The 250791-nt window shown below is 41.6% G+C and overlaps 1 protein-coding gene and 1 long non-coding RNA gene across 3 annotated transcripts; one reads left to right on the plus strand and one right to left on the minus strand.

The window, feature by feature from the left end:
- Window positions 1–1944: 1944 nt before the first annotated feature.
- LOC105488214 (Ras suppressor protein 1) lies at window positions 1945–234601 on the plus strand. Of its 2 annotated transcripts, XM_071070430.1 has the most exons (9): window positions 1949–2133; window positions 2374–2485; window positions 36103–36153; window positions 54172–54292; window positions 66246–66364; window positions 68231–68313; window positions 68584–68698; window positions 128194–128326; window positions 234241–234601. In XM_071070430.1, the coding sequence occupies exons 2-9, from the start codon at window positions 2377–2379 to the stop codon at window positions 234341–234343; spliced, it is 834 nt and encodes a 277-aa protein (XP_070926531.1). In that variant the 5' UTR covers window positions 1949–2133; window positions 2374–2376; the 3' UTR covers window positions 234344–234601. The 2 variants fall into 2 exon arrangements, with proteins under 2 accessions (XP_070926532.1, XP_070926531.1); XM_071070431.1 differs by lacking the exon at window positions 36103–36153 and having other exon boundaries at window positions 1945–2133.
- On the minus strand, window positions 214398–220273 carry LOC105488213 (uncharacterized). Its single transcript, XR_011608230.1, has 2 exons — window positions 218983–220273; window positions 214398–214490 (listed from the first exon to the last, which is right to left on the minus strand). It is a non-coding gene; the product is annotated as an uncharacterized lncRNA (long non-coding RNA).
- Window positions 234602–250791: the final 16190 nt, after the last annotated feature.

Raw genomic sequence — 250791 nt, forward strand, 5'->3', positions numbered from 1 at the left:
AAGAGTACATTCATGAAACAAACGCAGGGTGTTATTATAGAGAAGACTGCCACTGGCAGTCCAATAGGACTGGTGTCCTTAGAAGAGGAAGAGACACCAAGGATGTGATTGCACAGAGAAAATGCCCTGGAGGGACACCAAGAGAAGACAGTCATCCACAAGGCAAGGGGAGAGGCCACAGGATAAATCAAATCTGCTGGCACCTTCATCTTGAACTTCCAGGATTGTGAGAAATTTCTGTCGTTTAAGCCATCCAGGCTGTGGTATATTGTTACGACAGCCCTAGCCGACTAACACAGGTACTAATGTCTTCAGCCTACATAGTCAAGATTCACTATTAGAAATGGATGGAACAAGAAAAATTCTGATTTTTTCAAAACAGGACTTTTGCTTTAAAAGAGTTAATGATTCAAGAAATAAATATGTAAGGAGATTACCTTACCAACTAATACGTATAGATGAAATTTATGAAGGTAGAAAATCATCAGTGGATGCTAAAACGAGTGGGTAAAAATTAGATGAGGAATGGGACGCGATCAAGTAGCACCTCCCCCCAGCATTGTTTTTAATCATAAAGAAAAAAATAGTAACTTTATGGTGAAGAAACCTGGCAGACACTACCTTGCCTAAGTGAACATCACCTATACTGGGAGTAACCGATGTCATCTGTACCTTGATATCATACAGTGGAAAAGACACATCGCTGTAGTGGTGTTTCTCCAAAAATTCGGAACCCGAAAGGGAACATCAAACTCACTTTAAAAGGACATTCCACTCAACACCTGGTCTGTACTCTTAGATAATGTCTAGTTCAATAAACATAAAAGCCAAGAACGGTTCCAGATCAAAGAAGACTAATGCAGGAATGACCCTTTCATCTGGAACGTTTTTTACGCAATCAATGTTTGCTTTTAAGAGTGCAGATCCTTTTTTTATCCAATTGGTTCGGAGCTATAATTACACGATTTTACCACATCTCCTTAAGGCTTTGATCCCTGCTACAATCTACAATATATACATGCGTATGTGTGGTATCCGTCTATCATCAATTTAGGTGACAATAGGAGAAAAGTGCCTGGTGCCAATCTTTATTCCATAGTATGAAATAGTCTCTCAGGACAGGGTTTTTGGTGAAAGAGGCATAGGATATTGCTGGGTGACTGCGACTGGGTCAGGAAATAGGGAGGCAGAGGGCAGCAGTTTTGCTAGAACTTAAAATTTGGTTGCTTTTGGAAGAGGAAGCGGGAGATTCCTGGAAGCCAGAACGTCATGTCTCACAGATGTAAGTCATAGTTGGGAAAGACACATCGCTTTAGTGGTGTTTTCAAACGACTTTTGAAATAGTAGGGTTTTACTTGTAGCTTCTATCCCTGAGGGTAGTTCCTGCTGCTCAAGAGCAAAAGAGTCAGGGTTTGTAAAAGCCAGCCTTAGAAACCTATTGAAAAAGATTTCCAGCGGGGCGCTGGGGAAACGCAGACAGCGCAGGAATCCCTGCCTGGAGAAGCTCTTAACAGGACGGAAAGCTGCGTGCCCCACAAGGTCCCTCAGAGGCACATTGTGGAGACGGGACGCAGGGTAGCAACTTCTGGCGAGTGGAGCCGCTATTACAGAAGATAAATATACGGAGCCAATTTACTGCCAGCTTTCGCAACACCCACCCTCAGCCACCACCCTCCCTGACGCAGTCACGCCACAAACTTCCCCGCTTCCGCCCACAGCCCTCTGGGCTTCGACCCATCAACTGAGCATGCGCCAAGTCTAGTGCGCACGCGCCAACTTTGGCCCAATCAGAATTCCAAACCGCGGGGTAAACGCCACGGGGATAAACTAACCTCAGCGTGGGGCGGGGTCTCGAAGCCGAATAACGAACGTGATTGGCCAACCTCTAGCACATACTTTTAAGGGCGGAGCCTGGCTCAGAAGCCACGTCTAGCTAGCTGTTCTCCTAATATGGGTAGGGTCGGGCGTGGAGCTGGCAGCTGAGCTGTGTGCGCCTGCGCGGGGCGCCGAGACAGGGCGTGTTCGCTGTTGAGTGCCGGTGTTGCGGGGAAGCGAGGGCATCTCTCGCAGCTGGAGTGCGTCCTGCCGAAGCCTGTGGTTGCACGCCCACCCTCTTAGGGGCTGCCTTCCTCGGTGAGTGTGTGCGGCGTGGCACTTGGGGTTGCTTCTCGCTGCGTTGCCGGAGCGGGGCTGGACCCTTTCCACTCCCCTGCCCTACCCCATCCCCTCCCCGCGCCCGGACCAACCCCTGGGACGCCCTCGGACGCCCACCCGCTCCAACCCTGGGGAAGCCTCAGAGTGGCAGCGAAGACCTCTTTCCTTTCCGCCCCTGCGCTTGCTGCCATCGCCCACGTGTTTTGTTGTTTGGTGCAGACCATGTCCAAGTCTCTGAAGAAGTTGGTGGAGGAGAGCCGGGAGAAGAATCAGCCCGAAGTGGACATGAGTGACCGGGGCATCTCCAACATGCTGGATGTCAACGGCCTCTGTGAGTTCTCGGGCAGGACCCTCCCGTGGATGAGCCGAAAGGCTTTCTAAGTTTGCCAGTTCACTGCTGGTCCTGCTGTGAGCGATTGTACTGGGTTAGACCCCAGCCCCTGCTTGTAAACATCACTTGTCAGGGGCTTCGCGCAGAGGGTTTGCAGTAGGATTTGTTCTGTTCCACCTGGAAAACGATCTTGAGAGTCCACGATGAGAATCACAGACAGCTGTGCCTCATCGGTTGTCTCTGCTGTATGGCATTGAGGTGGATTTTCCACATAGTTTGCTTAATAGCCACTTTATTTTAAATTGAGAATTAATTTTGAGTCCTTCCTGTCTCCTAATAGTCTGTGTCCATGAACAAATGACACACAAAAGTTCCATGATTAATAAGCATTCTTGTGCCTGGAGCAGTTTAAGCATTTCTTGAATCTTTACATTCTTCTGCGTATTTATTCTCCGAACTTGGTTCAGGCTTTTCTTACCTCCTCAGGCTGTGATGAAATCCTCCTAAATTGCCCTCTTGCCTTCAGTTTCACTGCCCAGTTTAATCACCGGGTCACTTTCAGTGTTATTTTCCTGTAATCCCCGTCTGTGGTGTTACCCTCTCCCTTAAAATCAGGGATTGCAAATTCACGTGCCTCCAAGTGAGGGCGGTCAGGGGCGGTCATGGACTAGGTGATAGGTATCCCACCTGAAGGGGCCAGCTGCTGCACCTGCTACTCTGCCACATGTCACCATAGGAATGTTGGCCCAGTGTGCCAGATTATTCTCTTAAAGGAGTCAAGATTCTATATTTTTATGTGAAATTTGCTAATTTTTAGATGTTGGCTAGTAATTTCAATATTTGAAAAACCTGTGATAAGTGAGATAAAGCACTTCCTCGGGCTGACGTGGCTTTGGTTTAAACCCTCTCCATACTTCTCCAGGTTGTCTGTTACCGACGGTAATGCTCCAGGTTTCTTCGCGTGATTACCGACGGTAATGCTCCAGGTTTCTTTCTGAGTCTGAACACAACCTTACCCTTCCATGCAGTTGGCATTCCAGCCATTCTGAACCTATTGCTCTATCTGGACCAGAGCCTACTTGTTCAGACCTTTGTGCCTTTACGAATTCTGTTTTCCCTTCTTCTCAGTCTTTTGCACCCGAAATCCTTTTACTTCTAAGAGTCAGCTTAGACTATCACCACCTGTGTAAAATCTTCTCCGTCTGCACCAAGCTAACATAGCCAGTCCCTCTTCTGTGAAGTTGGACATGTGCGTTGCATTGTGACTCCTGTCACATAGGATTGTATGGGTTTTTTTTTTTGTTTTTTTTTTTTTTAAATCTAGAAGTCTCTCTTCTCCGCTGGGACTTTGGGAAGACAAAAACCGGGCAATATTCATGCTTGCATTTTTTTTTCTTTTATAGTAGTGCCTGGAGCACAGCAGATGCTCAAAAATAGTTGAGGAATGAAGAAAATGAAAGAATGATGGATTAGGCCTGTGAGTTTGAGATATCAGGTCCAGGATGTGACGAGAGAAGAAGGGAGATGTTCAGGAGACCCTGAGAGGTGATGGATAGCCATTTAGGCATGGAGAGAACGGCAGAGTCGGTTTACTGTGAATCCATGGTTTTCACGGTTTGAAAACCTGCCTGCGACAGAGGTTGGAGTTGATGCTGTTGATATGTCTTGGCAGAAGGAAAAGGGAGGAAACGTAGATTTGTGTTCCGTAGGCTTTATGAAAATACGTGATTAAACTGAGTTTGTGTACTAGTGAGCGTCTCAGCCTTGGTGTGTGTTGGTCTCTTGCATTCCGTAAGGGTCCTTGCTGTCAGCAACTGAGCAGATGCCTCTGGAGTTGGATATCTGAGTGTACCATTGCCTCTGCCTGGCTCTGCCATGACCATGGTCATTAGTGGGGGCACTGTTGATACAGAGGAGAAAGAGAAGGGGATAAGGAAGATGATGCCTTGTACAGCAGGACTCTTGGCCCCGCGGCTTTCCTCCCTCCAGCGCTCGTTCTCACTGGGTAGATGAGAGGCTGCTTTCAGCACAGGAACTTTATACCCTTTGGCTTTTGAAGAGGAGACTTTATGTAATATTTAGAAATGGGGAGAATGGCTTAGCTATTTCGGTTCAGCTCTGTTATCTCTTTGAAGCTTTGGCTTTTATTAAGGAAGAAAAGATAGCCACTTGCTTCCTGAAATATATTTCCGGTGTAACACTGGGTGATGAAAAGTGAGACCATTCTTAAATTTTCCTAAAGAAGTAGCTAATAAAGAATAATAGTACTTTTTGGGAAGTTGGGTGGAAGTGAATTTGGAGATTTCCAGATTCCACCTCCTCTGGCTTCTGTAGCATTGATCCAAGGCTGCTCTCTGCAAACTCCCTGACCTGGGGACTCCTCAGAGACTAGGGGCTTCCAGGATGCTCTTCGGAGCCTCCACCAGGGCTCAGTTCTCAGCAGTGCACACACAGTGACACAGTGCTTAATATATACAAGTAGTAAAATACTTCACATGGCTCCATTAATTACAAGTGTAAGAATTTTTTTTTCCCCCCTGAAAACAGGGTCTCACTCTGTCACCCAGGCTGGAATGCAGTGGTGCAGTCACAGCTCACTGTGGCCTCAACCTCCCAGGCTCAAGCAATCCTCCCACCTTAGCCTCCTGAGTAGCTGGGACTATAGGTACACACCACCACGCCTGGCTAATGGTTTTATTTTTTTGTAGAGATGGGGTCTTGCTATGCTGCCCAGGCTGGCCTCAAGCTTGTGGGCTAAAGGAGTGCCCCCATCTTGGCCTCCTAAAGTGCTCGCGTTACAGATGTGAGCCACCACACCCAACCTACATGTTTCTTTACTGATAAAATCTTAGCTGTAACCAGGAAGTTTTATATATTAGTATCCAGCTTAAACACAAGGAACAGTTAACTTGCATGCACAGAGAATAGCTGTTTCTTGCATCTCAGGCTTTCTCTTCATTCTTACTTTAATTTCTCAAGAGGTAAGAATTAAGCTTTGAAGATAAAAGTAAGGTTTTGTACTACTAAGCGTATGAGATGCCCGTCTTTCTTCTTGGGAGAGTTGTATCTTCTAACGCAGCACTTCCTTAGAGACAGCAAATTACCTTTGAAAGATGTTTTGAGGAGTTTAGGTACCAAGAGCTTTCTGATGAGGAAAACTTCTTAGGCTGGAGACAGATATCAGACAGGTTCTACATTTTCTAGTAGTCCAGCCAGATTCTAGAAATGCTCACTTCCTACCAGGAGAGGCACAGGAGTACAGAGCATAGGAGGGGAACTTAGATTTGGATAGACGTGAGTTCCAATTCTGCTACTTAGTACTGTGTAACCTTAGAGCAGCTACTTAACCTCTCTGATTCTCAAGTTCCTTAACAAATGGTAACCTAAGTAACCACTTCATAAGACTGGCTTAATGTTTCATATTAAATACAATAATGCACGTTAAATGTTATTACCTAGTTAGTGTTAGATCCAATAATGTACACTAAATGTTAACTATTAATACGAATATCCAGCTATGGGCCCTATGCCTCCGACATACCCAGTTCCAACATAGTCAATGGCCTGAACCAAGAATTTCGCTTTGTTAACTCGACTGGGTAAGGCATTTGTATCAGGTGTTGGAAATTTTTGTGTGGCTTAGTAGAACCTGTAGTGTTTGGTCCTTTTGCCTAAGTTTCTAATTGATTTAGATAGCTATTTATTTAAAATTTGTCCTAATTTATTTCTTTTCCATCATTTTGTTTTCACATGGCATGTAATTTGCACACATATTCTCCTTAAAGCTTCCAAGAAGACCAGTGTGGGCAATAGAGCGAGACCCCATCTCTGCAAAACTTAAAACATGAGCTGTGGGAGATGTGCGAGTCTGCAGTCCCAGCTGTTAGGGAGGCTGCTGTGGGAGGATTGCTTGAGCCCAGGAGTTTGAGTTTGTAGTGAGCTGTGATCGTGTTACTAGGCGACAGAACAAGACCTTGTCTCTTAAAAAAAAAAGCTTCCAAGCATAATCATAATGCTGCTGATTTTATTCTTTTTATTAAAGAGATTTCACTGCAGAAACTCTTTCCCAGGCAGCAGCTGTCTTCGTCTGGTTGATAAAGTTGATTTTGAAGGGCCCTGTAGTCAGCTTCCATTTCCATAGAGACAGAATCCCAGCTGTAGCCGGAGGAACTTTCTTTCGTTTCTCTTATTTAAGTGTTTACTGATTTTTTAATCTCTTCAAGTGTATTGCCCTCTCTGGGTGGTCACGCCTTTATCATTTTTTTTTCCAAGTTAGACTAAAATATTTTTCAGATAAATCCTCGAAAAGAAAACAACCTGCTTTCAAGGGAGTGGTCTTTCTAAAGGAGCGGGCGAAATAATAAACAAATATGAGCATGGGTTATCTGGAAGAGCTATCTCAAAAGTCTTGCTCAACCTGGAACACATGCTATCCATGTAGACCTGCTTTGGGGGAAAGATAAAAGAGCCAGGGAGAACCTGTAATTTTAGCTATAATCCTTATTAAAATCTTTTTTTAAAATTTTTTAATTTTTTTTTTTCGTTTTTGAGACAGAGTCTTGCTCTGTTGCCCAGGCTGGAGTGCAGTGGCGTGATCTCTGCTCACTGCAGCCTCTACCTCTTAGGTTCAAGTGATTCTCCTGCCTCAGCCTCCCGAGTAGCTGGGATTACAGGCATGCGCCACCACGCCTGGCTAATTTTTGTATTTTTAGTAGAGATGGGGTTTCACCATGTTGGCCAGGCTGGTCTCGAACTTCTGACCTCAGTGATCTGCCCACCTCGGCCTCCCAAAGTTCTGGAATTCCAGGCGTGAGCCACCATGCCCGGCCTTAAAATCGTTTATGTTTTCACTCCTCTAGGTTGTGTGTATGTGCCCACCTTTGTGTTTTTAAACACGCCGCATCTTGACCTGGGGAGCCCTTTTCCTTTTTCTCTCTCCAGTTAGCCCTTGCCCCCTTGTCAGTTAGTGCTTGTTGAAAGAAGGAAGGACTTATCTATTTACATGATTGCATTTCCTGTCACCTCCTCCAGGAAGCCCCTCGAGTATACTCAGTTCTGACCCACGGTCCCATCCAACCTGGTTGAAGTGTCTCTCTACTTGGTGTAGTGCTTGGGAAAGAGTTATTGAAGAAAGAATGTTACTGCTTTTAGTTAAGAGATTCAGGCTGGCTAAGGGAGAAAGCATAGCTCCGGAGAAAGCAGGTGCTCTGTCTCCTTCCTGCAGGCTTCTCCCCAGTTTCCAGAGGGAAGCGGTTTCCAGCTCTCAGGAACAAGATGGAACTGACACCTTCTATTTGTGATTGTGTGATAGGGTTAAAACTGGACATGTTCACTGAAACAAAGAGGAGTTGTAGCCCCTTTGGTGTGACTGAACCAGTAATGACATTTGACTGTTTGTCAGTCCTCTGACATTCCGGCCCTAGTGGCCACGGTGGCTTTTTTGTAAGCATCTTTTTTGTTTATTACTAGCTGTGTATCCTTGGGCAAGTTGCTTAACCTCTCTGTGCCTCAGGTGCCTCATCTATAAAATGGGAATAATAAGAGCACCTCATAGGGTCATTGTCAGTTAATATCTATAGGGGCCTAGTGTACCACCTGGTACCTGCTGGTCTTAATGCCTGCTATTATTAGTATACTCATGCATTACTTAATGATGGGGATACGTTATGAGAAATGCATAATAAGATTTTGTCATTGTGTGATCATCACTGAGTGTCCCTACACACACCCAGATGGAGTAGCCTACTACACACCTGGGCTAGATGGTGTGCTTGTGACTAAGGCTTTAGCTTTTAGGCTACAAACCTATACAGCATGTGATTGTACGGAATACCATAGGGAATTGTAACACAGTGGTGAGTATTTGTGTCTTTATAGAAAAGATGCAGTAAAATATAGTATATTGTTGTCATCTCATGGGACCACTGTCATATTTGTGGTCCATTGTTTGTTTGTTTTTTTGAGACAAGGTCTCCCTCTGTTGCCCAGGCTGGACTACAGTGGCGTGATCTTGCCTTATCGTAGCCTCGGCTTCCTGGGCTCAAGTGATCCTCCCATCTCAGCCTCCCAAGTAGCTTAGATTACAGGCACATGCCACCACTCTTGGCAAATTTTTGTAGAGATGGAGTTTAGCCGTGTCTCCCAGGCTGGTCTTGAACTCCAGATCAAGCGATCTGCCTGCCCCGGCCTCCCTGGTGGTCCATTGTTGAGTGAAACATCATTAAGCCGTACATGACTGTTTTAAAAACTGTTTTATCTGTGATGGTATAACAAATGAAAAACAGTATCTCTTTATTTCTTGGAAATCTTGGTGATGGTACTTCTCAGTGGTCTTTGCCCACCTGTCCCATGGTCTCGTCGAACCCGCGCACCCACTGCCTCATTCCTCACCTGAGTCAGAATTCCCAGGAGAAGTTGGGTGGCTGGGCGCAGTGTGCTGGGGTCAGGAGGAACAGCCAGGGCCACACCCTGGCGAGTTCAGAGCTGTGCATAGCCCAGGGGGTGGCTGGGGGAACAGCAGCAGGATTTTTGTTGGGATGTGCTTGTGGCCAAGTTTCTGTTGAAAATGGCAGATATGCTTTGAAAACTGGTAATTTTTCCACTAATAATTAAAATACTCTATGTCCTGTAGTAACTATTGAATTTTTTTTTTTTTTTTTTTTTTTTATGATAGGCATTATGTAACCAGAGTTCATTTGGGAGTTTATATTGGATTTTTTTATTTCTTTTTTTTTTTTTTTAATTTTTTGAGACACAGTCTCACTCTGTTGTCCAGGCTGGAGTGCAGTGGTGCGATCTTGGCTCACTGCAGCCACTGCCTCCCGGGTTCAAGCGATTCTGCTGTCTTGGCCTCCCGAGTAGTTGGGATTACAGGCACCCACCACCATGCTTGGCTCATTTTTGTATTTTTAGTAGAGACGGTGTTTTGCCATGTTGGCCAGGCTGGTCTCGAACTCCTGACCTCAGTGATCTGCCCACCTCGGCCTCCCAAATTGCTGGGATTACAGGCAATGCGCCACTGTGCCTGGCCTTATACTGAATTTTAAAATTATCTAGTGATAAATTATTATTTGCTATGTTAAGATGACTCTGAGTTGTTTATTACATGTGAAGTAGTTATATTTTCACCATAAGAAACCATAACACTCACTGCTTTGCCATTATAACCAGTGTTACAATTGGTATGGATAATAATTGAAAACCATACCCTGTATTATTTGTTCATAAATTCACACGAACCTATTTGAAAGAAAACACGACCTATATACAGGAGATCCATTGTTAGAAAAAAGCCTGGAGGTGACTCTTTTTTTAAAGCAGCATAAAGACCTCTTGCTTCTTTGGATAGCAAGTTTGTGCAGGTGGGTTAATTTTTTTATTTTTTAAACCAAAAGGTAATGTAAAAACGTGGCCCAGGAGCAGTTGGTCTAGATCAAGTGTGTGACCAGCAGGGGTCAGTGTTGAGCCTCTGCGTTTTGCTCCTGGGCTCCTTGGGAGGTTGGACACGGCGCGACTGATCTCCGCACGGACCTTTGCTGCCTTTACAGTTCTTCCACCTTCACTCGTTCTATCTTTGGGTAAAGAGATGGAATCTTAATGGCATTTCATCTGTGTAGCTCACAGTGAAAGAAATCTCACGTGTGTTACAGTCAACCAGAGCATCAGTTTCACAGCTGCCTTGCATATGGCCTCTGAATAGAGAAGTGCTGATCAGAGTATGTTTCCAATCAAAGGAAATGGAATTTGCAGTGTCCCCTTTGAGCAGATTCCATCAGCATGTGATGCTTAATGATTTTCCAGGTTTGAGGTGCTAGCAAAGCCCAGGCCAATAATAGGATTAATAATACCTACTTGGTTAATTTCCTAGGGCTGCAAAACAAAATACCACAGGCTGGGTGATTTTGACAACAGAAATTTATTTCCCACAGTCCTAGAGGCTGGAAGTTCAAGATCACAGTGTCAGCAGGGCTGGCTGCTCCTGGGTCTTCTAGCCTGGGCTTGCAAGTGGCCGCCTTCTTGCTGTGTCCTCAAGTGGCCTTCCCTCTGCATCCCTGGTGTCCCTCCGTCTGTTCAGTTTCCTCTTCTCATGAGGACAGTAGTCACATGAGGATAGGGGTCTACCTTAAGGACCTCATTTTAACTTAACCACCTCTTTAAAAGCCCCATCTCCAAATATAGTCACATGTTGAGGTATTGGGGATTGGGGCTTCAGCATGTGAGTTTTGGGGAGACACAGTGCATTCTATAACATGTAGATTGGAGGTTCTCAAATGATACAGACCTGAGGACCTACTCTGTGGTAAGTGCTTCTCACACTCCTAACATCCCTCTTCGGTTCACCTGATTATTGTCAGCGTTTTATAAATGAGAAGGTAGAGCGCTGTCGAGGTTCTATAAAGTCCCCAGTGTCACTCAGGCAGTGGCCGAAACGGAGTTCACTTTTTTTCTTTTTGAAATGGACTTTCACTCTTGTTGCCCAGGCTGGAGTGCAGTGGCATGATCATGACTCACTACAGCCTCCCACTCCCAGATTCTAGCAATTCTCCTGTTCTCCCTCCCAAGTAGCTAGGATTACAGGCACCTGCCACAACACCTGGCTAATTTTTTGTATTTTTAGTAGAGACAGGGATGGGTTTCACCATGTTGGCCAGGCTGGTCTTGAACTCCTGGCCTTGGGTGATTCAACTGCCTTGGCCTCCCAAAGTGTTGGGATTACAGGCACAGGCTACTGTGCCCGGTTGGAGTTCACTCTTGAGTGTGTCTGAAAGCTTTGCTCTGTGATGCTGTGCTATGTTGTATCCTAGTCCTGAAGGAGTCACCAGGGCCAGGCTTGGGTGCCAAGGAGAGGTGACTCCTAGGTCTTGCCTTACCTTAAGGCATTCATTTCCAGAATTCTTTAAAACACTGTATTAGGCAAATAAAACGTGTCATTGGGCTAGCCCTGCCAGCTTGGAAACTTGGGTTTACCGGATGGCTGCAGAGCTTTAACTGTTGAAGAAAACATAAGAAGCAACTTAATCTCCATCTGATCAATATTAGCAGAACCCTCCCCACTTTCTTTATGGTTTCCTAAAAAACTATTAATCTCAACGGAATGGAATGATCAGATGTGAGATCTTTTTATACCGTATATTAATTCATTTTCTTCTGTCTTCAAACTTAGAACGTTACCTTAAAACACTACAAAGTATGGTGCTGGAAAAGATTGTGTTGGGGAAATATTGGTTCATGTATCTAACACAATAAACCTGAATTACATTAAATGGTAGTTTTAGTTATAGTATCCATACCTCCTAAAGATCCTTTTTATTTCATCCATTTCTCTGCATATCCATTAATTATTCCTTTCGACTCTGTGTAGCTTATAATTTTAAGGGTGAGGCCAAATGAAGGTACACATCAGAACAAGCAATTACTTGCAAGGAGGTTTTGCCTCTTAGTTTTTCTCTACATAGTGTAGACCAGAAAATGGTAATGTGGTTTGCAATCTCGATATTTGAATGCTGGTCTGTGTAACTTGGTTTTCTTAACAGCTGTAAGTGAGGCTGGGCGCAGTGGCTCATGCCTGCTGCAATCCCAGCACTTTGGGAGGCCAACGTGGGTGGATCACCTGAGCGAAGTCAGGAGTTTGAGACCACCCTGGCCAACATGGTGAAACACCCTCTCTACTAATAATACAAGAATTAGCTGGCTGTGGTGGTGCACGCCTGTAATCCCAGCTGCTTAGGAGGCTGAGGCAGGAGAATCGCTTGAACCTGGGAGGTGGAGGCTACACTGAGCTAAGATCATCACGCCATTGTACTCCAGCCTGGGCGAAAAGAGTGAGAATCTTTCAAAATAAATAAATAATAAAACAGCTGTAAATGCTTAAGTCTTTGGGCCGTGTCAAAGATACCTTTGTAATTTATTATATGTTTGTATTCTGCAAAGTTGTGCACCCTTTGTTAGGATAAATATAATAGATAATATGATTGAAATACCATGCCATCTATGCATGGAGTGTATCAATACATGCGCACATTTACCATGTACCAGGCATTGTGCTAAGCCCTCTGTATGGATTAATCTTCCAACCTCACAATTTATTGTCATTATATAGTGAATAGGTAAGGAAACAGATTTAGGGAGCATCATTAACTTGCCCAGAGTCACCCAGGCAATAAGTGGTAGAACGCAGATTTGAACCCATGCCATCAGACTTCAGAAGCAGTGTTCTCAGCTTATCCTGTTTTGCCTTACTTGTTTCTGACAGTCTTATGCACATACCCTGTGGAGGAGATGAAGATGAATGGCTAATACAGCAAGCATGCTGAGTACCTGTGGCCACCTGGTCATGTTCTAGAAGCCGTGGTAGCTGTCCTGTCTGGGCTAATGATTCTGTATCAATTTAGGGAATGCATTCAGGGTCACTACCTATGTTTATCCCATTTGAACCAGGGAAACAGGAACCTTCATCTTCCCAAAATACTTACACATAGTTTAAAAAAAATCTACTCCAAAACATTTTATTGAAATATTCATATCGATAAGTGCATATATGATAGTACAAGTTGACAGATTTTCAAAGCAAGAAACATTATCAGTAGGTTGGGAGCTCGTGCTCCTCCCAGTCACTCTCCCTTTAAGTCATGAGACTGCTGGCCTCCTGAGCTTATCCTGGTAGTTCCAATGGAAATACATAATAACACTTAACTCCTCCTCCTAGTCCTCATCTTGACCTCCTCCCTTCCACTCAGTACCATGCCTCTCACAGATATGGGTGGTGATAGAATTGGAATATCTCACAATCTCAGATGTGGTACCCAACACACAATTAACAATACTAATATGACTAATGCCAGTATTGCTAAAAACAATTGTCTTACGCATATGCTATCTTCATTCTCCCTCTTAAAAAAAAAAATAGGCTATTTTTTTAAGAGCAGTTTTTGATTTATAGAGAACTAGAACAGGAAGTACAGATCCACATCTCTCCTCCATCCCCCTTTCCTAGTTTCCTATATTAACATCTTGCGTTGGTGTGTTACGTTTGCTATGATTGCTGAACCAATATTGATGCAACATTATTATTAGTTTTTGAGACGGAGTCTCACTCTGTCACCCAGGCTGGAGTGCAATGGTGTGATCTCAGCTCACTGCAACCTCTGCCTCCCAAGTTCAAGGGATTCTCGTGCCTCAGCCTCTCGAGTAGCTGGGATTACAGGCACGCGCCATCACACTCGGCTGATTTTTTTAAATTTTTAGTAGAGACGGGATTTCAGCATGTTAGCCAGGCTGTTGATGCATTATTATTAACTAAAGTTTAGAGCCAACATCAGGGTTCACTCTATATAGTATAGTTTTATGGGTTTTGACAAATTAATATCGTGTATTCACCACTATAGTATCGTATGGAACAGTTTCACTGCTCTAAAAACCCTCTCTGCTCTACCTCTTTGTCCCTTCTCCCTCATTATCTACCTCCAGAACCTCAGACAACCACTGAAATGTTACAGTTTGCCTTTGTCTCTATAATTTTACCCTTTCCAGAATGCCATACAGCTGGAATCGTATGGTATATAGCTCTACAGATATGGCTACTTTTGCTTCACAACATGCATTTAAGATTCCTCCATGTCTTTTTGTGATTTGATAGCTCATTTCTTTTTGATAGAGTGAATAATATTCCATTGTCTAGATGTACCACAGTTTGCTTATCCATTCACCTATTGGATCATATTTTGGCAACTTCCAAATCTGGACAATTATGAATAAAGCTGGTGTAAACATAGTACAGATTTTTGTATAGACAGAAGATTTCAACACATCTGGGTGAACACCTAGGAGTGTGATTACTGGATCATGTGATAAGACTGTGTTTAGCTTTATAAGAGACTGTCAAACTCTTCTCGAGTGGCTGTACCATTTTGCATTCTACCAATAAAGGATGAGATTTCCTGTTGTTCCACATCTTCACCAGCATTTGGTATTGTTGGTGTTTTGGATTTTAGCCATTCTAGTGGGTATGCAGTGGTATCTCATTGTTTCCATTCCATTTGCAATTCCGTAATGACATGTGATGCTGAGCATCTTTTCATATGCTTGTTTGCCATATGTTTATCTTCTTTGGTGAGATGTCCATTCAGATTTTTTATGTACTTCTTAATTGGGTTGGTGTTCCTGAGTTTTAAGTCTCCTTTTTATATTTTGGATACCAGTTCTTTATCAGATATGTAGGTTGCAAATATTTTCTCCTTGTTTGCATTGGTCCTTCATTCCCTTAATGATATCTTTCACAGAGCAGAAATTTTTAATTATAATGAAGTCTCATTTAACAAGTTTTTCCTTCATAAGTTGTGCCTTTGGTATTGTATCTCGGAAGTCACTGCCAAATCTCAGGTCAACTAGATTTTTCTCCTTCGTTATATCTAGAAATTTTTATAGCTTTGTGTTTTGTATTAGGTCTGTGATTCATTTGGAGTTCATTTTTGTGAAAGATGTTAGGTCTTTGTCTAGATTGATTTTGGTGTGTGTTGATGTCTGTCCATCTGTTTCAGCACCATTTGTTGAAAAGACTCCTTTTCTCACTGAGTTGCCTTTGCACTTTTGCCAGAGGTTAGCTGATTATATTTGTGTGGGTCTGTTTCTGGGCCTTCTATTTTATTCCAGTGACCTACTTGTCTATTGTTTCACCAATACCACACTGTCTTATTACTATAACCAATATTAAGTTTTGAAGTTGGGCAGTGTCATTGCTCCAACTGTATTTTCTTCAATATCGCATTGACTGTTCTGCTTTTCCATGTAAATTTTAGGATCAGTTTGTTGATATCCATAAACTTGATAGTATTTTGACCAGAATTGAGTGTAGACCAACTTGGGAAGAACTGACATCATAACAATGTTGAGTCTTCCTGTTCATGAACATGGGATATCTCACTATTTATTTAGGTCTTTGATTTCTTCCATACTAGTTTTGAAGCTTTTCTCATATAGAGCTTGTACATATTTTGTTACCCATATATTTAAATATTTCATTTGTTTGGCGTTAATGTAAATGATGTGTTTTTAATGTAAAATTCTAATTTTTTATATAGAAAAGCAGTTGCCTTTATATATTACCTTGTATCCTGCAAACTTGCTGTAGTTGTTTTTCAATTCTTCTTTGTTGATTCTTTGGGATTTTCTACGTAGACATCATATTATCTGTGGACAAAGACAGTTTTAATTCATCTTTCCCAGTCTGCATACATTTTGCTGTTTTTCCTTACCTTATTGCATTAGCAAGGACGTCCAATGTGATTTTGGCTAGAAGTGGTGAGGGGACATCCTCACCTTGTTCCCAACCATAGTAGGAAAGCAACTAGTTCCTTAACATTAAGTATCATGTTAATTGTAGGATTTTTGTAGATATTTTTTACTAAGTTGAGAAAGTTTTCCTCTATTCCTAGTTTGCTAAGAGTTTTTATGCGTGTTGAATTTTGTCCAGTGGTTTTTCTGCATCTATAGATATAATCATATGAATTTTCTTCTTTTGCCTGTTTGAAGTGATGCATTGCTTTTGTTTTTGAGTTTGAACCACCTTTGCATACCTGGAGTAAGTTCCACTTGGTCATTGTGTGTACTCTTAATACATTTTTGAATTTATTTGCCAATGCTTTGTTGAGGATTTTTGTATCTATGTCCATGAGGGATATTGGTCTGTAGTTTCTCCTTTTTGTAATGTCTTTGGCTTAATGCTGGCCTCATAGAATGAGTTAGAAATTGTTCTCTCTGCTTCTGTTTTCTGAAAGGTATTGTAGAGAACTGGTATAATTTCTTCCTTAAATGTTTGGTAGAATTCATGAGTAAACCTATCTGGGCGTGGTACTTTCTGTTTTAGAAGATTATTAATATTAATTTATGATTCAATTTCTTTAATAGACATAGGCCTACTAAAATGATCTATTTCTTCTTGTGTGAGTTTTGGTAGATTATGTCTTTCCAGCAGTTGGTCCATTTTATCTAAGTTATAACATTTTTGGACATTGAGTTGTTCATAATGTTACTTTATTATCCCTTTAACATCCATGAAATCAGTAGTAATGGCCCTTCTTTCATTTCTGTTAGTAATTTGTTCTTTTTTTTTTTTTTTTTTTGATTAGCCTCCCTAGAGGGTTACCAGTTTTATTGATTTTTTTTCCAAAAACCAGCTTTTGAACTCAGAGATTTTCTCTATTATTTCCCCTTTTAAGTATCACAGATTTCTGCCCTAATTTTTATTATTTTTTTTCTGTTTACTTGTAGTTCAATTCATTCTCATTTTTCTTGTTTTCTAGGGTAGAAGTTTAGATTATTGATTTTAGTAGGTTGGTACAGAGGTAATTGCCGTTTTGCCATTACTTTTGCACCAACTTAATAGAACTTTCTCGTTTTGTAATACATGCATTTAATGCTATAAGTTTCCTTTAGCATTGATTTTGCTGCAGTTCCCAAATTCTGGTAAGTAGTATTTTCATTTTCATTTAATTAAAATAGTTTTAAAATTTTTTTGACATTTCTTTGACATGTTATTTAGACATATGTTGTTAATGTCCAGATGTTTTGGGATTTTGCAGCTATCTTTCTGTTTGATTTCTAGTTTAATTCCAGTGTGGACTGAGAGCATATATTGTATGATTTCTATTCTCTTAAGTTTAAGGGGTGTTTTAATGCCCAGAATGTGGTCTATGTTGATGAATGTTCTGTGCAAGCTTCAGAAGAATGCATATTTTTCTGTTGGATGGAGTAGTCTATAGATGTCAGTTATATCCAGCTGATTGATGGTGGTGGTGTGTTTTTAACTCTGTCCTTACTGATTTTCTCCCTGCTGGATATGTCAGTTACTAGTAGAATGGAGTGTTGAAGTCTCCAAGTATAATAGCAGATTTGTTTGTTTCTCTTTGCATTTCTGTAAGTTTTTGTCTTATGTATTTTGATGCTGTTGTTAGATACATACACAATAAGGATTACTGTATCTTTCTTGGAAAGTTTACCATTTAATCGTTATGTAATACCTTTTTTATTTCTGATAATTTTCTTTGCTTTGAAGTCAACTTTGTCTGATATTAACATGACTACTCCAGCTTTTTTTGCTTACTGTTTAGTGTCATATATCTTTCTCCATCCCTTTACTTTTAATTTAGTTGTATCTATATTTTATATTTAAAGTGAATTTCTCATAGATAACATATAGTTAGATCCAATCTTGGTTTTTTTTCTCCTAAAAAAAAAACCCATCCTGATAGTCTTTTAATTGATATGTTTGGTTATTAACATTTAATGCGATAATTGACATGACTTAGATTAATACCTGCATAATAAGTGTTTTCTATTCTTGCCCCCTCTTCTTCTTTTTTTTTTTTTTTTTGTCTTCTACTCTTTTTCTGCTTTCTGTGGCTTTAATTGAGCACTTTATATGATTTCATTTTCTCTTCTCACAACATATTCCATTTTCTCTGCTCTCAGGAAAATTTATATTTAAAAATTTAGTATTTTAGAAGGAGGATAAAGCAAGGAATAAAAACTTCTTAATGATAGCCCTAGAGTTTGCAGTATACATTTACAATTAATCTTAACTCACTTTTAAATAACACTGTGCCACTTCAGAACCAGTGCAGGTAACTTAAAATCAAACATTTCCAGTTCCCTCCTGTTATCCTTTATAGAATTGCTATCATTCATTTCACTTATCTGTAAACTGTAATCAACCAACACATTGTTGCTGTTACTATTTTGAACAATCTGTGATCTGTTAGATTAAGAATAAGAACAATAAACCATTTTATATTACTTTTATTAATTTATTCTTTAACTCTTCCTTTCTTTATGTAGATCCTATTTTCTGCTGTATCATTTTTATTCTCTGTGATGAGCTTGTTTTAACACATTTTATGTGTCTTCAGTTTTTACTTTGGTGAGAAAGTATTTTTTTTTTTCTATCTAATTTTTCACCCTGAGAACCTGATGGGGCTCTTGGAGGTAAAACTCAGCAAAGTACAGGAGACCCCTTAAGCCTGGGCCCCTAGGAGTTGTTTTTGGTTTATTTTTTATTTTTATTTGTTGCTGTTGTTGTTGTTGTTTAATCTCTCAAACTAGCCTATCACTCAGTCTCTGGCAATTAGGCAGTTATCCTTGAAGCATCCCTACTGGTTGCTGGCTCCAGCACGTGTTTCTTTTCCTAGAATGCTGTGATTCTCTGTGTTTGCCTGTCTGTAGATTTCAGTATGGTGGATTGCCCTGTGACCTCAATTTTCTGATGCATCTGTGGAAGAGTTGTTGGTTTTCTGTTTGCTCAGCTTTTTTCTCACTGTGAGCATGGTAGTGATAACTTCCAGACTCTCTATTTGCTAACCAGAAAGCCGATACATCTCTAATCTGGTTTTAAGTGTGGAAATACGGCTCCCTGCTTTTATAAGTTGAACTGTATCTGAGATTTTCAGCACATATAGCCCTCTCCTATGATACCGTCTCTCCATTAGCCCTCAGGCAGTCTTAGTTCTACAGGTACCTCTATCTTTTATGCGCATCAAGAGTCTTTAGGTCAATGCATCTCCAGTTATTTTGATTGTCTGAAGCTTGTACTCTGAAATATTCCTCAGAAAGGTATCAAGAGAATAATATTCCCAGAGTTTTTCCTGTGGGTAGTACGTAAAAATTTGTGTTCTTTTAACATGAAAGTCAATTTTACAGGTAGGGAGACTCACGGTTTCTTTTCTGGAGTGTTGCTGATGTGTTACTCTATTTCTTCTGGCATAAAGCGTTGTCCGAAAGTCTGGTGATACAATTTTATTTCCTGTAATTTTACTAGAGTATGACTTGGTGTGGGGTATAGTTCATTCTGGTCTGATTATTTCCCAGGTATGTAGTATGCTCTTTAAAGTTTGAAAATTTTATTAGTCTGTTTTCATACTGCTATAAAGAACTGCTCGAGATGGGTAATTTATGAAGGAAAGAGATTTAATTAACTCACAGTTCAGCATGGCTGGGGAGGCCTCAGGAAACTTACAATCAAGGCGGAAGGGGAAGGAAGGTGCCTTTCTCACAAGGCAGTAGGAAGAAGAAGTGCTGAGCGAATGGGGAAGAGCCTCTTATAAAACCATCGGATCTCATGAGAACTCACTATCAGGAGAACAGCATGGGGGCCACCACCACCATGATTCAATTACCTCCACCTGGTCTCTCCCTTGACCTATGAGGATTATCAGTTCAAGATGAGATTTGGGTGGGAACACACAGCCTAACCATATCAAAACTTTTAAATTTTTATTTCAAGAAAGTATTTTTATTGTGATTTTTAGTCTATGAGCTCTTATGTCCTTCTTTAGGGTTTTTTGGGGTCTATATGTTGATCTTTTTGCCCGTCTTTAATATTTGTCACTTTCTCCCGGATCCCTGTTCCTGCTTCATTTCTTTGTTTTAAAAGAAATCCCTCATGCCTGTAATCCCAGCACTTTGGGAGGCTGAGGCAGGTGGATCACCTGAGGTCAGGAGTTGGAGATCAGCCTGGCCAACATGGTGAAACCCCGTCGCTACTAAAAATACAAGAATTAGCCAGGTGTGGTGGTGGGCGCCTATAATCCCAGCTACTTGGGAGGCTGAGGCAGAAGAATCGCTGGAACCCGGGAGGCGGAGCTTGCAGTGAGCTGAGATCATACCACTGCACTCCAGTCTGGGCAATAGAGCGAGATTCCGTCTCCAAAAAAAAAAAAAAAAAAAAAAAGTAATCCCCACTTTATCTTCTGTTTCTTGTGAAGTATTATGTATTGTGTTTATTTGCTCTTATATGTCTTTGAATTTAGCTTTCATTTCTGAAATTTTTCTTTGTTTCTAATTTTTTTTCTCAAGTTTTGTCCCTTTATTACTGAATTTTTGGAAATCAGATTTATGTTTCTGTTTTATGTCGTGTATCATTGTTGTAATGTCTTTTTACCTTGTTTTGAAATAGTCAATTATAGTTTTGCCTTGTTTTCTGGCCATCTTTTTGGTTAGTGAGCTTTCATGGTCAATGATGTTCTTCTACACTTTCTTTTTCCTTTTATTCCATAATAACTTTATGGGATTTGCTCCCAATATTTTTTATGTCACTCATTTTAAATGAAATTAATTTTCCTAAACTTTCAGAGGAAGGCTTAATTCTATAGAGGTTTTCTAACTTTACAGAGCTCTGTCCTCTGGTTGATTTTATGTAGTATTCAAAATACAGTGGCTTGCTTTCAGATGACTTGGTTCAGTCCTTCTGCCCACTTTTATCTGGATCTTCTCTATCCTTGGTCTCTTCTTTTTTCTCTCTTTTTAAAAATTTTTAATTTTTACTTACCGCTCCTTGTGGAGTAGGGCTACCCTATAGGCAGTGTGTGTCTGTCGTTGGTCTCTATTATTTCTGTCTTATCCAGCTTTGATTCTCGGCCCTGTCCTGCAAGGGAGCCCTGGGTGGTCAGTTTCCAGGTCACAGGGCCTAGACTTGTTCTGATCCATCAGACCCTACTGCAGGCCCCGCTGTTGGGCTGTTGGAATGGACAGACCCTTCCTAATTTCAGCCGCTCTTCTCACAGAGGTCTTCTGGGCTTTCTGGTGAATTTGTTTAGCTATTTGGGGGTTCTCTGGTCTCAAGTTGTTCGACGCTCCTTGGGTTCTCTCTGCTTTCATCACATACGTGCTGATATCACACCAGTCTTTGGGTTATTGGTAGCTTGTCCTCATCTACTTGTATTTTGGAGTTTTTTGTGGGGACACTTTATTACCTAGTTTTGTTGCAAATCATGTCCTTAAATTTTTTCTTGCTGCCTAGTTTCTCTGTTTTGATGTACGCTTTCAGGATTCCTAAAATCTGCCATGCTGCCTGCACGTTTCCTGCACCCACACTTTTTCCCCTTGGTACAGTGGGAAAAATACCCTTCTCCTGAAGTGAAGGAAAATGTGTATGTAGTATCTGATGCAGACCAGGTACTCAAAAAATGATCGTTGTGGTGAACAGTTTGGCAGTGTCACCCTTGTTGAGCTGAGGCGTAGTCTGTTTTGAAGCTGCCATTGTGGGAGCTCTGACGAGGTGGGGATTTGGGGGTGAAGAGTCTAATGGGCCTTTGGGGTGAGGAAAGAACACGAGGGTAAGGGTTTGTGGGTGTCATTGATGGCAGATTTGTTTGCTGCATCTGTGCATGTTGAGAGAAAGGCAGAGGGAAGGGACTGGAGCAGGACTGGGAGAAAAGACATCACACACGGTGAAGATCTAGGGAAGCCCTGGAGCAGATCAGAAGAAACAAACCTAAGTTTGACTTAGGGGCCGGTGGATTATCAGTGTCAATCTAGGTGACTGGTTACAGGATTGGAGAAGGCAACACTTGGAGGCCAGGATAAGGGATGACGTGTGGGGAGAGAATAAAAATCCAAGGTTAAAAATAATGGTTGAGCTGCCTTCGAGATCAAATCATGTTCTGCCTTCTGGTAAGAGCAGGTGGCACACCATGGTCTTCTAATATTTAGTGACTTTTGAGGGACTTAGAACTCTTAGAGCTCCAAGAGTCACGTGGCTTTTGTACAGGCAGCAGGTTTAGGATTCCAGCTCCTCCTGCTTGGAAAGGAGGTTTGCTTTTCCCGGGGAAATGTGGGGCCAGGTTCAGGTGAGAAGTATGGGGGAAGGCTGAGGTGGACGCAGAGAGCTGCTGCTCAACAGGAGAATGGAGAGTCATAGAGAAACGCCCGACATCAGACCCTGGGAATAGAGTGCCGGTGCCCCACCTGGGCGGCTTGTTTATCTCTAGGGGTCCCGGGGGTTGAAGAAACACCCTATTTTCTGAAATGCAAAGTGTGCACAGTTAATACTGCTCATGTCTTAACTTTGGCAAATAAAAGAACCTATGTACGTACTTAAACTCCTTCTTGTCTTTTGAACATCATCAAATGCCATGCAATTGGCAAATTGTGGATGCAACCAGTGGCATATTTGTTTAGCCAGTAAAACAGTATCAGATTAATCAACTTCTTGTTTAGAAACAGCTTTTAGGGGATTCTGTCTGCTTACTAGTTCCGAAATCACAGGCAAGTTGCATAACCTCTTGTGTCTCATTTTTCTCATCTAAAATTGAGAGGGAAGAAGATACTACTACTGTTGCCTTGTAGGGTTATTGTGAGAAGTAAGTAAATTGATAAAGTTCTTAAAACTGTCATGTTTTAAGCATTTGGTAAGCATTAGCTATTGCTGTTTGTTATTGCCTTATTTTGTTTGAACATTTTTTTTTTTTTTTGAGACTGAGTCTCACTCTGTCACCCAGGCTGGAGTGCAGTGGTGCCATCTCAGCTCACTGCAACCACTGCCGCCTGGGTTCAAGCCATTTCCCTGCCTCAGCCTCTCGAGTAGCTGGGATTACAGGCACCCATCACCACACCTGGCTGGTTTTTGTATTTTTAGTGGAGATGAGGTTTCACCATGTTGGCCAGGCTGGTCTCAAACTCCTGACCTCAGGTGATCTGCCCGCCTTGGCCTCCCAAAGTGCTGGAAATACAGGTGCGAGCCACCCCACTGGGACTGTGTTAACATTTTTGATTCTAGTGAGCAGATAGGTAAAGTGCTCAGCACAACACAGTGATGTAGTGGTCATTGCATAAATATTCTTTTTTCTCTCTTTTGTTTCATTTTAAAGATGAGGAATTTGTGCTGCAGAACAATCCAGTGATTTTCTTGGGATCTCATGGGATGACAGGGCCGGTCTCACCTGCTAGGAACTGTGCATTCTTTGCTTTGCTTTTATGTCTTATTTTATTCTAGATAGGAAGGAATTTTCCATTCAGGTTTATATTATTTTTATTATGGTTGGAATTTCTGTCATAAAGGACATTCCATCCAGGTGTCAATATTATTTTTCCAGTTTGCAAGGAAGAAGCTCAAGATTTAGAATGTGGAAAACTTGGTTGTACTCTGTTCTGATTCTGGTGGTCTGTGGAATCTTAGAAGAATACCTTTACTTCTCTGGCCCACTGTTTTCTTCTCTGTAAATTGAGGAGCTTAAGTTCTTTAATTTCTAGGGTTCGTTTGGCTCTAACATTCTACAACTATGATTTCTAGAACTACATACATCTTGTGTTACACAAATAAAATAGTCTATGCTAGAAAAATCAGTCAATACAAGCAAACCAAAAAGAAAAAGGAGGAGACAGAGGAGGAAGGTAGTTAGATATAAAATAAAAGGGACTCTGGTCCTTGAAGATTTTATTAACCCTAAAAAAGTTTTCAGCACTTGCCTTTTAATGGGAGTTTCAAAGCAGCTTGCTACTTTTATGGTACAAGTCTTCTGCCTGTCAGAGTTCTCCAGAGAAATAGAATCCGTAGGCAATATACATATGGAGATTTATTATGGAAATTGGCCCAGGCGATTATGGAGGCTAAGAAATTCCATGATGTGCTGTCTACAAGCTGGAGAACCTGAAAAGTTGGTGATGATGAGTCCAAGGCCGAAGGTTGGAGAGTCACAGGAGGGGTGCGTATCAGTGATGCAAGTCCCAGGATTTCAAGGCCCGGGAACCAGGAACGCTAATGTCTGATGGCAGGAGAAGATGGATCTTCATGAATTCTCCCTTCTTCTGCCTTTTTATTCTATGAGGCGCTCAATGAATTGGTTATTGCTCACCTGTATTGGTGAGGGGGGGTCTTCTTTACTTAGTCCCCTGATTCAAATGCTAATATCTTCTGGAAACACCCTCACAGACCAGGAAAAGAACATTTTACCAGCTATCTGGGTATCTCGTAGCCCGGTCAAGTTGACAACATTCACCATCATGTTCTGTATTGTATCCTAGTGTTTTATTTCATCTCTTTATTGCAGAGGAAGCTCATTGAGGGCAGCAACTGCATCTCACTCATATTCTATCCCTGTCCCACTGAAGAAGTACAGTGGCTTGCAGAGTAGTTGTAACTCACCAAGTTTTGTTAATAGCATCCAAAGACTGCATCTCTTAGGTGGCTTACTATATTTTTCTCTTTAATTCTCCCAGGCCTGTTCAGAAATAGTTTTTTTCTGTGTGTTTTTTCCTGGAACAAAAACTATAAAATGATGTGGTTGGACAGGAATGATGTGGGCTCCATAATTTAAATACCAGCGTCTTGGGTCTGTCTGTCTTCTTTCTCCTTAATGTCCTGATGGACTGAAATACTCCAATTAGTGACCAGCTCATGGGAGGGTTCTCAAGATAGGTGAATTTGCTGCTCTTCTGTGTAGAAACAGGGGCCGTCTTTTTTTTTCAGTTGTCGTATGTTCAATTGTTTTATTGTTGATTGAGAGATGACTTAATTGGGATTGATAGACCCTTTATCTGTGCCTAGTAGAATTCAGTCAAGTATTCAAAATTTCAAGTATTTTGAAAACTTACTACTGAAGAGTGTCAGTAACCCTGAACAATAATTAGTTGTGAACTAAGGAAAAGCTTTCATCCCACAGTGATATTTTTAAAGTTTTAACTTATGAACAAATTTCAAAAGAAAGGTTTTTATGATTCTGGGTGTGTTGATGAATATAATATTTTTATTATTTATTGATATCAAATATTTTATTGTCTGTCTTCATTTTAATACATTGTCAGAACCTGCATACGTAGTAGTAGATCAGAATCTGTGTCCTACTACCAAGTGTGAAATAACTTCAGCCATGCGACATGGGCAGGCATTTTAAGCAGCATCATGGAGATGCAGAGCTCAAGTTGGTCAGCATTGCTGCCCGGTGCTGACATCTGGCCAGCTTCCACATTCCTGTGGAGCCTCTGATGAGGGTTATTTAAAGCTGTGGCTGTTTCTAGTCCACCAGGGAGCCAAAATGGAAAAGCCGTTTACACCACACTGCATGTTAAGATCCAGTTAATTCTTTGTGGTCTAGAACTCTGGGATGATTGGCATTAACATGGCGGTCTTTGTGTACAACTGCAGAGGGTTCTGTCTACAATGCAATTTGTAGAATCTTGCAGAATTGGAATAGTGCACCCTGCAGTGGTAAAACAAGGTGGCCTCTGAATATCCCAGAAGGTATGGTGGTTCTTCCAGCATGTTACATTTGAAACCACAAGAGGTGTGAAAAAGCACTGGCCGGGCACGGTGGTTCATGCCTGTAATCCCAGCATTTTGGGAGACTGAGGCAAGCGGATCACGAGGTCAGGAGCTCAAGAACAGCTTGGCCAACATAATGAACCCCGTCTCTACTAAAAATACAAAAATTAGCCAGGTGTGGTAGTGCGTGCCTGTAGTCCCAGCTACTCGGGAGGCTGAGGCAGGAGAATTGTTTGAACCCAGGAGGCGGAGGTTGTAGTGAGCCGAGATCATGCCACTGTACTTCAGCCTGTGACAGAGTGAGACTCTGTCTCAAAACAAAAAAGTGATGAACTCTTTGCGAATAGCAAGACCTCTTCAATGGCTTCCATTTGGAATGCACAATCTTTGAGCTGAACTGGTGATTGCAGTCCAGTTTTTATGACCAACGTTACAGAACCATTCATTTAGAGTCCAAGATGGCCAGTGCTCACCCATGAGAAGATCTTAGAAACTTCCAAGCTCAGTTTCATTTTGTGTATTTTCAGGTCTTATCTCCCGTGTCTCATCCTGGCTTTGATCCCCCTCATCTGTCTGGATGTAAGTGCCGTTCTGTGAAGCTAGAACTTTTTCCTATCTCTGAAGTGCTACTAAAGGAATCATTTGCTTCTTAATTTGTCAGATTGAAAACTATGGAGACAAGTTCCAGAGTGCCACATCTTTGTGATATGTTAGGCCACTTTGAGAACAAGTCAGTAACGTCATATTACAGGGCTGTGGATTGTATCCTGCTTATTTTTCCTTCCTTATGTTGTCTACTTTATCCTGAAGAAGAGGAAAAAACCAGGACCTATTTCAAATACTGATATCTGCTTCCATGAGTTATCTAGACATAATGATTCTTTTTCTAGGAGTTTTAGTTTTTTGATTTTTCTTTTACTTTTCTTTTCTTTTTTTTTTGTTGAGACGGAGTATCTCCGTTGCCCAGGCTGGAGTGCAGTGGTGCGATGTCAGTTATCACACCAACCTCTGCCTCCTGGTTTCAGGCGATTCTCCTGCCTCAGCCTCCTGAGTAGCTGGGACTACAGGTATGCACCACCACGCCCAACTAATTTTTTGTACTTTAGTGGAGACGGGATTTCACCATGTTGAACAGGCCAGTCTTGAACTCCTGAGCTCAGGCAGTCTACCCATCTCAGCCTCGGAAAGTTCTGGGATTACAGGCATGAGCCACCACATCTGGCCAGTTCTTTGATTGTTTTTTGTTTTTGTTTTTGTTTTTAATTTTTCTTTTTTTTTTTGACAGATGGCTCATGCCTGTAATCAGCACTTTGGGAGGCCAAGGCAGGTGAATCACCTGAGGTCAGGAGTTCAGGACCAGCCTGGCCAACATGGTGAAACCTCGTCTCTACTAAAAGTACAAAAACTAGCTGGGTACGGTGGGGCACGCTTGTAACCCCAGCTACTTGGGAGGCTGTGGCACGAGAATTGCTTGAATCTGAGAAGTGGAGGTTATAGTGAGCCAAGATCATACCACTACACTCCAGCTAGTTCTTTGATTTTTCTGAATTTACTCCATTAAAATACTGACCACTCCTTCCAGGTTCTATCCTGTATTAGTACGTTCTCACACTGCTATAAAGAGCTGCTTGAGGCCGGGTAGCTTCTGAAGAAAAGAGGCTTAATTGACTCATAGTTCCACAGGCTATACCTGGAAGCATGGCTGAGGGGCTCCAGAAAACGTACAATCATGGTGGAAGGTGAAGGGGAAGCAATCACGTCAGAGCAGGAGAAAGAGAAAGCAAAGAAGGAGGTGCTAACACACTTTCAGACAACCAGATCTGGTGAGAACTCACCATCATGAGAAAGGCAAGCGGGGAGTCTACCCCCATGATCCAATCACTTCCCACCAGGTCCCTCCCTCAACACAGAGGATTACAATTCAACACGAAATTTAGGAGGGGACACAGAGCCAGACCCTATCATATGCCTTCCTTGTTTTTCATCTCTGTGCTCAGATAAGCCTGGGATTGATTCCATCACCCATGAGTTGCAGAGGTCCCCTGGGTGCATGGTGTACTCTGTACCCTAAAGCGTTTCTCAATTTGTTACGTCTTACAATAAGTAACATCTCTTTCTGAACTGCCATTGTCCTTGTAAATCTACCTCCCAGTGTCCATGATTCTTTTATACCTAGCGTGTTAAGTGGTTGATCCATATTCTCTCTTCTGTAAGTTGGGTGATCGTGTAGCTTATCCTCCAAACCAGGACATTTTTTAGAGGGACAGTTGGTGTAACCCGAGACCATTCCAGGCTAATCAGGATGTGTGATCGATGCTGCCTCTAAGAGAATCTCCAGGGTAGAGACGGCCGGCGCTCTGAGTGTGATCGGTAAATATCCAGTCAATAAGTGCCTGCGTGAGTCCTTGATTGTCTTTCTTGTGAAATTATTGAATCAGCTAATTCCTTTCTAGCATTTTCGTGCTGATTCCCTTCCTGGCTCAAGAATAAAAAAATCATAAATCACAGGTACAGTGCCAGCAGTCTCACCCTGCCCCCACACCCAACAAATGCTTCCCTCCCAATGATTTTGCTTCCCACTGTTCATTTTGGCCTGATCCAACGTTCACCTAAATAATATTCCTAAAGAGGCTAGAGATAGAATGATAACCAAGGCACTGTAGCATTTCACTGTGCACGTCAACACATTTTCTCAGTGATTGAGTTGAATTTTGAAATGTATTCTACTCTGAAAATGCCCAGACAAAGCATAGTTGAATATTGCTTTAGGAATTTTAATAACAGTTTGTTCTCACTGCTTTGGGGGAGCTCATTCGGAACGGTGTCTGGTTAGCAGGAGCATTAGAGGATGTTATTAACACAGCAGAAGATCTACCAGATGTGATTACGGTCAGCAAGACACCGGTAGCGGGTCAGTGGTACTGCCTGCTCCCGTTTTCCTGACATGTTCAGCGGGGGCAGCTTTTGTACTTTTAAATAACCCATTCTATTTTGGTAGACCTTTTCTACCTTCTTTTCTAACAGCGCCGTTTCCATACAAGACTCACAATGAACTCACCATTCCCGAGTGGAAAGGAGTGACTGGTTGTATAAATACGTGTGTCTCCACTTGGTCTTTGCCAGTCCCGGCTTTGTGGGGGTCTGTTGATTCTTTCAACTTAGCTGCCCTCCCTGCAGACCCGACCTGCAGTCCTTTGTTACTCTCAATATTTTTCTCAAAAATCTTTTATTAACTTTTTATTTTCTGCTCTCGTTTTTCTTCCTCTTACCTACTTTAGCATGTGGTCCCGTGGCAAGAGTGAGAAAGAAAAATACACTCTGGTGGTGTGATCAGGTGAAGCAACTACTGAATTTCTCTTCTCTATTAAAGGAAAAAAAAAGAAAACACAACTTTTGAACTTCTTTAGTTTCTCTCCTGCGAAGTGTTTGTTGAAAGGACACAATGAAATGACTGAAAAGAACCAGTTTTCCCTCATTAAATCTGTCCTTGTGAACCTAAGCTTGTGAACTTTGCACTTTTTTGAGAAGAACAACATTTTTTTTTTCCCTTCTAATTAGTTGCTTGTGCTATTTTAGGAGAAATTAAGGCAGGGAAGATGGGAGTACCTTCAGTTTTCTTTTGATTTCAGTGACTCTCAAATGGATGGTCTGCGGGTGTGAGAGACTGCTAATTGTCTGCCAGTTTCAGCTCACCTATCTTTCTTGGTAATAAAACACCTAATTTTTACCTGGCACATGGTCACCCAGAAGCCAGACTTGTAGCTAGGCATCACTGTGTTACTAAGTTTTGATTACTTGCTTGTAAGTGGAAATACCGTGTACAACTTCTTGGATGTGTCCTGAAGGAGGAAGCCTTCTTTATCCTTTCCTTTTTCCTGAGAGGAATGTCGATGTGATGGCTGAGCTCAGGCTGTCATCTTGGGCCAGGAGGTGTGTTTTAGTCAGCTCTGGCTGCTATAACAAAAATACTATAGACTGGGTAACTTCAACAACAGAAATTTTTTATTCGTGGTTGTGAAGGCCAGAAATTCCAAGACCAAGGTACTGACAGATGCAGTGTCCGGTGAGGGCTCTCTTACTAGTTTGTGGCAGGCCACCTGCTTGTATTCTCTCCCATTGGAGAAAGAGATCATGTCTCGCATGTCTCCTCTTACGAAGGCACTGACTTCATTCATGAGGGCTCCACCCTCATGTCTAATCACCTCCCAAAGACTCCACCTCCCAATACCATACACGGGGGATTGGGGCTTCTGTATATGAATTTTTCGGGGAAAAATTCCCAAATGTACAGTCCCTACCAAGGTGGGAGCCATGTACAGGGGATGGCTTGGTAACAGGAAACCAGGGGCCTCTGGACTGCCTATGTGTAAGTGAGAGAGAGACTCCTGTTTTGTATAACTCCTGTTAAGTGTCGTTTACTCTTACATGAAGCTGAGCATAATCTTAACTGATACATCTGTGAATCTTTTTAATAATCTTGTTTGTTATCAGGGATTTCTGGGGAGATTGTTTTCATGTCAGACTATATATCTCAGAGATAGAGCAATGCTTTGTCTGGTGGACAGAAAAATCTGAACTCTTAGAAATGTGTGAGATTTCTGCAGCGTGTAACATCTTAACCATCATGTGGGAAACCACCATCGGGATTCTGTATAAAAGCCACAAAAATGCCTTTCTTCTTCTCCTTGGCCTCTTTCTGTCCCATTCTGTAACAATTCGGTCCTAAAGCCATTAACTGGGTGTATTAGTTTGTTTTCACACTGCTAATAAAGACATACCAAGACTGTGTAATTTATAAAGAAAGAGGTTTAATGGACTCACAGTTCCACATGACTGGAGAGGCCTCACAGTGATGGGAGGAGATGAAGGAAGAGCAAAGGGACGTCTTACATGGGGGCAGGTAAGAAAGTGTGTGCTGGGGAACTCCCATTTATATAACCATCAGATTCCGTGAGACTTATTTACTGTCATGCAAACAGTATGGAGAACCCCCCGCCTCTGCCCCGTAATTCAATTATCTCCATCTGGCCCTGCCCTTGACAAGTGGGGATTATTAAAATTCAAGGTGAGATTTGGGTGGGGACACAGCCTAACCATATCAGTGGGACAGGAAAAGAGAGGCGTTCAGGGGTGGCCTGTGGGGGAGCATTGGCACCTTAGTGGGTGAGGAGAGCAGCCATCTAAGGGTTGGGCAAGTCGGGGCCCAGGCAGAGTGAGGAGGGTGTCCTGGTGGAGGTGGCCTGGCATGGAGTTTAGTATCAGGGCAGAGTGAGGAGGAAGGGGTGATGGGGAGATTGGTTGCTGTAGTGGAACAAATGTTGGATAATTGAAAGAGCTCCCCAGATTCCACAGCGCCTGCTCACATGAGGACTTAATAAGAGCACAGAAGGTGGTTCAGCTGGAGGAAGAAAGCACAAGCCAGCACTGGTGACCCAAGAAACTCAGTGGTGTGGCTCCATAGGACACATTTTGTCTCCAGATTATGAATCATCAAGATGTGTCCAAGGAATCTTGGTGTCAGGAGAGCCTGGGCAAAAACATGGAGCGCTGTCTTCTGTGCTTGGCCAGTCAGCAAGCCAGCCTAGGCCCTGTGACCAGGTGTAAGGCATCGATCCGATCCGCACCTCCCTGAATGGTCTAAGCAAGCTGGCCCTGGGGACCACCAGGGGCGTTTTTAACTTTAAACTGGCCCACTCCTCCTTATCTTGATTAAGAGTCAGTACCAAACTTCCAGGGGTCCTTGCAGATGAGCATAGAGCTGTCCCGGTTTCACTGTAAGATAACCGTTTTATGCAGCTCTATAGAGGGGTATTGATTAAATGAGTAAACGATTTAAAGACCATAGAAGTGGAGTTCTCGTCGTTGGAGGAGAGAATTACAAATACAGGAAGAGAGAAAACTAGAATGAACCCTGAGATGTATTGGAGTTGGGTAGATTGGGGTGAACATAGGGTGTTTAAAAATAGAAATAGACAGTGAAATCAATATAGGTATTAGGAGTGTGTGTATTTCCTAGCTGTGACCACTCAGAGGGGCCGAGAGTACCTAACTCCCCACCCTGGCCCATAGCAGTGAGCACATCTAGTGCCTGAATTTTGGCTTATAAATATTACTTCCCACTAAAGGGAACCAGAAGTCATGGGAGAAATGGCTGATCCCAGGGCTGTGGTAGAAAAAATACAAGATGAACCTGAATATCTTGTGTCAGAAGGCAAGAAAGTGCTGCAAGAATGAGGGGGCGTGTCAAAAGGACTAAGAAGCCAGCTTGGATGGACTCATACTGGCCAAATCAGGGACAGTTTGAATATCACTGTAAATAATAATGATAAATGATAACCCATCAGCTAAAATAGCAAGCTGCAAAGCCTTACAAGTATAACTAAATAAACCATGATCTCCCAGTACCAATGCTGTTGACCTTTTGGATTGGATGATTCTTTGTCACGGGTTGGGCTGCCTTGCGTGATGTAGGATGTGTGACAGCATCCCTGGTTTCCATCCGCTACACCAGTGCTTTACACTAGTGCCATCCAGCAGACAGAAAATGCCAGTCACCAGTGAAATTTTAGATTTTCTAGTGGCCACAGTTGTTACAATCCAAAATGTCTCCAGACATTACCAGATATCCCAGTTCGGGCGGGGGGACAAAGTTGCCTTGACTGAGGACCAAAAGACACAAGAATAAGTTTAGAGTTTGGTGAGGAACAGGATATTGACATTGTATCAAAGTACCCTTCCTCCTTTTCCCAAATTTACTAATTACTAATTACAAGAGGGGAAAACAAGACGTTGGCAATGGAGAAGCCAGGCAGACTTCAGCGATCAAAGCGAAGATCCTTATCAGTGGGATAAATGGAAGTCGTATGTCCTAGGTAGGGTGCCATGACAAGAGCAGTGTTTCTGCGATATCCCTGCCAAGGATGCTGATATGGTTTGGATCTGTGTCCCCACCAAATCTCATGTGGAATTGTAATCCCCAGTGTTGGAGGTGGGGCCTGGTGGGAGGTGACTGGATCATGGGGGCAGAGTTCTCATGAATGGGTTAGCACCATCCCTCCTGTATTAGGGTTCTCTAGAGGGACAGAACTAATAGCATATATATACATATATAATATATATGCACATATGTATACATATATATACATATATAATATATATGCACATATGTATACATATATATGCACATACATACACGTATATATACACACGTATATATATACACACACATGTATATATATAAATCTGTATATCGAGAGAGAGCACGCAAGAGTTTATTAAGTAGTATTAACTCACACGATCACAGGGTCCCACGACAGGCCATCTGCAAGCTGAGGAGCAAGGAAAGCCAGTCCAAGTCTCAAAGGTGAAGAACTTGGAGTCCGATATTCGAGGGCAGCAAGCATCCAGCACAGGAGGAAGATGTAGGCTGAGAGGCTAAGCCAGTTTAGCCTTTTTCTACCTGCTTTATATCCTGGCCATGCTGGCAGCTAATTAGATGGTGCCCACCCAAAATTAAGGGTGGATCTGCCTTTCCCAGCCCACTGACTCAAATGTTAATCTCCTTTGGCAACACCCTCACAGACGTACCCAGCATCAACACTTTGCATCGTTTAATCAAGTTGACACTGAGTATTAACCGTCACACCACTTTTGTACTGTATAGTGATAGAGTTCTCGTGAGATCTAGTTGTTTAACAGTGTGTGGTACCTCCCCCCCACCCCCCATTCCTCCTGCCCTGGCCATGTGATATGGTTTGGCTGTGTTCCCATCCAAATCTCATCTTGATTTTAGCTCCAATGATTCCTACATATCGTGGGAGGAACCTGGTAGGAGGCAATTGAATCATGGGGGTGGGGCTTTCCCATGCTGTTCTTGTTATAGTGAATAAGTCTCAGGAGATTGAATGGCTTTATGAAGGGGAGTTCCCCTGCATACGCTCTCTTACCTCCTGCCATGTAAGATGTGCCTTTGCTTCTCCTTTGCCTTCTGCCATGATTGTGAGGCTTCCCGGCCATATGGAACTGTGAGTCCGTTAAACCTCTTTCCTTTATAAATTACCCAGTCTCAGTCTCAGGTACATCTTTATTAGCAGCGTGAGAACAGGCGAATACCTCATGTGAAGATGTCTGCTCCAGCTTTGCCTTCCGCCATGAGTAAAAGTTCCCTGAGGCCTCCCCAGAATCAGATGCTTCTATGCTTTCTGTACAGCCTGCAGAACCATGAGCCATATAAACTTCTTTTCATATAAATTACTCAGTCTCAGGTATTTATTTATAGCAATGTGAGAATGGACTAATACAGATGCATGAATCAAGAATCAACAAATGACAAATCTCCAGCCTGGGCAACAGAGTGAGACCCCCATTTCTTAAAAAAACAAAAACAAAAACAAAAACTTTTAATCAAGCAAGCATGGTGCTGTGAGCCTATAGTCTCAGCTACTTGGGAGGCTGAGGTAGGAGGATTGCTTGAGCCTGGGAAGCTGAGGCTGCAATGAGCTGTAATTGCACCACTGCACCCCAGCCTGGGCAACAGAGCAAGGCCATGTCAAAAAAAAAAAAAAAAAAAATTCTGCATAGAGGGACATAATATAAAACAATTGCCCCTGCAGTCTTCACAATTGCCAAGGTCACGAAAGTCAAGGAAAGAGAAATTCTCAGCCTAGAGGAGATGACAAACACCTGACAGCTACCCACAACGTGAATTCTGAACCAGACCCTATTTCTTCCCTAAAATAAATAATTGGGAGAAACTTGGATTTGGAGAAACTTGGATTTGGAGAAACTTGGATGGGGGCTAGGATTAGATGGTCCTCATGTACTGGGTTAACTATTTTGATGGTTGTATTGTGGTTATGTACATTTTTGCTTGTAGGAGGTATACCCTAGAGTTTATGGGGCGTCAGGCCAGCAAAATTAATCTCAGTGGTCCAAGCTGGGAAAACAGGTTTTTGTATTGCATTTTGAACTTCTCTGTAAGTTTGCAATGGTTTGGAAAAAAAAAAAAAAACAACATGCGGGCAGACTCGGTGGCCCACGCCTGTAATCACAACACTTTGGGAGTCCGAGGTGGGCAGATCATGAGGTCAAGAGATGGAGACCATCCTGGCCAACATAGTGAAACCCTATCTCTACTAAAAATACAAAAATTAGCTGGGCATGATGGCACACGCTTGTAATCCCAGCTACTCTGGAGGCTGAGGCAGAAGAATTGCTTGAACCTGGGAGGCGGAAAGTGCAATGAGCCGAGATTGCGCCGCTATATTCCAACCTGGCGACAAGAGTGACACTCAGTCTCAAAAAACAAACAAACAAAAAAAATTGCAAAAGTGTGGTCAGTAGAAGTGATACATATTTTCTTTAAAGCATGCTGAGTCCCAACATCGAGACCCTTCCTGAGAAGAATTTTTGTCTTATCGATTTAAGGAAAAACCTCTACTGCATTAATAGAATGTTCTTATAGAAATAATTTGGGAGACTGGACACAGTGGCTGATGCCTGTAATCCCAGCATTTTGGGAGGCTGAGGTGGGAGAATTACTTGAGCCCAGGAGTTTGAGACCAGCCTGGGCAAAATGGTGAGACCCACATCTCTACAAAAAATATAAAATTAGCCAGGCATGGTGGCACACGCCTGTGGTCTCAGCTACACGGGAGGCTGAGGCAGGAGAATCATTTGAACCTGGGAGGTGGAGGTTACAGTGAGCTGAGATTGTGCCACTGCACTCCAACCTGGGCAACAGAGTGAGACCCTGTCTCAAAAAAAAAAAAAAAAAAATTAGAAAAATTTACACACACACATGTGTATATGCATATGTGTGTATTTGCTGACACATGCAGTGAAGTTTCAGACCCCAGACTAGAGGGCAGATCATTTCTCTCTTTTACTTTTGTGGCTGTGTATATATTTTCTTTATTTATAGTTAGAAAAACCATTCTTTAAGCAAACCTAATCTTACTGAGCAGATTAAACCGCCATGATAATGTTTGAAGCTGGAGAGCAATCTGCATTTCAAATCAGTGCTTCAAAATGTCAACCAAAATATGTTTAGAAGAAATTGTCAAGGGTTTTAACTCCGCTCATCAGATAGCATGGAGGGGAATTTCTGGATGGGCACCGAACATAGATGAAACAGTAATACTGGTGGCCTTCTGCTAGATAAGTTTCTGTTTGGATGAAGTGTCGTCAAAAAAAAAATAATTAAAATTTTTTAGCACAAGTAAGGCCCCTGTGCACCTCTATCCCCTTGGCTGGTCTTTCTGACCGGCACAGATAATTGAGATGAATCACTAATGGCTAGGCAAGCAGGCCGGGGCACCACACAGAGCTAACTGGCCCTTGTCATGTTGGATTCTGTGACATTAATCTCATTAGCTCTAACTTGCTGTGCTAATTGCACCGTTAGTTGGGTGCCTTTTCTTCCTTTGGTTTAACATTGAACAGATCGTATTCCATGAATCCTAGTTTCTATTTTGGTGAGTGAGAATGCTTCAACCTGTGAACATAACTTTGCCGTTTGCTTTGTAGGAGTACAGGTAGAATCCGAATACAGCGATAAATTTACTGACTTGACTTTTTTTTTTCTTTTTAGTTACCTTATCCCATATCACACAACTGGTCCTCAGCCATAACAAGTTAACAAGTAAGTGATGTTTCTCTTTTTTTACAGTTTCTGACATTTAGGTAATCCTATGGCACTGCTGAGTCTGTTACTGTTTCCTTGGAAGAAACTAATGACAAATGATTGTTTGCAGAAACCTTATTTTGGTGACACGAAGATGAGAATATTGTTGTCTTGTATTTTGTCCTTTTGTAGTTAGCTCTACTTTGAAGATTCTTTTCTTTTCTTTTTTTTTTTTTTTTTTTTGAGATGGAGTCTCGCTCTGTTGCCCAGGCTGGAGTGCAGTGGCCGGATCTCAGCTCACTGCAAGCTCCGCCTCCCGGGTTCACGCCATTCTCCTGCCTCAGCCTCCGGAGTAGCTGGGACTACCCGCCACCTCGCCCGGCTAGTTTTTTGTATTTTTAGTAGAGACGGGGTTTCACCATGTTAGCCAGGATGGTCTCGATCTCCTGACCTTGTGATCCGCCCGTCTCGGCCTCCCAAAGTGCTGGGATTACAGGCTTGAGCCACCGCGCCCGGCCTTGAAGATTCTTTTCTTTTCTTTCTTTCTTTTTGAGACAGGGTCTCACTGCGTTACCCAGGTTGGTCTTGAACTCCTGGGCTCAAGTGATCTTCCTGCCTCGGCCTCCCAAAGTGCTGGGATTACAGGCATGAGCCATGGCGCCTGGCCTAAAGATTCTTTCTTATCATGTTTATAAACCAAAGAGGAAAAAAATGGTATTGTTTCTCTAAGTGGTTCCGTTCAGAGATAGTAAATGCTGTGGTGACCTGAACTGCCAGACCATTGGTGAGCATTTCAGGAGAAAAACTGACTTGAAAGCATTGAAAACTTGAAATGATTAGAACGAGTTCTTCATTTTCATTTATATTTCCTCCTCAAAAGGAAAAGGTTTAAGTGTTCAATACACTTTCCGTCCCTGCTTGATGGGGGAAAAGATGCAAAATTGTATACATGATAGACCTTTACATCTGTATTTTTTTAAATTTTTGAGTCTGGCTTCCCCAAAAGAAAAATTCTGCTGGGCATCCATAGAGCCCCACAGTAGAAGTATCTGCTTAGCATACAGTAGGATGAATGCCTATTTTTGTATGAATGTCTTGTGTGCATGACGGGCCATTTTCTTCATAGAGCACTGGCTTTAAAGATTTTAATGGCAGGGACCCACGCTCCTTTCCCTTTCCTAATTGACTGTCAGTTCTCTTTGCTTGCCATTTTTCCTGCAGACTTGAATGATTTTCTAATCATGTGGCAAGAATTTGTTAAGGAGCTTTCCGAGTCCAGTGAAATTGAGCAGAATGTCATGTTGAGGGATTTATGTCATGAATTTATGTGTGTATGTGTGTTATATACAGCCTGAAGCACAGAGCTGTTGATTATTGAGAATTAAGAGCGGCAGGCCGGGCGCGGTGGCTCAAGCCTGTAATCCCAGCACTTTGGGAGGCCGAGACGGGCGGATCACGAGGTCAGGAGATCTGACACGGTGAAACCCCGTCTCTACTTTAAAAATACAAAAAACTAGCCGGGCGAGGTGGCGGGCGCCTGTAGTCCCAGCTGCTCGGGAGGCTGAGGCAGGAGAATGGCGTGAACCCGGGAGGCGGAGCTTGCAGTGAGCTGAGATCCGGCCACTGCACTCCAGCCTGGGCGGCAGAGAGAAGCTCCGTCTCAAAAAAAAAAAAAAAAAAAAAAAAAGAGCGGCAGCGAGGTCCCCTCATGCGCAGGAAACAAGCGGATTAGTTCGTTGTTAGCCAAAGCGCGTATTTGTAAGGCAAAGGCAGAGTGATGACACAGTTGTCCACTTCAGTAGTGGTGGCCACAGAAGCCAAAAGTGAGACCTATAAATCTTGTGTGGTCATTGTTGTAACAGGTAATTTATTGCCGGTTTCATCGTTTTTCTGGGAAATGGTCCCGTGGTCCACAGAGACCCGATTCTCAGTTCAGAAGGGATTCGTGGTTTGTTTTGAAGGGTGGGCCACATGATTCCTAAATCCCTCAAGATTTGTGAGCAGTAATAACTGACATGCTCTGTTGTGTAGTTTATTAAAGTATTTCTTAATTGCTAAGCTTATCGTTGTTATAACAATGATATCTTGTTTCGCTTATCTTGTGCAAACCAGTTTACACAAGAAAGCAAAACTGGCCAGGATCAGTGACTCGTGCCTGTAATCCCAGCACTTAGGAAGGCTGACGTAGGAGAATTGTTTGAACCTAGGAGTTTGAGATCAGCCGAGGCAACATACCGAGGCCTCCATCTCTACCAAAAATCAAAAAATTAGCTGGACATGGTGGGTGCACCAGTGGTCCCAGCTACTCCAGAGGCTGACCCCAGTAGGTCGAGGCTACAATGAACCAGATGATGACACTGCACTGCAGCCTGGGCGACAGAGGGAGACCCTGTCCCCAACAGAAAGAAAGCAAAACCTTTATTTCTATTAAATCATTCATTGATCTCTTCTTTGAAAACATCTTGCAGATCATTGTAATTTATTTCTTTTTACAGGGGTCAATGGATCAGTTTCTTCCTCCAGGCATTATACTATTAGATTAATTTCGAGGGGCATATTTATATGTGGAGTTACATTGTGTTGGCCATTCAGGAGACTGACTGTGAAAGAATCCAAACTTTATTATTTCTGCCGTGCCAGTTTTTTTTCCCTTTTCTTCACTCCATTTGAGACACTCTTGACCTAATCCAGTAAACTCTAATTAATGGTCTTGGTAAATTCTGTTTCAAGCCATCCTGAGTAGTATCAGTGACACCCGATCTGTTTCAGTAAGGTCAAATTTGCATCCTTTACTATTTTTCTGGCATTTAAATGAATGACTTTGCTATGGTTTTTCAAGTGTTTATAGTAAATATGTCCATTTGATGGAAATATAAATATGCATTAAATGTAAGTGGCTAGGCACACCCTGCTGTCACTTTTTATGGTAATCAGTGTCTTTCACTTTCTGTTGTTTTTAATAGGGACCAGCTGACAACGCCACATTAAAACCACAGGGACTCAAAAGATAACTCCCCCACCCCCTCAGCCGGCACTGCTTTTATCTTGCAAAACTATTCGTGTTTTTCTCTTAGTATGCCAATTACACCTTCTCTGACATTTCCACTTATGTGCTCATGGAAGGAAGGAATGGTTTACTCAAACCGGGACATTGATTTGGGGACACTGTTGACTCCACTGACAAGATCTGCAGGGTTATTGAAACAGTGTGGCACGGGGTTGACTTCCCTTTTCTTGCCAGTGGTTTTGGCCTTGACAGGTCCACCCAGGGCAGTAAAAGTGAGGCCACAAGGAAGCTGAAAGTGGCATCTGTGATTCTGAAATTCCTCAAGAATTTGGGAGCAGAAATTCCTGAACTTTTAAATACTGCAGTTCATAAAAATATTTATGTATTGTCAAGCGAATTGCTGCTAATGCTTCAAGACTATTATGGTGACACTATTTAAATTTAAACCTGGGGGCTTGGGGCAGCATTGATGGGTTTTTGAAGTCAGCAGGGGAATTAATCTGTCTGTAGCAGCTTTCCTAGATGTGTCCATATGCATGATATATTTAAGGAGACAGGAAGAATAGTTGCAAGTGAATTTTTTTCTTCCGTCTCTTTGCTATGAATGGGCAGGTACTGACTTTGAATGCAACAAAGTCATTGACAAAGTCAGAATGCAAAGCCATCCTGGCCCAATGGGAAGAGTTTCAGATTAAAGATCCTTTTGGAAACACTGCTTTCTTTGAGCACCTGCCTGTGATGTAGTACGCACCTGGCAGAAGGCTGGCTTGCTCTTGTGCAGCTGCTCTCTCTCTGCCTTTCAGAAACTGCTCTAATCTGCCCCACATCCCATGCCAGCCTCTCCTCTTCATATGCTGCTCTAGGAAGATCTATCATCTTCTGTCCCCCGGTAGCCCTGCCTCTGGGCCCAGGGTCTACTCCTGCCTGCCTCTTGTCCTCTCTCCTCCTCTCTACCAGCCTCTCCCCATCCTCTCCCTGGGGCCCCCTGGCTGCTCTGGCCCATTTGAAGCCTTTCCTCCCCAAACTCTCTTGCATGTAGACTCTTTAACTCCAGCATGGCATTCCCTGTCCTTCTCTTGCTTTGTGTTTTTTTCTCTCTGTCCAAATAGATGGTAAGCTTTTGTGGAAGCAGGGATCATTTCATATTCTTCCTGAATGCCTGTGGCTGGGCACTTAGTGGCTTCCCTGTATAAACCGAGTGTTCACTGCTCCCAGGAGGTCTGTTAATGACAGGGAAGGGCAGAGAGGAAACCGCTGGCTGGAGAGAAAGTGGGGAACACTGGGACCAGACGGTTTCTTTGGGATTAACTGGTATGGGGACTTGAGTAGATGTGGGCATCACAGACTTCAGTTTCTTACTCATTATGTGCTCATTTCAAACATGGTAGAGCATGAATGCTCTAAAGATACATGACCTTCAGCCTGGGCAACACAGCAAGATCCTGTCTCTTAAAAAATGAGCCAGGCATGGTGGTGCACCCGTGTAGTCCCAGTTACTCTGGAGGCTGTAATGGGAGGACCACTTCAGCCCAGGAGTTTGAGGCTGCAGTGAGCTATGATTATACTACTGCACTCCAACCTGGGTGACAGAGCAAGATCTTAGCTCAAAAAAAAAAAAAAAAAAAAAAGATATATGACCTTATGTCCAGTAAATGATGGCCGTCTCATCTTTACAATCCTAGAGCCAAGGAATGATGGGCTGTGATGTGTGTTACTCAGGCACACAAAGGACTCGCAGCCAGGGAAACTGGTATCATGACCACTCAGATGCGTGGGAAGGCAGCAGTGTTGCCAAAGGTCATCTTCCTGTGTTTCTTTGCTTTTCCTTCCTGCCCCTGGCCTCTGGGGTTACCCTCCCTTTCAAGCCACTGTCGGCTGAGTCTTTTTTAGTCTGCTCCTTAATCCAATTCCCAGGTTTTATGGTGTTTGAAAGTGTGAGCTTTGTAAATGCTTTCCTACTGTTTTTTTGTTTTTAAAAAGGAGTTTCTTTTGGGGACAACCATTTTAAGACTTGTCCACTAGAGGTCACTGTTGAGACACATATGTCTCCTCCAGGTTTTGTACCTAAAGATTAGAAACCAACTTTGTTGTCAGAATAAATTTTTTGCAGGCTGTCCGGCCCTGCACCACAGGGCGTGTTGCTATTGCTGCTTACACAGTGCAGTTTTTACCATGTTTAAGGTAAATCCTTATAGAAGGAGGTGTGCTGTGTTTTTTGTTTTTCTCCTACCATGAGCATATTCAGTTTCACGTGTCATTATTTGGTGTTTATTATGGCTACTTTCTCAAATTAGAAACATTTTTTTCCCTCCAATATTCTTACATTGAAAGAATTATACTGCTTTACGTAGTATTTTGTATTGGGCATATATGAGGTTTTTTTTTTTTTTTTTTTTAACCTGCAGAAGAAAGTTTGAATTATTTATGTATGTAACCAGATTTTAATTCAAAAATAACTATAAAAATCAGGAAAATGTGTATTTTGTGCATATTTATGCTGATTCATAGACTGCCCAATTCCATTGTGTTGGGGAGAATATGAAATGAATGTGCATCAGGAAATGAATTGCCTTCTGTACCAGTGATAAACCAAGCTCTGGGCCTTACTTTTTTAAGTGAAGTTTTCCTTAAGTTTTAAAAATAGTTTTATTCCAACAGCAAAACCCATATGTAAACCTTGCAAGCACCTTAAATATGACAATAGTTTTTTTTTCAAAGTTTGTGACCCCTCTGTGTTGAGGATTAGACATTCATCATTTTGTGCAAGAAATAACCAAGGATATCTTTTTGCTCTGTGCAAACATTGAGGAGCTGACGTCTATGTAAAACCTTTCAAAAGGGGGTCTCTGAATGTAATTGTTTAGTTTCATACTTTGAACTTTTAACTGCCATATAAAGCCTTTTCCTGAGAGATTGGCAGTTTTGCCTACAATTTCAGATCTTCACTGTGATCATATCTCATCATTTAATGCATCGGAAATGGCTAGGCAGGTAGTAAACCTAAGTTTTATGGCAAAATATGGGTTTTAAAAAAATATGCACTATTTCCTATTAGTTATAGCTTATGTACAAATTTGTAATTATAGCAAACAAGAAATACTAAGATATCTTCTTTGGTGGTTTCAATAATTTATTTATCAAAGATAATATTCTAAGTACATAGAACTTAATACTTTTAAATTTTATGCAGATGTATATTTTATCTACCATAAGTCATTATAAACAAATTAAGCAGCATATTTCACATGAAAATGCTGCATTCTTAAAATCTGTAGATCCAATTTTAATGAAGAAAACTTAGCAGTTTTTAAACAGCGTTAATACATTGAAACCTTTTTATACAGACATAATAGATTGTTGGGATGATTGAGAAGAACTAACTGTCTGAATTCCTGAGGGTGACCTTCACCACTCTTCTCAGACCTTGCTGTTCTTGAGTCTGTAGTTATTCCATCCTTCATAGATTATTTGTCTTGCTTTATGCAAAAGTTCTTGTGCATGGCTTGTATGAAATTAAACCATGAGGGGGGAATATGTAAAATAAATGGTCTCTGTGTCATGAATTTATCTTGTGACAATATCAAAACAACTTGCTGTTTGCATTTTAACAGGGTGTAAATGTATTTATAATACAGAGGCTTTGATCAATAACTTATTTTTTAAATTACTGCACATTTATCAGTTCACTTCTGTGCCATCATTAAAAGATGAGAGTTAAAAAAAAATTTGCATAGTATCTTTGAATCCAACAGCTATTAATTAAACAGTGTCTATCTGATGGTACCGGTAGTCAGGTTACCATGAAAAAATGACTGGCAGTTGGGCATGCGTTGCTGTTTTTGGCTTTATTGAGTGAGCGCCTGAGATCATCCTATGGGAGGGTCTGTTGACCCAGGGACCCGGGACCAGTGCGGCCAAGGCCAGCGAATGAAGTCGAACAAATGTCTTCCCAATGGCATCTTATCTGTCCTCAGCTTGTAGACTGTGGCCACTCCCCCCTCCCCGTTCTCTTTGTTGTCAGGCCTACCAACCAAAACGTACCTGTTCCAGAATGCTTTTTCTTGAGGTCCTGTTCTGTGCTAAGTGGAAGCTAGCTAACATGTGAATTCCTCCACAATATATTTTTAAATGGAACCACCCCAATCGTGAGAACTTGAGCACGGTGGCAGGCTGTGGAGAAAATAAGACGGGGGAGTGTAAGCCTGTCACTTTCCAACTCATAATTAGCCCATGTGTGGGGCTGCTCCTGAAAAAGGTTTCTTTTGCTATTGATGATAGAATGTCTATCAAACAGAATTGATTTAACAGCAAAATATTCTACATAGATTTTCAGTTGATGCGCTCTCTCCTAAATCACTTGGTGTGTGTGTACATGGGAGTATGTGTGCAGAATGATAGAGGAGATATACTAAGAGGTGCGATACTTAGGTACATACATTCTTGTAGAGCATCTCTTCTCTTTACGTTTTTATTTTTTAGAGGTAGTGTTTTTATCACCCAGGCTGGAGTACAGTGGCACAATCCTAACTCGCTGTAACCTGAAACTCCTGGGCTCAAGCGAGCCTCCTAGATGGATGTGCACCACCACGCCTGGCTAATTTGTCCAGGCTGGACTCAAACTCCTGGCCTCAAGTGGTCCTCCTGCCTTGGCCTCCAAAAGTACCGGAAATATAGGCCACTGTGAGCCCCTGTGCCCAGCCTTCGTAACTTTTCTTAAGTCACTGATCTTTTTAAATAATAGAGCGAAAACTACAACCCTGATCCGTAGAGAAGTGCACGTGATGGTTGTAGTTTCACCAGAGGCCTGTGGATCCCATTGTGTTCATCCATGAATTCTTTAGAGGTCCACGGAGCTCAGATTTAGAAACTCCAGAATCGGATGAAGATAACACTAGTATGTTTGCATGCAGTGTGGACATAGTGATGTTATTTTTTTGTTTGTTTGAGACAGGGTCTCACTCTGTCACCCAGGTTGGAATGCGGTGGCGTGATTTCGGCTCACGGCAACCTCCATCTCCCAGGTTCAAGCGATTCTTCTGCCTCAGCCTCCCTAGTAGCTGGGACTACAGGTGTGCACTGCCACGCCCAGCTAGGTTTTGTTCTTAGTGGAGACGGGTTTCACCACATTGGCCAGGCTGGTCTTGAACTCCTGGCCTCAAGCAATCTGCCTGCCTTGGCCTAGTGATGCTCTTTCTTAAAGGAGATGCTTCTTGGAGATTTGTATAAAACTTCAGATGATTTTTAATGCATCACAGAACTCATTCTTGATGGCTTCTTAAAAAATGTAAAGTGCCACCTTATTACTCTACTCAAATTTACATTTTGTTAAATAAGAATTTGTAATCCTGGAGCTCCCAGGCTTGAACAGAACGTGCGTGTGGGCATGTGCACATTTTTTTTTTAACGGAATACCCTTCCCATTTCCATTTTTCTTTCTGTTCCTCAGCATCGCAGGCCAAAACCGCTCAAATACAATTGATAAGCAGTTAACAAACTCACTGACCTTGCGTTTTGCTGTTTTCAGTCTGAACCTTCTTTTGTCTAATTTTTTTGCTGTTTCTTTAGCTTTTTTCCCCCTGCCTATCTATTCTTTGTTCTAGTCTCCTGATTTTTTTTTTTTTTTTAAACTGATGTTCCTACCCCTGTCTCTGAATTTGGCTTATCCTTCAGAAAGTTGAGATGAATACTCATGTTTCTCTGTGAAGCCCTCCTTTTCAAATCCAGCTGAACCAGCACTGTGTGGAAAGAAATACCAGGCGCCCCACAGCCTGTGGGACCATCAAGAACAACACCTATGTGATAACTGCAGCAGGAAGTGAAAGAGGAAAGAGTGAGTTTGTTGAGCTCCCCCACTCTGTATCACGTGGAGGAGACAGGTGTAAAGTGGTTAAGTGACCAAAACAAGGGGACGATGGAGCTTTCTGTACGGCTTCCAAGTGGCTGTTCCACCGTGTCCCCTGCTACCTCTGCAAGTGATGTGTGTGCACTTGACGTCCCATCAGGTCAATCTAGGCGCTCCATGGACGAAGCATTCCTGTGGCTCTGGATCCTTACTCGATCCAATAGCAGAACAGGGAGAATTCCTAAGGTTAAAAGCCATAGCTGTGTTAGTTCGAAGGGAGTGATCAAAGCTCCCACGTGGATTTGGTGGATTTTCCTAGCCCTGGGCCTCTTCCTTCCCCTCCCCTTCTTGTCCTCTTCATGCAGTGACCCCAAACATAAGGTCCGGTAGGAAGAGAAGCAGTCCAGTTGTGGCCTCTTGATGGATTAATTCCGGTGTTTTTTTTGTTGTTGTTGTTTATTTATTTATTTATTTATTTTTGAGACAGGGTCTCACTTTGTTGCCCAGGCTGGAGTGCAGTGGTGCAATCTTGGCTCACTGCAGCCTTAACCTCCAGGCTCATGTGATCTTCCCACCTCAGCCTCCTGAGTAGCTAGGACTACAGGCATGCATCACCATACCAAGCTAATTTTTTGTAGAGGTGGGATTTCGCCCTGTTGCCCAGGCTGGTCTGAAACTCCTGGGCTCAAGCAATCCACCCACCTCAGCCTCCCAAAGTGCTGGGATTATAGGTGTGAGCCACTGCATCCAGCCTAGATTAATTCTTAATTGTAAAAGAAGACAGAAACTAATGGCAAAACGTGCTTTTCCTGTGTGCATGTAAGAGCGTGCGAGATAGAATGTGACTTGCTTACTGTCTACCTTGTAATGTTAATAATCTAGGCTTATGTGTAGATATACATTCATTTATATTATACATAGTAAAGGCATGTACTCATGTAAAAGAGCCTAGAGCACTCCTTTTATAATACTGAGCTTGCTTTTCTCCACTGATGGATTGAAGTTTTTTTTGTTTTTTCCATATTCTCCTTCTCTGTCTTCCCAGTGTTTTGGAATTTCCTGGGCATTTTTCCTGCCCTTCCTTTTCTTACCCTTCACTGGATGTCACTTCCTCCCCAGGCCACTGAATGCCATTTGCTTTCCTCTCAGCGCTGCTTCTCCCTCCCAGCTCCCCAATTAAAGCTCTTTATTGATGTATGGCTTTGCTGGAGGGGTAGCACATCAGAACTGGAGTGCAATTTAGAAGCGGTGTTCCTGCAAGAATTCAGAGTTCATACGTCCTCCTGAAGATGCTTTGGGAGTTAACACAAGATTCAGGCATTAACTAATTTTTATATCCGCAGAGGAGAAGAAATCCATGCTTGTCAGCTTTTTAGGAAATTTGTTTGGTCATGCATACACACTTTTTATAGCTCAGGAACATACATTTTTGCATGTTTGGCTTTATACTCTAAAATCGACCTTATTACTTGCTTATACCTTTTTTCCTCTAATGTTCATGTAACTGATTTTTCACATTGCTGCTGAAAGAGTAGGACCATTGTGTTGCGGTGAGTTAAGCCAGGGGATACTTTTGTTTCCTAAAATGACTTAGGCTATAGAATCCTGAGGCGGCTCATAATAGCATAGACTGAACATGTGCTTTGGAGCACAGGTCCTCAGTAAATACTTGTTGTTTATTAACCAAAAGTACATTACCATTGTTATTTATAAAGCCAATAATATTTGGAGGACGTTGGCCTTTCTTGGGGTAGACGCTTAGATATTTTGCTATTTTATGTTTACCTTGAGGAACATGTAGAACCTTTTAAATGAGAATTTGCTTTACTGTTTCATAAACTTTATGTTTTTAAATAACCTAGACCTACTGTAATTCACTGCTTTAATAGCTGCTTTGGGGGAAGTCCCATAAAATCTGTGAAGCCAGTTATCATTAGTATACTTTTGAACATCAAACTCTTATGGTCATATGTAATTAGTTCATTATCATCCACCTTGTGTTTTGGGCCAGAAAACAAAGGTAATTAATCACTATAACTGCAAATGACCTTTTTTTTTTTTTTTTTTTTTTTTTTTTTTTGCATGTAAAGTGCTGAAGTGTAATTATTCCTACGCGAGAGTGAGAAGATTCTTTTTTTTTTTTTTTTTTTTTTTTTTGAGACAGAGTCTCACTCTGTCCCCCTTGCTGGAGTTCAGTGGCCGGATCTCAGCTCACTGCAAGCTCCGCCTCCCGGGTTCAGGCCATTCTCCTGCCTCAGCCTCCCGAGTAGCTGGGACTACAGGCGCCCGCCACCTCGCCCGGCTAGTTTTTTGTATTTTTTAGTAGAGACGGGGTTTCACCGTGTTAGCCAGGATGGTCTCGATCTCCTGACCTCGTGATCCGCCCGTCTCGGCCTCCCAAAGTGCTGGGATTACAGGCTTGAGCCACCGCGCCCGGCCGAGAAGATTCTTCTTTATGTGTAACTATTAAAATGGCATTGAGAACTATGATTTGCTGAAAGAATCGGCATGTATATAATTAGTCTAGACGCCACCTCTGTGCTATGAATGGACTCATGTTCTCCAGTTATTATGGCTAGAGATTAAAAAGGCTGTGCTTTTACTTTGACCATGGATGCCCCAAATCATATTACAACGAGTTTCTGCTAATTTGGTTTTTTTCCTCCCTTGCTTCATTCAGGCCAAAGGGGGGCACTTGTTTTTCGGTATCATATTCATCAAATGCTGGGGCAAGGAAGTTTTTAGTAATTTTTCTAGTAACTTGGTTGTAGTAATGTAATATGCTAAGTTATCTTACAAGCTAATTTTAATATCCTCTACCATCCTCTGTTCTTCTATGCTTTATATAAAAAAAAAAAAAGCTGTAGAAATATATGACATTGTGAACATCTGCCCAGGCATTTTCATTTGTTATAACAACAGACAAAAACCTTTTTTTTTTTTTTTTTTTTTTTTAAATAGCAATATGTCAGGTTTTTAGAAGCAATGCTACTCGGTTTCATTTTGCTGTAACTCATGCTATGTGGTTTGTTTGGGGACTCTTTGGCCTGAGGGTGGGTGGCACTTTTGCATCCTGGAAATGGGCACGAGACAGTAGTGTTGCCTCCATTGCAGCACAAGGGTGGGTGTGCCCCTTTGCCACCTGCCGTCCTGGTCCTGGCTGTCAGCAGTTGCCTCACACAAAGTGTCTGCCCAAAGTCCTCCTCTTCTTCCCTTGCTGTAATTCACAGTCCGTCACTGGAGGCAGAGGTTGAGTTATCCGTTTACTTCTTTCCAACAGGCTGGGTCCCTTGGCTTTCATGCCCTGGGCCAGCCCTAGCTCAGGAATCACCAGCTCTAAAAACGTCCTTTGGTGCTTCTGCAAAAACAATTGGGTGTAGTGCAGCCCCCAACTCCCCAGAAGTTTGGTGGAGATGGTGGGTGGAGGTCACCTCCAGATTTCATGCCTGCGGTGCGGATGGAAAGCGCCACGTGTTCGGAGCGGCTTCTGGCTTCCTGGCAGCCGTGGGTGTGCGTTAGCATGGTGCAGGGTCTAGTGCTGCCCTTCTGGAGCTGAAGAGGACCTGGCTGTCGCTGGTAACCATATGGCTCTAAAGACCAAAGTGTGACCCCCTGACCCTCCCGTGGGCTGCACCCAGGCCGAGCTCCTGTCCTTATGTTTTTGCGTGGTGCCTGCTGCTCCCAGAGTCTGTCGCTCCTTACCGCTTTGTTTTTTTGCCTCAAGGGCCACAAGATGCTTTTGCTCAAAAAGCCCCCAAATCAGCTGCACCCTGATCTGTCTGGTGCTGTCTGTACCACCCAGCATCCTGCCGTTAGGGCTCAGTGTTTTGAAGCCGAGCAGTAGACCAGGTGACATCTCTTTGTGTGACTACCGTTGGTCATGATGAATTTGCCACTGAGTGACTTAATTCAGTGTGCCAGGGAATTCAAGGCTTTTCTCCTCTGGAGAGTTGTCCATCTTAATACTGATCTCACCATAAAATCCTGCGTGAGGAGGCAGAAGTTGACTAGAAAGGGTTTGATGGTGGCACCCACGTTGAACGTGTTAGCTACTTAGAGTATCATTTGTTTCACTTGTCATCAATCCCCAGGCTCGAGAGGCATCTTCATTTGGATCAGATTGATGATCATACTCACTGCATTATCGCATGGGGTAAGGGATGTATGTGTTGGATTGATAATGGTGATGCTGCCAATGAATTGAAAGTTTTCTGAGCCAAAATACGGTTCCCAGACTAGCAACATCGGCATCCCCTGGGAAGTTGTTGGAAATTCAGAGTCTCAGGCTTTACCCCAGACCTACTGAATCAGAAACTCCGGGATACCCCTCCATCTGTGTTTTACCAAGCCCTCCGGTGATTCTGGTGTCTCTCTGGTTTGAGAGCCACTGCCATCGGGCAGGGCTGTGTAATAGAACGTTCTGCAGTGATGGAAACAGTCAGTATCCCCTGCCGTGCAGTAGTGGAGCCACCAGCCACCACATGTGGCCGCCGAGCTCTTGAAATGGGGCTGCTGTGACCAACAGTAGCATTCATCATTTTATTTAATTTTGATTAATCTAAGTTTAAATTCAAACAGCTGCATATAGCTAGTGGCTGTCCTTCAGATAGCCCAGCCCCAGAACATACCCGGCTAATTATTATTGTGTAAACTCCTAAAATGCTTTAAGTTGTTAGTTGTGGAATTATTAATTGTAGATCATAGAGCAGAATCTTCCTTATTCAATTCAACAGGATTGAAACTGCGATTGTTACAACATAGGTGATCTTGATTCTTCCTGTGGAGGGGAGACAGTTTGCGGGCTGCTGGCCGGTTGGAGGAAGCCTATTCTTGAGCTGATTGATGGTTGATTTTGTGAATATGCATCAACGGTGCAGTGCTGGGTGGCTCATGCCTGTTGCACATATAACTGATGACAGTAGATATATGTCCTTTTAGGAGTAAAGCTGTTGCTCAGGAAGGGGTGTCAGTATTTCGCACAGATGGACTTTGGTTTCTCCAGCCTGTCCGGCAAAGTGGAGGTGCTTCCGGCCAAGGAGAAGTGAATGAGCCCTTTGGGCACTTTGGGCTGCTTGTGGAACCTTCCAGAAACTGTGCTGGTGGAGACAGGGGTGGTGAATTGCCAAGTCTGGGCTCGCACATGAGGTGGACAAAACTCTCGAATCACATTCGGGTTCTTCAGTTTGGGAGGACCTGGAGGAAAAAAGGTCATGGCGGGTGTGTTAGGCGGAACTGCTGCAAAGCCCAGAAGAAACTTTGAGATTAGTCTCTGGGGTGATGTGACCACATCCTCGTCACCTTTCCAAAACACCAGCAGAGGCTCTGGGACGAGAGCGTCCCCAGCAGTCCTGTGATCCTGCGGCTAGAGCGAAATGTGACATTGAGGAGCCAGGGGATATCTGAGTTCTTTGGGACTGTTCCCCAAACCTAGCAACTGAAGTCTCAAAATTAAAGCAACCATCTTTGGCTAGGCAGAAAATGATACTCAATTCTCTGTCAGAAGCAAAGTTCTACATGACTAAGCTTCCTAATTGAGGGCCCCATTTGTTGAATTATTTAAAGCCGTATCATTGATTATCATAATCCATCTCCTCTTAGAATCCTAGAATGTTAACACGAGGTGGAAGAGACCTGGGAAATGGTCATAATCCAGCCTTCTTATTTTATGGAGGCCCAGAGAGGTTATGAGTTGAGTGAGGGCACACACAGCACTGTAGGGTCAGGGACCATGTTACTCTTTAGTTCCTTTGGTGTCATAGGTCAGCTGGGGTCATAGATCAGAAGCTGGACAGATTGATGAAAAAGGGTCGTTTCAAAGACATAAGAAATATACTGATGCACACTGTTAGGTTTTAAAATGCTTCTTGCTCATGCGTCCTGTAGATATCTAGAAAATTCCAATAGAATATATTGGTAAAATATTGCAGTGGTCTTTTTGGAATAGCTAAAATTGTTCCCGCCCTGTATGTATAGGATTTCGTCATGGCACAATTCGTATTGCTAACTGGGTTATTTTTTCTGGAGAGTTTGGTTGCGAGTAGTTTATTTTCCAAGCACTAGGCCTGTTTCAGTTGATTGACTTTGATACGGTGTCTTTTGTAACTTACTTTGTTTAAATAACATGCCTCTCCTACTTTATCCCCGGAGTATTGAGATGCTGTGTGTGCAAAGTATGGCACTGTGCACCTAATCAGCATTCTCTAAATATTGGTTCAAAGAGTGAATACTATCCCATCCAGAAGGGTCTGCATGTTAATTTCTTTAGATTTTCACTGTGGCTGGCGGTTAAAAAAATTTCTGTATATTTAGGGAAATTATTAGCTGTGTATTATTTTTTTTCCTCACCTAGCTTGAATGGAGTGTTAAACAAAAAATTCACATGCTCACCAAAGGCTGGGAGAGGTTTTGTAAATTGAATATGGGGTTATTGTTTGCGTTCACAAAACAAAGCCCTAAATCACATTTAGCATAATTTGTGGTTTTAAATTGGACTGATTTAGCAAGGAGAGTGAAATAATCTCTCATCTTGTCAAAAAGGCGATACCTTTAGACCAGCATTTAATTGCATTGGCAGAGTAACTTCGGGAAGACAGCAGTAATTCTGGCTGCATTATTCTTGGTTTGTGGCTAAATTGAGATCATCATTTTCTCCTGGTTTCACTAACTTCCGTTATTGCTCTTCAAACTAATCAGATGAATGTGGTCTTCGAACTAATCAGATGAAGGCTTAGTGGTAGCTGGAGGGTGGACAGGGGAGGGATGAGGTCTATGGGCAGCTGTACTGTATATACTTCATGATCTCGGGGGAGAAGGTGACATCCCAGTGACCCAGAAGGCACAGCCTGGTGATTTTCTTTTCTTTTCTTTTTTTTTTTTTGACATAGAGTTTCACTGTTGTTGCCCAGGCTGGAGTGTAATGGTGTGATCTCAGCTCACTGCAACCTCTGCCTCCCAGGTTCAAGCGATTCTCCTGCCTGAGCTTCCCGAGTAGCTGTGACTACAGGCGTGCGCCACCATGCCCAGCTAATTTTTTTATTTATTTATTTATTTATTTATTTATTTATTTATTGTAGAGATGGGGTTTCACCATGTCGGCCAGGCTGGTCTCAAACTCCTGACCTCAGGTGATCCTCCTGCCTCGGCCTCCCAAAGTGCTGGGATTACAGGAGTGAGCTACTGCGCCAGGCCAGTCTTCTCTTCTCTTCTCTAGATAGAGTTTCACTCTTGTCACCTAGGCTGGAGTGTAATGGCATGATCTTGGCTCACTGTAACCTCTGCCTCCCGGGTTCAAGCGATTCTCCTGCCTCAGCTTCCCGAGTAGCTGGGATTACAGGCGTCTGCCACCATGCTCAGCTAATTTTTGTATTTTTAGTAGAGTTGGAGTTTCACCATGTTGGTCAGGCTAGTCTTGAACTTCTGACCTCAGGTAATCCACCCACCTCGGCCTCCTAAAGTGCTGGGTTACAGGTGTGAGCCACTGCCCCTGGCCCCAGTGATTTTCTTGGTAATTGCTTACACACAGTGAATACCATTCATTTGCACAGAAGTGTTCCATGGACTGTGCACCTAAGAAAGAATGTACATTTGCAGCCACATTGTACAGGTAGGGTTCGTTTGCATTCCTGCAGGTATCCAAGAGGGAGGGTTCTGGAGGAACTTCGAGCTGTCTAGATTACCTGATGAAAACCTGTTCTTTTCTCAACAGCCACTTCAGGAGCTCACCCAGGGGCTGCTCACTAGACCACTGCTCCCTGCCCATGTGCCCTAGTTCAGAGTAATCTGTATTCTTCACAGTCCCTTCTTCCAGTGAAAGCATCTCTTTTACCTTTCACCAAGCCTTACCTCTAAAAGAATAGCCGGCGATACCTTAGACATTTCAGAAATAAGCAAAGTGCCTGTCCTTATACTTTTATTCCCCTGGGAGTTATCAACTAGTCTTCTTGAAATGGCTAACTGCTTAAATATTTTAAATGTACATTTGGCATTTTACACACACCTTTGTGGTGGTTCAAATCACGGGTGCTCCTGGGTCTGAGTTTAGGTCTGACTGCAGGAAGCAGGTTAGTTTCCCGGCCTCCTGGGGCACCCCTGGAGGAAGCAGATGGGGATAGGAAGTCAACTGACTGATAAGAGACATCACACTTTCTTGGGCTGGGCTCCAGGCCCCTGTTCATGTTCTTAGTTACCTGGATAGTCTTGGTATCAGAGTTTATGTGAACCATGGCCAAGCTTATCACCCACAGAAATGTTTCTGGAAAGACTGAATAGCAAATGGGATAGATGAATTACAGTCTATGGAAACTCCTTCTGCTACCAATTTGTAGTTTGTGCTTTTGAGATGAAGATGCCTTTGGCTTTTACATTTGTATTTTCAAGTGTATATATGCTAGGGAAGGAGGAACCTTTCAGATCCCTAGTGGCTGATTTTCATCTTGGATCTGCATACTAGAATTCATAGCATGCCACTGAGTTGACTTTTTGTATTTCTATATAATACCACTGTATCGATCTGTTGCTAATCTGATGTAACCTTTGTGTGTGTGTATGTGTATGTATGTGTGTGTCTGTATGTGTGTGTGTGTTTTATTGATCAAGATACATTACTCCAGAGGCCAAAATCAGAAACTAGGGAGGTCGAATATTTCATCATTTAAAATTGAGCTTATATTGTTATTAATGCAATGTTAAGAGGACAGCCCTTCAGATACTGGGTTATTTAAGCAACTTCAATGTACCCCACCCCAGAAAGGATTTGGAGGTCGCCATCTTACTTCTGGTGGCAATGCAAGAAAACTGAAAGGAAAAAAAAAAAACAACAGTTGCACTTATAAGATCCTATGTGACAACCATAAGTATGTATGCTTCACAGTATTTTTATAGGCTGTTTATGGTACAGAAATTCTCTTTTGTGCATCTTGGCTCTGTTGCCCCCGTCATTGTCCATCTGAAACAAACTATGCCAGGCACTTAGCTAATCAGATACAAAGAAGCATTTCAGCGGCCACTCAGAAGTGAGCGACTGCTTATGAAAAACCTGTACAAAATAAATAAGACCGGTAGGTGAATTTGATGGTCCTTTTGGAGTTATAATCTTTCTTTGCTTTGAAAGAAAAACAAAACGTGCCGCTGCCGTCCCTTTCTAGGAGTTCCGTCCCCAGATTCACACTCAGCATTTTTGTTTCCATAGCGGTGCCACCCAACATCGCAGAACTGAAGAATTTGGAAGTGCTCAACTTTTTTAATAACCAGATCGAAGAGCTGCCCACACAGATCAGCAGCCTTCAGAAACTCAAACACCTGAACCTCGGGTGAGTATCAGTGGAGGGAAGAGGCGGAGAGGGAGAGAGTGGAAGGGGTGTGCCGGGTAGGGCCAGGGGAGGAATTATTTTTATATTATTGCACAGAAATGGATCTCTAATTTCTTTTTATGTTTTGGGTCTTAAACAAATTTTATTGTTTTAATACATCCTTTCGGTGGCCTACATCAGTGAGTATTTGAGAGCTAATTGAGAAGCTAATTGTTGGCACAATAAGGAAGTTAAATTTTTACTGTATTTTGTGTCCAGTAAAATTTTATCTCAGTTCTGTTGACCGAGAAGGGACTTATTTGCATTGCATGAACTGGCAGACAAATGGTAATATGGTTGATTTTTTTTTTTTCTCTCCGCGTTAAATAGGAATAGTTTACAAAGCACCTTTGTGCCTTGGAGGGAAGAATATTTTCCCTAATGATGCTTCATTCATTTTTGCAATTCTCTGTAGCTGAGAGGTGAAAATCCTCTGTCTTTGTTTATGCAAAGGTGAGGAGAGGAGTTTTGATTCAGCTGAGGTTGCAGAACCAGGGAGCAGTAAATAATAATAATGATAACCTGTTTTTGTGTATTACTTTGCAGCACTTGACCCTCTCAACATTTGTGAGGTAGGGAGGGCAGGTTTTAGTGCTTTCATTGTACACAGAGGAAGCTAAGCCTTTTCAAAGGGGCTAAGGGCCTGGCTTCTGGTCCCCTCTGAGGTTAGTGGCCAAGCTGGGAAGAGAAGCCCATGGTTCTGGGTCTAAATGCTCCTTCAGACTCCATTGATATGGTTTGGGTCTGTGTCTCCACCAAATCTCATGTGGAATTGTAATCCCTAGTGTTGGAAGTGGGGCCTGGTGGGAGGTGATTAGATCATGGGGGCGGAGCTCTCGTGAATGGGTTAGCACCATCCCCTCTTGGTACTGTCCTTATGATAGTGAGTGAGTTATTGTGAGATCTGGTTGTTTAAAAGTGTGTAGCACCCCCCCCCCCATGCTCTCCTGCTCCTGCCATGTAATATACGTGCTCCTGCGTTGCCTTCTACCATGAGTAAAAGCTCCCTGAGGTTTCCCCACAAGCAGCTGCTGCCATGCTTCCTATACAGCCGGTAGAACCATGAGTCAGTTAAACCTCTTTTTTTGTAAGTTGCCTGGCCTCAGGCATTCCCTTATAGCAATGGGAGAACAGACGAATACATCCATAGACCCCAACCGGAACTGTGGCATCAGAATTCCATCTTCATTGGTGCAGCCATCAGATGAAACTGACCATTCATGCTTCAGTCTCTGTGCAAAGTCATATATTCATTAAATTGTAGCCACTAAATGCTCTGGTTAAGTTAGTGATTGACATGGAGTGGCAATAGATGCTGGCCAGGTATTTGCCAGCTTTTTTTTTTTTTGAGGCAGAGTCTTGCTGTGTCGTCAAGCGATCTTAGCTCGCTACAACCTCCACCTCCTGGGTTCAAGCGAGTCTCCTGCCTCAGCCTCCTGAGTAGCTGGGACTACAGGCACACGCCACCATGCCCAGCTAATTTTTGTATTTTTAGTAGAGACGGTGTTCCACCATGTTGGCCAGGATGGTCTCAATGTCTTGACCTCATGATCTGCCTGCCTCGGCCTCCCAAAGCACTGGGATTACAGGCATGAGCCACTGTGTCTAGCCATATTTGCCAATTTAATAGGGAGCAGTCATGAAAAAAATCTCATTCATGGAGTGATTTTTAGTTTATTCTTTCCACAAAGAGTTTGGTCAGACACATTATTTTGAAGTTCACTTGGGCTTAGGGACCAACTTTGTAAGATCCATGGGCAGCCTCTATTCTTATGTCTGAGGGAAAGTGAAGTTAAAAGGAGGGAGAAACATCACTTTAGATGAGATGGGTTTTTTTTTTCTCCCTACAAATTTGGAGCCTGTATACCCATCTGGCAAAGCAGAAATGAAACGATTCTCCATTTATATCTTGGTTTTACAGACTATTCTATCCTGATCTTTAATTTGTATGTGAGAAAGAAGCTAAAACTACATATAGATGTATACTCTTACTGTTAATTTGTTCATTTATTAAATATATATATGTATACATAGTATATATATAAAATCTCAATCACTGGGAACAGTGCTTGGCACATACTGAGAAGTACCTAGTATTAGTTAGCTATTGTTATGATCATAATTGTCTTATTTACTTTTTCATTAATTCCATGACTATGTAAGTGACTATTCTATGTAAGGAATCTTGCTAGTACCGGGGAGCCAAGGTGAAGGTCATGGTCCCTGACCTTACCTACTAGGGCAAGACTGGCTATAAACAGGAACAGACCAGCAAGGTCACAGATGTGCTGGCGACTGTGGACCGACAGGGGGAGCAGCAAGACGGGGAGTACTTTAGTCCGCAGGTGAGATTCTCAGGAGCAGGAACACAGCAGGTAGCACGGGAGCCGACACTCGATGCGTGAGAATTTCTCAGACTTAAAAGTCGAAGGAAGGTGTCTCAGATTGAGCGAATGGTATTTTTTTTTTTTCGAGATGGCGTTTCACTCTGTCGCCAAGGCTGGAATGCAGTGACGCGATCTTGGCTCACTGCAGCCTCCGCCTACCAGGTTCAAGCAATTCTCTTGCCTCAGCTTCCCAAGTAGCTGGGACTACAGCCGCCCGCCACCACGCCCAGCTAATTTTTTTATATTTTTAGTAGAGACGGGGTTTCACCGTGTTAGCCAGGATGGTCTTCATCTCCTGACCTTGTGATCCGCCCGCCTCGGCCTCCCAAAGTGCTGGGATTACAGGCATGAGCCACCGCGCCCGGCTGAGAATGACATATTTAAATGCTCACAGCACTGCCTGCCTGGGGCCTGGGAATTGTCAGTTTTTGGCGCTGTTGAGTGTAAAGTGTGAGGCAGGCGGCGGTGAGGTCAGAGGTCAGGCTAGACAGGGAATCCTGGATGTTTGCTGTTCAGTGAATGAGGATTTACCAAGTTCCCAACCATGTACCAGGCATTGTCCTAGTTACTGGCTATCCAGCCCTGATGGAGCTTCCATTACAGTTGGGGAAACCAACTATAAGCAAATAAATGTTTATAATAATGACAGGGAGTCAAAAGTGCTAAGGAAAGGGCTCTGTGCTAAATAAACAAGCAAGTCTCGGGCGCGGTGGCTCATGCCTGTAGTCCCAGAACTTTGAGAAACTGAGGCTGGCAGGTCATCTGAGGCCAGGAGTTGGAGAACAGCCTGGTCAACATGGTGAAAACTCATCTCTACTAAAAATACAAAAATTAACTAAGTGTGGTGGCACATGCCTGTGATCCCAGCTACTCCACCTGGGAGGCTGAGGCAGGAGAATCGTTTGAACCCAGGAGGCAGAGGTTTCAGGAGGCAGAGGTTTCAGTGAACTGAGATTGCACCGCTGCACTCCAGCCTAGGCGACAGAGTGAGACTCCATCTCAAAAATAAATACATAAATAAATAAACGAGCTCCAATTTTATACTGACCATTGAGAAATTTGCATAGCAGAGTAGCAGATAGAAGATATGGTCAGATTTTCCTGTGAAAGATCAGTATGGAGAAGAGGGTGGAGGGAGTTAAACTAGAGGTTAGGAGACCAGTAAGAATATGAGCTTCATGTCCCATGTGAACTAGGACAGTGGCAGTGGAGGCAGGGGGGGATTTTATATGAAAAATGTACAGGCGGTAATGTTGACAGACAGTAACTGATGGGATGGAATGATACCTATATTTCTATGTTGGGCGGCTGAAAAATATAATGGATGGAGACAGATTTGGGAATAAAATAATAAGCTCAGATTTTGTTCTTTTTTGACTTTCCTAATAACATTTTGGTTTGAGGCACCATAGGACAGAGTCGTACACTTTTCTTTTTCTTTCTTTTCTTTCTTTTCTTTTTTGGAGATGGAGTTTCGGTCTTGTTGCCCAGGCTCCAGTGCAATGGCACGATCTTGACTCACTGCAACCTCCACCTCCTGGGTTCAAACGATTCTTCTGCTTCAGCCTCCCGAGTAGCTGGGATTACAGGCATACCCAACCACGCACAGCTACTTTTGTATTTTTAGTAGAGACTGCATTTCACCATGTTGATCAGGCTGGTCTCGAACTCCTGATCTCAGGTGATCCGCCTGCCTCGGCCTCCCAAAGTGCTGGGATTACAGGCATGAGCCACCATGCCCGGCCCTAAACTTTTCTTTTTCAATGAGTGCATCTTAGTTGCCTTCTTGTTCTCTTTGGAGTTGTTTGCATTTTTGGCTGTCGGTGCTGTATTGATTGTGTAAAGCTTTTTGTATTTAATTACGTAGCTACATAGATGGAGTTGTCAAAGTTTGAACAAAACTCCCAGTTCTTTGAGAAAGGAGCTAAGATGGGTTTCACTAAAGGATACTTCTGTCCTCAAATGGCATATAGAATTATACTCACACAGTAAGGCAAGTTATAGGGAGGACTCCTTATTCTAAGGAGCCGGGGTGAAAGCATACACACAGGAGATCACAAAACGGAGCTGGGAAGCCACTTGTATGTGTGATCCAGAAGGCACCCTCCATCAGAATTTGCTTTCAAAGTTTTTACAGTATTTGAAGTTTATTCTGATGATTGTAAGACATGAGAAAATTTTAGGCCACCTGAATAAATAAAAGAAAGTTTAGTTCTCTTCTAAGTTCGGTTTATTTATTTCATAGAGTTATTTTCCCAAAAATGTGAAGCCACGTAGGTTCCCATGTAGATGATTATTTCTAGGATAACTTCACTGCAGGACCACCATGCCCAACTATTTGGGAATAACGTTTGACCTCGTTTGTTGCTAGAGCTTGTCTCATGAATACATAGAAGTTTTTATTAAGTCCCATGTTGGGTATTTATGGATTTGGATTATTTGTTCATTTTTTGAGACAAGGTCTCGTTCTGTCACCCAGGCTGGAGTGCAGTGGCATGATCTCTGCTCACTGCAACCTGCGCCTCCTGGGCTAAAGTGATCCTCCCACCTCAGCCTCCTGAGTAGCTGGGACCACAGGTACGTGCCACCATGCCTGGCTAATTTTTGTAGTTTTTTTTTTTTTGTATAGATGGGTTTTTGCCATGTTGTTCAGGCTGGTCTCGAGCTCCTGAGCTCAAGCAATCTGCCTGTGTTGGCCTCCCAAAGTGCTGGGATTACAGACGTGAGCCACTGGGCTCAGCGTGGTTTTTTTTTTTTTTAATTTTTATTTGTGATAAGTGTGAGTAGGTCACTGTGGAGGTGAGAAAAATTAGTGCCTTGAGACAAGAAGGTTTTATTGAAGCTGGAGGTGCTCAGGACAACCTGCAGAGAAGAAACTGCTCTGAAAAGGAGGTGTTAGTACAGACCTTTCTAGGGCTTTAGAAGAAAAGGAAGAAAGATGCTGAATAGCCTGAGACCCCCTGATTTTATAAATTTCTCCACCATATGCAGGCATTTGCCCACTTCCAACACGCATTTGAAAAATCTTTCCATGCAAACAAAAGAATTGATACCACTTGGCATAGCTGAGCGTTGCGAAGCTTTATGTTGAAACACCTGAAGTCACCTGAGATTAAGCAAGTGTGGCACAAATAGAAAACCACACTTGACAGTTGGGACCATCCAAAGTGGAATTTCATGAGGTGAGCTTGCTCACTTAGGGCTGATTCAACATTTTCTCTCAAACCTTTCTGAAAAATAATTCTAGCAACAGCTCGCATTCCCTGAGAAGCCACGTGTGAGCCGTGGATCGGGTGTTGGGTGCTTCAGATATTTTCTCTCTCATGCTCCCAGCGATCCTGCCCTCAAGGTGTTGTCAGCCTCATTTTATAGTTGAGGAAATTGGGTGTCAGAGAAGCTGAGTAACTTGGTCAAGGTCGTGCAGCTAGCAAGTGCTGGAGTCAGACTCCTCATCTAGTTGTCTTCTGCTTTAAAGCTCCATACTTTTCCTACCCCCACGGTAGCTTCTCATGGAAACCTTGATTGCTAGCAGTGTCAGCGCAGGTCCTGAGCACGGAATTCCTACATGTGGAAATGTGGATGGATGGAGATGGATGTTAGCACCTGCTGGAGGAAGTGCGGACAGCCAGCATGTTCTATGTTTCATTGTGCAGAGAGAGATGCCACTAGGTCGCCATGCCCATGGACTGGCGTCCGGAGAGGCGGCCAGAAATCTCTGCAGTTCCTTGCCCCCTTTGTAGCTGGGGCTGTTGCTAGCAGTTCTTCTGAAGTTTCAGTATTTAAGTAAGGGCTTCCTTTCTGCCTGCCAGGGTGGTGTGCCTACTACTGTTACTTCTGGCCATCAGCTGCACGTGGGACTCTGCTGTGTTCCTTACACGTTGTGGGTATTGGTTTGTCACTCCAAAGAAAAAGGAACCTGAAATTCAGTAGATTCTTGCCACCAGGAGGGGGAGGGGCCCCAGGCTTGCTCTGGGCTGGAGATGGAATGGGAGCGCTCTCTCAGGTGAGATGCCTCTTCCCTCTACACCTGTCTAACCGTGGATTTCCTCTACCTAATACTGCAAAAGTGTATCTATTTGCAGAGAAAAATGCTAAGGAATCAGCAGTTTTCAAAATGGATAACTTAGAGCAGTGTTTAAAGACAGAAGCACCTAGTGTGTGCTTCTCTGCCGTCCTCTCTTTGACTTGCAATTCCTCTCAGAATTCTTGCATCGGAGCCCAAGGGTCTGGAGTGGCTTTGGCCTCTGTGAGGTACAGGGTGCGCCCAGACACATGTCACCTTCCTCAGTCACTTCTGAAGTCTTTGCTCCTTACCCTCTCTTAGGCTGCTCTTTCGTCTCAACATAGCATTAATGACAAGCTCCATCTTGCCTGTATTACAAGGTAGTTTTAGTGAACAAGGGAAGTACTTGCCATAATGTGCTTCACAAATTGTGACTTCATGGAGAATGCTCGTCGTTGCTGTCATGGCAGTAGATAGTCGTGGAGGTCGTTTTGCTGGGTGTGGTCTGTCTGGGATATTTTCTGCCTGAGAGAGGGAACCCACGTTTCCCTTTTGGTTGCCCCCTCTGCTGTCAGCTGTTTCTGGTGAGGCCCGCTTGGTAGGGCTGGACCGAGCTGGATCTGTTATGAGAAGGATCGATGGCTAGAATGATTTTTATTGTCACAGTCCCTTCCATCTTTCAATATCTGTCAACTTTTATTAAAGTTTTTTTTTAAATTGACTTTTAAGTAAGTTCAAAGGGAACTGCATTAAGGAAAATAAGGGGCTTGAAGAAAGGATAAAAGATAGTGTAGAAAAAATTCCCTTAGACTTCATTGGAGACACACACACAGACACAGACACAAACATGCACACCCACACCCACACCACACCACACACACATACCGTGTACATACCCACACACCCACACACACACACATACCGTGTACACACCCACACACCCACACACACATACCGTGTACATACACACCCACACCACACACTACACCCATATCACACCCATACCACACCACACACACACACCGTGTACACACCCACACACCCACACCCATACCACACCCATACCACACCACACACACACACCGTGTACACATCCACACACCCACACCCATACCACACCACACACACCGTGTACACACCCACACACCCACACCCATACCACACCCATACCACACCACACACACACACCGTGTACACACCCACACACCCACACCCATACCACACCACACCACACACACCGGGTACATACCCACACTACCACACCCATCCACACACACACACCGTGTACACACCCACACATCCACACCCATACCACACCCACACACATACCGTGTACACACCCACACACCCACACCCATAACACACCCATACCACACCACACACACATACTGTGTACACACCCACACACCCACACTCATACCACACCCATACCACACCACACACACACACCATGTACACACCCACACCACACCCAAACCACACCCACACCACACACACATACCGTGTACACACCCACACCCACACACCCACACCCATACCACACCCATACCACACCACACACACATACCGTGTACACACCCACACACCCACACCCATACCACACCCACACCATACCCACACACCCACACCCATACCACACCACACACACATACCGTGTACACACCCACACCACACACACCACACCCACACACCCCCACACACACATACCGTGTACATACCCACACACCCACACCACACACCACACCCATATCACACCCATACCACACCACACACACCGTGTACACACCCACACACCCACACCCACACACCCACACCACACACACATACCGTGTACACACCCACACACCCACACCCACACCACACACACATACCGTGTACACACCCACACCCACACACCCACACCCACACCACACATACATACCGTGTACACACCCACACCACACACCCATACCACACCCCTACCACACCACACACACACACCGTGTACACAACCACACCCATACCACACCACACACACACTGTGTACACACCCACACCACACCCACACCACACACACACCACACCCACACACCCACACCCATACCACACCCATACCACACCACACACACATACCGTGTACACACCCACACCCATACCACACCACACACACATACCACACCCATACCACACCACACACACATACCGTGTACACACCCACACACCCACACCCATACCACACCACACACACATACCACACCCATACCACGCCCATCCCACACCACACACACATACCGTGTACATACCCACACCCACACACCCACACCCATACCATACCCATACCACACCCACACCACACCCACACCACACCCACACACCCACACCCATACCACACCCACACCACACCACACACACATACCGTGTACACACCCACACCACACACACACCACACACATACCATACCACACACACATACCGTGTACACACCCACACACCCACACCCATACTACACCCATAGCACACCACACACACACACCGCGTACACATCCACACACCCACACCCATACCACACCACACCCACACCGTGTACACACCCACACACCACACCCACACCACACCCACACCACACACACACCACATCCACACCACACCCACACACCCACACCCATACCACACCACACACATATACCGTGTACACACCCACACACCCACACCCATACCACACCACACACACACCACACCCATACCACACCACACACACATACCACACCCATACCACACCACACACACATACCGTGTACACACCCACACACCCACACACCCACATCCATACCACACCCATACCACACCACACCCACACCACACCCACACACCCACACCCATACCACACCCACACCACACCACACACACATACCATGTACACACCCACACCACACACACATCACACCCATACCATACCACACACACATACCGTGTACACACCCACACACCCACACCCACACCACTCCACACCCACACCACACCCACACCACACACATACCACACCACACACACATACCGTGTACACACCCACACACCCACAGCACACCCACACCACACCCATACCACACCACACACACATACTGTGTACACACCCACACACCACACCCATACCACACCACACACACATACCGTGTACACACCCACACACCCACACCACACCCACACCACACCCATACCACACCACACACACATACCGTGTACACACCCACACACCCACTCCACACCCACACCACACACACACCACACCCATACCACACCACACACACATACCGTGTACACACCCACACACCCACACCCACACCACACCCATGCCACACCACACACACATACCGTGTACACACCCACACACCACACCCATACCACACCACACACACATACTGTGTACACACCCACACACCCACACCACACACACACCACACCCAAACCACACCACACACACATACTGTGTACACACACACACACCACACCCACACCACACCCTGCGTACACACACCCACACACACCACCATACCCCCAAACACACCCCATACACACACCACGCCCATATCCCCCACACACACCACACACATACCTCACACACCATACCCCTCACACACCCCACGAAACACCCAAATACACATACACATAACACCATACACAATACCACATACACCACACACCCCCGCCACACACTCACACACAGTTGACCCTTGAGCAACACATGGGTTGAGGGAGCAACACAGTGACTCATGCAGTCAAAAATCCACACGTTACTTTTGATTCCGAAAAATCTTAATTCCCAATAGCCTACAGTTGACCGGAAGCCTTACCAAAAACAGAAATAGTTGATGAACCCGTATTTTGTGTGCTGTATGTATTCCGTTCTTCATTCTTACAATAAAGTAAGCTAGAGAAAAGAAAATGTTATTAGGGAAGTCATAAGGAAAAGGCGGTGCATTTACTGTGCTTTAAATGGAAGTGGATCATCTTAAAGGTATTCATCCTCTTCATGCTGAGTGGGCTGAAGAGGAAGAGGAGGGTTGTTCTTGCTGTCTCAGGGGTGGCAGAGGCAGAGGAAAAATATACTTGTGTCCTTGGACCCAGGCAGTTCAAACCCATGTTGCTCAAGGGTCAATTGTATGATTTTAATTTATCTTAAGTTGTGATAAAATGCACACAAAATGTTCTGTCTTTGTAGTAGACAGTTCAGTGGTGTTAAGCGTATTCACATTGTTGTTCAACCAATCCCCAGAATTTTCTCATCTTGCAAACCTGAATTCTATGCCCATTAAACAACACCTCTCCATTCCCCTCCCTCCATCCCCTGGCCATCACCATTCTAATTGAAGATAATTTTCAATGTTAGCAGTTGTAGAACAAAAACATGATGTTTCCCTCCAAAAAGGAATAAATGAAATGAAATCAAGCAAAAGTCTGAAAACTACAAAGCTTCATGTGTATATTTTGAGATATCGCCACTTTCATAAGGAAGTTTTTCTTTACAAGGATAGATATTTTGTGATGGTTTGAGTTTTTGTGTAAAACAGTGATTAAGTTTCGCAGCTGGAGGAAAATGACAACTAAGAAATTTGCAAATGTTTCAGGAACCTACAAGCTCTCTGACTGAAATTATGAGTCCAAGTAGGACAACATACCACACCCTCTTACTTATATGTGGAATGCAAAAAAGTAAGCCTCATTGAAACGGAATAAAATGGTTACCACAGGCTGGAGGGATTGGGGAATTGCAGAAATGTTAGCCAAAGGACACGAAAGTTTAGTTAGACAGGAGAAGTACGTTCAAGAGATGGATCATACATCGTGGTGATTGCAGTTAATAACAATATGTGGTATACTTGAAAATTGCTAAGAGAGCAAATGTGCGTTCTCACCACAAAAGACAAAAAAAAAAAAAAAAGACGAAAAAAATGACAAGCATGTGAGGCAGTGCATATGTTAAACAGTGTGATTTAAGCCATTCCACGATGGATTATATATATATAACTGTTGTACACCATAAGTATGTGCAATCTTTGTCATTGTAAATATTAAGTAAATGCTTTTTTTTAATTAAAAAAAAAATAGGATGGGCATGGTGGCTCACACCTATAATCCCAGCATTCTCAGAGGCCAGGGTGAGAAGATTGCTTGAGCTCAGGAGTTTGAGACCAGCGTGAGCAACATGGCAAAACCCCATTTTTGCAAAAAATACAAACATTAGCAGGGCGTGGTGGCATGCACCTGTGGTCCCAGTTACTTGGGAGACTGAAGTGGAAGGATCGCTTGAGCCTGGGGAGGTTGAGGCTGCAGTGAGCTGAGATCGTGCCACTGCACTACAACCTGGGCACACCTAGGCAACAGAGCAAACCCCTGACTCAAAATAATAAAAAATAAAAATAAAGTAGAAAGTGACTCTAGGATCATGGCACTGTCTTACACTTTCACCCTGTGAAACCGAGGCGCCCTTGATGGTCTGTATAAACGGGTCTTTGGTGTCGTGACATAGATTTTTGTCCCCCTGCAACAGCATGAACAGGCTGAACACTTTGCCACGAGGCTTCGGCTCCCTGCCAGCTCTTGAGGTTCTGGACTTGACTTACAACAACTTGAGCGAAAATTCTCTTCCTGGAAACTTCTTCTACCTGAGTAAGAAACTTTCAGTTCTATAAATCTCCTCAACCCTGTACTTTGCGTTCTAAGAGGGAAATTTATTTGCCAGGACCCAAACTCCAAGAGAAATTATTGGACAGAGATTTTTTTTTTCTTTAGAGACTCCTTTTGAATATTCCTTCATAGCTCAGCAGTATGTGCATTTGATATATCATTATGTGACACCATCGGGCTGAAGTGGACTTAGTAATGTCATATTAACATTCTGAGAGAGATTATATATCTAAATGAGATCAAGCCTCACATTTAGTTAAGATACTTGACTTTCTTTTTAAATAGCATGCCAAAAAAAAAAAAAAGTATCTTCCCATGTTGCTATTAATTCTTTGTAGGATATTTGCCCAGGATATTCCAATCAATTATTTATAAAAATATTTATTAATAAACCACTAACAGAATTTTTGAATTTTCCATCCAGGATTCTTATTTTCAGCCTTTTAATAAGCACTCTTATTGACCTATTTATCCAGTACACAGGCATTAAGAAATTATTGGCCACAGGTGAACACACTTTATTCTTCCATATGCAAACAAATTTCTTGCTGAAGATGCTTTTGAAAATTAAGAAATGATTTCTTCTGAGAACTTATGCACTATTTCGGACAAGGTTTGCTTCCCTTAAATGAGTGTTCTATTTCTTCAAATAGTAACTTATATGGCATTCACAAAATCTGAATTTTCTGAGCTAGTCTCTTAAATTTTATTTTTTACCTTATGTACATTGTCTCTCTATGACTTTATCAAGCACATGAAATCAGCTATAAAATATTTTCTTGGGCAGTGGAGCAACTGTTTTTGTTATGTTATATTAACATCCAGTTCTTGGGAGCTGGAGCTACAAAGATCACTTGAGGCTAGGAGTTGAAGACCAGCCTGGGCAACATAGAGAGACCCTGCCTCTAGAAATAAAAATTTAAAAAGTAGCCAGGCGTAGTAGCATGCGCCTGTGATCTTAGCTACTTGGGAGGCTGAGGTAGGAAGAGTGCCCGAGGCCAGGGGTTTGAGGCTGCAGTGACCCACTGCACTCCAGCCTAGGTGACAGAGCGAGACTCTGTCTCTAGAAAATAGATACTGAAAAACAAAACATGTATCTAATTATACTCAGCTTTTATGGTTGAGGATAAACAGATGCTTTAGAACTTTAGCCTTCAGTAGTTCGGAATCGTATTATCATTGTGTAATAATTATGAACAAATTTCTGACTACTGATATTCTCCTTAAGTTAGGATTTACTCTGTTAACTTCATGTCATTGTTTTAGCCTCTTTGTCTTCATTTATTTTTGTCCTGAAGGCTGTAGAAACAAGTAATAATAATTAGTCAGATGATGGAACTGATGAGCTGTGGTTATAGCCTCCATCACCAGAAAGCCTTTCATTAATTTTTAACCCAGTGCTATTTACATAGGAAAAAGTCTGTTTTAACATCGTTGTATTCTCTTGAAAGAACCTTTTGCCTTAGGTATCCATAAAAGTGGCACAGTAGTGTTCTTTGTTTTCCTTTGATGCAAATGGAGAAATAAATGTGAATCAAAAGGAATCTATGAGAAAAACAGCAATCTTTTCTAAAAATGTGCTGAAACTCTGTGGCCCAAAGTGCTGGTGCCCACAGTTGTTAATTGAGTCAGTCCTCTTGGATATAGATGTTTTCCTGGACACACCAGCTACACAATAAGCCAGTAAATCTAAGTTTGACCTGCTTGTTATTATTGGGAGCCCTAGGTATGTCAAAGGCTTTTCACCAAGTCAGGGTTATTAATCAAAGCTGACTCCCTCGTATTGATCAGACCTCAAATGGTTGGGTTCCATGCCACCCTGTTTATATATTGCTGTTTAATTTGCAGCCACCCTGCGTGCACTCTATCTAAGTGACAACGATTTTGAAATCCTGCCGCCAGATATTGGGAAGCTCACAAAGTTGCAGATAGTAAGTAATTTATCTAAATTCTTAGAAAATCAATTCACTGCCGCAGCCTTGTAGGGGTAGAATCAAGTCAATTTGAGCAGGAGTAAGGTTTGTTTGGTGGGAATAAACCACTACTCGTGATAGTGTTTCTTGATTATCCGCTGGCACTTGTAAATAAATGGAAGGGACTGAGCTTTAGTAGAAGAGAGGATGTGGAGGAGGATGAGAGTTTCTGTGGAGCACCTTTTAATGTGTAAATATGTTGACAACTCCTTGTTTTCTTCTGTTTAGCTCAGCCTTAGGGATAATGACCTGATCTCGCTGCCTAAGGAAATCGGGGAGCTTACCCAGCTTAAAGAGCTCCATATTCAGGGGAACCGCCTCACCGTTTTGCCCCCAGAACTAGGTAAGGTTGCCGATGAATGAACTTAGTTCTGGGTTTCATGAATAACAGTTATCCCAGTGTAGCAATTCTGAACAACCTCTCTCCTCTTCTTGACAACTACTCTGCACCTAGGCACCCGATTCTGATCATTTGAGAACCATTTGTCATTGACTAGAGTTGAGCTGTTATAGATTTGACCTTCCCCGATCCTGTGTTCTGCAGCTGTAGCGTCCCGTATATTAGAAACTGCTGATGAAAGATGACCCCACTCAGCTCCCTGCGTGATGTAGTGGAAAAAGCATGGGATTAGTAGTAAGAGCCTTATCCGTGGCGCCTCATCGACTAGCTGCGTAAGCTTTCTGGGTCTTGGTTGGTTATTAATAACTTTATCTAAGTATCACTCTTACTTTTGAACCCCTTAAATTTTTATTGACCTGGAAAAACTTTTACCAAATAGTTAAAGTAGTTGTTACGGCTACTTGAAGATGTTAATACCGCTGTGGGTCGTGAATTTGCCTCTTTCCTAATCCTGTCTCTAGTAGGAATTGTTAAATATGTTCTTGCTGGGAATGGGTTCTACTCCTGGCCGCTGAATCCTAATCCTATTCCTCTGCCAGGTCGTTCCTATTTCCAGAGTGGGTTTATGTCCCCCGCCAGAAATAACCTCCAAGCCAGTGATTCTGTTAACTGCTTCGTTCCACTGCAGAAGGTTCACGAGTTCCCTTATCTTTGCTTGTGCAGACCCTCCATAGCCTCTCATTTCTTCAATCCTTTGAACCACATTGTTGTCTCAAACTGCAATTATTTGCCTTTCTACTCCAAAATACCATCATTTTTAAGAAACACATTGAAGAAGCAGTTCTTTAAACAAGTCTGGCGGTTTGAAGAGGCCATTTGTTAGAAATTAGAATGCAAGCACCAGGAGGGCAGGGGCATTTTTGCATTTGTTCCCTGGGGTACAGTAGGTGCTCAGAAAACGTTGAATGAATGAATTAATGAAGCAAGGACCTTGGATGGCAGGATGTTAGGAAGGTTATGAGCAGGCTGATGTGGCTAATTGTTACGCATTGGAAGACTGAGACACAGAACAGGCCTATTAGTGCCTAGAGTTCGGTTGGCAGCCATATTAGTCTAAAGGGAAGGCAGTCACGTGGTTTCCTGGAACAGCTGGAAAGTCCCGCCTCATCTCTTCCCATTTCCTTTAGCTCTCTTGTTAGTGTTAAAAGACCAGAGGATTATTTAATGACTTTTTTAAGGTTAACTCAACACTTCTCTTTACTGAGTTGCAAGTAGTCAAGTGTTGCTTTGGGAGCAGGGTTACAGAATCAAGAAACGCTTTTTGCAAACATTTTCAAGGCAAAAAACTTCTTGTCAAAGGAGAGATCTTGGGCCAGGCACGTGGCTCACACTTGTAATCCCAGCACTCTGGGAGGCCGAAGCAGGCAGATAGCTTGAGCCCAGGAGTTTGAGACCAGCCTGTGCTATGTGCTGAAACTCCGTCTCTATAAAAAGTACAAAAAATTAGCTGAATATGGTGGTACATGCCTATAGTTCCAGCTACTCCGGAGGCTGAGGTGGGAGGATCGCCTGAGCCTGGGAGGTCAAAGCTGCAGTGAGCTGTGATCGTGCCACTGTACTCCCACCTGGGTGACAGAACAAGACTGTCAAAAGGAAAAAAATATATATATATATTACACAGTGGTTAATAACCACAGATGTTAGCATTAGTAATAGCTGGGGAGCTTCTGCAGAACTCAAATACTTGCTCCCTCCCCAACCTACTAAATCGGAATCCCCGCGTGTGAGGTGAATTCTTGTGTCATTTGGTGTAAAGCTCACTTGATGCCTCTCACATGTATCCTTGGTTAGCGTGGTTAGTAGAAACAGAAAAATAAATGTGTATTTTGATGTCATTTGATCTTACTTCATTTTTCAAGCTGTGAGGCAACGTAGGATATTAGATTAAACGATTATTTTATCAGGCAGTAATTTGCCACAAAAATGCCGATTTGAACCTACGTGTGCCTATGTATATATTTTAAAATCTTACTTATTTTGCTTATCTTATTTAAATACTACACGAGGTCATATTTCTTCAACATTTCTGTTAAGCTTTCCATGAACAAATCATGTATGTTTTTATTCAGGTGTAGAATTGAGGGGGAAGGCTTTAAATGACTTTATTTTTGCCAGCCATATGTAGAAAAGCTTAATCTTAACGTTGGCCTGATAGCTGTTTTTCCTGATTATAGACAAACACTTAGTTGTAAGTAAATGATAAACCTTCAGAAGTCACTGTCACAAGCAAAACTCAAGATGGAGACAAATGTACTATTTATTTTTGAATGGTGATTTTTTTTTTAAAGTCAAGATTAATATAATACTAATATAGTAGCAGCTGTTATAATAATAGGTGATATCTATTAAGGCCTGGAATTGCAAGGCACTGTAAGTGTTTTTCCTGCAATATCGCCTATAATGATCGTAAGAATTATTAGCAGACTTGTTAGAGGTGAGGACATTGAGGTGTAGAGAGGGCTGGTTGGTGACATGTCTGTGGGGACATAGCTAGTGACTCACAGAGGCGAGATCTGAACCTGGCAGTCCCTCCTCTGGGTCCAGCTTCCTGATCACAGTGAGGTCCTCTTTCCTTCCCATATGCTGGTAAGAGGATTCCTAGAAATGCAGTTTTCAAGTTTGAACGAAACACAACCCCGGCACACCCTCCCGAAAAGGCAGGCGGCGAGATGTTGCTGGATGGTGAGCTGGCGTGGGCTTTGCCGGCATGTGAGCAAGGCTAGCATAACACTTTGCAAAATGCAGCTGAGATGGCCTCTGCAAGAGAAATTGCTGGCCCTTTCCAAGCCAGTTGCATTGTCCCGGTGTTTCTTTCCCCTCAGTAAATATGCCCCACAATGGGAATGTCTTTGGTTTCTTTGTGTCCCCAACACCTGAGGCGACCATCTGAATGCTGCTCTGGACTGGCTGATGGGCAGTGCCGGGCACTGATGATGCACATGAAGCTTATGCTGCAGGTTTGCTTCTGGGGGTGTTTTAAAGTGTGGATGATGATCTCTCCCTGTATGTTTTTTACATATCTGAATACATGAGATAAATGCTTTCGAGATTTCATAATAAATCCAGAGTTTATTGACTTGTAACCTTTTTGGTACTGGTGTTTCAGCCAAGCAAGAGAATCCGGGCGAGTTCTGATTTGTCAGGTCTGAGAACACAGCAAAATAAAGTCAGGGGCTTGGCTGGCGTTTTAATATGTGATTGTATTACTTTACCTTTATTGTGTGTCTTTGAATAAGCTATTTAAACCGTTATGTCTGGTTCCTAAGTAGTAAAGCACTTGCTTTCATATTAGTCTGTATACCTATAAAAAATGAGATGTAAGTTGAGTCTCTCAGGTACCCATTCATTCATTTATTCATTCAGGTTAAGTTCCTACTTTAGGGCAGATCTTTGAGTCCAAGGAACTTGCCTTTTCTGGTAAAGTAAGATTCACTTATTCAACAACTGTTTGTTGAGCCTCTGGTATTTGCTAGGGATTAGGACAAGAGACAGAACACCTGTTATTGATGATGTTCTAGTGGGAGAGGACAGAAGAAAGAGAGAGAGAATATGAATGACAGACATGTGGTGTTAAGAGCTCTGGGAAAGAATTGAGCATGGAAGGGAGTGCCTGGCTGGGGAAGGGGTAATCAGAGAAACCCTCACTCATAGGGTGGTGCCCTTTATGCAGAGACTTAAAGGAAGGAGGGAGGTCTCCTGTCGGAGAGAACAGTAAGTGCAAAGGTCCTGGATGGGCTTATGTTGAGGAAGAGCAAGGCCAGTGTGGCTGGAACAGAGTGAGTGAAGGGGAGAGAGTTGTAAGCAATGAGCTCAGACAGGAAGTGGGGTCTGGTTCACATGGGAACTAGTAAGACATTGTCAGAACTTGGGCTTTTACTTCGTGTGAAATGGGCACTCCCATAGATGCTCCTGTCCCAATCACCAGAATATGAGAATTTGTTACCTTCTGCAGGGAAAGTGACTTTGCTTATGGGCTTTGGAGTCTTGAGATGGGGAGATTACCCTGGATTGCCCAGGTGAGCCCAGTGTAATCACAAGGGGCCTAGTAAGATAGAAGAAGGAGGGTCAGAGGTAGGAGTAAAAGATGTAGTGGCAGGAGCAAGAGGCTGGAGTCACTCATGGAAGGGGCCACGAGCCGAGAAGTATAGGCAGCCTCCAGAAACTGGAAAGGCATGCAGCCGGATTTCCCCCACCACAACCCCGAAGCCTCCAGAAGGAATGCAGCCTTATTGGCACCTCGATTTTAGCTCCATAAAATCCAGTTTTTGGACTTGTGCACTCTACAACAGTAAGAGACTAGATTTCTATTATTTTAAGCCACTGCTTGTAGTCATTGGTTAGAGCAGCGAAAGGAAACTGATACAAGTGGGAAGACATTGAAGGGTTTTGAGCAAAGGCATAGCATGATCTGACTTTCTTACTTAGACAGAGTCTCATGTGATCACCCAGGCTGGAGTGCAGTGGTGCAGTCGTAACTCACTGCAGCTTCCATCTCCCAGGCTCAAGGGATCCTCCTGCCTTGGCCTCCCAAGTAGCTGGGACTACAGGCGTGCACCACTATGCCTCATTGATTTTCTCAGTTTTTTGTGGAGGTGGGGTCTTGCTGTGTTGCCCAGGCTAGTCTCAAACTCCTGGGCTTGAGTGATCCTCCTGCCTCAGCCTCCTGAAGCACTGGGATTACAGGCATGAGCCATGGTGTGCAGCCCCTGACTGTTTTTCAGAGGAGTTCTTTGGCTGCTGTGCTGAAAATAGGCTGGAGGGCAGAGGGCAAGGGTGGAAGCGGAGAGTCCGAGAGATAGGAGACTATCATAGCAATCCTGGTGGGAGTAGATGCTGGCTTCATCCAAATGGTAGTGGTAGTGGTACAAGTAATGGTTGGATACTGGATCTGTAACTAACAGGAATTGGTGACAGCTTAGATGAGGGGTGAAAGAGTTAAGGTTAACTGTGAGCTTTTGGTCTAAGCAACTGGAAGGGTGGGGAAGATTACAGGAAGAGTAGATTAGGAGAGGGATTGAGGAGAGGAGGTCATCCTGAGCTGAGTTTCAGATATCTTAAATTTGAGATGCCTTCGGGGTAACTCATTGAGAAGGCAATGGGGTATAAGAATCTGGAGTCCAGAAGAGACGTCTAGGCTGCATATATAGTTTGAGGCATTATCAGCATACATTTAAGGCTACCAATTGGATGAGATCCCTTGTGTGTGACTGCAGAGTGAAAGATTAAGCCCGAAGCACTGTGGTTCCTAAACACTGAACCCAGAAGGATCGAGGAGGTTTATGGGTCTGGCTGACTCCCAGGCAGACGTCCGTGGCCAGTCAGGGACTGTGGCCACCTCGGTTGACACCACAGATGGCTCCCTATTGCTGGAGCTGTGTGGTGTGTTTTTGCTTCATGGGAAAAAGGGGTTCTCTAATGAGGCGGATGGGGAGTTATTCTTTTTTTTCCTGATAAATGCAGTTAACTCAGACAGGGCAGGACAGTGGAGTGCACATAACTGAAATATCCTCCGGAGCCTGCCTGAATGCAGAAGTCTCTTTTTACCCAGTATTTTCAGCCAACATCCAGTCTCCTAAAAAGCAGCCAGCCATGTGGCTAACTGAACTTTCACCCCTTTTTTGTTCCTTTATATATTATTTCCTGGAAGAATTAATTAGTAGAGAAGATAAAAATCCTGTATTGGTAGTGAAGAAAGGAAACTCAATATATACCTTAACCAATCCTCAGAATAGGTCGACAGCCCTAGGAAAAAAAAAAAAGAAAAAGGTGATTTGGGAGCTGGTGGCGCCCCCTGGGGTTTGTTAGCAGTTTTCTGTTCCACTTCTGCATTTTCTCACCCGCAGATGAGACCGCTGTCATGTGAGCTGAAGATCTCGAATCTGTGTTTCGCATAATTCTCTTTCCTAAGCATTCCATGGTTTCTGCTGCTTGTTATGAATTGGAATTGTTTCTGGTTTCTTGGCTTCTAGGCAATGATGGGACCTTTCTCCCGTATTTGTTACCCAAATAATTTTGCCTTTGGAGAAGAGGAAAAAAAATCACATTAGTCTGCTTGGCATGCAACAAAACAAAGTGCTATAGACATCAAAACCTTATTTGCACCAATCCAAGCAGCCTATGAGACATACGTCTGCAACGCTGCATACACGTGGGGCTAGCCAGCTTAGTGTGCTACAATATGTGCCCACAATCGATGGCATTTTTTACTACAGTAACGATGAGAACCATAGTATTTTCTAGCATATTTGTGAAGAGTGGAAACAAATATTAATCCCCTTCAGAGAGTAAAGGATGTTATGAATTGAGAATTTCCTCTCAATTATATTCTCCAGAATAAACAGAATTAACCATGAGTGGATGTACAGTCAAAAATCTCTTCTGTTATATCTCTTAATCCTTTTCCTGTGGACATTGAGAAGCTAAAGAAAAATAACTTTCTTTCCTGAGGCAGGCAAGAAGAAAATCCAGTATTCTTTGTTTGGTCAATTAAGTCCCCGATTGTAAGTGTCTTGTTTATCTTCTCTTCTGTTATTGTCATTCTGTCAACTGGTTCCCAATTATTTTTTCCAGAGGTTTAAAACGTTTTTCAGGCCGGGCGCGGCGGCTCACGCCTGTAATCCCAGCACTTTGGGAGGCCGAGGCGGGCGGATCACAAGGTCAGGAGATCGAGACCATCCTGGCTAACACGGTGAAACCCCATCTGTACTAAAAATGCAAAAAATTAGCCGGGCGCGTGGCGGCGGGCGCCTGTAGTCCCAGCTACTTGGGAGGCTGAGGCAGGAGAATGGCGTGAACCCGGGAGGCGGAGCTTGCAGTGAGCCGAGATCGGGCCACTGCACTCCAGCCTGGGCGACTGAGCGAGACTCCGTCTCAAAAAAAAAAAAAAAAAAAAAAAAAAAACTTTTTCGAATGTAACCAGTAGAGGATAGAGGTTAAGTGCTGGACTCTCCATCACTAGGCTTGGGTTCAAACCTCACTCTCCACTGCCTTGTTCTGTGACCTTCAGATATTGATACGGTTTGACTCTGTGTCCTCACCCAAATCTCATAGCTCCCATAATTCCCACGTGTTGTGGGAGAGCCAGGTGGGAGATGATTGACTCATGGGGGCGGGTCTTTCCTGTGCCGTTCTCGTGATAGTGAATGGGTCCCATGAGATCTCATGGTTTTAAAAATGGGAGTCTCCCTGCACAAGCCCTCTTTGCCTGCCGCCATTCGTGTAAGATGTGACTTGCTTCTCCCTGCCTTCCACCATGATTGTGAGGCCTCCCCAGCCTCTTGGAACTGTAAGTCCAATTAAACCTCTTTGTTTTGTAAATTGCCCAGTTTCGGGTATGTCTTTATCAGCAGCGTGAAAACGGACTAAAACAGATACGTTATTTTACCTCCCTTCTATACCTCATGTAAAATGAGGGTAATAACAGCCCCCACCTCTTGGTGTCTTTGTGAGGATTAAAAGGATAATCTGCTTGAAGAATTTAGCCTTGATACAGGAATGAGTACAGCTGCTCAGTGAAATGTTAGGTAAATGAACACACACATGCGCATACACATACATGCACAGTGGATTTTTATGCTATTAAACTTTGACTATTTAGAGGCCAGCTTTCTGAAACCTGGGCTCTTCTGAAACAGTCTAAGCAGAGAGGTCACCCCAGCCCCACCCTTTTGACAGTGAAGAGGCAGTTAGTTACCGAGTGCCTAGTGAGAAAGAAACAACAGAGTAGATCCAAAGCCAAAGTCTCACCTCACACAGTGGGATTGGTCAGTGTATCCTGTGGATAAAAGAAAGGCTTGGAATTATCCTCCTGTGTGATAATTGAGGCACACAGGAAGGGTCAGAAAAGAAAAGCGAGGGAAAAGAAGGGGTAAGAGGGATTAGCTCAGATGAAGGGATTCTGCATGGCCAGTACTCAGGGCGGACAAAAGACATAACAAGAAGAGTATGCCTGCAGTCCACCCATCCTAAGAATTGTATAATAACAAGGGATTTTCCAAGTCTGTACCTTTCTTGGGAGTTTTATATTGAGGCTGGGAGCAGGTTCTGGTTGTTCTACCTAAAAAGCTCTGTGATTGGCTTTTTGGTTGGACCTTGGGTTGTTTCATTCACTCATTCGTCCATTCATTCCCTCATTCACCCATTCATTCAGTTCTTTCTTTTTGACATCCTTTATATGATTATTAACTTGTTCCTAGTAAGTGTTGGGTACTTCGTAGTACTTGCACTAACTGATTATACTCACTTCTTTATCCATGTTAAGATCTTAAACTACCTCTCTGCAAGTGACAACATTATTTTCTAATTGTTTAATTTCTCACTGTCTTAATGTTACCTTTTGTGACAGCGCTTATTTCATTGGGGATTTTTTTACTTCTCCCAGAATTCATGATAGCAACCATTGTTCTGAACCAATTGCTTCATTTGTTAATATCAGTTGTGTGCCTACACTATAATGCTTTTGTCAGCTGTCTACATATTAGTAATTTATTTCATGTTAAAATACACTACATAAATCCATCTTTCAAAATCTTTAGTATTATAAATTAAAAGCATTATAGAAAAAGAAATCTCTTCTGGAGTTGAACAAAGTAGTTTAGCTATCATGTGAAATCTTTTCTTTCTTTCTCTCCTCCTCTCCTCTCCTCTCCCCTCCCCTCCCCTCCCCTCCCCCCCTCTTTCTTTTGACAGAGTCTTGCTCTGTGTCACCCAGACTGGCTTGCAATGGCATGATCATGGCTCACTGCAGCCTTGACTTCTGGGCCCAAGTGATCCTTGCACCTCAACCTTCCAAGTAGCTGGGACCACAGGCATGCATCACCATGCCTGGCTAATTTTTTAATTTTTGTAGAGATGGAGTCTCCCTGTGTTGCCCAGGCTGGTCTCAAACTCCTGAGCTCAGGTGATCCTTCTACCTTGGCCTCCCAAAATGTTAGGATTACAGGAATGAGCCACCCACCTGGCTAAATATTTTAATTATTTCCTTAAGAAAAGATGTAGTGTGGTTGTTAACTATGTCTAGAATAAGCAGACTCCAAATAAATAATAAGAAAGTTAATTTTTTTTTAGACTAGATTTTTGATTTGGGGTAATTACTTGCCCTAACCCAAGGCAGCTTTATGTTGTTATCAGAATTGCTTTTCTTCCCCAAATCCTGTTACTATGAAAAGAAGATCTAGCTTAATAGATAGAGCAGTAAGTGACAAGGACGTTCTTGAAGGAATTATAAACTGTGCCACTTACACATATATAAGATTGAATTTGTTAATTGCTCACTAACATTTTTCAGATTGGTTTTAAGCTAGATATAATTCCAGGCATACCTTAGTTTTTAATGCAGAATATTGTAATTTGCAGAAGAGTTTCATGCTCTTAATCTCAGTTTTATAATGTAGGCAAGAAGAGCTCTCTGGCCTCTTTTTAAAGATGTGACTTGCCTAAGGCTACATTATTGACACGGCTTATTATGGACAGAATCCAGTTTTTAGTTCAGATCTTTCTAATTCAAAAATAAGTATTCCACCCAATAGTATACTCATCAATGTGTCAAAACTGAGCCAATAAAAAGGCATAATTTATTATTAGATGACAGATTGCTGTGATTCCAAATATATGCCTTAATTTTATTTGAAAAAGTAAATGTTGGGAATAGAATATTTGTACCCAACTTTGAATTTTGACTTGGATTTTATTACATGCTCCTACATTTTATTTCTGCATTACTATTTCTTTTGCCATACTTCACGAAAAATCATACCATATCCTTTGATTCCCATGGCCTCAGCTGATAATCAAAAATGACTCCCGTCAAGTCTCCTACGTGATATTTTTTAACAAGTCCCATTTTATATATTCTATTTCAGTGAAATCTTTAGCCCCAGAAAATGTTTTCAGCGTGGATTTTTAAAATGCTACATGAATTATATTTCTACCTGGTGAGTTATTACCTTAAAGGGGGTGGGAAGTTGCAACACATAAAACGTTTCCGTTTTGTAGTATAAATTTCAAGAAGCCCAGCGTCAGGTTCAACGTGATTGAACATGTGCATCAATCTGTGTTAACACCAGCTGGAAAAGCTTGCCACTGTGTGCAGTGGACTTCCTTTGATTTAAAAGGATGCTGAATGTATTTTTGCCCTGGGAGAAATGCCAGCAGTGCTAAGGTTCCGGATTTAATTTTTTTTTTTTTAATAAATTCCAGAGCCATGTCTGTAAATACAGTTGTTATCACCTGAATACATATATAATATCTTACATTTATGTAGCCTCTCCCTTTGAGGCATCTCCTATATATTATAGTATTCCTATGTTAAAAGAAAAAAAAAAGCAATGTTACACTGAGTCAGACCCAAATGGTATTGTATGCGTGTGTGAGTGTGAGAGTTTCTTTTAGAGTGTAGTGGGAGTTTGAAAGGAGTAAAGTGGGTGACGATTGTCCCTCATGTTGTCAACACCAGAAATCTAGGCCTTATCATGACATCATGGATCAGTCTTTCATATTTATGGTTATTTAGACCTTTCCAGAATTGTTCACATTTTCAACTGAGTACTAATTCCATAAGTTGACTACCTATTACACAAAAGCATCTAATTGTACCATTTATACTTCTGTGAAGTTGTGATAGCATTCTAATATTAGTAAATAAGCTTATGCTCATTTTTTCAACATTTATAGAATGATTTTAACTTGCCCAATACTATCTCTGTTGCCTTTTATATTTGCTGTTTTAAAAATATTGGCTCTTCTCCTTGGACAGCCCCTATTGAATCCATCTTACCGTATCAGAATCTGACTTCCAACCCCATATGTGTTATATTTCTGTCATCAGTTCAGTTTGGGGAGCACTGGTTAAATAAAACATACATAGCCCTTACCTTCATGAAGAAAATCCTTGAAAGAAAGAAACAGCTAAACAAATAGTTAAAAATCACAAAATGGCTGCTAGAATGTCAGCTTCCTCACGACATTGGTTTAAGCCACCCTCATCTCTCACCTGGGTTGCTAGAATAACCTCCTAACTGGTTTCCTGCTTCCTGCCTTCCCATTGCAATCCATTCTTCACCCCATAGTCAAGGTGATCATATAAAATTACAGAGTGGATTGTATGCCTTTGTCAATTAGAGCTCTTGAATGTTCCCTAGGAATATTTAAGGCCCATCTGGCACCCATGGTTTCCATGCTACTTATCACCCTCCCTCACTCATGAGCGGCTGTCAATAACGTCCTCTCACTTCTTCATGATCTTTGCTCTCTCCTTGAAATTTTGACCTGAATATTTTTGCAGCTCATACCACATAATTCATACATCCTAAGTGTACAATTCAGTGTTTTTTCATATGTTCAGAGTTGTAAAACCATCACCACCACTTTAGAACATCGTTCATTACCTCAAAATGAAACACCGTACCCTTTTCTTTCTCACTCCAATCCCTCCATGTCTCCTAGCCCTAAGGGTTTTTTAGTTTGGCTCTTACATTTATATTTTTGATCCATTCTGAATTAATTTTTGTATGTGATGTGAGATAAGGATTCAGTTTTATTCTTTTGCCTGCGGCTGTCCTGTTGTTCCAGCACCACGTGTAGAAAAGACTGTTCTCTTTTTATCAAATGGTCTTGGCACCCTTGTCAACAACCAATTGACAGCAGATATATAGTTTTATTTTTGTACTCTCAATGCTATTTCATTTATTTATATGTCTATCCTTATGCCAGTACCACACTATCTTTAGTACTGTTGCTTTGTAGTAAGTTTTTAAATTGGGGCATGTTAGTTTCAACTTTGTTATTCTTTTTCAGGATTGTTTTAGCTATTTTGAGGCCTGTGAGTTTCCATATGAATTTTAGAATCAGCTTGTTAATTTATACAAAGAAGCCAACTTGTATTTTGGTAGAAATTGCACTGAATTTGTAGATTATTTTGGGGATTATATCATAATCTCAACAATATGAAGTCTTCAGATCCATGAACATGGGATATTTTTTTCCATTTATTTAGATCTTCTATTTCTTTCAATAATGTTTTAAAGATTTCAGAGTTCGTTGTATACTTTTGCTAAATTTTTTTCTAAGCATTTTATTATTTTTGATGCTATTTTAAGTGAAATTATTTTCTTAATTTTACTTTTGGGTTGTTGGTTGCTAGTATGTAGGAATACAGTGGATGTCGTGTTGATACTGTATTTTACAACCTTATGAACTCAGTGATTCTCATTATTTTTAGTGGATTCCTTAGAATTTTCTCTTTATAAGAGCTGTTTTACGTCCTCCTTTCCAATCTGGATGCCTTTAATTTTATTTTCTTGGCATTACTTTTCTGCATCTTCTAGTACGGTGTGGAATATAGGTGGCAAGATCAGACATCCTTGTCTTATTTCTAATCTTAAGGGGAAAACATTCAGTCTTTCACCATAGAATATTGTGTTATCTGTAAGATTTTTTTTGTGTAAACTTTGTCAGGTTTTACAAATTCCCTTCTATTTTTTGTTTGCAGAATGATTTATCATGAAATGTTGAAGTTTGTCAAATGCCTTTTGTACATCTATGTGGCTTTCATTTTTTGTATCTTCTTTTTTATATATTTCTGGATTTCATTTACTAGTGTTTTACCTAAAATTTTTCCGCGTTCATGAGGGATATTAGTTTGTAGTTTTCTTCTGATCTTATAGTATCTTTGTATAGTTTTGTTTCAGGAATATCGAGTCACATAAAATGAGTAAAATTTGATAATTTTTCTTTTTTGAATGTTTGAAAGAATTCATTATTGACGCCATCTGGGTCTTGAGTTTTCTTTGTGGGAAAGTTTTGAATTATGAATTCAGTTTTTTGATATAAGGCTGTTCAGATTTTCTGTTTCCTCTAGTGTCTTTTGGTAATTCTCATGTCTTAAAAATGTATATTTTGGCTGGGTGCGGTGGCTCACGCCTGTAATTCCAGCACTTTGGGAGGCTGAGGCGGGCGGATCACCTCAGGTCGGGAGTTCGAGACTGGCCTGATCAACATGGAGAAACCCCATCTCTACTAAAAATACGAAATTAGCCGAGTGTGGTGGCGCATGCCTGTGATCCCAGCTACTCGGGAAGCTGAGGCAGGAGAATTGCTTGAACTTGGGAAGTGGAGTGAGCCGAGATCATGCCATTGCACTCCAGCCTGGGCAACAAGAGCAAAACTCCATCTCAAAAAAAAAGAAAGAAAATGTACATTTCTTGCAAGTCGAAACCACAATGAGATACCATCTCACACCATTTAGAATGGTGATTATTAAAAAGTCAGGAAACAACAGATGCTGGAGAGGATGTAGAGAAATAGGAAAACTTTTACACTGTTGGTGGGAGTATAAATTAGTTCAACCATTCTGGAAGACAGTGTGGCGATTCCTCAAGGATCTAGAACCAGAAATACCATTTGACCCAGCAATTCCATTACTGGGTATATACCCAAAGGATTATAAATCATTCTACTATGAAGGCACATGTGCATGTATGTTTATTGCAGCACTATTTACAGTTGCAAAGACTTAGAACCAACCCAAATGCCCATCAATGGTAGACAGGATAAAGAAAATGTGGCCCATATACACCATGGAATACTATGCAGCCATAGAAAACAATGAGTGCATGTCCTTTACAGAGACATGGATGAAGCTGAAAGCCATCATTCTCAGCAGTCTAACACAGGAACAAAAAACCAAACACCACGTGTTCTCATTCATAAATGGGAGTTGAACAATGAGAACACCTGGATAACAGGGAGGGGAACATCACACACCGGGGTCCATCGTGGGGTTGGGGGCAAGGAGAGGAAGAGCATTAGGACAAATACCTAATGCATGTGCGGCTTAAAACCTAGTTGATGGGTTGATAGGTGCAGCAAACCACCATGGTACATGTATATGTATGTAACAAACCTGTGAGGTCTGCACCGGTATCCCAGAACTTAAATTTTTTTTAAAAAGTACATTTCTTCTGAGTTAGTCTGTGTTGTCCCCATTTTTATTTTGTTAATTTGTGTTTTCCATTTTTCTCCCCTTTGATTGATTGGTCCAAAGAGCCAGTTGTAGTTTCACTGAGTTATTTTATTCTTTGTTTTGTATTTCAATGATTTGCGTTTCCTCTTCTCATTCTGAGTGCAGCTGGCTCTGATTTTTCTAGCTTGTTTAAGTGAAAGCTTACGTGATTGATTTTTAGTTTATCTTCTTTTTTAATATAAGCATTTCAAGTTAGAAATTTTTCTCCATTATTTTAGCAGCATCTCACACATTCTGTAATTTCATTTTCATTCAGTTTAAAATATTTTCTTTCGTAAGACCTGTGGCCTGTTATTTAGAAATTGAGAATTTGTTTGTTTTCAAGTATTTGGAGATATCCGAAACATTTTGTTACTGATTTCTAATTTAAATTATGTCCTGATCAAAATTCATAATGTATATACTTCTAATCCTTCACAATTTGTTGACTTGTTTCATGGGCCTTCATGTTCTCCAGTTGGTGAATTTTACATACACAAAAATTTTATGTGTCCCACCAGTGTTTCCATGTTAGGTAAAATTGGTTGATATGTTATAACCCACAATAATATATATATTTTTCCCTTCAGTTATCTTAAATAACTTTAGAGAGGAGGAAAAAGTTTTTTACAGTGACTGCCACTTCTATATTTACCATTTTGGATGCTCTTCTTTCCTTGATGTAGGTAGGTGCTTCCATCTGGTATCATTCACCTTTATCCTGAAGAATTTTTTCTTTTTTATTTATTGTAGTACAGTTCTTTTTGGTCATCAATTAGCTTTTGTTTGTCTGAAATATGTTTATTTTGCTTTCAGGTTTTGGAGGATTTTTTTTTCAGGATATGAAGTTTTAGGTTGACAGGTTTTTTATTTTTTTACTTCTCCCTTGCCTCAAGGGCGTTTTCTTGTCTCCGGTTTGCGTTGTTTTAGTGTCATTCTTACATTGTTCTCAGTGCCTGTTTTTCTGGGGCCTCTTTTAAGATTTTCTCTTTATCATTGGGTTTTAGAAGTTTCATATGTAACATGTTCTTTATTTTTTCATTGATAGTTTTATGGAGCTTGTTTGATATATGGGTTTATAGTGTTCATAAAATTTGGTAAATTTTCAGCTATTTTAAAAAATTAATTGATGGGTTGGTAGGTTAGTAATTTTCAGCCTTTTTTGTTTGATTGATTGACTGATTTCCCATCTCTCTGTCCTTTCCTAGAACTCACATTAGTCTTATGTTAGATCACTTGATATCTTCCACAGGTCACTTAAACAAAATGTTTTGTCTTGTTTTGTTTCTTTTCAGCATCTTCCCCCCATTCCCCTTTTGGCTTCAGTTTGGATAGTTTCTTTTGCCTTGTCTTTAAGTTCAGTGATTTTTTTTTGTTCTGTAGTGTCTAATCTCCTGATAAGCATATTCAATAAAATTTATTGTTTCAGATGTTGCGTTTTTCACTTCCAACTGTATCCATATAGCTCTTCTTATAATTTCATTTCTCAATTTAGATACTATTTATTTCCTTATTATGTTCATGTTTTTCTTTAAATCTTTGCACATATTTTAAATTGCTGTTTTAACATTTTTATTTGGTAATGCAATTTCTGATTCTGTTTGCACTGACGGATTTTTCTTTTGTTTGTAATCTGCTTTTTTCCTCTTGCTCTGCATGTCTAGTTTTTTGTGTTTTTTTGTTTGGTTTTTGGTTTTTACTGTATCTTAGACATTAAGAATAGTAAATTTTTGGTTGTATAAATTCTTTTTGTCTTTATGGTCTGTTGAATTTCATTCTAGCAGTTTAATTTTTGATTAGCTTGATTCTTTCAAGGCTGGTTTTTAATGCCTGTTAGAATTGGTCCTTACTAGTCTTTACTTCTGGGCTAGATTAACCCTATTCTTAAGACTTCTGGGATTCCTACCTCATGACCAGGGTGCTTAGTAACATCTCTACTCTCTGACTGATTAGAGTGTGGGTGTTTTCTAGTCCTGCGAAAACTCCAGTAATTGTTTAGATTATATCTTCCTTGTAGTTGGTCTTTCCCTGGTAGTTTTTGTTTTTTCTTTCCCAGTCTTGAAGAGTCTTGTCCTGAACATTGCAGATAATATTTGGGCAAGAATTCAAGGGAATTCATGTGCAGCTTTCTGGGCCTCTTTTTCTTCATAGCTCCTTCTTTCCTGCTACCTTGCCCCACAAATTCCAGCTCCTCGAGTAGCCTCAAACTCTGATTTCTGTACTTTCAACTCAGCATCGCCACTGTTATGTTTGATCCACTCCTGTACAGCTGTCTGGAAATGCTTCTCAGAGAAAACCACAGTGAATGTAGAGTTTTCCTTACTCATTTCCCTTCCCTCACACATCATAGTCCTGTGCTGCTTTTTGCCTGATATGGTTTGGCTGTGTCCCCACCCAAATCTCATCTTGAATTGTAGTTACCATAATCTCCACATGTGGGAGGGACCCAGTGGGAGACAATTGAATCATGGGGGCTGTTAGTCCATGCTGCTGTTCTTGTGATAGTGAGTTCTCACAAGCTCTGATGGTTTTATAAAGGACTTTTCCCCCTTTTACTTGGCACCTCTCCTTGCTGCCACTGTGGGAATAAGGACGTGTTTGTTTTCCCTCTGCCATGATTGTAAGTTTCCTGAGGCCTCCCCAGCCATGCTGAACTGTGAGTCAATTAAACCTCTTTCCTTTATAAATTACCCAGTCTTGGGTATTCCTTTATTAGCAGCGCGAGAATGGATTAATACATTACCCAGTATCTAGAAGCATTTCTGTTATACGTTTTGTTCAGTTACTTCAGAACGCCAGAAGCAAAAGTCTGGATTAATTTTTGATAACTGCCAATGTGGAAAGGTATAATTATTTTTCTGCCATTTTGTTACCCATTTACACAACCTCCAGAGGTTATTTTTGCTCAGGTCATCCCCCTCAACCCTGCATTCATTGGCTGGCTTCCATAGCAGACATAGCAGTATTAGGATGCATATCAGACTTCATGTTATGTACACATGTTCTTTAAGATCATTTTCATCTTTATTCTTGGTATTAAGTTTTTAACCCCTAGAATAATTTCTTGGTCTTTATTGCTTTTTAACTTATCTGTTAATGCTCTATTATAGCTGAGACCAACTGTATTAGTTTGCTGGGTCTGCCATAACAGAGTGCCAAAGACTGGGTGACTTAAATTTTCTTGCATTCGTGGAGATTAGAAGTCTAATGTCAAAATAATAGAATTGGTTTCTTCTGAGGGTTTAAGGGAACGATCTTTTCTAGACCTCTCTCCTTGGCTTGTGAGTGGCCCTTTTCTCCCTGTGTCTTCACTGTGCCTTCCCTCAGTACTCGTGTTCAGCTTTGCCCTTTTTATAAGGACACCAGTCATATTGGATTAGGATCCACTCATATGACCTCATTTAAACTAAATCATCTCTGTAAAGTCCCCATTTCCAAATAGTCATATTCTGAGATATTGAGGGTTAGGATGGAATTCAGCCTACCATCCATTTCTCACATTTCTTACTTTTTGCTTCTAAGCCTTGATGTAAAACTTGATATCCTGTGATACTGTTTAATCCTTCACCTGCTTATTCATGTCATCATTGTTTTTCATTATTGCAACAGTAAGTCAAGTTTCCTTCAGCCATTATTTTTAATCTTTTCAAAAATCTTTGAGAAACAAGTGAAACCTATGGAAATAACACCCCCAATATATATTTTCACATATGAAGTTTTACATCTAATTTGGAGAGTTTTAAGATGCCCCCAAATCCACGCATGTGCCCTTTAGTACAGAATTCCCACCCCAAATATTCATCATTGTAACCCTTTATTCTAGGTTCCATCCACTGACTGGTATAGATGTCATTCATGTATATCTACCAGATTTCCCTCTGAATCCCATGCAAATAAAGAAGAGTGTGTGAGCACAGGATGCATGAATGGGTTGTGCAGGAAGTTATAGGTATTGAGAGGGAAAAGCAATACATCACTCATTTGATCTGCTCTCTTTCAGATCATAGGATATAGTGGTAGATGGTCACATATTAAACTTTAAAGAGGTGTTGGCTTTCTTCCCCCTTGCATTTAAAAGGTTATGTGCTGCAATGTGAGACAAATAAATCATGATTCACTACAACAGTGTTGCAGTCAGTTATATAAATTGCCAGTGAAACACTAAATCTGTCACTTTGTGTGTTCCGACCGTTTAGCAATTGGAATCGTGTTGGAAGAGGGCTGACTGGGAACAAAAGAAGCTGATATAGTGGCAGACGCAATTAGCAAGATCAATGGTTAGTGTTAAAGGTTCATTGTTTGGTCATTTTGGTTGACCGAATTGAAAGCAATTGCTATCTAAAAGACTTTGCCAGCTGCAATTTGCTATAAAAGAATGCAGAAAAGTTAGTTGCCCAACTTTATAACGTCTTGGAGACTGTTATTTCTCAACTTGCTGTGTTCCTAGGACAGTGACCAAAAGATTAAGGTTGTTCTTCTCATTCAAGCTCATTCAAGCTTTTAGTATTCTAGAATTTCTGCATGCTCAGTATATATATATGTTTTTTACATTAGCTGTTCACCTACTTTCACAAAAATTTTTGGATCTTTATTACAACCTTTGTAAGAGTTCTTTGAACCCTAATTTATCACAACTTTCTGTTTCTTCAGACTATTAGAGTTTTCACTGATCACTACTTGAACTGTAGCAGACGCCACCTAGAATAACATTGGGGTTTCTGGGTTGTTTTGTTTTGTTGGTTTGTTTGTTTTGAGACAGAGTCTTATTCTGTCACCCAGGCTGGCGTGCAGTGGCGTGATCTCAGTTCACTGCAACCTCCGCCTCCTGGGTTCAGGCAACTCTCCTGCCTCAGCCTCCTGAGTAGCTGGAATTATAGGCACCTGCCACCACGCTTGGCTCCCAAAGTACAGGCATGAGTCACCGTGCCCAACCAGGTTTTCTGTTTTAATAAGATTTATATTTCAGTGCCTTAAATTGATGCCTTAAACTTTGTATTTCAGTACCTTAAATTGATCAGTTTTTACAAATGAATACAGGTGAAAATATTTACCTAGTAATGATGATGGCTTATGATACTAATAGTCCATTTATGAGTGCTTAACTTCCCTAAGATAGGTCATCTTAAATAAGGTGTTTCTATGAGGAGTTACTTTTTTCCCATTTTACAGATGAGGAACCTGAAGCTTAGAGTAACCTGTCAAAGCCATGCAGGTAGACTTTATCAAATTCCATCCATGCTTTCAACCTTGGAAGTTAACCAAGTGCTTTTAACCACTTCTGCAGAAATGGTTAAGAACCTATGAAATATTTATTAAATTCTGATCTGATATCTTTGTAAGCCTTTCTGAAAGGCACAAAAGGTATGACCCAGTCCTGTTTCTAACAGAGCTACTAACCTAGTGAAACCTGAAGAATAGTTAATTTGTTAAATTGGGACACCAATCATTGCAGTAGACATGTAGCCTGAGCAGAAATCATCAAGGCTTGAGATCGTCTAAAAAAGCTTCAACAGTGTCTTAGTCAGCTCGGGCTGCTATAACAAAAATACCATAGACTGGGTGACTTAGCAGAATTTTATTTCTCATGGTTCTGTGGGCTGGGAAATCCGAGATCAAAGTGCTGGCTAATTTCAGTTCCTGGCAAGGGCTCTCTTCCTGGTCCCAGGTGACACATCCTTTCTGTATCATCACATGGCAGAGAGATCATTTTTCTTGTATCTGTTCTTATAAGAGCACTAATCCTATTTATAAGGGATCCACTCTCATGACCTAATTTTCTTCCAAGGACTTACTTCCGAATACCATCACATTAGCACTTACGGCTTTAACATATGGATTTGGAGGGGTCATAAATATTCAGTCCACAGCAATTAGAGGTGAGACTTTAGCTGGCACATAGCAGAATCAACAACAGTAAGAAAATGGAAAGCAGTGGTATATATTACATTTCATGACTTAAATATAAATTTAAACTGTTACTGGTCTCTGTCCCTTTGTGTACTTTCCATGAGCACTCATCAGAACTTCTGCCTTTCGTTCAGTTAGTTCTTCTGTGACTAGTTGGGTAATACTGAGGCATCAGTTTGGTGGAAGCTACTGATACTGTACTTCCTCATTTAGCCCAGTTGGTTCTCAGAGTTTCTAAGTCCATCAGCCCCTTAAGGAAGTCAATGAAAGCCATAGATTCTCTCTAGGAAAAATTGTATATACTTGACCATGGAACCTGGGATTAAATATCTCTGCCCTGTCCCTACAGTATCACCTTATCTTAACCACTCTCAAAAGTGTTGGAGATAAATGGCAGAAAGCTACTTTTTATACCTCAGTAGAAAAAAAGTGAGCAAGAACAGATATTTTGCAAGAGAAGATCAATGACCAAGCATATAAAAAACTGGTCAGCCTTAGCAATCAATGAAATGCAGATTAAAGCAAGTTACCATTTTTTAGAGTATCGATTAACAAAGATTTTAGAAAATAATAATGCAAAGTGATAGTAAAGGTTTGGTGAAATAGTTTCGTGCATTGCTGTTGGATTGTAAATTACTGTGTTGATTCTAGACCCATTTTTGGAGTATATGCCAGGCACTGTGAAAGCTTCCAACCTTTTGTTGCAGTAAGTTCCCTTGGAATTCTATCATCAAGAAATAATCAGGAACTCAGAAAAGGTTAGTATAAGTATGGTTTTTGCAGCGGTATTTTTAACAGTAGATGGGCCACCTTGATATAAAAATGGTTAAATTAACTAGTAGGTGGTGGAACATAAAATGACATGAGAATACTTACAATAGCACATTATATAATTGCTTTTACAAGGCTGGGTGCCGTGGCTCATGCCTGTAATCCCAGTACTTTGGGAGGCTAAGGCAGGCAGATCAGGAGTTCTAGACCAGCCTGGCCAACATGATGAAACCCTGTCTCTACTAAAAATAAAAAATTAGCTGGGCATGATGGCTGGTGCCTATAATCCCAGCTTCTTGGGAGACTGAGGCATGAGAGTGGCTTGAACCCAGTAGACAGAGGCTGCAGTGAGCCAAGATTGCGCTATTGCACTCCAGTCTGGGTGATAGAGTGAGACTCAGTCTCACTGAAAACAACAACAACAACATTGCTTTACAGTGTGATTCCAGTTACAGAGAATATTCACATAGCTGCATAAATAAGTGAAAAAGTTATTGGTTAATGTGTCTGTATGTTGGGATTCTCAGTGATTTTATTTTTCTACTTGTTTTTCATTTTTCATAATTTCTCCAGTGTGTTGGTGTTAGCTTTGTAGATTTTGTCAAGTAACCTTTTGCTGCACGACAAAATACCCCCAAACCTAGTGGATTAAAACAAAACCATCTTACAATTTTGTCAGAACTGTCTGAGCTGATATTTACTGGGCTGTCTCCTGAATGTGGGGTCAGCCGGGGGGTTGGCTAATAGGGTAACCTAGGCTGGTCTCACTCATGTGTGTGGTGGCTGGCAGACCATTGTCCAAGGCACTGCAGTTGTCTTCCGGGTGGCTTCTCACGCCTTCTGACATGCTAGCTTAGGTTTGTTCACATGGCGGTCTCTTCCAGGGATAGCACGAGGCACAGCTCACATGCGTGAGGTGCAAGTTGATAGAGTTTGGATGTTTGTCCCCTCCAAATCTGATGCTGAAATTTGATCCCTAGTGCTGGAGGTGGGGGGCCTGGTGGGAAGTCTGGGTCATTGGGGCGAATCCCTCTTGAATGGCTTGGTGTGTCCTCATGGTAATGAGTGAGCTCTTGCTTTATGAGTCCCCAGGAGAGCTGATTCTTTAAAAAAAAAAAGCCTGGCACCTCCCTTCCCTCTATCCCTCCATCCTCTCCATGTCATCTGTACACAACAGCTCCCCTTCCCCTTCTGCCTTGAGTGGAAGCTTCCTGAAGCCCTCACAAGAAGCAGATGCTGGTGCCATGCTTCTAGTGCAGCCTATGGAACCAGGAGCCAAATAAACCACTTTTGTTTATAAATTATCCAGCTTCTAGTATTCCATTATAGCAACAAAAAAATGGACTAAGACATAAGCCCAGGTACACAAGCACTTTCCAAGTGTGTTTCGTTCCCATTTGCTAATGCCCTCTGTATTGACCAAAGCAATTCACATAATTAGACCCAGAGCCAGTGTGCAAGGAAACACCAAGGGCATGGAAGGTACAGGGGAGACAGGGAGGGATGATCACAACTGTTTTTGCAAACAATCTTTGACATAAACAGTGAAATCAATGCTATGAAAAAGAAAAACAAACCCCTAACTCATCTGAATCCCTAGTGCAGAGCCTTCTGAGAGTGATAGTATCTTTGTTTTGACTGCTTCAGAGGTCTCCATACCTTTTCATACCTTTGTGGCTATAAGAAGTAGGGAAAGAGGGGGCAGGCAGATCACTGACCACCTTCCTTGACCTTCCTTGGCCATCTAGCCTACAGTTAGCCTTCCTTGACTGTCTAGCCTTCAGTTCTCCTACCACTCCCTTCTCAGTGGCCAGGTACTTGGGCTTATCTGTTAATTTTTCTTTCTCTCTCACTGAAACTTCCTGCCACACCCAGAAGAAAACCAATAGCATGATACCCACAGTGAGGTGAATAGAAGTGTAATCGAAGAGTGCTCATTTTGTGGGTCTGAGTTGGAAGTGTTTTTTTGTTTTTGCAATATCGCTAATGATGTTTCATAGCCTTCTGTAAGAATTAAAACGTGTTGCATTTAATTGCAAATTTTCTGTGCCAAGACAAAAGTAGATTATTCTACTCTCACTTTGTGTAACAAGAGGCAAAAGCTTTCATAGATGCTTTATGAATAGTATTTTGAGGCCTAGAAAAATAAGTTGCAGAATAGCTGAAAGTGCTAATGGAGATAAGTACGCGGCATATGTTTGCATAGTGCCTTAGTTTCCTATTGCTGCTGTAAACAATGAGCACAAACTTAGTGGCTGAAAACAGCACCAATTTATTCTCTTACACTTCTGGAGGGCGGAAGTCTGAGATCTGTTTCACTGAATTAGATTCCACATGTCACCCAAGTCAGTTCCTTCAGGAGCCTCTAGAGGAGAATGGCTCCCTGCCTGTCTCAGCTTCTAGTGATTGCCTGTGTTCCTTGGCTTAGAGCCCCTTCCTCCATCCTTGGAACCCACCGCATCATTCTCTGCTTCCGTCATCACAATGCATTCTCCTCTCACTCTGATTCTTCTCCCATCCCTCTTATAAGCACCACTGTAATTGTATCAGGCCCACCCAGATAACCTCCCCAACTCAAGATCCTCCACGTATCCACTTCGGCAAAGTCCCTTTTGCCTCATAAGCTGGCATGCACAGATTCCAGGGATTGGGACAGAAATATATTTGGGGAGCCATCACCCAGCCTCCCACACATAATAACACACCTATGAACCTCATGGTTCCATTGCGTTTGTGAAAATGGTTTCTTTCCCCTGCTTCGTCATGGGCCCACCTCTCATCTTCTGGATGAGCTGGCTGGTCTGCAGGGTTCTGTCTCACTTCCTGATCCTGATTCCACTGGGATTTGGATCTGGGTATGATGAAGGGTGTGGGTGTATATATGACTGATTTTTATTCTTCATATTGGGGAGAAATGAAGTTTATATTGCTCTCCTCCCTCATTCTATATATTGATATTATGATTAATAGCTTTTGACACCAAACTATTTTGAAATATGAGTCTTTTATGACGTATTTTGACAGCAGCATTGGCATGCTTTTAGCTGTTCTAACAGGAGTAAGTGACAGGGGCCACTCGCTCATTATTTTATACCCAAGTAATCAACCAAAGATGTCATGTCCAGAAATAACACTAAAATGTCAGCCACCCAAATCTCTTGCAAATAGTCTCATTCAGAGGGTTGGAATCTGCCTTACTTGCAGTTTTGAAAGATAAAATTTGTTGAAGACAGGGAGCCCTAAGTGATTTCTTTCTCTCTCCGAGATGCCAGATGGATGTTGAATGAAGTCCAGTTTTTAGTTTTTCTGTAGATAATTTTTTTAAGTTTGTGGTGGTGTTTTGGATCTTCATCCGTGTGTTCTCCCTCCTCTAGTTCCCCACGGCTACCCACAGCCTGGCAGCGGTATGGTTGCCTTGGTACCTGTTCCTGAAGGCTGTCTGCAGTGAAATTTGGTTGTCTAAATAGCACGACTTGTCATCTAAAAGTAGAAGTCATTAGCACGACACCGTTTGGCTAGTGGTGTCTTGAATGCTGTTTTAAAAATCTTCTTATTTTATCACTTTACTGTTAATGTTTACTCATGTCATCACTGGAAATTTCAGGGCCTGGTTCACAGTATGGATCCAGAGGGAAAAATACGAAACGTTCTCCCTAAGAGTCTCCTAGAACTTGTGCCAAAAACAGTGGCCCGAGTTGGACATTTTGTATATTTTCAGAGACACAGACTTTGGCGTTCCAGCCCTGTTATGACCTCGCATGACCAGTAATACTTGCATGTTGGTAGCGGCAGTCCACAATTGAACAGGCTTCTGCTGTTCCTGAGGAAAACGAAGTTCCTGCCAGCTTCCGTTTGAACTTTAATTGGCCTTCATTGTGATTGTGAATTTGCCAGAAACACGTATTTATCTCAGAAAAGGTAGAATGTTTGTTTTTAAGTTTGATATAAAAGTTGAATTGGGTGCTTTGGGAGGATTTGTATCCATTTGCCTCTAGTCAAGTTATCTACTCTGTGAAATTATAACAAGATGCAGCCAGGCGGAACATCGTCACTCTTTCTGCCCAGGTGAGTCCACTCTGAAGTCAATGACTCCTGTCACTATGGGTAAGATGGGAGACCACATCCTGTTCCCTTATGATAGGCGTCTTGGCAAAAACCACCAACTGGCAGCCTGTGTTGTGAGGAATGCACATTAATTAGTTCCTTGAAACTCTTCCCTCATTAACTCCAGGTAAGTTGTTGAAGCAAATGTTCTGGAGTTCAGAGTGTTGCTTTTGATAATGAGAAAACAAGTTTAGTCATCAGAATCTGTCATCTTGTTTATAAAACAGTCAAACCATATGCAACGCCCTTCTGCATGGTGGATTTTGTTTTGTTCCTTGAACCTACTGGCTCACTTCATGCAGTGCCTACAGATAGTAAATAAAGAGGTCCATTTTTTAAGATAGATTAAATACTGCAAATTTTGGGAGGGGAGGTAGAGTAGGAGGGTGGTGGTGAGAAGGCAGCTGGGCCATTTTTTGGTGACTAATTCAATATGAGAAAAAAGATGGTATCGCTATCATAAAAATAATTTATAGTCATTTTTTTCAACCAACTGAAACATTCAGAAAGCTAAAAACATTTCAGTCAAATTCCCACCACCTTGAAATAACCAGAAGTATGTTTTGGTGGCCATCATTCAAGCAAGATACGTTCCTGGTTGGGTGCGATGGTTCATGCCTGTAATCCCAGCACTTTGGGAGGCCGAGATGGGCAGATCACGAGGTCAAGAGATCGAGACCAGCCTGGCCAACTTGGTGAAACCCCGTCTGTACTAAAAATACAAAAATTAGCTGGGCATGGTGGCGGGCACCTGTAATCCCAGCTACTCAGGAGGCTGAGGTAGGAGAATTGCTTGAACCTGGGAGGCGGAGGTTGTAGTGAGCTGAGATCGTGCCACTGCACTCTAGCCTGGTGACAGAGCAAGACTCTGTTTAAAAAAAAAAAAAAGGATACATTCCTAAGATAGACAGAAAGGTGGGTCAAGAATTAGAAAGGTAACTATATTGACAAATGAAGAAACATACTATTTTTAAACGTAAATTTGAATCTAAGAAAGGAAAATCAAATGAGGTAATTACTGAACTTTTACTATATAAGTCCAAGAATATTAAGCTATTACTTCCTAAAATATTACTCTAAAGTAAAAAATAACAATTATTGACAATATTGAGACATTTTATATGCATATACACATATATACATGCGTATGTATCTATATTCTGTGTTTTGTACATATATAACTATTTTTAAACTGCAATTTTCAAAATAGTTTCGATAGCTTTTTGATTTGTTGCTTATTTGGCTAGATTTCATTGCCAAGAATTTTATTTTTGTTTTTTTCAAATATAGTTTATGTTACATGTCCTGTGTTCCTGCATACTTGATGTCTTAGTCCGTTTTGTGCTGCTATAACAAAATACTTGAGACTGGGTAATTTATAAATAATAGAACTTTATTTCTCATCATTCTGGGGTCTGGGAAGCCTGAGATCAAGGAGCCAACAGGTTCAGTTGTCTGGCGAGGGCTGCATTCCATGTGGTGACACTGCATCCTCTGGAGAAGAGAAATGCTGTGTCCTCCCGTGACAGAGGGCAGAAGGGCAAGAGGAATGAACTTCCCCCCTCAAGCCCTTTTATAAACACACAGAATCCCTTTCACAAGGGTTTAGGTGGGCTTATAAACATCATGACTTAATCACCTCCTGAAGGCCCCACCTCTCAAGATGCTTTCATTGATAATTAAGTTTGAACATGAATTGTTGAGGGAACAGAAACATTCAGACCCTAACACTTGAGAATATTGGTTCCTTTCTCATGTAATTGATAATTTGTCTGGGTATAAAAATCTCAAGTCACCTTTTCTTTTACTAGAACCTTGTAGATATTGTCTTTGGGCATTGAATTTCCCTAATGTGACAGCGGGGCCTAACTTGAGTTTCCCACTTACTGATGACTTGCTTTCTCTCCTAGGATGTACATAGGATTATTTATTTTTATTTACTCATATTCTCTCTTTTCCCCATCTCTACTGTATTTATTAAAGCATTGTACATGTAGAGAAAAGCGCATGTAACATAAGCTTATAGTTCAGTGAATGATCAACATGTGAAAACTCAGACAACTACTCAGGTCAAGAGATAGGATACCACTAGAGTTTCAGGGTTTCCCCTGGTCTCCTTTCAGTCATTAGGCAGGACTTCCTCTCTACTCAAAAGTAGCCACTTCTTCAACTTCTAATACTATTGAGTTTTGCTGTTCTGGGATTCTACATGAATGGAACCATTCAGTATGCATTCTAGCTGCTTTCACTCAACATTGCTTCTTGAGATTGATCCCCATTGTTGCATAAAGCAGTATTTCCTTCATTTTGCTTGCTCCCATGATATATGAATTATCTGTGTGTCAGCTCTAGTTCTCATTTGAGCTACTTACTGACTTAAGCAACAGCCCTGTCACTTTTGAGTCATTCCCCACTTTGGGACTGGCAGTGAAATAGAGGCTGTCAATGTGCTGATGAGTGAGCACTATGTCCCGTCCCTTGTTCCTGTCACTTCCTCCTCGGACAGTAAAGTCACTGTTTGTGATTCCCCCTTCTGCTCCTCTTCTGCCATGTGCTGTTAGCGGGGTTTCTCTGGGGATACCCCCTGCTGCCCCTTTTATTTTAGTACGTTCTCACTCAGATCTTAGCCCTTTAGCCAATGGCTCATTTCAGTGGGCTAAAGGACTGAGAAAAATCTGTCATGCTAGAATTCCAAGGAGCCATGTGTTCACTGCTCATGCCCTCCCTCATTTTGGTCCAGTTTCCCCGTATTCAGCTAATGTTCATTATAGTTTATGGTGTTGGAGTAATAACCATTTATTTATGAAGCCATTTTATTATATTTTGTTCTCTTCTCTTTCACAGTAGATTTTAGGGAAGGAGAATATACAAAAATGTTTTTATTCCTTCCTATTTAACTGCATGTCTCAGCCGGGCCTGGTAGCTCATGCCTGTAATCCCAGCACTTTGGGAGGCTGAGGTGGACAAATCTCCTGAGGTCAGGAGTTTGAGACCAGCCTGCCCAACATAGTGAAACCCCATCTCTACTAAAAATACAAAAAAATTAGCTGGACATGGTGGCAGGTGCCTGTAATCCCAGCTATTCCGGAGGCTGAGGCAGGAGAATTGCTTGAACCCAGGAGGCAGAGGTTGCAGTGAGCCAAGATCGCACCATTGCACTCCAGCCTGGGGGACAGAGCAAGACTCCGTCTCAAAAATAAATAAATAAATAAAAATGCATGTCTCATAAATTAGCTAGGAATCAGTGCATTTAACAACCCAGGACTGATAATGCAGAGATTTACCAACGTGGTGAATATTTACCAACATGGTGAATATTTACCATGTTGTTATATCTCTGCATGGGTGGACTGAGTTTCCTTTTGGGGCCATCTCAGTTGCCTTCTTCGCCCTCACCACCCCAGCATCCTGCCCTCCACCCTCTAGTCCATCTTCCTGCAGGCCCAGCTCTCCACTCTCCTGTGTTAGCCCTGACACCTGCCAGCCCATCTGAAGCTTCCCATTCTTCTTGGAGGCTGGTTAACTCAGAAGAATGCTTTAACCAGAGGGGGTAAATTATAGTATGCGGCTAGCTTTATGTTCCTTTATAGGTTTTTAATATCAGGGAATAGAGAATTATTGTATGCTGCCTTCAAGTACAAGCTTAATATTCTCATTCATCATTAAAAAGCATCTGGAATCTGCCATTGGAGCTCTTGCTCAAATGCTTCACTGAACTGTAGGGAGGTGCTTTTTTTCTAGTGTGTATAATTTGGTGCCAACATGGCAGCCCCTTCAAATCAGAGCCATAACTTTACCGGAGGAACAGTATCTCTTTAAAAATAGACACAGGTTTACGATTTAAAGTGACAGCAACATTTTTGAGAAAATTTTTTATCTGAAGGTTGAAAAAACATTGGATCTTATGTAATTGAAGAGAAATGTAACCTTTATGTCTGACGCATCTTTGCTTTCCGGTTCACCAAAATGGTACCCACAGTTGAAAACACTCATAAGAATAATGAAGTCACATTGCCATGGACTTTGCCCTCCCAGCTCAAATTATGTGCCAACTAATACAGTAAATCGTCTTTTTTTGTGTGTATATATATGTATACATATATATCACACGATATATGTGTGTGTCTATATACATATGTGTATGTTTGTCTATATACATGTATGTATGTGTTTGTGTATATATACATATGTATGTATGTATATGTGTATATGTGTCACTGTATACATGTATATGTGTATATATGTGTATAGACACACATACATATATACAGATACATATATAGTTTGAGTTATATAAAAAGTGTGCTCTTAAGACAGATAGCTTGATTTTCTCTAACCTCTATTGTCTGGAATATTGTCTATTTGGCCCTTCTGTAAATGCTGTATAGAGCCACAATATCCTTAACTTTAATTTTGGATTTCTTCACTCATGAGTTCTAATTCCATATCCCCAATCTAGCTAGTCCTCTTACCTGATACCCCAGATGATACATCTTAGATTGCTTGGCGGATATTTTCACTTCGATGTTCCGGAGACGCCTCACATTTTAACATGCCTGAGGTTGGGCTCCTCCACTCCTCTTGAATTCTGTGCTTGGGACAGTGACACCACCATTCATACATCCACTAGCTAGAAGCCTGGGCATCAGCTCCCATGCTTCATCAAATCCATTTCCTGGATCAGAAGTTCTTACTTTTCATCTGTTTTCTTAAACAATATTCCCACCTCATTAGTGTGGGATATGTTCCAAGACCCCCAGTGGATGCCTGAACCTGCAGGTGGTACTGAACCCTAGATATACGGCACTCTGATTTTCTGGTACATGCATACCTGTGATAAAGCTTAATTTATAAATCAGGTACAGTAAGAGATTAATAATAATAATCAAACAGATTGGTTATAACAATATACTATAATACAAGCTATGTGAATGTAGTATCTGTCTCTCAAAATATCTCTTCATACTGGACTCACCTATTTTTGGACCATGGGTGACTAAAACCAGGAAAATAAAACCATGGATAAGAGAGAACTACTATGATAGTACAGTGGCAGTAGCAATAGTCATGGTAGTAATTAACAGTACAAGTTTCTGTTGTACTTGCTATGTAGCAGGCCTTGTTCAATCCCTTAGTAATGCCGTGAGGTAAGCACTTATAATCCTTATCTTTTAGATGAAGCAACTGAGATGCAGAGAGGGTAAATATGAACTTGTCCAAGTTCATATTGTCAGTACATCTGGGATTCTAGTGGCAGTGTATGGAAATGGAGAAGGAATACCAGGGCGTCGATTTTGCATTTGCCACCCACGTCTCTCCCACTCAGAAAAACCTATTGCAATGCAAGTGAATGAGTGTGATACCATTAAAGGGTTAATATTGGATCTAGCCTAATTTGTGAAGAACATTTTATAAGTCACTCAACCATCGCAAGTAAAAAATTGCTCAAGAAGTGGCTTAGGCCTCCCAGGCACATGCCAGGAAGCCTGTGTATGGCAATGACTGTTGCTCTGTACAGAATGGCTCAAGTGTTCTATTGGAAGCAGTCAGACCTTGTGGCTTTTGTGCTGTCGCCTTTGTATTATTTCTTGGCATGTCCACGTAAAGCTGGAGCTCCTTAGCCCAGCCAGAAAGGTGGCTCGTGATCCAGCCCCTGCCTGCCTCTCTGGACTCATCTCCCCTGCTTCCCTGTTTGCATTGTGGGTTTTGCTTTCTACCTCTGGAGATTTTGGAGACTCTGCTGTGTTCACTAATATCTGGTTAAGCATCTCCTTCTCCAGAGAGTCATTCCGAGCCTCTTCACTGCTGCCTCTACCCTGGGTCAAGAGCCTATGGTGTTCTCATGAGCTCACTCTTCAGTATCCATGTGAACCACTAGACCGAGAGCACCTAATGGACAGGTACTTTATCTTTGTGACACAAACTGTACTAATGGAATGTTTGTAAATGAAAATGTACTTTGATGAACCAGAACCAGATACTTTATTTATGTATGTATGTATGTATGAATGTAAGACAGGGTCTTGCTCAGTTGTGCAGGCTGGAGTGCAGTGATACAGTCTCAGCTCATTGCAGCCTCAAACTCTCAAGGCTCAGGTGATCCTCCCACCTCAGCCTCCCAAGCAGTTGGGACAAGAGATGTGCACTACCACGCCCAGCTAATTTCTGTATTTTTTGTAGAGATGGGGTTTCACCATGGTGCCCAGACTGTCGTGGCAGCCCTAACAGATGAATCCAGTGACATATGAAATAACTCCTAAGAACCATGTGATAGCTGGATGGGGGTTTGTGTGTGCACAGATGCACACACACACACAAGACATCCACACGTGTGAAAGAGGGCGTTGCAATCCTTAAGAGTAGTATACTTATTTATATATTCTGCGTAGTATACTTATCTATATGAGAAACTCTAGTGCATGAGAAAATGTTGAATAAGAATTAAGTAAAGAGGGTTTTCTGTTTACCCTGAGTTTACTATAAAATTAGAGTTCTTCCCTAAATATTCTTGTTGATATTATACATTTTTTTACTGTAAAATATTCAGATATTATCTAGTAATTCTGCCACTGTCTGTCGTGATTTAGTGATTATGTGCATTTCTGTTGGACATTTAATTTCTATTTGATAATTTATTTCTGTTCAATATTTATATTTGTAGAAATATTTCTGAGATATGAATGTTTCATTGCTATCCCGAATATGTAATAGACTCTATGTTTTCTGTCATAACTATGGTTAGGTACTGGTTTAGGGATAATCAGCCAGTTGCCTTGACTCCAAAGAACATCAAGATTTATTTGCCATTGCCACCGTCATGTTTCTTTAAAGGGAAGAGACGGGGAAAAAGGAAAGATTAGAAAGAGTTGTGGGAAGGACAGCAAATGTCCCTTCAGACAGGTGATTGTGCTGCATAGGAAGGAACAGACCCTGGCTTGAATCCCAGCCTTACCGTGTACTGACCCTCTGACCTTTGGGAAACGAGTTAATCCTTGCACCACATTTTCCTCGGCTGCAATGCACCTCAATTTGCAGGTTCCTTTGAGGGGTGAGATTATATACATAAAGCATGTGGGCTAGTCTCTGGTGCATATATGCAAAAACCTTTGTCCCCAATCTTGAATTGTTAGATATTCATTTAAGGCAAACATTTTTGTTTTCTTTTTCCCTGCTGAATGAGAGAAGCTGGTAAGGAGACAGTGGGATGTGGCCAGATGATAGGAGTGCAGACATAGCAGCCCATTGGTGCAGACAGAGCTTAGAGAAGGCGTCCTCACCAGGCACCACACTGAGCATGTCTGTGCGGCCCCTGTGCCCATGGAGCTTACAGTGCAGTTGGAGAAACAGACCAAAGGGAATAAACATGAACAAAATAATTGCAAAATATAGTAAGTACTCTGAAACAAACCAGTAGATTCTGGGAGAAACTAAAATAAGAAGGACCAGCTTTTAGTGGAGAGATCCAGGCAGGCCTCTCTGAAGAGGTAACATCAAATAAGTTACGTTTTAGGAAGCAGAGGGGAGAAGAGGGTATTTGGGTAGGTGAAGAAGCGAGACAGGCCATGGTGTGCTTGGGTGATACAAGTGAGCCACCATTGTCTGATGGAAAAGGGACTGGAAAAGAGGCTGGATTGCCCTAAGAATGATCTTGAGTGACATTGGGGTTTTTCTGTTTTGTTTTTGTTTTTGAGATGGAGTTTCCCTCTGTCGCGCAGGCTGGAGTGCAGTGGTACAGTGCTAGCTTACTGCAGCCTCAAATTCCTGGGCTTAAATGATCCTCTTGCCTCAGCCTCCTGAGTAGCTGGGACTACAGGCATGTACCACCACACTCAGCGAATTTTTTATCTTTTTGTAGAGATAGGTTGTCACTATGTTGCCCAGGCTTGTCTTCAACTCCTGCCCTCAAGCAGTCCTCCTGCCTTAGCCTTCCAAAGTGTTGGCATTACAGTCATGAGCCTTGCGCCCAGCCAATGTAATTTTTTTTTTTTTTTTTTTTGAGATGAAGTTTGCTTTTTGTTGCCCAGGCTGGAGTGCAATGGTATGATCTCAGCTCACTGCAACCTCTGCCTCCAGGGATCAAGCAATTCTCCTGTCCCAGCCTTTCGAGTAGCTGGGATTACAGGTGCCCACCACCATGTCTGGCTAATTTTTGTATTTTTAGTAGAGACAGGGTTTCACCATATTGGCCAGGCTGGTCTCAAACTACTGTCCTCAGGTGATCTGCCTGCCGCGGCCTCCCAAAGTGCTGGAATTACAGATGTGAGCCACCATGCCTGGCCACCATTTTTTTGTTACTTTATTTTATAATTTTTAAATACAGTTGTATAAAATTTGAGCCACGAGTCTGACCATTCTGGGAGGCCTACTTTTGTTTCTCCTAAGACGTACCATTTACCATTTTAAATTTTCATCATTGGCTAGGGGACCTGGCTCTCCAGGTCCCCTAGCCAATGATGGACACCATTTGTTCACATTTGTTGATGTCAGACTACTTGCAGACAAAAATTTGTGCCCTTGTGACCATCTCTTTGGCTTTCCAGATCCGGATAATCAAATAAAATGATAAATGTGAATAATGTATAACATGTCACATATGGTTTATTTACTGCTTAAGATTGTTATTTTGTGTTTAAAATAATTCTTGCTACTAAGAATAAATTCTGTGTCCCCCTTTTTGATGTCAGTTTTTATTATATTAATGCTAAGGAATATTAGGATATTCTGGAATTTGGGAATTGATAGTAGCAAGCTGGAATTTGGGGACTGAAAATGCTGTGTAAACCAATAGCAAGAAGTGCCAATGCTTGGAGTCAAGCCAGGGCCCAGATAATTCAAGCTCTATTTCTTTTTCTTTTCTTTTCTTTCTTTCTTTCTTTTTTTTTTTTTTTTAAATACATTGAGCTTTGGAAACACCTTCACATGTTGAAAATGCCTTTGTGTTTGTTGATTGTTTTCTTTCTTGAGTAGAGTATCATAGTACTTTCTTTTTTTGTTATTTGTTACTGTGACAGTATTTCATATTTTTAACCCAAGACAGTTGGCTTTCCAAAAATACTGGAAACAAATGCATGATGTAATCATCCTCACCCGTGTCCAAAATTGTGGTAGATCTCCACTTTCACTCTGTTATTTATAGTAATGCGTTTTTATGTGTTAGGACTGGTAAGTTGTCTAAGTAAATCCTTGAGAGGCGGGATAGACATTTTTTCCCTTGAGTCATATAGTTAATTTGCTTTCATTTTTCTTGAGTCCTACTGTTAAATTTTTGAAGTACAACAGTTTATGTCCTTGGCCTGTGCTTGACTGTGGAGTAATACTAGACAATAAGGCATCCTTTATTTATATTAGCTTTGGTATATGGTTTTTGCTTTTCTTAGATTTCTCCAGTTCTGAAGAAGGTTATTTGCATTTATATGTGTGTTTACATACATGGTTATATGGAAATAATTGCTTTCAGATAGTTGTGGTTTTCGTCTCATTGCTTCTTCTGAAATATTCTTGTTAAACCTGAGAACAAGTGAAAATGTCTCATGAAAATGCATTAAAATGCATTCTTAATATATAACCTAAAAACAATTGAATTGGTTTATTTTTAGCATGAAGAATTTTGAATTCACTGGAATTTAAGTTACAGTTGTTGCAGTTTTTATGTAGACTTGGCCGTTGTGTCACTCACACTTCTTAATTATCTTTGTACATATTTTATGTGACATAATATCTGCACCCTCACCATCTCCAGCCTCTGTAGAGAATGTAACACATAGCACCAAAGTAATAAAAATATAAGCCCCAGAGCGGGAAGCAAAGCTGAAACAAGCCGTTTTTACATATAACTTAAGTTTAGGTTCTGTACAGTAGGTTGATCCCTTACTTAACCTTTAATAAAATTGGATTCAAGGGTATTTATATGTAAATAAAAAAAATAAAGTTAATTTCGTTTCATACTTCACTATGAGCAAGTATCTAGTAATGTATTACAATGACATTTAAACATCAGTATTAGTCCTCTTGGCTGAAAAAATTCCTATACTTTTTTAGCAACACTTTTTGAGGTTAGACATAAAAAGGGAAGGTTGCTAAGATGAATGTTAAGATTATGTTGTCATACTCACAGTGATTAAGTCAGTCTGCATTTGTTTGACCTCTTATCTCCTATGAAGGTATCTAAGAAGTCATTTCCTCCTGTTACATATTTTAGAAATTAAAATTCAAGAACCCCTCATACCCTCCAAACTTCTCTGAAAGGGCGCTTTAGTTGTATAGGCATCTAGATCATGGTCAGACTCCTTTTCTAAGTAATGTTCTCAATAGTAGATTTGTATACATGGTTATAGATCAAAGGTTAAAGTACACTTATCAATGCCTACTGAAGAGGCAGTCATCTTTAGTCTGCTTATCACCCCTGACCAGTGTCTTCTTTTGGTGCTCATATCATAGTGTGGAGGGAGGTGGCAGGGATCAGGAGGGCATATCCCCTTTGCCTCTCATTCCCTATCTGACTTCCCAGAGGAAGCAGCATTTTCAAACTTGCAGAAATATGTGAGGGCTCTCAGAACTGCTGAGAATCAGCCATGTACATTGTGAAAAGTGAGTCATGGCTTTTTCTGTGCAATAGTGTAGAAGTTTCTACTCTTAAAAATAAAGATAGATTAAAATATAACACCTCAACTCCAAGAGCTCCAAGCCTCCCACAGAACATCGTAGTCCTGCTACACTCAGTTGAACATTTATGCCCTGGCCCTGGCACCCTCCTCCCTTAGGCTGCCCATGAAGGCATCTCTCTGATGCCCTGTCTAGACCTGTTCTTCCATTTCCTACATTTGAACTTCTTCTGAGATAGTTTCAGTTCCCATAATCTCCATGTGATGATTTTCCTCAACAATTCGACTAAGGAGATTTTATTCTTTTAAAAAGATTCGTTCAACATATATAATTACATGAGATTTTGTTCTTTTTAAAGACTATGTAAATAAATTATCTGATTAAGAAAAATTTTTCTACTTTGTTTTGACTCTTGAATAGGGAAATGCTTGTCTATATTTAAATGCAACCTACTAAAAATATTTGTTCTGTCCTACTAGTGAAAGTATATCACAATATCTAAAGCAATTTGTAGATTTAATGCACTCGCTATGAAAATCCCGCTGATGTTTTTTGCAGAAATAGAAAACCCCATCCTAAAGTTCATATGGAATTGCAATGGACCTCAAGTAGTCAAAACAATCTTGAGAAAGAAAACTGAAGGATTTAAAAATTCCTGATTACAAAATGCTACAGTTACAATAATCAAAACAGTGTGGTACTGGCCTAAAGGCAGATACATTGACCAATGGAATAGAATAGAGAGCCCAGAAATAAATTCTTGCATATATGGTCAAATGATTTTTTGATAAGTGTGCCAAAACCACTCAATGGGAAAAAGACAGTCTTGTTAAGAAATGATGAAGTGAAAAACTACATAGCCATATGCAGAAGAATGAAGTTGGACCCTTGCCTAATAACATATAGAAGAATTAACTCAAAACGAATCAAAAACCTAAATGTAAGAACTACAACTATAAAAATTTTAGAGGAAATCACAGAACAAAATCTTCAAGATGCTGGATTTTGAGATGACTTCTTGGCTATGACACCAAAGGCACAGAGAGCAAAAGAAAAAACAGGCAAATTGGACAAAATGAAAATTTAAAAATTTTGCGCATCAAAAGACAATATCAACACAATGAATTCAACACGATGAAAAGGCAACCCAGGGCCGGGCACGGTGGCTCAAGCCTGTAATCCCAGCACTTTGGGAGGCCGAGACGGGCGGATCACGAGGTCAGGAGATCAAGACCATCCTGGCTAACACAGTGAAACCCGTCTCTACTAAAAAATACAAAAAACTAGCCGGGCGAGGTGGCGGGCACCTGTAGTCCCAGCTACTCTGGAGGCTGAGGCAGGAGAATGGCGTGAACCCGGGAGGCGGAGCTTGCAGTGAGCTGAGATCCGGCCACTGCACTCCAGCCTGGGCGACAGAGCGAGACTCCGTCTCAAAAAAAAAAAAAAAAAGAAAAGGCAATCCAGAGCAATATGGCCAATGGGAGGTGCCATCCCTCCCCCAAAAGGGGATCTAAACAACTATATTTCAACTAGAGTGACTGAGGAAGTATGCTGGACAGCATTAGGGGAGCAGCAAGCTTCCTGTGGTGCATGGAAGGCCAGGACAGCACCATGGACAAGTGAGTGAGGCATCCTGCCTCTGCCACAGTCTCCCTCCGTGGAGACTTGGCAGTCACGGGGTGCTGTTTATGAGGAAAGGTATGCTGGTGATTCCCAGCAGTCCCCATTGCCACCAGAAATGCTAGCAATCTTTGATATAGGAGTCCCCTAGACTTCATAGGCCCCCAATCCAGTTTGGAGAGTAGCTGGGAGCTCACATAGATGCAACGCCTCAGAGTCCACACTGAGGACCTGCAACCTAAGCAGCTTCAGCTGGGTCCCATCCTGAACCGTTCCCACTACTGGAGTGCATCCTCCTGCAGACCAATAGCAATTGACTCTTTTCATCCTGGAGGCCCAGCTGTCCTTATACCACATTCACACAGGTACCTGTAGCACCATGACCATAGCTACCCAAAGCATAGGTCACATGGAATGATTGAGACCCCAGTGTTCAAACCCAAGTGACACACTGCACACCTCTGCCCCCCAGGGAACAGGCAGATCTGCATGGTGTGGAAGTCACCGAATAGTCAGCCAGATACCTCTCCTGCACATACCTGCACTATAGCCACCTATCCCACCAAGCATGGTGCACCCATACCTGGTCCAACTACTGGTTCTGTGGCAACCTCATTCCCCCATACAGACACCCAAAGAGCAGCTGAATGCTACTCTATGTCTAGCCTGACAGCTGGTCCAGCAGCAGCCCTGCCTCCCAAATAACTGCAGGGCCGCCCAACTCCATTTCACACTGGCATCCAGCCCAACAGCTGGGCCGGTGGTGGACCTGGTCATCTCGACAGACTCCTACAGGGCCACCTGACACAGCTGCACCTATGTGCACCTGGCACAGCATCAGACCAGTAGACTCTTCATCCATCCTCTTGAAGAGGCAGCCACATAGCTGCTCAGCTAGCCACACCCACATGCAGCTGCGCTCAGCCCAACAGCCAGACTAGTGGTGGCCCCACCTACCTAAAAATCTTGTTGGAGAGCCTTTTAACCCTCCACACCCACACAGTCAGCCCAACACCCCTACTCCCAGCAAAACCACACACTACAACTGTCACAAATTCCTACAGCATAGGCCACTGAGGCAATTGCAGACATTGCTGATGAAGATTGCAGCTGAAAAAACTACATGTAGACCATGCTACTGAGTCCACCCAGAACTAAAGCCTACTCACCATACTCAAATGACACCTTGGGACCAGTCTACAGGAAGAATTATCTCCTAATGAAAGTTACTTCATAAACTTAGAAAAGGTCACTATTCCACTAGATGTTCAGATATCAGCATAGGGACACAAGAAATGTGAAAAAGCAAGGAAACGTGATACCTCCAAAGGAACAAAATAAGTCTTTAGTAACAGACCCCAAAGAAAAGGACATTTATGAAATGCCTGAAAATAAATTCAGATAATACTAAGGAAACTCATGGAGATACAAGAGAATACAGCAAATAATTCAGTGAGATCAGGAAAACAATCCATGATCTGAATGAGAAATGCAACAAAAATAAGTGTCATAAAGAACCAAACAGAAATCTTGGAGCTGAGGAATTATGAGTGAAATAAAAAGTTCAACGGGGAGCTTCAACAACAGACTAGATCAAGCAGAATAATTTCTGAACTTGAAGACAGGCCTCTTGAATTATCCCAGTCAGAGGAAAAAAAAATAGGAATTTTGTTTTAAGTGAGGAAAACCTATGGGACTCATGCAATACCATTAAGTGAACAAATGTTTGCACTGTAGGAACTTCATGGGGAGAAGAGTTGGAGAAGGGCACAGAAAACCTATTTAATGAAATAATAGATGAAAACTTCCCATGTCTTGGGAAAAATATAGACATAGAAATTCAGCAAGTTCAGAAGTCCCCAGTTAGATTCAGTCCTCTCTGAGGCACATTATAATCATACTCTCAAAAGTTAAAGACAGAATTTTAAAAACCACAAGAAAAAAGTGGCACATCACACACAAGGGAATGTCCATTAGACTATTAGTAGATTTTTCAGCAGAAACCTTGCAGGTTAGAAGAGAATGGGATGATATATTCAAAGTGCTTAAAGAAGGGGGGCTTGTGGGGAGGAGGAGTTCTTAGCCAAGAATATTATATCCAACAAAGTTATCCTTCAGAAATGAAGGAGAATTAAAGACCTTTTCAGACAAGCAAAGGCTGAGAGAATTTGTCACCAGTAGGGTGACCTTATAAGGAATGCTTAAGGGAGTGCTACCACTGGAAAAGAAAGGACAATAATTATCATGAAAACATGTGAAGGTGTACTACTCACTAGTAGAGGTAAATTCATAAACTTAAAATCCTCTAGTAATTTAATGGTGCTGTGTAAATCTCTCAATCCTCTAGTATGAAGACTTAGAAATCAAAATGGTCAAAAATAACCACCACACTTAGTGGCTACAAATATGTAATAAATAAGTAAATCAAAGCAACAAAAATATAAATTGTGTATGGGATTAAGTCTAGAATACTTTCATGCAACCAGATTTAAATTGCTATCAGGTCGATATAGTCTATTGTAACTACAAGACTCTTATGTTAGCCCCATGGTAACCACAAAGAAAGAAATTACTACAGAATAATAAACAATAAAGAGAAAGAAAACAAAACTTTGCAGCACAGAAAACCACCAAACCACGAAGGAAAATAACATGAGTAAAAGAAAGGGAAGAAGGATCTACAAAACAAGCAGAAAACAAAAATATGGCAAGAATAAATTTTTATCGATATAGCCTTGGATGTAAATGAATTAAAGTCTCAAATTTAAACATACAGAGTGGCTGAACGGATTTTAAAAATAAGACCCACCTATCTGCTGGCTACAAGAGGCTCACATCATTATTAAAGACAAACATAAACTGAAAGTGAAGGAATGGAAAAACATATTCCATGCAAACGGAAACCAAAAGTGAGCAGGTGTAGCTATGCTTGTATCAGATAAAACAGATTTTAAGTCAAAAACTGGAAAAAGAAAAGGTCATTATGTCATGATTAAAGGATAAATTCAACAAGAGAATATAACAATTATAAATACATATGCACTCAACCCTGAAATATACAGATATACAAAACAAATAGGATTGCACATAATGGTACAGATCAACTGCAATACAATTATAAAAGAGAAGTTTGGCAAAGAAATATCAGACTAAAACTGCATCAAAGACCAAATGTACCTAGTAGACATTTACAGAACATTCTAATGGCTGCAGAATACAAATTCTTCTCAATTACACATGGAACATTCTCCAGGATAGAGCACATGGTAGGCCACAAAACAAGCCTTAACAGATTTGAGATAGAGATCCTATCAAGTATCTTTTCTAACCACGATGATATAAAACTTGAAAACAACAACATGAGCAACTTTGGATTCTTTGAAATACGTGGAAATTAAACAACATGGCCCTAAACAACCAGTGGGTCAATTAAGAAATTAACAGAGAAATGAAAAATTGCTTTAAGACAAACAAGAATGCAAACACACCATACCAAAACCTGTGAGACACAGCAAGCGCAGTTTTAAGAGGGAATTTTATAGCAATACACAACTACATTAGAAAAGAGGAGAGATTTCTAATGAACTACCTAATGGTGGAACTAGAATAAGAAGAACAAACTGAACCCAAAATTGATTGAAAGATGGAATAAGGCTCAGAGCAGAAATAAAGACAAATTAACATTCAAAAGATCAACAAAACGAAGAGTTGATTTTTTGAAAAAATAAGCAAAATCAACAAACTTTTAGCTAGACTGAAAACAAGACTCAAGTAAAATCAGAGATGGGAAAGGAGATGTTACAACTGACACTACAGAAATACAGAACATTATAGAGAATATTATGAGCTCCTATATGCCAACAAATTTGATTACATGGAAGAAATAGATAAGTTCTTGGATACATACAACCTATCAAGATTCAATTATAAAGAAATTAAAAATCTGAACAGACTAATAACTAGTGAGGAAACTAGTTATAAAAAATCTTTCCTGGGTAAAGAAAATGTGGCACATGTACACCATGTGGAATACCATGCAGCCATAAAAAAAGAATGAGTTTATATCCTTTGCAGGGACATGGATGAAGCTGGAAACCATCATTTTCAGCAAACTATCACAGGAACAGAAAACCAAACATTGCATGTTCTCACTCATAAGTGGGAGTGGAACAAGGAGAACACATGGACACATGGAGGGGAACGTTACATACCGGGGCCTGTCGGGGGTGGGAGGTAAGAGGAGGGATAACATTGGAGAAATGCCTGATGTAGATGATGGGTTCATCAAACTACCATGGCACATGTATACCTGTGTAACAAACCTGCACGTTCTGCACATATATCCCAGAACTTAAAGTATAATAAATAAATAAGTCTTTCATCAAAGAAAAGCTTAGAAACTGATGACTTCACTACTGAATTCTACAAAACATTTGAAGAAGAACTAATAACAATTCTCCTCAAAGTATTCCAGAAAATTGGTAAGTGGGGAGTATTTCTAAAATTTTATGAGGCCAGCATTACCCTGATTCCAAAACTGGACAACGATACAACAACAACAACAAAAAACTATAGGTAAATATCTATGTTGTGAATATAGATGCAGGAATTCTTAATAAGATATTAACCTGAATCCAGCAGCGCATTAAAAAGATGATTCACTATGATCAAGTATTACTCATACCATGATGCAAAGGTAGTTTAACTTATGCAAGTCAGTAAGTGTAATACATCACATTAACAGAAAGAAAGACAAAAACAATATGATCATTTCAGTAGATGCAGAAAAAGCATTTGACATCCTTCAACATTCTCTCATAAAAACTGTCAACAAATTAGTTATGCAAGGTATGTACCTTAACACAGTAAAGGTCATATATGAAAAACCCACAGCTAACATCTACTGATTGGGGAAGAGTTTTCTTTTAATATTTGGAGCAAGACAAGGATGCCAACTTCTGCCACTTCTGTTCAACATAGTACTGGAAGTCCTAGCCTAAGCAATTAGGGAAGAGAAAAATATAAAAGGCATCCAAATTGGAAAAGAGGAAGTCAGATTGTCCTGTTTGCAGACATGGTCTTACATGTAGAAACCCCAAAGGACTCTACTAAAGAACTGGTAGAACTAATAAATGAATTCAGTAAAGTTATGGGATACAAAATCAACGTACAAGAATCAGTAGTCTTTCTAATAACTAATAATTATTAACATTAGTTCATTATCTGAAAAAGAAATGAAGAAAACAGTTCCATTTATGATAGCTAAAAAATAATAATAGTAATAGAAACAAACTGAACCAAACTGAAAGATCTCTATATTGAAACTCTAAAACTTTAACCAAAGAAATTGAAGAGTACACAGATAAATGACAAGCTACTTTGTCTTCATGGATTGGAAGAATTAATATAGTTAAGATGGCCATATTACCTAAAATGATCTACAGATTTGATGCAATTCCTATCAAAATACTAATGACATTCTTTACACAAATAGAAAAAAAATCCTAGAATTCATATGGAACCACAAAAAGGACACAAATAGCCAAAGCAACCCTAAGCAAAAAGAAAAGCCTGGAGGTATCATACCACCCAAGTTCAAAATGTACAGTTAACTCCTAAAGAACTTAGATTTAAACTGTGCAGGCTCACTTTTATGTCAATTTTCTTCTGCTTCTGCCACCCCGAAACAGCAAGACCAGTCCCTCAACAGGAAGCCTACTCAACAGGAAGACAATAAGGATGAAGACCTTTATAATAATCCACATCCACTTAATGAATAATAAATATATTTACTCTTCCTTATGTTTATCTTAATGACATTTTCTCTAGCTTTACTGTAAGAATATAATATATATGTAACATACAAAATATGTTAATTGACTATGTTATTGGTAAGGTTTCTGATCAATAGTAGGCTGTTAATAGTTATTTTAGGGGAGTCAAAAGTTGTTGTTCAAGAGTCAATGCTACTACAAAGTTATGGTAACCTAAGCATGGTACTGGCTTTAAAAACAGACACATAAACCAGTGGAACAGAATAGAGGGCCCAAAAATAAATTTACACACCTGTAGCCAACTAATTTTCATAATGGTGCTAAGAACACACATTAGTAAATGGTGCTGGGAAAATTGGATATCCACATGCAAAAGATGAGTCCAGACTTCTACCTCTTACCATAAAAAAAAAAAAAAAAAAAAAATGTAAATGTAAAACCGAAAACTATGCAACTACTAGAGGAAAACATAAAGGAAACTGTTCACAGCATTGACCTGGAGAAGGGTTTTTTAAATAAGACTTCAAAAGCAACAGGCAACAAAAGCAAAACTAGACAGACAAGATCACATCAAATTATAATGCTTTTGCATAGGAAAGGAAGCTATTAACAGAGTGAAGAGTCACCTAAAGAATGAGAGTAAATATTTACAAACTATGTATCTGGCAAGAGGTTAATATTCAGAATATATAAGGATCATAGCAGCAAAAAAAAACCTGATTAAAACATTGGGCCAACTATCTTAATAGACATGTCTCAAAAACAGACATACATATGGCCAACATGTATATGAAAAAATAACATCAATAATCATCAAGAAAATGCAAATCAGAACCACAATGAAATACCACCTCACTCCAGTTAGTGTGGCTATTGTTAAAAAGAGAAAAGAAAGTAAGTGTTGGCAAGGATGTGGAGAGAGGGAAACACATTGTTGGTGGGATCGTAAATTAGCCATTATGGAAAACAGTCTGGAGATTCTTCAAAAAATTAAAAATAGAACTACCATACGATCCAGCAATTTCACTACTAAGTATATATCCAAAAGAAATTAGTATGTTGAAGAGAGAACTTCAACTCCCGTGTTTATCGCAGCACTGTTCACAATAACTAAGATATGTAATCAACCTTAAGTGTCCATTAATGCATGAATGAATACAGAAAATGTGGAGTATATATATATAATGGAATATTATTCAGCCATAAGAAGTATGAAATCTTCTCATTTGCCACACATGGATGAACATGAAGGAAGTCATGCTTAGATAACCCAGACACAGAAAGACACATAACACATGATCTCACTCATATGAGATCTTTTTTTCTTAATGAAAACAGAGTTGGTATCATTGCAGCAGGAAGTAGAACAGTGGTTACCAGAGACTGGGAGGGAAGGGAAGAGAAGGAAGGATGCAGAGATGTTGACCAGTGGATACAGAGTTACAAGTAGATAGTAGGAATAAATTTTGATGTTCTGTTACACGGTAGAGTGACTGTAACTAACAGTGAAATATTGTATATTAGCAAACTGCTAGAAGAGAGGCTTTCAAATGTTCTCACAACATTTAAGTGCATGAGGTGATGGATACCCTAGCCACCCAGATTGCATAGTTATCCAGCATAGATATGTATCAAAACATCAAATTGTACCCCCATAAGTATGTATAATTTCACTGTCAATTAAAATATATTTTTTCTAAAAAGACTACCCACAGAATGAGATAAAATATTTGTAAATTGTATATCTGATAAAGGATTAAAATTTAGAGTGTATAGAGAACTAAAACTCAACAACAGCAACAACAAAAAAACACAACCCAATTGAAAAATGGCAAGGGACTTGAATAACATTTTCCCAAAGAAGATACATAAATGGCCAATAAGCATATGAAAAAATGTTCAACATCTCTAGTCATTAGGGAAGTCCAAATGGAAACTACAATGCTACATCATTTCACATCCATTAGGATGGTTACTATAAAAAAAATGACAAGTATTAACAAAAAGATGAGGTTGGGAACCCTTGTGCACTGTTGGTGGAAATGGAAAATTGTATGACAGTTTCTCAAAAAATTAAAACTACCATATGACCCAGCAATTTCACTTCTGAGTATATTCCTGAAATAATTAAAAACAGTCTCAGAAAGATATTTGTACAGCCATATTTATAGTAGCATTATTCACAGTAGCTAAAATGTGAATGCAGCGCACGCATACATCAACAGATGAATGGATAAGCAAAATATGGTATTTACATTTGGCCCTTTGTATCCATAGAGTCTTCATTCACGGAATCAACCAACCACAGATCAAAAACATTTGGGCTGGGCGTGGTGCCGTGTGCCTATAATCCCAGCTACTCAGGAGGGTGTGGCAGGAGGATTGCTTGAGCCAAGAAGTCCACCACCAGCCTGGGCAACAGAGAGAGACGCATCTCTCAAAAAAGAATCAGCCAATCAAATAAAAATAAAAAGTGTGGGGGTTGGGTGCAGTGGCTCACTCCTGTAATCCCAGCACTTTGGGAGGCCGAAGTGGGCTGATCACTTGAGGTTAGGAGTTCAAGACCAGCTTGGCCAACATGGTGAAACCCCATCTCTACTAAAAAATGCAAAAATTAACTGGGTGTGGTGGCACTTGCCTGTAGTCTCAGCTACTTGGGAGGCTGAGGCAGGAGAATCATTTGAACTGGGAAGCAGATGTTGCAGTGAGCTGAGATCACGCCTCTGCACTACAGCCTGTGTGACAGAGCGAGACTGTCTCAAAAAATAAACTGTATGGGGAAAAAAAACAACAAAAATAGCAGAACAACACCTTTTTTTTTTTTTTTTTTTTTTTGAGACGGAGTCTTGCTCTGTCGCCCAGGTTGGAGTGCAGTGGCCAGATCTCAGCTCACTGCAAGCTCCCGCCTCCCAGGTTTACGCCATTCTCCTGCCTCAGCCTCCTGAGTAACTGGGACTACAGGTGCCCGCCACCTCGCCCAGCTAGTTTTTTGTATTTTTTTAGTAGAGACGAGGTTTCACCGTATTAGTCGGGATGGTCTTGATCTCCTGACCTCGTGATCCGCCCGCCTCGGCCTCCCAAATGCTGGGATTACAGGCTTGAGCCACCACACCCGGCCCCAGAACAACACTTTTAAAGGTACATATCTTAAAATATAGTATAAAATCATTTATATCACATATAAATATCATATTTATATCACATTATTCCTATTATAAGTAATCTAGAGGTTATTTAAAGCACACAGAGGATGTGTACAGGTTATATGAAAATTTACACTAGTTTATGTGAGAGACTTGAGCATCCGTCAATTTTGACATCCACAGGGGTCCTGGAACCTGTACCCCATGGATACTGAGAGATGACTATATACACAGTGGAATATTAGCCCTAAAAAAGGAAGATAATTTTGACATATGCCACAACATAGACAAACCTTGAGGACATTATATGAAGTGAAATAAGCCAGTCCAAAAGAAAAAATGCTGTATGATTCCATGTATATGAGATACTTAGGACAGTCAAAATCAGAGAGAGAAATGGAATGGTGGTTGCCACGAGATAAGGGAAAGGAGAAATGGGGAGTTATTGTTGTATGATTTTAGAGTTCAAGTTTTACAGGATGAAAAAAGTTACGGAGGCCGATGGTACAGTGGTGTTTGCACAAAATTGCAAATGTATTAATATCACCAAACCATACCCTTAAAAATCGTGAAAATGATAAATTTTATCCCATGTGTGTTTTAATGCAATAAAAAGTGGGGGAAAAACTAACCAGTCAACTAACTAAAAAAGCAGAGGATATTATTTTTTTAAAAGTAACCAATTTAAAGTAGAACCAAAAAAACTAAACAAAAAGAAAAGAAAGTGTATTCACCTAATGCATTACCCCACTAGGGTGTTTTAATTTAAAAATAAAATTTCTGGAGGTAATAGGGCTTTCAGCCCAAAGGGAATGATTCCAATGACAGAATTCTGGGCCCTGTGAGGGAGGTGTGACTTGTTTTTGTGTATAACTCCCCAGTGCTCCTAAATCATGTCACATTATTGATAATACCAACAATATTCAATACCTTTTTACAGGAGGGAGAAAATCTGTTAAGTGTTACATACTGGAAAGACCAAGGCCTTTGAAAGAGCCAGATAAATTGGTTTTTAAATACCTGCCTGGCTGCCTACTAGTCACATGACCTTGAGTAAGAATCCTAAACCCCCAAAATGGTAGTTGCCGCTTCTTTTTTAAGATGAGATCATAAAAATGCCTTCCATGCAAGATTATTGTGACACCCTGGAATAATGTATGCACAGCTCCCAAAATGATACCTGGTACATGGTACACGTATAAGAAATAAAAACCAATATTATTATGATAATGATGATTCTTTAGTTGGGGTTTTTTTATCCTTTGTAGAACTTGTGGTAGTATCTAAAAATTCAGATTTATTTTTCAGTACTCTAAATAGATTTAATTTTTTCTTTTATTTAAAATTTTAAAGTTCTAATGTTAAAAATTTTATCCTTGTGAAAGAAAAGAGATTTTTTTAGAGTATGGTCCTTCGGCCAGAAACACCATCATCCCCTAAGAACTTGTTAGAAATGCAAACACAAGGGCTTCACCCAAGACCTATGAAACTAAAAACTCTAGAGGTTTTAGTCATTCTGTAAGACATATTCTGATGCACACTCAAGTTTGAGAACCGCTGCTTCAGTAAATCTGGGAAACAGAAAAGGGTAGCATTTATGATCTGTCATCCAAAAATAACCACTTTAAATTCTGAGATTTTTTTCTAGTCTTTTCTCTGTTCATATGCATATACACTTATATGTGTATTTCTTCTAGTCTTTTTCCTATACACCTGTGTATATATTCTGTTTTAAAAAGTTATGATCATGCTATATAAGTTTTATAGCCTTCATTTTGACCTTCAATATTATGTCATGACCATTGCCTCATGTCATTAAATTTTATTTGAAAACATTTTTAATCATATGGCTACTTATTACACCATCCTCTGAGTGTCTCGTGAACCAACTCCCTAGACATCTGAGTTGTTTCTAGTTGTTCAGAAGCACATTAGCAACACTCAGTTGAAAATCTGTATTCATAAATCATTGTTAATATGAGTGATTATTTCCTCAGCATAAATTTATTACTAGGGTGGAATTACCAGGTCACACAGTATGAACATTTTCACAGCTCTCAATATAAATTGCCAAATTGCTTTTCAGAGAAGAGGTGCCAGTTTGGATTCTAACCAGCAATGCAGGGAAAATGTTTGTCCATTCCTCTAACCCAACCAACCCTGCTGTATTAGTCTGTTCTCGCACTGCTATAAAGAAATACCTAAGACTGGGTAATTTATAAAGAAAAGAGGTTTAATTGGCTCAGAGTTCTGCATGGCATATAGGAAGCATGATGCTGGCATCTGCTCAGCTTCTGGGGAGGTCTCAGGAAACTTAAAGTCATGGCAGAAGGCAAAGGAGGAGTGAGATGACTCACATGGTGGGAGCAGGAGCAAGAAAGGAAGTGGGGAGGTGCCCCACACTTTTAAACACCCAGAGTTTATGATTACTCGCTGTCACTAGAACAGCACCAGAGGGATGTTGCTAAATCATTCATGAAGGACTATCCGTATGGTCCTGCCACCTCACACCAGGCCTTACCTCCAACATTGGGGTTTACAGTTCAATATGAGCCTTGGGCAGGGTCACAGATCCAAACGGTATCATTCTGCCCTTGGCCCCTCCAAATCTCATGTGCTTCTTACATTGCAAAATACAATCATGCCTTCCCAACTGTCCCCCAAAATCTTAACTCATTGTAGCATTAATTCAAAAGTCCAAAGTCTCCTGAGACAAGGCTGGTCCCTTCCACCTGTGAGCCTGTAAAATAAATAAGTTTGTTACTTTCAAGATACAATGGAGATAGAGGCATTGGGTAAATACTGCTGTTCCTAGGGAGAAATTGGATAAAAGAAAGGGGCTACAGCTCCCATGGAAGTTCAAAACCCAGCACGGCAGTCATTAAATCTTAAGACATCAAAATTATCTCCTTTGACTCCATGTTCCACGTTTAGGGCACTCTCATTCAAGAGATGGCCTTCCAAAGCCCTGGATGGCTCCACCTCTGTGGCCTTGCAGTGTTTAGCTCCTGTGGCTGCTCTAATGGGCTGGCATTGAGTGCCTGCAGCTTTTCCTGGTGCAGGGTTCAGCCTGTCAGTGGATCTACCATTCTCTGGTCCTAGAGGCTGGTGGCCCTCTTCTGATAGCTCCAGTAGGCGGTGCCCTGGTGGAGACTATGTGTCTGGGCTCCAACCCCATATTTCTCCTTCACACTGCTCTAGTAGAAGTTCTCCATGAGGGCTCTGCCCCTGCAGCAGGCTTCTGCCTGGACATTCAGGCTTTTCCTTACGTTCTCTGAAATCTAGCAGAGGCTTCCAATCTTCAGCTCTTTCACTCTGTACACCTGCTGGCTTAACACGACATGGAAGCCACTAAGTCTTATGGCTTGCCCCTCTGAAGCAGTGGTCCGAGCTGTACCTGGGTCAGAGCTAAAGCAGTGGCCCGAGCTGAGCCATGGCCAGAGGTAAAGTGACTGGGATCCAGGAAGTAGTATCCTAAGCAGCAGGGCCTTGGGCCTGGTGCAGGAAACTGTTCAGTCCTCCTCGGCCTCCTGGCCTATGATGGGAGGTGTCCCCACGAAGTTCTCTAAGATGCCTTTGACACTTTTTCCCCATTGTCTTGACTATTAGCACTTGGCTTTTCTTTACTTACGCAAATTTTTACATCCTGCCTGAATTCCTCTCCTGAAAATAAGCTTTACTTTTCTACCACATGATCAGGCTGCAAATTTTCTAAACTTTTATTCTCTGCATCCCCTTTAAATATAAGTTCCAACTTCACATTATTTATTTGTTCATGAGTATGAGCATAGGCTATCAGAAGCAGACAGGCACATGCTGAGTGCTTTACTGCTTAGAAATTTTTTCCACGAGATACCCTAAATCATCACTGTCAAGTTCAAAGTTCCACATATCCTTAGGGTAGGGGCACAGTGCAGCCAAGTTCATTGCTAAGGCATAACAAAAGTGGTCTTTACTCCAGTTCCCAATATGTTTCTAATTTTCATCTGAGATATCCTCAGCCTAGACTTCACTGCCCATATCACTACCAACATTGTGGTCATAACCATTCAAACAGTCTCTGGGAAGTTCCAAACTTTCCCTCATTTTCCTGTCTTCTTTTGAGTCCATCAAACTCTTCTAACCTCTGCCCGTTACCTAGTTCCAACATCACTTCTACATTTTCAGATATCTTTATAGCAATGTCTCACTCCTCAGTACCAGTTTTCTGTATTAGTTCTCACACTGCTGTAAAGAAATGTCTGAGACGGAGTAATTTATAAAGAAAGGAGGTTTAATTGGCTCACAGTTTCTCAGGCTGTACAGGAGGCATGATCCTGGCATCTGCTCAGCTTTTGGGGAGGCCTCAGGAAGCTTACAGTCGTGGCAGAAGGCATGAAGGAGCGAGGTGGTTTACCTGGTGGGAGTAGGAGCTAGAGAGAGAAGGGAGAGATGCTATGCATTTGTAAACAACCAGATCTCGTGATAACTCACTGTCACAAGATCAGTACCAAAGATCAGTTGCTAAACCATGAAGGACCACCCTCGTGATCCAATCACCTCCCACCAGACTCCACCTCCACCATGTTGAATTACAGTTCAACATGAGATTTGGGCAGGGATGTGAATCCAGACCACATCACCTGTGAATTATAGTACTTTTGGCTTTATGTTAGTTTGTAGGAGGATATTTTTGAATTGTAAATGAGTAGAATGTACAGCTCGGTCTTAATGAGAGGTTTTCTAGTCATTGTATTGACTTACATCTGTATATTCAGAAGCCCAAATGGTAGATACTGTTTTGGGCCTTCTGTGTTAATTATAGATGTAATGGTTATTATTTTCTAAAGTTTACTCTTCCAATGTTTTGTGCCCCTCACTTGACATAGACTACTATTTTTGTGTAGAGAATGTTATAGCTCTTTCAAAGGTCTTCTATAGAATAAAAGTAACCAGGCAATATGCATGGCTTGACAAGCCCATATATCTCAGGCCATAGGGATTAACTAAGTGCTAGAGGACCTAGGAAGAGAAAGACAAGTTGTTTCTGTCTGTAGTATTACAAATCAATTAAACAACTCTATGTATTATTCATATGAAATCTTGCTAGCGGGACAGTTGTGGAAAGGGTCTGAGATAGAATGTTAAGCAAATGCTAAACTAGCCAGATAAATGTATTATTTAGGTGGCAGACCTATTCGTTTATGATAAACAGCCATGGTGAAGGCTGTTTTGTGATAACTTTATTGATTCTGTATAAAGTAATGATACCAAAACATATTTGTTGAACATGTATTTATTTCGGTTTACGTTGCAGCAGTCAGCTTCTCACTGGGCTTTCTAAGGTACCTGAGGCTCCCTTGGTGCTAACATTTCCGTCTTCCCGGGAGGTTGGAAGGATGTCCTCCTCTCAGCCCCTACGAACTGGGGAACTTAAAGGAAGTGAGGATCATGGGGGTATGACAAGGAATGGCCGAGCACAGCCAGGGAGCACAGCAGAAGACTCCTGCTAGAGAGTCTTGGAAACTCCTGCTAGGTGCAGAAGACTGCTGCTGCCTAGAAATCTCTCAGTCCTCACCCGAGCATAGTGGCTTATGCCTGTCATCTCAACACTTTGGGAGGCCGAGGCGGGTGGATCACTTGAGATCAGGAGTTTGAGACCAGCCTGGCCAACGTGGTGAAACTCCATCTCTACTAACAATAAATAAAATAAAAAAACAAAATTAGCCGAGCTTGGTGGCACATGCCTGTATTCCCAGCTACTTGGGAGTCTGAGGCAGGAAAGTCACTTCAACCCGGGAAGTGGAGGTTGCAGTGAGCTGAGATCGCACCACTGCACTCCAGCCTGAGTGAAGAGCGAGATTCTGTCTCAAAATAATAATAATAATAATAATAATTAAAAGAAGAAAAAGAAATATTTCAGTCCTCTAAGAAATGAAATCAGTGCTCCTAAATTTTATCTTAACCCTACTTTTGATCACAGACCTTTGCGAATCTTATGAATGGGTGCTTTTCTCAGAAGAGTGCCTCCGTGCAAATTTTGCACTCAATTTCAGGGGTTTAAGAATTCCTTGAGGGGACTCTTATTTTAGGCAAACTGCCTTCAAGTATACATTTTCTTACTTTTGGAGGTTTTATTTAATAGCGAAAATCTTATTTTCTATTTTCAAAGTGCTTTCCAGTTTATGGAACCATTTTGTATGCACGCTTTGGCCCCTGTCCCCAGTTCTATCAGTTGGTAGTGTTATTCTCACTTGGCAGATGAGGTAACTGAAGCGCAACAGAGTGTAAGAATTTGCCCAAGTCAGTGAATGGTTCTTGGAATCAGGAGCCAGATCCACCAGACTTTTTTTGTCCGTTATGTCCTAACATTACCTGAGCAGTAAAAAGGAAATCTGGCAAGCAAAAACAAGATTGCCTCCCACATTTAGAAGAATGATTGAGAAATCCTAAATGGATGCCAGGTTTAAAACATAAATTATTTACTTAAAAGCCATTTCAACTTGCAATGTAAGGCAACCTTGGAGGTGACTGTTGAGGATGGCACTGTTCTGTTGCTGGTTAATTATATTTATAAGCAACTGAGAGCTCCTTCTATCCCTTCTTAACCTGGACCACAGATATCAAATGGCCAAGAAGAGCATTGGATGGAAACAATGTAAAATGCTATTTTTCTTCTGGGCCTCTTCACTTCAGGGCCTCTTCACACCAGCACACACTTATATCAGGTTCTGCTTGTGTTGGAACTATTTGTTAGGGTGGTGGTTTTGTCTTTTTAAATCTTTTTTTATGTAAGTTGTACTATCTTCCCCGACTAGATCCAAAGAGTAACCGTTTGTTTTAGTATGTGTCTTAAAGCAGTAATGCAATGCATGTATTAAACGTACAGAATGCCTCTTTTAAAAATGTGTTGCTGGAAAGGCCAAGCAGACAGTTGCCGGAATGACAGTGTGGCCTTGCGTTCCCCACAGAATAAATTTGAGAGCTGTCATGAGACATCCCAGCTTACATTGCATTGATGATGCACAGAAAGAAAAACAACCTCAGACCTAGATTCTCTTTCCGCTTAGGGCATTATAGACCGTCATCTATTACGCAGACAGAAGAGAATGGGCCACAAGCATGATGTTCACTGCAATAGGCTATACTTAAATTAAGAGATATTGTTTTGTACCAATTAGTATGCACCATGTGCTTTGAATTTGTTTTTGACAATTCCCTTTCAATGTACTTTAATATTTTTAAATTATGAGAATAATCCATACTTGTAACAACATGGAATTCTCCAAATCGATAATTCATGTTTTATCCTTTGCTCTGCCAGTTCAACCTCCTGCCCCACCTTAATTTGAGAAAACCAACATTAATATTTCCCTTATTTGAGAAAATCAACCTTAATAACTTAATATTATTCTTTTCTTCTTTTACACATAAACATTTAGTCATATACATATATGGATTTCTTCTGTATTTTTTCAAAAATCGGTTGATAGCAAGCTTAGTACATTCTTATTTTTTTTTTTATTATAGTTATAGACCTCCCTCCAGGTCAGTGCATACAAATAACTCTATTTTAATAACTGAATGGCATTTCATAGTATGGCTATAGCACATTATTCTGCTTATCACCTGGGAATGAAATTTCCGGTTGTTTCCAATGTTCAGTTATTGCAGACACTGTCTGTTACAATATGAGCATTTTATAGGCCTTCTGATCATTTTCCACTCAGTAAAGTGAGTTACTGAAGAAGTGAAGAAGTAGGAACTTTCCAGAGTCAGCCATTTGTCTATAATCATGCACTGCTATAATTAGTAGCCTAGCACATCATAATGAGAATTATGGAGACTTATGTGTAGAATCTTTGTCTATGTGGGAGCGTCCCTAAATGTAGCTTTTATTTTGTATTGGAGTCTTTTGTGGTTAGCTTCCATGTGAGGATTCGCTGCAGGGAGGAGGTGATCTTTCAGCTGTTATTATGTCCAATCTTGATCCCTTCTGAGCAAATCAATTACTTGGGTTTGGACAAATCTAGTATAGTAATGATGGACTGTACCCAATCAGCCACTTTTTTTTTTAGTTTTATCTTGTTAGACCACAATCTTATATATTTATGAGTGAATGAGAGTGCATGGATTTTGGAGTACATTAATTTAAAAAAGCTCTCTGTGGTGTTATTTTGAAATTAGGAAGGGAGGGAATGCTACTTTGATAACATGAAAAATTTGCCCAGATCGCCTCGATTGCTTACTATGTGATAAATGGTGCTGCTAGGCACATGTTTCAGGATTTTGAATATTCAGGAAGAATTCTTAGAGTGTGATTATGGAAACAACCAATTTCCATAAGTGAAAATGAGCATGCTTATTAATGGGGCTGCAATTGCCTATTGCATTCAATCACATTTATAACCAGCAAGGAGAATGAGTGTTTTGCATGATTTAGTGTTTACACAATTGCAGTTGCATGGCAAAGCTTGCTGTACTAGAGGCTTTGGAAAGAAGCATATGTGGTCCTTTTGCGGGTAATAAAATGGAAAATCCAATTTGCAATTGCAGAATAAGCCTCTGAGTGATATACGATCTTCATAGCAGCATCGGTCAGAGGGTCACTGCTAATCACGGTGCTGCCTGGCTTCCCCAGTGGCCTGCGCCTTCCGACTGAGGAGTGAGCAAAGTGAATCTGTGTCTGGGAACCAGCCAGCGTGTCTGTAGACGCACCACTTTCTAGCTTATTAGATCCTCTTTGTCACAGTGCTTAATCCTGCTGCCTGATCCTTGTTAGAACACCACCAGAGCGCCGTTCAGCCTTCTAATAAAGGGGATGGGTGAGGGCTCCTAACTCAACGCACTGAAGCGTGCGGCGTCAGGGCGATTGCAGGCTGACTGACAGCGGGGTGAGATGCTTCCTGCATGTTATTACTTAAAAGGGAACCTACCTCCGACAGCTGACAGACGAGCTCTGCTGAGGCAATGGTAACTTGTTGCTAGGCCAATATGAGTCGGGTGTCATCTTTTCACACAGTATAATGGCCAGCTTTACTCTAATTATATTAACCCTCTTCTGAAATTGCTTCATCCCTGACTGGTGCAGAGTGAGGAAAGAGAACCCAGAGACAAATCGCTTGCTGGGAGGATCGCAGCGCTACAGAAACAGGTATTGTGTTATCCACCAGTGACATTAAGTTGGAAAACAAAACAAGCATGCCCTATTACAGCAAGTCCCGGTTCTAACTCTGAAGAGACATTGCTCTGTTTGGCTCGCGCAGTTTCCATCCCTGTCATTTATAATAGTTTCCTCCTTTAAGGTTTGCCCTGGACGTTATACCTGGATTTCATGGCTCTTTGTTAAAAAGAAAGAACAACATCAAACAGGAAGCTTTTTTCTTTGCTTTTTTTCCCCAGTGAACCCTAATCATTCTTTTCTATTAGGCTCCTAAGTTCAGGTAGCTTTAGGAAGCACTTGTGAATTTAATTTAGTAGCATTGCTTAATACTGAAGTAAGCAGATGAGGGTGGGGAGGGTAACCCAGTCATCTGTCCCTTCCTTCCCACTCCCCATCCCAGCTAAAATGTGCAGATGGGTTGAAAGTGATATAAGTGAAGATGATCATGAATAGCCTGTGGTCCTTTCTGTTAACCCTGAGTTGCAGACATTAGCGTGTGACTCCTTTTCCCTGAAGGGAGTATGTCTAGCTCTCATCCAGTGTCTCCTGTGTGCTCCAGTTAGCAGCCGTCATTAGCAATCTGTGATGCCTCTGCCGTCTCCACTGACAGCACCTAAATAGAGACATCACTTGGGATTGACAGATCTCCAGGGGGTTGCAGGCTTCAGACAAAAGGGCCCAGAGAACATGGCTGACCTTTCTTGGCATTATTCTCCTTCCATGAGTGGCAGTCAGGGACCATAGAACTTTAGTGTATTATTTTCAGAGGATTACCACTGAAAAGACTGCACGCTTAGTAAGATGCTGTTAATAAGTTAACAAGAGGCAGGCTGTGTGCGTTCCAGAGTGGTTTTGCAAGCCATCAGTAGTAGAACACGGGTGCTTCTTTCCTGCAGAAACACGTACCTATTCCTTAAGTTTAAGGAGGGGCCTTTAAAACCAGCTTTGCTTATAACATACCTCCAGTTTCAGATGATCGGGGCAAGCCTTGGGGACTCGGCGGAAGCAAGCTTGTGATGCAGGCTAGAGTTGTCTCTTCCCCTCGTTACCCCAAGCAAGTTTTCCCAGGGCAAATTTGAAATCGCTGAGGCTTGTGTGTATCATCCTTCCCGGATCCTTTCCCTGCTCCACGTTGTTCTCATGCTCGCCAAAGTCCCTGAAAATACAGTGTAGTAAGAAATGCTCTGTGCCCAAATGTAGCTGACTTGCCGCCTCTTTTCACTCTTCCCAAAGTGGAAAAAAAAAAAGGTGTGTTCCTGCAGTTCCCCTCTGAACCAGATGTTAAAAACAAAGCACTTGTGTAAATGATTGAATATCCTGGATGCTTCTTCAACAGAATAAAATTCTACCAACTAGAAGTTCTGACTATATTTCTCATTAGGATAACCAATTTTGCAGAAGAAGGAAAGATATTTAGGGCAAAATACTCACTAACTAGAAAATCCCCTTAGCTTAGGAATTCATTTCTGTCCTATTCCATAAATATGCAGTTTATACTTTCATGGCTTCTGCTGCTTTTTTCTCATCCACTTTGCAATACACATATTTTTTCGTTTCTTTTTTTTAAACATTCTTGCTCTGTTACCCAGGCTGGAGTGAAGTGGCGCCATCTCGGCTCACTGCAACCTCTGCCTCCCAGGTTCACGCAGTTCTCCTGCCTCAGCCTCCCGAGTGGCTGGGACTACAGGTGCGCACCTCTGCGCCTGGCTAATTTTTGTATTTTTAGCAGAGGCGGGGTTTTGCCCTGTTGGCCAGACTGCCATGTGGTCTCGAATTCCTGATGTCAAGTGATCCACCCACCTCGGCCTCCCAAAGTGCTGGGATTACAGGCATCAGCCACCGCGCCTGGCCAAGAATACACGTATTTTTTCCAGCCACCTCAAGTTTATTTTTTTCATAGTGATTCTATGCTGATGTCTGTGGGCAGAGATTAGAGGCAGGAAGATGACAAGATGTAAGCATAGGCTGTTCTCAGGTGAATGTTTTAAGACACGTTGAGCTCCAGCACTGCCATCCCCACCTGATGAGGACATTGTTGCACCGTGGTGACTGTTGTGTGGTTTGTAACCCCTTCCCTTACTAGCCCTGGCTCCTAAGCACGATGGGCAACATACCATTGTGCACATAAAATACGACACGTCAGAAATAGACTTGTTTTTACATGGATGGCTTCTTTCCAGGAATGTATATTATATTCATTTTTAGGAAAAGAGAAAATTGGAGGAAAAAAAATCGTGAAGGAATTACATGGAAGACAAGATATATTGAGTGCAGCAAACTAGATTTTAAGAGGAAATAAGAATTATAGAGAAATGTAAACAAGGGGTCAGTTTCATTCTTGGGACTCTAAAAACCCCCTCCCTAAGTAAAGATAAAGATCGATGGCAGCCCCTTGCCAACAAGATCAAACCCAGGTGAGATACTCAGCTAAGCAGAATGCATACCACTAAGGGTTTTCATTGGCCCTAGGCAGCTTTCTGACTCATGGTTTAGAGAATCAAGCTCACTGATTTCCCAAGTGACTTAATATCTGACTAACGGTGTTTCACCATTAAGATGAGGAAATTGACAATATTGATAATCTTGGAGAGAAATGGATCTGCTTATTTTTGTACCGAGCGCCAACAAATTCTTAGTAGCTTTGGGAAGATGATGAATTACTCTATGTTAATATTTAGTAGTGTCTATTTTCTTTAAAAAGATTCTGTGAAATTGTAGTCATTTTTCTTTTCTGAATAGTTGCAAGTTCATAGAACAAAAAGGAAAGATTCAAAGTATCTATTATTTTGTTTTAAGGAGCAGTATTGCATTATCTTCCTCATAAAAAATTTCATTTATCCTTTCATTTCCGAAGCTCAGATCAGCTAGGCAATGATTTGCTTTGTGCTATACTTGCATCCCAGAATATGTTTTCATTGTCCTGAGTTACCATCTGTGAAAACATAGGCAGTAGAGCCTGGGAACAGCAACAACATGTAACTTCAGTTGTGTCTTAGAAAGAATCATTGCTGTATCTCTAGGTTCAAACAGTCCCAGGCCATGGATGAGAAGTCTGAAAATTGATATCCTCAGTAGGACTTTTAGGGACAGACCTCCACATACATCCCTGCTGCCTAACTTCTCTTTCTCTGTTTCTCATTTTCATAGGTGAGTGCATTTTAGGAAGTTCTTTCACGCATTGCCTTTTCCATTTTTGAATACATTAAAAAAAAAAAACAGTCAACTGGTCGTCAACAGAGCATATCCAGATAAGGGGTGCTTGCTGGCTTTTTTAGGCTACCTTCATTAACTCAGCCTTATCTAGATTGATATGTAACTTGATAGCCTCACCAAACACTGTAGAAGGAGTATGAGATTGGCCGGGTGTGGTGGCTCACGCCTGTAATCCCAGCACTTTGGGAGGCCGAGGCGGGCGGATCACGAGGTCAGGAGATCAAGACCATCCTGGCTAACATGGTGAAACCCCGTCTGTACTAAAAAAATACAAAAAATTAGCCGGGCGTGGTGGCGGGCACCTGTAGTCCCAGCTACTCAGGAGGCTGAGGCAGGAGAATGGCGTGAACCCGGGAGGCGGAGCTTGCAGTGAGCCAAGATCACTCCACTGCACTCCAGCCTGGGCAACAGAACGAGACTCCATCTCAAAAAAAATAAAAATAAAAAATAAAAAATAAGGAGTATGAGATTGAGCATCAGCTTGAAGTCTTCACGCTGGCTTTTTCATCTTGGGCATGTTAGTTAATTTCCTTAAGTTTCCATTTCTTTACCTACAAAGTAATATTAGTATCTGACCTTACGGATTGCTGGAGAATGAAATGAGGAATGATTTTAAGAGGTCATTAGTCTTTAACACTGCCATGTTAATTTAGGGCTGATTGCGAGATGTGCTTATGCTCTTATACTTGAGTGACAGCAATTTGACTTGGGTAACATTCCTGTCTTTCTCCATTCATACGCTGTCTTGATTGATGAAAAAAGTGGTGTTGATCAGATTGGGTCCAGATCAGCCAGGACAAGGCGTGATGCATACTGACATTGTCAAGATAGAATTTCAAGTGGTTTTCATATTATCACTTGTCTTAATCTTGAACAGGTCATTTTTGTCTCTGCAGCAAATATCTCCTTCCCTCCGCTCTGCTTCCCTTTTCCATCTGTCTTCTTTCTTCCTTCCTTTGTTCTTAATTTCTTGGGCCAAGGTACTGTCATGACTGTGTACCTGTGATGACTCAGGTTAAGAAATTTAAAAGACATCAAATGATCCGAGAGGTACTTAGGGTTTGATTTAGGGTACTTAGGCTGTGTTTACTGAGAAGGACTTCTTAGACCTGCTCCATATTGGATGAAGTGACCTTCACTTTTTTTTTTTTTTTTTCCTCCAGGAAACTTGGATTTAACTGGTCAGAAGCAGGTATTCAAAGCAGAGAACAATCCCTGGGTGACCCCCATTGCAGACCAGTTCCAGCTTGGTGTGTCCCATGTGTTTGAGTATATCCGTTCTGAGACATACAAATAGTAAGTAGACTCTGATTTTCTGAAATAGTAGACTGTGATTTTATAGTATTTATAATTATGTCTTTAAAAACATTATGTGACAGTATCCTATTGGTGGCAGTTAACACTTAGCATTTTAAAATGTTCTATTAAAAGCTGCATGTTGGCCAGGTGTGGTATGGCTCACACCTGTAATCCTAGCATTAGGGGAAGTCGAGACTGAAGGATTGCTTGAGCCCAGGAGTTTGAGACCAGCCTGGGCAACATAGCAAGACCCCATCTCTACAAAAGAAAAAGAAATTATCCAGGCATGATAGTGCATGCTTGTCATTGTAGCTATTCTGGAGGATCACTTGAGCCCAGGAGATTGAGGCTGCACTGAGCCGTGGTCATGCCCTGCACTCGAGCCTGGGTGAGACAGCAAGACCCTTTCTCAAAAGAAAAAAACAAAAACAAGAAAAACAGCATGTGGTCATTGTCTCTACTTGTAAATTGTTTTTTATTGACATTTTCAAGGGAATTTATACCGATTTTCTTTAGAGAATTTTTGAGATATTAAATTAGTTGAATGTTCATGGCACTAAGGAAATTCACCATTCAGATGAGAACATATTTTTTTCTTCTGTGAATGCAAAGAATTACAAGTGTTCTGAACAAAATTGTTAAGCAGTTTATTTATAAAATCAGTAGAGAGTACTAGCAATGCGTCATTCTATTACAGAGAAGCTTTTACTCTAGTGAGATGATAATCTCTTAGAGAAAAGGAAAAGGCAGGAGAGGAAGCGGAATCTGCCAGCTTAAAGTCACAGCACCAAAATACCTCAAGTCCTCACTCCAGGTGAAAGGAGTCTGTGCAAAACTGTCCCAAAAACCTCACCATTCCTGCTTCTTTCTTCCTCCATGTGTCAAGGCTGAAGGGAATTCTGCCACTTCCACGTGCTTCTGTTGTTATATCTACCATCATTATTTTCCTACCTTACCCCAATCCCCAGCTGCAAAACAAACTGTCATTTATCACAATGTTTACCTGACCCCAAATGCTGAGATCTAGTATAATTTTAAGCATCTACAAAAAAGACAAAAACATCCATAGTTAAATGTAATCTGTTTTTGTGTCTGGCATCAACTTTTAAAATTTATTTTTAATTAATTAATTTATTTCTTTAAGAGACAGAGTCCCACTGTATTGCTAGACTGGAATGCAGTGGCACAGTCACAGCTCACTGCAGCCTCAAGCACCTGGGCTCAGGCAATCCTTCCACCTCAGCCTTTCAAGTAGCTGGGACTACAGGCACATACCACCATGCCCAGCTAATTTTTTATTTTTTGCAGAGACGGAGCCTCCCTATGTTGCCCAGGCTGGTCTCAAACTCCTGGTGTCAAGCAGTCCTACTGCTTTAGTCTTCCAAAGTTCTGGGATTACAGTCATGAGCCACCATGTCCAGCCTGGCACCAACCTTTGGGAATGTCCCAACTATTGGAAGAAAGATAGAAGATTGCTAAAGGTCACATTTAGTTAAGAGTTTCGTTTCTTTTTTTTTTTTCTTGGTATCAGAAATATGTCCCACACTCAATAAAACCCTGTGAATCTGTGCCAGGCCAGTGGGTCAGGATTGATTGGCAGGGCAGAGCCTCTGCCCAGAAATGACTGGCTGCGTTCCTGTAGTCTTGCAGCCTGAGCACCATGCTCCTGGTCAGACATTGCTGTGGCCATGTTTCCACCAGACAGAAACAGAGAAGACAAGCTGTAAAGAATAATGGCCTGCCTGAGCACGGTGGCTCACGTCTGCAACCCCAACACTCTGGGAAGCCAAGGCGGGTGGATCACCTGAGGTCAGGAGTTCGAGGTCAGCCTGGCCAACACGGTGAAACTAAAAATTCAAAAATTAACTGGGCATGGCGGAGGGGCGCCTGTAATCCTAGCTACTCAGGAGGCTGAGGCACAAGAATTGCTTGAGCCAGGGAGGCAGAGGTTGCAGTGAGCCGAGATTGTGCCATTGCACTCCAGCCTGGGTGACGGAGCAAGATTCCATCCCCAAAAAAAGAAAAGAAAAATGAACAATCGCCTTAAAACGAAATATACTAAAATTGCCAAAATGATACCGTATCCTCCTATATAAAAGCAATGTAAAGCATGGTTTAGATTATTTTAGACAATACTGTGACACTTACAATATAAGTCTAAAGACTTACCTTAAGGATAAAATGTGAGATAGGTATAGGATGTGTATTAATTCTTTCATAAGCCATATAGATATGTACAGTTATTACAGATTCAATCTTTTAAAAAAAATATGAATATAGCTCACCCTTGGAAATTAGTTAATTATGAAAATGTGTGAAAATATAGTCACAAATTAGCAGATGATTGTTTATCTTGTTCCTTTTAAATTGTTAACCATTCCTATCATGAGTTTTAGAGGGCTCTAATTTTTTCTTAGTATATGGGAAGCTATTTAGAGCTTGGTTTGTACGGTATCTTGAAAAAAGTTATTCTGTATATGATAGTATACAGAAAAATACATGAACAAACTCCTAGCCATCTGGAATTAGAGGAAATTCTCTATTATTCTGGTTAACAATTTTTAATTTTCAATAGACGAGCTTATAATTTACAGAGGATGAGAACACATCGCATATGAAAGTGCTTTTAATTTTAAAAGGTTAAATTGTGAGTTTCTGGATTTTGTATTACCTCAAAGTAATTATTAAGCAATTAATCACCATTCTGCATTGTTATAGACTGTTTTAATTTATTTGAACGTGGTTAGGATTCTGGATAAATGAGAGGTATTATAACATAATTGGTGTATCTGTTTTTATGTCTGTTATTAGCATCCTATTTTGGGGGGTTGGCGTCGTCTAAGCAATGTGTCTGCTAACTTTTGCTGTTTCATTTCCTCATGGAGACTTGGATTACTTTTTATGCAGTTAAGTCAACATTCAAAAGCTTCGGTAGGCTGGGTGCAGTGGCTCACGCCTATGATCCCAGCACTTTGGGGTGAATCGTGGGGAGATTCACCATGAGGTGGGTGAATCAGTTGAGGTCAGGAGTTCAAGACCAGCCTTGCCAACATGGTGAAACGCCATTTCTATTCAAATTACAAAAATTAGCCGAGTGTAGTGGTGGGCACCTGTAATCCCAGCTACTAGGGAGGCTGAGGCAGGAGAATCGCTTGAACCCAGGAGGTGGAGGTTGCAGTGAGTTGAGATGGCGCCACTGCACTCCAGCCTGGGTGACATAGTGAAACTGTGTTTCAAAAAAAAGAAGCAGAAGCTGCAGTAAGCATAGGAGAGCCATTGCCCCCTTTCCACTGGGACCAGTTGGTTCCATAATGGCTGCTTTTAGGGGCATCGACATGATCCTCTGCTGGGAGGTCACAAGGGACATGAGCTCTGCTAGGGCGGGGGCCTGCTGTGAGTTCTCTTCTCTCCTCCTTGGGAAGGAGAAGAGGGTTGGTTACTTTGTGTATTTGAGTTTTTTGGCCTTCTCTCATTCTCCTGTAGTAGCTGTTGTCATCCCTTTGTCAAACATACTAGCCCAAAATATGGACTGTTAGCCGATAAGACAATAAGTCAAACTTTTAGTCATTAAAAAAAAATAATAAGTGTACAAAAATGCCACTGCTGTGTTTCACCAGATTAACACACACTGATTTTCAAAATTAAGGGCCTCCTTTATATGAACAGATCTGTACTATATTAGTATATCCTCATATAATTAGAACCCAACTCACCTCTTGGTTTGAAGCAGCCATTTCATAATTAGGGAATTTTTAATATCCTATCTGAAAAATATTATGCAAATTAGCAGGTACTTGGTGACTTTTAAAAAATGTTTTATATGTGGCAGCCTTCGGGGGGAGGCAGTTTATTCATGATACTCAGTTTTTTTAAAAAAGCAAATTTCACATTCATTGCCATAGTTTTGGTCTTCTATTCTAAAACTTATAGTTCCTACTTTTCACTTCTTTGTCTCTGTTGTTTAAGCCGCGTACCTCCGCTTCTTTAGACTACCATTGAAAGCATACTTTTGGTTTTGGCACTTAAAATGCCTGTGAACCTCCTCCTCCTTCCCCCACCCCAACCCCTTTTTTCTAACCAGTTAACCCATTACCTAAATGAGAGGAATAAAGAATGAAAAAACTTACCGTAATGTTTTCTTTTCATTCATGTCTGTGGTCAACGTTCACAGTGACCTTCCTCGGGGCACATCCTCAAGTTCTTCTGAGTCTAGGGCAGAGAAGATGGATGATCTGATTTATGGGCTCTAATGGACTCCAAGGGGAGACATGGATGCTTGAAACAAAACAATGAATTCGTGTGTCAGCAGAATTAAAATACTTGGAGATGACTTAGCTTCATGAAGACGGGAACTTGTTCCGTTAAGCAGGAGGGGTGTGGCTGGTAGGATGTTGAGGTATAGTACTTCAGAGATGGCTCTTTGGAAGTGACATTTTGGGGCATTAATCACGGTCCCTTCATCGTGTCTCAGGTGGAAGCTGCTCTCTGTTCATCTTTCATGCCTTCCACAGGGGAACCTGTTGGCTGGTGTCATTGAGTTACTGGTTAACATAAAATGACGTGCTTGGTTGGGTCGTTAAAGCTCACATCCTACACACATCATTGTGTTTTTAAACTGTTGCTGAGTTATACAATCGTGTTAACTCTTTATTTGGTGGTGGTTGTCTCTTTGACCTCTTTTATTTCTGTGAAGCAGAATTATGATGGAATACTCACCACTTGTTAAGTTTCCAGAAGGTAGATTTTTTTCCCCCTAGGAGCGACAGTCAGGTTGAAGTCAGCACCCTTGACAAGATTCTTTGTGAAAGGGGGTAAACTCACACTTTCCACATTTCCATCAAGGAACGTGGATAGCAACTGCAAGCCATTTTAAAAGCTGACAGGTTAACTCTTGTCAACAAGTTAACAAAAGAAGAGGTTTGACAAATGTTATGCTGAAAATGCATCCGTTGAAAGAGGTATTTGGCAAACAGGCGTCATCGTGAAAACTGCAATTTGCCAAGCATGGCAGTCCTAAAGCCTCATTTCCAGCATGGCATCACTCAAAACATGCTTCCTCGTCATTTCTGCCTTGTCTTTTTCATCTTTCTTTTCTCTCTCCAGGAAAGTTCCCTGCTCATGTGTTTTTTGTGTGTTCCATTTTTTTAACCTTAAATGAAGTCCAGCCATACTATTATTAATATTAGTTAACAGAAACATTTTAATAAAGCAGTCTTTGGTGAATGGTGGGAAACCATGAGATAAAAGCTAAGAATTCCTCTTTATTAGAAATCTAGCCAAATAAACCATACTGTTTGATTTATAAGGAAGCATTCTTTTGGCTGTTGGTTATTGTTTTTCACATGGTTTTACTTGTGAAATTAAAGCTAAGTAATGTTTTATTTTTCTTCTGCACTCTGTGCAAACCTGTTACAAGCTATAATGGATATAAATGGGCTTTATTAAACAACTACTATATCCTCTAATGACTGCTGAGTCAGTGGCCTAGAAATCCTTTAAATAACTTCACTGATATAACTGGTTCACCAAAAAGCTAGGGCATTTCAAACCTAATAGGTGAGCCCATTCATTTTAAAATAGCCCTTCACTGTAGGAAATTATCTCTAAGAAAAGCTTAATAAACATATGATGAAGTGTAAATGGGTGCACAGAGCTAGCAGATGGTTTTATAAATATCTTCACAAAGATGGAGGAGAGGGTTAAATTTCCAGGATCTTTCTCGTGGTTAGTAAATTGAGCATAGTGACAATCAGTATGTAGAACAATGTAGACTCTTCTTTTTCATTGCTGTATCTGAAAATAGCTCAAATTAAGCCACAGAAAAACAATATTTCTGTGTAGTAGACATAAAAATGAAGAAAGCTTTTTTTTTTTTTTTTTTTTTTTCCCTTAGAGACACAGTATCACTTTGTCACCCAGGCTGCAGTGCAGTGGCGACCTGATAGCTCACTGCAGCCTTGATCTCCAGGACTCAAGCAATCCCACTGCCTCAGCTTCCCTAGTACCTGGGACTACAGGCACATACCACAACGCCTGGCTAGTTTTTTATTTTATTTTTTTGTGGAGATGGGATCTTGCTCTGCTGCCCAGGCTACTCTTAAACCCCTGGCCTCAAGAGATTTTCCTGCCTCAACCTCCCAAAGTGCTGAGATTACAGGCATGCACCACCGCACCTGGCTTTTAACATAAAGATTGTTTTTGCTTTTTAAAAGTTGACTATGTATTCTCTTCCTGGTGATATATATTTTCTTTACAAATGCAACATATTTATATTATTTTTTCTTTTTTTTTTTCTGAGACAGTCTTGCTCTGTTGCCCAGGCTGGAGTGCAGTGGTGCGATCTTGGCTCACTGCAAGCTCTGCCTCCCGGATTCACACCATTCTCCTGCCTCAGCCTCCCGAGTAGCTGGGACTACAGGCGCCCACCACCACACCCGGCTAATTTTTTGTATTTTTTTTAGTAGAGACAGGGTTTCACCGTGTTAGCGAGGATGGTCTCAATCTCCTGACCTCGTGATCCGCCCATCTCAGCCTCCCAAAGTGCTGGGATTACAGGTGTGAGCCACTGCACCCGGACTATGTTTTCTTTTTTAAAGTTGAAAATGCATTATCACATTTTATCCATAATATATGACTCAAAGTTTTGGCATCTCTGGACCTATTTGCAAGAAAATGTGTTGCGTTTAACCAGTATTGCTAAAGAGTATTAGAGAAAAGGGAAACCCATATAGTATATTATATTTGGGGTGGTATTGTGTCACATCTCTTATTTCATGTTAACTTCAATGACAAAATTAGGTAGCATCACATTTTAAAACACAAAGAGCTCCAGAATGTTTATCCTACTGAATAAGAGTAAGCCAGTTTGTAATATTAACTTTTGAAGGCTGGGTGCAGTGGCTCATGCCTGTAATTCCAGCCCTTTGAGAAGGTGAGGCAGGAGGATTGCTTGAGCTCAGGGAGTTCAAGACCAGCCTGGGCAACATAGTGAGACTTCATCTGTATAGAAAATGAAAAAAATTAGCTGGGCATGGTGGCACATGCCTGTAGTCTCAGCTACTCGGGAGGCTGAGGTAGGAGGATCCCTCGAGCCCAGGAGGTCAAGGTTGCAATGAGCTGAGATCACACCGCTGCACTCCATCCAGCCTCAGTGACAGAGTGAGACCCTGTCTCAAAATAATAATAATAGTTTGATTTTTGGTTTAATTGCCCAACTGTTCCTATATGTGGTCATGAGGCATTAATTACCCTGCTAAATTGTTACTTCCCTTTTTAATATGACAGGAGGAATACAGACGATGTAAGGAAGAATACATAACAGTTCTTACTCTCTTCTAAGTGTTTTGATAGATTTCTTAGTATATTTTGCATTTAAAAGGATTTTGTTTTCTGCCTTGTAACTTGGTTAACACTATTATTCATATATACTTCACAGGTAACTAATATTTTCCCCTTTTTTGCATTTTCATAATTTATTCAATATATGATGTTTTCACAGGCTTTTGAGGCTTTACTTTTCTATAATTTTATAGCTCATGCAAAATGGTTCAGTTTTTTAAATGTCCTTGTTCCCATTTGATATTTCTGAGACACTTGGATTCTGTGAGTTAAGTTGAGAACTTCCGTCCCCTAATCCTATGAAAGTAAAAGGTGAAACTCTACTAAGGTGCAAAAACCAGCTTCAGGAGACTAGCTGTATTCCTGAAGGCATCTAGTAAGACTCCATTTTATTCGAGTCCTATTCTGGAATGTTTTTCACTGTGATATGCAGTAGATGCAAATAAAGACTTGGAAAATGTACCCTCCCATATCCACGTTGCTTTCTTCACTACTTTCCTCTGGTCCTCTAATGTGGTCAGTCCTCCAGCACTCTATGCTTGCCTAGGAGCTCTGACTGGGACCTGGTAGGCCCGGGTTTGACCAGTGAGAAAAAATTCTATGCTCCTTGCCTTTTTTACTCAATGCAGTTTGCATTTTATTCAATGACTGGTGTGCTTACCTTTGAAGAGTTGTGGATAGCTATTAGAGGGGGCGTAGGGGCAAAAAACTACAGCTGCAACATCAAAGGGAGAAGAGAGATTTATCCTGAACCCTGCACTACAAAAGACTTTTCCATAGGACTTTAAAGAGTAAAACTATCTCAGTCTCTCTGTGTGTATCTCTGTCCTCCTATTCCAGTCCACTCTTTCCCCTGTTCCCTTCTCCATCCACCTCACTCGATTGTTGACTATCAAGCCTGCATTTGGCATGCCTTATACAGCTCCTAATATGGAGCATGATACATTGCAATATCAATTTCAGATAAATAGAATATAGAAAATTTGTCTCACTTGACAGAAGGAAAATAAATATCAGCTAGAGTCCATCCATACTCCAAAAATCCCAAAATGTGTCAGGTTACGTTCTCTTCAAGAGGAGCTATTCTGAACTCTTTTTGGATGCTGTTCATTCGATATAATCATATTGAACTATTGGATATTGACCTCAATGAAGTGAAATTGGTCAACTCTACATATTGATTATTAACTCCCAGGAATCTTAAAAGTTCAATGCTTGATGCTTTCTATTCAGCTAAGATGAATTATTGCCTGCATTTGCTGTTTTTATTTGAGAGATAAATTTAAAAGTGGCGCTTTTATAATCAAACAAAACTGTCTGTGGTTTCTAATCTCTACACAGTAATATCTTGTTTTATTACATGCTGGTTTTTTATTGAGCTTTGGTGTCTTATTCTGGCCAGGCATTGTTGGAGGTTTTGTGGGGTTTTTTAAATTTTTAATTTTTGGCACTTAAGGGTTCTTCTGTGTTGTCATTTATTTTAGATTAAAATGCAAAATGCTGTGAAAGGAGTTTCAATCAACTTTATCAGATAAAAAACTTAAATGTGAGTTATGTTCACAGGCATTTATCCATGCCTCAATGTATTCATCAAGCATTAAGGAAATAACTTGCCATATTTTCTTCTACTGTGTTTGCATATTATATTATTTGTTTATAAGACTCTTGATTTTTTTAAAAATGTAGTCAAGAAGAAAATATTATCCACTCTCATAGTTTTCTCTGAGACTCATGAACCAGAGTGACTCCATCTTGAATGGGAGCTGGGTAAAATGAGGCTGAGACCTGCTGGGCTGCATTCCCAGACGGTTAAAGCATTCTAAGTCACAGGGTGAGATAGGAGGTCAGCACAAAATACAATTCATAAAGACCTTGCTGATAAAACAGGTTGCAGTAAAGACACCAGCCAAATCCACCAAAACTGAGATGGCGATGAGAGTAACCTCTGGTCGTCCTCACTGCTACCCTCCCATCAGTGCCATGACAGCTTATAAATGCCATGGCAATGTCAGGAAGTTACCCTATATGGTCTAGAAAGGAGAGGCATGAATAATCCACCCCTTGTTTAGCATATCCTCAAGAAATAACCATAAAAATGGGCAAACAGCAGCCCTTGGGGCTGTCCTGTCTATGCAGTAGCCATTCTTTTATTCCTTTACTTTCCTAATAAAATTCCTTTTACTTTACTCTGTGGACTCGCCCTGAATTCTTGGGTGAGATCCAAGAACTCTCTCTTGGGGTCTGTATCGGGACTGCTTTCCTGTAACAGTTCATTTTTAAATAATCTCATTTGGTTTTGTTTGGTTTTGAGACGGAGTCCCGCTCTGTTGCCCAGGCTGGAGTGCAGTGGTGCGATCTCGGCTCACTGCAACCTTTGCCTGCTAGGTTCAAGTGATTCTTTTGCCTCAGCCTCCCAAGTACCTGGGATTACAGGCACACACTACCATGCCCGGCTAATTTTTTTGTGTTTTTAGTAGAGATGGGGTTTCACTATGTTGGCCAGACTGGTCCCAAACCCCTGACCTCAGGTGATCCGATCACCTCGGCCTCCCAAAGTACTGCGATTATAAGCATGAGCCACCACACCTGGTCTAAATAATCTCATTTGGAACATACGCAATTCTGTCATTGTCAGAATGCACATACCTTATATTCTCTATCCAATTAGGTAGTGTTTATTTAGAAATTAAATTATTGAAGTTTTGGTTGTTTTTTATGGCAGGTTAATGAATAAGTACAGTCGCTTTTGAGTGTTTCTTTTTCTTTTCCTGGTGACAGCTGATTTCGTCTTTACTGTTTGTATTCATTTGCTTGGGCTGCCATAACAAAGCACCACAAACGGCGTGGTTTAAAAGCAGAAATTCATTGTCTCACGTTCTAGAGGCCAGAAGTGCCAGATCAAGGTGTCAGCAGGGTTGGTTTTTTCTGAGGGCAGTTAGGGAAGGGTTTGTCTAAGGCCTCTCTCCTTGGCTTGAGATGACCCTTTTACCCATGTGCTTCTTCACATCATCTTCTCTCTACGTATCTCTGTCTCTGTGTCCAAAGCTCCCCATTTCGCAAGGACATCAGTCATCCAGGGTGAGGGTCCACCCTAATGACTGCATTTTAACTTGATTATCTCTGTAAAAACCTGTCTCCAAATATGACCATTGAGGACTAAACTCTGATTTTTTTTTTTTTATCTTGCCCAAATTCCTATCTAGCGGTTTGGGGAGTCATGCTCTACAAACCGTAAATTCCCATCAGATGGGTTTTATTTAACCCTATATATCCTGACTTACTTTCCAATCTGACTCTGGTATAACATTACATGACAAAGAAGAAAATAAAAATATTTCACCCCAAAACATGTTTCTTTGCCATATTTTGTAATGGCCCTGCAAAGCCATCCTTTGTGGGGGAAAACGTGCGTCTGTAAAGAATCTCTGCTAACATAGCTGGATCTTTTTCTTTCATCGCCCTCCCAATCCTGAGGAGATGAACTGAGTGTCTAGCACCCCTTATAGGTCTGAATAGGGAACATTTCTCATCTGTTGTCTCTAAGGACAGCCACTATGAGACTTCAAGAATCTTGGTCTCCACAATCTTTTCTCTTAACCTGAGCATTTCCTTTCTATTAATCCCAGGTCTTAGACAAACTCAACCAATTGTCAACCAGAAAATGTTTAAATCTACCTAAAGCCTGGAAGACCCAGCTTCGAATTGTTCGAAGTTGAGCAATTGAATTGAAGTTGAATCGTTGAACTGCCTTTGGACCAAGCCAGTGTATTTCTCAAATGTATTTAATTGATGTCTCATGCCTCCCTGAAATGCATGAAACCAAGCTGCGCCCCAACCACCTTGGGCACATATTCTCAGGACCTCCTGGGGACTGTGTCAGGACCACAGTCACTCATATTTGCCTCAGAATAAATCTCTTCAGATATTTTACAGAGTACAAAAGGGTACTCTTTTTGTTGACACCATATTCTGAGGTACTGGGGGTTAGGACTTCAACAAAAAAGTATTTGGTAAATTTGCCATATAAAATAACCAAAACTTCAATGATAGTTTACACAATCTCGATATAAACACCATCAGTTAAAAGTATGTGCATGTCAAAGGCGATAGAATTGTTTGTTTTCCCAATGAGAAGATTTACAAATTAACCATCATAGTGGAAAATAGTATTTTCTGGGCTATTTTTTAATACCATGAGCCTTATAAACACAAATAATATACAAACACAATAGAATGAAATATTTATTGTTACTCAGATGCCCAGAAATGGCATTCAGTTCTTTATGAATTTATTCCTTCTTTTTCCTCTCTTCATCTATAGCTTCTACACCTTCACAGGGAGACATATTCTGTTTATGAGCCAGTGCGTTTAAATGGCTAAGTCTTGACCCATGCCTGTACCACACACACACACACACCCATCCCACTCTTAAGACTTGGGTTTCAACATCATGTTATTCTCCAAAAATGCACATTTACCACTATTTCATTGTAAGGAATGGCAGAGGGGTCTGTGTTGTTTTTAATCTTTTAAGAATAGTCCCTATTAAAACAAAAGTTGCTTCAAATTTGAAGATGCATTAGGAATGAAAGGTACCTAACAAACTGCCTCTTTGTGCTATTTGGTAGAGAATTCATGAAGGGAGGGTTCCACAGAGTACCAGCCCCCACTGTTTCCTTCACTAGAATCTAAGCAGGGCATGTGTGGTGTGGAGGGTCTTTGTGTCTGTGTCATGTGATGGGACCCCCTCCAGTATGTGTGGAACCTGAGACCTGTGTGGTCCTGTCTGATGGCTGTTGGAGTTTTGTTACAGGAAAGGGGTCCCGATCCAGACCCCAAAAGAAGGTTCTTGGATTTTGCACAAGAAAGATCCAGAGTCTGCAGTGCAAAGTGAAAGTAAGTTTATTAAGAAGGTAAACTGGTAAAAGAACAGCTACTCCATGAACAGTAGGGCATTCCCGAAAGTAAGAGGAGGAACGTGTGTCCACCCTAGGTAACATGCATATGTGTGTGTGTGTGTGTGTGTGTATGTGTGTGTGTTTATGAAAGATTTTAAAAGACCATGGGGAGATGTGCTCTGCTACTAGGGTTTGTGATAGAGGATTAATTTTCTTAATTACTGTATTTTGCAAGAATCAATATTATCTTTAAAGCAAAATTAGGAATGCCTTTGTTCTCCAGATATCAGGATATCAGGACACTCCCAAGTCTGGGTCTGTTTAGTCAACATTATCAGTCTGTTCCCATAACTGTAAGCATCTAGAGGCTAGGAATGCCTACCTTTCTGGGAGTGCAGCCCAGCAAGTCCCAGCCTCATTTCCTAGCCTTCGCTCAAGATGGAGTCGCTCTGGTTTGAACCCCTCTGAGGGTTTTGACCCATAGCGTGTGGAGTCAGGATTTCCTGTCCCATCTTGGGACTCTGGTCACCACATCTGGAGCCCTCATGATTTTTGTCTCCTTTTTCCTACCTTGTCCCAGGAGATCTATGGATTAGTGGATACTATCAAGAGACACAGAGTTCTCTTCTCGTGTAATTAAAGCTGGCTTGCTTTCTCAGCATGCCGAGAGCGGTATTAAAGATGGAGTGCTTGTTTTCATAGGATGCACCATGCTGTAAAGAGACAGTGACTCTTCTGTGAAACACTAAGGAAAAAGAAGGGGAAATAAGGCATATAGGACTTGTTAGAGGAAAAAGACTTCAGGTGGCAATGGATTGATTTTTATTATAAATTTGAACTTTTTAAAATCAAAGTAACATTTTTAAAAAACATACAGACGGCATATATATATATGGCATATACATCGGAGTGTTCTTAGATTGCTCATCTTAGAGGTGGCTTCTAGTGCCAGTTTTCTCATGGCAGATGACCTCATCCCACCCACCTCAGCTTCCCCATCTGCAAAGCTCAAGTTTCAAACTAGATCATCTCTGAGGGTCGTCCTAACAATGATTTCTAATCCTCAGTTCTTTATTTTTCTAGGAAACGTATTTTATTATTGACATCAATTAATTATTTTTTAATTCAATTTAATTCTTAAATTTGCCTCCCATCTGAATTTACTTTATCGATTTTTTTTAAGGCAATAGAAGACAATGATGACCCTGAATACAAATTGTTACAGGAAAATGGATCCAAGATAAAATTACCAGATCAACCTTTTTATTCCATATTTTATGGAATATCTAATGGATGTTTGGCAGTAACTTATTCTTACACATGAATTCCTGACAGTTTCGATTCTTCAGACTTATTAATCAGTATAGTCAGCACCAGAGCAATTTTATGAGACTTACCAGTCATCAAAAATTTATTATCAGATAAATCAAAGAAACAACGAGCATCTTAATAGGGTAGAGAAAGTGGCATGTAAAGGATCATTTAAGACGGTGCTTTTTGTCAGTTGTGCATTATATTTACAACCAATATCTAAGAACTTACTCATAATTTCATGCAAATAGTCAGCAGGGTGATAGTTGCTGTCTTAGGTAAACCTTTTCTCTGTTTTTCTCCAGCAGCATGTTGTGTTTGGTGTAACTGTAAGGCTAAGACTGCTAAATAGACACAAGATAGGAAGCATTGTTTTCCGATGTTAAGCCTATAGCATTTGTTTTAAAGCAGAATCTCCATTTTCTTCTGGATTTTATTACAGTTGTCATCCAAAATTTAAGAGTTACTGAGCTCAGCCGTTTCCCTTGGGAACAAGGTGCAAAACTTGAGCTCTTTGTTTTGTTGTTTTGTTTTTTTCCAATATAGTTTGGATATTTGTCCCCACCCAAATCTCATGTTGAAGGTGAGGCCTGGTGGGAGGTGTTTGGATCACGGGGGAGATCCCTCATGAATGGCTTTTACCATCCTCTTGGTGATGAGTGAGCTCTCTCTCTGAGTTCACACAAGATCCAGTTGTTTAAAACTGTGTGCCACCTCCCTCCCTCCCCTTCCCTTTCCTCTTGCTCCTGCTTCTGCCACGTGACATGCCTGCACCCCCTTCATCTTCTGCCATGTTTGTAAACTTCCCGAGGCCTCCCTAGAAGCAAGCAGATGCCAGCACTATGCTTCCTGTACAGCCTGCAGAACCACAAGCCAATTAAACTTCTTTTCTTTAAAAATTGCCCAACCTCAGATATTTCTTTATAGCAATGCAAGAATGAACTAACATAGTCCTTGTTTTTTATTTTTCTTCTTATTATTTTTTTAAACTTGAGCTCTTTGGAATGTCATGGGAAAATGGTATTCAAATTGCCTTTCTTATGTCCAGGCTCCACGTGTATCTTCTGTCATGAGACATAGGCCTGTGTCTGCTGTATTCTCAGCACTGTTTTTGATACCCTGTTAAAGGTATAATAAAAGACCACATTTCTTAAAAATCCAGTTTTTGGCTGGGTGTGATGTCACACACACGTAATTCCAGCACTTTGGGAGGCCAAGGCTGGCAGATCACTTGAGGTTAGGAGTTTGAAGCCAGACTGGCCAACATGATGAAACCCCATCTCTACTAAAAATACAAAAATTAGCTGGGCATGGTGGTGCACATCTGTAATCTCAGGTACTCTGGAGGCTGAGGCTGGAGAATCGCTTGAACCTGGGAGGTGGAGATTGCAGTGAGCCAAGATTGTGCCACTGTACTCCAGCCTGAGCAACAGAGTGAGACTCTGTCTCATTTGGGGAAACAAAACAAAACAAAACAACAACAAAAAAACCTTGGGTCTTTATTGTGCCAGATGAGGGGAGTTTTTCCATCACCCTATCCTTGCCCTGAGTATTCCCACATCGCAGTAAGTATCCTCTAGGGCAGAAGGATGGTGATGGTGGGCCACGTGGGAGCTGAGCTGGCAATAGAGAGCCTTCAGACAGAGCTGCTGGGAATGGACGCAGACAAGGCCGGTTTACATCCCAGCAGAGATACAACCTGCTTTCCACCTCACATCCATGTGTGCCGCCTTCTCTGTCTGGAATGTTCTTTATTCACATCTTTACCCAGTTATTCTTCAAGTCTCAGGTTAAATATTGCTTCCTCAGAGATCTTTTCTTGGAAGGTTTCCCTACTGCCCATCAACTCTAGGCTCCTTTTATCATCTTTCTTTAGGGCCTCTACTTTCATTAGTAGTAATTTTATAATAACAGTGGCTATCACTTACTTCCTAGGTGTCAGACATTATATGCCTTGTATGCACTCTATGTAAGTTTCTCACTCAATATTTATTGGTGTGAATACTACTTGTAGTTTAGTAGTTAAGTATGTGTTTTTTTTTTCTCCTGTAAAAGACTTAAATCTTTTTGAAAGCAAGATTCCTTCTTGACTGGGCTTTGCACATGACATGCCCCCAATGTCTTATATAACTTCTGACAGGTCACCTTAGTTTCTGAAAGACCATTCTGGGGTCTGGAGTGTTCCAAGTTATATAATTCATTGTTTTTGGTGGTAGGTAATAAACAGTACTGGAAACATTAAAATGTGTTCTCAATATCTAATACTCAGTTTAGATTGTCTTCCCTATGATCCTTCATTATTTTTATAGATCTTTCTTTTTACCATACTACTCTTATGGTGCAAATGAAACATTTCCTTAACAAATAAACTAATTATGTTTGAAAGCGAGACTTTTTAAAATTCAAATCTGAGGGGTCTGTGATTCATTTGTCTGCCTTCTCTTTGTCCATTGATGGAGTAGTCCGTGGGGCATGTGGAGTGCATGGTTGTGCTTGTAAATGGATGGAATATTTCTGAAGGATAAGCAATAAACTAGTAATGGTGGTTATCTCTAGGGAAAGAAACTGGATGGCAAGAGACAGGGAGGAGTGGGCACATCCTCTTCACTCTATCCTGTGGTACCTATTGAATGTCCTATTTTTACATGCATTCACTATTGAAAAGATTATTTCTTAAAAAAAGAAAATACTCCCCAGTAGGAATTTTTTACTTCCCCATGAAGGTATAAAGGAAGAAACCACAAATAATATGGTTTTGTAGCTGGTTTTGTCTACACTGTCTCCCATTTTCATTCATTTGGAGATTGTGTAGAAGTCCTCCTTTTTGGTCTCTCTTTGATTAGCTACACTAAAAATTTTCAAGGTGATACCACCTTTTAAAATGAGTCCCGAATCTTGGAAAGAGACAATTTGAGAGACAGTTTGAGAGAAGGTTTCTTGCTTAATGCATGGACCATCCCAATTCTTGGCTTAAGCATTGTGAAATCTTCCACTTTTATAACACCTGTCAGATAACATTAGGCTTTCCTGTGTTCTTGGAAGAATCTGTGGCAGTCTGTTTTTCCTTGAGAATCAAATGGGAAAAGATGGTCATTCATGAAGACCTAGCAAAAGAGAAGAATAAAGAAAAAGCAAGAAAATGGATTTCTACGTCGGGTTTGTTTTCCCATCTAAGACTTTAAGTGACAGATAGGCTTTTCTAATTTTGAAAGGGCATAAGGGTTTGAATAAGGAAGAATGGATCTTGAAAGAATTGATTGTGTCTTAAAGGATGGATATGCGCTTCCGATTCCTACAGATGAGACAAGGATTTTTTTTTTTTGTTTCGTCTCTGCTTAATTTTTTTAAAGCTGTCAACTAAGATGACGTGTGTGTTTCAGACTGTTTATGTGGGATTATGAGCATGTTTAATCTGTTCTTGTGCATTCCCAATAGAAACTGCGTGAGTGGTGTGATCTTTTAATAGAATGTGTCTTGCAACTAACAAATTTATTTTGGTGCTAAATTCTGGATAATTCCTAAGAAATGTAAATGTTGTCAATAAAAGTTTTTGTTTTGAAATACTTATAATCTTGGAGCTATATTATTTTAAGTTTCCTGAAGACAGCCTCTGCTTCATTTTTCTAAGTTTAGTTGAGACAGGGCAACAAGAAAACATACTGGCCATAAAGTAAAAATATTCTTTATAAATTTTTGGAACATGGTTAGAAGAGAACGGCAGATGGGGAAAAATGCTCCTTTCCGGCCACTGTATGCATGCATGATACAAGACGACTTGGGTTTACTGTGGTTTCAGTACTAAGAGTATTGAGTGGCTTTTACTAGGAAAATTCAGAACCTGCATTATAAAGTCAGCTACTCCTAACTTCCTACCCCCGTTTTTATTTTCTTCATGTAGGTTATTAGTGTGCGATACAGTTTGCCTCAATTACACTAAGGAGAGAGAATTGATATTTATTGACTTCTATGTTCCTGCCATGCACATCCAGGCCCTCGTGAGTTCTTTACAGAACATCTCCTGTAGGTTCACGATTTGCTTCTGCTGTCAGATGAGAAAATGGACAGTCATCGTTTAAGTAAAACAACTGGTGACAGAGCCAGAAATCAAGTTCTGGCCAATTTAAAAGAACGTTGTCTCATTTTCCAAGTTGCTTTAAGTAACATTGGGGAAGAAAATAAGGAAATGTTAAGTTTATGTTGATACCCTCTAAGGGAAGCCAGGGTATGAAGCTTAGGGGAATGTACAAGGTCATTTGACTTTTCTGGTTCTTGAATCAAATTCAGCCTCCTACAAGGCCTCATCCTCATACTAGGGTTGCAGGCACATGCGGCATTTAAGGGTCCCTAACAATATTCCTACTGCCAGCTCCTTAGTCCCTCAGAGTGAATTGCTCTAGTCCTGCAATTCACCCTGATTCTAATTTAACAGCCCCTTATCTGAGTGATTCTGGTACGACAAGTACAAATCTATCTTCCTGCTGGATACACCCTCTGATTTTTGTATTAGGGATACCCAACCTGTATAACTGTAGCCCGCAGTAGATGTATAACACAGTTATACAGGTTGAGTATCCCTAATCCAAAAATCCAAAATCTAAAATGCACCATATCTGCAACTTTTTGAGTGCTGACATGACACTCAAAGGAAATGCTCATTGGAGCGTTTTGGATTTTCAGACTAGAGATACTGCACTGGTAAATAGAGTACAAATATGTCAGTTCAAAAAAAATCTGAAATTCAAAACACTTCTGGTCCCAAGAATTCTGGATAAAGGATTGATGTGGTTTGGCTGTGTCCCCACCCAAGTCTCATCTCAAATTGTAGTTTCCATAATCCCCATATGTTGTGGGAGGGACCCGGTGGGAGATAATTGAATCTTCAGGGTGGGTTTTTCTCGTTCTATTTTCGTGATAGTGAATAAGTCTCATGAGATCTGATGGTTTATAAAGGACAGTTCCCCTGCACACGGTCTCTTGCCTGCCACCATGTAAGATGTGCCTTTGCTTGTCCTTCACCTTCTGCCACGATTGTGAAGGCTCTCCGGCCAATGGAACTGTGAGTCTATTAAACCTCTTTTTCTTTATAAATTACTCAGTCTCGGGTATTTCTTCATAGTAGTATGAAAATTGACTAATACAGGGATCAACTGTGTTGTTTTGTAGTTGGGCTTCAGTGTGTTAATGCATATTAAAGGATGTGACCTTTCTCTAGAATACTTACTAGTATTTGTCTCTTTTGGACTTGAGTATGCACTCCTGGCCTTTCTTGGCTCATCATGTACCAACTGACTGTAATCAGATTGGCCAGGACAGTCTTTCTCAAGCTTTCTCCGTGGTCCGTTCTTTGTCTTTGTTTTATTAGCTCTAGACTCAGGCTCTAATTCTGTTGCCCATCCAAGAATGAGCTCTTCTTCAGGAAGCTCTTATCCACTAAGTGGAAAATAGTATTAGAATCCAAATCTGAGGCCGAAGAAAGTTTTCCAGAAGAGCATGGAAGTACAGGCAGGGTGATGTCAGGTCTGCCAGCTATTTGAGTGACAAAGCAGAAAAATTACTTTCTACTCAAAGGAGCATGCGTTCGTGTTGATGTTCTCCATTTACTTCTCTTTTTTACGTTTATTTTGTCCTTACTATATTACCAGAATTTGTTAATCCAGTCCCCCTTTACCAAGCCATACGTACTAAATGAAACCATGTGTTTATGTGAGTAGTGATGCCATATTTCCTAATTTTCATTTTCTTTTCCTGAGCCTGGGCTCTAGTGTTCTGGAATTGGCTGCCAAGTATGTAAGCTCAGGAAGTTCCCCTTGTTACTGTCCACAGAGCAATACCTGCCTGAAAAGAAAAAGAAACAGCGATCTTCTTCTAGGTTTTATACTAAAAAAAAAAAAGCATGGGCCACTCAGTAGTATAAAGGCTTAGGTAACCCGATGTCTAGATAGAATGCCATTTAATTATGAAACAGTAACAGTGACATAGGGAAGATGTACCAACAAAACCTTTTGAAGTCTGTTACCTCCTGATTTTCTTGGCCACTAATATTTGTCTTACCACTAACAAACAGCTTTACTTTTTTTTTTTTTTTTTTTTTTTTTGCAACAGAGTCTTGCTCCGTCACTCATGCTGGAGTGCAGTGGTGCAATCTCAGCTCACTGCAACCTCTGCCTCCTGGATTCAAGTGATTCTCATGCGTCAGCCTCCCAAAAAGCTGAGGTTAAAGGTGTGCACCACCATGCCTAGCTAATTTTTATTTTTATTTATTTATTTTTGATACAGAGTCTCGCTCTGTCGCCCAGATTGTAGTGGCACAATCTCGGCTCACTGCAACCTCCGCCTCCGGGGTTTAAGAGATGCTCCTGCCTCAGCCTCCCGAGTAGCTGGGATTACAGGCATGCCCCACTGCGCCTGGCAAATTTTTGTATTTTTAGTAGAAACGGGGTTTCACCATGTTGGCCAGGCTGGTCTCGAACTCCTGACCCTCAAGTTACCTGCCCACCTCGGCCTCCCTCCCAAAGTGCTAGGATTACAGCACTTGGCCAGCTTTATACTTATATTCAATTTCTAAATGTCCTTAGGCTTGTTCTCTTATCTCATTCAAGTTTCAGTTCAAATGCCATCTCAACAAAATGTTTTCCATATCACTATATCTAAAGTGGACCCCATCACCCACCACCCACTCCTGCCTCCAATTTTATTGTCTCTCTTAGCTTAGAATGGAGGCTCCTGCAAGAGCGGGGAGACTTAGTCTTGTACACTGCTGTGTCCTCAGGAGCCTCAGACATTGCCTGGCACCTAGTGGACTCTGAATATGTGATAAATGAGAGCTGTTCTTTCAAGCATACTTTGTCACCTGCAGTGTAAACATTTCTGCTAGAGGATTAAAAAAAAAAAAAAAAAAACCTTCCGTGACACATTTTCAGTGTTTCCCTTTTCCTTCTTATGGCTGAGTTGCTCAGATTTCATATTATTAGTGCCGCTTCCATCACCATAAATGTTGCTCTGATGTTTCCAAGGCTGCAGTCTTTCCCAACCAGCTATTTCCCGTCAAATCTAGTTGCTCTTTTTAGCTAGGCTTTGAAAGAAACTCCTGCACACAGAATTTTAAAGGGCAATATGTGGGGGATGGGGAGGGGAACAAAACAAAAGCAGACGCTTTGTTTGAGCTGGACTCAGCCCATTTGCCTTATATTTTGTTGTTTTTGAGTCCGCCGGGCCTCCATCCCCTAACAGACACCTCTGTGTGTGGGACCTAGATATTGGCTGCTGAGCGCCTCAGGATGCAGGTGTTGCTTTTGTGCTCCATCATGATGGTGTGAAAGAGCCTATAAAAGGTAAATTGGCAGGCTTTGAACTATAGTAATTGCTTGAAAATAAACAGCAGAGGAGACGGGAGGGGAGGCAGCTCTTCTTCCCAGCCCTTGAAATATATGCGGGTTACGTTGGCAAGTCAGAAAAACTACTTAGAGCCTGATCTCTGAACCTAAGGACCTAGGTGGAAGAGGGCATAAAGAGTCCCTAAGTCATCACGCAGTCTGCGGGTGCCAGGGGTCTCCTGATCGGCCTCATTGAGAAGCAGCTGTGTGCTGCCGGAGGCTGTGTCGTTCCTCATCCTTCCACCTGCGTCATTTGAGATGAAGCCTGACCTGTTGAACACAGGGACACCCAGCGACGGTCTGGCGTGATTGTGTGCTTCAAGAAACATTGGGCTTCTCTCCACACAGAAGAATCCTGTCAAGACACGACTTCTCTATTTGAGCTTAAATTTTCTCACAGATGGAATTAATTTTCTATATTGCTAAGAAAAGTTCAGTCAAATTCCCATTGTTAATTAAGTGTTGAGGAGAAAATTGGTATGAGACAATGTTCTTTTAAAATTGTTTCTTTCTCCTAAAATGTGGAAATAACATGACTTCATTTTAATTATGTATGCCACCAGTAAAAAGAAAAATTTGTAGCCGCTCTGCTTATGTTGGAGCAAATTTCCTGCTTTTGAGAGTAAGGGTGGCTGCCTGCTATACAAAAGACAAACAGGGACTCCACAGCAGTCGTGAGAACCACAGAAAGTATCACAGCGCTTCTGGTCTCTGAGCCCTACCAGGTACTGGAGATGCACGCTTCTGCCAGCAGGACTTACGGACCCTGAAGAAGCATTTCTTTGGGGCCAAAGGACTTCTAAATACCCTCTAAGGAAAGGTACAAAAACTGTGAAGTGCCTTTTAATGAGGAGCAGGTGTAGCCTTGGAGAATAAGCTGGCCTTAGGAGACATGCTAGATTCTCCTCCTTGTGTAGACCAGTGGGTGTGAGCCTGGCCCTGGAAACAGGCTGCCTGGGTTCAGGTCCTACCCTTACCATTTGCTAGCTTTGTGACATTGGGCCAGGTAGATTTGTTTTTCATTTAACATCTTTATTTGACAACAATTGGCATACAACAGACTACAATTAGGGTGTACAGTTTGATGCATTTGACAAATGTATACATCTGTAAAACAGTCAACTTAAGACAGTGAACACATTCCTCATCCCCAGGGTTTTTTTTTTGTGCCCCTGTATAAACCATATTTCTCATTTGTGCCTCTCCCTTCTTTTCCCCCATCCCCAGGCAACCACTGACCTACTTTCTGACTGTATGTTTGCATTTTGTAGAGTGTTCGATAAATATAGATATAATGTGTACTCTATTTAAAAAAAAACAACTGGCTCCTTTCATTCAGCATAAGTATTTTGAGAGTCATTCATTCATGTTCCATGCTTCAGTAGTTGATTTCTTTTCATTGCTGATTTGTAGTCCATTGTGTGGATATATCTCCGTTTATTTATCCTTTTGCCTGCTGATGGACATTAGGCTTATTTCCAGTTAGGGGATATTAGAAATAAAGCTGCTATGAGCTTTTGTGTAAAAGTCTTTTGTTGGACATGTGCTATTGTTTCTCTTGGGTAAACACCTAGGAGTGGAATGGGTAGATCATATGGCAGGCATGGATTTACCTTTTTTTTTTTTTTTTTTTTGAGACAGAGTCTTGCTCTGTCACCCAGGGTAGAGTGCAGTGGTGCGATCTCGGCTCACTGCAAGCTCCACCTCCTGGGTTCACACCATTCTCCAGAGTCTTGCTCTGTCACCCAGGGTAGAGTGCAGTGGTGCGATCTCGGCTCACTGCAAGCTCCACCTCCTGGGTTCACACCATTCTCCTGCCTTAGCCTCCCGAGTAGCTGGGACTACAGGCACCCACCACCACACCCGGCAATTTGTGTGTGTGTGTGTGTGTTTAGTGGAGACGGGGTTTCACCATGTTATCCAGGATGGTCTCAATCTCCTGACCTCATGATCTGCCCACAGCCTCCCGAAGTGCTGGGATTATAGGTGTGAGCCACCACACCTGGCCGGATTTACCTTTTTAAGTAACTGCAAAACTGTTTTTCAGAGTTGTGGTACCATATTGTCAATCAACCAGCAGTGTCTGAGAGTTCCAGTTCCTCCTTATTCTCATCAATACTTAGTATGGTCAGTTTTTAATATTGTATTTGTTCTGATAGATTCAGGTAGTTTCTCCTTGTGGTTTTAATTCATATTCATCTGATGAATAACAGTGTTGAACTTTGACCATCCCTGTATCTTCTCTTGTGAAATTTTCAAATCTCTCCATTTTTTTTTGGTTGGTTAGTGCATTTTCTTATTACCGACTATTGAGATTCTTTATATACAATTGGCCTTCCATGTCTGTGTGTTTCCCATTCGTGGATTCAACCAACTGCAGATCAAAAATAGACCAAAAGGGGTCTGTGCTGAACATGAATAGATCTTTTATTCTTGTCATTATTTCCTAGACAATACAGTATAACAACTATTTACATAGCATTTACATTGTGCTAGGGTGGTATAAGTAATCAAGAGGTGATTTAATATATATGGGAGGTTATGCGTATGTTACGTGCAACTCCTGTGCCATTTTATGTAAGAGACTGCAGCATCTGTGGATTTTGGTATCTGCCGGGAGTCCTGGAACTAATTCCCCATGTTTACTGAGGGACAGTTGTTTCATAGATAGCAATCCTTTGCCAGATATATGCCTTCTGTGGTCTGAATGTTTATGTCCCTGCAAATTCATGTGTTGAAATCCTAACCCCCAGAGTGATGATATTAGGAGATGGGGTCTTCTAGGAGGTGATTAGGACATGAAAACAGATTGCTCACAAATGGGATTAGTTCCCTTATAGCAGAGGGCCAAAGGAGCTAATTTGTCCCTTCCACCATGTGAGGATGCAGCAGGAAGATGTCAGATGAGGAACAGACCCTCACCAGACGCTGAATCTGCAGGTGCATTGAACTTGGACTTCCCAGCCTCCAAAACTGTGAGAAATAAATTTCCATTTTTTAGCAGCCATCCAATCTATGGTGTTTTCTTATAGCAGCCTGGGTGGACTAAGACATGCCCTTTGCAAACTTCTCTGCCTGTTTGTGTTTTTTCTTTTTATTCTTACAGCTGTAGGTTTTGAAAAATAAAATTTTGTGATTTTGTTGCAGTCCAGTTTGTCAATTTGCTCTTTTATGGGTTGTGTTTTTGTTGTTATATCTAAGTATTCTATGCCTAAATCAAGTTCACAAGATTTTCCCACGTTTTGTTCCAGAAGCTTTGTAATTTTAAGTTTTGCATTTAGGACTATGATGCATTTTTAGTTAATCTTTATAATACGAAGTTTGGGTCAAAGTTTAAGTTTTTCCATGTGGATATCCAATTGTTTCTACACTATTTGGGCGCAGGATAGGAGATTGTATTGTATAAGCCTTGTATGTCTTGATTTTTCTCTCTGCTTGTTTTATCAGTTACTGAGATAAAGTTATTTAAGTCTCAGAGCATAATGTGGATTTGTCTGTTTCTTTTTGCAATTCTGTAAGTCTTTGCTTCGTGTATTTTGTAGTTCTGTTATTAGATCCATAAATGTTGAACACTGTTACACCATCTTGATGAAATATCCCTTTTCTCATAATTAAGTGAAGTTGTTTTTCTTTAGTAATGGTCTCTGGCCAGAAATGTACTTTGACAGATAACAATATCACCACTCTGATTTCTTTTGATTAATGTTAGCATGGTATATAATTTTCTTTTCTTTTGCTTTTAACATATTTATATCTTTATATTTAAAGTGGGTTTCTTGCAAGCTGCATATAGTCTGGTTTATTTTTTCTCTCATCTGACAGTCACTGCCTTTTAATTGAGGTATTTGGCAATTTACATTTAATGTGTTTGGTTTCATTTAATTCTGTCTTCATGTGAGTTTGATTTTAGATAGTTTGTTACTTTGTCTTAAAATTCTTCATCCGAGTCATTATAGCATTAATCTTCTGTTATTCAATTTGAGTCTTTTTTTAATATCATCCAAAAGTCAGGATACTAATTAAGTCAAGAAGGAAGGGAGATCTTGGAGGGAGAGTGTCCACCTCATTCTCTTTCTTGACCCAGCTGATGGTTCATCATTGTTCATTTTTTAAACTTGTGTTTGTTAATGCATATCTTTTATGCACTTTTTGGTAATAGGTATATCTTCACAGTTCAAAAAATGTTTTAAATGAGTTGAAAATACAGTAACTCAGTGTACAGTGTTCTTTTGATGAAAAGAACTGCAAAAATAACTTTTCAGATATATTAGTAGTAATGCTTTTTATTGCTTTTGAAATGGTTGTACATTTATTGTAGTATAATGCAAATAAGGAATTATGCTAATGTCATTAGGAACAAAGATTTTTAACAAAAGAGAAAAGATATGCAAATTTAAAAATGAGGGAATTTAAGTACATACAATTCTAAATTTGAATGAAAAATGTGGCAAAAACTCGAAGTTATTATTTTCCTTAAGATTTTTTTTGTTCTATCTGCCAAAGAGGCCTAGACAAAATGACCAACACAGTACAATGAGCACCCCTAGATCCTGGATTATCTTATGTACAATTTCTCACTTAAAAACCTTTGAGCCGGCTGGGTGTGGTGACTCATGCCTGTAATCTCAGCACTTTGAGAGGCCGAGTCGGGTGGATCATAAGGTCAAGAGATTGAGAACATCCTGGACAACATGGTGATACCCCGTCTCTACTAAAAAAAATACAAAAATTAGCTGAGTGTGGTGGTGTGTGCCTGTAGTTCCAGCCGCTTGGGAGGCTGAGGCAGGAGAATTGCTTCAACCCGGGAGGCGGAGGTTGCGGTGAGCCGAGATGGTGCCACTGCACTCCAGCCTGACAACAGAGTGAGACTCTGTCTCAAAAAAAAAAAAAGAAAGAAAAAACCTTTGAGCCAGGTTTGGTGGTATGCACATGTAGTCCCAGTTACTTGGGAAGCTGAGGTGAGCAGATTGCTTGAGCCCAGGAGATCAAGGTTACAGTGAACTCTGATCATACCACTGTACTCCAGCCTGGACAACAGAACAAGACCCTGCCTCAAAACAAAACAAAAACCCTTTTGGGGCCTTCGAGGAAATGACTAATTGCAGGTCCCTATCAGGAGAATGTAGAACACAGCCTCAAATGTCTTATCAATCCAGAAAGCAAGGGAGCTATCAAAGATTGTCAAAACATCACGCCTGTAATCCCAGCTCTTTGGAAGGACAAGGCAGGAGGATCACTTGAACCCAGGAGTTCCAAGACTAGCCTGGGCAACGTAGTGTGACTGTTTCTACCAAAAAATAAGAACAAAAAATTACCTGGTTATGCTGGCTGTCCCTGTGGTCCCAGCTACTTGGGAGGTAGAGGTGGGAGGGTTGTGTGAGCCTGAGAGGTCAAGGCTGCAGTGAGCTAGGATTGTGACACTCAACTCCAGCCTGGGTGATAGAGTGAGACCTTGTCTCAAAAAAAAAAAAAAAAAAAAAAAGAGAGACAGAGAGAGAAAGATTATCAAAAGAACTACTGCCAACTTGAGCGTCTCATTGACCAAAAAATGGGAGGTTGGATATCAGTAAGAATAATAACTCTGTATTAAAACGCTTCAACCATTATGATAGAAAATCTCAAACCAAGCATTTAAAAGAAAAAACTTTTTTTGAAAAAAATCAGGAAATTTGAATACTGGATAGTTGACCAAGTTAAGGAATTATTAATTATTTTGTGTGTGATAATAGTGTATGATTTGGTATCTCAATTTTTGTGGATGAACTAATATAATTTCTGGGATTTGCTTCAGAATAAATAAAGAGTTGGGGGACAAGTAGAAATGAAAGTGAGTGAAACATAACTGCCCCAAGTAGATAATTTTAGAAGCTGGGTGATAGGTACTTAGGGACTTACATTATTCTGTCTACTTTTATGTGTAGGTAAAATTCTCTGAAATAAAGCTGGAAATATTTTAAATATAATGACAAGATGTACAGAGACTGTTTCATAGAATTGCTCTGAGGAGATGGATAATATCTGTAAAGTCCTTATCACATTACTAGACCTTAAAAAAAAATAGCCCAGATCCTGGGCCTTCAACCCAATATTTACCCCAAAGCTCTGTAGAGGCTCCTTGTTTTTTTGTTGGTTTGGTTTGTTTCATTTTGTTTTTAGAAAGGAAAGCTTTGTTTCCTTACATATGTAATTTCAGCTTTCATTTTAGATTCTGGAGCACATGCAGGTTTGTTACATGGGAGTATTGCATGATACTAAGATTTGGGGTACAATTGATCCCTTCATCCAGCTAGTGAGCATAGTACCCAATAGGTAGTTTTTCAGCCCATGTCCCCCTTCCTCCCTCCTGCCTCTGTGGATCCCCAGTGTTTATTGTTCCCTTCTTTATGTCTGTATTAGTCTGTTTTTACATTGCCATTGAGACATATCTGAGACTGGGTAATTTATAAAGTAAAGAAGTTTAATTGCCTCACAGTTTTGCATGGTTGGGGAGGCCTCAGGAAACTTACAATCATGGTGGAAGGGGAAGGAGAAGCAAGTACCTTCTTCACAAGGCGGCAGGAAAGAGAGCAAGGGAGGAACTGCCAAACACAAAACCATCAGATTTCATGAGAACTAACTCACTATCATGAGAACAGCATGGGGGAACCCGTCCTCATGATCCAGTCACCTCCCACCAGGTCCCTCCCTCGAAACATGGGAATGATGGCAATTACAATTCAAGACAAGATTTGGGTGGGGCCACATAGCCAAACTGTATCAATGTCCATGAATACCTGATATTTGGCTCCCACTTGTAAGCGAGAACATGCAGTATTTGGTTTTCTGTTCCTGCGTTAATTCACTTAGGATAATGGCCTCCAGATGCAACCAGGTTGCTGCAAAGGACATGATTCTGTCCATTTTTAGAGCTGCATAGAATTGCATGGTGTATACATACCACATTGTCTTAATCCAGCCCACCTTTGATGGGCACCCAGGTTGATTCCATGTCTTTGCAATTGTGAATAGTGCTGTGATGAACATAGGAGTATGTGTAAATTGTTCTGTCACACGGTTCTGTCATTTCATTTATTTCAGAAGCTTTAAAAGGGTTCTGGCTGGTGTAGTGGCTCACGCCTGTAGTCCCAGTATTTTGGGAGGCCGAGGTGGGTGGATCACCTGAGGTCAGGAGTTCAAGACCCGCCTGACCAACATGGTGAATGAAACCCCATCTCTACTAAAAATATAAAAAAATTAGCCAGGCGTGGCGGCAGGCGCCTGTAATCCCGGCTACTGGGGAGGCTGGATCAGGAGGATAGCTTGAACCTGGGAGGTGGAGGTTGCAGTGAGCCGAGATAGTGCCATTGGACTCCAGCCTGGGTAACAAGAACAAGACACCATCTTTAAAAAAGAGGTTCTGTGGTGCTATCCATGGTGCTGACTGGTACTGACCAAGGGAACACCAGAAGAAAAAGAGGCAAAGCAGGGAGCATGAAAGATGAGTTTGGTTTTATGTACACTAAATTTGAGGTTTTGGGAGACCCTTAAGTGGAGAGATATTTAATAGAGAAGAGGTTTTATGGGCCTGGAATTCAGGAAGCAAGTTTAGCCTGGAGGTAGAACTTACCTTCCTGTGGCCAAGTCCTCCCAGAACCCCTGCTTTGATTAGTCACCAGCCTGGCAACCCCTCATTATGGTGCAGCCCAGAACACTGCAGCAACAGAATATTCTAACTTCAGGGCCTTTTGCTTTGAAGAGGTAGGATCTCAGTTTATCAATTCATATCTGTGGGTGTGCATTGCTAGCTGCTTTGAGGAGTTTTGTTGATCAGATTGAGTAGCCATATCTCGGATCTTACCACGGAATAAAAAGGAGTCTTTAGCATGTACAATTATGTAGCAAGTTCAGTGAACACAGTCGAACTCTTATCTTCGTTTTAGGCACCAAGCCAGCTTTGCTAGCCCCTGTGCTTTCTTCTGTAGTTTAAAATGTTGTACGTTTTTCCTCCTCAGTTATTCTCCAGCATAAGCAATGGGAAGTAAAGAATTCACGTGGTCATCTTAGAAAACAGCTTACTGAATTGATTTACACTACATGGGCCTGAGTAGAGACTGCTTTATCTAGATCTTAGTTTTATAATTTGGGGGAAACAATGGACCTAGACACCATTTGTGAGAGACTACAGTTTCTATGGGCTCCTTAATCAGTCTATAAGGTAAGAAAGACATACTGTATGCTATTAAATACCAACACTTTTGCCTTGCTCTGACTTTGGGCATGTAAGTATGAATAAAGAAGGAAAGATGAATTTACAGTAGCAAAGGTATGGAATCAACCCAAATGCCCATCAGTGATAGACTGGATAAAGAAAATGTGGTACATGTACACCATGGAATACTGTGCAACCATAATAAAGGAATGAGATCATGTCCTTTGCAGGGACGTAGAAGGAGCTGGAAGCCTTTATCCTCAGCAAACTAACACAGGAACAGAAAACCAAACACCACATGTTCTCATTGGTAAGTGGGAACCGAACAATGAGAATACATAGACACAGGGAGGGGAACAACACACACACATAAAAAAAAGAGAGAAGATGAAGAAATGGCAGCTTTTGTAGATGAGTGTCACTGACAGGAAGAGGGAGGCTTCTCTGTGATGATGTGGAAAGGCGACATTGGCTTGGCTTTCCCTGGGGTGGGTCAGTAGCCAAACATGGTGAAAGATCAGCAGCTGGTAGAAATTCCAAAAGGGAAATTAATGAAAAATGGTTAAAAAGCAGTGTGGTGCTTTGAGGCGGGGGGTGGGGGGGGTGGGTGGGGGAAACACACACACAAAGTGTGAATTTCAATAAGACAATACAAGAGAAATCACATGGGCCTTTTAGAGTGAGGCAGGCCTGGGTTTGAATGACAGTTTTACATTCTGGGTGGTCACATGATCATGAGCACATTATTTTAATGCCCTGAATTTTTTTTCTTCTGTAACATATTAGGAGTTGCAGGTTTGTAGGTCACACTATGCACAGCTCTGGTCTAGCTTTTGTTTTAGGGAAAATAAGATCTGATAGCACAATTCTAACATTTCTATAAATGTTCCTATTAACAGAAACTTACAAACACTCTTTGTAATAGACTGCAGGCCAAAGTAGTGAGGCTTGAACTGCTACAGAAAGCACAACAGTGTTAAAGGAAAAGTGCACCACCTCTTAGTGAATAAACATGTCTTATGGCCGTAACTATATATAAGATTCTCTGAGAAGTTTGGTAACTTCAAACATTTAACCAGCCATATTTGTACACAACAGGCTTTCTGAGGAGATACAGCTGCCTGGAATCATGTCAGTGGCTGATACTCTTGAAATGGCAAATTGACATCACAGTGGGAAAAGTGTAAACCAACATCAAAGACAGAAAATGAGGTCACTGCAGTGTGCCTCCTTTTATTTACAGATCTAGGAAAGTTAATAATGAGGGAGATCTGAGGAAGGGGAGTAGAAAGGAGACAAAATGGGAATGCTCTTGAAATTTATGTCTGAGGACCTTTGTGACTGCATTGAGAACCAGGAAAAACAGTAAAACATGGGGGGAAAAAACGTCTTCAATTAAAGCCTATTTCAAATGTTTTTTGATGTTCAAATTTTATAGAATTGTAAAGTTCAGGAAACCATAGAAATAATCTTATTTTCTTTCTTACTTTTTAGATGATGAAATTAAATTCCACAATGATTAATGACCAACCTGAGACAATCTAGCCAGGTTAATATAGTTTGCTCACAGGACCTTCTCAACCACTGCTCCCTCTGCCTGAAACGTTTCTCCTATACAATGCTCATCCTCTTTCACTGCATAGTTAATTTCCACTGTTCTGCAGATTTTAGGTCCTTTATCACTTTCTTTTGGGAGTCTACCCTGACCACTGCCCCCACATCTCATCAAGGTCCAATAATGGTAATAACAGAAAACAACTGCATCTAATGTTCATTGACTACTTATTTAATCATGATAACTCTATGAGGTGAATACTGCTTATCCCCATTTTCTCAAAGGAGAAGCTAAAATACAGGGGGAGTAAGTAACTTGGTCAAGGTTACAGTTTTAATATGTCGTAGAGCCAGAATTGAAACCCAAGCATTTCTCACTGCAAACTCCAAGCTCAGTCCTAGTCTACCAGTGATTCTGTTATCAGAATACCTTGATCCTCTTTTAGCATTTATTGTTCTCATATGTTTATATTTATTTGTATGGTTATTTGATTAATACTTTTTTTTCTACTAGAGCGTAACTTTTAGGAAGGCTCAGGTTACATATCTTTTTGATTCACCAAATTTTGCTTAGAGCCTAAGTACCTAGTATCTGGCAGGTTCATTGAATATATTTCATATGTAAACTAGAGGTAATAATAGCATATTTTGGTCAGATGTGGTGCCTTACGCCTGTAATTGCAACACTTTGGGAGACCAAGGTGGGTGGATCACCTGAGGTCAGGAGTTCGAGACCAGCCTGGCCAACATGGTGAAACCCTGTTTCTACTAAAAATGTAAAAATTAGCCTGGTGTGGTGGTACATGCCTGTAATCCCAGCTACTTGTTAGGCTGAGGCACGAGAATCACTTGAACCTGGGAAGCAGAGGTTACAGTGAGCAAAGATAGTACCACTGCACTACAGCCTGAGTGACAGAGCAAGACTCTGTCTCAAAAAAAAAAAAAACTTAATAAATAATAGAGTTAATAATAGCATATTTTATGTTACTATTTAATTGTATTGTACCCTAGTACTAATTACATTGTTTGGAGAATTGAGATAATATATACAGAGTAGTCACTAGTTCATATCACTTGCTAGTACTCAATAACTCAAAGGAGGTTAATTGTAATAAATAGATTTAGAGGTAATTTAGCTTAAGATCACATGACAGAATCTGAATCCAAATGCTCAGTGCTCTTAACTTTTATTCCCTACCCCTCTGGGTACCTATAATGAACATAATTAGAAAAGTGAGTCTTAGAAAATATATTGCTTTCCAGAGGTGATTTCACATTAACTAGTAGACAACTAAAGTATACGTTCCCTCCTTGGTGTCAGTTTTATTCTTGAGCTGAAGATAGACCCAGAGTCTTTATGACTCAGTGGTCATTAACAGATAACTTTTTTTCTTTTTTTCTTTCTTTTTTTTGCTTTGTTTTGGTTTGGGTTTTTTGTTGTTGTTGTTTGTTTTTTTTGATGTGGAGTCTTACTCTGTTGCCCAGGCTGGAGTGCAGCAGTAGCGTGATCTTGGTTCACTGCAACCTTTGCCACCCACGCTGGGGTTCAAGCAGTTCTCCTGCCTTAGCCTCCCAAGTAGCTGGGATTACAGGCATGTGTCACCATGCCTGGCTAATTTTTGTATTTTTATATAAAGATGAGGTTTCACCATGCTGGCCAGGCTGTTCTTGAGCTCCTGACCTCAAGTAATCCACCCACCTTGGCCTCCCAAAGTGCTGAGATTACAGGTGTGTGCCACTGCACCTGGCTGATGGCTCATTTTTGAACACCTTGAGTTTGAGGTGGCTGCGAGTGCACCTAGAGATTTCCCAGGGGCAGTTAGGTCTATCCTTGGAAAACACAAACTTGTTATAGTAGTTTTGGACTATTTTTAAATACTTTAGTGCAAACACTATGTGATACACCTGCCTCGGCCTCCCAAAGTGCTGGGATTACAGGTGTGAGCCACCACGCCTGGCCCAGATAACTCTCTGAACCAGCATCTCAAGCTTTGATCATTAGGAAAGTCTAAAGTATTTTCAGATCAACATGTTTTTTGAGAGTGCAGTTCTGATGTCCTTGTTCAGTTACCGCAGGAGAAGGGTACTTGCTTCTTTACCCTTTCTTTGACCTTTTAGATGTATTCATTTCTATACACATTCCATGGCTTCCTGTGTATATTTCAAAGATGTAGATATTATCTATCATTTCAAATCATATCCTTGAAGTTAGTTCAGCAGTGTTATCTCTAGGTATAAAAGTACATATAGTAAGGGGTCATCAGTGTATTCTAGTATACAGAACTAGAATAGCTGTAGAATAAAAATTGAGTTATAATATTAATAATCTGTAAAATAGTCACAGATAAAATGGTGAAGAGATCAAAATTAATCTTAAAAAAGCATAAGCCAAAAATGCAGTTATCATAGGGTCAAAAATAGTGGTATTCATGAAAGTTATGATTAATTATTTAATCCCAAGGACACAGTATAGTTTAAAAATATATTTCAGGTTCACAATTGACTAGCTATTTTATGTGGCACAATACCAGCTTTGCATATTTATTAAAATTATTCATAACTGCATAGCTGCCTAGTTGAACTGTTGAGTCCTTGTTCCTTTGTCCAATATATTATCTTGTCCATTTATCATGGCACTGTAATAGAAATTTATCTAAATTTTAGGATGATCCATGGGATATTTTCAGTGTCAGCATCTCTTAAATATTTTATTCTTTCCATTTTGCCTAATATGATCTTTTACATAGGTTTAGAAGATATCTCCATGGGGAAAAAAAAGTGCAGTTTTTTTAAGGAATAAATTTTAGACAGAAGTCTTTGTTCAATATGAAAAGTTATTATGTATCATTAATATTTATGTGTCAGAATATTTCTGTTACCTAAAATTCTGGACAAGATGTGAATGCTTTTGTGGAAGAATAGAAGTTTGTGATCTTCATGCAGATTTTGAGATAACTGTGTTTGCTTTGAGTATTATTTGTTGAGAATTTAATGCATTGCTGTGGTCATTCAATTTAACAGTGTATTTGGATGGTGGGTTCTGGAGTCAGACTGCCTTTAGTTGAAATCCTGAGCGCACCGCTTAGTGTTTATGTTGTTTAACTTTTTGAGCACCAATTAGCTCATCTGTAAAATTAGATAATAGTGTTCATCTTGGAGGGTTATTAGGAAAGAGTGTATGAGATAATGCATATAAGAACACTTAGAATGTGGCTGGGTGTGGTGGCTCATGCCTGTAATCCCAGCACTTTGGGAGGCTGAGGTGGACGGGATCACCTGAGGTCAGGAGTTTGAGACCAGCCTGACCAACATGGCGAAACCCATCTCTACTGAAAATACAAAAATTAGCCGAGTGTGGTGGCATGCACCTGTAATCCCTGCTACTCAGGAGACTGAGGCAGGAGAATTGCTTAAACCTGGGAGACTGAGGTTGCAGTGAACCGAGATCGTGCCACTGCACTCCAGCCTGGGTGACAGAGTAAGACTCTGTCTCAAAAAAAAAAGAAAGAAAAAAGAACTGGGTCAGATACGTAGTAAGCATTCAATAAATACTAGGTGCTGTCATTGTTAATAATAGTATATCATGGAATGTCTCAGCAAGCATAGGCTAGAGTTTTAGCAAGAATACACAGTAAAGAGATGTTTATTTCCAGTATTATGTCTCTAAATTGCTAAAGACTTCATTAGAAGATGATGTTAGGAAAGAAAAGTTGTACAACTCTTAAGCTAGAATATTAATTAAATTATAATATAGTAGAGTTCAAAGAAGTCTCAGATAATCTAGTTTAATGCCCTCTCTTTGCATAAGTAAAGAGTGCAGTTTCCATAGGTGAAGTGACCCCTGCAGGATCACCCATCTGGAACTGCGACTCTAACCCAGGTCTCCTGGTTCAAAGCCTAGTACTCGGTCTGTTTTGAAACACTCATTTATTAGCAAGATGCATTCATTAATGTTGTCTTAGATGCAGTGCTTATTTTAGGAAATAAGCAGTACGTGAAATTTTAGCCAGTATATAACACTTCCTCGCTTCTCATGGTTTGGTGTCCTAGCGACTTTTAAGCCTCTAGAAATATCTTTCCACATACCTTAGAGTCATGCAGAAAGTGATTGACTGTCGCAGAGCCAGAGCCATCATCAGTGCGTGTGAGCAGCTCTCCCTGAATCCTTCATTGGGACAATAGTGGTAGTTTTTGGTATGGGTATAGAAAATGGAATGTCCGTGGAGTGATCTGTAATTTCCCTCAAGACCTCATAAACTTCTAAAATTAACATAAAGCCTTTCTTCCCTATAAAATAGAGTCATGTGTTAAAGGAGATGCATTAGATGCTTCTGTGCAGTATATTTTAGTGAGTTCTATAAAATTTGCAATAAAGGAAAGGTCAGTGTTGGTACCATAAACAGTGTTCCCGGAGTCATATTTAACCCCCGTCTCTTCTGTGATTCCTGGAGTGTAGAGTAATTGAACTACTCTTTTTCGAAAATGCTCCTGTACCCATTACTGCCCAAGAAAGACCCCACTGCTGCCCAGCACTCTTTTTTCTTAGAGACACTACATGCCCCTGGCTCTGGGACCCGTCTGTCACCAAAGGGCGGTCTGAAAAGAGGGTTGATTTCATCTCATTCACAGCATGGGAGTAGGCGTTTCCCTTCTAGCTCAGCCGCAGTTTTGTAGTTGAGGTTAAAGTGAAAAGATTGTCGTCACGCTGATCTGTGGGGTATGCAGAGCGGAGTCCTCCTTCTGTATTTTCGTGGTGATCACGCGTGAAACTAAGAAAGTGCAAGGGTGACCTCTGTATACTGACGACACAGGTAGTTGTTGTGCGCGGCGAGTGGCTATTCATGTGACCTTTCTGACTGTAGGCGTAGCCTCCCAGCCTGCAGAGCCTCCTGCATTGTACAATGGCAGAGATAATGGCCCTGGGCTTGTTCCACACAGCGGTTTTGAGGCTTAATTGAAGAATATTTTTAACCCATTATCAAGAGCATTAGGAGGGAATGTTCAAAGAGTCTTGCTTGATACAGCTCTTTCAATTGAAGAAAGTAGACTCCCAAATAAGCAAATTACAACCTTAAATAGTAATCCATCTTTATTTGCAATCCCTTCATCTTTCCAGGATAAAGACTCCTCTCTTCACTCTGAGAGCATGAAGAGGGGCAGATCCAAATAGAGCATCACACATGCTTCTTCCTCATGGCGTACAGGAGCGCGTAGGGCCCTTTGTTGAGAACAGGATGCCTTTGAACGGACTGCCTTGAATATATTTTTCAGACGATCCTAACCATGTCTGCCAGGCTCTTATGGCGCATACAGATCTGGTTGGAAGATATTTAAAGGTGTTCAGGCAACGTGAAGGGAAAGCACCCATCTGAGACACCATGAATGGGCTTTTCTTTACGTCATTATTTCTAGCTCCTTTCTGTTTTTATACTGAGCAAATTTGCTCTCATCCTTTCAAACTTAGAGGGTGGTTTTTTTTTTTTTGAAAGATTGCTGAGAGATGCCCCCAAAATTATGATTACCACAGCCAGTTTCTCACTCAGTCATGGACTATAGTCAAATTTAATCTTATCTTTAACTTCACAGAATAGTTAATCTTATCACACCTTGATTTCTTGGATTATTTTGTCTTTTACTTTTAAAATGGCAGGAGAAAAATAACCCGATTTTTTTCTGTAATTAAAATAAGTCTGTATGAATTAGCATATGAACGATCAGATAATATCTAACCAGTTGAAGTTTGGAAGCTCCTTTCGTTTAAACAAAAATAGAATTTCAGCACCGTTTTCATTTATTGATTCTTCTTTTCCTGTATTTCCGTTTTTAAAAATGTGTTTGAAGTCACCAAAAATAGACTTCTAATGCTGTGACTAAATTTGCCACAGTTAAGACACCCAAGAGTCCATGAGGGTTAAAGTAGGCTAGAATATGTATATAAGGACAGGCAAAAGGTGTCAGTGTAATTTTATTAGGAAAGTGAAAAAGAAAAGTCTAGGGGCAATCATGAAGAAACTGAGTTATTTACCAAAAATATATGGTAACTTCTCTTTTAGGTGTGTAGTGTATATCTCAGAGAAATACATATTAGTTCACAAGGCTTTATGATTTTTTGGTTAATCAGAAATCCATTCCAAAAATTTACCAGCATTTCTCAAAGAGAAGTGCTGTCTATAGACACCATGGGCACATGAAGTAAAATAATCTGTGAAAATTCTTTGTTTTAAACTTGTAAAAATAGGAGTGCCAATCTGATCAATGTATTGGGTTATACCAGCTGTGTGGGTGTTACAGAATGAATTTTGGTCTCAATTTTGTAACTTACAGAAAAGTTATAATTTCAGTCTCTCCTACCCACTTGTATGGTCAACTAATTTTAACCATCTCTAAAAGGCACTTGCAGAAAGGGAAAAATGCCCAATTCTTGGGTGCATGGGCAAAATATATATATAGAAATGATAGTTCATGAGGACCAGATATTCTGAAAACCTTCTCACCATGGTCGACTAGATGCAGAATGAGTCAGAGAAATGTACTTTATAAATATATTGCTGAACTTGTAAGAGTAGAGGAAAATCCTTAAGGGGCAGAAAGACCTTATAATAATTTGAAACCAAAGAAATGTACTAAAGTAGACCAGGACTGTCTCAATAGCAGTGCCCATGTAAGGAACTCAGAACTTAACCACTATGGAAAATAAAAACATGACTAGGCCTGGGGTTTGGGTGCAGTTGGAGGACCGAACTCTTTCACAAAGCTAGAACAAAGGGGCTACCCACTCAGTGAAAGTCTGAGCTGAAAAAATTAGCCTACCAAGAAAGGAAGCAGATGGGAAAATGTGTCTGCTTTTGCCATTGCTCTACATCAAGGAAAAATAGTCATCATAGTCATCTTCTCTCCTCTCCTAACCATTTGGGACTATAAGCTTATTGTTGGATGGGCATGCAGTATAAGTATACGCTACTTGCAAGGTCATGGAAACTCTAATCTAAAAAATGTAGATAACTTGTTTCCAAATTGGTGGAACTCTGGCATTTGGTAGAGATAAGCATAAATCTGGGGCAATGCATTAACAAAATCGTGTCCTAAGAATTCCTACAGATTCAGCTGATATGAAGTCATCATAAATACACACATACACTCACACTCACTCTATATATCACACATACACTTTCAAGAAAGCAATGAAAAATTACTGAACGGAATAACATAGGTCAAAATTTGCAAGACTCAACAGAAACAAGAAACACAGATCTACATCCCCCGTGCCTTATAACACTGGGATGCAGAATACTGCATATAGAAAAATACATGTGAGGTATATAGAGAGAAACATTGAGCAAAGAGTCAGCAACCATCAAAAATGACCAGAAAGATCTGAAAAATAATAGAATAACAAGAAATGAAAAAATATAATCATTGCAATTAAAATTTCAGTAGATAGGTCAAAAAAGGGTATTATACATAAATGAAGAGAGAATAAGTGGGCCAGGAACAGTGGCTCACACCTGTAATCCCAGCACTTTGGGAGGCTGTGGCGGGTGGATCACTTGACGCCAGGAGATCAAGAACAGCCTAGCCAACATGGTGAAACCCCGTCTCTACTGAAAATACAAAAATCAGCTGGGTGTGGTGGTGTGTGCCTGTAATTCCAGCTACTAGGAGGCTGAGGCGGGAGGATCACTTGAGCCCAGGAAGTGGAAGTTGCAGTGAGCCAAGATGGTGCCATTGTACTCCAGCCTGAGTGACAGAACGAGAGCCTGCCTCAAAAAAAAAAAAGAAAAAAAAAAAGAGTTCAAGAATAAATGAACTGGAAAGTCATGAAAAAGATAACCCAACACAAAACACAGAGAAACAAGAGATGAAAAACAGTAAAGAGAGAGTAAGACATAGGGATGACAGATTGAAAAGATTTAATATATGTTGATTGAAGATCCAGCATATTAAAATACTGAAAATGAGAGAAGTTAAGAATTGGGAAAGGTTTGAGATTTTACCTTCCTTCCAAGCTCATAAATTAGCTTCCCGCAGTTTCATAGATGCTGTTTGAAGACACAACATTCCTGGGTCAGACACAAAGGACTTTATTTCTCACCGCACAACAGGTAGCATGAACTTTATGTTCAAGTCAGTTCTGCCTGCTTCCCGAGTCCCATGGGGATGATGTGGCCCTGATGCACACTGGGCGTGCAGTGAGTTTGAGTCATGCCCAAAGACACCTGAGCTTCGGAAGCCCAAGTCTTTTAAAATGGTCTATAAGCAAATGTGCTCTTTACCTTGGAGGGAGACATTATCTTTACTATTTTTTATCGTAGTAGACAGTATTACCTTACTAGACAGTAAACAAATCTGCTTTCTGCTCCAGGGAGACACTATCTCTATCTTCCAAATATCCTTGAGTAGTTTTTTCAGAACTCATGCTGTCGGTACCTCTGCTCACAAAACATGCAAAAGTTTGAGAGTCCCATGGAGAATTATTTCCCAGTAGTGGAGAAACAATTTAAGACTGAGACTTTTCAGAATGCTAAAACATTGGAATCCTCTGATATAGTTTACACTTTGTATACCAAGCAGCACTAATACATATATAGTTAGACTTATCATGTGGACACCAAAAACAAAAGAGGAGACCTTAAAAGCAACCAGTGAGAAAAGAGATCAAATTGACAAGCTAATTGTGTGGTTATTTGTAAGAGTGAAAGATCAAAAATAAAAAATCTTCCCTGAAGAAGAACCAGAGTAGTAGAAATGGGCTGTCTTGCCTTAGAGATATCAAGGTCTGTTATAAAACTGTAGTAACGAAGAAGACGTGGTATTAGGGTACTAGTATATAGACAAAGAGACCAATGGAACAGGATTAAAAGCCCATAAATAATCCCATGCATATATGCACCCTTGATTTACAGTGGAAGGAGTATTGCATCTCAATGCGGAGAGAATGAACTAATCAATAAATCATGCAGTTACAAGATCATACATGTGGAGAAACAAAATGAAACCAGATCCTGAAGTACACAAAAAATCGGTTCCAGGTATATTAAATATTAGTATTTTAAAATCACCAACAGAAAGTTTTTAAAGGAAAGGAGAACTATAGAACTTTCAAAGAACCAAAAATAAATAAATAAAATAAATAAAATACCAAAAAGGAGAATATATAACCTCAGAGTAGGGAAGGATTTCTTACCCTATACTCAAGAAAACACAGATTGTAAAGGAAAGATTGATAAATTCAACTACGTTAAAATGAACTTTCTCTTTATCAAAGGATACTGTTAATAAGTTGAAAAGATGCAAGCCACAACTGGGAAAAGTGGTCTGCAACACACACATCACTGGCAGCCGATTAGTATCTAAAACATTTAAGAAAGATAAATAAAAATTGGCAAAAGGTATGAACAAGCATTTCAAAGAAAAGAAAACATGACTTTGACTTGCCAATACACATGAAAAATGGTCAACTTCAGTTGTAATTAGAGAGCTAGAAATTAAAACCATACCAACAGCATTTTATATCTACCAGGTTGGCAAAATTAATACAGTTCGTGGGCAAGGATACGGAGCCACAGGAACTCTGATGATCTCAATCTAATTCCCTGCCAAGACCAAGGCAGACGTGTATAGTCTAACTTCTCTAGGGTTTTATTAAACATAAGGAGAAGCTCATTTAAGAAAAAAATCTTGTTCTATTCTTGTTAACAAGCACCAAAATATTTTTATTATTTATTTATTTTAGGGACAGGGTCTCAGTCTGTCACCGAGGTTAGAGTGCAGAAGCGTGATCTTGGCTCACTGCAACCTCTACCTCCCCGGTTCAAGCAGTTCTCTTGCCTCAGCCTCCCGAGTAACTGGGATTACAGGTGCCTGCCACCGCGCTCAGCTAATTTTTGTATTTTTAGTAGAGATAGGGTTTCACCATGTTGTCTAGGCTGGTCTCGAACTCCTGACCTCTGGTGATCTGCCTGCGTCAGCCTCCCAAAGTGCTGGGATTACAGGCATGAGCCACCACACCCATCCACACCAAAATATTTTCAAGCCCAATTGTTCTCTGGTCAAACCTTGAATATTGAGATAGATGTACTTTATATTTTCAAGGGGAAATATATACCTGCAGAGAAAAATCCACTGCATCCCAAATGGATACCAGTTTTGTTTATCTTCATCCCAATTTCCAAGATTAAATAATTCAAAAGAGAACCTTAAGGAATAGCCCTCTAAGATATATTCTGCTTTTATTTCTATTGCAAATGGAAATTGACAATTTGACATACAAAATGAAAAATTAAAACACAAAATATAGAGTGATTGGAATAAAGGAAAAGGCACAAACTGCTAAAATTCTCTGTGTTTGAGAGAGAAATCAAGCAATGGAGCCCTGTTATCCCCTAGAAGAATCCCCCGGGGGATCAAGTTGCATCTTGTCATGAACCAGTGAGACAGGATTACAGAAGTTATTTTATTTTATTTTATTTTTTGAGGCAGATTCTCGCTCTGTTCCCCAGGCTGGAGTGCAGTCATGCAATCTCAGCTTACTGCAACCTCCGCCTCCCAGTTTCAAGCAATTCTCGTGCCTCAGCCTCCCGAGTAGCTGGGATCAGAGGTGTGCACAACACCCCGCCAATTTTTGTATTTTTAGTAGAGATGAGGTTTCACCATGTTGGCCAGGCTGGTCTCAAATTCCTAGCCTCAAGTGAGCTGCCCACCTCAGTCTCCCAAAGTGCTGGGATTACAGGCGTGAGCCACAGCGCCTGTCCGTTTGGATTACAGAATTTGACGATATTGGGTTCTCATAGCTATCTGGAGGCATAACCTCTGGGGCAACTGAACAAGATTATGGGAAAGGAATAATAAAGAAAATATTCTGAAGTCTGTCTATGCAAACAAACACAGATGTCTACTCTGGAAGAATAAAATCTACTGTAGAATTGGTTTTTTTTTTTTTTTTTAAGTATGATTGAGATGTTACAGTAATATTAAAAATGAAAAAAAAAAATCCCAAAAGTCTAACCTAGAATAACTGCACTGATCATGTTTTATTGTTCTTTAAATTCTTAGTATCCAAATAAATTTCAGTATTTAGTGAGACATATTTGTATATACTCTTACTACCAGACAGCCTATTTATTAAACATTCTTAATTCTTGAACTAAACTGCATAGTCAAGTAAGTTACCTAATTAGCCAAGGAAGCTAAAGGAAGTACTAGGAGTTACCATCTTGGGGAAAAATTTCCATGCTTGGATTTGAATGCTTGTGAAACTTGGTAGCAATAGACTAGATCTGAATCAATATCTCTGCCTGGAAGTCATATAACCTCTATGAGAGATTAATGTGGCTACTGTTGGAGTCTGTGTTCTCCATCAGCTAAGCATGTGCATGTGTCATTCATATTTTGTTTTCAGCTTGTTACACTGACAGAAAAATCTCTGCGGAATAAAGAACCAGTTTTCTCAGCCTCTAAAGCAATACTGTATTTGCATATTTCCAAGATTTAAAGAGAACAGTGTTTTCCTTATGTGGACGTTTTTTCTATTTGTACCGTACTGGAAAACATTGTTGACAGCTACCAAACTGTCTCTCATTTTGTTCCTGCTGATTACTAATTTTGTTGATTCAATAGTAGAAGTGGGGAATTTTTTTAAATTAGATGGCATATTTCAAAAACATTTTCTTAAAAACCCTGAGTAAAATGTCTGACTTTTGTTAAAGCCACTTTTCTTTGTGCATTACATATTGTGTTTATGGAAGAATTAATATATATAAGCCGATTCTGTTAGGTTGATAAGACGTTCCAGTTTTACCTCTGTTAATTCAAATACATGATTGTGCATATGCTTGTGTATACTTGGTTGGTCAAGGATGTATGATGGAAAAGAATAGTGAAGCTACCTGAGAATCACTTGTTTAAATACATTGATTTTATACAATCTCACTCTGCAGCCCCTGTTTGACACCTTAAAATAAAATAGAATTCTTTAGCTGGTGTTCCCTTTATTTTGTACATAAGGTAATCCTCTTAACAAACAAGCAAACAAAAACTTAATCTCATTTGTAATACTAGCAATTGGAAACAACAGAATGCCCTGTGAGATTTGATTGATTAAATAAATCAATAATAATAATAATATTGTTGCAATTAAATAAGTGCAACAATATGATTGAATCCTAGACAGCCATTTCAAGTTGTGACTTATAGGATGGTTTAATGACTTAGAGAATTTTCATAACATATTATAAATTTGGAAAGCCAAGAGTTTGCATCCCAAGGCAAATCTGTATGGAAACAAAAGAGAAAAAAGCTTTGAAGGATTCATCTCAAATATTAATAGTTTTCTTAAGTGGTAGGATTGCGTGTGGGTTTTTTCTCTCTTTATGCTTTCCAGTACTTTGTAATTTTTCTCTAATTATGTGCAGCCTAATTTATTTTTTTCTAACAACATGTACATTTCAATAATTTATCATTTTGGCTAACAACATAGAAATGTTTTAATAAACTTTCACAATGACAAATATATTAAGAAAAAAAGAACATCACATTTCTTGTATTTTTATTATCACAGCAGTATTCAATATAATTACAGGCAGACTCCAGAGATATCTCAGCTCTAGAACACAGCAATAAGGCAAATAGTGCAATAAAGCAAGTTGCAGTGCATGGAACAGTTATGTTTATACTGTACTAAAATCTATTAGGTGTGCAATAGCATTGTATCTAAAAGAAACAATGAACATACCTTAATTTAAAATATGTGCTGCTAAAAATACTGACATGGAAATACAAAGTGAACACCTAATGTTGGAAAAATGGCACCCAAAAGCTTGCTTGACCTAGGGTTGCCACAAACTTTCAGTATCTCCAAAGCATAAGAAAACAAGGCAGGCCTGTTTTATAGGCATATGCTTTAAATGCATATATCATTAAGTTATATAAATATGAATTGTATATAAGCAATTATATTACTGCATATATATGCAAATTATATATAATATATAATTATCAGTTATTGTATACCACATACTCTGCTAAGCTCTTTATACAAGTTTTCAGGTAGGCCGAAAACATAGTCATCCCCCCTTTGTAGGTCAGCAAACTGAGGATTTGATTAAGTGCTTTGCCATCAGTACTATAACTACTAAGTGACAGATCCCAGCTTTGACCTAGAGCCTAAGTCCCAAGCCCATGCTCTTAAGCATTGCCCTTTTGTCTTTTACTTCGTTTAATTGTTGTTAAATATTAGCAGTGGTTTTGCCTTTATCCATTTCTTGTCTTCCATTTCTCATTACAGAAGAAAATGCAAATTTCATTTGAGAGAAAATTGTAAGGATTGTCACAATTGAATTGAAGCAAGTAGTATTTTTAAATATCTATTGACTAATTATTAGATTGTGTTTCACTTATTTTATTGAATGATACAGAATGCATTTCTCTTTTTTTTTTTTTTTTTTAAGGGATAGAGTCTTGCTCTGTTGCCCAGCACTGTAGGCACAATCATGGCTCACTGCAGCCTTGAATTCCTGGGCTCAAGTGATCCTCCCCCCTCAGCCTCCTGAGTAGCTAGAGCTACAGGCAGGTGCCACCACACCCACCTGTTTTTCAAAAAACATTTTTTGTAGAGATGAGGGTCACACTATGTTGCCCAGGCTGGTCTCCAACTCTTAGCCTCAAGTGATCCTCTCACCTTGGCCTCCAAGAATGCTCGGATTATAGGCAAGAGCCACTGTGCTGGGCCCATTTCTGTATTTAGAAAGGAAAAGGTGCACTTGGGCTATGTCAAAGGTTGTGATTTTTAAATTCACACTAAATCATTTCCTTTTTGTTGTTGTTTTTGTTTTTGAGATGGACTCTCACTCTGTCACTCAGGCTGGAGTACAGTGATGCAATCTGGCTCACTGCAACCTCCGCCTCCTAGGTTCAAGCAATTCTCGTGCCTCAGCCTCCCGAGTAGTTGAGATTACAGGCACACGCCACCATGCCCAGCCAATTTTTGTATTTTTAGTACAGACAGGGTTTCACCATGTTGGCCGGGCTGGTCTCAAACTCCTGACCTCAAGTGATCTGCCCACCTCAGCCTCCCAAAGTGCTGGGATTACGGGCATGAGCCACCACACCTGGCCAATTTCCTTTGTTTGTTTGTTTGTTTGTTTGTTTGTTTGCAAATTTGGGCATAGGCAACAAACCAAATATGGCACACATTTGTGTTTCAAGGTCACACTGCATGAGCGGTGGTGCACACCTGTAATCCCAGCACTTCGGGAGACCGAGGTGGGCTGATCACCTGAGGTCGGTAGTTCGAGAACAGCCTGGCCAACATGAAACCCTGTTTCTACAAAAAATAGAAAAATTAGCTGGGTATGGTGGTGTGCACGTGTAATCCCAGCTACTCAGGAGGCTAAAGCAAGAGAATCACTTGAGCCCGGGAGGCGGAGGTTGCAGTGAGCCAAGATTGTACCATTGCACTCCAGTCTGGGCGACAAGAGCAAAGCTCCATCTCAAAAATAAAAAATAAAAAAGAAGTAACACTTTTCCCTCTTACTGTAGGCACTTGGGGTTACTTGGGGGTGTATGGAGAGACAGGCATTCTTAATGTGGAGACTTTACTTGTGTGTTTACGAATCTAAGGGTTGGCTCTGGTGTCAAATTGGGCATCAGTGAAATTCTGTGCAATTCCTTTGAGAATTCAATCTCCCCTCTCCCCAATTTTCATAACATTTCTAGAAAGCATGTCCCACTTATTAATGCACAGGAAGTACTGTCTTCTTTCTACTCTTCCGAAATCTAGTACAGTTGGCTTCAATCAAATCATAATACAAATTGCATGCTGAAATAAAAAATAATACGCAGTGTTTGCAGCCAAAGACTCCTTTTGGCCGTAAGTATTTAGCTTATATGTATATTCAGGCACAAGTATTACTTGTTGCAGAATTTTCAACCAAGGAGTGAACGAATAAGAAAAAAGAAAATCTCGATTGTTTCAGTTCATGCTCTTAGTCAAAGCACATCCCGACACATTTATACTCATTCATCCTGTGTGGGCGAGGAGGGAAAGCCGTGCTACTACCATGTGAAACTTAACAGTGGTTTTTATTTTTACCCTCTGCACACACACAACAGAGTATTGTTTTGTGAGAAGAATTATGTGTAGGAGTTTTAGAGATCTATTTGTATCCTAGCTCTTTCCTAATTGTATATCCTCAGGGATGTCACTGAACTATTCTGTATATTTCATCAATTTTGAAATGGAGATAGTGTTAATAGCCTGTTGTAACACAGAAACTTGTTTATTAAAAGTAGGTAACATATGTCAGAGTTACACAGATTTGAAGCGTGCTTCTTCCCTTTCTTCGCTTGCCTCATGAGCACTGTTAGAACCTTTGGAAAGATACTTCTTTTCTAATGGCAATGCAAAGTTTGGTGGTTTGTCTCTCAGCTCTGCTTGTATTTTTTTCCCTAGGTTTTTTTTTAGCTCTCCCTTTTATACTTTTCTGTTCTCTATGTAAAGAAAGATTCATTAAAATTTGATTAGGCCAGGTATGGTGGCTCACACATGTAATCTCAGCACTTTGGGAGGCTGAGGCAAGTGGATCACTTGAGCCTAATAGTTTCAAACCAGTCTGGGCAACAGGGTGAGACCCAGTGTCTTTAAAAAAAAAAAAAAAAAAAATGTAGCGCAGTGAGCCCTGATCACACCGCTGCACTCCAGCCTGGGTAACAGAGTGAGACCCTGTCTCAAAAATAAATAAACAAATAACATAAGATTTTTAATTTTGTATCTAATACATTAAAATAAACTTATACATTTGCCATGTTTATGAGTTCTTTTTTAATTGAAGTGTAATTTACATACATCTGTACAGACCATAAGTGTGTGTGTGTATGTGTGTGTATATGTGTATATATAGTTCCCTGAGTTTTGACAAACATGTATAACCAGTATACCAGTTTAGATATGGAACATTCTGTTCATCCTGGAAAGTTTGGGAAATGTTTTTTATCCACTTAAGAATGCCTCATTTCTCCAGATTCTTTTTGTTTTGTTTTGTTTTTGATTTCCAATTTTTTTTTAAGTTCAAGGGTACATGTGCAGGATGTGCAGGTATGTTACATAGGTAAATGTGTGCCATGGTGGTTTGCTGCACAGATTATCTAGGTATTAAGCCCAGCATTCATTAGCTATTCTTCCTGGTGCTCTCTCTCCTCAGCAACCCTTTGACAGGCCCCAGTGTCCAGCGTGTGTTGTTCCTCCCATTTGTCCATGTGTTCTCATTGTTCAGCTCCCTGGGTATTTTGGCTTTGGGGCAGGTGAATCCTCTCTCTTGTTATCAGTGCCCCTCCTGTAGCTTCAGAGCAGTCTTTCTCAATTAGCCTCCTTTTACTGATGACATGCTTCTTGAAGAGGAAAAAGTTTGCTTTCTTTTTCTATGAGAATTTTCCAGTTTTTTGTTTTGTTTTGTTTTGTTTTTTTATCTTCCTAGCATCTCTCTTCCTCATTTCCAGGTGGTGCTGGCAATATATTTTACAGTTCAGCACAACTGTTAGACTCCAAAGACGTCATTTAAAGGTCCTTTCCAATAAGAAACATTTTAGTGTTGTCTGTGACTTTTTTTTACTCTCCCCCTGCACCACCCAGAATTTACATAGTTTTTGCATACATAAGTGCGCTCTCTCCTCCCCCAAATTTGGTAAAATGTAGAAGTCTGAGTTACTGTCAATTTTGGGGATACTTAGGAAATTTAACTCAATACCAAACCAGCCATTTATTTGAAGTAGAAATAAATATTTCATTTACTTACTTTATTTTGTTTTCCTCTTGGCAAGCACATAATATTACATTAGTTTAAACATATGCCTTTTATTTTAAGTCAGTTATTTGTTATTTTTTAAAGGCTTCATTAGATATAAAAGCTATCCATAAGTACATAAGCTTTTAAAGTACTCTTGAGAATTGTCAGCCATAATTCAGTTTTTATTCTTTGAATCAAGACCTAAACTAGTACTTTTAGAGTATTATTTCAAACGAGCACTACTTAGAACCATTTTTGAAAGTATGTAAAGTGTGTTTGTTCTACCTTGCCTTGTGTATTTACACCTCTTCGATTTTGCTTTATGAGGAGCAAAAGAAACTGTCACTATTTGCTGTAAATTGAAGCTTTTAATAACTAAGTCTTTTCTACAGCATTTGTCAGCTTTGAGTATTCTGTCAGTGGAAAATAAAAATAGCAGGGAAACCCAGCAGTGGTGACACTGAGAATTTATCTGCTTATGCTAAACTAAGGTAAAAAAAAGTAGAATAAAATCTTAAAGGGTGAGCATTTGATATTTTTCTTTCAAATAAAGTAAATTTGAACTGACTCTTCCTCGATTAAATTTTAGACGAAAAGTTGGCAAAATAAATGATGAAGTTTCATCATTAAACACAGAACACCTTTAAACCTAGAAACAAGAGAATAAAGAGGTTGGTTCACATCATTGATTCAATCCTGTATGCTTTGTTTGACATCAACTTGAAAAATAAGTTTTATAAATACATAAAAAGAAACATGATAGCTCAGTAGTAAAAACATTGATGCATATGGCGTTTAAATTTTTAAACTATTTCATAGCAAAAATTCATGTGCAGATCATCTTGGATATGTGACAATAAAAAATTAATTTATCTAATAAAGATGATTCAAGTAAATCAAATCTAAATAAATTCCATAGTCCACATTTTTGTTCGTAAATTGTGTGCATCCGTTATAAATATTAAAAACATGAATGAAATATACATTATGAAAAACTCACTGCTCCCTCTTTCCGGGTAAAAACATTAAAAGTTTTTCAGCCGGTTGCAGTGGCTCACACCTCTAATCCCAGCACTTTGGGAGGCTGAGGCGGGCAGATCATGAAGTCAGGAGATCAAGGCCATCCTGGCTAATGCAGTGAAACCCCATCTCTACTAAAAATACAAAAAAATTAGCCGGGCGAGGTGGCGGGCACCTGTAGTCCCAGCTACTTGGGAGACTGAGGCAGGAGAATGGCGTGAACCCGGGAGGCGGAGCTTGCAGCGAGCCGAGATTGCACTACTGCACTCCAGCCTGGGCGACAGAGGGAGAGTCCCTCTCAAAAAAAAAAAAAAAAAAAAAAAAAGACGTTTTTCAGGACTGTTTATTAGTGCTGACTTCCAGTTTTAGTTAGATCCGCTTCTTGTTCTTCTGCCTCTTTGTTTTCTTTGCCTGTCTACTTGTAAGTCTCTTCTCAAAAGATGCCTTTATCATTGTCTTTATCGATAACAATGAACATTTATGGAGGACCTACTATGTGGCAGATTTGATAAACCTAACAATAGGTCAGCGCTGTTTTGAGAAGGAAGAAAAATGTTGTTGGAAGTGTGCTTAGCTATGCTGCTGTATAATCTTCATTTAAATCTCTGTTATAATAGAAAGGTGATTAATGAGATCCCATGAACCTGCCTCCTCCTGTCAACCTTTTGACATGTCTGCAAACATACAGAATTTTAAAAATAACCTCTCAGTGAGCTAAAGAGATAGTCTCATCTTTTACAGAATGGACATGCCTGCGTGTTTTAATTTAGCTTTCTGTTAGTGTGATTCCATTCTTACAGATTGAGCCTGAGGGAAAGAGAGAATTAATTATTGTCAAAATAAATGAGATAATTGCATATGTGTAATTTCACAAAGCGCTCTACAGCTGTGTTTCTCAGTGATGAGAAATGCCTAGTTCTAAAAGTTCCTTGGGAAAGAGTGGAATTTGAAGAGTTTTAAATGGCAAGATGTGTTTTCTTTTGGTTTTAAACAAAAGTCCTAATATAGTGTTAGGGCCTGGTTTTTCATGGTGATAAATTGAGACTTTATTGCTGTATGAATGGTGGGTTCTCCCTGCCCCAATGAAATCTCCTTATGTCTATTATGAAATCTCATTTCAAACAAGATTACAGGAGTCATTTCTGGTAAAATTTGGACATGAATACACATTAGTGATTTCTGAAGATGGTTGAATTTTTTTGTGCAGAGAATTTTTATACTAAATTCAGTAAATAGTTCTGTTTTTGCCACCTGCCCCGTAGACAAATCACGTGCCTATAAATAATAGGGAAAATTGAAGATAATAATTTTCCTCTTTGGCATTTTTGTCCCTGATTTGCAAGGTAGTAACAAGGCATTTGAGTTCGTTTTCTGTTTTGTGTGTGCCCCTTGCATATTGAAAAGTTACAATTTTTATTTGCTTTTGTCTTTTTTTAGTAGTCTGATTTTGAGTACCTCCTAGGATTTACAAAGCTGTCAGGTACAATATTTCTCTTTTAAAGACTGATAAGATTTTCCCCTTTGAATATGCTTTTTCTTTTTGATTTTGTTAATTGATTTGGATAAATAAGCTATTCCAATTGTTTGGATAATGAAGAAATAAGATGCATATCTCAGAGAAGGAGACTGATTTAATTCCTCGTTTTGATACGTGCTGAATATGCCTTCGTGATTCCTAAGAGCCATTTCTAATCTGCATTTTGTTAGGGTATTTGTCTTGCTTCTAAATAAATGAGAGTGAAAATCTTTTTAAGTTAAGACTGCATTGATGGTTCAAAAAATAAATTAAAAATAAAGATGAGATTGTTTAAATCTTTGATTAATAAGCAAGCTCATAAAGTTCTCGTGAGTTTTAAGGGAAATATTTAAATGGATTTTTCTTAACCATTTAAAAATCTCAGAACAGAATCATTTTATAGAGTATCTACAGGAAAGAGGAAAGTGAATATACCGCAGAAGTCTTTCTTTATAAATAAATGAAATCTTATAAGTCATCTGCTAATGACTTTTATACTAATGCTTTATACTTGTGACTTGGGCAAAGTGTTTAACATTTTACAGCCCACAGTTTCCTGTTCTTAATAGTTAAGCAAAGCTATTTATTTATTTATTTAATTTATTTATTTTAAGTATCTTGGTTTTCAACAATAAACTGTGAAAGCTGGCAGCTCTTTGTTCTAAATCTTCTGAATATATTCCAGGTACATGTAATTTTCTGGAAAGCAGTGCTTTTAAGTAGAATAGTGAATAATTGAATTTCCCATTTGATTTTAGAAAAAAATGAATTCCTGTTGTTTACTTTAGCCATCTGTTCACCTCCCTTCCTCATTGTCCCCTTCCTGCTCTTTCAAACAAGCCATAGACTTGGCTAATTGTACATTACAGCTTCTCCTCTCTCTCCAGTGTGGAGGCTTATAGCAAGCTTTGACTTATCTTCGCAGGCAGTGTGAAGGAGAAAACCAATAAGCTCTCTGCCAGAATCAGCACATTAGCATTTGAGAAATCAGGTTATCTGACTTTGGTTGATTGAGCTGCCTTAGTTTCCCCAAAATGATCAGTCTTATTTTTTTTTAATTAGCCAGGCACAATGGCTCATGCCTGTAGTCTCAGCTACTTGGGAGGCTGAGGTAGGAGGATTGCTTAAACCCAGCAGGTCAAGGCTGCAGTGAGCCTTGAACAGGCCACCACACTGCAGCCTGGGTGACAGAGCAAAACCTTGTCTCAAAGAAAAACAAATAAGGAAGTTTAGCAGTCATCCCAATTCCTGCCTATGTGCCAGTCAAAGAATAGTCAGATGCCAAAGAGCTCGTGTGGCGGTGGAGTTTTTTGGAATAGCTTTATTGAAATAAAATTCACATCCCATACAATTCACCCCTGTACTCAAAATGTACTGTTGAGTAGCTTTTTATATATTCATACAGTTAGCATTCATCCCCACAGTCAATTATAGAATATTTTATAATCCCCCCAGAAGATGCCACAACCCTTAGCATCACGAGCTTCTCTTCCTGGCCCAGCCCTTGGCAACCACTCAGCTACTCTCCGTCTCTCCACATTTGCCTGTTCTGGACATTTCATATAAATGGAGTCAAACTATATGTTAGTACTTCATTCCTTTTCATGGCTGAGTAACATCCTACTATATGGTTTTACCATGTTTCATTTGTCCATTCACAAACTGATGGATATTTGGGTTCTTCTGGCTATTATGAGTAGTGCTGCTGTGAACATTTCCATAGAAGTTTTTGCATGGACATATGTTTTCATTTGTCTTGGGCATATACCTAGGAGTGGAATTGCTGGGTCAAATGGTAACTGTGTTTAACCGTTTAAGGAGCAGCCATACTCTTTTCCAAAGCACCTGCAACCGCTTTACATTCCTATCCACGAGGTATAAAAAGTTCCAGTACAGGCTGGGCGCAGTGGCTCACACCTGTAATCCCAGCACTTTGGGAGGCCAAGGCAGGTGGATCATGAGGTCAGGAGATTGAGGTTATTCTGGCCAACATGTGAAACTCCATCTCTACTTAAAATATAAAAAATTAGCCGGGTGCGTTGGCATGCACCTGTAATCCCAGCTACTCGGGAGGCTGAGGCAGGAGAATAGCTCGAACCCAGTAGGCGGAGATTGTGGTGAGCCGAGATCATGCCACTGCACTCCAGCCTGGAGACAGAGCAAGACTCCATCTAAAAAAAAAAAAAAAAAAAAAAAATTGCAGTACCTCCACATCCTGACCAACACATGTTACCATCTGACTTTTTTGATTCCAGCCCCATTTCACACCCACTGGTATGAAATACTATCTCATTGTGGTTTTGATTTGCATGTTGATTCCAGCCCCATTTCACACCAGTGTGATGTCTCATTGTGGTTTTGATTTGCATTTCCCTAATGGCTCTGATGTTGGACATCTTATCCATGTGCTTACATATTTTAATATTATTAGTTACAATGCCTTACAAGCTAATGCTTGCCACCATAGTATCTTTGAGACTGTTACTCAGAAGTATTGACTGACATGTGCCATGTAGTAACCCCTGGAGCTGGAAGGAGCTTGGGGCCCTGCTTCGGTGACATATAGGGTAGGAGGAAGGAAAAAAACACTTTAAATATATGAAATAAAGTGTTTGGGGAGCTACGATGGAAGTGTGTGCAGGGACCAGTGGGAGCATAAGGGTGGAAAGGTTTGATTCTGCTGGAGAGAAGGGACTTCATCAGGGGCAAAAGAGTCAGAGAGGAGGTGATGGTTCATCTGTAAACAATGATGTTTCAGTCATTGAACCAAGAAGGATACCAAGATGAAAAATCGCGGCTCCTGACTGTACCGATAGTGAGCAGGGGCTGTTGTGAGTCTTGATTCTTGACAGTTAAGATGTTTGAGGCCACAGTTGAACACAGCATTCCTGAGCTGCTTTCTTTCTCCTTTACTGAAACCCTCCCGAATGGGGAACGGGCTTTCTCCTAATCACTAAGAAGGGGTGGGATATCACAAAACACCGGAATGAGAGCTGTGCCCAATGGTTTCAGAAACTGCTTTCTTGCTGCTGTTGCTTTGTTGTAGTTGTGGTTTCTGTTTTTGAATGCACATTTATATGTTTTGTTTTTTTTTTAATGTGACAAAATGTGACTTGTTTTTTGTGATGGAGTCTTGCTCTGTCACCCATGCTGGAGTGCGATGGCACGATCTTGGCTCACTGCAACCTCTGCCTCCTGAGTTCAAGTGATTCTCCTGCCTCTGCCTCCCAAGTAGTTGGGATTACAGGCATGTGCCACACTCCTGGCTAATTGTTGTATTTTTAATAGAGATGAGGGTTTGCCATGTTGCCCAGGCTGGTCCCGAACTCCTGAGCTCAAGCGATCCTCCTGCCTCAGTTTCCCAAAGTGCTGGGATTACAGGCATGAGCCACCACACCCAGCCAAAATTTGACTTGTAATCTTTGATTTATGAGATATGAAGTGACTATCCTAGTTCTGTTGCATACATGAAAGAAATGTTTTCTTTTGGAAAAAGTTTATTTTCCAATGAAATGTTTGGATTTTCAGGGTTTTTCAATGTTATGATTCGTTCTTTTTCTGATATCCTCTATGACAGTTTGGAGGAAAAGATCAGCTTCTGGGAAGCATGCAAACAAACAAAACCACCTTTGGTACTAAATCTCATCTAGAATGAACACTTCTACATTTTAAAAACTCTCCAAGACACGGTTTAAAAGATGAGCGTAGAAGTGACCTGCACCAACCTTGCTAGCCCAGATCCTTATTTATGTTTATGAAATTTGCAACTCTGATATGATATTTTGGAAAGCCATATAAAATGATTTTACCCATTGGTTATGGTGTTTAATGGCTTCAGGAAAAATAGATTTGTATCTTGAAGCTTCTGGACCCATTCCAACAAGACTGCCATTCCCCCCCTTTAAATATACAAGATGCGTGCTGAGAAATCAAAGCGGTTAAATATTATACAATTTCTTTGATTTTATTTTCTTGCAGATAAAATTAGATCAGGAATGTAGTGTTTTCTGGAAGGCTTTCATGAAAAAATAAGTGATTACAGAAATGCCATGAAATAATTAAATCTCAATTATTTGTACTGCTGTTTTCTTAAATGTAATTTAACCTGTCACAATACATATTTTTGCTTATCAAATCATTTTTATTAATAGCATTGAGAAAATGTTCACTCTTCTTCCTGCTATGAATATTGCTCTACTGTTCACCATAAATATTCCCTTTCCTTTTCTTCTTTCTGCAGATCCATTTAGCAGGCAAAATCAGAACACTGTGCTATGTGTGGCAGTTAATGCCACGGGTCTGGGAGGCCCAGAGCCTCATTTCCATTCTAGAGTCATTACTTTTTAGCTGTATGACCTTGAGCAAGACTTTTAACTTCTCTTATGGCTCAATTTCCTCTTCTGTAACATGTAAAGTCTGTAATAGCACGTATATCCAAGGACTACTTTGAAGAATAATATGATAGTGCAGAAAAACACACACAGCCAGGTATCTGGCACGTGGGAAATGCCACTGATGTAACCTGTAATCACAATATTTGTGGTTATATCTACTTAGTAGGAAAGGGGAGCATTTAAGTTCAGATCCCTCAGACTGTCGAGAAACATGTTTGTTGTGGCGATGACTCACTTTGAAAACATGAACTTCCTGTATAATTTGTAAGGCGTTTTCATTTCGGAGCATAGTAGTGAGTTGTAGATAGTAATCACCCCAGCTTTTAGTTATTGACATTTTCGCAGGTGCCAAACCCAGCTCTAGGGACTATATAGTCACTCTTCAGTAACCATGGGGGATTGGTTCTAGGACCCCCCTGCCCCCCACCCTCTGCCCACCTTATAATACCAAAATCTGCAGAAGCTTAAGTCCCTGAAATAAAATGGCGTATTGTGTGTAACCCATGCACGTCCACCCCTATACTTGAAATCATCTCTGGATTACTTATAATATCCAATATGATGTCAATGTTATGTAAATAGTTGTTATACTGTATTGGTTAGCGAATAATGACAAGTTTTTTTTAAAAAATCTTTACGTGTTCAGTACAGATGCAGCCATCCATTGTTTTTTCTTTGACTATTTTTTCATTTGGAGTCGATTGGGCTTACAGATATGAAGGGCTAAATATGCTTACATTCTCTACTTTAGCCTTAACAGCAACCCTTTAAGGCAGGTGCAGTTAGTATGCACATTTGGAGAACCATGTTCCAAGTCTCTTCTGTGGATTTGGAAACTGAGACACAGAAAAGTTAGCTATAGCTTTCCCAAGGTCACAGAGCTAATAAAGGCGGCACCAGGATAGGTAACTCTATGGGCTGGTTTGCATACTGATCGCTTTATGTTACGTGAGTGAGAGTGAATATGAAATAGAAGGTGTTTGTCATTTTAATTCTTGGAAGGAGGAGGAGTAAGGCAACAAGAATATACTTGTTTCTAACCTAATTTTGTATGTAATATATAACTTACATGTTTTAAGTCATGCATTCGTTATCATAAACAAAGCTTCTGCCCACAAAGTACTAAGCTGATAATCTACCAATTTTTTAATGTATGAGCATTATTTATATACTGAAAATAACTTTTACATCTTCGAAGTATCTACTAGGAATCCATTGAAGCAAAGGGTAGCTATCATTTTTAAGGCAGTGATGGTATTTCATGTCTCAGTGACAGATCACATCTTCCATGCTTTTCTATAAATTGTTATTTATGTGTTTGAAGTTGTCCAGACAAACCCATATGACACCCATTGCTGGGCATTACTGAGTTCTTATACTGTATTATGATTATTAAATAAACTAGTTCTGTACAGATTCATAACTGTCCTTCAAGGTGATATCTCTGCATAGCCATGCTGTTTTATAAATCCCATCATTATGAAAATATTGATTTTTTTGGTCTCCTAGGTAAAGTAAGCAGTAAACACTTGTACTTATCAAAAAGGACTTGTTAACATTTCACCTCTTAAAATTAACATTTTAATTATAAGCATTGGTAAGTTTTTGTTTTGGCTTGTTATTTAAAGAATAAGCATGAAATTTTACTGTACATAAATTATACCTCAATAAATCTGACTTATAGAAAGTAAAGGAATGCATAACTATTAGAAATGTTGAGACTGGCGAAGAAGTATGCATAAATTCCAAACAGGAAATTTACAAGGGTTTTGTTTGATGTTGCGGTTAGTCTTTTGGAAAAGGTTTTAGATTAGTGCTTTTACATAATATATTATTTCAGGGTCCATTTAGAGAATATTTATCTGTATGACTAGAAGAGAATGTTACAAATTGAATTTTAAGAATAATGCTCTAATTTTACATAACACCAAGAATGATGTTTCTTTGTTTACCTACCACATGAAAACATGCCATCCTGGATATAATTAACGACCAAAAAACTTAAGACAAAAGACAGTGGCTCTTCCCCCAGCATGCAGCTGACAATCTATGAAAAATCACTGATAGGAAAGGTTAGAGACTCAAAAATCTATCGCTGGTAATAGATTCCTATTGCTAACCAGAGTCCAAGGTGAGAAGCTGGCATTGGTGCGTTTTCTGCCTGCAACATGCCGTCTGCAGGTCTCCGCAGAGCAGCACGTTATTTCTCTACAGCTCCTCTGGATTATCCGGTTTGGTTTTCCAGACATTTATTACCATGTCCCTTGCCTCTTTTCCTCCTCCCTACCTGCCTGCCTTAGCTCGTCTCACTGTTTTTTTAGTAACATTATTAAAGAGAAAGCGGATATCAGTATTCCTCTCTATCATCAGGTGATGTAACAGGTGACAGAGAAAAGCAAAATCGGATTGAAATCAGACTGCTGCCTGTTATCAGTTCCATCTGTTTCCATATCCTAGAAAAATCAAGAGCAGCAGGATGTTTTTATAAACCTAGAATTCCAAGTTTACAAAAGTTAGCTGAATCTTAGATTGTCAGCGCTAAAAGGAATCCTGTGGGACACTTTTCACACTTGGAGTGGCCAGCTTGTCAGAGGGTCCTGGGCCAGGTTCCAGGCCCTGCTGCCCGCTCTGCCACATGGATCAGGTTTCTGATGCCTTACCCTGCTCAGAGCCAAACTGCACAGCCCAGCCCATACCTTCCTGCTCTCCTGCCTGGATGGGAAGTCGGTTTGCTGTGAAAGTGGGCACAGCTGCTACTGGATGTGAATCTGGGATTAATACCCCTGGGTGGCTATAGCAGAAGTTGAAGAAGTAACCAGGCTTTCAGGCTCCAAGTCACATTCTGGGAAGGCAGGGACTGGCGTTGGCGATGGAAATCTGGCCTGAGAGTTTCAGAGAGCCAGATTCATTAATGGACCCACCCAAGCCCTGGCTGTGTGCTTGTCCTAATAAAGATGTACTTACAACAACCAATTCCATACACAGATGTGAGTGTGGGTGTGTGAATAACCTTTTTAATTTTTTTTTTTTTTTTTTTTTTTTTTTTTGAGATAAAGTCTCACTCTGTTGCCCATGCTGGAGTGCAGTGGGGCAATCTCGGCTCACTGCAGCCTCCATCTCTCGGGTTCATGCGAGTCTCCTGCCTCAGCCTCCCGAGTAGCCGGGACTACAGGTGCCTGCCACCACACCCAGTTAATCTTTTGTATTTTTGGTAAAGATTGAGTTTCACCATGTTGGCCAGGCTGAACCTTTTTAAATTCTTCGATCTGCTTTGAGGGAACAAACAACCTGATAACATAACCAATTAGCTGGTGGAAGGTAGTGTTGTCAGGTGATTCCATTTGTGATCCTAGAGCCTGAGTGTTTATTTTATTTCATTTTAAGTTCTGGGGTACATGGGCAGGACGTGCAGGTTTGTTACATAGGTAAACATGCGCCATGGTGGTTTGTTGCACCTGTCAACCCATCACCTAAGTATTAAGCCCAGCATGCATTAGCTATTTTTCCTGGCGTAGAGCCTGACTTTAATGGTGGCCATGGTGGGAATGATACTACAAGTCGTCTTGCCTAATATTATTAATGCTGTGGGTGGACCCATTTTTCAGCTCCGTTCTTTCAGTCAGCAGCACTGCCTCAGAACCTGTTTCATGTTTATGACAGGCCCTCGGCTAAGGGATTCAGTGGTGCCTGAAGACAGGTGTGTTCCGTGTGTGTGTCACTGTACAGTGCAGTAGGACAAGCTACACTGTCATCAAGGAGTTTCATAAATAGATGTAAGCTCAAAGCATGGTGAATCAGACTGTGCTATGAGAGCTTGTAACAGGGGACTCAGCAGCCAACTGAACCCCTGAAGAGGGGCAGGAGCTAACCAGGTGAAGGAATGAGAAGGCAGGCACCATCCGGGTGTGTACCTGGAAGGTGTTGCCAGCAGAGAAAAGCCCACATGCGAAGGCCCTGTGGCAGCAGAGGGCAAGGCCCATTTGAGAAATTGACTGTGCTTGGAGTAGTCACCAGTGGTCCCAGGGAAGGTCAGGATGCAAGCAGGGGCTACCTTATTCCAGACCCGGTGGTCTGTGTTCAGGATTTTTATCCTCTAGTAGCAAATGTGAAAGGACAGGGGTGTGATCAGATTGACTTTTTGAAAAGATTGCTTTAGACTCTGTGCGCAGAATGAAGTGGAGAGTCTGGTTGCTAGGCTATTTCAGGAGCCTGGTGAGAGACAGTGGTAACTCAGACCAGAGGGATGATGAAGAGATTAACAAAGTTACTTAGGGTTGAGAATTTGGCAGCACCTAAGTGATGATTGGATAAGAGGATGTGTGAAATAGGCCGGGCGCGGTGGCTCACGCCTGTAACCCAGCTCTTTGGGAGGCCAAGACGGGCGGATCACGAGGTCAGGAGATCAAGACCATCCTGGCTAATACGGTGAAACCCCGTCTCTACTAAAAATACAAAAATTAGCCAGGCGAGGTGGCAGGCATCTGTAGTGCCAGCTACTCTGGAGGCTGAGGCAGGAGAATGGCGTGAACCTGGGAGGCGGAGCTTGCAGTGAGCCAAGATCACACCACTGCACTCCAGCCTGGGCGACAGAGTGAGACTCCGTCTCAAAAAAAAAAAAGAGGAGGTGTGAAATATCAAGGGTTGTTTCTGGGGGTTATGTTCCCACCACAGGCAAAATAAATACAGGATCTAAAATTTAAAATGCAGTTCTAAATGATCAGAGTCCAGCATTGATCTTCTTTCTCCCCTTCTCCTTCCTTCTTTCTGCTTCTCATTCCCTCTCTTCCCCTGTCATAATTTTTCTAATTTTCTGGGTTACACTCAGGCAGAAAGACTGGGTACTTCTAAAGAAACTTTGTAAACTTTGGCCCATAACTTTGTAGATACCCAGTGCTAGATGGGTTACCATTAATATGAAATGGAATTTTGATATGAAACCTTTCTAAAATATATTGTCTCATTTATATTAAAAAGCATACAACTTCTGAGCATTTATTTGAAACTTGCTGGTGAGATAAAACATGAGCTGGCTGGGTTGCTTCTAGGTGCTAAACCAAATGTCCGCATGAATTGTGGTGTTGCTGTAAATATTTCCAGGCACAGACAGATAGATGCAATAGGAAAAACCCGAACAAATTCTTAGTATGCCAATATTGTCACAAAGTCTCCATGCAGAATGAAGTTGTTTGACAAAGTGTTTCCCTGGTGATTTGGCTGCAGATGAAAATGTCTTTGGCAATAAAATTTCATGCCCGAATCTCAGCTCTGTGCTCTCATCAGTCAACAAATGACGTATCAAGGATCCTTTTTGCTGTATTAGTTAATATGTTGGCAGAAATATGTGAAACATTATTATTCCCCTCTAGTTCTGTGCATAGATTTTTTTCTACCTTTAAACCCACATTAATTTTACCAAAATATTTTGCCAGCTATAAATTTAATACTAATCAATATGATTGCCTTAGAACAGAGATAAAAGGTTCTTTATTCCAAGGGTTTTCTTAGTTCACCAGTATTAGAAGATATAATAGTAAGGGCTGCTGTTTTGCCATCATTTGAAAATGGTTTCAGGGAAATTTAAGGATTGGTAAGGCAATTAGTAGTGAAGCATATTTTAATTATAGTAACTGGATAAGCTGCTTACAGCTTTATGGATTAATACGTTATTGTTTAATAGGCCGGAGTCACGTGTGATTTTAATCACACTTCTCACTGTAGCCACCGTTTTATTAGCAATGGTGTTTTATAACTTAATAATTTATACATAATGAGTTCAGAAGTTCCATTTACATGATATCCAAGAAATAATTTACCCATACATTACCACTCGTCAACAGGAAAGAAGTCCTTCAGGATCACCACCAAATAACTGTCCGAGATTGTTTTGCATTAAAGGATACTTATAATAATGAGATCATTTTACACTGCAGTATGTTATTTCTGCTGATGCCAAGTCTGGGTTTTACAAAGTCATTTAAAACACAGGAGGAAGATGAATCACAATAATTTCACACGTATTTAATAAGCATGAATTATCCACTGAAGTCTACATCCTTTCTTTAAGTTATGAAAACCATAAGGTGTTTGAGTTAATGCTCTGTTGTAGAATTTTCTCGTCTAGCACTGCCCTCCTCCGTGCACCCCCCATTCCCGCCAGGCTTCCTCGAATGTCAGAAGCTGTTACATGGACAGGATTGAGCTGTGTGTATTTTAATGGCACGTGTGTCATGGTTGAGCTTGGGGTTTGCAAAACCTCTGTATATGCTAGCCTGTGGGCATCCATTACCATCTCCGAGAACACAGTCTCATCTCATCCAAAACAAACCTCAAAAAGCTCCCTGTGAGGACACCTCGGGGCCCCTGTCCTTGTGCGGAAGCAAAGAAACTTAACTCTCAGTGATTGACTGCTTAACAGCAGACGCTGTGCTAGTTTATACTTGTCATTTTCCTGAGGATTTTTTTTTGAACTCATAAACCCACTGGGGTTTCAGTTCTGCAAAGTCTTTTGAGGCGCGATGTGTGATATTGGAGAATCTTTTGGTGGGGTTGATCTGCGTAAGACACAAGGATGTTAAAAAGTACTACACACACACACACACACACACGGCATTATGTTCAAATGAGCTTGGAAACCTTGGCGAGACCATTTTCTGATATGCTGTTGTACATTACGAGTGTCGAGGGAGCCAACCCAGCTTGCAGCATTTCCCAAACTTAATTGACCGTAGAACCCTTTTTGGAAGAATAGCTTAACTTTACGTTCTTTGCCTATAAAATATATAAATCTAAATCAAAATATATGAAAAAGTACATAGCTACACTATTCTGCCTACCACACAAATTTTATCAAGGCAGAAAAGATAATATATGTTCAGGTGATTTACAAGCTGGAAAGTACCATAAAAATGCAACAGATGATTTTTTTTTTCTCCTTTGATCTTTTTGGAAACAGTGTGGAAGAAATGATGTGCCAATGCTTTAATTGTTCCAAGTCCAGGGATCCGGATGCTGTTCTTTGTGTTCCTTTATTCTTCCTATCCAACTTTCCTCTCTGCTAGGAAAATCACTTTTTTTTTTTGAGGATACATATTACTAATTGCAGAAAATTGCCATTAGTAGGTGCTTGGTCTGAGTTCTCATTTTAAGTGGCTTTACTAGTCGTGTTTACGCGGTCATCTAAATGCTCACTCTTTTAATGTCTAGAATGGCTTCTCTTCATAATGGGACTCTATAATTATCTGTGTGTTCCGTCTGTTTTCCATACTCTGCTTTTCCAGAATGGTCTAAGGTGTATTAAAAGAACAAAACTAAAAAACAGGGAGTCTTGTGTCATTCAGATCATCCCCACCTAAGGATTCTCCAGTATCACACATCGCGGCCTCAAAAGACTTCACAGAACTGAAACCCCAGTGGGTTCATGAGTTAAAAAAAAAAAATCCTTAGGAAAATGACAAGTATAAACTAGCACGGCGTCTGCTCTAAGGGAGTCAGGATAGGGGAGCCAAGTTTTCTGCAGATTCCCCGCTGCACAGGTTGGTAGACGGAAGGCCCCTGCGTAAACCCGCTTCTGGCTCCAACCTCCTGATTCCTCCTAACTAGTTTACACTCACAGTCGCATGTTCGTGGACGTTTACTGAATTAACAGATAACTGTGGATATCGTAAAAGTGCTATTTTTATTTCATGTGGAGGCAAGATTGAATTTCTTCATGGTTAGATTTGGTGCAGTTGAAACTGCTTATGGTGGCTTGGAGAGCAGTGGCCTCAGCGAGCTAATTTGTTAATAACGTGGTTTATCTGTAATGCTTTGGCTGCAGGAAATAAAGGAACATGTTCCACTCAATACAAGCATAGCCGTTCTTTTATTATTCATTTATTTATTCAGCCAATATTTATAGTGCCTGTTTCTTATAAAAGGGAATAAAATACAGAATGCCTGTCCTCATGCAGTTTGGAGTGTAGTGGGGAGACGAACAGTGAACAGATGCCTGTGTGTTGTGCCTGATGGTGGGTGATAAGAATGCGAGGGGGAGGGGATGTGGGGGAAGGAGATTGCACAGTTATAGTGGATCAAAGAAGACCTCTGAGACCTAAAGGTTGTGCAGAAATTTAGAGAAAGAATGTTTCAGACAGTGGGATTGGCAAGTGCACCCCCCGCCCCCCCCCAGGGAGAAGCAGGCTCACGCAAGAGAGAGAGCTAGGGGACCGATCAGATAGGAAGTCTCCTGCACCATTTTAAGGAGTTTGGCCTTTGTTCGCAAGGGGACCCTAAAGCCTTGGTGTGTTTTAAGCAAAAGAGTGACAAGATCAGAGTAATCTTTTCAAAAGGATCACTGCTACAAGGAGGTAAAAAGGGAAGCGCAGAAAACAGGAGGCAACCGCCGTCATCCAGGCAAAAGTTGAAGGTGGCTTGGCCCAGGGTGCCAACCACGGACGGGATGAGAAGTCGTAAAATGCTAGATATTTATTCAAAGGGGGAGAGGGACAGAGTTTGGCCAAGAATTGGATGTAGGATGGGAGAGAAAGAGAGGAGTCAGGGCTGACTTTACGTTTTAGTTGAATGACTTGAAGAATGATGTTGGCATTACCAAGATGGGGGAACACTGAGAGTGGGACAGATTTGAAGGAGGGGGCAGTTTGGGGTAGTTAAAGGTGAGCTGCCTCCAGATATCTAAGTGGAGATATTCAGCAGGCAGGTGGCTCTAGGCATCTGGAGGCCGGATTGAGAACTTGGCTGGAGACAGAGATGTGTTGTTGGTTGATAGTCATGAGTCTGGAAGAGATCACTTAGTGAGTGAGTATAAAAAGAAGAGAAGAACTTCATACACCAAGCCTGGAGGCACCAGCAGCAGGAGGAGAGACTAGCACAGGAAACCGAGGAGTAGCAGCCAGTCATGAAGAAAACCAAGAGGGCGCGGTGTCCTGGAAACCAAGGGAGTTGAGTATGTCCAGAAGGTAAATGTTGTTCGCTTTGCCCACTGCTGTTGATGACTGGAGTAACATTAAGAGGGAGAGGTTGCCTTTGGAGTTGAGGATGTGGAGGTCTTAGCAAGGTCAGGAGCTGACTTTGGTAATGTAATGGGGCTAGAAGCTTACCTGTGATGGGTACAACATGGATAAGTCCTTGAAGAGTTTATTCCAAGTGAAGGCAAAGAAATTGCAATCGCTGGAAGAGGATGTTGGGTTAAGGAATGGTGTTTTTAAGACAGGCATTAGCACAGTGTGTCTTTTGTTAAGGCAGGTGGCTAGCAGAGTGGGGAAAATGAGGTAGGAGATAGCCCCAGTTGCTGGGGCAGTATCATTGTGCAGGAAAAAGGGATTGGGATCTTGAATGCCAGTGGAGGGACTGGCCTTGGCCAGAGTCCCAGCAACAGGGGAAAAGACAGAATGTATAGTACCAGCCTGGTGTGCTGGTAAGGGTGTGGGGACTGGCTAGAAGTTCTCTTTGGAGTGTTTTGGTTTTCTCAGTGAAATACGAAGCAGGGTTATCAGCTAGCTGAGAGGGAGGTTGAAGGAGAAAGTATTATCACATTAGAGTTTTGTGGAGAGAGGAAAGGATATGAAATAGTTGGTTAGCAAAGAGATAGAGAATGGACTGAAGAAGAAAGGTAGAAAGATGATAATTCAAGAGGTGATAACTCAAGAAAATTGAACTTTCTGTTTTCATTGCTGCATCAGGAGAATTTGGCCTGGATATTGGCAAAAGCGGCCAATATTCCATTGCATATATATACCGCAATTTGTGTATTTCATTTGCCTGTTATTGGGCATGACTGTTATTTCCAGTAGGAAGCTGTTTTGAATACAGCTGCTGTGAACATTCATTTATGGATGTCCGTTTTCTTCCCAGAAGCAGAATGGCTGGGTCATAGAATAGATAACGTGGTAAGAAACTGCCAAACAATTTTCTGAAGTAGTTGTTCTGCAGTAACCAGTCAAATGTTTCACCCCTTAAAGTAGAAAGTTAGCTATAATAAATGAAAAGTAGAAATTTAGAAGTTAGAAATTTAGATAGAATTTCTATCACTATACAATTTCAGTTTCTATAGTTTCTGCTTAGTTACAGCTAAGTCTTAGCAAATCTTAGGAACATCACCAAACATCCGTGGACTCAATTTCCATAGGTAATTGAGGTAACTGGGTGACCTGTAAGGTCCCTTCCAGACCCCACATTCTTTGATTTTGGGTGGAATTCTGCCACATGGTAATAGACAGAAAGCACCTCTGTGGACATTTTTATTCCATGGGAATTGAGCAGCATTTAATGTACTGGACATAGTAAGAAAAAAATCTAGAACATAAGATGCAGAGGCAAAAGGATGAGGCTCCTACAAAGCACATACTTGTGTATGAAAATCACAGATTCTTTCAGAAACAACATTGTACCGTGATACAGGAATCTACTGTTGTGTAAAAAGCTATCTACCTGTGAATAGCTTCAATTCTGTTTTAATTATAACAAATACTGGGAGATGCATTTGGATGGTCTGAGGAAAAAAGGTTGCCCATCCACTGTTTGGATTGTCGTGGCTTGTTTTGAAGCCAGCGTAACAAAATATTTGCCTCTGTTACTTTTGCAGTACTGCCGGGCAAGTGTTTGTCTGCCTGGGCTCTCTCCAGCCAGGAGAGAAGAAATTTCTGTTTCCTCCCGCCAGGCAGAATCGATAGCCCCAGCACCATCTATGCACTAGCTCTGGTCTGTAAAAGTATCTAAATGAGCGTTGCTACAAATCTTTCTCTGTTAATCTTCTAGCTGTTCCCTAACTTCAGCACTGCCTGGTGAAGGTGCACTTCGCCAAAGACTGAGGAGTCATGGTTCACTTGGTGGAAGCTGTCTGATAAATAGAGGATGCTGGAAAAGACAGATTGAACATCAGTGTGAAATCATGCACTGCCGTGATTTGTCTTTCGGGTTAATGAGAATTAGGAATGGGGAGGGGAAACCAGTTGGAGATAGCCCCGAACCAGGTGGTGATCAGTGGTGGAGGTAGATGTCCAGTCGGTCTCGGTCACCCTTTCGGGGTCCTGGGGTTGTGAGGTCCTCACCCACCCAGGGCAGGGCGAATGCCCTCTGCTTGTCACTGCCTTTTTGGAAGGGACTCTGAGAGGTGTGAGCGTTGAAAAGCACACAGAAGCCCATGGAATCGTGGAGTTGAGACAGTGGAGGTCTCTTAGGCCAAACTCTTGCCCTGCGTGGAGTCCTTTTCGTGGCCTCCCTGAGCTGGTTGTCATCTGGTCCCTGCTCGAATACCCCCAGTGACCTGGCACTCACCACCTCAACAGAGTCACTGTCTAGGACTCAAGCATTCCAGAACATTCCCTGAGGACTCAGCCTCACCACACCAGTGCTGAATAACCTTTCTTCCACGATAAGAAGAAAGACTCTAAAGCTAGCCTGGGGGTAACAGCTCTGGATGGTTTTTTCCTTCTCTCCCCAGGTGGGGATGGGTGTTGGGCACAGTAAGCATTTTATTTCTGTTCTTTCTTGGAGGCACAAATTAACATTTTTTTCCTGCCCAGGGGCCATCATACCCTAAGCTGCACTGATTTTTAAAGTGGTCTGTAGAGACAGCTCGTTTCCCACGTTGGGCTGATGCACTCCGCAACTACCCAAAAGTCCATTTATTTGTAACTCTAAAGCAATGACTCCCAGCCACGGCAATTTCACACACACCCCCGCTCCCCCTGGGGACACTCTGCGCTCTCTGGAGACACTTTGGTTCCCACAGCTGGTGTGGGGTGCTATTGATATCCGGTGGGTGACGGCTGGGGGGTGCTGCTAAAGACCCTACAGTTCACAGGACAGCCCCCAAAACAAAGAATGATTTGGCCCAGAACATCTCAATGCCAAGGCTGAGAAACTCTAGTCTAAAGGGACTGTAAATAGCCAACCAGTAGGACCATCTGCACTTATATTTGTCTTCAGGGTTTTTTGTTGTTGTTGTTTTGTTTAAGATGGGATCTCACTCAGGCCGGAGTGCAGTGGCATGATCTTGGCTCACTGCAGCCTCTGCCCCCCAGGCTTGAGAGATCCTCCCATCTCAGCCTCCCTGGGAGCTAGGACATGTACAGATGTGCACCACTACACCCAGCTATTTTTTTTTTTTTTTTTGTATTCTTGGTAGAGACGAGGTTTTGCCATGTTGCTCAGTCTGGTCTCTAACCCCTGAGCTCAAGTGATCTGCCTATCTCGGCCTCTCAGAGTGCTTGGATTACAGGTGTGAGCCACCACACTCAGCCTGTCTTCAGGATTCTTACAGAAGAGTTCGTGTAGAAGCAAGCAGTTCGCTGTAGAAAGAATTCGAGGAAAATCAGGTGTTGTGGGGTATGGAGGTTGTGATAGGATGCAGGGGCAGTGCAGTTTACCAGCTTTCAACCATAACTTTCCTCACAGATTGGTGCATATCTTTGAATCATAAATAGGGGCTTATTTTTAAAAGGCCTCTGGGGTTTTGTAAGACACGTCCAACTTATTACTAATAAACCAAGGAGGTATCTGTTAACTTCCAATTAGAGGAGAAGACAGTACGAAGTCCAAAAGTTTTAAAAGGCCTTGTTTTTTCAATAGCTTATTCATTCAGTTTAAGAAAGCAATTTGTTGCTGTAGTTTATGGAGAATTCTAAATCTGGTGAATTGTTATTGCTTGATAAGGGTTTGCTTTGGTTGATCTCATGTGTGTACCAGGGGAGACCAAAAATATTATTTTTATTGAAAAAACATGCGAAGTCATTTTTTTTCTCCTTGACTTTAGAAGACAAAGATAATGATGCAAGTGTTGCTATATGGTGGTGGGATAATGACAGACAGAGGCAGTGGGTCATTCCCACACCCACTTTCTGGGGTAGGGCCCATGCTGAGAGAGGAGGCGGAAGAGCTTGTCAGTCAAGGCAGCAGCTAATTCACTGAGCTCCAGCACTCTCCGGACACTTCCAACATCAATCACATTTGCCATGAACATCAGTTCAGGTCCCCTTTTCCCCCATCCCCATGACCGAGAACAATCTATACTTGAAAATGGATGAAATAAACATTTCTGGGGTGCCCCCTCTCTGCTGGCCTTGTCTGTGGCTTGCTGCAAGATCCTAGAAATGGGAACAAGAGGCACGCACTCCTTAGGGGCAGGGAAGGAGTCCTGGGCCCACCATGTGTCGTCACTTGGCAACATAAGACCAGCAGTATAAACAAAGGACTGTGGGATTCTGAATTGTCCCACCAGGTGAAATCCTCTTTTTCTTTTCTGGCTTGTAAGCATAATGATTGAGTGACACTTTTCACTTTTAAAATGAAAATCGCAAAACTTAAACGAGGGAGTTGTTATTAAGTCGTGGCGGCCCTCTTGGAGTTTAAAGATGTTCCAGGGCACAGTACAGGGATCCTCCTCCAATTGTGTGACTTTTTTTATTTTTCCATGGTAAAAGTCACGCCATGCTTCCCCTCCTTGTGAGGCTCATGGAAACACACAGCCGAGGTTCCGACGGTGGCCACCGCCAGACAAGCGCACTCGCTGAGGTGTGGCCATGTCCCTGCCATGCTAACAGGCCCCAGCACCAGTGCGCCCTGGGCTTATTCGTGGCTTAAATCATCAGCACCCTGAATTCGTTCCTCTGGAGACATGCTCGGAACCATCCTCCCAGTGATGACATTGCAGCTCTCATACAAGAGCTTGCCTTCCGATCTCTCCTGTGGAACGTGGCAGTTTTCTCTGTGATGGCCAAATTAATTATTAGAAGTGGCTTGCTAGCAGACAGTTGGATGCTAATTATGATTGAAACCTTAGGGACCCTGAAACCCAAATGTGTCAATGCTTATTGTTGCTGAGAAAAATGAAAAACCATAAAATAAGAAAGAAGTTTTTTAAACTGAAAACAATGCAGATGAAGCCGGGAAACGTGGACTGAGTTAACTGAGGTCTGAGTGAAATCTACCCAAACCCTCGCTCACAGTGAGAAGGTTTAGAGAAGTGTGGTTAATTAGTTGCTACTTTCTGTTAGAGAGGGGATCGAGTTTGGCTATTTCCACGCAAAGCAAAAAGACTGGCATTGATTAAATTGGAGATGACATTTGGGAGGTGTTCTCAGAATATCTAAGTTTGATTATCTAATTTGACTTCATACTGTGTCCCAGGTTTGTGAAGCCTTTCTAGCAAGTACCACCCAGGAAGAATTATTTTCAATTAAATGGATCATGACCACTGCAGAAGAAATCATGAAACGCACCTGTAGCGTGGGGTCATGGTGTGAACAAAGCTGCCGAGCTCACAAAGAGACAGTCTGGGAGTCGGCTGTGCTAATGCCGGCTTTGAGCATCGTTTCGTTCCTTCCCATCAACAGTTCCATTAATGAGGTACAGAGATGAAGGCAGGCAGATACTTCATGGAGCTGTGTGACGCAAGATTGATGCTGTCACCAGCTGTCATTGGAACGAATAAGAGGCTAACAGACCCTTGATCATTAGAAGGGCTGATAATCTATTGTGAGTTTGTCAAAAAAGGAGGAAGGAGATCAAATATTAGTGGAGAAAGAACACAGGGTAAAGAACATGATAGAAACTTCCTAATCATTTCGTGTAGTTATGAAATGGGTGGCTTTATTTAGCAACGCATATGATATGGTAGAGGCAATATTCCAAGCATGCATTCTAGAGTAATCTTTAATAAGTAAACAAAGGGCAGGGCGGTGACTTGCACCTGTCATAATCCCAGCACTTTGAGAGACTGAGGCAGGAGGATCACTTGAGCCCAGGAGTTTGAGATCAGCCTGAGCAGCATGGTGAGATGCTGTCTTTACAAAAAATTAAAAAATTTTTAAAAACTTTAAAAAGTAAAGAGCATCCATAAATACTTTTTTGGGGATTCCATGGGATTTTTTTAATGGTTGTTTTTTTCTCAAAGAAAGTTAAGTAATTTATAATATCTTGTGAAATGAGGTGGCTGTTATAAAATAACAATATAAAAAAATAAGTTTTGTCTAATGTTGCAGCTCGATCGTTGTTCATCATACAAGACTGTCTGGTGTCAGAGGCAGAAATTTCCCCTTAGTTTCACCTGTGGATGCAGCAGGTCAATGAGTCCCCACTTCCGTTAGAGACACGTGAACCACTCTAAATACAGTCATTTCTCAGGGAAAATTTACACAGAGGTAATGACAGATACGTAAATTCCATTGTTCCAGAGCAGAACAGGTATGGCTGAGGGAGGAATGATGTTATAAGAAACTCCTTTACAGTCCCTGAGATTCTTCTCCAATTACACTTAGGGTTGAATTTTCAGATACTTTTTCTTGCATCCAAGGAAGGAATTTTAGGGGAATTATATTTATTAAATCTCATTTTTCTTTGCTTTATCCAGCTTTTCCTTGATAATTTTAATTCTTACCATGCAGTAATTCAGTGACCTCAATTCTCCCTCCCCTGAGCCAAAAAGGAAAGCCCTCTGTGTTTAAAGAGACTCAGAGCCTCCTGCCTGTCCTAGTTCTGCAGAAAGGAAGCTGCACCTTTGCAGAGCCCCTCTTGGCACAGGTAGAGATCGGCAATTCAGTCCTATTCAAAAGGTTAAGGAGGGTAGGGGCCAATTCAACTGCATAAACATTTGATACTCAATTAGCGTCTCCCAAACAGCAGCATTGATATCACCTGGTAACTTGTCAGAAATGCAGAGTCTCAGGCCCCACCCTAGACCCACTGCATCGGAATCTGCACGTGCACAGAGTCCCCAGGCGATTCCTATGCACATTGAAGTGTAGAGAACTCTGCAGGTCTGGCAGGCTTCTAGGCAGGTCTGGCAGGCTCCTAGGCAGGTCCAAGCCGATAGACAGAGGAACACAGCCTGAGTGTCACTCCATGGCAGCAGTGTTGATAACGCTCTGGCCAAGAATGAAGCATTTGAGGAATATATGAGGAATGGAGGACAGTGAGGAAGGATGAAAATGACCCAAACACAAGCAAAGTGGTAAATGTGAAAAATCTCTTTTCATGGACCTTGCTGGTTGTGTGGTTGAGAAAGGATTTTTTTTTCTACCTTTGGAGAAGAAATTCATTCTACATTGATTGATTGGAAGGTCAAACAATGAATAAAAAGTAAGAATTTTAAAAAAAGAGAGAGGCAAAAACTTAGTTATAAACCAAGGTTCTCATGTTCAGCTAAACTACAGGGCACTTTGCCCCATATTTTTTCCCTGTAAGTTCACATTTCTTATAAAACAGCTACAGGGTAAAAAATCGTATCTGTCATATAAAATAATTACTTGTGTCTGTTGTTGAGAAAAAGTATACAGCATGCATTAACAAATGCCTTTCCTTTCTCATGTAGTTGTTTATTGAGTTTAAAATATAAAATTTCTTGCAATCAGTTTGTTTATTCTAATTAATAAGTGAACTTGACACTTCACAGAAAGTTAAATAATGTGGTCAGTGATGTTTTTAAGGTTTATAGTGAAAGAAATTAAGTATTAGGTACATGACTTAAATTGATTAGAAGGTAAATTGAATCTACTGAGAAGTGTGAGCATATAAGTGTGTTAACACGTGGTGTGAATAATGTGTTCTGATATGGAGGAAGATTTTACATAGTCTTTGATTTTATAATGCATTGATATTCTTACAGAAGGTCAAAGCAAATGAAAGTGTTGCAAGAATGTTCAAAACTATCCACCCTAACTTCTAGGATCATGTTCTCCAAACTGCTAATTAATGAAAAGTCAGCTTCATCTATTGAGATGTTTAATCAATTGGCAGATTGTTGTCAATAAATATGTGTCGTAAGTGGTTTGTAATAGACAGGCTAATGAAGTTCCCTCTGTGAGTGTCAGAGCTATTTGGAAAAATCTCTCTCCCTTCTGGGCGGTTTGCCATACGTTATTAGTCTCCCTCTGACTCAAGGAAGAGTGCCCTTCAACATCGCTGGTCTCACCTCTGGATGGAGGAGCTGGAGAAGCAGAAAGTAAATTTCATTTTCTACTAGCAGTTAGTCAAGCGACAGGAGGCGGAAAGAAGGGTGGCTACTGATAATATGAATGATCATCAGAGAAGCCAACATTTCTTAGGCAGTTGCTTCTATATGTGCTGGACTCCGCAGTCAGTAATTCAGTTACTTCTTTTCTTTTTCTTTTTCTTTTCTTTCTTTCTTTTCCTTTTTTTTTTTTTTTTTTTTTTTTTTTTGAGACAGTTTCGCTGTTGTTGCCCAGGCTGGAGTGCAATGGTACGATCTTGGCTTACTGCTATCTCTGCCTCTCGGGTTCAAGCGATTCTCCTGCCTCAGCCTCCCAAGTAGTTGGGATTACAGGCATGCACCACCATCCATTCCTGGCTAATTTTTTGTATTTAGTAGAGACAGGATTTCACCATGTTGGTTAGGCTGGTCTTGAACTCCTGACCTCAAGTGATCCACCTGCCTCGGTCTCCCAAAGTGCTGGGATTACAGGTGTGGGCCACCATGCCTGGCCAATAATTCAGTTACTTCTTAATCTTCACCTTATGAGAAAGATTCTGCAACCTCTCAGATCCTTTATTACAAACATTTTTGTCATGCCACTACAATCCTGAAATAGATCTTGTAGCTAACATAACCTACTCTACATGTAACTGTTTTAAAAGTCATTATAATTCCCCAACTATAACATAACAGAGAAATAAAGGGAATAGAATTGACTATTGAGTACATTCAATATATTTGTTTAACTATAATATAATGGAGAAATAAAGGGAATAGAATTGACTATTGAGGCCGGGCGCGGTGGCTCACGCCTGTAATCCCAGCATTTTGGGAGGCCGAGGCAGGCGGATCACAAGGTCAGGAGATCAAGACCATCCTGGCTAACACAGTGAAACCCCGTCTCTACTAAAAATAAAAAAATTTTAAAAAGCCGGGCGTGGTGGCGGGCGCCTGTAGTCCCAGCTACTTGGGAGGCTGAGGCAGGAGAATGGCATGAATCCAGGAGGCGGAGCTTGCAGTGAACCAAGATCACACCACTGCACTCCAGACGAGGAGAGAGAGAGAGCAAGACTCTGTCTCAAAAAAACAAAACAAACAAAAAAAAAGAATTGACTATTGAGTACATTCAATATATAAGTATTTGTTTCTATGCGTCTGTACATAGGAATCCTGCGAATCTAACAGTTGTAACTGCAGACTGATAGAGAAGTGATGTTCCACCTACTCACACTAGAACTGGTCGTCCTGTTAGTGATGTGATATTATAAATTGGTGAATACTTCTTAGAAAAGTTACCCAAATTCAGTCACACCTCGATTTGCACAGGAATTGCATTTCTGGAATATCAGTATACATTGTTACTGGCCAGAAAATGCTTTGCATTCACATATAAAACAAATTTAGGTTCCAGGCACAAATATTTGTAAACAGGATTTTCCCTTCCACAACTACCTACTGGGGCATCGAGAAGGTATGCAGCCCGGGAGACCACTCCCAGTGTTCCAGGCCTGGCTTGCTAATGAAAGACATCTGGCATCCAAACCTTCATTCAATAAATACTAGTCGAGTCCCCCATTCATGAGGTCGACCATGAACCGCCCTATAGATTTCCAGAAGTCTACAGTGAAGCGTTACCACCCCATAAGACCAGGCTGCTAGGATTTTCATTTCTCCTTTTCAGATGTGGCCACTGAAGCTTCAGTGGTTTCCCCAAAGACAAAGAGCTAGGAGGTAGAGGAGTTGGGATTCAGACTCTGATCTGTCTGACCCCAGAATCTCTGCATTGAACCTAGTGCTCCTTCCTCCCCAGTGCATCAAGACAGGCCAACATTGCCACAGAAGAGCCCAAGTAGGCTTACTGGGTCATTTTTTAGAACTGTGCTTGTTAAAAGGAAAAGGACTGATCAGGCATGGTGGCGCATGCCCGTAATCCCAGCACTTTGGGAGGCCAAGAGTTCGAGACCAACCTGGGCAACATAGGGAGACTCTGTCTCTACCAAACATAAAAAAAAAAGCCAGGTGTGGTGGCATGCACCTGTGGCCCCAGCTCCTCAGGAGGCCTAGGTGGGAGGATCACTTGAACCCAGGAGTTTAAGACCAGCCCAGACAACATAGGGAGACCCTGTCTCTACAAAAGATTTAAAATAACAAATGAGCTGGACGTGGTGGCATGCACCTGTAGTCCCAGCTATTCAGGAGACTGAGGTGGGAGGATCACTTTAGCCTGGGAGAATGAGGCTGCACTGAACCCTGATCGCATCATTGGCACTCCAGCCTGGACAACAGAGTGAGAACTTGTCTCAAAAAAATAAATGAATAAATAAAAAAGGAAAAAGATTGGTTGAAATGCATTGAGCACCCAAGAGCACACACTTGGCGGCTGTAACAGCATGCCCCGGTGCTTTGCGTATGTTACCGAATGTTCGCAACAGCCCTGCAGTGTGGTTAGTTGTGGGTAATCCCTTTTCACAAACAAGAACCCTGAGTCTGAGCCCTTTCCCAAGTCAACCAGCCTGTGAGAAGAACTGTATTGATTTCAATCTTATGTTGACTTCAAAGCCCAACCTCTTGCTCCTACTCCTTAGACCAGAATGGGCCCTCAAGAGGATGGGTGTGTATAACCTGTTGATGCCATTCATCGATGTCTTCTTGACTTCCCTCCACTTTCTTTCTCATTACCCAGTAAGTAAGGTGAGCAAATAATTGGCCAGGCAAGGACATTTTTGAGAGTGACAGGGGACACTTCCACCAGGACATTGATATGGGTCACTCAGTGATGCCTATTTCAGGGCCTTGAAGCAGGCAGCAGTCTTACCAAGTTATGGTTGAAGTTTCTATACAGAGTTGGAAACGTGTCGTGGGTTTCCTGATCAGAACGCAGTGGGGACCCTGCTGTCACGGGAACACTGCTTTGCTTCTTTCAGTGAATGTGTGATTATCTTTTGAGGATGGTGACATTTTTCTGTTGAGATCTTTCCTAGTTTACAAAGTCCCCACTGTTTTCATGAGGCAGGGATAGGTGAGCCTCGGGCCATCATGAGAGTGGGTGGGGGCAGGCCTGGTGAGGACACACCAGACCCCATGAGACGGAAGCTCTTCACAGTCGGTGACCGGGAGAGAGTCTGCTTCCCAAGTCCAGTCTGGTTCACTTCCTCTCAGCAGCAGGACAAGAGAAGGCTTCCTTCCGTTTACACGAAAAGCTTGCAGTAAAAGAGTACAAGTGGCCGGGCACGGTGGCTCAAGCCTGTAATCCCAGCACTTTGGGAGGCTGAGGCGGGCGGATCACGAGGTCAGGAGATCGAGACCATCCTGGCTGACACGGTGAAACCCTGTCTCTACTAAAAAATACAAAAAAAATTAGCCGGGCAAGGTGGCGGGCGCCTGTAGTCCCAGCTACTGGGGAGGCTAAGGCAGGAGAATGGCGTGAACCCGGGAGGTGGAGCTTGCAGTGAGCTGAGATCCGGCCACTGCACTCCAGCCTGGGCGGCAGAGCGAGACTCTGTCTCAAAAATAAATAAATAAATAAATAAATAAATAAAGAGTACAAGTGACGGATTCTGCCTGAATTTCCCCAAGCTTCTGCACTTGTCTTTGTTTATTATATTAATAAATACTATGCAGCTAATGTTCCCATCTGGCAGGGCAGAGAAAAGAGCATAAAAATGAAGTTGTGGCTGCATCACTTAAATACTAATGAAGGTGATACCCACTTGGCATGGTGGAAAGGTGGGTCCTTGTTTTAGAGTTCTTAATTAAGAACTGCCAAGTGACTAATATTAATTAGGAAGCCAGCTGTAGCCTTCAGTTTCATGGTATATTTATTCTTAGGAACCTGTGACGGGAGTCAGTCTGAACCTTTTTTAATCAGTCAGCCCATGAGCAATTACCTATTAAATATACCTCGTGTGCATGGGACCAGGCTATGTGGACAGAGATTTATAAGATACTGTCTTTGCCTTCAGAATCTCCACCTAATCGAAGAGTGTGCACAGATAGAGAGCCAGTATTTCAGAGAGTGAGGTCAAAGCATTTTCACAACACTATGAGTGAATGAGAGAAGTGTGGCATCGGGGGGTCAGGGAGCTTTTCAAACTACACCAGTGCCCTTCCTGCTCTGGGGTTGCAGTAGTGAGCCAGTGTAAGTGATGGGAGGGTATCATACTGCTGGGATGCTGGGGCACAAGGGTGGTTACAGACCAGCCGGCAGGTTGGAGAGTTGGTGTTCAGAGGGAGAATTGACAGTCATGGGCAGAAATAGTTGGGAGGGCTAGAACTGGGCTCTCAGGTGGAGGGATCAGATCTCCAACAGGTGAGGAGCGATGGGCAGCCACAGAGGTGGAAGGAAAGAGGTCAGGGCAGTGGGACCAGAAAGGAAACTAACTGGCATTGAGCTGGGATGTCCACTTCAGCTCTCAGTCAGTCTACCAGCCATTACAGTACTGATTCTGTTGACTCTGCTCACACTTACACACACACACACACACACACACACGCGCGCGCAAGCTTGGCCTCCTGCAGGGACCTGATACCCTGAGCTAGAGGATAGGGATGTGGTCAAAGAAGGGACTCAATACACTATGTGTAGCTGACATGACCACCCAGCATGTCACAAAATTGTACCCAGAACAATACCTAGCTGTGGGTAATCCCTTTTTACAAACAGGAAGCCTGAGTCTGAGCCCTTAGACTGAGAAGCAAAACTGGGTTTCGTACTTATTTTGACTTCTTCAGAGCCCAAGGTCTAAGGTCTAAGGAGCAGGAGCAAGAGCTCAAAAAGAAGCACCTCAAAACCTATGTTTTAATGTCTCCTGGCATTGATGTGTTAATATCCACTGAATTCTAGTTTCTTAAATCTCTTGTAACTGGAGAAGGGTTTTATGAAGATAAGTTGTAACGAGGGGCCAACAAACATGAAAAAATACTTAACAGGACTAATCATTAGAGAAATGCAAGTTAGAACCACAGTGAGATACTATCTCACACCAGTCAGAATGGCTGTTATTAAAAAGTCAAAAAACAACAGATGCTGGCGAGGCTGCAGAGAACACAGAATGGTTATACACTGCTGGTGGGAATATGAATTAGTTCAATCATTGTGAAAAGCAGTTTGGAGATTCTCAAAGAACTTAAAACAGAATTACCATTCAACCCAGCAATCCCATTGGTGAGTATATATCCAAAAGAAATCATTTTCCCATAAAGACACACACACACTTGTGTATTTGTCACAGCAGTCTTCACAATAGCAAAGGCATGGAATCAACCTGGGTGCCCATCAGTGCTGGATTTGATTAAGAGACTGTGATGCATATATACCATTGAATGCTACACAGCCATGAAAGAATGAGATGACGTCCTTTGCAGCAACATGCATGGAGCTGGAGGCCATTATCCTAAGCAGATTAACACAGAAAACCAGATTACTGCATGTTCTCACCTATAAATGAGAGCTAAATATTGGTCTTCATGGACAAAAAAATGGCGACCATAGAAACTGAGGGCTACTAGAGGCAGGTGGGAGAGAGGGAGCAAGGTGTGAAAAACTATTGTCAGTACCTGGGCGATGGGATCATTCGTACCCCAAACTCGGCATCACACATGTTGTCCAGGTTACAAATCTCTACATGGACCCCCTGAATCTAAAATGAAAGTTGGGGAAAAAAGATTCGAATGTACTTTAGAGTGTTATTACAGTTTTGTTTTTGTTTTTTTTTTTTTTTTGAGTTGTGGTCTCACATGCAGCTGTCTCCTAATTTCATACTTAAGACATTCAGATCATTGACTTGTATCCACAAAATTGCAGTTCTTTTAAATTGCCTGCCAGAGCACTGTGGGTCTTTTCAGGGGCCCCGAGTCCAGGCATCTGTGACTCTGCTTGCTCCTTGATAAACTTTCTTGAGTAGCATTTATTCTAAATCATCCAAGAACACCTCAAGGGCAAGAATACTTAACCTTGATCCTGGGCTGTGGTGATTCACAAAGGCTTATCCTGTGTAGATTTAGGCTCATCTTTCAGGGAGCTCAGTTTGATGTGCTTTTTCTCTTCTCGAACTATGCCATTCAACATTTTTTTCCCCATATCTATTCTCCCTGAGTGCTAATTTTAGTTCAGGTTGCACCTGTGTATATGTGTGTGTGTAAACCTTCTGTAGCCCTAGTTTATAGCCTTTTTCAATAAAATCACATATCCAGAGAAATTGTTTTCCCACGTGAGCACTTTTTCAGAGTGTTTTCCAGAACTCTGCCTGCTGTTCGAAAGTCAACCTCAGTTGCCCTCTTTAGAATGCTTCCCTAATGCAATGGCTCTGAAATTCCTGAATATTGTTACAAGCACAGTTCCCTTTAGAAAAAGAAACCTTGGAAATGGTGGATCTATGCTTTTTTTTTTTCATTTTGGAGCTTGGAGAAGTTTGTTGACCTCATGTCATCATCAGCCTCCAATTGAATCTGTTAAACAGCCAATATGAATAGTATCTATACAAAAACACAAAGTAAGCACAGAAATACTTTTTCAGGGGAGGTATTTTGCCATACTGAAATAGCACCTGCATTGGGGGTTTTAAAATTTTATTTTTAGTTTTCGTGGGTACATAGTAGGTATGTATATTTATGGGGTACATGAGATGTTTTAATACAGGCATGCTGTACGAAATAATCACATCATGGAGAATGGAGTATCCATTCCCTCAAGCAAGGCACCTGTATTGTTATAATGTTTTTCCTTTAATAAATTCAGCTCTCAAATTTACTTCTAAAAAATTTTATAGCGGTTTTCTAATTGAAAACTAGGTTTCATTTGCTAGCAATAAAATTGCATATAGTTATTGATATGATTTCGCTGTGTCCCCACACAAATCTCATCTTGAATTGCAGCTCCCATTATCCCCATGTGTCGTGGGAGGGACCCGGTGGGAAGTAGCTAAATCATGGGTGGCAGGTTTTTCCCGTGCTGTTCTTGTGATAGTGAATAAGTCTCATGAGATCTGATGGTTTCATAAAGAGGGTTCCCCTGAACAAGCTTTCTTGCCTGCCACCATGTAAGATGTGCCTTTGCGGCCGGGCGCGGTGGCTCAAGCCTGTAATCCCAGCACTTTGGGAGGCTGAGATGGGCGGATCACGAGGTCAGGAGATCGAGAGACGATCCCGGCTAACACGGTGAAACCCCATCTCTACTAAAAAATACAAAAAAATAGCCGGGCGAGGTGGCGGGCGCCTGTAGTCCCAGCTACACAGGAGGCTGAGACAGGAGAATGGTGTAAACCCGGGAGGCGGAGCTTGCAGTGAGCTGAGATCCGGCCACTGCACTCCAGCCTGGGTGACAGAGCAAGACTCCGTCTCAAAAAAAAAAAAAAAAAGATGTGCCTTTGCTCCTACTCCACCTTCCACGGTGATTGTGAGGCTTCCCCAACCATGTGGAACTGTGAGTTCATTAAACCTCTTTTTCTTTATAAATTACCCAGTCTCGGGTATGTCTCTCTTAGCATTGTGAGAACAGACTAATATTAAACTGACAACTTGCATCTGTGTGCACATAGAATCTTCTTACAGAACATCTTTGGGAACCACTACTGGAAGGAAATGTTACATTTCAGGGGCTGAGGCTGGGTACGGGAAACAGAGCCAGTTGTCCATAGTGTTAATATTCATAGGGGCCTCAGATTTCATTTTACCTGTAAGGTTTTCTTACACCAGAAATTTTCAGCCTCAGCACTGTTGACGTTTTGGGCCAGATACGTCTGTGCTGATGGAGGCTGTCCTGTGCAGTGTGGCATGTTCAGTGGCATCCCTGGTCTCCTCCTGCTAGATGCCAATAGCACACCCCCACAGGCGCCCCTCGGTGTGACAGTCAACAACCAAAAATATCCCTAGACGTTGCCAGATATCCCCTGGCAGGGGCAGGACTGCACAGGTTATGACCCACTGTGTCTCACGTAAGTCATTATGTTGCTTTGATTCTTCTGGTGTCCTTGGGCCTAAACTGTTGCTTGGTTAAGTATGCAGATTGAAAAAACACTGCAAGGGAATTTTTTAGAGTCTCTCTGCACCTATTCTGGTGTCAGGACTGCCCAGTTTGCATCGTCGTTTGTTCAAAATGGAAAGAAGAGAGGGAGGAATTTTTTACAAAATGAAATTCACTACAATTTTTGAGACTTTTTAAAAACATTTTTGTACATATGCCAGTAACTCCCCTCCCCCCAAAATGGAAGCTCATCCTGGCCTCTCATGAGACCTGCTGAGGCCACATCTGGTTCCCCCACCGTAGAGGTGAGTTAGGTCCCCCCACTGACTGTCAGTTCCCAAAGAAATCTCATGGGTAAATGAAAGACCAGATCCTCCCTCCCCTCCTCACATGTTTTTTACTTATATGTAGATGTGATTCCTTTCAAGAAAACTCAGTGAGAAATTACTTCACTATCATCCACTATTGACATCAACAGCAGCCTACATTGTTTCGAGATACTTTAAGTGCATTTTCGCTTTTAACTTTCACAACACTTTAATGTTGCTGGTTAATATTGTTGATCCCTACTTTATGAGAAAAACTGAAGCTTAGATAGGTTAAATAACCTGCCCAAAGCCACACCACTGACATTGCGATTCTGATAAAGCAGAATATTTGAAGCAGTTTCCCTCAAAACAAATATTCACATTAATTATGAAACATAGCATGAATTCATAGGTAGCCTGTCAATAATTATGGTTATGAGTGTGTGGTATACTAATGTCATAATTTTTATTTAAATTTATAAACCTGTCAGCACCCTGCGATTGTTACTGGTTTGTTTTTTTAAGTACCTTGGATGAAAACTTGAAAGAAATAGACGAAAATAGAAGCAGAAGTTATGTTTAAGTGGGATACTTCTGCAGTTTTCTTTTGAACTCCCTTGTGAATTTCTAAATGGGTTGCAATATATTTTTACTTCTTTGGAAAATGAAATTTATAAGTTAAAAGTGAAGGGAGATATAGCTAACATAACTGCCAAAGTTGCTTTTTCTCTATAACTCTAGCTAAGAAATGACCATATTTTGTCCATGTGTCCGTATGTCTGGGCTCAGGAGTCTTTCAGAGTTGATTTGATGTACTGTTGAGCTGAGGGCCCTGTCCTGCCACCTCTTGTTCAAGGAAAGACACAAGACACTTCCTTAGGGAACCCAGTGAAGATACCTACTGATGGGAAGCAGGACAGTTGATTCGCTCCCTCTGTTTCTGTTTTAATGCTACACTGGGGTGAGATTAAGCCGTACCTCCCAAGAAAAAGAACAGGGAACCTGATGTATCTAGATTGGTTTACTCTGAGCCACAGCAGTTGTTCCTGTTGCCATCACAGAGGGGACATTGATGGTAGATCATGTCACCATCAGCTCTCCCTAGTGAAGACTCGTATCTGGAACCACATGGAGAAGACTGTGAGGTGAAAATATGCTACTGTCTGTCACATACTGCCAGGTAGATGCTTGCTGCTGGCAGAAGGCATAGAATAGTTTGTAAACTACATGAGTATTCTATCAAGTGGTATTATTCTTAAACAGGCTTTCATCTGTCTTTCCATTCATTTTTAATTTCTTAGCACTTCATAGTAGACGTGTTTTGAGTATTTTGGTCAGAATTATAAACATTGTCCTCTAAGGGAGTAATCATTCTCAATGAGGTGCTAAGTACCTGACGTTCAGTCCTCATAACTACTCTGTGAGGTAGCAGGTGGAATGCCCATTTTATTTTATTTATAAAAATCTGGGATACATGTGCAGAACGTGCCAGTTTGTTACATAGGTATACATGTGCCGTGGTGATGTGCCACACCTATCAACCCATCATCTAGGTTTTAAGCCCCGCATGCATTAGGTATTTGTACTAATGCTCTCCCTCCCCTTGCCCCCTACCCCACCACGGGCCCCGATGTGTGATGTTCCCCTCCCTGTGTCTATGTGTTCTCATCATTCAGCTCCCACTTATGAGTGATAACATGTGGTGTTTGGTTTTCTGTTTCTGTGTTAGTTTGCTGAGAATGATGGCTTCCAGCTTCATCCATGTCCCTGCAGAAGACTTTAACTCATTCTTTTTTATGGCTGCATATAGTATTCCATGGTGTGTATGTGCCCCATTTTCTTTATCCAGTCGATCATCAATGGGCATTTGGGTTGGTTCCAAGTCTTTGCTATTGTAAATAGTGCTGCATTAAAATATATGTGTGCATGTGTCTTTAGAGTAGAATGATTTCTAATCCTTTGGGTATATACCCAGTAATGGGATTGCTCAGTCAAATGGTATTTCTGGTTCTAGATCCTTGAGGAATCGCCACACTGACTTCCACAATGGTTGAACTAATTTACACTCCCACCAACAGTGTAAGAGTGTGCCTATTTCTTCACAGCCTTACCAGCACCTGTTGTTTCCTGATTTTTAAATAATTGCCATTGTAACTGGCATGAGATGGTATCTCATTGTGGTTCTGATTTGCATTCTCTAATGACCAGTGATCATGAGCTTTTTTTCATGTTTGTTGGCTGCATAAATGTCTTCTTTTGAGAAGTGTCTGTTCATATCCTTTGCCCACTTTTTGATAGGGTTGTTTTCTTCTTGTAAATTTACTTAAGTTCCTTGCAGATTCTACATAATAGACCTTTGTCAGATGGGTAGATCGCAAAAATTTTTCTCCCATTTGAAGGTTGCTTATTCACTCAGATGATAGTTTCTTTTGCTGTGCAGAAGCTCTTTGTTTGATTAGATCCCATTTGTCAGTTTTGTCTTCTGTTGCCATTGTTTTTGGTATTTTAGTCATGAAGTCTTTGTCCATGTCTATGTCCTGAATGGAATTGCCTAGGTTTTCTTCTAGGGATTTTATGGTTTTGGGTTTTACATTTAAGTCTGTAATCCATCTTGAGTTAATTTTTGTGTAAGGTGTAAGGAAGGGGTCTAGTTTGTTTTCTGCATATGGCTAGCCAGTTTTCCCAGCACTATTACTTAAATAGGGAATCGTTTCCCCATGGCTTTTTGTCAGGTTTGTCGAAGGTCAGATGGTTGTAGGTGTGTGGTGTTATTTCTGAAGTCTCTGTTTTGTTCCATTGGTCTATATATTTGTTTTGGTACCAGTACCATGCTGTTTGGTTACTGTAGCCTTGTAGTATAGTTTGAAGTCAGATAGCATGATCCCTCCAGCTTTGTTCTTTTTGTTTAGGATTATCTTGGCTGTATGGGCTCTTTTTTGGTTCCACATGAAATTTAAAGTAGTTTTATCTAACCCTACGAAGAACATCAATGGTAACTTAATGGGAATAGCATTGAATGTATAAATTACTTTGGGCAGTATGGCCATTTTCATGATACTGATTCTTCCCATCCATGAGCATGGAATGTTTTTCCATTTGTTTATGTCCTCTCTTATTTCCTTGAGCAGTGGTTTGTAGTTCTCCTTGAAGAGGTCCTTCACGTCCCTTGTAAGTTGGATTCCTAGGTATTTTATTCTCTTTGTAGCAATTGTGAATGGGAGTTCACTCATGATTTGGCTCTGCTTATCTATTATTAGTGTATAGGAATGCTTGTGATTTTTGCACATTGATTTTGTATCTTGAGACTTTGCTGAAGTCGCTTATCAGCTTAATGAGTTTTGGGGCTGAGACAATAAGGTTTTCTAAGTATACAATCATGTCATCTGCAAACAGAGACAATTTGACTTCCTCTCTTCCTAGTTGAATACTTTCTCTTACCTGATTGCCCTGGCCAGAGCTTCCAATACTATAGGAGTGGTGAGAGAGGGCATCTTTGTCCCAGTTTCAAAGGGAATGCCCATTCAGTATGATATTGGGTAGAGTTTGTCATAAACAGCTCTTTTTGAGATAATGTGCCATCAATACCTAGTTTATTGAGAGTTTTTAGCATGAAGTGATGTTGAATTTTATCAAAGTCCTTTTCTGCATCTATTGAAATAATCATGTGGTGTTTGTCCTTGATTCTGTTAATGTGATGGATTACTTTTATTGATTTGCGTATGCTAAACCACCCTTGCATCCCAGGGATGAAGCTGAATTGATTGTGGTGGTGGATAAGCTTTTTGATGTGCTGTTGGATTCAGTTTGCCAGTATTTTATTGAGGATTTTCACATCGATGTTCATCAGGAATATTGGCCTGAAATTTTCTTTTTTTGTTGTGTCTCTGCTAGGTTTTGGTATTAGGATGATGCTGGCCTCATAAAATGAGTTGAGGAGGAGTCCCTCTTTTTCTATTGTTTGGAATCATTTCAGAAGGAAAGGTAATTAGCTCTTTATATCTCTGGTAGAATTTGGTTGTGAATCCATCTGGTCCTGGGCTTTTTTTGGTTGGTAGGCTATTAATTACTGCTTCAATTTCAGAATTTGTTATTGGTCTCTTCAGAGATTTGGCTTCTTCCTGGTTTAGTCTTGGGAGGGGCTATGTGTCCAGGAATTTATCCATTTCTTCTAGATTCTCTAGTTTTAGTAGAGGTGTTTATAGTATTCTGATGGTAGTTTGTATTTCTGTGGGATCAGGGGTGATATCCCCTTTTTATTGTGTCTATTTGATTCTTCTCTTTTTCTTTATTAGTTTAGCTACTGGTCTATTTTGTTAATCTTTTCAAAAAACCAACTCCTGTGTTCATTGATTTTTTTTTTTTTTTTTGAAGGGTTTTTCATGTCTGTATCTCCTTCACTTCTGCTAGCTTTTGAATTTGTATGCTCTTAAAGCTTCTCTGGTTCTTTTCATTGTAACGTTAGGGTGTGGATTTCAGATCTTTCCAGCTTTCTGATGTGGGCATTTAGTGCTATAAATTTCCCTCTAAACACTGCTTTAGCTATGTCCCAGAGAGTCTGGTAACGTCGTCTCTTTGTTCTCATTGGTTTCAAAGAACTTATTTGTTTCTGCCTTAATTTCGTTATTTAACCAGGAATCATTCTGGAGCAGGTTCAGTTTCCATGTAGTTGTGCAGTTTTGAGTGTGTTTCTTAATCCCAAATTCTAATTTGATTGCACTGTGGTCTGAGAGACTGTTAAGATTACCATTCTTTTGCATGTGCTGAGGAGCCTTTTACTTCCAATTGTGTGGTTGATTTTAGAATAAGTGCCCTGTGGCACTGAGAAGAATGTATATTCTGTTCATTTGGAGGGAAAAGTTCTGTAAATGTCTATTAGGTGCACTTAATCCAGAACTGAGTTCAAGTCCTGAATATCCTTGTTAATTTTCTGTCTTGTTGATCTGTCTAGTATTGACAGTGGGGTGTTAAAGTCTCCCACTATTATTGTGTGGGAGTCTAAGTCTCTTTTTAGGTCTCTCAGAACTTGTTTTATGTGTCTGGGTGCTCCTGTATTGGGTGCTTATATATTTAGGATAGTTTGCTCTTCTTGTTGCATTGATCCCTTTATCATTATGTAATGTCCTTCTTTGTCTTTTTTGATCTTTTTTAAAGTCTGTTTTATCAGAGACTAGGATTGCAACTCTTGCTTTTTCTTTTTTTTTTTTTTTCTCTCTCTCTCTCCATTTGCTTGGTAAATATTCTTCCATCCCTTTATTTTGAATCTATGTGTGTCTTTGCATGTGAGATGGGTCTCCTGAATACAGCACACCAATGGGTCTTGACTTTTACCCACTTTGCCAGTCTGTGTTTTGTAACTGGGGCATTTAGCCTATTTACATTTCAGGTTAATATTGTTATGTGTCAATTTGATCCTGTCGTGATGCTAGCTGGTTATTTTGCACCTTAGTTGATGCAGTTTCTTCATAGTGTCCTTGGTCTTTATGTTTTGTTATATTTTTGCAGTGGCTGGTACCGGTTTTTCCTTTCCATATTTAGTGCTTCCTTCCAGAACTCTTGTAAGACAGGGAATGCCCATTTTAGATATGAGTAAAATGAGGCTCAGACCAGTTCAGTGGCTCTGCATGGTGATCTATTCCTTAGTGAGTCCTCTTGAATTTGGGGTAAGTCTATTTATTGTCTGTCATCTAAGGGAGCTTGGTTTTTGTCTTCTGGTGCATATCAAAAAGTGGCTGTTTCCTCTTTTAAAAGCTTATTTTTAATTTTTGTGGGTACATAGTAGGTGAGGCGTATGTATTTATGGGGAATATGAAATACCGTGGCTCAGGCATGCAATGTGTAATAATCACATCGTGGCATATTGGGTGTCTATCCTTTTGAGCATTTGTCCTTGTTACAAACAATCCAGTGATACTTATTTTTAAGTGTACAGTTATTGATTATAGTTCCCTTGTGGTGGGGGGACTATAGTGAATAATTTAATTATTCATCAAATACTAAGTCTTGCTCATTCTACTTTTTTTAACCATTAATCATCGCTACCTTCCCTCCCAGCCCCCCACTACACCGCCCAGCCTCCAGTAACCATCCTTCTACTCCCTATCTCTGTGAGTTCAAATGCTTTGATTTTTAGATCCCACAAGGTAGTGAGAACATGGACTAGCTGGTTCTTGATTTAACACCTACAACGTTTTCAGATTATTTTTGCTTGTTTACAGTTTTTGTATGTTATACCTACTTTGAAATTTAGATACTGGTGAATTAACTGCTAAGCACGATTATTTTCATTAAGTACAGGGGAGCTTTGCTTACCTACTTTGTACTTCTTGTTCCTAAATTGTAGGGTTATATAGCTCGTCTCAGCACTACCATTATTCCTTATCTATATTTTGAACTTTTTTTTTTTCTGGCCTTAATGCTATTGTCCACAATCCCTGTGAGTACCTCTGAATCCAGCCCAGTAGTTTTGCCTTGTAACCTCAAATTCCCAAGGAATACAGCCTGGTAAGAGATTGTTTCATGTATTTTTACAGCACAAGTGGTCTTCACATCCATCAGTAGTTAGTCTTCTGCACTCACCAAAAGCACGATGTCATGTCTGGGGGGAAAGAATTTTTTTTAAAGAGCTGTAGACATTTTAATAAAAGTTTCTTCTCAGCTTTTCTGTGATGCGTATCAAGAGGGAAGTATAGTAACAGAGAATATAGCATTACTGCAACATGCCTGTCTGAATACATTTCAGTTCATTGAGCTAGATTTCCCTGAAAAGGGAATGTTCCCAGCCAAGTCTGCCCTAAAATCATAACCAAGGTGGCAAGCCCAGATTCTTGATGTCTGCAGGTGTTGTTTTTGTAATATTTTATTCTCCAGCACAGTGGCAACCAGGATCAAAGCTAATAGTCTAATTAAAACGAAAGATGCCCAGGCTCAGATGGGGATGGGATGAAGCCCTACGCCCAGTTAGAGTGGTGAAGTCCACTAGTTGTTTCTGACCAAGGTGTCGACTCTTGGCGTGAACCCACACAGTCTCTGAACCATTGTGCTGGTCATGACCACTAAGGTGTGGCAGGAAGGTGCTCTCTGGAGACTCACAGCCTGCTTACAAGCAATTCCAGGAGCAGGAAGCACAGAGACATATGGAAATTCCACTCTCATGCTTAATATACAACATGTAAAATGAATTTTTCATATTGGCTTTTTTAAAAAATGGAAGAGTTCCAGCTTTGCCTCGCTGGTGTGCCTTTTGGAGTTAGTGTCCTTTAAAGCAGCCAGAGGGGGAATAACTGTAATGTAAGCAGAGTGGTGTTTGCAAGTGAGAGCTGGGGGAGAGGCGATGATGATTTTGGAAACATTATTCTGGGTATTGCATTGAACAAAGACTTATTACTGAAGGAAAAAATACCCAGAAATGCATTGTTAATGCTCTCTCGGATTTGGGCCTGGAGAACCATACTGTGAACTGAGTGGAAGATAAATAGGGAGGAAAATAGCAAATTAAGGGGACAAATAACCAGGGGGAAGAAGGCGGGGGGAAGGTTGCCTGCTGGCATCAGGAGAGGAGAACATATAACCAGTGTCTGATGCATTTCCTTAAGAATCAGTGTGTTTGCAAATTGCTCCATTGCATCTTAGCAGAATCTAATCTGGGTAACGAAGAGCTGACTAGCGAACATAGTTGGATGAATTCCCCAAGTACTCCTGAAATATAACAGAGCAAGGAACAGTATAATGAAAAGTAAGAGAGAGAGTAGCTAGAGGCTTAACTTATGATCAGTGTTCATTACAACAAATGACATTTTCACTGCAGAGTTACCATAAGATTATTGACTCTTACGTAATATGGTTCCCATCTGAATAGATTTGAGAACAGCTTAGCCTGTGAATGGGAGAGCTGCAGCCATCAGAGGACCGAAGATGTACTCAGTCCCCGTATTCACGTTTTCAATTAGTCCGAGGGAGCTGCCTGTTCAGGACCATGGACAGGGCAAAAAATAGTTTGCGCCTTCCTCCATGCAGCATGGTGGTGATTATCTTTGGCATTGACTGGCATGGTCATGTGTTATATTCAGTGAAAACCAGACTCAGAAAGTGACTAAACTTGTTGGTAGTTTCATATCCAAGGCCTCCTCCTTATGTTCTCTGCCATTTGCTATTTTCCTCAAGCATACATATTGCAACATTTGAAAAATATATATCTCTTTGGAAAGAAACTGTGTTTTCTCTAAAACTTTGGGCACACAACCATAAGGCATGTTGCAACTCTGTGGCTTCAACCACATTTGAATGGACAACCCCAGTTCTGAGTGTAGCGTGGCATTGCCTTGGTTTGCTGAGCACCTGTTCGATACCCGCTGAGCACTCTGTATTTCTGTTGTTTTGTCCTCCCAACAACCCTATGAGCTATGTGCTATTATTATCAGTCCTATTTTATTTATTTTTTTTTTTTGAGACGGAGTCTTGCTCTGCCTCCCAGGCTGGAGTACAGTGGCGCGAGCTCCACTCACCGCAAGCTCCGCCTCCCGGGTTCACGCCATTCTCCTGCCTCAGTCTCCCTTGTAGCTGGGACTACAGGCGCCTGCCACCGTGCCCGGCTATTTTTTTTTTTTTTTTTGTATTTTTAGTAGAGACGGGGTTTCACCGTGTTAGCCAGGATGGTCTCAATCTCCTGACCTCGTGATCCGCCCGTCTCGGCCTCCCAAAGTGCTGGGATTACAGGCTTGAGCCACCATGCCCGGCCATCAGTCCTATTTTACGGAGGAGAAAGCACTCTGAGAGAGGTTAGGTAACTTGTCCAAGGGTACCCAGCTGCCAGAAATCACTAATGAATTTCAAAGTCATTTCTACCAGTCTGCTGTACGTTGTAACTTCCACACAGGTGCTGAACATAAAGAGAGGTTCATTCATATTCATTCTCTCTCATTCTCTCTCACTCTCTGGAAAAGCAGCCTGGGTAGTAAGTCTGTCCAGAACCCTTGCTTTCAACCAGTATTCATGAGTCATGCCAGTCTTGCTTGCTGTGTATTTTAAAGTTAACTCTATACCGGTGTCTCCCATGAGAAAGGGTTTACTGTCACTGTTAGCTGGAGGTGCAGATGGCAGCCCGCAGTACATGGGAGTTACAAGCAGAGCAAGAGAACACAAAGAGGCCAGTGGGTCAGGGGCGGTCTTGTTGCAGGAAAGCAGCAAAGTGGTATTTGGAAACAAATCAACAGTTGTCAAAAGAATAATGAAGACATCTGTGGGAACTCAGTAGCAGCGTTTTTGGATCTCACCTTTTCTTTTCAGTTGTGTATTTCTAAATTTTATGAGAAAAAAATACCTCAACAAAGAATGGGGAAGTTAAAAAAATATAATTGGCCCTATTATAACCAGGGGATTTCCTGTTTGTTTCCTATTACTTCTAAGCAGCGTATTATCTTGTTTATAAAAGCCTGATTGGGACGTCCCTCTTCCTGGCCACTGCAGCCGGTTCTGGAGACTTCCCTGCAGCCCATCTTCCCTGGCAATGGGCCCAGAGGCTAGACGTAGTATGGCCACTCGAGAAGGAGCACAGCTGAGTGAGGAAGTCTGGCCCACCGTGGAAATGGCAAACTCTTGAACGCACCCAGCCTGTAGCCACTGCTGCTTGAGCCCCTAGGGAGGGCCTCATGGGTAATGCACTCTAGCCAGGCTGGGCACTGGGGACCTTTGGCTCTTAAAGCTGCTTTTATGTTTTCGTGCTTTGGGGAAAGAGAGGGACTGAATGTATTTTCTCCAACCAAGTAGCATTTAGGGGCTTCAGGAGTTAGTTATTCATCTTGGCCTAAAAACCTTTCCAGTATCACAACTATTACAAATAATTAAGGATATTAGGAAAATCTCTAGGTAAATGGGACTCTTGGTAACAGATTTCCTGTGTGTATCCTTCCTTACTCTAAACCAGCATGTCTAGCCTTTTTGGCACCAGGCACCAGTTTTGTACAAGACAGTTTTTCCATGGACCAGCAGGGTTGGGGGGAGATGGTTTGGGGATGCTTCAAGCACATTACATTATAGTGCACCTTATTTCTATTATTATTACGTTATAATATATAATGAAGTAATTATACGGTACACCATAGTACAGAATCAGTGGGAGCCCTGAGTTTATTTTTCTGTGACTAGACAGTCCCGTCTGGGGTTGATGGGAGACAGTAACAGATCATCAGGCATTAGCTTCTCGTAAGGAGTGTGGAACCTAGATCTCTCGCATGCGCGGCTCACAATAGGGTTCATCCTCCTGTGAGAATCTAATGCTGCCACTGATCTGAGAGGAGGCGGAGCTCAGGCAGTAAAATGAGCAGTGGGGAGTGGCTGTAAATAAAAACGAAGCTTTGCTTGCTCACCTGCCACTCACTTCCTACTGTAAGGCCCAGCTTCTAACAGGCTGCAGGTAGGTACCTGTCCACGGCCCAAGGGTTGGCCACCCCTGTTCTAAAGTATTAAAAGTAACCAAGTGCCAGGATCACAGGAGAGGGGCCATCAGCCTTTAAAATGTCTTTCATCTAAGTACAAAGAAGTGGCTCAACTCTACCATATTCAGCTTGTCTATATCAGCTGTGCAGTAGCATAGCCACCAACTGCAGGTGGCTGTTGAGCTGTTGAATTGTAGCTTGTCTGACAGACAGTGTGCTCTAACTCTACAGTATTCACCAGAGTTCAAAGACATAGTACTCAAAAAATCATTACATTTATGCAGTAAATTTACTAAATTATTCATCATCAAATTACAGATAACATAGATCAGGAATCATTTTTAAATTGATGACATGTTGAATTTATATTTTGGCTATATTGGGTTAAATAAAATATGCTATTAAAATTAATTCCATCCAGTCTTTTTTACTTTTTTTAATGCCACTACGAGAAAATTTAAAGCTACATTCATGGCTCAAATTATATTTTGGACAGTGCTATTCTGTAGAGATGTGTGGAATATGGAATGTCTCTCTGCAAATTGGATGTACTAATGTGTGTTTAAGAAGATTTTGGAAACAGCTTATGAGGAGAGAAATTAACTCACTCGAGGTATTCAGTGCAGCAAATACTAAATAAAAGAGGGCTTGTTTTACCTTTTTGGGGAGATACGTTGGATGGAAATATTCTTGGATGATCGTCGTTCAGGGACGAATACTTTTCCATGAGAATATTGTCAAGGTAGTAGGAGTCAATTGTTACGGAACATGGTTTGTGGACGTTTGAAAATAACTATGGTGCACACATTCCTTTGGAATGTTCCATCCAGTGTCATCATACGGGGCCTGGGAGGTGCTTCGCTTTGCAGACACCTGCTCCTCTGGCATCTCCACTCCACGCTTTTACTTCCACCTCGCTCTCACCAGCTGTATTTAGCATGCTCTAGCACCTTCCCAGAGGTGTTTTGTGGGTGAGATTCTTAGATGAAGCACTTGGAATTCTTGGATGCTAGGGGCTGTTGTGACAAGCTTCGGCTGTTCCCTCCCCGCCCACGGCCACAGTTTTGCTTGCAGCCTACGGGGCCTGTTGGGGGCATGAAGCGGCTAAGGCTCTCCCCTAGCCAGAGGCAGCTCCTGGAGGAGGCAGTGCCAGGGTCCCAGTCAGTTCCTTGCTGATGCATGGAATCTTCTCATAGATCATTTTTAACATCAACCTTAAACCACAGACATCTTTATTTTTAAGCTTTTTGCACTTGCAGACCATAAGTTTTTCTGAGCCTCTTAAAAATCTGACTTTAGGCTGGGCACCATGGCTCACACGTATAATCCCAGAAGGTCTGAGGAGGAGGTCTAAGGCCAAGGTAGGAGGATTGTTTGATGCCAGGAGTTCCATATTAGCCTGGGCAATATAGTAAGACCCTATCTCTACAAAATATTTAAAAATTGGCCAGACATAATGATGCGCACCTGTAGTCCCAGCACTTTGGGAGGCTGAGACAGGAGGATCTATTGAGCCCAGGAGTTTGAGGCTGCAGTGAGCTATGATCGTACCACAGCCAGGGCGACAGATCAAGACTCTGTCCCTCAACTAGGAGGAAATGGATGAAAATTATTAAGTCTGCTGACTCTACCCAGGGCTACAGGTATTTTTTTAAACTTTAAACTCTTCATTCTTTTTCACGATTTTTTTTTTTCCCCAAAAAACTCAGAAATGTGAAAGTGAAAAAAAAAAGAAGGATGGAGTTTAAAGTCTCATCTCCTGTTGCACTCTCGGAGATGCCTTCTCCATTAGCCCATTGCTGGGTGTTGACTTGCTCCTAAACACCACTTGACCCTTTCTGCACACCAGCATGTTCCCTTGCCCACAGAGCTGGGCTCCTCCCTGTCACTGGCCAGTAGCTCAAAGATAGGCATCCGGATGGAGGAGAATCACAGATGAACTTGAGATGCTGTGTTTGTGGCTAGTATTTGCCACTTCAAAGAGAACACGGCTTACATGGGGAAGTTTGTCTTTGCCAGGGAAGTGGAAAAAGGTACCAGATGCAGTTTCTCTGAGCTGCTTCTGCCTAAAGCCCACCTGGAGGATAAAGCACATGTACGTAGCTGGGTATTTTTTGGCATTGATTCCTAAGGATTTTAAAAATATCATTACTCTATTATGTTTTTGTTTTTAAATAGACACGGGGTATTACTGTTTCCCAGGCTGATCTTGAACTCCTAGGCTCAAAGGATCCTCCTGCCTCAGCCTCCCAAAGTGCTGGGATTACAGGCATGAGCCATTACACCTGGCCTGCTCCGTAAGTGGAACGTGATTCACCTTCCAGAAAATCCATGGGCGATGGAGGAGGGGAAAATAATACAATGGCTGTCTAAAGTCTCATGATAATGGCTGGGTGTGGTGGCTCACGCCTGTAATCCCAACACTTTGGGAGGCTGAGGCGGGTGGATGGCTTGAGTCTAAGAGTCTAACACTAGCATAGGAAACAAGGCAAAACTCCATCTCTACAAGAAATGCAAAAATTAGCTGGGTGTGTTGGCATGTGCCTGTAATCCCAGCTACTCAGGAGGCAGAGGTTGCAGTGAGCTGGTACCACTCCATTGCACTCCAGCCTGGGCAACAGAGCAAGACTCTAAGAAAAACTCATGATAATTATAGATTATCATGCCATAATCTAACCAGAGCACAGAAGGAATCTTAGAGGTACAAGCCTTACTTGTAGAGTTACCTGTAGAGTTTCATGTAACATGATTTGGTTAAGGGGTAAATATGTTAACATTAAAGTAATGTGCTCTACAGCGTTCCTGGGCAAAGCATGTAAGTTCCATTCAGATGCCCAACCCTGACCAGGTTGAATCCTCTGCCTGGAGTGCTCTATTTTAGTGAGGTCTGGCACATTCCAACAGAGCGCCTGCTCAGTGGGTGATATCTGCCGTGGATATGAGATGGGGAGTAGCAGTGCTCAGGCCAGATTGTTACCACCCCTGTTTAGATTCAGACGCCTCATTTTCTGTTTGGGGAAACACAAATCACCCTGCTAGGGGATGAATCCCAAAGCCTTCTGAATTCCGATTTACCATTCTTTGCCCTGTACTCTGAAACTTATAGGTCTGAACTTAGATTGAATGTGATGTCCAGCTTTCCACTGACGTGGTATATTAGTCCATTCTCACATTGCTATAAAGACATACCTGAGACTGGGTAATTGATATAGAAAAGAGGTTTAACCGGCTCCTGGTTCTGCAGGAGGTACAGGAAGCATGGCGACTTCTGCTTCTGGGGAGGTCTCAGGAAACTTAGAATCGTGGTGGAAGGCAAAGGGGGCAGGCACACCACATGGCAGAGCCAGAATGAAAGAGTGCAAGGGGGTCGATGCATGCTTTTCAACAACCAGATCTCGCGAGAACTCACTCACTATCACGAGAACAGCACCAAGGGGATAGTGCTGAACCATCCATGAGAAACCACCCCCATGATCCAACCACCTCCAACATTGAGGAGTATAATTCCACAGGAGATTTGCTGGGAACACAGACCCAAACTGTATCACATGGCCATGTGTCACCTGCTGTGGTGAAATCATCAGGTCACCTGGGCAGAGAGAAACTGAGAGGGAGGGATAGTGCCAAGAGCAGATGGCCAACAGCCACAAATAGGGAGAGGAAGAGGATTATCAGTAGTGATACTACTACCACTAGGTATGGTATGCTTTTACCGTTTGTCCTTATTGTGAAAACAAGACAAAGCAAAGGCTTCTCTCCTAGATACTGACATCCCTTTTCATGGGACACCAGAGCTGTGTAATGTCACTACATCTAGAGCCACGGGACAATGTGTGCCCCACATGGTTTCCTTCACATGATATTGCTTAAGGCTTCAATGACTTAACATATACAACGTGGCAGAGAAGCTTCCTGTCCGCACGCTACAGAAGTCCTGCCCTGGCGATTATCAGCTTAATGACTCAGAAGTCACGAGCGACCCTCAGCTGCCCATATGGGAGCCTCGTGTGGCCAGGAAGACTCTCACCCTTCCATGATAATAAAAATTCATTCTGATTTTTTTTCCCAACAGAAAGGGAAGAAAACATTACTTTTAGGATAATTTTAGTTGAGCCTGGTGACTTGTACCTGTAATCCCAGCTACTCAGAAGGCTGAGATCACTTGAGGTCAGAAGTTTGAGACTAACCTGGGCAACATAGCAAGATCCCATCTATAAAAATAAAGTTAAAAATATATATATAATGTTAATTTTAACTGAATTCTTTTATAAATAACTAGTATCTTAAACTAGTTCTTATTAACATTAAAAATAATTAACATTCTATAAAAGTCCTTTGTACCTTAAAGGAATTTAGTAGAATCACCCTGGTCACGGTACTTTAAAAAAGTATCCACAAGAGGACAATGGCCTGGCTTCCCAAAGGCCTCATGAAGTGACACTGCAGCACCTGTATTGAGTACCTGGTCTTCCCTTTAGCCTTAGAAGCCCTGCAAGCTGGCAAGGCGCGCCTGTAATCCCAGCACTTTGGGAGGCTGAGGCAGGAGGAACTCTTGAAGCCAGGTGTTTAAGAGCAGCCTGGACAGCACAGTGAAACCCCCCTCTACTATTTAAAAAAAAAAAAAAAATCAGACAGGCATGGTGGCACGTGCTTGTGCCAGCTACCCAGGAGGCTGAGGCAGGAGGATCACTTGAGCCCAAGAGGTGGAGGCTACAGTGAGCCATGATCGCACCACTGCATTCCAGCCTGGGCAACAGAGTGTGACCCTGTCTCAAAAAGGAAAGAAAATGAAACCCTGCAGCAAACTGAGGAAAATCACATAAGGGGAGGAACCAGAATTCCACAAAAGAGGATAACTGCCCCCAAAGACGGGAACACTTGCCTCGGTCTGCACAGCACACATCCCTTTGGTAGACAGCTCCAGGCGGGAAGCTGATGGTAGTCACCTGATGAGTGTGGAATTGAGGACATCAGGAAGTGATCCTGAGCTCAGATGTTCAGTCACTCCATATTTTGGGGGTGACAATTGTGTACGAGGCAGCAGGCACTGGAGAAACAAGTGATTTAGGCCTAGTCCCTGTCCCAGAGGCACTAATGATCTAGTTGGGATCCGTGTATCTGGATACCTATAATACTTCCTAGTAAACACAGCTGTATATACTTTCATTCAGTCAATCAACAAACATTTCTAGTGTGTCCTGGGGACAGTGAACAAGACAGATAAGGCTCTGGTGCTCTAGGAATGAACCTTCTATCAGGGGAGGCAGGAAACAGACATCAAATAAATAACTAGATGGTGATGAGTGGTGTGATGGGAATGAACGTAGTCAAAGACAGAAAGTGTGGGCAAAGACGACCGGGCTAGGGAACTCACATTTGCAGTGGACCAGAGTGACGGTGTGTTCGTCAGGACTCAGCATTGCTTTGATTACAAGGAACACAAGGCCTAAGAGGGAGGGGGATTATTTGATGATTTTACACTAAACATCCTCCAGCAATACAGCTGACTTTAGGCATGGGGACCCACACAACGTCCTTGGGCCCAGTCTCTGTCCTTCCCTTCTGCTTTGCTGGTTTCTCCTCCAAGCAGGCTCTCTCACCACAGTGCTAGGACAGGATACCAGCAGATCTGGGCTCATCCTTCCTACTTCAAGTAAAACAGAAAAGAAAGGACTTTTCTTCCCACGCGGTTTGAGCTCCAATATGAGGCCTGTTTTCTCGTTGGCTCTCTTTGGTCCCATGCTTGTGTGTAAACCAGTTACGGTACCCAGGGTGACAGGACACCCTGACGGACCTAAGGCTGAGTCATGTTGACACCAACATCAGGGAAACACAGCCAGACCCCGGAGTCTGAACGCCTGTGGTCACATCACAGTATTTAAACTCTGTGCCTCTGTTTCCCCACCTGCCAAATGGGAATGGTAGTAGCACCTGTCTCAGGGGGACCTTGAGAGGAGCTTTCCAGGTAGAGTGAATCGCAATGGGAAACAGAAGCCCCTGAGGAGCTGGGATCAGGGGCGTGGAGGGTCACGGCAGAAGATATGGAGGTGAGCTGGTCAGAAGCTGGACCGTGCAGGTGTGGATCGCGTGTTCTGGGTGGGCAGTGCCACGTTGTTTTCGGTGATTCCTCCTAGACATAGTCCCGCCAGGGCATCCACAGAACTCACAGCCGCTGGTCCCCACTGCCTGCATTTTCTCCCCCGTTTTCAGTGCTGACTCTGGTGGGCAGATTCTCTTTCCAGCTTTGTTGATATCCCTGGTCTGCTTAGAGTCGAGGCGCGCTGGTCTGGGAGTTATGCTGGTGTTATTTTGGGTGACTTTTCATGTTTCTGCTTTGATCTATTCTATGTTGATTTTTATTATTTAACACGCAGGGGAAAACCTTATTTCCCCATACATTCAAGTTTTGGGGTGGTGCCTCACTCTTGCCCCGACCAGAGTCATCCCCAGCTAATTCTGTGTTGGCAGGGCATAAAATCGGAAGCAGGTTATGTTAATATGGACCAAAGTGGTCATTGGTGACTGCATCCTATCATCATCCAGCTAGCTGTTTTAAGAGGTCCATTAGATAATTACTATTTAGGTTTTGAGAGCTAGATTCAAGTTAGTGGATTTTCATAGTAGTGTTTTTGGAGAATAATTTTTAAATAGGTAAATTGCCCATACGAAAATAATTCCTTACTTATATTTATGAATAGGTTTGTGTATCGCTGTATTACAAGCACCTATACAGTTGGATGTCTCTTTTTAATATCTGCAGATGCCAAGTACTAAAATAATTATTTCTTTTCATAAATAAAAGAAATCCACTCCAGGTATGAAGTCTGTCAGAGAAGTAGCTTGTTTGGGAAACTTACCAGTGCCCTTGGACTGATTTCCTTTTTGCCTTTGAGTTTATTCTGGAAATTGCAACATTTAGCACTTTGCAGTTTAATTTAAAAGGATTACCTATTTTCTTAAATGCTTAAGCAGGGAAGCAAGTTGCAGTTATTGATTTTTCTCTGCATGTATTCCGTGAAAGCTCCTTCCCCGGGGAACATACCTCCTGAACTGCTGGTGACAGCTCGGACCTCTGATACATAACCAAAGACCTTGCCTAATATCCTTGCAAGTGCTCCGGGAATTTTTATTAAGTAAAAGCATCATTAGAGTAGACAGGATGATGAAGTTTAATGAGCATCTTTTGTGCATGATATTGTTAGTTTTGCTCTTCCAGAATCCTCATTTCTCCCCTCCAGTGGGGCAGATCGTGAGTCTAAAATATATGGCTGTTTTGAAATCTGCCTTATATATTATAGCCTATTTTTCATATAGCTTGCTATCTGTCTTAAGCCAACTACACATTTCCTTGTGGCTGTTTATATAGATGCCATTTGCACATGCATGTTTATACTTTCTTTCTCCACTATGTTGGGAACAGAAAGCAGGTTATAATGGAGAAGAATGTGACAGACACGCGCTGCCATTCGTAAATTGCATGGAACCATCTCTTGGAGGTTTGATCTCAAAAAAAAAATCATTTCCTTTTGAATTAATGAGACTTCTCACAGGAATTAGGGTAACTGTTAATTTTTTTCTTTCTTTAGGGCTCAGCAATTTACGTGCTTAGGTTCTGTCACCAGCCCCTGATAGATGCCGGATAGGAGAAATAAGGCTATTGCCAAGTGCTTATTAATAATCTCGGCTTCACACTTTGTCCGCAGATCTATTTGTGGAGATTTTAAATTTAGGATCCTACCAGAAGATTACAGATTAGAAGCAAAATTATTTTTCTCCATTATTTTCACTGGCCATATCCTGCGATTTTAAAATTGGTTCTTTTCTTGGTCTGTATGAGGACTTGCCATGGAAACACCCAAAACAACAGTAGGGATACATATGACACGAGCAAACGACTTCAGAACAGCATATTGCACCTCTCATATACCTGGCATTCTGAAAGACAATATTTACATAGCACACAATGTGTTTCTAGCAGTGCCTGGAGTGTATAGACTACAAAAGAAGTTAAGCCTGCACTCCCTGCCCTGCAGAAAATGGTAGACTTCTTAAGAAAACAAAACCAAGATGGGAGATGAGGTAACTTAGTGCTTTAAGAGTTTGGACTTCGGAGTCATTGCCTGGGTTTATCAGAGCCTCAAGCTGCTAAGCCTCAATTTCCTCATCTGACAAATAATGATCATAATAGTAGCTTCCTCGTTGGGTTGTTGCAGCAGTGAATAATGAATGCACATTAGCTGCATTGGAAATGTCGTGCTATGATCACAGCACCCTGCTGATGTTTTGAGATAACATGCCAAGGTCAGGAGTCACTTTATGTATCAAGGACTTAGGGATGAGATCCTGATACATCCCGTAGGGCTTTGTGACAGCAGAATGGAGAAGGTGAGGAGGAAGCTGTGAAAGTCCTCAAGGCCTCAAAATACGGACAGTTGCAGAGGGGACCTAAGCAGGCATTCCTGGCAGTAATAACACAGATAAGCAGCAACAACAGAAACAAGCCAAAAGGAATGTTGGCTGTCAGGAAAGGCTTATCTCAGGCCTCAGATTGATTTAGCCCTCTTTTCATTTTTCAAAACACTTCGGTGAGCCCAGGGCAATCTGATTATCAGTTCACCCGCCAGGTAGATAATGGGCGAATACTCCCCTTTTCCAGTTCAGATGGCAGAGGTTCTGGAAAGATACAGGACTCTGAGGCTACGCAGCTAGTAAGTGACAGAATTCACACTCCATCTTTCCTGCATGCTGCCCTGCTTGCCTCAGTGCAGAGAGAGAGGACATTGGGCGAGCCAGGTCCCCCAACCGCTTGCGCTGTGGCTGCTCGGTGCCAGGCTGGGCACCCCATCCAGCAGCCAGAGGTTGCTGTTTTTCATGCATGCACCAGGAAGAGTTGTGCAGACATCCTGTGTAGGACACACTGGGAAGGGAAGTCACCTGCGTCAGGAAGACCAAGGAGGGAACCATTATAATAACTGAATGGCCATGTGACATGGGCCTGATTAGGAGAAAAAAGGAATGGATGATGGAAATAAGAATAAACGAGGTGCCATAAAACAGCTAGTTAATGAGTTATGGATCTTTAGAGGAGCTGATGAAAGCTGTGGTCCCTTTCTGCTGAGATACACACATACAACTTTAGAGTTTCAGACACTTCTGGGGTCCTAGGCTAAGAACGTCTACTGTAGAAGAAACTAAACTTCTATCAGACCCGATTAGTATGGTGACCAAAAAAGAGAGAATGTCAAAATGACTTCAGCATCTGCTCCTGAAGTTCTAGAGACATGGAGGGACAGACCTGTGGAAGGTGGGGTGAGGGACTCTTCCCTGCCTTTTGGGGTTTGATAGCCAAATTGTCCCAGTGGGCTGAAGAGGATGACGACTTGGAGAGCGGCTGCTCAGAAACAATCATGAAAGTTATAAAATTAGATGGGAAGAAGACACAAAGACACACAAGGACCATTGAGGTGTCCAGAGAGAAAACAAGAATCAGGGTGACATCCTAGAGCCAAGGGAGAACATTTTGAAGAATGAGTGGCTTGGCGGAGGGCATTGTGGGGGAGGGGGGCGGTCTTCCTTGCTGCTGCAGCAAAGGGATGTGAGACCCTTGGATCTGACGTAAGACTCAGTTTTTTCAAAAATGAAGATGCCCGCATTAAATAAAATCCATGTATCAGCCAGGCGCAGTGGCTTACGCCTGTGATCCCAGCACTTTGGGAGGCCGAGGTGAGAGGGTTGCTTGAGCCCAAGTTCAAAACTAGCCTAGCAACATAGTGAGACCCCCATCTCTACAATAAGATTTTAAAGTAAGCCGGGCATGAGGGTCTGCACCTGTAGTCCCAGCTACTTGGGAGGGTGAGGCAGGAATCCCTTAAGGCCAGAGGTCAGTGCTGCAGTGAGCTGTGATCATGCCACTGCATTCCTGGGTGACAGATCCATACCCTGTCTCAGGAAGAAAAAAAAAAAAAATCCACGTGTCGTGTGATAGAAAATCACGCATAATACATACTGCTTACAAAAAGAAAATGTTGCAAAAGTTATTCTGAGTACAGTAGACTGGAATTTTCTGCTGTACAATCTTAGCCATCCATACATGGCAGTGGTCAGTTGCAAGGAGCTTGAAGCGGCCTGTCTGCAGGCTGTTTTCACAGCACACCGGCGAGGCCACCAGCCTGCCAACCCAGGCAGTCTCCAGGATCATTTCCCAGTGATCCTTCTACAGGTGGGCTTCAGCAGGGTTCCTGGGGTGGCTGCTTAGGGCAGGGCCCACTCCCGCGTTGGTGTTGGGGCTTCACAGTGAGATATAGAGCCCCTGTGAGCCTAGCTGTCTGGTTCACTCATCTCCCACCACTGAGAGCATTGCAGGCATCTCATCTTTGAAACCATTTTCAGCAACAGAAGCCTATTCATCAGACTCTCAAGAGCAATTGATCCTCTCGTGTCACTTCAGAGTGCTCTTTCTCGGTTTTTCCCACATCTTAATTGTCTCCCAGTTCTCTTCTCCAAATCCTGGGTTTCAGGGGAGAGAAGATGTTCTAGGGCTCCATGCCAAAGGGTTTCCTCCAGTTCCTGGGCTGAGCATTTTACCCACCAGCCACTGCAGCCCCATGGGTGACCTTGGGCCAGGCTCCCTTTATCACTTTCCAGCTGGCATAGCTGAGTGGCAGTGGCAGTGCCCGCCGAAGCTTTCCCAGAAAGATCTGCACCAAAGTGCAGATTCTGGGCAGCACGAGGGCGTGGCAGCAGCCTGCAAGAGATGGAAGGAGCTGGCCCTGGTAGCCTGCGTCAAAGAAGCTTCCTGAGAGGTTAGAGGCAGCAGCTATCATTGTGAAATGCCTACTGTGTGCCCAACAAACAAGAGCATTTCCCTAATTTAATCTTCTCCCAAACCCTCCATGGTAGCTGGGAATCTTCATCTTCCTTTTGCAGATGGAGACATCAGACTGTTGGAGGTGAGCGAGGTTCCCCAGGGCACACGTCATTCAGGACCAAGCAGGGTGCGGAAGGCAGAGGTGATTGTCAATCTCAGAGACTGTTCTCCAGGAATCCCCAGTGCAGGGTGCACTGGGCTCCTGTAGGGCCAGACAGGTGCCACGTGAGCAGAGAGCTGCGGTGGCCCCGAGGGTACACGCCGTCTCGGAGGGGACAGTGTTGCCAGGGTCTGAGGGATGGTTGGGGTTTCCCAGGTGTAGGAGATGGAGAAGCTGTGTTCACCAAAGCCCTGGGGGAAAAATACAAGTTACGAGAGGTCGGGACAAACGTTTTTCACCAACGCTGGCACTTCCCCGCATGGCGCTGTGTGGTCTGGCACTGTCTTTCCTCTCAGGAACTGCAAGGAATAGGATGTCTTTCAATGGCACTGGCTGCTCTGTCCTCTGTAGTCAGTCACTGCTACAAATTCAATCCAGGTACATGCAAAACACAAGCCACAGTGTTAGCTTCAGAGGGTGGGGCAGCAGGGACCAGCCAGTTCATACTAGCAAGGGGACAATTTGCAAACCTGTTTTCACTTCCTCTCATAAAAACTACACCCATTTTTCCTTTGGGACACACCTTGCCTCTCTGAATCTTGGTTCTTTCATTTTTCCATCTTTCTAATTTACCCCAGAAATTCATTTTTCCTATTGAAATTAAGCAGAATCCTCATGGACGGGCCACCCTGTGAGGACCAGAGAGGCTCAGCTACTATGTGAGTTCTCTACTGCTGCTCTAACAGATTACCAAAAACTTAGTAGTTGAAAACAAAACGAATGATTACCTGGTAGTTCTGGAGGTCAGAAGTCTGAAACCAGTGTTGCTACGTTGCATCTTTCAGATTCTAGGGAAGAGGTTTCCTTGCTTTTCTGGCTTACACAGACCACCTGTGTTCCTTGGTTCATAGCCCTTTCCCCCATCTTCAGAGGCTGCAGTGTAACATCTTCAAATCTCTTTCAGTCTGACCCCCTGTTTTTATTTTTGATTGATTGTTAAGGTCTTGCCCTATGGCCAGGCTGGATTGCAGTGGGGTGATCATGGCTCACTGTAGCCTGAAACTCCCAAGCTCAAGCAATGCTCCCAACACAGTCTCCCAAGTAAGTAGCCGGGACTACAGGTGAGCTCCACCACACCTGGCTAATTTTTTTTTTGCACTCTTTGTAGAGATGGGGTCTCCCTATGTTGCCCAGGCTGGTCGCAAACTCCTGGCTTCAAGCAATCCTCCCACCTTGGCCTCCTAAAGCGCTGGGATTACAGATGTGTACCCCTGCACCTGGCCCCTCCTGCTGCTTTCTTATAAGGGCCCTTTTGATGACACTGAGCCCACAGGATCATCCAGGATTCTCTTCCCAGCTCAAGGTTCTTAACTAAGTCATGCCTGCAGAGTCCCCACTGCCATGGAAAGTAACAGTCACAGGTTTCAGGGATCAGATGTGGCCACCTTTGGGAGCTGTGATTCTGTCTACCACACTTACTTGCCCAATTGAGGCCCCGTGGCTCGTAACTGGCAGAGCCAGGAATGCAACACCAGACTGTGGAGTTTGTTGTGACTACACCGCCACTGCCGTAGCCACATCCCCGTGAAAATGGCCACTTATGGCCGCTTAGCAAAACGCCAGCGCTCCTCTGCCCACACAGCTGGAGGAGGTAAAAGGATCGTGCAGCGGACAGCAGCGTCATCCAGCCCTGCCGATGACTCACTGAGGAAGTGGGCCATGCATTTAGCTCTGTCTTAGTTGCTTGCTTCAAAGAGGATTAAAACCTTTGTTCCAGCGGTGTTTGGGGATTTAGCGTTGATAGAAAATACCGTGTTATTTTGCAGGGGAAACAGCCCTAAAGAAGGAAGGTAATCATATAATTATTTTGATTTAATCACTCTTGACTGTAACCCCACGTCTGTCCTACTTTTCAGCAAGCACTCGCTGGCTGCTTCCAGTAGGTTTGCCATGGTGCTTACCGAACCAGCCTGCAATGAAGACAAACGACATCTCTAGCTTCCAGATAAAGAAACTGAGGCATGGAGAGGGAGGCGAACATTGGTAATCATTTGCCCAGAGTCAACAGCTAATAAATGTAAAAAGCAGGATTTGAACAGCAAGTTCAGGGCCGCCGGCTCCCACCTGGCCCTTTGTAGTGACTTGCTCTGCAGCTCCAGGACGTTCAGACCCACACTGGGATCTGAATGTAAAAAGGCAGAGACTGAAACACGAACATTCCAGTTCACTCCGAAAAAGGAGAAGAGCTCTGCAGCTTTTGCAACCCCTTCTGAAATTGCTTGCCTGGATTCCCGTCGTCAGGGCCCAGCTGAACACCCACCCCTTCTGGGAAGCCCCCACACCCACCTCAGCCCTTCCCTCATTCAAGACATGACACGAAGAAGGGCCTTGTCAATTCCTTTCAATTCCTACTGCTCCTCTCCCTCTGCTAACCTCTTATCATTGCCAAGACCCTTTCCTTACACTCAAGTATTGCTAGGTTTCCATGGGCATGAACTGTGGAGTCATCTGTCGACTTTTAGAATCCTTACGGTTTAGAGGCCAGGTGCGTGGCTCACGCCTGTAATCCCAGGACTTTGGGAGGTCAAGGTGGGTGGATCATTTGAGGTCAGGAGTTCGAGACCAGCCTGGCCAATGTAGCAAAACCCCATATCTTCTAAAAATACAAAAATTAGGCAGGCATGGTGGCAAACGCTTGCAATTCCAGCTGCTTAGGAGGCTGAGGCACGAGAATCACTTGAACTCAGGAGGCAGAAGCTGCAGTGAACTGAAATAGTGCCACTGCACTCCAGCCTGGGTGACAGAGCAAGACTCCATCTGAAGAAAAAAAAAAAGAATCTTTAAAGTTTGAAACTATCTTTGAATAAGAATATACATACATATTTTTTTGCTCTGTGCAGATAAGGGGTTGGGAAAGAGGGAAGATCTCTGAGGCTATAAGGAAGCTGTGTGTATCGCTGAAGCTGGGACAGGGCTACTGTCTCCATTACACGTGCAAAAAGACCTCTAAATTCCTACAGATGTGGAAAACCAATTTCCAGGCTCTCATGTTCTGTCTAGTACATATGGAACCTTCTTGATGCATAAGAATGGCCTCCCCTTTTCCTGGAGAGCAACCCCAGCACCTGGCTGGATGTGTACACCCTGGCTCGTAGGTCTGTCTCTGGCCAGCTCTGAACCCTGCGTTCTGTACTCCGTGAGAGTGACTGTCGATGGAACCTGCTTGTACCGCCTCCAAGGTGACACTTGGAAGACTGGAATAGAATACAGCATGGCCTCTCAAAACCATAGTGTCCAGCTTTCCTGGATCACAAAATCAGTTAGGCAGTTCCATCTGCCAGCCCTTCCCCTCTGCCTGTCAGCCATGGTGCAGATGTCATCCAGAACACTAGTATTGGAGGCCAGGCACAGTGGCTCATCCCTGTAATCCACTTTGGGAGGCCAAGGCAGGAGGATTGCTTGGGGCCAGGAGTTTAAGACCAGCCTGGGCAACAAAGTGAGACCCCATGTCTATGAAAATAATTTTTTTTTGGCGGGGCATCGTGACTCAAGGCCTGCAATCCCAGCACTTTGAGACGCCAAGGTGGGTGGATCACTGTAAGTCAAGAGTTCAAGACCAGCCTGGCCAACATGGTAAAACCCCATCGCTACTAAAAAATGCGAAATCAGCTGGGCGTGGTGGTGCATGCCTGTAAGCCCAGTTACTCAGGAGGCTGAGGCAGGAGAATCGCTTGAACCTGGAAGGCGGAGGTTGCAGTGAGCCAAGATCACACCACTGCACTCCAGCCTGGGCAACAGAACGGGACTCAGTCTTAAAAAATATATATATATTTTTATATATATATATATAGATTTTTTTTTTTTTTAATTAGCTAGGCATGGTGGCATATATGTGTAGTCCAGCTACTCAGGAATTCTGAGGCGTGAGATCACTTGAACCCAGAAGTTTGAGGCTGCAGTGAGCTATGATCGTACCACTTGCCCTCCAGCCTGGGGAACAGAGTGACAGAGTGAGACACTCAAAAAAAAAAAAAAAAGGCAGACGCCAGTATATGCTAAACAGCCCAAGACGCCGGCATCCAGAGTGTGTGTATATTCCTCGTGTGGATACTGGAGCTGGGGCCACCTGGTACAGGGACGTCAGGCTCTGTGCCAAACCCCATTCATAGCGACTACAGGCTGTGGAGCTGGGTATGCCCTTGCTGTAGAGGACCTGAGACACCCGCCAGGCTCTCTTGGAGACACAGTTATATCAATAAAAGGAGATAAGTTTGAGCTGTATTTATTTTAGGGTGGCTTTTAATTTGTTTTAATCAGAATTACTCATAAATTATCGATTAATTACCTTCTACTGTTCAGTTAAATCCTCTCAGCCACAGAGGCAGCTTCGCTGTGCAGTGAATGCCATCCACCGTAATTATAGGGCACTATGTCAGCATTTAATCCGCGGCACTTATTAATGTGGCATTGATGTGTGTTAGCCCGCCCCACGCTATCTATCATGGGTGAGCAGCCAGCACAGATTCGGACACCATTGCTCTCTGTCCCATTAGCCAGCCCCTGGGCTTTCGAGCCAAGCATCATGCTCACTTTTCACTAAATAGACACTCTGTCTCGTCCATTCAATTCCATTTTTATCATTGTCGACTTAAACACTCATAAGCTTTTGAACTTCAGTCCAGAACGGCTGAGCAGGGCCTGACCAGTTCTCCCAGTGAGTGTGAAATCCCAAGAGACTGGTCCGTGATCGGACGTCATGGCATGGCGTGCATGTATAAGAGAATTTTATATTCAACACAGCATATGACCTAGAGAACACAGAAGTGATCTTTTGGTTTCCTTTGGCTTACTATTTCTGGAGATTCTTCTATTCCTGAAAGCTCTTCCAATGAAAGCTATGTTGTGTTGGCAAAATAGATCTGATGGTGTCCTTTCTCTGTCTTTGCAGCCTCTATGGCAGACACATGCAGGCCAACCCAGAACCACCAAAGAAGAATAATGACAAATCGAAGAAGATCAGCCGGAAACCCCTGGCAGCCAAGAACAGATAAGGAAGGAGTTGGCATCGGCTGGCCTTCCAGCACCTTCTCTCTCCAACACTTCATTCTCTCTTGTTCTCTCAAATAAACACAATGCGTGTGTGGCCTTTTTTATTTTTCTTTTCACTCTGTAATGTTTCCCACCTTACCTTTTAGATTCTTTTGGTAGGTGGGAGATTGTTGTAAGTTCTTTAAACCATTTCCATTTGTTTCTTTAAAATTACGAAAAGCAGGGAACAAAGCTCTTATTCAACTGCAAATTCCATAGTGGGCTCAGGCTTTTGTTGAATAGACATCACAAGGTTGCTTATTATCAAAAGAATAATTAAAATCATGTAACCATTTAAATGTCACTGTTAACACTTTTCACTCTTTCTGTTGATTCACACAACTCATTATTTTGCTTTATTAAAAATCTTCGCCACCGAGATATGTTAATTTAACTTACAAATGATTTTAATAAAATCTTGAGTGAGTTTGTATCACGTTACTTGTTGACCCAGAATAAAAGAACAGTCTGATCTTGGGGTATAACACATTTTCATTTACTTTTCTCCCCCAAAATCATCTTATCCAATTTTATTGGTTATACATGATAAACTTTTCATGAAAGAAATGCAAAATTAAATCACAGTTCGTTTCTTCTCACATTAATTTGTCAAGTTTTTTTTTTTTCTTTGAAGACTTTCTAAATTAGGAAGCAGAAAAACAAATCTCTAGGAGATTCTGCCAAAGGATTTTGGAAAGTAGCATTCCTTCGCCGAAGAAATGGTGATTTCTGCCAGGGGCTGGTAGACAAGAACTGTGAAAGGGAGAGAGAAAAAACCTCAACTATGTTTTTTGTCACGGCAGAAAATCTGCTCACATCAAAGCATTCTTCTAAGCGACTTCGATGCCAAGGAAGTTGTGTAAATGTGCACACGCTATACCACACCCAGGGTGGAAACCACAGTTGCAGAGTCATTGATCAATCAATTGTTTAACATCTGTGAGGCAGCTTTCCTTCTTCTCAACAGGGAAACCTATGACAATGAAAATAAATGCAAGCTCAGGTTTTGTGCTCACTGAAAGGGCTGCCAACCCCAGAAGGCCTCCCAAAAAAAAAAAAAAAGTATGAAGATGCACCGTCTTTTCAAATGGCCTGGGAGAGGGGGCCTACCCTTCTCTGCTGTGTCCTTTCAACTTCCCAGTTGAGCTCCCAAGACCAGGACGCACTGGGGCGTAGAAAAATCCAAAATCAAAATCAAGCAACAAGTTCTGAGTTAATTAGGAAACAGACTTTGCATTTCAATCAGAGAGGCCAGAGAGCAAGGTCGAAACTTCTAGCTTCTAGACAACTTTCCTGATAGAACATTTAACTGTGGGAAGAGGCCTCCCCAGGTCCCATCTATCCCTGTTTAGGGATAGAGTTGATAACATTTTTGTAGGTGGCATGTTTGCCTCTACCTGAATTTTTTGAATTGATTTTTGAGCTTTTGAGATTCCAGGAGGGAGGACAAGGCCTCTGCTCTTGTGGATAGGAAAGGCTTAACCTAAAATTAAACCAGCAACGAAGCATTAGTAAAAATCTAACAATATGAAGGGCTCTTATGAGTGATTTTTTTCAAAAGATGAAAACTCCAGAAACGCACGGGAATGAAATACCTCCCAGAAACATGAAGCAATCATCGAAGACTCACTGGTAATATTTTTTAAAAGTATACAAATCAAAGCAAAAATAAGCATGTGTAACAATGAGAAATGTGCAAATATCTTTTAAGGCAGTACTAAGTGCAAGAGGAGTAACATGAAATAAACATTCTTTCACACGGCTACTGGGAATATAAATTTCTCTCCAGAAAGGTCGTGGCAGTTTGACGGTAGGTGGCAAAACCTGAAGATTGTGTACTTGGGCACAGAGTTTTTATTTCTAGGAATGTATCCTGAGGAAATTATTAAACTGCAGTGTTTAGAAATTGTCCGTATAGCATTGTATACACAAGAAAAACAGACAAAAGCCTGATGCCTGTCAGTGGAAAAGAGGTTCAATGAATGATGGTGTATCTGCATGAGGTTTCCATGACATTAAAAATTGTTGAACAATGGCCACGCACAGTGGCTCATGCCTGTAATCCTAGCACTTTGGGAGGCCAAGGTGGGAAGATTGCCTGAGCTCAGGAGTTCTAGACCAGCGTGGGTAACACGGTGAAACCCTATCTCTACTAAAATACAAAAAATTAGCCAGGCGTGGCAGTGTGTTCCTGTAATCCCAGCTACTCAGGAGGCTGAGGCAGGAGAGTTGATTGAACCCAGGAGGCAGAGGTTGCAGTGAGCTGAGATTGCACCACTGCACTCCAGCCTGGTTGAAAGAGCAAGATTCCATTTCCAAGAAAAAAAAATTGTTCAACAATAAGGGCAAAGGGAGAGAATCATAACATCTGATTAAATAGAAAAAGCAAGATTTTTAAAACAACCTATGTAAGGATGGTCCCAGCTGTGTCAAAAGGAAGCTGTTTATAATATGTATGCATAAAAAATTAAATAGAGATGGAACACAATTTTAAGGCAGATAAATTATCTCCGTATTGCAAACTAAGACTTTCTAGAATTTTACACTTACCCATTCTGTAAATTTTTTCTAATGAACACATATACTTTTGTAATCAGAAAATATTAAATACATGTATTTTTCAAAATGAAATTGGTATGTCATGGTATGTTATGCAATCCAGGAAATACATAAGCTCAAGGCATAATATAAAATGTCAGGAGGGTTTTTTCTCTTTTTGTTGCCAAAATGGGTTTCAGGTCTCTTCCTACAGTTTTTAGTTACTTGATATCTGGATCAGCAAACAAAATATCCAAAGTTTGAAAGGTGGCCCCTTTTGTTTTTTGTTTTTGTTTTGTTTGAGATAGAGTCTCACTCTGTCACCCAGGTTGAAATGCAATAGCATGATCTCAGCCCACCGCAACCTCCGCCTCCTGGGTTCAAGCAATTCTCTCCTGTCTCAGCCTCCCGAGTAGCTGGGATTCAGGCACCCACCGCCATGCCCAATTAATTTTTGTATTTTTAGTAGACACGGGGTTTCACCATGTTGGCCAGGCTGGTCTCGAACTCCTGGCCTCAGGTGATCCATCCGCCCACCTCGGCCTCCCAAAGTGCTGAAATTACAGTCATGAGCCACTGCGCCTGGCTGAAAGGTGGCCTTTTCACCAAGATAATCTAACCTTTTCGCACAATGATGAAATCAGCTCTCCCCATTGATGCCTTGCAATCCGGTCTTCCAAGTGCTAAGAGCCCACGTGGGAACCTGCACATATATTTTTATTCCTCATTTGAAACTTCTTCCCCAGGGTTTCTCCCCTTTATGAAAAACACTTGCCTTGCCCACGTGGCTAGGTATCTTAGAGATGTTATGCAAAATACTTTCATGCACATAATCACATATGGTTTGTGCTAGAGCCTTGTGGGATAGGCAAGGCAGGTTATTTGAGAATAAACTGTATAAAGGTTCTCAGATCTAGGAAAGAAGTGTTTCTCTTTATTTGCTGGAAGTGATATGTTTATTAGGAGTCTATTGATTTTTTTTTTTTTTTTTTTTCCAATTAAGGTAGGAGCAAGTAGAAAAAGTGGATGGGCCATTTGGCCACAAAACCATTTCTCTAAGCTTTGTATCACCCCACGTTGGGAAATACTCCTGTGGGATAAAGCAGCAGGCCCCCAGTCACGTCAGGTTCGCCCTTTGGAATAGAAGCGACTTGTACACCACTCTGCAGAAGTGAATCTTCACTTTGATAAACTTGAAGAGAAATCCTGTGACTGCATAGAGAACTGACTTGCCCCAATCATTGTGTCCGTATTCACTGAAAACAGAAGTTGCCCCTGTCCATGTTTTATCCTGTACTTTTACTTCCTTCTACAGACTCTGTACTCAACACGTTTGTTGCCTCGAATTGCAAAGTCAAGTCACTAATAGTTCAATTTCTAATAAAGCTTCATAGTCATAATATCCCATAAGTACCGTGTTAGAAAATCCTCTAGGCTCTACCTGTAAAACAACCCAAACTGAAGACTTTGCACCATCTTCTTCCATGCTGACCCAGGTCACCCTGCCCTCTTGCCTGCTCCACTCTGGTATCCTCTGGTGGGCCTCCTGCTTTTGCACTGAGATCTCCAGGCAACAGAGCACATCTTTATATGCTGACATCACATCAGGACGCTCTTCTGCCCCCAGTCTTCCAGTGAAGTCCCCTTGTGTCTTTCACTCAGAGTGAAAGCCTAGGTTACCAGTATCTAGGTTACCCCCACTCCTCCAGGTTCTTCCCCTTAAGATTTTTGTGCAGTTGATTCTTTTCTAGAATGTTCTGCCAAATATGGACCTATAACTCCTTCACCAACTTCAAATCCTAGTTAAAAAGTCACTTTCTCAACAGAGCCTCCCCTGATTACCCTGCTTTAAATTTGCAATTTATTTGGTCAGTCACCTGCCTCCCACCCCCAGTGCAGTGGAGGCTCCTCCAGGAAAAGGGTGAGCCAGCTACAGTTCAGAGGCACCCAGACGCCAAACCTGGTCTACACCTGTTTTTGTAAATAAAGTTGTGGGAACACAGCCATTCCCATTCATTTACTTAAGGTCTGTGGCTGCTTTTTTTTTTTTTTTTTTTTTTAATTTTGGAGATGGCGTCTCCCTTCGTTGCTCAGGCTGGAATGCAGTGACACAATCTTAGGTCACTGCAACCTCCACCTCCGGGGTTCAAGCCGTTGTTGTGCCTCAGCCTCCCAACTAGGTGAGATTACAGGTGTGCACCACCAGACCCGACTAATTTTTGTATTTTTAATAGAGACAGGGTTTTGCCATGTTAACCAGGCTTGTCTCAAACTCCTAGCCTCAAGTGATCCATCTGCCTCAGCCTCCCAAAGTGCCAGGATTACAGGCATGAGCCACCATGCCTAGCCAGTCTGTGGCTGTTTTTATGTGACGACAACAGAGCTGACTGACTGAGAGACCCTGTGGCTCACAAAGCAAACGGTTTCTACTATCTGGCCCTTTCCAGAGAAACTTCTGCGGATTTTTCTATCAGCTGTTACATCCCCAGCACCCAGAATGGTGCCCTGTATACAACAGGGGCTCAATAATGATTTAATTGAATAGACTACAAATTGGATCATTGTGGTTTGGATGATACAAAGCTAATATTAAGGTAGAGGGAAGGGAAAAAATCCTAGACATTCCTTTTATACTTTGTCATTCAAGGCTACTTTATCAAAGCTAAATTCTCCTAAAGGAAAAAAACCTGTGAATATTACTACAGGCGAGAGTTTATGCAACCCTGTAAGAGTTCAAACCTTTATGTGAATGTTTGGTTTTCCTTATAATTACCCAATTGTTTCATACCTGACCATTTAGCCTTCCTCAAACAACCATCAATTTCTTCAGTAACAAAACCAGAAAGGGCTGGCACCCCAATTTACCTGTATGAACCCAGAAGAAGGGTTCGTGTCAAAGGTGAAATCCAAACTGCCCTTGTCAATGTGAGTCAATTCAGATGTTTAGAAGCAGCAGAACTGGCAAGTAAAGTGACAAGTCTCTGTTCTCTGGACGTTTTATGACCTGAAATCAGGCATTAATCATGTGTGTATCTATTTATAGTATCATGTGATCCTACCATATATGGTGTGTCCTTATTTTTATAATTGATATTCCCATCAATAACAGCTTTGGGAGATTCCTGGTCTCTAACATCATGTTTCAGTTAAGACTGCATAAACATGTTCCTCTTTCTTACCACATGCTTATTTCATACACAATAGAATGTGGTGATTTGCCACTGTTAAGTTTCCCCCTTAATCTATTTTCTTCTACTAATAATAGCACTCATTGATTGAAGCCTGTTCATGTATCAGGAACTTTGTTTCCTTTCATTCTCACTCAATGGACATCCTCACTTTGTGGGAAATTTGACCTCCGAGCAATTAAGGAACTTCCTGCAAGAGCCCACAGCTGGCAAGTGGCAGAGGAAGGATGCAGAAGAACATGCATTTGACTCTAGAGCTAATGTCCTTTCCTCAATCCCACATCACACTCTGCTGTCAATCAAGACTCCCTTGGCCTATGCAAAGGCAGCAGTTTTCCTTCCCATGACCTCTTAAATTGGAGTTTCTGCTTTTGAGCTCCTGAAGCATTCATTTTATTAACACATTTAAGTTACTGCACGATGACAGCTTTACCTCATTTCTATAAATGACAGACCTTTGGTTTCTGCTGTCTCTGTTCCCCATGCTTGGTCAGGCAACAGCATCTCTCTGATGGTTCAGTGATGGATCGAGCAAAGCAGATAAGCCTCACTTCTGAGAATAAGTTTGCCCTTTCCCCGTCTCATCCAGAAATTCACTTCCCACACTGTCCTATCAATGAACTATTTTACTCCAAAGGGGATTCCCTCATATGACCCACCCAAAGAGTAGCGCTTCATGAAATAGGTAGAAAGTGGCTTTGGGTTTCATTTTGAAGCAGGTTTGGGTTGGCATGATCAGATCACCTGGAGACTTTGTTTTTAGTCATTCAATCAGAGACAGGGCTGGGTGAGGTGGCTCAACATCTGTAATCCTAGCACTTGGGGAGACCACGGTGGGAGGATCATTTGAACTCAGGAGTTAGAGACAAGCCTGGGCAACACAGTGAAACCCTGTTGCTACCAAAAAAAAAAACCCTTTTTTTAATTAGCCAGATGTGGTGGTGCATGCCTGTGGTCCCAGCTACTCAGGAAGAGAGGTGGGAGAATCACCTGAGCCTAGAGATCAAAACTGCAGTGAGCTGTGATCTTGCCACTGCACTCCAGCCTGGGTGACACGGTGAGACCCTATAAAAGAAGGAAAGGAAGGGAAGGAAAGAGAAGAGAAGGGGAGGGGAGGGGAGGGAAGGAGGGGGGAAGGCAGGGAAGGGGAAGGGAGGGGAAGGAGGGGGGAAGGGAGGGGAAGGAGGGGGGAAGGGAGGGGAGGGGAAGGAGGGGGGAAGGGAGGGGAAGGAGGGGGGAAGGGAGGGGAGGGGAAGGAGGGGGGAAGGGAGGGGAGGGGAAGGAGGGGGGAAGGGAGGGGAGGGGAAAGAAGGGGGAAGGGAGGAGAGGGGAAGGAAGGAAGGGAGGGGAGGGGAAGGAGGGGGAAAGGGAGGGGAGGGGAAGGAGGGGGGAAGGGAGGGGAGAGGAAGGAAGGTGGAAGGGAGGGGAGGGGAAGGAGGGGGAAGGAAAGGGGAAGGAGGGGGAAGGAAAGGGGGAAGGAAAGGGGGAAGGAAAGGGGAAGGAAAGGGGGAAGGAAGGGGGAAGGAAGGGGGAAGGAAGGGGGAAGGAAGGGGGAAGGAAGGGGGAAGGAAAGGGGGAAGGAAGGGGGAAGGAAGGGGGAAGGAAAGGGAAGGAAGGGACGGAGAGGAGAGGGAAGGGAATGAAGGGAGGGGAGGGAATGAAAGGAGGGGAGGGGAGGGAAGGAAAGGAGGGGAGGGGAGGGGAGGAAAAGAGGGAAGGGAAGGAGGGAAGGGAAGCAGGGAAGGAAGGAAGGGAAGGAGGGAAGGAAGAAAAGGGAAAAAAAAACCAGAGACTGAAGAGAGATCCCATCTCATCCATCCTGGTCTCACAGCTAGTGTAGTACCTGAAACCTTGGACATTCAAACATTATTTCATGCACGTTCTGTTTCCACTGGATATTTCTAATGCCCTATTGATGTTTTTCCCTAAGCTTTTATACTCCTTCTTAAATGGAGAGACCGTGTCCCATAATGGGATATAAGAGTCAGCCAATATCTCTAATAAGTTTTCAGACCCAGCAATTAGGAGTGAATTAAGCAATCAGGGTTGGATAAGAATATAGCATTATCAGAAAAGACTTGTAATTAGAATTGCTCATCTCCAGTTACTTAGGGGCTGTGTGAGACCCTCCTTAGAATCGACAAGCCTTCAGTTACACAGCTGACATACACACGGCTCCCTGGAGTTAAGAATTGTGTTGCCCCCAACATCCACCCCAGGAAGCCTCCCTGTCCGCATTCACAGGACCCGCTTTATCTGTCTCTGGAGACAGAGTCCTCTGGATACATCTACTGCCCAGCACACTGACACTGCCATTTCCAGTGTACAGATGTTGTCAGCAAAACTGACTCCTTCCTGCCTCAGGAAGAAAGCTTTCCCACTGACTAATAGCTGAAAGCAGGGAAAGAAGCACAATCCATTCATAACTCCCCCAGAGCACCACCCAAAATAGCCCTGCCACACCAGGTGGACAATCTCGCTGTTTGTGTGGGCTGCTGTATTTGTCATTGTGCAATCAGGATTTTAACAAAGAGCCACTTTTTAACTCACCGTGCACAATGCAGCTGCGAAACCCAGTATTTTCATTAAGGAAGGCTGGGTCTAAGATCCAGACCATCAAACCATTTAGCAGCTCCAGTGTGAGACGGAGCTTTGCTGTGGCTGGTTAGGATCAGTAACTGGAAGGATTTGAATGAAAGGCCATAAAGACACGAGGCCAGGCATGATGGCTCATGTCTGTAATTCCAGCACTTCAGGAGGCCAAGGTGGGAGGATCTCTTGAGGCCAGGAGTTTGAGACCAGTCTGGGCAACACAGGGAGACACTGTCTACAAAAATTTTTTTGTTTTTTGTTTTTGAGACACAGTCTTGGTCTGTTACCCAAACTGGGGTGCAGTGGGGCGATCTCTGCTCACTACAACCTCTGCCTCCGGGGTTCAAGTGATTCTGCTGCGTCAGCCTCCTGAGTAGCTGGGATTACAGGCATGCGCCACCACACCCAGCTAATATTTTGTATTTTTAGTAGAGATGGGGTTTGGCCATGTTGGCCAGGCTGGTCTTGAACCTCTGACCTCAGGTGATCCACGTGTCTTGGGTCCGCAAGGTGCTGGGATTAGAGGCGTGAGCAGCCACCACACCAGGCCTACAAAAAACATCCTAAAAATTAGCCAGGCCTGATGGCAAGCACCTGTAGTCCTAGCTACTTGTTTCCTAGGCACACTATATTCAACTACCACCAAAGCAGTGGCTTGTATTCTTTCACATTACTCTTCACCATGAAGAGCAATTAGCACAAATTGAGTTCACCATTGCACCGATGTTTAACAAACTCATAAAATCAGAGCTCTACAAAGACACGAATATTAAATATTTTAAAATAGTCTTTGCAGTTGTAGTTAGTGATGTTAACTACATCACTAGGTAGGCTGGGGCTGGAGGATTTCTTGCCCTCAGTAGTTCCAAGCTGCAGCAAGCTATGATCACACCACTGCCCTTCAGTCTGGGTAACAGAGCAAGACCCTAGCTCAAAGAAAAAAAAAATGGTATGAGAAAGTAGTTGTTTAAATCTCAGGTGTGTAAAAGATACTGGTATCCCTGCCGACTGGGAAGACCCCACAGAGAGTTGGTCACACTTGCCTGCCTTGGACACTGTTCTGGATTGAAGAGTGTCCCCCAAAGATTCATGTCCACCAGAACTATCAGAATGTGACCTTATTTAGAAATAGTCTTTGCAGATACAGTTAGCGATGTTCAAATGAGGTTATTCTGGATTAGGGTGAGCTCAAAATCCAATGACAGTGTCCTTATGAGAAGGCTGTGTGCCAACACAGGGACATGCAGGGAAGAGGCCATGTGATGAAAGAGGCAGAGATTGGAGGAATACAGTAATCAGCCAAGAGAGCCTAGGAAGGCCAGAAACAGGAGAAACTGGAAGGGGCATGAAAGGGTCTTTCCATCAAGCCTTCAGGGGGATCGTGGTCTTCCTGACACCTTGATTTTCAGACCTCTTACCTCCAGAAATGTAAGATAACACGTTTCTGGAGTTTAAGCCACCACATTGGTGGTACTTGGCTATAGCGCACCTAGGAAGCAAATACAGGCACCCAGAATGAGCTCAGAGCAGACGCTGTGACATGAAATGTTGCCTGCGGTGGTTGCCCCTGTACTGAGAACAGAGAAGCCAGAGCAAACCGGGGCTGTCTGGCTCTGCATTCCGTTGTTGGCAGGCACAAAACTGTGTGTCACCAACTTCCTTGGATGCGGCAAATCAGCCTGGGCAGCGAACCCCCCAGAGTGCCTTCGGGACATTCCCTACCCCAGCCTTGCGTTTCTGGCTCCCCATTTAAGAACCCAAATGGGGCCAGGCGCCACGTCTCACGCCTGTAATCCCAGCACTTTGCAAGGCCAAGGCGGGCAGATCACCTGAGGTCAGGTGTTGGTGACTGGCCTGGCCAACATGGCAAAACCCTGTCTGTACTAAAAATACAAAAATCAGCCAGGCATGGTAGCAGATACTTGTAATCTCAAACGCTCGGGAGGCTGAGGCAGGAGAATCACTTGAGCCCCGGAGGCAGAAGCTGTAGTGAGCCAAGATTGTGCCATTGCACTGCTGCTTGGGCAACAGAGGGAGACTCTGTCTCGGGAAAACAAAACCAAACCAAACCTGAAGGATTCCTGTCTCATCAGGTAGCTTCTGTTGCTAACATAGAGTCTAAGAACAGACTTATCTCTTTTGTGGAAAGAAAATCTTTTTGGCTACATCATTAAAGACCTCTGTTTTCGTTGTAGGAGTTGGGTGACATTCTGTAATCATGTTGATTTTCTGATCCAGAGCTATAAACAAAGACAAGAAGATTCAATATGAAAAGGTGTTTTTTTTCCCCTGAGCTGGCTAAATTATGGGGTTTCTGTTGTTGTTGCCTAGGTAAGGCTTACTCAACACCGTTTTATGAACAGAATGAGAAGCTCTCATCCAATTGCCCCCATGAAAAACTTTCACGATGGGTTTGCAATAAGAGCGATTCATGAATTCATTCATCAAAAGACTATTTGTTGAACATATGTGAAATATATGCTTATATATTCATAGATTATCTCGAGAATGAGATCTAAGCAATGTAAGAGGTTGCATCTGGGGATAGAAAATGAAGACTTATTTTTACTGTATACCCTTTTTAAAAAAGCATCAGTGCGACAATCATCATTGTAATAATCATCAATGTGTATGTATATGAAATATTTAGAATAAAATTTGTTTTTAATATGGCAATGGTTTCTCTAAAATATATGTATATATAAAATACACACACACACACACACACATTTTTTTCGAGATGGAGTCTTGTTCTGTTGCCCAAGCTGGAGTGCAATGGCGCAATCTCGGGTCACTGCAACCTCCACCTCCTGGGTTCAAGCGATTCTCCTGCCTCAGCCTCCCCAGTAACTGAAATTATAGGGGCACACCACCATGCCAGCTCATTTTTTATATTTTTAGTAGGAACATGGTTTCACCATGTTGGCTGACCTGGTCTCGAACTGCTGACCTCGTGATCAACCCACCTCTGCCTCCCAAAGTGCTGGGATTACAGGTGTGAGTGACTACACCCAGCCCTCTAAAATATTTTTAAAATAAATACTTATTGGGTGCTTATTACATGTCTATACTGTACTAATTATGGAACATACAGTCACTTTTTTTTTGTTTTAACTTTTAGGTGCAGGGGGACATGTGCAGGTTTGTTACATAGGTAAGCTCTTGTCACGGGGTTTGTGGTACAGATTATTTCATCACCCAGGTACTAAGCCTCGTACCCATTAGTTATTTTTTCTGGTCCTCTGTGGGGAAAAGGAAGAGAGATCAGCCTGTTACTGTGTCTATATAGAAAGAAGTAGACATAAGAGACTCCATTTTGTTCTGTATTTGTGATGCTGTTAATCTGTGACCCTACCCCCAACCTTGTCCTTTGCAAGAGACATGTGTTGCGGTGACTCAAGGTTTAATGGATTTTGGGCTATGCAGGATGTGTCTTTGTTAAACAAATGCCTGAAGGTAGCTTGCTGGTTAAAAGTTATCACCATTCTCTTAATTTCAACTACCCAGGGACACGTACGGCCAAAGGTCGCAGGGACCTCTGCCTAGGAAAGCTAGATATTGTCTAAGGTTTCTCCCCATGTGATAGACTGAAAGTATGCTGCTAAAAGGTTTATGGAGATGTTTGCATATGCATCTCAAGGCACAGCATTTTCCTTTGAACTTATTCATGTCACAGAGGTGTTTGTTCATATGTCTTACTGCCGATTTCCTCTTTTTTCTTTGATCCTATTGTCCTGCCACTCCCCTGTCTTTAAGATGGTAAAGATAATTATCAATAAATACTAAGGGAACTCGGAGACCGGGGCCAGCGTGGGTCCTCTGTAAGCTGAGCGCCGGTCCCCTGGGCCCCGCTTTTCTTTCTCTATACTTTGTCTCTGTGTCTTATTTCTTTTCTCAAGTCTCTCGTTCCACCTTACAAGAAACGCCCACAGGTGTGGAGGGGCAGGCCACCCCTTCAATCCTCTCCCTCCTCCCACCTCGGGCAGGCCCCAGTGTCTGTGTCCATGAGTTCTCATCATTTAGCTCCCACTTGTAAGTGAGAACATGCTGGATTTGGTTTTCTGTTCCTGCGTTAGTTTGCTAAGAATAATGGCCTCCAGCTCCATCCATGTTTGTGCAAAGGACATGATCTCATTCTTTTTCATGGCTGCGCAGAATTCGATGGTGTATGTGTACCAGGTTTTCTTTATCCAGTCTTCCACTGATGAACATTTAGGTTGATTCCATGTCTTAAGCATACAGTTTTAAATGAAGCAGACACGATCTCTGCCCTTGTGGAACTTAATAGCCTAGTGTAATGGAAGAAACTATAAACTAATATTCACAAAATAATTGCGTCATTCAAAATTGGATGCTTATCTGAAAGAGAAGAATTTGGCACTATAAGAATGAATAATAAAAGGGACCACGTAAGATCAGAGCATCTTGGAAAACTGTTGAGGAAATTATGAGTCATCTGAAAGAAAGCAGAAGTTAACTAGACAAGAAGAAGGAAGTTAGTGGCATGATGAAGCTCTTGAGCAGAACAGGAGCGTAGTCTGTTTCTCTAACTGGAAGAAGGTTGGCGTGGCCAGAGCAGAGTGAAGAGGTAGGAAAGAGAAAACAGGGACAAGATCTTACAGGATCTCTATTCATTCAACAAGCATTCACTGGGCACCTACTCCATGCCTCCTGCTGTTCCCAGCACCAGCGACACAGCAGTGAACAGACACAGGGCTCTTCCAGCCATCTTATGGAGGTTGGATTTGCTTACAAACCCAAAGGGAACTCACTGAAGGATTTGAAGAAGAGAATCCATATGATCCCATGTAGTTATTTAAAAGACCACTTGGGAGAGGTGGAGAATAGATGTATCAGACTGTCTTGGCACAGGAGCCCCTGGGTGATGAGCTGTGTCAGGTCATTTTGCTGCATGGAGACCAAGGTGTACAAGACCAGCATTGATTTTACAGGCCTTAAATAGCAAAATGGCAGCCATTCTATTCCACACAATGGTATATCCATACCCATTTCCATTCTTGTAGAAAACCAAGAACTGGGAAGATGGCGTTTAATCTGGTTATTGGTTTTGACTGCTAACTTTTTAAAAGGGTAATAAACTTCTTTTCACCATGAAGAGCAATTAGCACAAATGGAGTTCACCAGTGCACCGACATTTAACAAACTGTCAGAAAATCAGAGCTCTACAGTGACACTAGTGCGAGTCCAGGCACCAGATCGTCACACTGAATCAGATAATGACATTCCTGTTATAAGACAACTTTTAATTTTGCCATTTTACTCTTCAAGGGCACTAATACAGCCCTCCTAGCTATTCATTGATTTCTTTTTCTACATGATTTCTGACTGCAAGAGAACAGAGATCACCAACTTTATAGAGATCATATGTACACATTAAAAAAGAGTTCTTACCACATTTACATTTTTCACATTTTCCCAAGAAATGCTTCCTTGCATATAGTTAGCAACTTATGCCATTATATATGGAGACAAGAGTAGATAGATATAAGTTTCCTACTCAGCCAATTTTGTTTAATCAAAGTTTTGGGGAAAAAAAAAAAACTGTCATCATCTTATCCACATCCCCCTCCTCCTCTTATACAAAGAGCATAGTCTGAAAACTGGATGTCAGAGAACCTTGAAGGATGTGCTCAGGCAAGGCTTCCAGAGAACATCTTGTTCAGTCCCTTTATTTGGCTGATGAGAAAATAGAAGCACAGAGACAAGTTGAGTGATCCCAGAAATTCAAGTCTCACAGCAGATTAGTGGCAAAATCAAGACAAGAATCTGGACATCCAGACATCATTAAAGAATCATCTCAGTAAAATACCAAAGAAGAATAGAAACAAACCAACGAAATGTATGCTAATGTGGTCTATCCTCAGAATTTCATTTTTTTTTCATTTTCTTTTTGAGACAGGGTCTCACTCTGTCACCCAGACTGGAGTGCAGTGGCGTGATCATGGCTCACAATAGCTTTGACCTTCCGGGCCCAAGTGATTTTACCACCTCAGCCTCCCAAGTAGCTGGGACCACCCACAGGGACGCATGAATCAATCAATCTATCTATCTATCTAATATATACGTAATATGTATATATATACACACAAATATACACACACACACACACACACACATATATATATATATATATGTACCTCACTCCTCATCTGAAAAGTGGGAATGACAGTATCTGTAGCTTTTGTCTCTTTTATGAGGAGTTGAGTGATTTAGGAGATTTGCTATTTGGAGACTGCATGGAGTTACCAACAGCAAAGTGTCAGCAACCTAAGAATGTGGCATAATGGTTATTTTGCCACAGTGCAAAACACTCAGCCCAACCTCTGGATTTGAAGGCAAACCACCAGGGTCAAGTCAAGCTGACCCAAAGTCCACATGGCAAAAGCCCTGATATCTGGACTGTGATATGACAAGATGTTTATTTGGATAATGTCAGAGACTGATTGAGGTCGGGATGAAAATACAACCCAAAAGATCCAAAACAACCCCCTTTCGTTAATTATCTCAGAAAGGCACAGTAAGAGCTCATGCAAAGAGGAGCATATTTTGTTCAAAACCAATGAGAAAGATCAAGTAAACTGAAGGGCTAGTGAAACAGAGCTGGTGGTTTCCTACAGCTTTTGAAGACTGCCTGAAGCAGAGAACTATATTTGAGTTAAAAATCCATCTCAATCCCCTCAGCAGACACATATATGTCCAGCAGTTTTCTTGTAGACCATTCCGTTCATTTGGAACTAGATTTCTCTCCCAAGCTAACAAAGAGCCAGAAGATAAAGAAAGAGAACTAACTATTATTTGACCTGGTCTCTGATATGTTCTGGCTCCTTACACATTGTTTCAGCTAAATTCAAATAACCCCAGCATAATATGGCAGTGCTAAGTTGTATGTTTACATATCTCCACCCATTGGTCTTTTTCATTCACCCAGGGTGGGACAAACATTAAACCTGTATGAAATGGACAGCAGCATCCCGTTACATCTTCTCCTCCCCTGCTCTCTCTCACCCCTATAAACCCTCAATCTCCTCTAAAATAAGGATACAAGCCCCAAGCCGCTCTCCCTAAGAGGGAGCTTGAATCCATAAAAAATAAGGAATCCCCAGAATAACTAATTATCTAGAAAGATGTTCAAGGGATAGCCCTTGGGTAGCCTTGTTCATGGGCATCAAAATCTTAGAACTGCCAGAATAACATGGAGGAGGTAGGTGAGGGTAGCAGAAAAATTGTTGTGAAAAATCTGCATGACAATAAAATAATCTGGGTCATTGACAACCAGAATAATGGAAGTCACATTTTCAGTATTATTTGAAGTAAAGACAAACAATCCTAAACTGCCTTCATCACGTCTCTATTTTGGACATGTAAATTTGGTTAAAGTTTTTTGTTTGTTTTCCAGTCAGATCAATTGAAATCCTCCTCTTAAGGGTGTTCATCCTCCTCCCTCTGGAAATATACTTCCGCCCTCTTTTCAACAGAAAAGTTTAACATGGCAGAAGTTTTGAGAATGATGTTGTCTACCATAATTTTATGCTTAGATCTGTGTGTGGCGCAAGAGTTGTTAAGCATTGGTACAGGCTCTAGCTAAATTCCACTGCTTCAAAGGTGCCTAGGGAGTGAGCTCTGAAGCTTGCAGAGTCACAAAAGGGTTCTGCACTGGGTGGAGGGGGTTGACATTACGGAAGAGTCTGTTATAGATGTGAACCTCTTGCTGTATTTCAAAGGCTGTTTCTTGAAACATTTTAATGTCCTTCCTCAGTTGGAATCATCTGTGTCCAAAATAACAAATGGTCCCCCTGTTTCCCCCCTCCCCCCTGCCCTGTATCTCAGGAGGCTTGCTTTTTTGAAGTGGATGGAAATTGGTGTGGAAATCATGAGGTTCAGAGAAGAATCAAATCAGCCATTCAAAGCTGCCATCAACCCCTGGGCCCCCTCTAAATTGCTATTTCCATGTCACAGAATTTTTTCATTTTAAAACATTCTGAGATATTTTCATGGTGTTGTGGCTAACCATTTTTAGTCGGTTAAAAAAATGCCTTTATCACCTCCCACCAGGAAACTCATGGAACACACTG

Source organism: Macaca nemestrina, chromosome 9, assembly GCF_043159975.1.
Source record: "Macaca nemestrina isolate mMacNem1 chromosome 9, mMacNem.hap1, whole genome shotgun sequence".
Classification (NCBI taxonomy): domain Eukaryota; kingdom Metazoa; phylum Chordata; class Mammalia; order Primates; family Cercopithecidae; genus Macaca; species Macaca nemestrina.

Excerpts from the sequence above, each read along its gene's own strand:
- LOC105488214 (XM_071070430.1), top strand. The coding sequence starts at position 2,377 with ATGTCCAAGTCTCTGAAGAAGTTGGTGGAGGAGAGCCGGGAGAAGAAT. Across the intron at positions 36,154-54,171 it reads CAGCCATAACAAGTTAACAA|CGGTGCCACCCAACATCGCA; the intron begins GTAAGTGATGTT and ends TTGTTTCCATAG. Across the intron at positions 128,327-234,240 it reads CGTTCTGAGACATACAAATA|CCTCTATGGCAGACACATGC; the intron begins GTAAGTAGACTC and ends CTGTCTTTGCAG.